The sequence below is a fragment of the Melozone crissalis genome, unplaced genomic scaffold (assembly GCF_028551555.1).
Source record: "Melozone crissalis strain CALT ecotype California unplaced genomic scaffold, PUWL_Pcris_2 ptg000026l_1, whole genome shotgun sequence".
Classification (NCBI taxonomy): Eukaryota; Metazoa; Chordata; class Aves; order Passeriformes; family Passerellidae; genus Melozone; species Melozone crissalis.
The window spans coordinates 11,276,631-11,562,899 of record NW_026535804.1 but is presented as its reverse complement, the minus strand read 5'-3'; the positions used below and the strand labels follow the sequence as shown (position 1 = coordinate 11,562,899).

At 46.3% G+C, this 286,269-nt stretch overlaps 4 protein-coding genes across 5 annotated transcripts; 3 read left to right on the top strand and 1 right to left on the bottom strand.

Moving 5' to 3' along the window:
* Nucleotides 1-76,740: 76,740 nt before the first annotated feature.
* Nucleotides 76,741-134,357, bottom strand: MAP2K6 (mitogen-activated protein kinase kinase 6). Its single transcript, XM_054278772.1, has 13 exons — nt 134,226-134,357; nt 110,662-110,728; nt 109,769-109,817; nt 107,078-107,191; nt 105,614-105,733; nt 104,860-104,976; nt 103,960-104,011; nt 102,345-102,472; nt 101,966-102,043; nt 100,397-100,536; nt 97,090-97,135; nt 92,692-92,807; nt 76,741-77,284 (listed from the first exon to the last, which is right to left on the bottom strand). Exons 1-12 carry the CDS (start codon nt 134,239-134,241, stop codon nt 92,730-92,732), a joined length of 1,005 nt encoding a protein of 334 aa, XP_054134747.1. The 5' UTR covers nt 134,242-134,357; the 3' UTR covers nt 76,741-77,284; nt 92,692-92,729.
* Nucleotides 134,358-142,705: 8,348 nt separating this feature from the next.
* On the top strand, nt 142,706-186,146 carry ABCA5 (ATP binding cassette subfamily A member 5). Of its 2 annotated transcripts, XM_054278767.1 has the most exons (40): nt 142,706-142,746; nt 146,595-146,727; nt 148,338-148,450; nt 149,884-150,088; nt 152,380-152,538; nt 153,900-153,997; nt 155,455-155,684; nt 157,541-157,682; nt 158,979-159,167; nt 159,892-160,039; nt 160,750-160,918; nt 163,054-163,112; nt 163,569-163,679; nt 165,077-165,252; nt 165,654-165,773; nt 166,977-167,115; nt 167,233-167,323; nt 168,047-168,186; nt 169,586-169,705; nt 172,257-172,458; nt 172,696-172,865; nt 173,930-174,063; nt 175,223-175,360; nt 176,435-176,548; nt 176,758-176,928; nt 177,102-177,215; nt 177,465-177,602; nt 178,476-178,550; nt 179,017-179,108; nt 180,264-180,390; nt 180,474-180,591; nt 180,696-180,787; nt 180,954-181,129; nt 181,914-181,989; nt 182,067-182,161; nt 182,843-182,962; nt 183,135-183,284; nt 184,595-184,674; nt 184,878-184,933; nt 185,845-186,146. In XM_054278767.1, the coding sequence occupies exons 3-40, from the start codon at nt 148,346-148,348 to the stop codon at nt 185,950-185,952; spliced, it is 4,947 nt and encodes a 1,648-aa protein (XP_054134742.1). In that variant the 5' UTR covers nt 142,706-142,746; nt 146,595-146,727; nt 148,338-148,345; the 3' UTR covers nt 185,953-186,146. The 2 variants fall into 2 exon arrangements, with proteins under 2 accessions (XP_054134742.1, XP_054134741.1); XM_054278766.1 differs by lacking the exons at nt 142,706-142,746; nt 146,595-146,727; nt 148,338-148,450; nt 149,884-150,088 and adding an exon at nt 151,504-151,558.
* A 6,710-nt stretch (nt 186,147-192,856) lies between these two features.
* Nucleotides 192,857-224,930, top strand: LOC128938457 (ATP-binding cassette sub-family A member 9-like). The gene is made up of 39 exons (XM_054278705.1): nt 192,857-192,919; nt 195,871-195,983; nt 198,006-198,216; nt 199,065-199,223; nt 199,751-199,851; nt 200,403-200,626; nt 201,778-201,916; nt 202,345-202,530; nt 203,071-203,203; nt 203,600-203,765; nt 204,432-204,490; nt 205,433-205,543; nt 205,940-206,115; nt 206,429-206,548; nt 207,761-207,899; nt 208,459-208,549; nt 209,107-209,246; nt 209,671-209,790; nt 210,355-210,514; nt 210,751-210,917; nt 211,339-211,466; nt 212,168-212,305; nt 213,656-213,769; nt 214,383-214,553; nt 214,712-214,825; nt 215,023-215,130; nt 215,694-215,762; nt 216,117-216,208; nt 216,546-216,666; nt 217,573-217,687; nt 217,946-218,037; nt 219,433-219,596; nt 220,647-220,722; nt 221,200-221,294; nt 222,754-222,873; nt 223,663-223,803; nt 224,367-224,446; nt 224,539-224,594; nt 224,698-224,930. Exons 1-39 carry the CDS (start codon nt 192,901-192,903, stop codon nt 224,785-224,787), a joined length of 4,818 nt encoding a protein of 1,605 aa, XP_054134680.1. The 5' UTR covers nt 192,857-192,900; the 3' UTR covers nt 224,788-224,930.
* Nucleotides 224,931-229,529: 4,599 nt separating this feature from the next.
* ABCA9 (ATP binding cassette subfamily A member 9) lies at nt 229,530-258,841 on the top strand. The gene is made up of 39 exons (XM_054278645.1): nt 229,530-229,631; nt 230,205-230,421; nt 231,344-231,502; nt 231,751-231,851; nt 232,073-232,299; nt 233,193-233,331; nt 233,696-233,881; nt 234,816-234,963; nt 235,432-235,603; nt 236,128-236,186; nt 236,587-236,697; nt 237,550-237,725; nt 238,011-238,130; nt 239,127-239,265; nt 239,617-239,707; nt 240,010-240,149; nt 240,712-240,831; nt 242,308-242,503; nt 243,900-244,066; nt 244,787-244,914; nt 245,291-245,428; nt 245,908-246,021; nt 246,363-246,533; nt 246,881-246,991; nt 247,608-247,731; nt 248,297-248,304; nt 249,082-249,147; nt 249,953-250,044; nt 250,547-250,667; nt 250,983-251,100; nt 251,588-251,679; nt 252,804-252,976; nt 254,103-254,178; nt 254,419-254,513; nt 255,673-255,792; nt 257,613-257,753; nt 257,979-258,058; nt 258,139-258,194; nt 258,743-258,841. The coding sequence occupies exons 1-39, from the start codon at nt 229,530-229,532 to the stop codon at nt 258,839-258,841; spliced, it is 4,893 nt and encodes a 1,630-aa protein (XP_054134620.1).
* The last annotated feature ends 27,428 nt before the right edge of the window (nt 258,842-286,269 follow it).

Genomic DNA, 286,269 nt, shown 5'->3' with positions numbered 1-286,269 from the left:
CACAGGGCTGAGGGGATGGAACAGCTCCCTGTGCCAGCCTAAAATCAGCACCAGAGAGATTGAGCCCTCAGGTGCCTCATCCCCCTGCTCCTCTCACATCAGGGTTCCTAACCACACCCAAAAAACACAGGAGCCACAGGGATGGGGATCCCTTCCAGCCCAGGATATTCCATGGGTTTGTGATGGTGCATCCATCAGAGCAGAGCAGAGAGGTGACTTTTGGGTCAAAGAAAACGCAACCCAGAGAACAGGAGGTATGGGAGGACAGAGGGAAAGTATCACCGATTTTTCTTATCACTTTGAAGGGCTCCAGCACTGATTGCTGTTTCACAGCAGGATTTCAAAAACTCATCACAGGAAGTTTAGGTGCAGGAGGAACAGCCAGAGCCAATGTCCCTGGTACTTATCCCATGGAAAATGCTGCTCATGCCTCACATCCTGGGAGCCTGAGCTGACCCCAGCTTGTCTGGAGGCATTTCTGCAAGCCTGACCTATTAATTTTTGTTTATTGTAATTTCACCACAAATCCTTCCCTGTCTCCTGTGACAAGGAGGCATTTGGGCAGCCAGGGAATGGAGAAATTCCACGGCATTGTTTTCAGGTGGGCCAGGCAGAGACTCTTTGCTGTCAGCTTTCACTTTAGTAGGCATCACCAGGAAAAATAACTTAGAAATTATAATTCAGCTAAGAAATTATAATAATTCGATATAATTAAACTAAGAAATTATAATAATTCAATATAATTCAACTGAGAAATTATAATTCAACTGAAGCCCAGCCCAACACCAGCAAAATATCAAATATCCATGTCCTCCGGTAGATTTAGAAAAAGAAGTTTTAGTGTTTCCTTTAGTGAACATTTTTAAAATCTCTGAATCTCTTGGATTTTTAATCCCAGAATAACACCTGAAGTACAGGGACACTTCTCTTGTTTAATCTTCTCAACAGTTCCAAGCACAGATTCGTTCTGGGGAAATCTGAGAGGCTGCCTCAGGCTCAGATAAGTGATGAGGAGTTGGCAACTTTGTCCTGCTAAATTCATCCTCCAAACTCAACCCAGCCATGAAGACCCCATAAATTTTGATGGGGCTGATGAGAACCAGGGGATGTTTCATAGCAGGAGGAATTCTGACTCCAACATTTCACCTCCAGGTCACAAAGAGCAGCGTTATAAGAATAGTCCTAAAATTTTCCATCACTTAAGGACCATGTCAGCTCTGTTCAAATAGGAAGAAACTTTTTAGGGGTTTTTTTTGTGTCCTAAATAAGTTTGACCAAATATATGTTGGCAACAGCAATACTGCACTCGCTGCAAGATGATTTCTGCTGATAAAACTCTAAAATCTTCCCCACATAAAATCTTCTGCAAGTTTGACTTCTAACAGAAAAAAAAAAAAAAGCCAGCATGTTCTTAAATTTATTAAGAGATTCCTGAGTTTCTGAGTGGCTTTTTGCAGGGTTAAAGGTTGATCAATATTTTAGACAACCTAAAGCCCATTTCAGCTTGAGTGTGTTTGGAATGACGAGTTCCAGAGTTAATGTGGGGCGAGGGTGAAGCTGGAAAGCTGCAAGTGAAGGTCAGCTTGTTATTAGAGGGCTGAAAATATATGGAGGGAAAATCTATCATCTTCATTTTCCACATGATTTCAAAGAAAAAAAGAAAAAGGAACCACTTAGAGTCAAAGCTCTGAAAAAAAGATCACCTCTAATTCCATAAGTTATGGGCCTATAAATCAGTCAAATAACACAGAGCTGGCCACCAGAAAAATATATCTTTGAGCAGCAATAACTGAGAAGGGAGATTCTCTTATTCAAGGGTGGTTCATAATTCACTGTAATTGGTGGGAAAGTGAGAGCTGAGACAACTTCATTCATTCATTCAATTGCTGATGTTATTATTTCTGAATAAAAATTGTGGCTTTGATGGAAACCATCTGGTGTCAACAGGAACCATCACTGGTCAAGCACCAGCTTGGGGCAGGGGGATGGTGTTTGGAAATGAAAGTTTGGGGGGGTTCCAGCTCAGGTATGAACCCCATTTTAAATAAGAGTAGTGGTGTGAAGAGTCTCTTCATGTGGCTCTGCCTGATTTTTGTGTTTTTACAGAGTTTTGAGGCCTTGGTCATGATAAATTTGTGTGGTATGGGTGACCAGGAGACAGGGCTGTGAGGAGGAGCTCCTGAAACTCCAGGAGGAAATAAAATCTTCCCAGTTGGAGTATCTAGAGCTGGATGATGAGGTTTAGAGAGGAATTATCAGCAGGGCTGGCAGGAGGGTGGCACTTTGTTAACCACCCCAGGGTCTGCTCAGCCTGCAGGATCCAGAGAAGAAAAAAGCCAGAGCTCCTTTCTCTGTGCTCTAAACGTCTCTGGAGAGCAGTGTGGGACATTTTCTGGGGTCACAAGTTTTAAAAAGCCCTTTTTGAGGGGCTCCTGGGCTGCAGCACTCACCTGATTCTCCTCAGAAGTTCAGATCAAACCTCTCCCAAACCAAACCTTTCCCGGAGCATCCACCGGGCCTTGGAGGGGAGGGGGCTGCTCATTGACACTTTGGGTTTTAATCTGCAGCCAAAACAGGAACAAAAGGGAACAAAACATTAAAAAAGATAAATTAAAATATGATCCTTGCACGTGGGTTTTGTGGGAGCAGCTGGAGCCTTTGGGAGCCCATCCCAGGGGGATCCCAGTTGTGACTGGGAGCACTGAGTGTCCTGGCGTGGGTGTGGGGTGTTTGTGTGAGCTCAGACCCTGCTCCCCTTGGGGGTCTGTCTGTCTGTCAGCACTACCACCTCATGTATGTCCCTACATTAAAGCCCTGCTGACTTCCTACTCAGGGAAAACAGATTTCTCACAGCATGCTCTTTATTTTAGCGTGTTTTTCGTGTTTGAATGGTTCCTTTTCTACTTTGGAGAAAGCCTGAGGGGGCTGGTTTGTCTTATCAGGAAATGAGAATGAATTGACTCGGGTGCTGTCTCATCTCTGGTTCATTTTCACTCCACAGTGCCCCAGAGCAAGGGCTGAGGCTGCTGATGGAGCTGGGACAAAGCTGCTGCTCTGAAAGGTTCTGCTGAGCTCTGTGGGGACAGAGGGACTTGTAAGGGGGTTCTTGTTGCTAGAAATTGAATCATTTTAGACAAAAAGTGTCCCAAATTTAAACATCCCAAATCAGACTGGGCTTTTACAAAGCTTCCTCACACTCTCCTCCCCTGGCATTTGGACAGATGAGTGGCTGAACTTTTCAGTGGTGTCTCACAAACGGCCTGGAGATCCTCATGCCTTTGGGACTCTTCCCTGCTCGTAGATTCTCGTGGATTTACAGTGTCTGATTCATCAGACATTAGCATCCATTACTGCCAAAAGTGATCCCCAAAATCCTGGAATCATAGACTGGTTTGGGTTGGAAGGGATCTTAAAGCTCATCTCATTTCACCCTTGGCCATGGGCAGGGACATCTTCCACCATCCCAGGCTGCTCCAGGCCCTGGCCTTGGACACTTGCAGGGATCAGGGACCCCTCAACATGGTCACCCTACAGATTTTAGACTGAAAACTGAAGTTACAGCATCACCAGCCCTTACTGAACAGCAGGAGGAAACCTAAAAATTCCAGCTTTATCCGGTTTTATTTTCCTTTGGGCTCAGGTGTGCAGGCTCTCCGTGTTCCTGAGCATCACTGCCTGTCCCCGTTGATGTCACAGAGAGTGACAACAGCCAGCCCTGCACTGCCAGGGCTCTCCAACGTGGGTAAACTCAGCACCAGCTTAGTCAGAGCCACTAGAGCAGCCTTTCAGAAGGATTTGTGTTCAGGAGTGAATCACAGCAGGGATAATATCCGAAGCAATTTCAGCTGGAAGGGCAGCAATGAGTGGCTGTGCGCAGGAACAGACAGAAACATTTCCCCTGCTCTTTAGCTCTGGCTCAGTGTTTGCTGGGTTATTTGCACAAATATCTGCAAATATTATATTTTTGTTTATTCCAAAGGGAAAGGCCAAAGTCATCCTTGGGGACAGGACTGGAGTCTCAACGTGAGGGGAAGTGTGGCTTCATCCAGCTCTCCACATGCCTAAAAACATTCCATTCACAGGGAGCACTGGAGTGCTGCAGTTCTTCACTTGCACATTTGTTCTTTTCTTATAAGGACTCAGAAAAATGGCTCCTCAACCATTAATCCCTCTCCATCCAGGGATAAAGCTGTAGGGGGGTTTTGGTGCTCACCCACAGACCCCTGACGTGGCTTCAGTTAGTAAATCTGCAGAAGCATCAACTTCTGGAGTTAAAAATGCAGGAAATTTGAAAGTTTCCAAATCTGTCTGTTTAATTCAGTTTTTTGGGGTTTTTTTCCCATGCACTATTGTGATAAGGACCTTAAAGAACAGCCTGAAATCTTCCAGCTTGAGATAAAGGCTCTGCCATAAGACTTTAGAGAAAGATGGGGGAAAAAAACAAGAGGGAAAAAGTGAGAATGAGCCAGGGGAGGAGGGAGTTAAGGGACCTGCAGCTTGAGCTGCTCTCGAGGGAGACAGGAAAGCTGCAGAGATTTTTGGCCATGAGCACTGATTCCAAAAATTAGCTCATAGTACATAATTATCCTCCAAGCCGCTCCTGGTGCCAACATCTTAATATCTGTGATTGTTGTGTTTTGAAGTCATGTCGGAAACGCGGAGTTTCAATCAATTGCATTCCCATGCCCAGGAGCTCCATGTCACTGCCCGTTCCACAATAAAACCTACCTGGCATTGTGTAGGGAATGAGTAACAATTCCTGTGCTGAAAGGGAAGAGGGAGAAACACCAAGAACTCTCTCAGGCGCTGAAGTCACCAGGAGCTGGCGGGGCTGGCACAGCTCAGAGCCCATGAGTCAGTGCCTGGGCTCCTGTGCCAGCCTCGTCCTGCCACTGCCACCCCACGGCCTCCCACGGCCTCTCTGGGAGCTGCCCAGCCCCTGAACTGCTCCAGAAATGTCCATGGGGTTTGTGTGGAGCTGCCCAACTCCTAAATTCCTCAAAAATCTGTCCATAGGGTTTGTTGGAGTTGTTCGATTCCTAAATTCCTCAAAAGGTGTCCACAGGATTTGTGTGGAGCTGCTCAATTCTTAAGTTACTCAAAAAGGTGTCCACAGGGCTTGTGTGGAGCTGCCCAATTCCTAAACTGCTCCAAAAATGTCCACTGGGTTTGCGTGGAGCTGATCAATTTCTAAATTCCTCAAAAATCTGTCCACAGGGTTTGTATGGAACTGCCCTACTCCTAAACTGCTCCACAAAGTGTCCACAGGGTTTGTACGGAGCTTCTCAATTCCTTAATTCCTCAAAAATCTGTCCATAGGTTCATATGGAGCTACTCAATTCCTAAACTGCTCCAAAAATTGCCCATGGGGTTTGTGTGGAGCTGTCCCACTCCTAAAGTGCTCCAAGAAATGTCTGTGGGGTTTGTTGATTGCAGCTTCCCATCAGGAGTGCACCCAGCTCTCCAAGTCCTTTTTCCAGGGCTAACTGGATGCCATTTGTTCCTGAAATGTTCACAGCACAGATCCCCTCCAAATCCCAGGATTCCAACCAGCAAGGGCACGGGCAGCCACTGCCATGCACTGCAATGCCCAAGGCCAAAAATAGGGATATAGGGCAAAACAAAAAGTGCAGGAGGGGTTCATCCCTCTGTGATGGCACTGGGAGCAAACCTTGCTCATCCCAGCTATCCTCCATGCAACAACCACAAGTGAACAGAACAAGTTTGATGGCAAAAAAGGGAAATTTTTTGGCATTGAGCTGGAGGTTAAAGACATTTTGCCTGCAGAGAGGTGCTGGTGATACCAGGAGCTCCCTGAGCGCCCTGCTGGGGCTGGGGCTCTGCTGAGGCCTCTCCATTCCCAGACAGCATCATGGGGGCAGCTGAGCCTGTGGTCATTAAGGGCAGGACATGCCTTGGGATTGAGGATTTCTTATTTTTTGTGAAGTTCCTGTTTACAGGTTGACTGGATTTCCCCAGTGTTTGAACTCCTTCCTCGTGCCTTCCCTCTGCTGCTGCTGTTGGCACTGAGGGAGAATTCAAAAGCTTCCTCTGAGCAAATTTCTTTATTTAAAGGAGCTGCTGCAGTGCCCTGCAGGCACAAACCTGCCAATAAATGTCATTTTGCTGAAGGGAGGATGCAGGAAAAGACCTTTCCTGGCATCAGCACCAAAAGCTGGGGTCTTCTCCTGCTGCAGCAGGGCAAAGCTGCTGGGCAGAACGAGATTTTGGAGATCTGATCTCTTTTTCCACAAGAGAAGGAGGCTGAGCATGAGTGAGAATCTGCCTCCAGCTCCTGGTACTGCACACTCGACCTCAGACCTCCCAAAAATTCCCCAAAACTCCCCAGCCCCAAACTCTTGTGAGCAGTGGAGGGACGGAGGAGGTGGCAGCTCTGTTGATTTTTTTTTTCTTTCCCTTTTCCTGCATTTAATTAGAGCCAAATCTCCAAACAGGACATTTTTTGGATCAGATCTGAAGTGTTTATTTCACTGACCAAAACCTGGACCGGCTGTCTGTGGTATGTGTGGCATCTCACATATTTACTCCCAGAGAAAATCTGTTGATATTCCAACAGATACTGCCACAAAAGAGGGAAGTGATGATGCTCTGAGAGCTAATTAATCAATCCCTTTGCTCTGTTAGCATCCTTAAAGGAATTCTGAGGCAGCCCCAAAGCTCTGATTTGTCACAAGAATCTTCCACAATCTTCCTCAACCCCCCGCAGCCCCAAAGTCTTGTGAGCAGTGGAGGGAGGGAGGGGGTGGCAGCTCTGGTTTGTTATTTTTTGTTTTTCCTGCATTTAATCAGAGCACAGCCAAATCTCCAAACAGGACATTTTTTCAATTATATTTACATGGCCCCATCAACAAATTACTCGTGGTTTGGGTGTTCAGGGAGATCCTGCAGCTCCTGCACCTGCCCCAGGCACTGGTCTGAGCAGAGAAGGGAGGGTTTCTGGGATGGAAAAGGGTTTCTGGGGTGGGAAAACGTTTCTGGGGTGGGAAGGGTTTATTCTGTGCTTGTTGCACTTGTCACTTGGGATTGAAGCAGTTTGAAGGTGGCTGGATGAGCTCAGGAGGTTGGAGAGGTTCAGCAGTGAGTGGGATAAAAGCAGTTTGAGTAAATGGTGATGCCTCAGGATTTTAGCTGTGTTATTTTTCATCTATTTGTAACCCTGCAATTCTTCAGTGTGTAACTCTAAACTCCATGTACAGTGGGAGCTGCTCCTTCCCCATTTGGGGCAGACACAACAATTCCTCTCCAGGCCTGGCAATCAAGGACACCTCACTGCCTCAAGCCCTGAGATGGAAACAAAAGTGAATTTGGGGCAGCAAACTTGGGGTGAATAACTTCATTACCTGGAGCTGTAACTGGAAGATGAACTCCCAATATGCAAATGGACCAAACTTATAACAGTGTCAAAACCTGTGACCCCCCTCATCCATTTTGTGTGGGCTTTGTCTGCCCTAAATGTACCTGAAGGCCCTTCAATAAATAAAGCTGCTTTTTATTCCCTTAATTTTTTCTGGTCTCTGTTTTTAGGAAGTCCCAAAAAGGCATCAATGGAGCCTTGGAAAAAATCCCTTTTGCCAAATCCTTTATAAAACTCTTCTGTGGTAGCAGGGCTGGTTGGTGCTGTGCAGGCCAGGAAGGCAAGGCAGGGCCCTTTGGCGTGAGCTTTGCTGGCTCTGCTCTGTCCCCAGGGTCAGAGCATTGTCCCATGCCATGCAGAAAGCCACCAGCCTCTGCCGCTTGTCCCAGCTCCCCATTTTGGGGTGGATTTGGGATGAAGCCCAGCTCTGCCCCAGCACTCAGGGCCTGGCTGATCTCACAGCTGCTCTGAAGCCTCGCTCTGCCCTGCCTGCTCAGGGGACAAGCAGCCTGTCCCCACAGCCCCTGGTGGCCCCTCCAGTGTCACAGGGTGGGACATGTCCTCACCATCACATCCAAAAATACCCTACAGACGTCCAGAGCCTCAGAGCAATGAGGTGACTTCACAGGAGCCACCACAAAGCCCGGGCTCTAAATCCTTCCCTCTCAAAAGCTTTGTCCTTCACAAATGAACACGCTTTTGTTTGCTCCATGCATTTCCAAGAACCGTTTCTGTTCAGTGAATGGTTGAGTGGTGCTTCAGTTTATTTTCACTGAGTGGCTCCAAGCCCTGGAGTGGCTCAAGCCTGTTGTGTGTTTGTCCTTCCTCGATGCAGTCAGGGCAGCAGATGCTGCCACAAAGTGCTTTAAAGACTTTTATCCTCTGCCACTGAGGAGTTTGAAAGCTGCAGAGGCCAGGCAGGGCTCTCAGAACATCCTGTGCCATTTTATCCCCTTTATCTTTTCCTGGGGTTCATCTTTACACCCACTGCTTCCCCCAGTTCAAGTTGTTTGAACTTGGGCTGGGAAGGGCAAAGCCAGGGCAGTGGGAGGGCAGAGCTCAGGGCCAGCTTTTCTATTTTTCATTTATTTGTAACCCTGTAATTCTTCAGTGTGTAACTCTAAACTCCATGTACAGTGGGAGATGCTGCTTTCCCATTTGGGGCAGACACAACAATTCCTCTCCAGGCCTGGCAATCAAGGACACCTCACTGCCTCAGGCCCTGAGATGGAAACAAAAGTGAGTTGGGAGAGCAAACTTGGGGTGAATGACTTCCTGAAGCTGTATTTGGAAGATGAACCCCCAATGTGTCCTGCAGAGCTTCCCCTGCACCTCCTCAGGCACCGTGGCCTTGCCCGGCCCTGCTGTCACCCCTGGGCCCTGCAGGGACAGGGGCAGCTCGGTGCCATTGTCCAGATTGTCCCTCATGTCTTAGGGTTCTGCTTTTTATATATTTTCCTCTATTTGTAATCCTGTAATTCTTCAGTGTATAACTAAACTCCATGCACAGTAGGAGCTGCTGCTTTCCCATTTGGGGCAGACACAACAATTCCTCTCCAGGCCTGGCAATCAAGGACACCTCACTGCCTCAGGCCCTGAGATGGAAACAAAAGTGAATTTGGGGCAGCAGACTTGGGGTGAATGACTTCACTACCTGAAGCTCCTGTCACCCTCTGGGAAGTGTCCAGGCTGTCACAGCCCTGTCCTCCAGCTGTGCTGTGGCTGTTTCCTCTCTGGCTGCCCAGTACCCTCATGTCCTCTGGAAAAGGGGCTTGTCTGGGGTGGAAATGTGGTACAGAGCCCCTTGAAAGACAGGAGGCTTTTAATCCAAGGGAAAATAAAATCCATCCAGTTGTGAGTCACTCTTTTCATGCCCTTCTCATCTCTTGTCCCTCCCCAATTATTTTCTACCTGATGACTTCACAGGGGAGGCCCTGATGAGTTTTATTTGTCATTCCAAGACCTTTATTGACATCAGCAGGGTTGGTGGTGTAATGAACAGCACTGGTGATCCCAGGCTCCACAAGATTTCATCAGTTTGCTGTTTCCCAGCAGATTTATCCCATTGATTCCTGTTTGCCTGGGACAGACCCCAGAACCATGCGGGAATGGGAGGTGCTGGTTTCACTGGGACAGACACAGGGCAGCTCTGCCCAGCGATTTTCCACCAGCTGGGCTTGGGGTCCTGGAGGCAATGGAGCTGTTTAGGGGAGAATCCACACGGGATCAGCAGCTTTTCCTGCTGGAAGGAAGAGTTAACACCTCTGCTCCTGTAAAACAGGGTGCTGCAGATTGTTGGGAGCCTTCTTTAGTGACAGCAAAGGCCAGTGAATGAGTGAGTGAGTGAGTGAGTGAATGAATGAATGAATGAATGAATGAATGAATGAATGACTTTTTTATTTGCTGTGTGTGCCCCTGGGGTTGCTTAGATAGCAGCCACATTTTCAGTTATATTCCTCATCCACACAATAAAACTTTAAACCAGGCTTGGTGGAACTGCTCCTTCCAGGACAGGGATGTCTGAGGTTTGCTCTTTTTTAATCCCGTGAAAGGAAACCAAGTAATTTGGTTTGTTATTTATTTTGGTTTATCATTTATTTTAGTTATCTGGTTTTGGATATCTGTCCATCCTGGCCCAGGTCAAGATGCTCCTCTGGAGATGGAGCCCCTGGTGAGATGTTTGCAGCTCACAGTCAGCAGAGCAGCACCCAAAAGCTGAATTTGCAAGCATTAAAAGGCCATGGGGAATCTCCAGAACAGGGGAAAAAAAGCAAAGAAATGGGGGAAAAAGTGGAAAGAAAGAGCACTAAACTGGAGCAAAGCCTGGCTTTGGTCTGAGGAGCTTTGTACCAGGAGCTCCTGCCCAGCACCAACGCGCAGATGGGAACAGTGCAGAATTTTTTTCCTGCTAAGGGCCATGTGAAAAGCTTGATTTTGACTCTGCCAAAGACAGGATGGGAATCCTCTTATGAGGATTAAACTTTCAGGGAAAATAAGATAGTTCTCTTCTTAGAAAAGCTGTGCACTTGGCTTGTAATGCAGGTAATTAGTTATAAAACACCAGGCAGCCAATTCCACTGCCGGGGTGAGAAGCAGACAGAGGCAAATTTGGTGAATTTGCTGTGATTTGAGTTCAATCTCTCATACCTAACTCCTGATTAAGTTCAATTTTCCTGATAGGATTATCAGTTTAGCCCTTTATTCTGCCCCTGTACAATCTTTCCCAAACTGCTCAGCTCCTGATCCTGTGCATCACTTGCTGGTCAGCACAGAACATACTTTTGGCCAGAGGCCAGTGCCTTTTCCCAATGCCATGGGGGAAATTTGGATTTCACCTCGATTACAGAATCTCTGATTTGTTGCATAATGGAGATTTGATCCTCTCCTGGAGTCAGCTGAGCAATTTCCAAGGGATAACAGATGGATCCCCCACTTCTGTGATTCTGCTTCCAGGACAGAGTGGATTTTTATGGGGTATAAAACCCAAACACCAACTCTATCCTTTGCATTTTGCTGCACAATCCTCCCTGTGAGTTGGTGGAAGTGCTCTGGGAGGGGTTTGGAGCCCGTGGTGCTTTTTGGGGATGGTAAAACCATGGTGAAAGGAGGACTTGGACATGGAGAGAGCTGTGAGGAGGTGACACAGCTGCTCCAAGCGCCCTGAAAACCAAGGGACAAAGCCCAGCAGAGAATGGTGGCTCCTTTGAACGCTGCCCCACCTTGCTCCTGAAGACAGACACCACCTCCAGAGGTGGCAGATGGTTCTGCCAAGGTGACAAGGTGACAAGGGTGACAAGGGCCCTGCCAAGGGTGACAAGGACATGTCTCCTCTGGGAGGAGGAGGAGGAAGTTATGCCCACTCTGAGCCTGGAAGTGCTGAAACCACCTCATACAGACGGTATTGTGAGCTAATTTATGTTCATGAGCTTATCAACAGTGCTTCCACCTCTCCTCCAGAGGCAAGAAGAGCAGGGACAGGTGCAGGGTGGAGTTTGGGAGGGGTCTGGATGTGCCCTCCCTTCACAACCCCCTGTCCCTCTGCACTCTGTGGATGAAGCCCTTGAGAGCAGAAATCTGATTTTTCACAGAACACGTCACATCTGGAAAATGGGGAAGCTAGGGGTACTTTTTTCAAGGAATGGTGTCTGAGGTGAGGCTGCCTCACCAAGGGATATGTTCCTAGCTCATCCCTAACTCCAGACCACCACACCTCATCCCATCCCTGCCCTGCTGCCCTGAGCTCCTCCAGAGGTGCAAACAGGAGGGGTTGTATAACACAGCAGAGCTCCAAGGTTAAGAGGAAGTGCCGAGCTAAAAAACTCCTCTGAGAGCACCAAAGTCCATCAAGCACTTAAAGGGCAAGTCCATACAATCCTGGAAGTGAAAGCTTCCTCCTAATCTGTGCCATAATTCCCTGAGCGCCCATCCCTCTGGCAGCCACCAGCGTCACATCAGTCACCAGGAAGAGCTGAGCACTTGCTGCAGACACACAAACGATGACAGCAGATGCCCACAGTGCCTTTGATCCCCGCTCTGTGTTTAGTTTAGGGAGTTTATTCCTTGGCCCAGTGGCACTGGGGGGGCCTGGTGGTGACAGAGGAGCTGTGGGCACACAGCCCGTCCCAAGGACACGCACTAAATAACGAGAGACTGTGCTGAAAACACTTCCTGCCTCAGCTCAGGGCTCTGGGAGGGACTGTCTGGGAGTCATTTGGAGGAACTCTACCAGCAAGTGCAGAATCAGCGTGTAACTCCTCCAGACTGGGTTTGTATTTCAGTATTTCACCCTCGTCTCCTGGGAAATTTGCAGTTCTGCACAGAGAATGTGGCACAGTGAGAACGTTTCCAAGGAATATCCTGCTGTTCACCACCTCTCCAGTGCCTCTATTGAGCCACCAGCCAAACCACCCCTGCAAACCCATAACTGGGGGTCTGAGTGTCTCTTAAGAGCTCTCATGGACTCCTTGTCCCAGGTTTAAAGCAATCGCTCAGCTCTCAGTTCAGCAATTCCAGGTTGGCAAAATGAGCTGCTCAGCCCAGATTTGTTCTGCATGGGTGTCTCATCTACATCCACACACACACACAAATTTACCAGCTCCCATGTGCTAAATGCTTTCTAAACTCCTGCCTGACAAGGAGCTGGCTGAGCTGCGAGCAGGATTCCTGTCTGATGGCTGCTTGGTGTGTGCCAACAGCTCCCTCTGGGTTTTTTGTCTAAGATTTACTTCAGTTGCAGGGGAAAAGAAAAAAGAAAATCGAGCAGTGCCTTTGTTCCCAGAAGAATTTTTTTGGCAGCATGACCCATCCAGGCTGATCAGTCTTTACATCAGCCCTCGGGGCCAGCACAACCTGGGGAGATGAGATGAGCTCTGTAATGGAGACTGCTGTGCCTTTGTGTCTGGGAAGGCAGCAAGTGTCAGTCTTTGGGGCACAGAGGTTTTTGGGGAAGGTTTTGTGCATCCTGAGCAGAGATTCCTGCAGCTTTCCAGGGCTCCATGGAGCCTCCAGTTGCATAACCCTGACAGTCTGTGCTGGAAGGCTCCTCAAATTCCCCCTCTCCTGCTAAACACAGAGCATCAATGACCTCAGTCCTTGGCTGTCCCATCCATCTCCAGCAGCAAATGTTAGAGGGAACAGCATCTCAGAACCCCTCCCATAATTTATGAACTACCACAGCTGATTTTACAGCTACTAAAACACAGCAAAGTTCCAAACAACAGCTGGGTGAGCTGACTGAGGGGGGAATGGGAGCCAAAAGTAGGAGGCACATGGTTTTGGATTGAGGTGAGCACCAGGCAGAGGTTGGGCTGCAGTCCTGCAGCCCAGATTTGAGGGCTGACACATTTATGCTGAATTTCACCAGCTGAGAATCCGGTGCTGAGGGTTTTTTACAGCCACCAGTGCTGATAGAATCAGATCTCTGATAAGAAGTGGCTGCTCCATGTCTTTGTGCATTGGAACAGGAAAGAAAGAGCTGACCAGTCTGGAAAAATTCTGTGCAGTCTGGTAGAAATGGGACTGAGCTGCCATGGAAATTTAATAGAGTCATATGCAGAAATTACTGTAAATAGTTGTAGAATTTAATAAGTGCTTTTATGCTTCCTGTTGGGTTATTTTTAACACTCTGGTAGAATTCCATAGTGGGATATGGTTATGTATTAAATTTTAACAGTTGTTTAAAAAAAGAAGCTGTTGAACAGTATCATTTTCTATTAGGTTACACGGGATGCCTCCATTAGGAGTGTTTTTCTGCTTCCAAACAAAGCCTGAACAGATTTGAACACTGTACATGAGCAAAATAATCCCAGCTCAGGGAAGATATTAATGAAATCCAGGCTGGAAATATGTGCAGGAAGCTGCTGTAATGTTTCTATTTCCAACTTCAGTTCACACAGGTGAATTAAAGAGCAAAATAGGGTTCACCACATCCTAATTGTATTTGGGGGCACTGTCAAACCCCTGAACTCTGAGATTTCCCTTAGGGAAATCTTTCTGATTCCTATCTTCTTTTGTGATCAAGAAGTTTTCCTGCAATTTGAGCAGGCTGGATACATTTCATGCCTTTTTTAATCTAACCCAATGTGGTCCAGATGAAAACCCTTCATGAAGTTCTGTGATGAAGCTGGGTAATCTTGCACCCTGTAGGATTTTACCTCCAGGAAAACATCTGAGTCTGCTGTGAAGATGCCCAAGGCTTCTGTGCCCTGCTTGTGTGATTAATCACTGTGGTTTCTGCAGGACTAACATGGTCATGTCTCATTAGCTCCCCTTGGCCACCACACATTCATTAGTCAGGCATCATCAGACCAGCTCTGGCTTTAAGGGCTGCAGGAGGTTTGCACAAATCCTGCCCAATTTCTCCCAGAGTGCTGGGGAATGGTGGTGGAGCTCCAGTCCCTGTGGGAAAGGGGTGAATTGTTCTCTTCACACTCATTTAGCTGAGTGTGCCAGGATGAAGAAACACTGAGGAGGATGTGGGCAGCTGCAGGGGTCATGTGAGCTGCTCCCAGTGTTGGGGTGATGGATTCTGCCAGGATTCAGGCAGGAGAAGATTTGCTGATGAAAGAGGAAAACTGAGGAGAAGATCTGCAGGTAAAGGTGTCACCATGTCGTAGCTGAGAGGGTCACAAAGCAACACACTCCATTTTCAGAAGGTTTCAAACCTGGTTTTATTCTAACATGCATGCTTTTTATACATTACAAAACTCATAAGTTTATTCATTGGTGACAGAGACAAAGTGCTCATTGGAACAGGCAGCTGCAGGTTTCTCTTATTTTATCCTTCTTTCTTTCTTGGTTTCTATGTCAACAACCTTGGTAGGAAATTCTTTCAGGGGTGAACATGGAACCTCTTATCAAACTCCTCTCAGTGTCACAGAAGTTGCTGTAAAATCTCTTCTACACCGCCATACCTTCAAGGTGTCACCACACTGTCCCTGAGCCTTGATGCATCAGGAGCTTTTTCCCCCATAGGAACTTCAAATTTGGGATGTGAATTTCTTGGGATTTTCAATTTTGGGATGTGAATTTCTGAGCCATTCCCTGGCCGTGCTCAGGTGCCATGGGCAGGTTTGGTGCCTGAACTGAAGGTTCTTTAGACTGGAAAAGAGAGGACATCTCATGAGAGATGGGCAAGTGCAGGGATCTGTGTCCAGAGCTTTGACTTCTCCAGGGAGCTGCTGCAGTGCCCTGGGCGATGCTGACATTTTTCCAGTTGCAGATCCTGTCTCCATTCATTCCTCATGTTGGGACTATTCCTTCTGACTCCACTTCCTTATCTAAACACGTCGCCTGCTGACCAATCCAGACAGGGTGTTCTCTTTTTTTAGCTCCAGAAGGAAAGGCTCATGAAATGTGTTGCCAGTCTAAATCATTCCATGACTTGCCTACATTTCAAATTAACTGGAGGAATATCAACAAACACAATGGCAATTCCTTTCCAATTCCATCTCCTTCAGCCAGTCTTTAACCCACTTATCAGACACTTGTTATTACAGAAATAATCAGGAGAAGAAAATACACCAGTGCTGAATCAACACTACTGGGCTTTTTTTCCTCCGTTTTTCTTCCTCTTTTTTTTTTTTTTTTTTTGTACTCGTGTAACTCCCTGGGTTTCTGTTGGACACACACCAGCCTGGAATTGCAAAAACACAGCTGGCTAAATCCATCACATCTCATTACAGGTTATCAATTCTCCTGTGCAATAAACACATCTGACAATTAGCAGGGAATTGATGAGTGATTCAGATTAGAGGAGACTATTTTTCGCTATTTTGTGCCTAACAGAGAACTTTGCAATACAGGCTGGATTTGCAGAAAATGCAAAATGCTGCTAAAGCCATTAGCATTTCTTATAACCAAAATGACAAATGGTCTTTGCATTAATCTCAAATAACTTCTTTAAAGCAAGGATCAGGAAAGAATTTTCCTCAGAAGGATATTGCTGCTCAAATGGAGAGGGGTTTCCATGGGGCTTTCTCACCTTCTGTGGGATTGATGGGTTTGAAAAAAAAACCACTGGTCTGACTTCCTCTGCTGATCCTCCTGCTAAAAAAAAATCACAATATTGCAAAGTCTGCATAGACAAAAGACTGAACCACGCTGTGACTCAGAGTGTCCAGTAAATCCTTTGGAGTAATAGTGCAATAATTCAGATTTAATTTGCTCAGCTCCATGTCTTGCTGCAATTAAACTGGGCTACTGTGGCCAGCTGGCTTTTTTCAATTCCAGCCCTTTATTTGGTGGGGGGAGATGCCAATGCCAATCACAACTCTAGAAAAGTCTGGAAAATAAATCCTGAAGGAGATTTTGAGGAGGAAACTGTTTCTTCCCTCTCCCTGAAGTTGAGACCTCCACTCACTGCAATCACAGATATTTCTGTCAAAGAACCTGAGTTTTTATTTCCATGGGTTTGGGCTGGTTTGGGGGGACTTTTTGTGGGTATTCTTTTCTAACCAAGAGGTTTTTTCTCTTCATGCAAGCTAAATATTTTTCCACTCATAACCTTGTCCTAACTTTGTTTTTCAAGTGCATTTTTCCCCTTGTTTTTCCCAGCTGGGGCAGGGATTTGCTGTGGCTAAGGGACGGAAGGGTGCAGGTGACACTGAGGAAAGAAAACAGCAAAAGGAGTAGATTTGGTTTGACCAACAGCATGAAAACACCCCACACACCCATTAGTGAGTGAAAAAGATTTATCTGACAAATCCCCCAGTCCAAAATTCAGCTGGGTTGGGATTGGTTGGGGTTTTTTTATCCGTACTTCGGAAGAAGAGCAGTTTGGGATTACTGAGGTTTGCTGATCACTGTGTGAGCAAGAGAATATTCAGAGGGAGGGTCAGAGGGGTGGTGCCACAGCTGGGTGGGCACAGGGCTCAGGGCTGGTCAGGAAGCTCGAGCTGCAGCTTTGGGGTGCTGATGTTGGGGGCAAAACGTCGCTGCTTCTGCTCACCAATGCTAAATGAGATTTCAGGATGTGTTTCACACTCCAGGCAGGAGATGCAGCCCAATTTCCCCACAGATTCCCATCCCTGGAAGTGTTCAAGGCCAGGCTGGATGGGGTCCTGAGCAGCCTGACCCAGTCAGGTCATCCCTTAATTCCTTAATGAGATGGTTCTTCCAACCCAAACCCAGGAGAAGATTTGCTGATGAAAGAGGAAAACTGAGAAGAAGATCTGCAGGTGAAGGTGTCACCGTGTCACCATGTCACCATGACATTAATCATTCCATGATTAATGAATTATTCCCACATTTCTAAGCCTGGTTTGTGTTTCCTTCAACGTAGCATCCAGCACACAGAAGCTTAAAACAGGATGCCTTGGTTTGCATTTGCCACAGATGCAGAAAACCAGGGGGGAAAAAAGCACATGTGGAGATTTCCTACAGCTCAGCTGATGCACAGGCACTTGTTAAATCCCAGGAACTTGAAATCTCTTCCTGGCAAATGAATTACAGCTCTGCCTGGGCTGGCAGGGCTTTAGCAGAACACAATGGCACTTCAGAGCACTTAATGAGGGTTCATTAAAAAATAGACCCAAATTATATCATGCAGGAAGTACGTAGGATGGAACAAAGAGGAGTGGGTGAAAAGCAGAGGTTCCCAAATCGATGTGTTTTGGGAAAACCATCTCCAGGTTCCAATCACCGTGTCAGCTGAATCGTTTGAGCTGCCTTTGTGTGCAGAATCATGCAGGAAATCCCAACAAAGCAGAATTTCTCGTAAGACTTCTGGTGCATCAGCCCTGTGGGCCGAGCCAGAAGGAAACCACAAAAACAACTGCTCTCTTTGCTGCGTGGCTACTGAGAGTCCCAGGTGGAGGCTGAAGATGAAATGTGTGTGTGAGAGTGTCCAAACACTGCAGGGCTTTCCAAAACCCTCCCTCTGGATGGAGAAACAAGCACATGACAGGGGCAGAGGGTCCATCTCTAAATTATGCATTGTTCTCTCTTCAGCTTGGCTGGAACTGACCCAGCGACCTCATTTGTTTAAGAATATTTTCAAACATTTCCTATAGGTCTCGGATCAGGTATCACTCTGGAACATCTTTAAGGAAACTTTAGAGCTTTTATGCACTTCCCTGAACAATGGATTCGTTTCTTCGTTGTTGCTGTGAAAGGGGTTTCTGCAGAACCTGAAATGTATAAACAGGGAGAAAAATTGGCTCTAAAAGGTCTTTAAAGGTAATTTATATTCAAGGCATGGTTAAGGAGTTGAATTGGCCCACCCTCACCTTTTAGAGGACTGAAATAATGCAGGTTAAAGACCCACAACAGTAATTCAAGATGGATATTTAAGTCACAACTAAATGTTATTGGTGTTTTCTGAATGTTTAGTGCACATAAATTAATAGTTGGACTCGATGATCCTAAAGCTCTTTTCCAGCTTACAGGATTGTCTCAAAAAGTCACAGCCTTCCCCTCCTGGGTGGTTTCTGTGCACACTTGAGATTTTCCCATCACCAAGGTGGAAAACCTCAGGGATTCTCTGTCTCAGGGGACAGCAGAGAGGGCAACACCAAAACCCTCAATTCTCCTGTCTATGGTGTTCCCACAGCTGAGGAGGCTGGGGGCAAGTAGAGCTCCCAGCACGACAATTTCCCATTTTTGCAGCCACTTCTCCCTTTTCTGAATCCTGGTAAAGTCCTGGGCAAAGGAGCACAACACCTTGGAAGAGTTTTTGGCAAAAGGGTTAATTATCTGGGAGTGAAGGATATTCTAATTTGCCCAATACCTCTTTAAGTGGATGTGTTTCCAACTAGGAAATGTTCTTGGTACCAATTATATATGTATTTTTTTTTAATTTCCTAAAATCCTATTGGGAAATAATTTTCTCAGATCTCCTCAGCAATGTTTGTTATTTTATTTTCACCGGGTTATGAAAAAGAGAGATGCCTGCAATTTCTGGTTTCTTTAGGGGCAAATTTCATCCCTTTTGTGAGATGAAAAAAATAAACTTCCCAAGTCCGTTTTAAGTCCTACCCTGTAATCTTTAAAAAATTTACCAATTCTCATCTAGCAGCAACATTTCCTGGAGAGAGAAATCAAAAATTCTCAAGCACAAGAGGAAAGATGAATAAGAAAAAAAAGAGCTTTTCACAGATGAAAAGCGGGGAAGTAGCACAAAAATTGGATAGGGTTAAAAAAAGGTATTCATGCCAAGGATCTTGTCTTGTTGCCTTCCTCTGCAAGATCTCCAGAAAGCTGCTGGCACTGAATGAAACTCGCCGTGAGGCCGTGGCCGAGCGCGCCGAGGCTCCGCTGAAATCCAAGTCCTGCTCGAGTTTTTTTTTCCAGAGTTTGTGAGAGCGATTTCCCTTCCACCTGCTGAGCAAACAGGATAGCAGTAAAATATTTCCTCTGAGTGACTCACAAATCTGTCGGAGGTGATGAGGCCCCTTGGGAGCTGGATGATGTCTTAAATAACGATTTGCTTTTCTGCTCCTGGCCAGCGGGCGCTCGCTCGCCGGGCTGGTAACACGAGCTGCATTCTCAGGCTGTGCAAAAGCAGGGAAACAGGGAATGTTCCGCTGTTGGCTGTTTTGCTCTCAGGTTTACAGCAGGCAGATTTGGGATGCACGAAACAAAAAATCAAAACAGGAGGAAGATTGCAGTGATGTGATGCTTTTACAGCCGGAAGATATTGTCTGAGTTAATAGCCCAAAACTCCCGCTAGGAATGGGCTCTGCTGCATGGAACATGAGGTTTATCTGCTCAGAAGTTATTTTAGGTGGTTTTTTTTACATTTCAAGGTAGTGAGGGATGAAGGCTCCACAGCTCAGAGCAGGCACCACCCTACTGCTGGTCTGGAAGTAGGGAATGTACTTTTGGAAGTACATGGTCCAATCTATTCCCAAAGGGAAAATCAAGGGTTTGTGTGGCCCAGCACAGCTCATCCCATGTCATCCTTGGGGCAGCTCTTCACTGCCTGTCAGACCAAGCTGCTCCTCCTGCTGACAGCCACAACCCCAGGAGGCTCCAGAAAACCTCACCCAGAGCCCTTTTATTTTTATTTCACTTCCATAAAGGCAAGACACTAACGGAAGATTAAAGTGAATTATTGTGTGCTATGGGTTTCGGAAACATCCTTCTGCTTCCTTCCTAGGTCATGCTCAGCCCCGTGGGTTGGGACTGCAGGCTCTGCTCCCATTCCCAGCCCTTCCCATCCCCATTCCCACCTCTGCTCTTCCCAACATGTGCATTTCCAAGGGGAAATGATTAACTCCAGCCATCTATAGAAAGAAATTCTTCCTATTTTAAGACACCCCTGACAAAGCCGAGCGGGAAAAAATGGCTGCAATTGAATTGAAATAGGCTGCGTTTTTTCCCAAGAATGTTTTCGTGTTTTCCGTGAAAGATAAAGAGAAGTTTCTGCAGGAGAACATCTGCCATCGTGCTCCCATAATTGCTTTTTGAAATTAATATATCCACTGCTTGCCCACTTGAAATTAAATCCCATGTATCCAATGGAAATATTGATTTCTAAACAGTCGGAGTGCGAAATTAAAGCGTGAGCTGGAGGTGTAGTGAATTAAAGAAAAGGGATATTTAGTTTCATAGTAATTAATATTTGGACTTGTATTTAACTCATGATCTGAAAACAAGGTGACACCTATGAACAGTCAGGCTGAAAACAATTTGGGTTTATTTTCTTTTGTTTTTCAGAAATGTATTGAGGACTGAAACGTTTATATCCTTCTCATTTTCCACTCCCGCTGAAGAATTTAAACCAAGGTGAAACAAGAAAAGAAACAGCATAGGCAAATTTCAGAGCACAAGTAGGTTTTTTTCCCCCATTCTCTAATAATCTACCCTGGAATATTTTGGTGTGTTTTCCCCATGCCAGAAGATTCACACTGAATTTATCCAAAGACACCTGAGTTCTTAACTCCCCCCTCAAGCTGCCTGGAAGCCAAATGGAACCAGTCCTTTGCCAGTGGGGTCAGGTTTGTTAACAAATTTTAACATTGAGATCCTGCTTTTTCTTTCCCTGAAATCATCATTTTGCCCATGCCTTGATAATTTCAAAGATTCTTTTCTAACCTAGTTAATTCTGGGATTCTGTGATAACACCTCCAGGAGGTTTTTTTTTTTTTTTATTTTTCAGGCATCTGTTCGGGGGATATTCAGGGAAAAGGCTCCAAATCCACAGCAGGATGTTTCAAGGCTGATTCCCAACTTGAGGCACTTGCAAAGTTGATGTCAAAGTTTGTCACACACAGGCAAATCTCACCCTAGAAACAAAAAGAAATGTTGTCAGTTTGCATATTTTCAGCTTCCATGGCACGGAAGGTGAATGTAATGGGAGAAAAGAGGAAAACTGAACGAATTTCTACCAGGAACAGCTGAAGCTGTCAGGCTCTGGGCTGGGGAGGATGCTCCAGCTGACAAGCGAGGCTGCAGAACTACAAAGATTTATTGTGCTCCAAAAGAATTCCTGTGCTTGCTGAGCAGAGCTGCTGCCCCGGAGTCGCTGCTCTCAGAAATATTTTCCATCCTGAGCTCCAAGTGCCTTTTCTTGCCCAGATTCCATCAGAACAAAAAGCCCCAGGATTTATGTGCCTGTCACTTACCTTGAGGGGCTGACCTGATGGCCTGAGGCACAGGTTTTGTGGGGACAAAAGAGGGAAGGGAAATTGGGGGAATGGAATTGAGGAAATTGGGGGAATTTGGGGGAATTGAGGACTGGCCCATCCTCAGGAGAGCAGAGATGCCCAGGTGTGGTTGGTGCTGCCTCAGCCCTGGTCTGGTGTACGAGCAGAGCAAGACCCTGTGTCGCTCAGGGCTAACAGTGCCCAACCTCAACCCCACCAGGTTTTTTTCCAGACAATTAAAGGCATTTTCAGCAATGTCACATCACTTCCTTGACTTGGTAACAGCCTGAAACCAGCAGATTTTGGGTAATGATGGGGAGATTCAAAATCCTCGTTCTCTTTTCACGTGCAGGTGCCCAAAACGAATGACAGACAATCTCAGCTTCAGAAAAAAACCTATTTATTTATTGTCAGGCAGCTCCTGACCTGCAGCTGGAGCTGATGTACCTAAAAGCCATCACTACCTTGTTGATGGGGATGCCTAAAAGTGAAATTAACCTTATCTGACTTCAGCGTGTCTCAAAGCTAAATGAGTAATCTGGGCTCGTGCCCTGGCCTCCTTTTATATCCACTGAAGAAAACCAGACATCTCCAAAATTTCCCTGTGTGCACAAGTCTGAGGATGAGACAAAAAAATCTGGGCTATAAAGAGAGCACAGATAACAGGCCCAGACTGTGCCAGTGGCCTATTTATAGGATTTCTGGGATAAATCAGGGAAATTATATTATTGTGGCAGTAGAAAACTCCAAATCATGTCTTTGTCCCACTGGCCATCACCTCCTCCTGGAAACACAGCAGGGACAGTGACAGAGGATGGAAATGAGCCAAGGGACAAATGGCAGAGGCTGCTGTGATGAACAGGGCTCAGAAAATCATGAATGGCAAAGGAAAATTAGAGATTGTGGGATAAATGAGTGTCAGGAGAGCTGAAAATGCAGGTGGGAGAGGGAAGGTCCCCTCTGGAGTGGGGCACAGGAGCAGGACCTCGATGGAGCAGGTGCAGAGGAAGATGTGGGGCAATCAGGGAGGGGAGGAGAAGCTAAAATAGCTTTGTGCAGGCTAGGAAAAAGCAGGAAAAGGCTAGGAAAGGGATTGCTTGCTATAAATAGCCCAGGTAAACCCCCAGGGAAGGGAGAGAGGGTTTTTTAAGCCAAAGGACAATGTTGGCCACAAATCAAACTGGTTGTGAGTAAATAGAGGGGGGAAACATGCAGGAGGTTTGCTCATGCTTTTCTGAGCATCACAGGAAAGATGTTCTGAAACAACTTTCCAGTCCCAGCAGGAACCTGAGCACTTCTAAATCTGTCAGAGCAGGAAATGGATCTCTGTGCCAGGATAACTTCAGATCTCCATTCACATTACTCAGGCTTGATTTAATCTTGATATTGCCAATGACAAATTTTTGCCCTGCCTGAGGAAATGAGAGTGGACAAAGCTTGAGAGGCTCTGATTGAGAGTTTGAGCTCCATTCTGTGGATGGGAATTGGGCTGGCATCACTGGAATATCCACAAGTGACATCCTACTCCTTTCTAGGCCTCCTCATTACTGCCTCATTCTGTTAATTAGTTAATTAATTGTGTTAATTTTTTGTGATCTAATCTTATCTCCTTCCCTGCAGTTTAAGTAGATCATTAGGTTAATATTGGCTAATGGAATTTTGCAAAAATTGGGATTTTTTTTTTTTTTTTTTTTTTTTTTTTTTTTTTTTTTTGTGGCCTGGCTAAAAATGCCATGAAATCTCCTTGGGAGAAGCTTCAGTCAGCAAAGAAACAAAACAAAAGAAGCTCTGGGTTGAATAAGAAATTTCAGCAAACAGGGAAACTGAGGAAATTTGGTTCAGCTTTCCTGTCCTTTAATTATCCCTTTTACACAGCCATAAACAGAGGAATTTGATAGTGACACAGGAAAAAGCTACATTCCCACAAAACCTTTGGTGCTCACGTTCCAGCAGCACTGGGTGAGGATAAACCAGGGTGGTCTCTCATTTTGGGATTAGCCTCATATGGGATTTTGGCTTGGCTCTGAACCCAGTCCTACTTTAGCCCAGTTTGCAGAGAGTTGAATCCTCAGTTTTAAAGAATTTTACCAAACTGCTTTCTTTTTAAATCTTAATACCTGAGGGAAATGGTGCAAGACTGACACTCAACATTTAAGTAGTTAATACTCCAGGAAAGAATTTTTCTTGCCATATAGAAGAGATTCCACTCTATGGCCCAGAAACCAATAAGTTATTTTATTAAAAATACTTCCATTTAAAAAGGAATTCTAGAGGACAGAGAAATGTGTCATTTCCATTTTATTCTCTGTTTCTTGTTCTAAAGATCAGATTCACACTACCTGGAACTTCTGATTTAATCAGAGTAACCTTGAGTCGTTCACCACTGAATTGACCAAAGTACAGCAAAGCACGAAAAGAGATTTTTCCAGCTGAAAATGAGTGAAGTGTCCATCTCAGCCCCTCAAATCAAGGCAGGCAAGGCTGGCAGCACTGGGAGGAGTGGGGTTTTGTCCATTAAAGCAGTGACCCCAGTAATGAAGAGCAATAACCCCAATTTAAGAGTGATGCCTTAAGTGCTCCTAATTAGGAGTGATGCCTGAAGTTTTACCTTTCATATTTTCAACATTCTGTGCTGCATTAGTAACTCTGAACTCCACATAAAGTGTCAGCAGTTCTCCTCACAGCCCAGTCACACACAACAATCCTTCTGCAGCCCCAGAACCGAGGACACCGCTGCAGCTTCAGTACAAAAAGTGCAAACAACAAAAAGGCCCAAAAAATGAAAACAGCAGAGATTTGAGGAAAGCAAACTGGGAGGGTGGGACTGCAGAACCTGGAGCTGTGATTGGACAATTAACCCCAATATGGACATGGACCACAACTTATAAAAGTGTGAAAACTCCTGACTCTGAGCCCACCTTGTGTGGCATTCACATTCTCTGAACAGAGAGAGACATTTTTTTCTCTCTCTTAGGTTTTTCCTGGAGAAGCACAGAGATCAAAACAATCCTTATCTCATTTACTGCTCCTGTGTTTTGGAACACATGTGGAATGTGCTGGAAGATTCTTTACCTGAAGGAATTTGCTTGATTGGATTCTGGTGTGTTTTGTTTTCTTGACCAATCTCTGCAAACTGAGATTGGTCAAGAAAAGCAAAACACTCACACCAGAATCGGTCAGGAGACAGTCACAAGATTTTGTTCAGTTGAGTTGAGTGCTTGTGCAGTTTCAGTTTAGATGTAATATAGTATAGAATAACATTGTATAATAAATAAAAAATAATATAATAAATATATATTATATTTATTGTATAATACATTTCTATAATATATTATATTTATTATATTAAAATAAATATAATAATACAACTATATAAAATAATATAGTATAATAAATAATTCTGATACCATGGAGTCCTTCTCATCATTTTTCCCTGCCACAGGAGTCACCTTCAATCCAATGTCTTGGGTGCAGCCCTGGCTGGGCTCTTGTGCTGCCCAAGGTGAATCCTTTGAAGGCCTTTTAATAAATATTAAAAAATAATAAGTTATTCTTTAACTCTGTCCAGCCTCTGTTCTAGGTAACCTCTCAAGATATCAGGAGGGCAAAGAGAACCTGTGTCAAGTTCATCATCACCATCTTCCTCCCTCATGCTTCACTCCCAGCCACCCCAGTGGTGATTATCAAGGGTTGAAATTCTGTATTTAAGACAAGAATTGTGTTCAATACAGAATTTCCAGCCTCTCTCCTCTGGAAATTCTGTATTTAACACAATTCTGTATTTAACACTGCGTCCCAGCAGTTGCCCTGGGAGCCCTCTCCATCTCCCACATCCTCAGCAAAACCCATTTGTGAGAGCAGGAGCTGAGTGAACTTGGCCCCAGCTCCCAGCCAGTGCAGGAGAGCATTGCCAAACGGGGAGAAAAGTGCATCTGATTCTCCTGCTAAGGCGTCCAAGGAGGGCCACAAAATTATAGCTCCAACTATAAACAGAATGAGTACATTTTGTTCATTTTCCTGTTCTCTGCCTAATCGATGCAATATGAAGAGCTGCTATCAGTGCAGAGTTATACAATCAGATGGCAGCAATAAAAGGAGCGTTAGCAAGTCTGGGCTATCATGGGAGGCTGCCTGCAGGAAGCAGTTATAAAACAAGGCCCTTTAGATCTCTTTAGAAGAGAACATCACATTCGTGACAAAGTCATTCTGATGTCTGCCTGCCCACTTAATACTCAGCTAATGGACATCTGCATGGAGATTTACTGGGGCTGCCTGGCCCAGGAGCAGTGCTGAGGGTTGTGGGTGCACAGACAGGGCTCTTTGCGCACCTTAAATAAGATGTGTCTTACATCCAGCAATAAAACCTCCATATATCCACGAGTTCCTGTTTTCTGCACAATATATCATGTGCAGAACTGGATAATTGTTGTCTGCTTTATTGTTTCCTTGTTCTCTGAGACTCCTGGAAGGTTTTATTGTGGTTTTAGCACAAATCAGAGTGCAAACTCACAGACTTGCAAGTCTGTGGCATGAGGAACACAGTAGGAGCACTGTAGAGGGATAGAGCACAAGCTGGGCACCTCCAGCAGCTGTCAGCAAGGAGCCTTTGCTGGAAAGTCTTTTGTTCATTGGTAGCTGAAAAGTTCCTGCTTCGCTGCTGCTCCTCAGACTGGTTTTCCTCTCTTCCAGCCACCTCTCCTCTGGTATCTGCACAATGCACTTGGAAAACCCAGGGACTATCAAAAAATGAGAGCTGTAAGGCTTTAAAAACAAACAGACATTTCACCTGTCTCCAATCAGCCCCTTCTCAGGGCTTGGCTTTGATTTCCCCAGTGCAGAAAAGAAACGGAGAGGATTTTAATTTCCTTGGCTCCCCAGAGCAGCATGAATGAGGCTGCAGCCTTGCACTGGCCTTGTGTTATTAATGGGCTCCATGCTTGCAAATGTCTCATTCAATATATTTGCTCCAAGTGCTTCCAAAAAAAAAAAGGGGGGAAAAAAAAGAAGAAAGCAAACCTCAGGTTTCTGGGCCTAATGTATGTGACCTGACAGCATGAATACATTAGATCTTCCCCAGAACCACACAATTCCAGACTGTGCACTGGATCTCCAGCCTTTTTATCTTCATCTCAGCTCTAATCAATGTGCTGGCAACGAGCCCTATTTTCCTGCCAGTCTGGCTCAGGCTTTGTCTCCCTCTGACAGGGTATGACATTCCTGCTTCCAGAGTGCCTGCGAGCTGGGAATGGCTCTGAGCTTCCCGTTCAGGCGTCCCCAGCATCTTTCCAACAGCACTCATTGCTTTTCTGCCCAGTTTCCTGGCTCCCCCAGCCCTCTGCAGGCACCAGGAGCTCTGCTGAGGGCTCTGAGGATCTCATCCATCATTCCCCAGCCCTAAAGAAGGGCCTGAAATCCAAACCCCAGACCCTCGAGCTCTCAGTTGTCTTCTTAAACTCCAGGCAGGTGGTGGCATTTCCCCACTCTGTGTCTGGTTTTCCCTTCCCAAGCTCTGGTTATCTGCAAGCCTTTCAGATCCCAGAAGGAAGAGCTGGTTTGTATTATGGGCCTGGACAGTGTCTAACCCAGGAGGGCCTCACTTTGATTAGGGTCCCTTGTGACCACCGTAATACAAGCACTGCTAATAAAATGCATTTGAAGCAGAGAAAAAAAGGCAGTGATGCTCCTTTTCCAGTTAATTCCTAACTTGGGGAGGCCAGGGAGAGGTGGGATTTTCAGCCAGAGGTGAGCTGGCCTGACCTGACCCATCCCAAGCCTTTGAGCTGTCCTTGCAGTGCTGAGGGCTGAGCTTAGCAAGAGCTGTGCTCATCTGTGCAAAGCCTTCTGTGCACATCCAAATGTGCCACATATTTGCCTTCCCAAAGCTGGACCTGCTTCTGTTAACAGCAATTAATCACTTTACAGCCAGCCTTTTATTATTATGAACGCAGCAGATGTGTTTCCATTAATAGGTTCCCGAGTGAGCCTTATCCACCATCGCTGATACTTTAATGAAGGAGATTATGTGGCCTAAACAGACTTTTCATTTGCAGCATCCTCCCATTTCTATCTGCACTTCCCAGCGAGCAAACAAACCCGAGTGGGAATCTTGTTTCAGGCTCAGTTTCAGCACAGAAGATAAACTTGCTGCCAAATAATGAAATGTGTCCCCTGGTTTAATGTGATTTGTAAGAGCTAAACCTTGCCCTGCTCTGTTTGCAGGGCTCTGAAAGCAAACATCAAGCACAGAGATGTCTGCACCCTGCTGTGGGGACTCAGAGCTCTCTGATGCCCCAATTAACCCCAAAATCTGAGCCAGGAGAGGGCAGGCACTGGGCTCCCCAGGGATGTGTCTGTCTCCACAATATGGGAATTTTTCAAGCGTGCTGGTTGCCATTAAAAACTCATCACTTCCGACAGTGGCTCAGACCTAGGAAGCCTTTGGGTGCTTATAAAATAGTCCCTAATTAATGACAGCAATCATGAGGGTCACCAAGCAGTGCCATGGGAGGTTTCTCAAGCCAAGAGGATGTTTTATGTTTTCCAGTGCTTTTCTTTTGCAAGGTCAGACTCTGCAATTGCTTTTGCTCCCCTAAATCACTTCAAGAGCCAGACCCCTTCACCCCACATGGCTTCTTCACCCATTTGCTGCTCAGCATTCTCTTTACCTTATTGAATTTTCATCTTTAACTTGGATACCAAAAGCAGAAATAAAGAGGCTACACTGCTCCTTAGTAAACCGAGGAGGCAGTCCCTAGTGTAACACAGACAGAAAAAATCCTGTGCATTTCAAACAAGTGCTCTGGGATTCCTAAGGAGCACTCCATTGTGTAAAAGTATCATTTTAAAATCCAGAAGGATTTTATAAATCCTATCAATAAATTCTATAGATCTGCCTTCCCCTGCTCTGTGCAACAAAGGATATTAAAGCATGTCCTGTCTGCAGGAGGGAGCTCAGCCCCTCAGGGTGAAGGATTTTTCTGCTGGACAGTGACAAAGTGGCCTCGGTCCCAAAGGCAATGTGGCAGCGCAGCCACAGTGAAATCCCAGGGGATTGTTCTTCAGCTTTTGGGTCCCTGCACCAAATACTTGAGGTCTGACAGAATGGAAAAAGGATGAACTTTCCTTCGCACCCACATCCAAACAACTGTACCATGAAAAACCAGAGATAACGAGGCGACGACTGCCCCCAGCCTTGTCTCTTTAAACCAAACCAAAACAAAGCGCTGCCTTTTTAATTTGAGCCCAATTAATTTGAATAAAGTGAGGAAATCACATCTGGGCTGTGGGCTGCTCCAGAGCTCCTAACCACAGCCTGCGTGAGGTTATGTCAAGGACTTGCTTGTCAGCTTTGCTTTAACTCACATATGGGACCGGGGAGGAAAGAAAACCCAAGAGTTTTTACTTTCTGCAGTAAAAGCCAAACTAACATAAAATGAGATTAATGGCAACAGCAGTGACTGCTTTCATTTCCCAGTGAACTGTCTCAATAGTACCAGTAATCAAGATCAGGTTGGCTTTCATTCTTTTTTTTTTTTCTTTCTTTCTTTTCTTTTTTTTTGGATTAAAAAAACAACTTTTCTTCAGAGAAAAGAAAAAGAGATACTTAAAATACATAGACACATCTGTTCTCCCATATTAACAACATTACGTCTTTCTCCATGTGATGCATAATGAATCATCTCAGTGTGTTTTGCTTTATAGTTTTGCACAAATCCAATTCCTTGTGACTTTTACTGTAATAATAATATTTTCCAATTCAACAGTACCTTTCATTTTGAGTTTTTCAGCACTAATGAGAAGAGAAGTGTGCTGAACCCATTGAAACAGCTTGAAAAAGGGAGGCACAGCTGTAATTACCAGAAACTGAATTTGTCTCCTAATGGGGAGAAGAGAAAAACACTTACAGCTCTTTTTCTTAGGCAGACATATAATTTTCACGGCACCCTGCTCAAAGGAGCCGGTATTGTGAGCTCCCTTTGGAATGCTTGGAAACACGAGGCTTGGAGCACCTTACAATTTCATTTTTTTTTTATTAGTTCTTAAGATTTAAATTACATGGATCATGTATTTGGGGCAGATCATACTTCTCATTTGAGCCGCTGCTGGGTCTGTGTGATGAGCATGGGGCAGAGGTTCTGCTTCCATCCATCCATGGAACCATCCATCCATCCATCCATGGATCCATCCATCATCCATCCATCCATCCATCCATCCATCCATCCATCCATCAATGGAACCATCCATCCATCCGTCCATCCATCCATCCATGGAACCATCCATGGATCCATCCATGGATCCATCCATCATCCATCCATCCATCCATCCATGGAACTCTCCATCCATCCATCCATCCATCCATCCATGGAACTCTCCATCCATCCATCCATCCATCCATCCATCCATCCATCCATCCATCCATCATCCATCCATCCTTTGTGGAGATGGCTTGGAGGCACAGAAATGAAAATCCAACATCTCCTCCATGCTCTGCTGCCCTTTGGATGCCCTCAGGCCTCATGTTTGCCTTCATGGCCTCGCTCAGAACAGCTCTGGGTTTTCCTTGCTCAGAACTGCTCTGGGTTTTCCTGATGTTCCTCATGGACCAAAATTAGATCCATTTCTTCTTCTCCTTCCTCATGGCCACATGGGAAAGGTGATCTGAGATCACTTTTCCCCAGCTAATTCATTAAATTGAGCCATTCCCCAGTTCTGACATGCAGGGTTAGAGGGGATTGATGCTCCTAAGGAGGTACCAAACCACACCTGAACCCTTCCACCCCATGGAAAACCTGAAATCTTGAGCACCTATCAAGTGCCCAAGTTTATAGAATTGGTAACCTCATTTAGCAGCAGTAATTAACATTTCCTTGAAAGAAAGAGATCTTGAGACATCAGACAACGAGTCTGAAATGCTGCTTGAGGACAAAAGTCTTCTTTGTGTTTGCTACCAAAATCCAACAGGAACAAAGGAATGTTTTCCACAGCAAGGAATGGGAATGATGGCTCTCTTTTAAAATTAAAAAAAAAAATAAATCAAAAGACAGAAGAAAGAGCAAAAATTCTTGATTCAATTAAGTTCTTAGTCATGTAAATAGTTGGGAGTTTCCACAAAGTAATGTCTTTATAGCAGGATGCCAATACAGTGTATAATTAAAATGTAAAAAATGTAGGAAGTTGGCCAAGCCTTTGATTACAAACAAGATTTTCCTAACCCACCCATGACTTGGCATTTTGATCCCGAAATTTATCAACAGGAAAAGGTGATGATTTCTTTTTCTGGACTGAAACGGAAAATAAGTTAGTTTGTAGGGAAATAAATCTCGTTCACAAAATTTATTTGCTCATTATGAAAGCTTTTAGAATTTGATCACACTTTAGAAGGAAAAGGATTTTCTGGAAATGGGATTTGTTTTCTTTAATTGGTTTCTTTATATAATAACTGCTTTCTATTGTATAATATGAAAGGCAATGGAAAGCAAAGAGCTTTTAAATAACAACCATTTAATTAGAATAATTTAATTCAACTTTACCATGCTGTACCAAAATGATAACAAGACTTTGGCAGCAAATATCAGCATTGAGCACAAAGGAATCCCAAAATACCATGGAACACTCTCCAGTGTTTTAACCAGCACCCATAAGTAACTTTATTCTCAAACTTTGGACATCTTTGTTTTTATTTACTCTTTCCTAAACTGGAAATTAAATAAAATCCTTGACAGGAGGTGGTTGAATGGGTTGATAAATGTAGTCTTATGTTATTATATAAATGCAGGATCATCAAGCAGGGTCAAACAGTGGGAACACCACAGCGTCCCACCCTAAGTGCAACCTCTGAGTCCAGAGCTTTTCCATAGATTTGAGGCATTGAATGAGGATGAATTTTAAAATTCGGTGTTGTCTTTTCCTTTATTACCTTTACCCTTGCATTAAAGCAGCCATTAATTGGAATATTGTAAGCAGCAAATCTTCTTGCTCAAAGTAGAAAGGGTCAGCAGCAAGGAAAAGCTTTTTAAACTCTAAATTTTCTTTATTGTCTTTATTCTCCTTTTCGTATGGTCAGGTCTCAGTGAATTGCAGAAAGACAAATCCATCTCTGAGCTCTCCAGTGTCCTTTCACCACAGACCTCCAGCCAAAAAATACCTTTTGCCAACATTTGCTACTCAACACCCTTTGAGCTGCAAGTTGGGAAAAGACACCCAATCAATAATAAAATCTACCCAGAGATGAACATTTTGGCCAGCTGGGGAATTAATCCTCCAAATGGTCACTCCTGGTTCCTCAGTTGGGTTCTCCCACATGAAGGAAAGAGGAAAAGTCGGGGACAAATCTCACCATCCTCACTGCAGAGTGGGAAGGTTCAGCACCCCTAAAATGCCCCAGATTTATTTACAGTTTATTTCAAATTTGAGCCTCCAAATCTGTGATCTCCAGTGCAGGGTCTCAGCTCAAAGTCTTGTTGATCATTTATTTTGCTTTGCAGCACTCTGTGGAGTCCAGGCTTTACATTTTAAGCTGTAAATAGGTAAGATCAGTAAAAGTTCACATAGCATGTGATCCCTGATTAGTCATTCCCAAACAGTTGGGGCTACAGATTTTCTCAACCAGGTGTCTTTAGTACAAGGCACATTCCTCTCTCTTTTTCTCGCTGTGATTGCAACGCTTGAATTTTGCAAAACACAAGCTGTGCAATTTCATCAGAATTTATTTGGTACGAGGCAGCTGAAAAGCAACATTATGCCAAGAAAATGCAAGGAGAGAAGAATTCACAAGTCATATATTGTGCAGCTACACTTCTCAAAGGGTATTTGTGTGTTTTAGTGGAGCACCAAGCATGTTCGTGTCTTTTATGACAGAATAAAGCATTCAGCAGCCCATGATACAACTATTCAGACTGCTGGCAGCCACCAGCCAGTTTCCACTTCTTTGAGCGCAAGATTCAGGGTGTGGAAACTTTCTACTTCCTTGGAAACTCTTCTGAAAACGGGTTTTCACTCAATTCAGCCTCTAAGTGTTTAAGAGGTGACTGAAATTCTGAAAGTGGACGGGCTGTTTTAGTGCCATTGGCAACCTCGGGAAGTTTCTCACTATGTGAAGGGAAAGGAGGGGAGAAAAGTGGGGGAGAAATCTGTGTTATTAAAAAATCTAACTCAGGATTTTCAGCGAGCGCCTCCTCTCCCTCTCCTCCTCTCCCTTTGAAACGCAGGAGGTGAAAATAGCAGGATACTTTTCACTTCCATCTATTATTCACCCTCTGCATCAAAATTTCTACCCCTGCGCTTGGAGCTCCGCTTTCTGCTGTCGCTCAGAGCTGCTGATTCAGTGAGACTGGCCAAATGCTTAATTTAACCCAAAAAATCACACTTGAGAAAATTCCCACCATCATCCAAGCAGCAGGGAAGATTTTGCCTAAACATACAAAGGATATTCCCAAAGAAATCAGTGATGGGAGATGCTTAATGCGCCTGGGATGGAAAATCCCCCCTGGATGGGGCTGATTTCACCCAAGTTTATCAATTTAAAGTTAAATATCTATTTTAAACGCATTGCAAAGGCTCTGGAGTGGTTGGTGGTGGGAGCTGGCTGTGTCAGAGCGTGATTCATGCCCTGATGGGGTGAATCAGCCTCTGGATGCTCCTGGCAGCCCTGGGCAGAGCAGGGATGATCCAGGGGGCTCTGGAATGGCTCTGGGTGGGATGGGAGCTGGCACAGCCTCTGGTGTGAGCACAGGAGGAGCTGGGTGCTTGCTGGTGTGTCCTACAGCAAAGAGGTGGCACAGAAATGGCAGAGATGGAGAACGGTGGGGTATCCCGAGCTGGCAGGAGCCACAGGATCATTGATCCAGCTCCTGGCCCTGCACAGACACCAAACAATCCCACCCCAAACACACCAGCATCCTCGGGGCTGTGCCCATTCCCTGGGAGCCTGGGCAGTGCCCAGCACCCTCTGGGAGAAGAATCTTTTCTGACACCCATCCCAGCCCTCCTGACACTTATTATCCTCCCTGATAACAGAGAAAACTCATGTTCAAATCCATTTCTCTGTTGCTTCATGTACAGCTGGCTGCAGAAAGCTCCTATCGGTGACTTGATCTATTTTTGTGCAGTATTTAGCAAGATGGTCATAAGCCTTTATGAACTTTCTGCCAGGATAAAATAGTTCCAATTTGTGTCTCCACTTCACTTTGGTCTCTAAATATTGTCCTGATCTTACAATTTTTTTTTTTCCACTCCACTTTTAGATCTCAGCATTCCTTACCTTTGGGCAACCTTCATCATACAAGAAAAAAATAGGACTAAACAAACTAACCTTGGGGTGATTAAAGAAATAACTCTATTCCCAATGGAAATATCTGAAATTCCTCAGCAATACCATGAGAAGCTAGTCCTGAATGTGATCTGATTTCAGAGGATGATTCATGGTTTCTGACTCAAGAGAAGTTGTTGATTGCAGTTTAGGTGTCTCATCCTAAACAAAGAGACACTTTTTATTTTGGTACTTTCTAGCTAAACAAATTCATTTTTCTTCCCATGTTGTCAATATATTGTGAATATTCATAGCTGTGGACAGAATAACACAGGGAAAATTAACATTTCTCACCGAGCAGCCAAAGGAGACGAGGCAGGACCTAAAGCACTGGGGGGAGTTTGCCATGAAGCTCTTCCTGAGTGGATTTAGGGACAGCAAAACCTCTCAGAGCTGCACCCTCTGACCTTTGCTTTGTGTTTGCTACATCATTTTTTGCTGTTGTTGCTGTTTTCATGGAAGTTCTGGGAACAGCCTGTGCATTTCTTCACATGCCAGAACAGAGCATTCCCAGTGTCCATGGGAGCAATGGAGCCATGACAGAGCATTCCCAGTCTTTTGGTGTGAGTGTGGCCATACAGAGTGAACAGAAAGCAAACCCAAGCCTGCATTTATCCTAATTCCCATTTTTCCTGCAGACTTCCAGCAGTGGATGGAAATGAGAGGGAACCGGTTTGTCCTTTGTGTGGTGGCCCTGCCACAATGGGGACAAAGCTCATGAGCCACCTCTGAGCTCTGGCACCCAAAGCAGGGGGAGGCTGTCTAAGCTGAGCTGGGCTGAGTTTTAAAGCAAACTGGGATGGCTCTGCCTCACTGCTGGGGGAGAACAAAGATATTAAATTGCGAATATTTCACCATTGTTATTATCTACAACAGCAGAGCCACGCTCGCTGGTGTCAGAAGGCTGCAGCAGGAGGAAATTGAATTATTAATTCCTGAGGGCTAATGAATAGGAAGGATGCTGGGAAAGCCAGCGAGCTGAAGTTCAAAGCCTGCCTGTTTGTAGCTGTGAGCAGCCAAAACCTGGCCGGGGATTTCAGACAGCCAGTGACACCCTTTGACATCACATGCTCAAATAATGACACGAACACAACCTGGCATTGCTGAGCCTTTGCTACCAGCAGGAGACAGATAAAAGAATTTGATTTATAATTGATTAACAAAAAAAAAAAAAGAAAAATATCCCAAAAGAAGATAAATAAAACAAGCTGTTTTCTTTATCTGATGCCAACTGTTGCATCTCCCTGGGCCAATTCAGTGCACGGTACAGAGCAGATTGCCCAGGCTGAATTTCTGATTTCAGCCTTGCCTTTTATCTGACACGTGCAGCTGAAATCCAACTGAAGATGCTGTGATGCTGTTTCCCCCAAGGCAGAGATGTTGCTGCAGTGATTCCCTTTTGAACCCTGTGCTGGTTCTCAGCCTGCCCCAGCCGTGTCCTGCCTGCAGCATCCCCTCACTGCTGGGTGTGACAGTGGTCACAGGGGTTTTCAGGTAAAAGGAGAGACGAGAATGTTGACTCCATGTTCAGAAGGCTTGATTTATTATTTTATTTTATATATATATATATTACATTATAACTATACTAAAAAGAAATAGAAGGAAAAGGTTTCCTCAGAAGGCTAGCTAAGCTAAGAATAGAATAGAAAAGAATGATAACAAAAGGCAGCTCTCTCCGACTCTGTCCGAGATAGCTCCGTCTTGATTGGCCATTAATTATAAATATCCAAGAGGGGCCAATCACAGGTGGACCTGTTGCATTCCACAGCAGCAGATAATAACTGTTCACATTTGTTGCTGAAACTTCTGAGCTTCAGCAGGAAAAATCCTAAAGAAAAGATTTTTCACAAAAGATGTCTGCGACACCTGGGCCTGCAGCTCGTCCTGCTGAGGGATGGGCTGCTGGGATCCCCATTCCCACACTTCCCCACGCCCCTCTGCCAGCCCTGAGAGAGACAAAAGCGCAGCAGCTGCCAACTGGCCCCACGTTGGGAGGGCTGACATCCAGTTGGCACCCAGCGGGTTCCTCGCGCTCGAACGGGAAGAGAGCTCCTGCTGCAATTCCCCTCCGATTCCTGCTGTTTACCCCAGGAATAAACTTGTTGGTGCTGTGAAACCCCCTCCCATGGGCTCCAGGAGGGAAGCAAGGAAGGCAGGAGTGTCAGCCAGTTGGTCAGTGGCCAAATCTCTGGCCAGAGGCCAACTGGCATCCCGTGTTTTACTCTCAGTGGAGGGCCTGGCTGCAGATCACCTGCCTGGCATTTCCTCCTGTTTATCCCACAAAAACCCCAAATGTCACACCCTAAACCGCTGTTTCCTTGGTGGCCTAGCAGAAATGTGGTAACCAGGATAGTTCTTCATTCTCCTACTGAATAAAATCAATTTATTTGAGAGTTAGGAGCAGGGCCTGAAGGGAAATGCCAGCAAACTGAAGGATCATTCCCATGGAGATACTCAGGAGACATCTCTCAGCGACTCAGCCCAAAATGTCACCTGTCACTGAATATCTTGAGCCTTTTTCCTTCTTCTTCTGTATTTGCTTGCAGGGAACACAACAGGGGATGGTCACAGCCCTGGGTGTGTGCTGGGCAGGCTGGAGAGAAAAAATCTTGCAGCTCTTCATCCCTGCCTTGGGTTTGCTGCCACTGATTGTCCCTGAATCCTTTTGGGAAGTGTCACAGACAACTTCTCATGAAAAATCCTTTCCTTAGGATTTTTCCTCCTGAGAAGCTGAGAGGCCTCAGGAACAAAATGTAAACATTGATTATCTGCTGCTGTGGAATGCAACAGGTGGATCTTTGATTAGATGTTTATAATTAATGGCCAATCACAGCCCAGCTGGCTCAGACTCTCAGCCCGAGCCACAAACTTTTGTTATTTATTCTTTCCTATTCTATTCTTAGCTAGCCTTCTGATGAAACCTTTTCTTCTATTCTTTTAGTATAGTTTTAATGTAATATATATCATAAAATAATAAATCAAGCCTTCTGAAACATGGAGTCAGATCCTCGTCTCTTCCCTCAACCTGAGACCCCTGTGGACACTGGGAAGGGGCAGACTGGCTGGTGAGCCCAGCTGGGAGCAGAATCCTGCATCCTTCCCAACTCTCCAGCAGCTTTTCAGCCATCCCATGCAGGGATGAAGCCAGTCCTGCTCTGGAGGAGGATCCTGGGGGCTGTCCCTTAATTGCAATGCACTCCATAATCTCTCCTCTATTTCTGTCAATCCAAACCCTGCTGGCAGTGTCCAAGCCCATTTTGGGCATGGCAGTAAACACCATTTGTTTTTCCCTCTCAGTGTCGCTGTCCCAGCGAAGAGGAGTGACAAGGGTGAGTCACCATGGCATCTGGCAAAACATCCTGGGAAAAGTGTTTGTCTGGAAAGCTGAGGAGCCTTGACCCAGGAGAGGTGACAGGATCCTACAGAGCCTCTCCAAACCTGTGGGAATGGAATATTCCAGCATGAGTGGAGGGTGATAAGCAGCAGAAAGCAGCTCAGCCCTGAGCTGTGGAGTGCTCCCCTCCTGCCTGGCAGATGTTGGCAGCTGTATCAGGTTGCACATCTGACTTTTCCTCTTTTTTTTTGTGAGGCTTAGCTTAACCCAGGCTCAGCCCAGCTCTAGGCTCAGCTTTACCCTGGGGTTGCCCCACAGAGGGGTCCCTGTGCCCCTGGCCCCATTTGTGTGACAGATGAGCAATGCCATGGTTTACTCTCACAATTAAAAGGCAAATATTATGTATTTGTTAAGAGAAGATTTATAGTTATGTTTTACCCCACCTTGTGTTGTTATTATGGGGTTTGGGACATTTGGGAGGGCAACACCTCCAATCAAAGCGATCTCCACCACTGGACAGTGAAGAAGGAGTCAATTGACAAATTTTGGGAGGGGATAAAGGGTTAAAAGGTGAGGCCTCCATTGTGTGGATGAGCACAAAAAAACCCTTTGGATTTTTTTTCCTTTGGTGGGAAAAAATCCTTTGCTCCCAGTGCTATAATATTTTCTCTATTCAGCCTTGTGTTTTATTTTTGATAAGGTTTTAATAAATCTTTTAAACTTTTAGAAGTGAGGATCATTTCTCACATGTGGGACAGCAAAGGGCGCACAGAGGGGGCTGTGGGCAGCAGGGTGGCTCCTGATGCAGTGGGAAGGATGCAGCAGGGCTGCTGGAGAGGTTTCTGTGTAAAACAACGTGGAAAAGTGCAAGGATTCACCAGCTCTGTTTCTACAGAACATTTCAGCCTTTATCCCCAGCCCTTCAGAGCTGGGATGATGATTGTGAGGGGAGGGCAAAGCCTCAGGTCCTAAACCCTCACCCTGTGCATCACCCCCAGCACATCATGGACAGGGACACAGAAACCTTGAAACTGGGAAAAAGGAACTAGAAAAAAACCCCAATTTTAACAAATCCTAATTTCCCAACTTAATTAACCCCAAAAACACCTCTGACTTCTTGTCTCACTTGTTCTTAAAGCTTGCAAACATTTCCACCTGATACTTTCCCTTCATCAGATGTCTGTGTTCCCCTTAACCCCCCCAGGACCTTTGAGCAGGACTGGGCAGGGTAATAGCAAACAGATCACAGACTGAGCAATAGACTAAGCACAATTAGGCCTCACATTCCTCTCACTCCTATAAATAACTCTCAGTTTCCTCTCCGTGTCTGCAAATTTCATTAGTATGATGGAAAGAAAAGAGAAACACACACACACACACACTCAAACACACACACACACTCACACTCACACACTCTCACACACACCCCAAAATTGCTTTTCTTGCAAAGCCCAGAGCTGATCTCTCAATCGAAGGTTTTGTTCAGCCTGGGGGAGGAAGGGGGGAGTTAAACCCACACCCCCACCAAGCCCTGGGCCATGTGCTCCTGGCCATGAAGGGAAAATTCTCTGCAGATGGCTGAGGAATTCACCTGCAAGAAACAACAGAGAGGAAAAATCCCCCTCTTTGCTGGGCTGTGTGTGCAACCAGCAGCTGGGGCTGTGGGGTTTTGGGGCAGCATCACCCCTGCTTGTCCCTGATCCCAGAATGATACCTGGGTATCATTCCCAGGTCAAAGCCATCCCTCAAACACCTCCGAGTGTGTCCTCTTTGAGGTCCCTGCCTGGGTGTGAGTGCTGGGATTCAGGCTGAATTTCAACAAGTAGATGGAAAATTGAGAGAATACTGAACCAGCGAAATTGTGAATTTTATTATTTGCTCTTTTTTTCCTAGAAAAGGTTTTTTTCCCTTTCTTTCCCCTCCCTTCCCACACCCTTCTACTTTCATCTTCTGAATAAAGGCCCTATAAAAAATGATGGGCAGTAATGAGACAAAGATTATGAAGTAGATTTCAGAAGAGAAAGAATTGGCTATTGCAACAGCCTTTTTGCACTTGCAGGGCCAATAGGAAAAAAACAGACATGTAAAGCAATCCAGGAGACATGAAAAGAACCTGCACCAGCTGAATGTAAGGCCCAGACAAACGCCTAAATCTGTGTTTAGGGGCTGAATTGCGGGCACCCCAAGCACCTGTAGGTGGATGCTGATAGACCCTTCAAGGAGTGTCAGTGTTTGAATTTAGGGCTCCTCCTGAAACCAGTGCCAGCCCCAGAAGGGAGCAGCTACTCACTGATCTTTTCCCATTTTGGGCTCCCACGTCAGAGCCTCAGAGACCAAATTCGCTCCTGGTGCTGTTATCTGCCTCTGACGGGGAGAATTTCATTAAATTCCTAACGAAGTGAAATAATTGCCTGGCTTTTCTTGCCGCCCTCAGCCCATTGTTGTTTCAGTCTCCAGTGGCTGGAGGATGTGGAGATGGAAAGATCCAGATGAATCTAAGGAGTTAAAGGCTGGGAGAGCCCATTGTTCTGACTCCACATTTAATGAGTTCTGCCCCAACCCATTACTTTGCGTCATCTTCTCATTGCTATCAGCAGAAAAGTGTCTGCAAATAATCGTGTCCCAATCCTGCAGCCCATAATGAGTTCATCCCCATGCAAAAGAACTGTTATCTCTGACAAAAAAAACCCAAATTGCTGCCTACCTTTGGTGTGAAGTCCCAATCAACAGCGTTTAGTGAATGAATCACTTGGGAAGCCACACTTCCAACTCTCCTTGTTACTATTGGAATGGAGGAGAAGAATGGAAGATAAAGTTTGATTCTACACTGTGGAAAATTATTGTACAGAGGGAGAGGGGCCTGCCTGCTGAAGAGAAAGCACCAGGTTGCATGAGGAAACACTTTAAATTTCCTCTTCCTCGAAATCTGAGTGCACCTCTGCCAGGTTGGCTGGAAAGGAACAGGTTTGAAGCTGGATAGCTCAGGGTGCACCCAATGCTCCTGCTGCTGTGGAAACTCAGGGCACCACAGGGAATATTTCTGTGTCTGCACTGGGGTGCTCTGACCCCCACGGGAGCTCTGACTTTGACCCTCATTCATGGAGAAAGTTTCCTAAACTCCAGAATAGACCGGAATCCACAAAAGTGTGAAATAGATTATCGAGAGCAGTGTAGGTGAATCACTCGGTGAGAAATTCAGGGTTTGGGATTTTTAGTGTGCTGTGGATGGGAGCAAGATGGAGGGCACAGGGTGTCATCCTGGGTTTGTTCTTCATGCTTCTTCCTCCTTCCTCATGGGTTTGGGTGGCATTTTGTAATTGGGCAGAAAAGTCCCCATTGCAGCTCTGTGGGATCAGTTAATGGGTTAAAAGGGAAAATAATCCAGATGTCAGCTGTTAATTGGATAGTTTAGTGTTAAAAGAGATTGTTGTAACAAGAAATTGTTGGCCATTTTGTGCCTTCTAATGAAAAGCTGAGAACTCACAGTTTTACTGATAAGAAATAATAAACACTTGAGTTCTAACATGAATTACTGTCTCAAATGCCTTCAATCCAGACTCAGAGAACCCAAAACTGGTACCACCACACGCTGCTGGTGGTGAATGCAGGTTGATGGAAAAAAAGAGCAGGAGTTCTGGAGTTCCAGTTGTAGTTTATGGCCCCTACACACTGAAGGGTCCAGGGACAAAGAGCCAGTAACACAGGAGAGTTATATGGGTTTATATGGGACACAGGAGGTGGAGCATTGGGTCTGAGGCCAATGGTAAAGGGAACATAGGTGGGGTTATAGGGTAACAACCAGCTGGGGTCCAGGGGAGGAGCTATCAGCAGAAAAGTGTCTGCAAATAATCCTGTCCAGGTCCTACAGTCCCTAAAGGTAGGGAATGGAAGCCAACAGGGAACCTTCCAGAACTGGGGAGGAGAAAAGAAATTATGTACCTGGGGTTATTAGCATAAGAACTGGGGTTGTTAACATAAAAGTACAAAGAACTGTGGGAGAGCATCTCTCTGGGTCACCCTGTCCTAAAGGTGGGTACCTTCCCATGGCATCCCTGCCTCAGCATCTCCTTTGGAATCCTGGCATGCAGCAGGTCCCAACTCCTGCTGGACACGGCTGGGAGCGCTTTTCCCTTTGCCTGATTTTGGGAAGCACAAAATGGGAAGAACAGCCAAGGGTCTGTCCACAGGCAATGGGCAGAGTTGGGAAACACGGGGCTATTTCTCCTAGAAAAACGTGAATTGCTGTTGAGAAGGATGAAATCCCTGTCACCAAACTGAGTCATCACCATTGTCCCCACCCTGGGGCATCCCCTGTGTGTGACACACGTGTGGTCCTTGTCACCTCCCATGAGGATGATGATGGAGCTTAGGGATACTTTAGGAGCACAAAACGCTTCCTTGTGAAGTCTTAAGCTGCCTCTGCCTCGAGCACTGCAATCAATACAAAGGAAAATAATACTTTTGTTTTACTAATCTTCTGTAGGCTTGGTGAAATATATAATAGGTTCCATTAAGGCCGAGTTAGTTAATTACTAGGTAGGAAATCCAATATCTTCTCAGGGTTATTTTCCAGTTGTCATTTTGCAAGAGAATTTCTGCTTTGACGTCATTGCGAGACAAAAAACACTCTGTGGACAAAAGAAACCACAAATCGGGGGAAAAATACATCAATATTGTTTTTCTTATAGCCTGCCACTCATTGGGTGGAATTTTGTGCAATATTGTCAGTCTGCCTCTGGCCAAGCTCCATTTCCAACCCAAATGTGTGCAATAATAGGAGGCAGCTCATGGACCATTCCTGGAAGAGCTTTGCAGATTTTGCAGGTCCTTCCAGGGCCACCTTCAGGTGCTGACCAACACCTCAAGGATCACTCCTCGCTGAGGAAAAAATAAAAATCTTTTATGTTTTGGACATTTTCATGTTGGAATTCAACATCAGCATTTGGACGTTTTCATGTTGGAATTCAACATCAGCATTTAATTAATTTTCTGTAAATTTCCTTGCATCCCCACACAGGTGTAAATCAGTTCCACGACCTTCCTTGGTTAACAAGGATATTGCCATTTCCAGGATGCCATCCTAGGAGCAGAGAGTTAATTATACTCATTAATATTAATCTGATCACCCACTGCATCTATTTTCCTGCTTCAGCAGGAGCTGAATTAAAATGCAAACTGACTTTAGCAAGGTTTCTAATCTGATTAATTACTATCCAACTTATTTACATACAAAGCCATAAAAGCACTCATCAAACTAAAATACCTGGTCATTTGTTCTGCATGGTTTTGTGGAAGTGCTGACTGCAAAAGTTCCTGCAAAAAAAATCCACTATTCTGTTGGAATCTGCAAGGCTGAGGTGAAAGTTAAATGTAATTTAATGTTGGGTTTTTTTTTTTTTTCCTCTGGAATTTTGTTTTGGAAGAGAACCTGAGGGGAAAAATTCTGACAATGTCAAAATATTCTGTTTTGACTATTTCAGAACAAAATGTTTAGAGTTTCCTGTTCGGGATGGATTTTGTTTTGAATTTTTTGGTTCTGTTGTATTTTTTTTAGAATAAATACATTATATTGTATTATAGAAGGAAAAGTTCGGGACTCATAATGAAAATAAATGGTTTTATCTGTAGAAAACATATTTTTTCTGGAGTGGAAAACGTGATTTTGGAGCTTTGCACAGGCTCTGCTGTGTAACAGAGTTGGCCTCGAAGGACACAACAGGGAGAACCCGACCTCATCTTTCACAATCCCGCTGAAGGACCCAGCAGATCATTTTTGTCAGACTCCCAGCTTGGGTTGAAAGCTCCAGGTGCTGTTTTATGGAGGGTAAATTGATGGAGAGTGGCATGTTTGCTTCGCTTCCTTTTCCCACCAGATTCCTTCAGACTTGCAGGACACGATGACAAATGGTGAAGGAATAAACAGAGTTTGTGGAGTTGTCCACAATCCTTCAGCAGCCTGTCAGACATGTGTGGCACAGCTCAGGGAGGAGGGAATTCCCTCCCAAGGAGACCCATTACAATTACAACAGCTTCTCAAGGGCATTAATGGAATCATGGTATGGTTCGGGTTGGAAGAGGCCTCAAAATTCATCTCATTCCACCACCACATTGCAGCACCCTTCTGTTATCTCCTCTCTTGCAGCCTTGTTGCCTCAGTGGGACTGAATCCTGAGAGGGAAATATTTGGGAGTTGTTATTTTGGGCTGATTTATTCAGCCGTGGCCTCAGGAGCTGCCTCAGAGCTGCCACCTCTGTGCAGTTGGGTTGGGGAGGGTTTGCCACATTCCACATTTCTTTGAATGATGCCATAAATGGGTGTCAACCCCCTCACAGCTTTAATAAGAAAAGAAAACCATGTTTCAACAGCTTTTTTTTTCTTCTTTCTCAATTATTTTAATGCATTTTCCCTCAAAATTACAAAACAAACAAAAAAAAAAAGCACAATAGTTTCAAACACTTCATCGGGAAAACATTAAATTATCAATTCCTTCAGGCTGGTAAATAATGGGGAATTACAATTTGAATTTTGTGCCCAACAAGACATAATTTTAATTTGTTTAAAGGAGTCCTCAGCACCTTCATTTTCCAAGAGCATTTCTGAAAAGTCAAGCCTGAGAGAGGTCAGCCTGGATTTCCAAAATTCAAGAAATCTAAATGAGAAACCAGCTTAAATGGTTGGTCTGAAATGCCTCAGGCACCTTCCCTGCTTCTCTTCTCATTTCCCAAAGCACAAACTTGTGTAGAGCTCATTATCTGCCTTGATCACCCATAGAATCACAGAATCCTTTTAAAAGGCAGAACCAGCAAACAAAAGCAGCTGGAAAGAAGATTTCAGGCATCATAAAATGCTGAAAGTACCAACACTTTTCAATAAAGCCATCTTGATTTAGGATTTCTCTTTCAAAAAACTGCACATCTTGATTATTCCTGGGATATATTTTAAAAAAACACAAAACAAAATGAGCCCAAACAAGCAATCTTGATGGTATTTTTATCAAATATTTCCATTCTTTTTCCGAAGGAAATGGTTGATTTTATAACTGCAGATGCCTCTTGGTGAGCTGTTCAAGAAAAATCCCAAGATTTTTCCATTCATTAGCCAATCCAGGCTCACTCTTGCATCCACAGAAAGGTGTTGCCATCATAAAACTGGGCCACAGTGTTTGCATTTTTATGATGTTTTCACAATTAGCAACTTTCTTCTCTGTCCCTCTGGTGACTAATTAAAAAGCAGCTGATCTTCGATGGAAACTTTAAGCACATCCTGTTTTGAGATTATTCTGCTGCTGTGGCCCATAATTTGTGTTTTGTTTTTAAAGCTGAGGATAATTCTACAAAAAATGAGCTTGTTGTTGTTGTGTCAGGTGGGATGTGGTGCTGGTGAATTCTGGTGTTGTCGTGTTCTGCATGGCATCCTAATGTCACCTCCAGCCATCTGATGTCACGGTTGCACCAGAATTTCTGCACTCAGGACATCTCCGTGTGTGAAAAAATAAAACAAATTATCCAGGTGTGGAAAATGCAGCTCTGAGGATGCCCCATACCTGGCTGGCTGGCTAAAATAATAGCAAGAAATTGGTATTTTTTTTTGGTATTTCCTCATTTGTGGGGATGAACCTGAGGCAAAAATGTTTGCACCAAGGTGCCTCTTGTTTTCCAAGCCTGGAGGCTCCAGCAGGATCCCCCAATCCTGCCTGACACCAAGAACCCCAAATATCTCATGAGGTCCCTCTGAGGTGAGACCAACCTGCTCCTCACCTCATACCCATGGTCATCATCATCATCATCATCACCATCACCATGATCAGACCCTCTTGCATTTGAGAGGAATGGCAGATTTGTCTTTACAAACCAGCTGTAACCCTCCCTTTTAATTTTTAATTCTTATGGAATTTAGGGGATTTTCTTCCCCATTGTTTCTTTCATCTTTCAATATCCAATTCCACTTATCAGCAAACCTAAAGTTTATTTGTAAAAGCAAATATCTTTTTCCATTCATCAATCAGTGGAATCCTTCCCATTGTTTATCTCCCAGTGCTGCTTTTATCTACCAGCTTGTTTGTAAAGACAAATCTGTCATTCCTCTCAATGTGATGTTAAAGTAAATTTGTTTTAAAGATACAGTTTTTATTTCTGTTGTTAATTAAGCTTAGACATAATAGTAAAATAGCTGATATAAGTGTTCAATTACCTACTTGGATGAGATAACATCCAATAAACATATGAAGAAGACACCTACTACATAAATACAAAATAAACATATGAAGAAGACACAACTATCAGCACTCCCCATCTGAAGACAGTGTGGGCTGGGGCCAAAACTAAAAGTGATAATAAAAAACCCTAAAACCACAACCAAAAAATACATACACTCTAAAAAAGCAGATAGAAAGAAGAACCACACTAAACAATTCTTAGAATATATAAACTAGTTTAAAAAAGAAGCTTACTATGCATAAAAATCTATGAATATGCAACAGGATGATGTAAAAGAAAAAATATTTAAGGGGTATCTCTGAAGATATCTCAGCCAAGATGCACCAGGCCATAATAACCTTTACTCTACAATCCTTATCTCCCGTTATCCTTTATCAAACTTTTAATAAAGGATAATAAACATGAGAATAAACATGTTTTTCACACACGAGAATGAGAGGAGAGCTGGTGGATCCATCTGTGAGGAGCAGGGGGAGTTTGTGCTTTCTGCTCTGCCTGGATTCAGCTTTCACAGCTCCGCTGCCTGCCAAAACAACAACAAGAAAACCAAACAAACCACCCCCGAAGAAGCTGTGGGATCACTCCCGAGTCCTCGGGCTGGGAGGTGACTCTGAATTGAAGGAAAAACCCAAAAGTGACAGGTCCCACCCGCAGCCCTTTGCCTTTTCTGTCCTCGTGGATTGTTCACTCAGAGCTGATGGCATTCCCAGCTTACACGTGACGCCAAATTGTTCCAAAACAGAGCAAACATCACCTTTTAGCTCTGAAATCCTGCTGCAATTCACCCCCTGGAGCTGGGGCTGTCTGTCTGCCTGCCAGGCACACAACAAGACGTGGGCAGCCAGTTTGTTTTTCCCACTGGGTGACAAATTTCGAGACTTCACCACTTCTCCTTCCCTCTGCTCCAGCTATTTTTGGAGTCGCTGGTGTGGCTGTTGCTGCTTTCTGGCCAAAGCTGCCTTGCAAATGACCATTTCCCCGTGTGTTTGCTGAGTGTAAACATCTTGCAAAACACAACTTCTGCTTCCAGGAGCTCCGAGGAGCAGCAGAGGAAAAAAATGGGGAGTTGCTCAGAGCACGGCTGCTCTTGTAGTAACAGCAAAAGAGATTCTCAAATTAGAAATCTGGCTGCAAGATTTCAGCGTCTCGGGCTGCTGGAGCAGTCAATGAGTGAGGAAATAAAGAAGAGATGGAAAAAATAAGCCCTGCAAACACACAAGGAACAGTTCAGTACTGGTGTGGGATACTTCCTGTTTTATAGGGTAAAGAAATGTTGGTATCCCCCTTGTAGCAGCCCTGTGGGGAGGGGTATCCCAAATTCACCCTGCTGGGCTGCAGATAAAACACAAAAGAAATCCGAGTTCATGAAAATGTCCAAATCCAGCCAGCCTGGATTTTCTGGATCTTCAACACTGAATTTTCTGGATCTGCAACACCAGCACTGCCTTTGCCCAGCAAACATCTCACCTCTCCCACCTGCAAGGGCAGGGTTTGCTTTCCACTTTCAGAGAATGCTTAAAAATACTTAGAATTTAAAAATAAAGGGCAGGTTCTGCCAAAAAACCAGCAGGGTTTGCTTTCCTGCCTTTGCAACCACTTTCAGAGAATGCTTAAAAATACTTAGAATTTAAAAATAAAAGGCAGGTTCTGCCAAAAAACCAGGTGTCCCCTCATGAGTTCCCCATCAGAGGGATTTTACAGCGAGTGACAGGACAATGAACACGTGGGAAAACAGAGTGCTCTGATCCTGCATTGTTTCTTATATTTTTATATCGATAAACACTGACTCACCTTCACCAACGTAATCCAGAGACAATCAAGGGAAGTACGTGGGGATCTCGTGATCTTTGCTGACTTTGTTTTGTTTACGACCCCAAAACACCACAGAAGACAAATCCATAAGTGTGTCCCGTGTCTGCAGAGCTACAAATGGGAAAGAGCTGAAAAATCAGGCAGAGCCTCTTCCTTGACACTGGAGCTGCAAGTGTTGTGGGGTTGGAGTTCAGCATTTCAATTCTGTCCATTTTTCGAGGCTATGACTTCTTTCAGAGAGTGAAAAAAACCCCCACATTTTCCTCATTTTTCTTTTTCTTTCCCACCAGAATGCTGTGTCCCATAATATTTGAAATGCTGGGAAAACAATTTTCTGACTTTTAAAGGAAAAGTTGTGGAATCAGCTCCAAAAGGGCCCAGCCATGGTCACAACTGATCAGCATCAAAGGGAACTTTCTTCTCTTTCTGCTTCCCGTAAAGGCACCAATATTCCAAATTTTCATTTGGATCTCTGGGCATTAGGAATGTGTCCTGAACAGCATTTTGATAACAATCAACAGAGAAATGACCCTAAAAATACTGTGCAATCACATGTCCTGAGAAAATGGTGATGGGATCTCGAGCTCCACACCCTGATGGCTTTTGCAGGGAACCAGGGAGGATGTCCAGAGCTGCCAGACCAGCAAAGGTTGGGAGATAATTTCTACAGATCAGAGATGCTCCACATGGCAAGTCCTTCCTTGCAGAAGTATTGCTGGATATGAAAACCCTCCTACACCCCAAAAAAATCAGTGGGAATTTCTTGTTATTCTCACTGAGATCTGGATATTACCTAAAGCTCCCCAAAAAAATCATTAGAAGTGTTCTCATTAAAAAGGAAAGAGGGAAAAAGGCAGAGCTGGTCCCATGGGCTCTGTGGCTTGTGCTGTGTGAAATCTGCCAGGATTTCATCCCTCGGAGCCTTCAGTGGATTCCCACATTCCCACGAGGCTCAGGGTGATGAGATGGAAGCGCTTGGGCTCCCCAGCCAAGTCTGGCTGCACAGCTCTCAGGGGGATTTTTGTGACCACAAGGCCTGGACGAGATGTGGTGATGGGGAAGAGTCAGAGCAGGGGCTCCCAGCACATTTTATTGCAAAGCAAAGCCTGGGCAGGGACTGGCTCTGATCCCTGTGCCCAGTCCATGACCTCCACAAAGTCATGACTCAAATGCCAATGGAAACTGCAGCCAGCTCTGCCACCAAGAGCACCGGACACTTCTCTTGTTTCTCCTCTCTCCTGGAGCATTGTCCTTGCTCAGGGCCTGCCTCTCCTTGCCCAGGCAGAGGCAGGACCCCAGTGAACCCATGGATGTTTACCTGCTCTCAGAAAACAGCTCAGCTGTGAAAACTCACCCTCCCTGTGGCAGCTGTTTATCTGTTCCTACTTTTACCTGCTCTTCCAAGAAAAGTCACTTCTCTCTTTCCCTTAATTTTCCTTTCATCACGCACAAACATCCCACCCAAATTTCTCTACGTCTCTTTTTCCTTTTTTTCCTTTCCTTTTTCTTAGTTACCACACAACAAAAACGTTTCTCTTCCATTGATGTTGTCACCCAGGCAGAGCAAACCATCGCTCCTCAGTGCATCCCCCAAAAGCCAGAGTGGAGTGATTCAGGCAGGGTTTTATTCAAACCATTTGTCCTGTGGTCAGAGCAGATTAAAGGCAGATCAGGTTGCCCTGGGAGCAATGCTGGGACAGTGAGAGTGAGAGATGTTGGCACTTGCTCCTCAAACCGCAGGCAGCTCGCGTGACTGCGGCTTCCTCCGGCCTCTCCTGCCTCCTGGGAGTGCCATTTCCATGTGGGAACACCTGTGTGCCCCTGGCATGGGGCAGCAGAGGGTCCCTGGCCACAGGTGTGTGTGGGGCACTGCGGTGTGGTGACCCCAGGGATGGTCACTGCACTGCAGGGATGGTCAGTGCACACCAGGGATGGTCACTGCACACCAGGGATGGTCACTGCACTGCAGGGATGGTCAGTGCACACCAGGGATGGTCAGTGCACACCAGGGATGGTCAGTGCACTGCAGGAACGGTCAGTGCACACCAGGGATGGTCAGTGCACACCAGGGATGGTCAGTGCTCTGCAGGGATGGTCAGTGCACTGCAGGGATGGTCAGTGCACACCAGGGATGGTCAGTGCACTGCAGGAATGGTCAGTGCACACCAGGGATGGTCACTGCACACCAGGGATGGTCAGTGCTCTGCAGGGATGGTCAGTGCACTGCAGGGATGGTCAGTGCACACCAGGGATGGTCAGTGCACACCAGGGATGGTCACTGCACTGCAGGGATGGTCAGTGCACACCAGGGATGGTCAGTGCACACCAGGGATGGTCAGTGCACTGCAGGAATGGTCAGTGCACACCAGGGATGGTCAGTGCACATCAGGGATGGTCAGTGCACTGCAGGAATGGTCAGTGCACACCAGGGATGGTCAGTGCACACCAGGGATGGTCAGTGCTCTGCAGGGATGGTCAGTGCACTGCAGGGATGGTCAGTGCACACCAGGGATGGTCACTGCACACCAGGGATGGTCAGTGCACACCAGGGATGGTCACTGCACTGCAGGGATGGTCAGTGCACACCAGGGATGGTCACTGCACACCAGGGATGGTCACTGCACTGCAGGGATGGTCAGTGCACACCAGGGATGGTCAGTGCACACCAGGGATGGTCAGTGCACTGCAGGAATGGTCAGTGCACACCAGGGATGGTCAGTGCACACCAGGGATGGTCAGTGCACACCAGGGATGGTCACTGCACTGCAGGGATGGTCAGTGCACACCAGGGATGGTCACTGCACACCAGGGATGGTCACTGCACTGCAGGGATGGTCAGTGCACACCAGGGATGGTCAGTGCACACCAGGGATGGTCAGTGCTCTGCAGGGATGGTCAGTGCACTGCAGGGATGGTCAGTGCACACCAGGGATGGTCAGTGCACTGCAGGGATGGTCAGTGCACACCAGGGATGGTCAGTGCTCTGCAGGGATGGTCACTGCACTGCAGGGATGGTCAGTGCACACCAGGGATGGTCAGTGCACACCAGGGATGGTCAGTGCACTGCAGGAATGGTCAGTGCACACCAGGGATGGTCAGTGCACATCAGGGATGGTCAGTGCACTGCAGGAATGGTCAGTGCACACCAGGGATGGTCAGTGCACACCAGGGATGGTCAGTGCTCTGCAGGGATGGTCAGTGCACTGCAGGGATGGTCAGTGCACACCAGGGATGGTCACTGCACACCAGGGATGGTCAGTGCACACCAGGGATGGTCACTGCACTGCAGGGATGGTCAGTGCACACCAGGGATGGTCAGTGCACACCAGGGATGGTCAGTGCACTGCAGGAATGGTCAGTGCACACCAGGGATGGTCAGTGCACATCAGGGATGGTCAGTGCACTGCAGGAATGGTCAGTGCACACCAGGGATGGTCAGTGCACATCAGGGATGGTCAGTGCACTGCAGGAATGGTCAGTGCACACCAGGGATGGTCAGTGCACACCAGGGATGGTCAGTGCTCTGCAGGGATGGTCAGTGCACTGCAGGGATGGTCAGTGCACACCAGGGATGGTCACTGCACACCAGGGATGGTCAGTGCACATCAGGGATGGTCAGTGCACTGCAGGGATGGTCAGTGCACACCAGGGATGGTCACTGCACTGCAGGGATGGTCAGTGCACACCAGGGATGGTCACTGCACACCAGGGATGGTCAGTGCACACCAGGGATGGTCACTGCACTGCAGGGATGGTCAGTGCACACCAGGGATGGTCAGTGCACTGCAGGAATGGTCAGTGCACACCAGGGATGGTCAGTGCACATCAGGGATGGTCAGTGCACTGCAGGAATGGTCAGTGCACACCAGGGATGGTCAGTGCACACCAGGGATGGTCACTGCACACCAGGGATGGTCAGTGCACATCAGGGATGGTCAGTGCACTGCAGGGATGGTCAGTGCACACCAGGGATGGTCACTGCACTGCAGGGATGGTCAGTGCACACCAGGGATGGTCAGTGCACACCAGGGATGGTCAGTGCACTGCAGGAATGGTCAGTGCACACCAGGGATGGTCAGTGCACATCAGGGATGGTCAGTGCACTGCAGGAATGGTCAGTGCACACCAGGGATGGTCAGTGCACACCAGGGATGGTCAGTGCACATCAGGGATGGTCAGTGCTCTGCAGGGATGGTCAGTGCACACCAGGGATGGTCACTGCACACCAGGGATGGTCAGTGCACATCAGGGATGGTCAGTGCACACCAGGGATGGTCACTGCACACCAGGGATGGTCAGTGCACACCAGGGATGGTCAGTGCACTGCAGGGATGGTCAGTGCACACCAGGGATGGTCACTGCACACCAGGGATGGTCAGTGCACACCAGGGATGGTCACTGCACACCAGGGATGGTCAGTGCACACCAGGGATGGTCACTGCACTGCAGGGATGGTCACTGCACTGCAGGGATGGTCAGTGCACACCAGGGATGGTCAGTGCACACCAGGGATGGTCAGTGCACTGCAGGAATGGTCAGTGCACACCAGGGATGGTCAGTGCACATCAGGGATGGTCACTGCACACCAGGGATGGTCAGTGCACATCAGGGATGGTCAGTGCACACCAGGGATGGTCACTGCACACCAGGGATGGTCAGTGCACATCAGGGATGGTCAGTGCTCTGCAGGGATGGTCAGTGCACACCAGGGATGGTCAGTGCACACCAGGGATGGTCAGTGCACATCAGGGATGGTCAGTGCACACCAGGGATGGTCAGTGCACACCAGGGATGGTCAGTGCACTGCAGGAATGGTCAGTGCACACCAGGGATGGTCAGTGCACACCAGGGATGGTCACTGCACTGCAGGGATGGTCAGTGCACACCAGGGATGGTCAGTGCACACCAGGGATGGTCACTGCACACCAGGGATGGTCACTGCACATCAGGGATGGTCACTGCACTGCAGGGATGTTCAGTGCACATCAGGGATGGTCAGTGCACTGCAGGGATGGTCAGTGCACATCAAGGATGGTCACTGCACACCAGGGATGGTCAGTGCACACCAGGGATGGTCAGTGCTCTGCAGGGATGGTCACTGCACACCAGGGATGGTCAGTGCACACCAGGGATGGTCAGTGCACACCAGGGATGGTCAGTACATTGCAGGGATGGTCAGTGCACACCAGGGATGGACACTGCACACCAGGGATGGTCAGTGCACACCAGGGATGGTCACTGCACTGCAGGGATGTTCAGTGCACACCAGGGATGGTCAGTGCACATCAGGGATGGTCAGTACATTGCAGGGATGGTCAGTGCATACCAGGGATGGACACTGCACACCAGGGATGGTCAGTGCACACCAGATATGGTCAGTGCTCTGCAGGGATGGTCAGTGCACACCAGGGATGGTCAGTGCACTGCAGGAATGGTCAGTGCACACCAGGGATGGTCACTGCACACCAGGGATGGTCAGTGCACACCAGGGATGGTCAGTGCTCTGCAGGGATGGTCAGTGCACTGCAGGGATGGTCAGTGCACACCAGGGATGGTCAGTGCACATCAGGAATGGTCACTAAAGATCAGGGATGGTCAGTGCACACCAGAAATGGCCACTGCACAGCAGGGATGGTCACTACATGTCAGAGATGACCACTGCATGTCAGGGGTGGTCACTAAATATCAGGTATGGTCACTAAACACCAGGGAGGACCAGTGCACACCAGGGATGGTCACTAAAGATCAGGGATGGTCACTATATGTCAGGAGTGGTCAGTGCACATCAGAGATGGCCACTGCATGTTAGGGGTGGTCACTGAAGACCAAAGACAGTCAATGCACACCAGTGATGGCCGCTTCACACCAGGGATGGCCACTGTACACCAGGACAGGCGGGTCAGAAGGAGGGAAGGGTTAAAAAGCACATTCAGCATCTCCTCATCCCTCCCCATTCTGGGGTACCTGCAGGTTTTTTTTGCCCTGGCTCATCAGCAGAAGGGTTAATTCAGCCTGAGAGCATGGGTCAGGCCCACCAAAGGTTTTGGGATGAAAAGCCAAAGCCTCCTGGAAGATCTGACAGAAATTCATGTGATGAGCTGGCTGCAGAGAGGTCCCTGCTGGACCACGAGGGTTGGAGAAGGATCCAGGAGGGTTTAAATTGATTTAATAATTCCTGTTACAGTGTCACCCCTTGCACTCAGTGCAGACATGGAGGGAGGGGAAAGACAGTAAACGTCAAAGCTCTGGAGCTTCTCCTGACCATGATTTCACACTGGGCTGGTCCTGAGCCCTCTGCTCAGCTCCCAGCACCCCGAGCCAGGCTCCCATGTGCCAGCACAGCCAGAGATTGCACCACAGAGCAGCCTGGGGATGGAGCTGGCTCACAAAGAGCCCAGCAGCAAAAGAACATTTGGTTTAATTTTGAGGAGCATCATTTCCCTGATCTGGCTCGCAGCACGTGCCAGCACTGCAGGAGCAGGAGCTGCTGCAAAGGGAGGGGACCAGGCAGGGAAACACCTGGAAACACCATCACCTGCCATCCCTGCAGGTACCCACAGCCTCCCCGAGCTCCAGGAGCTTTAACTTCATTTAGGAATTTAATTTAGGGCTTTATTAGCTCTAAACAAGGCATTTAAAGCCCTGAGTCTGGCAGCAGATGGTCAGGGTCTCTTCTGGCTCTCACTGAAACACAAAGCATAAAAGCACAGAAGTGCTGTAAAAAGAGAGAATAAACACAAAACTGCAGTGGGAACTGCTGCAAATTGTCCTGTTTGTGGCTAGAAAAGACATTTCCAGGGGTTTATATATGTTTTGATATATTTATATCTCATTGGAGCCTGGCTACCTAAGTCCAGGCAGTGCTCATGCCATGCAGCAGAGATTTACACAAAACCTTTCTCCCAAATTGACCAATCCAGAAACTCATATAAACAATCATTTCCCCATATTAGAAAAAGATGTTGAAGGCTTTGATTAAGTGCCTCATCTTCTTGAATCCCCCCTTTAGACCCAGGGCATGGGGTTGCAGTCTGGGATGCATTCTGTTAATGCCAAATCAACTCATTACCCAAATCCTTTGAGAAACAAAGGATCTGGCAGCTTTGTCTGGACTTTTATTATGGATTACAACTCTTGTGATCAGTTAATCCAAGAAATTACTCAATTCTTCCAGTTGACAAAGTCAAAATATGATTGCTCTTCAAAGAATGCAAACTCAGAGGAATTAATCTCTTCATCTCGGGGATTTAATCATTTTTTACTAATTTTATACCAAAATATTGCCATGTGTGGGCTCCATAAATCTGTCTCACCCTGTTAGCAGTTACTTTCCCCAGATGCTTTGAACTTTGAGAAAAAGTTGCTTAACCAAAAAACCACAGCTGCCACATGTTGTAATTTCCTCTTTTGGGGCATCTGGTGCTGTCTTTGCAGAGGTTCTGCCAAATTTTCCCCAGGACTATTTCTCTCTTTGTTGTATTTCTCATTATCTTTGGGATTTCTCCATATCTTTGGGATTTTATCCCAGAAAACAAAGCTGTGTTGTCAGCAGCTTCCCAACCCCCCTCTGAAAGATGCAGTTGCATAAACTCAGGTTTAGATTCAACATTTAGCAAAGAAATTACATTTCCCAGCCCTTCGAACTCTCCTGGACCTGTTTCCCAATGATTATTGGGTGTTTGACTTTTTGCCTGACCAACATCGGTGTCAAATTCAGGCAAAAAGTGAAGGGGGGGGGGGGGGGGGGAAGGAGGGAGGAAAAACTTCCGTGAGATAATAAATTAAGCAGAAAAAGAATAAAAGGTCATGATGTGAAATTTACCTTCATGTTCCAGTGCCCAAAATTTCCCCTTGTGCCTGTGAAGCGTTTCTCCCGACTTCAAAGGTTTTATTTTGGGAGGTGAGCAGGACTTGGCCCCAGTTCCTGATGACAAACATGGACATTCCTTGGGTGACCTCTCAGCCCAACACTTCAAAGGTTTTGCTGGAGTTGCACCTACAAAGAATTCGTCTGGAGAGGCACAAAAGCTTCTCTATTGTAGAAGCAGCAGGCACCTGCCAAAATACACAAAGCAACAAGCAGAAGGGGGGAAAGATCCCTGGGCTCTCAAAAAGGGGTGTTTGAGGTGGAAAGTGGGGAATTTCCATTGGGAAAAGCAATGTGGGAGCCCTCTGGAGCCCCCAGCTGCCATGGGAGGTATCTGGAAAATGCCCTGGAGGTGGGCTGAGATCCCACATGGGGAATGGCAACAGTGATTATGGGGTCCTGATGGTTTTGGGGTCTCTGATGTGCACTGGGAGTGCTGGAGGAGCTGGGGAGATGCAGTGGAGGATGCTGCCTCCCTTTAACTCCCTTTAACTCCTTATACTCCTTTTAACTCTCCAGGAGAGGTCAAAGGGCTGGGAAATGTAATTTCTTTGCTAAATGTTGAATCTAAACCTGAATTTATGCAACTGCATCTTTTGGAGGGGTTGGGAAGGTGCTGACAACACAGCTTTGTTTTCTGTGATAAAATCCCAAAGATCCAGAGAAAACCCAAAGATACTGAGACAGAAAAATCCTGGGGAAAATTTGGCAGAACCTCTTCAAGGACAGCCTCCCTGTGAAACCATCACCGTAAAAAACTCCCCAGAAGTTGCTGTTGCAAAGCACAATTTGCATTCCTTGGGAATTCCAGGAGCTCCTCACCACAAACTGCTCCTCCTGCCCAGCACTCAGCCCTGCTGGGGGCTCACAGATGCTCCACAGGTCACTGCTCTGCTCTCTCCAGCCCAGAAGTCTCCCTGATTTTGGGAAAGAGGAAAAGTTTGGCAGGAAAGGCTCTCCAGCACCACCATGGGCTCCTCAGGTGAGCCCCAGCATCTCCTGCTTGCCTTGGACACCACGTGGGATCCCAAAAACAGGAGAAGTGACACAAAGCACTGAACTCCCACCCAAACCAGATCCATTCCTCTGATGCCTTGAGAAGGCTGAGCTGGAGCGGAGGCTGGACAGAGTTACAGAATAAAGCAGGGATTTATTCAAAGCATCTCCTCCATGGATCCACCTTGGGCAGCACAAGAGCCCAGCCAGGGCTGCACCCAAGATGAACCAAAATGGTCCCAAAATGCACGGCCGGGCACGGGGTCTCTCCCTTGGATCAGTTCTGCTCCATTTGCACCTTGCAGTTCATTGTCCCATTCCAGCTTTAGCCCATCCAGTCCCACCCTGCTTGTTTTTCTCTCTCCAGCCCACGGTGTTTGTGCTCCTGGGCTGAGATTTGGATCATTTGTCCTTGGTGCCCAGCTGGAGCAGGAATTGTTTTGTCTCCCTGCTCTGTGCACAGAGCTCACCAACACTTTATATGAAGCTCAGACCCACACACTAAAGCAGCACAGGATCTGAAAAATAAAAAAGCTGAAACCTGTGGCATCAGCTCCATCTCTTGTGTAGATTGCAGTAAAAAATTGGTTTCAATAGTTCCCCATTTCCAGATACCAGGTACCAACCAGCAGCAAGGTGCTGTTTCCCAGGAAATCACAGCACAGTTCAAGCTCCAGCAGGAATCTTGACTCATTGTTTTCCAATTACTCTTGGGGAGTTGTTTTACTGTGTGCCCATCTAAAAGTTTATTCTCCTCCTGACTAATACAAGCACTGAGTGACTGATTTTATTTGGCAAATGTTGCTCATTTCTCCCATTGCTGGGGTTTTTTTAACTGGCTTTTTTGGGGGTTGTTGTTTCTTTTTTAAAGCATGGATAAAATGAGATGAGTCTGAATTTCGTTTTGCTTTCTGCAGCTTGGTTTTAAGTGGAAATCTTGTCATCATTGCTCTCCCCTGAAGACACTGAGAGGGGAGTGTGAGTAAGCTGGGTGTATCACCTCCTTCCTGCACAGCAGACGTGTCTCAGGTGGTCAGAACACTGAGAGCTGGGAGATAAAACATCAGCCTGAAAGCAAATGTTTGATTTTTCCTCTTAGATTACACTGAAAGGAATCTTTCTAAAAAAAAAAAAAATTAAAAACCAACAAAAAAATAAAGCAAATTTGGTCCAAAAGCTGAGGAATTTTCAGGAATGTGAATGTGCAGAGCTGAAGGGATGCAAGAGGAGTAGCCCTGGTTGGATGAGGTCCTTCTCTCCTTCTCCCTGCTTTCCTTCATTAATGATCCATTTGACTGCAATTTGCAGGAGCAGAACTTGGTAATAGAATTAATCTTTGACTGTAAAGGAACTGCTGTGAAGCTGAGGAAAATTCACCTTCTGGAAAGTGCTTTGTCTTTTAATGCTGCTCTGCCCATATGTGCTCTAATTCCAGTGTAGAGAGGAAAACCATTTGGAAGGGGATGTTATTCCTCAGGGCTCCCTGTTGGAATTCATGTCACTGCAGAAGTTATTATTGTAATAAAAAGTAAAAATGAGTTCTCAAAATACACTCGAGCCTATTATTCAGGACAGCCTGGAAGCAGAACCTTAATGTTAAGCACATGCATGGATCAGTCTGAAGTCAAAGCAAGGGGATGGATTGAGGGGAGCTCTTTTCCTGACTCAGGACTCCACACTGATCCTCCAGATAATATAAAGAGACAGGCACGAGCTCATGGGGAAAAAAATCCTAATCACATTAAATCAGTGGTAAATTGCCCTTTACCATATTGCAGCCCAGTTTAGGACAGAGTAAATTATTTTATTTATTTATTTTTTGGTTTTAGAACCATTTCTGGGCCAGCTGTGAAGCCAGGCATGCACAGGGGCCCTGCACCCCTGCACCCCATCCCACTGCACTCACACATTTCCAGAGGGATTCAGCTCCAACTTTAACATTTGGTTGATTTTCCTCTTCAGTGGCTGAAGGTTCCTCCAGCCCCTCTTGCTCTGATGGTTAAAAAACCTCCCCACTGCACCCAGGGTCAGTTTTGCCTTCTCCCATAATTTACAGATCCTCCAATTATTTGTAGATTCATCCTGAAGTTCTTTTACATCTTTAGAGCCTTCACTGCACAGGGATGAGCCAAGCCAACCTCTCTATTCTCCTGTTAGAGGGGAGATCCGTGTCCTACTGGCACAGCTGACCTCAAGGGGACCATGAAAATCCCTGACATTTAAGGAGCAAATGGAGAGAAAGCAGAAATGCAGAATATGTGGCAAATATGGACTGAAATGCTGGAATTTCAGATCAGATTGTTCAGAGGATTTCCAAAGTGAAGCAGTAACATTTTAACAAACTCTCTATGTGTCATTTCTGATTAAAAAAACCAAACCAAAACTCATTCAGGGGTCAACACAGTGTATCTGATCTTTTATTTGGTTCAGCTTCCAGCAGCCTGAATTCAGGGGGGAAATTGTGGCATTTTGGGAAGATTTCCCAGCCGTGGAGAGTTGTGAAGAGCCAGCCTGGTGTGCAGGGACAGCTGGTGCCACCCAGGCCGGGAGAGCTGCTCTGATAAACCCAGCAGGCAAATTTCTCTAATTAACAATGAAAAGACAATAGCATCCACAAGATATGCCCATGGAAACTTATTCAAGGTTTATTAAATTACATATAAATTAAAACTGATTTATAATTATATATAAATTGAAATAGCTGAAGACTGTTGAATGAGATCCAGAAACTGAGATGTAAAATAGATGCTGACAGCAGGTTTGCTTTTGATTTTTAAACACAGTGGGTTTTTAATCTTTTCCCACAAAGTGAAAAAAGCCATAACCAGATATCTGCACCTGCCAGATCTTTGGGATCCACAACCTGTCCCTGCTTTATCCTCAAATCCACTGTGCACCAACCATGGCCACTGCCAGGAACACGACTCAAAGAGGAATTTCTCCTCCTCCCCATCTTCTCAAGGCTCACTGAAAGAACTTCATCAGGGAAAAGTCAGGAGTGAAGTGTCCTTCCTTCCTCCCCTGCAACTTGTCGAGACACTTAAAGGAATTTTAGGAAGGCAAACTCACTCTGAGCATCAGCCTGGCGGGGGCTGAGAGCTGCCAAGTTATTATTGCAGCATTTTGTTATTATTTAATAGGAAGCATCCCAGACATCTCAACAAACAGGAGTCCCTTGCGGCTCTTCTGCTCAGGATTCCTTGGATCCTGTGACTCAGCACTTTATCCTCACAGAAATGGTGTGAAAAACATGACTGGAAGTTGTTTCCTGTAAATCAGCACTTTATCCTCACAGAAATTGTGTGAAAAATATGACTGGGAGAGGCAACAAGCAGCATTCATAGATGAGAAGAGCTGAGGGGACTTGTCAGGAAAGCTTTGGTGGGTCCTGTGGAGCCCCCAGACCTGTGGGGTTGTGTTAGGGAAGATGAACCAGGAAAGCCCTCTAAATATGATTGTCTGGCAAAAGATTTTGAGAATATGGAAACTATAAGCAAGATTGAAATGAAAGCAAGCTTTGAGATCCCTCAGTTACTGAACAACTGGAAAACAATGGTGTGGCTGGCTGAAGGTGATCCCCTTTTGTTGGAACAACACCCTCTGCCTGCAGACAGGCCCAAGGGTCAGAGCAGACCCTACAGCTTGGCAGGAGGGGCCCAAAGAGGAGTTTTTAGGGTTTAAAATGTAACACAGGATGGTAATGTAGTGATTCTTACAGGCTGGATGTAAATGCTGTAAGATTTGTATCTTGTAGTAGATTGGTTAGTGAGAATTAGAATATTCAACACAGAAGAAGATTTATTGTATTGTAATGGAAACCTCGCTCTCTTATGCTTTTGCTCTCTTACCCTTTTACTCTCTCACCCTCTCATCCTCTCTCCCCCTCTCTTCTCTGGGGCCTGCTCTGAGCTGTGTTTGGCAGCTCCCAGCAGGGCCCTGCACCCAGGCCCTTTGCAATAAACCACAAGTTCCAAACCTGGCTGCAGAGATCTCTCATCTCCATCCATCTTGACCATCCTACCCTCCGATGCTCTTACAGGGTTGTCCTTTGCAACACAAAATTATCCATCCCACCGCCCAAAGGAAAGATGCTTCTCCCACTCTGGGTGACCAGGATAACAAATCCTCCTGGAGGGAGGCTCCAGTGCTTTCCCCAACCTCCTCGTGGTGGCCACATGAGGCCTGCAGACTGGTTTCACACCAGCTTTTGCTGACAGCAAAATATAATGGAAAACATTTCCGTGCAACAATGCCGACCGCATCCTAATTGGCATTTTGTGTAACCACCCCCGGGATCAGCAGATTCCAATTGAGCAAAATGAATCAATGGTGCTCCAGCGGTGCCACTGCTGCCATCCCTGCCCTCCAGAGCTTGTCCCTGTCCAACCCTTGGGTGCAGGAAGTCCCATGGTGGTGGCCCAGGGACAGGTCTTGGGGCTGGATCCCAAGGGAAGGGAAAAGAAGGAGTTACAGTTCAGTTCAGTCCACTGGAGTTGGCCATCCCTGGGGTGTCAGTGGGCATTGGGAAGACTGGAAGTCCCTTGGAGCTTCTTCAAGAGTCTGAGATCCGTGGACTTTCCATCTTAGATCATCCATAGGATGATCTACGGAATCACAAAATCATGGAATGGTTTGGGTTAGAAGAGATCTTAAAAAAAATCTTCTGCCACCTCGCTGCCGTGGGCTGGGACACCTTCCGCTGTTCCAGGCTGCTCCAAGCCCTGTGCAGCCTGGCCTTGGACCTTCCAGGGATCCAGGGGCAGCCACAGTTTCTGTGGGTAACCTCAGGGCCTCCCCAGCCTCACAGGGAAGGTGGAAGAAAGGAAGGGGACAGGAGGACCTGGCTGTGGGGGACAGGAGGACACACCCTGGCAGTGTCACTGACCATCCCAGCATCTCAACCACCACTCAAATCCCACCAGGGATGTTCCTCCCAGACTCCCAAAGAGAGATCTGAGCTGGCCCTCTTTGAGTCCTCAAAAAGAAAATTTCAAACTCCGGGAGCCTCCTCTTTCTCCCAAATACTTTCTAGAGAAGCACACAGAAAAACTGGATTGAACAAAATGATTTTTCACACTTTATGACTATTGAAATATGAATATTTACATCACACTTCAGCTTTGAAACTTCTGAACCATTTCTATCTAAACACCATAAAATACTGGGCATTTTCTACCTTGTTTTTTGTTTTATCTTTGCAATAGCACCCAACTGTAAAAACCTTCATTTTAATGCAAGTCAGGAATAGATGAAGCAGCAGAGAAACTTTTGCTCCCTTTTTGGGGACTTCTGTCCCAACTTTTCCTCCCTTTTGCTGGCTGGGGTAGGCAAAGAAGCACTTTGAGTTCCACTGCTGTTTTCCCCAGGCATTCCCACAATTACCCCCCAGCCTTCTGCTCCCTGTCCTGAGATTCAGAAGCAAAAAAAAAAAAAAAACAATACAAGAAGTTTTGGTGGATTTTCCTTCTGTTGAACTGTTGTGGGGAAGCCTGAAAAGTTCATTTTCTTCCCTTCTCCCCAGTTCTACCTCTATACTCCAATCCAGGGCATAAAAACACAACCAGTCACACCAGAGAAACATTAAAATAATGTTTTCATGCCCAGATCCAGCGCTGGGGCAGCAGGAGGAGCTGGAGCTGGGGTAGGACAGAGCGTGCAGCCACCAGCCAGGGTGAGAAAGTAGGCCCAAGGTGATCAGAGTGAAAAACAAACCCTCCACGTCCCATCCCATGCCATGCCACGCCAGGGTTGTTGTTTTCTCCTCGGGGGTTGCTCAGGAAGTTTGCAGCAGGATACGCCGCTGACCTCTGCTCCGCTCGCGAGCCGCGCTAACGCCGCTCTCACCTTCTCTCACACCACAAACACAAGGTTTCCTCCCTGGGAATCTGGCTCTGCCTGCAGGTTTCCTGTGCTGGGCAGCAGTTTAACCCTTTGGGATGTCCCATGTCCCAGCTGGTCCAGTGGGATCCCTTGGGGAAGCAGCTTTGATTGGGATTGACAATCAACTTTGATTGGGACTGACGATCAAATTTCATTGGGGCCAACAATCAACTTTGATTGGGCTGGCAGGAATGCTGTCCTCAGTTATCTGAGCTTTGTGGAGAAGAAGAAGGAATAAACGGTGAAAAATAAAAGTTTTGTGCTTTTTTTTTTTTTAATTAGTCAATATTCAGTGTGTGTGGGGTGGCCTGCTTAATGCCATGACCAAACAGTCCAGTATACCAGAGAATGCATTCCAGAAACGTGGAGATTCCAGCACCTGGATGCAAAATCCAGAAAAACTCTCTTCCTGGTGAGGAATCCTCTGGAAGGAGCACAAGTGAATCTGTGGGAAAGCCCCAGCTTTGTCCCAAGAGATGCTCTGTCCTATGAGCTTATTTCAGCCCCAGATAAACTTTGGATTAATCATGAACAGCTTGGAAGGTGGAATTACCATCCTGCAGGTACATTCCAACCCCAAACATCTCCTGGAAAGGAGGCACGAGTTATTCTTACCCTCCACCTCTGCAGCACTTGCCCTTGCTGTGTCCATCCAGGGATGGATGGTTGGAAGAAGCAGTGGGACAGCCCCATCCTGGGGGCTCTGGTGGTTCCTGCTTGGTTTAATTCCCCTTTGTATCTTGGGTGGGGCCATGGGGGACACGACAGCAGCTCGAAAACAGACTCTGGAAAGAGCGACTCACTTGCTGAGCCATTGAGGATGTTGTTTATATGTGAGATCCTGTTTTCTTCCTCCAGCAAAGTGCTTCTCCTCCCAGGTGCATCTCCCGAGGCTCCCCGGGGTGAGAGCGGCTTCCTGGCAGAGTGACCCCGTGGGAGAGGCCGAGATCAGCCAGGGGGACGAGCCCCATGCCCAAGGGTCTTGGGAATGACCAATATGAGGTGATAAATAAATCCCCCTTCACCTCTGTAGTGGGGAGAACAGGACCTGGGTTGAGCACAGTGTTATTTGGGGCTCCTGGAATCCTTCAGACTCCAAGGAAACAGCCCCAAGTGTTGGGGCAGCTCAGGGTGGAAGGGGCCATCACCACCACAGAATCCAGCACTGCCTGGGCAGCCCTTGGAAAGGCCTCAGGATCCAGGTGTGCAGTGGGATTTTCCAGAGAACAGCTGAAAATGACAGAAAAGTGGGCACTGGTGGCAGCCACCTCCAGCACACACCTGCAGGAGCTGCTCTGCACAAGGAGGGTGGCGAGGAAGGAGAAGAAAATGCTGAAAAATGGAAGGCAAAAAAATGGGATATTCCTGATTATACTCCAAGAGTTTGGAGAGGAGGCATGAGCCACGAGGACATGGTGGTGTCACCATCCCAGGGGTGTCCAGTGATACCCTGGGGGAGATACCCAAAAATTTCCCCACCTTCAGCACCTCCCACCTGCTGGAGACACTGCCTGGGCTGGCACGTCCCTGGTTACAGGAGGGGAGGACAGGGCCTGGCAGAGCAGCAGCTGCCAACATGGGAATGTTTGAACAAGGAGCGAAACCTCATTCAAACAAATAAATAAACAAGCTGACATCCTCCAGGCCCAGGTTTATGATAATAAAAACAGAGCACACATCTTGTGGGAGGAAAATACATCGTGTATTTTCACATCTCCCGCTTCCTCCGAGACCGTCGCAAGAATTTCCTCCGAGTCCATCGCTTCCTCCTGACATTTGTGAGCTCAGAAATCCCTATCTGAGCCCTGGTGCCCTCTCCTTGGTGAGTGATGCAGGAAGAGCCTTTGAAGGATCCCTGTCAGGCAGATTTTCATGGCTTTGAGGAGCTGGAAGCAGGACAGAGACAAAGCAGAGTTGGGTACCCAGCACGTCCCAGCCTGGGGGCTGGGACCCTTTTTCCCCTTTTTCCCCTTTTCCCCCTTTTTCCCCTTTTTCCAGCCCTGGAGGTCTGTGCAGAGCAGCACTGAGCAGCTTCATTTACCCACATGATGGTGTCCTCCAGCCAATCTTCCTGTTGAATTCCAAGGAATTTTGTGATGGAATCATCATGGAATGGTTTGGGTTGGAAGAGATTTAAAGCTCATCTTGTTCCAGGGTGGTGGCACCTCCCACTAGACCAGGCTGCTCACAGAGGTTCTGAAAAGATAAGTTGCAACTGGGACCTGTACCTGCACCTGGAGCTGAATCAATTCCATCTTTATTTTATAATAAAATTCTCTATTCCAGTTTGCAGTGGAGGAATGGACAGAGCCATTTCCCACACTGATAACATGGGGTGTAATCAGGAACTCAGTGCACAGCCATGGTTTAGGAACAAGCAAAATTAGGCAAGAAATTTACTGGAGTCACAAATAAACTCTGCCAGATTTTAGTGTTATTTCTGTGTTATTTCTGTGCTTAAAATGCTTTCAGAAATGGGGCTGTAGCATTTTCCTGGTGTTCAGATCCTCGAGCAGCGCTCAGTTGTTTGCACTAAGTTGTGAATGAGCTTGGGAAACTAAATCTAAGAATTCAGTAAACAGGTTATGGAGATGGGAGCTGGGATATCCTGGAAAGCCCCAGCTGCCCTGAAAAGGAAAAATAAAAAGGGAAAAAAATGCAAAAAAAAAATCACGAGTGCATTCCAGAGTCTTTTAAATGAAGGTCAAGTTGTCCCAACTCTGGCTCCAGCCAAGGCAAATTTTTTCCTAAAGATCAGATAATTTAGGCACCTCTGCCCTAAAGCAGTGACCTCCAGTGTCCCCAGGGGCTGTGTCCCCAGGGCAGTGCCATCCACGCCTCCACAGCCCCCGGCCTGAGAGCGAGCCCCAGCAGCACTATCACAGAGGGGGGAAAAAATAAAATCACCTTGGGAAGAGAATGCTTCCCATTTTTTGGCTCTCAGAGGTGTCAAAGGAAGCAATCTGACGTCGAAGGGCCGGAAAAAAACATCTCCTTGGCTGATGTTGGTGCTGCACAGCGAGGTCACTCCACAAGCTATCAGTGGCTTAAAAATAAATGCAGCGTGGAGGCTGCCATTCAGCCATATCCTGGATCTGAAAGCTGCAAGCAGGAAGAAACTGGAATGACCTTCCCTCCCCCTCCTCCTTGCCCCATTCCCATGGTTTTTTTTTTTTCTTTTCCACGCTTCTGGCTGTAAATCACTGAAATTTCTGCCTTGCAGAGGGTGAAAGCATCCCAGGGATGGGCTGGTGTGGGTGATGCCAGGCTGTGTGTGCCTCCTGGGTGTGCTGCACAGGGGTGGGAGCTGTGACACGGAGCTGTGGCAGGGAGCTGTGACAGGGGACGTGCTCCCAGGTGTCCCCAGGGGCTTGCTGCGTGCAGTTTGTGTGTTCTCTGCCTGGACACCTGGGCTGGAGGCCGAGCTGAGCCTGCACGACAGCTCCGGGCACGGATGGAGGGCTGTGCTGGGGTCACCATCCCTGGATGGATCAGAAATGTGGGGATGTGGCACTTGGGGACAGGGTTTAGTGGTTGGACACAATAATCTGAATATCTTTTCCCACCCCAGCAATTCTGTGATATGATGATGATGATGATGATGATGATGATGATGATGATGGTGACCAGGCCCACACCCCTGTGCTGCCTGCAGAGCGAGTTCTCAGACACGCACATGGGAAAAGAGAAATTCCTCTGTGGAATATATTTAGTAGCTTCTCCAGCAGATTAAAAAGACATCACAAACCCATCAGTATTGTCCCAACGGAGCCTGTCCAGGCAGGAGTCACTCACACAGAGGATGAGACTCAGGAGGTGAAGCTGCTGGGGACACAGGAACACAGGGGATGTGAAGCTGCTGGGGACAGAGGAAATGGTCCCTTGCTCCAGGAGCAGCTCAAGAAAAGCTGCAGATCTGGCCCTGTTCACTCCTGATCTGTGTAATTCACCTTTTTTACCTTCTTCCCTCCTCCAACTTCATCAGGGATGGAAAGGAAGCCCCGAACGAGGAACCTGGGGTAGGAGCAGACCCCTCTGGGAAAGGAGCTCCCAGGTAGAGGTGTAAGATTTGTAAGATTTTGCGTACCCTAAGCACTCCTTGGCCAGGTGATCCTCACCTGAGAAGACCCCAGGGCCCCATTTCTGCTCCATCACCCAGCAGATTTTGGAAGAAGCCCCACAGCCAGACTGGGAGCTCTGTGGGAATGGGTGCCCAGGCTCTCTCCTTGCAGTAAAATCAGAAATATGGATTTTTGCCCTGCACCTCCAGTCTTAGTGAGGCTTCCCCAGTTAATGCCAGGGATGTCCATGACAGGGATTATCTGGGGAGCCTGGCCATGCTGAAAAGTTGACACCAGCATGACCAGCATTACCAAACTGCTGGGGGCTTCTCCCCACCACAGCAGCACAGCTGGGGTTTTACTGAATCAGGGCTGTTAAAACTCCTGCTGTCCCTTCTGCACCCTGCTCTGGTCCTTTCCAAACCCTGTCAATCCTTTTTCCACCCAGCAGCAATGATGAGAATCACCAAGGTAAAAATCTGTGGGCAGAAAATCAGCTTATGAAACCCGTTTACATTTTCTCCTGAGAAACTTCAGAACACAGGAAAGAATCGACACCCAAACAGAGAAAGAAAAGGAAGAAGATTTATGTCTCCTCTGCTGAGAGGATCAAAACCAGCCATGATGTAATCTCTGATGGAGCCCACAATCCCCTTTTGATGTCTGCAGGAAGGAAAGAAGATGCTGAGAACTTTCTCAGCTCTCTGGACGTTATTTCCACATCCAAGGTCAAGAGGTGGTGGAAAGAAAAATAAAGTCCCACTGGGAAATGAGGAGTTGAAAGAGCCCTTTCCTTTCCCTGGGGCTGCTGGGCAGGGACAGAGCTGTGCCCAGGGGTGCTGGGATGGGTGGGTGAGTGGTGGCATGAGTGGGAACCACATTCCCATTCCCCATTCCCATTCCCAGCTGTGCCAGTGGCTGTGCAACACCTGCACAGTTGAGGAGCTTTCAAACAGCTGTGGAAGTTCACAGAGGGATTTGGGAAAGCAAAATGTTGTGGCCACAGGTTGGTCCAAGTGTCCCCTCCCACAAGAGTTCTTGATCCCACCACACCATTCACAAGGAACCCCTAAATTTAGACCCACCAGGTGTGAGAGGCGTGAGAGGTATTTAGGGGTTATAATTTTAGACAAAGCATAATAGTGAGATATATTTAATTGTGTTCTGTGGGGGGCTGAGCCATGCCAAGTATTTTCCATGGTTATTCCTGTAGACCTTGACGTGAATTAGCAGCAGCCACGGCAATCCCTGTAGCGTGAGGGACAGGAGGCAAAGCTGAATTTTGCATTTCACCCCAGCTGGGCTTGGTGAGGGAAGCACTCTGGCATCCACTGGAGCCGGGAAAAGAAAAATCCCCGCTGCAAAGGCCAGGTGTGAATCCTCAGCAAGGCTTCAGGGCCAGCTCTTCCCAAATCCCCTGCAGGACGAACAGGGCAGGCATTGGAGTGGTCAGAGCTGAACTTCCTGAGCTGTCCCCATCCCCTCCTCTTGTCCCCCTCCCTTCTTCTTTTCATCTTCTTGCATTTCATGAGGGAGAGGAGGAGGAGGAGGAAGGGAAGGGTAATTTTGACTGATGATGAGGAAACAATTTGGTGTAACTTGAGCCAAGGTTTTGTCAAACACTCAGCACCCAGCATCATTTTCCCCAGCCTGGGGAGGCTCATCTTACCCTACTACCTGGAGGGTGTTTAACCTCCCTCCATCCCTCCAGCAGGTCAGAGTTTTCCAGACATCCAAGGAAAGGGGAAATTTGTGTTTTGGGTTATTTTTTTTTTCTCATTTGTCTGTTTTCCAACACCACTTGTCCCCTCTGCCTTGGAGTATTTGTGCTGACAGGAGAAGACCGAAGTGGAGAGGAAAAGTCTGGAGAGCTCCAGCTGCACTGGAGGGACTTGATGCAGCTCTAGGAATGGATTTAATAAAAGACAGGACAGAGGGATCAAAGATCAATAGCTGGTCCAGCCCACAGGGTAAGAAAACTCCCTTTTTTTGTGTCATTTTGGCATCTGTGGCCCCTCCAGCTCAGCTCCTGGGGCTCCCCTTTAGCTCAGAGATTTTATTCCCCATCATCTTCTCAGTGATGGTGGCCAAGGGTGGGAGCTCCCCCAGCCCCACTCTGGCCATCCCCAGCCCTTACTCCATGTTCACAGAGCTGGACGGGAACAATTTTGGCTGATAAAATCTCATCCAGGAAGGTCTGGACCGAAAGGTGAAGCAGCTCAGAGGAAGGACAGCAGGAAGAGAAGAGTCACTGCCAGCTCCTGAGTCACAGGTCCAGGCAAGACCTGCATTATGAATAACACCCCTTCCTTGGCTGACTAAAAAAGGATTAATTTTTAAAAACCCAACTGGTTTTTATTATTAATGTCCTACCTGGGTGCCTCATGCTTGCAAATAAAATTAATTTGGGTTGCTTTCCCATTTATCTTCAAGTGGTTTCACATTAAGTGTTACAGAGATAAAAAGTGGCCTGCAAAGAAAACAGAAGTTTTTTTAATATGTTTGCCATCAGATGGCTTCATGGGCATGTTATTCTCAACCCATATAATCTTATAAATTTCAGGTTTTATATCTGATGCCTCTTTTAAATAAAAAAATTTAATTTGTTTGGAGTTTTTTTATGATTTGGTACAAATAGAAGTACACAACATCTGGTAAAGATGTGTGAGCATGTGGTTCCAACCTGCCTCGGAGCAGTCGCAAGTGTGTTCTGAATATTTATCAGGTATTCTAACCCAATTATTCCCTACTAGTCAATAAAAATGGAATTATCCCAACATCTTCCCTGTCACGCATGGGATCACAGCAAAATTAGGAAGGAAGAGTGCATGGTTAATTATTCCAAATGCTTCCTGGGTGTTTTACAAGGGAGAAATGACATCCTGAAGGTGCTGGGGCTCTGCCTCTGGGACAAGGGAAAGGTGACGGGACCAAAGCAGTGTCACCTTCCCAAAGTTCTGGGAGGGCCACGAGCCTGCCACACTCCCCAGCCCATTCTCTGTGTCACATAAACCTCTGGGAAGGGACACAACCGAGAGGATTTAGGACCTGAACGACTTCTGCAGGTCTGGGCAGGCGTGCTCCTGTCTCACAGCCAACAGGCAGGAAAATTGAACCCGAACCCCTCGTGCTAATCCCGCTATGGAAAAAGGGTTTGAGCAGGGAAAGCAGAGAGGGAATGGGCTGAGAGTTTAACTGAGCACAGAGGAGGCAAGGGCCAGCAGAGATGGTGCCTTTTTGGGCTACCTAAAAAGAGAAGCCAGACAAAATTCAGAGAATAAAATGCAGATTTATTTATTGAAGGGCCTTCAGGTACATTTAGGGCAGACAAAGCCCACCCAAAATGGACAAGGGGTCACGAGTTTTGACACTTTTATAAGTTTGGTCCATTTGCATATTGGGGGATATTAATCTTCCAGTTATAGCTCCAGCTAATGAAGTCATTCACCCCAAGTTTGCTGCCCCCAAGTCCCTTTTGTTTCCATCTCAGGGCCTGAGGCAGTGAGGTGTCCTTGATTACCAGGCCTGCAGAGGAATTGTTGTGTCTGCCCCAAATGGGGAAGCAGCAGCTCCCACTGTACATGGAGTTTAGAGTTGTACACTGAAGAACAGCGGGATTACAGATAGATAAAAAATATAAAAAGCAGAACCCTAAGGCATGAGGGATGACCTGGACATTGGCACTGAGCTACCCCTGTCCCTGCAGGGCCCAGGGGTGACAGCAATGCCGGGCCAGGCCGCGGTTCCTGAGGAGGTTCAAGGGAAGCTCTGCAGGACATTCTGGGGGCTGCAGGCTCCTTGTCCCCAAGGGCTGCTCAGGTGGCTGTGAGAGGAGCCCCTCTGTCATCACCCAGCTCCGTTTCCTCCCTTTCCTGCCCCAGCCCCATCCCGGAGCTCTGGGATCGCTGTGGAGCTGCCGCTGGCCCGGGGGCCTCTGCTCCAGGCCCTTCCAAGCGCAATAAAAGCCTCGACCACCAGCCCCAGAAGTCTCTCCTAATTAAAGGCTTTAGGGATGGATGTTCCAAGAGCCGCTGAGCTCCGGTGGAAGCGGGACAATGTAAACAGCTCGGGAAACGCCTCGGGTTCCAGATGAGCTCCCCACACCAAACTCCGACCCACCAGAGCACAGCAGAGCAGCAGGGAAGGCCGTGCATTGGCCCTTGTGCTGCTCAGACAGCAGAGAAGTGGAAAAACTCCTTCATTCCTGATTATTCCTGATCAGCAGAGGTCCAGAAATTTGGCAGCTGGGAACTTTTTTCCCTCAGCTTTTGTGTGTCTATTACTGTTATTCATTCCCCTCCTGCAGCACCAAGCTCCCTGCTCTAGGATGGGTTATAACACCTAACAAGCAAAAGCTTTTCCTGCCCTGTGGGCAGCAGGGATTGGAAATATTTGATCCACCTTTTCAGTGTTGTCCAGGGATTTTTCTCTCTGAGGGAGGCTGTGCCCTTGGGCATGAGGGGTAGTCCATGACATTATCGTCCATCAGAGAACACTGGGGCTGGTTTTACACTCCTTAATTAAACCCCACGTGCTGCCTGGGAGGTGGATACAGGCAATCCACCTCAAATTAACCTGGAAAAGGTGAATTGGACATCACAGGTACCCTTCCATTCCTGCCCAGCTCCCAGATAAGCCAGGACCAGGTTGGTCGTGCTGGTGCCATTCCCTCAAATCTGTCACAGACCACACAGGGGAATCAAGTGAGCAACACCAAAAAAAAACCCCTCCTGCCTATATCCATCATCTCCTGCTTCCCTTCTTGCTTTTCTTAGCATCCAGAGGAAAGAAAGGAAAAAAAAAAAAAATTAAAGGCAACCTGAAACCACTCCACACTCCCAATGAGAAAATAAAAATGGATGTTGCAGGCTCATGTGTTCTATACGTTTCCAAATATTTCCATCTGCTCCTGAAATTTCCATTAGGAGTTGCCAAAAACTCTTACAGAATTGTTAACACGATGGTAAATTTAGATTCTTTTTATGGAGAGACGTTTCCCCACCCTCATAAAAGTCTGGTATCAATTTGTCCTGTCACTGATAAGCCAGAGGTATTGCTGGATTTGCCCTTTTGCTCCCTGGGATGGGCTCAGGGAAGAGAGGCAGCACCCACATTTTGGGTCTGGGTCTGTCCCCTCCATCCTCCTGATTTCTGTCAGCACAGAAATTCCTTCCAAGGAAATCTCCATCTCCAGGATTATTCTTCAGTTTGGAAGCTCCCAAAGGAAGGTTGGAGCTGTTGAGGTGTCCTGCCCATCCACCACCCAGACCCTGATTAAAATCTTGGTGTTAATGAGCAGGTTTCAGACCCTGACTGAAACCTTGGTGTTAAGGAGCAGGTTTCACTCCCAGAAGGATGCAAGGCAGCAGTGAGGAGTGACAGGACAAAGGGAATGGTTTCAGACCCACAGAGGGTAGGGTTAGATGGGATGTTGGGGAGGAATTCCTCCCTGTGAGGGTGATGAGGGGCTGGGATGGATTTCCCAGAGCTGTGGCTGCCCCTGCACCCCTGGAAGTGCCCAAGGCCAGGCTGGACAGGGCTTAGAGCAGCCTGGGATGGTGGAAGGTGTGGGTGGAACTGGGTGATCTTTGTCTCTTCCAACCCAGGTGAGTCTGTGAGGGCAGATCATTGCTCAGGGGTGATGAGAACCCCAAAAAAAGCTCAGGGTGAGGTGGAGAAGCAGAGAGAGGCCTCAGCATGCAGGGAACGCTCTTAGGAATATTTCCAGGTGCAGTGACACATCCAGAGTTGTGTCACTCGGCTGCTTCACCAAGGGTTTGCTTCAAACACTTGTTTTTTTCAGTGAAACAGGGCATTGTTTCCTGTCAAAAAGGGCTTTTTTGGCCCTCTTGTGCGTGCTACACCTGGGGAATTACCAGTGGCATCACTCAGAGCTGACCAAGCTGTTGTTGGACTTCTGAGGAGAGCACAGCGAGTGCTCTGCAATATGATTTTAAAGCACTCACTCCCTGCCACCATTTAATAATAATCCTGTTCCCACAGCAGAACAAATTAGGGGCCATTTCCAGAGGAGAGATCAAAGATTCAGAGCCCACACAAAAAGGCAGAAAGCACCAGTCCCTCCTGGGCTGATGTCAAGAACCTGTGAAACCTGAGCCTTCCCCAACCTCATTTTATTCCTCCAGACCGACCCCTGTGCCTCAGCCAGGTGAAATCCCTGCTCTGCCCAAGCTCTTGGGTGTTCAGAGCCTTTTCCTGCCTTCCTGGCAAAGCTGCCCCGTTTCCAGAACCATTTCTCCACATGGAAAGGGATTTTTGTCCCCTCCAGTATTCCCAGGCTGTTGTGCCAGGCTGTCCCCTCCATCTCCCAGGATTTAAAATGCTGCCCCAGGGCTCAGCAGCAAAACCCCAGCAGAAAATCCCCTCAGAAATACCTTCAGGTATGAGAAAGCCCTGCTGGAGCAGCCACAGGAGTGGGATTGCTGCATGGACACTGTGAGGGATCTGTAAAACACTCAGAGATGTTACAAATCATCACCTAATTAATTAATCTGAGTTTTACTCTTCCTGATCTTCCTTGAGGAAGGAGTGAGAGCTGCCAGTCTGGATTCTGGCTCCTGGGAGAACAGCTCAACAATGGGGTGGGGGAATTAAAATGCCTAATATCATTTTTTTTTCCACTTTCAGGATATATTTTGCCCATCTCCCAGCTGATTTCTCCACTCAGCTCCTGGCCCCACATGAATTCCAGGGCTGGGGACAGGCTGGGAGGGTGGCAGGGAGAAAGGAGCCCTTCCCACCAAGAGGAAACCCACCTGATCTCCTCCTTGTTGTTGAGCTTTATATTTTTTTGGTCAGAATTGGGATTAAATGTGCTAGAGGGTATTTCTTGTTCAGACTTAGATATTTATTAGTTTTTATCTATATTACAGTTTCACAAATTGTGAGTTCTACAGCACTTAAACAAACTAAAAATGGAGCCCTCTTTCTCTCCAAGGTTTTTTAAGGATAAACTGTCCAATTAAAAAATGACACTGGAATTATTTTTACTTTTAACTTAATAACTAACTACTTGTGGCTTGCAAGGTGGACTTTTTTATCTAATTACATTATATTATCTAAACTTATGAGGAAGAAAGTGAAGAAGGAGTAGCTTCTGCCTTAAAACTTCTATCTTGCTTTACATATATATATATGATATATGTATATATATATACACATATATCATATATATTATATGTATATAATATATATATGATATACATATATCATATATATATAATATGTATATATTATATATGTATATACATAATATGTATATATATATATCATATATGTATGTATGTATTACTCTATTCTAAAAGGTTAAACTCTAATTTTTCTACTAGGTGATATTGCACATTTCTATTTAAACTCCACACTTATAATCCCAGTTCTATCATTTAATTTTGGAAGCTTTCTCCACAGCCTCAGGTCAAATGCAATTTTCTCTTGGGGGTCAGTGCCTGTTATCACAGAAAGCCTCAAATTCTCAATAACCAGGGTTCCAGCACTCCTGCCCCCTTCCCTGCAGCCAGATTTTCCTGCCCATGGATTCTTTCTTCGAGAGCAACCTCCTCCTCCTCCTCCTCCTCCCGGAGCTTTCAGGCAGAGGCAGCATCAGGAATAAATGTATTGCCACCTGCAGCCTGCTTGGGAAAGAGCTGCTGGAATCTGCCCTGCAGGCTGCTCTGACAACCTGCTGCTTCCAAATCCCTCGGATTTTCAGGGATGATGGGCATCAACCCTCATTTCAGCGTTGTAGGAGTTAATTAGTTTGTTTTATTTCTAATTTTGATCTGTGCCCAGAGATGGGAGCTCGGGGTAAACAGGGGAGTTTCCATCTGCTGATGTTATTTACAAGCTGGGGTGATGTTATTCAAACCTCAGTGTAAAAAAATGGGGTTAAAATCTCCCTTGATTTTAATGTTCCTTTTTATTTTGTGACCAAAACTTCCCTGTTTTTAGTGTTAAATTCACCCAGGGATCCACAGCTTTGCAGAGATGGGAGTGAGTGTGTTTATATGTATTTTAAGTAATTTTACCTTTAAAAAATGCAATGTTATGAAATATTAACAGTTAAAGTATCAGTGACTGCGCTCTTAGCCAGATCTGCTTTGTTGGTTTTTTAATACATGTAGGAAAAAAAAATCTTATTTGCCTGAAGAACACGTCAGAACTTGAACAGATGGGAGTTTTTACCAAAAGGAGACTGTTTTGTTCAGACATCATTCCCTTTCCAAAACCTCAAGCAAAGTTTTATATCTTTCAGCAAATCTTGGAGTGGGATTATAAATTCAAAATAAAAATACAGAAATTTCCTATGGTGAGCTTATAAATGCCAGTTTACAACATTTTCTGGTGTCTTAATGAGAGCCATGTGACCAAAGCTATATATTCTAGGAAATAGCCAAAAGGCACATATGCTTTTACAAGCCCATTTTTAAATGCAGAGGACTGATTTTCACAGTTTTAACACAAGAGGTTATTATCCTTTTTTAATTAAAAAATTACTGGCTTATTTTAATTTTTTTTCCATTTTCAACAAGCTCTGCACTGCTGGAGAGAACAGAGTTCTGTCTCCAGAGACTCAGTGCAGTGCAGGGATCTTGATATTCACCTGGCAGCTCCCAAAATCCCAAAGACATCAATTTTCCATGCGGATATTCCCCTGACAGATCGCAAAATCTTAGCGTCACCCATTTTCCATGCTGATTTATCCCTGGAAAATCCCCAAAAAATGTCACCCATTTTCATAGCTCCCAAAATCCCAAAGTCACTCATTTTCCTTGCTGATATTTCCCTGGCAGATCCCAAAACCTCAGTGTCACCCATTTTCCATGCTGATTTATCCCTGGCAAATCCCAAAAAATGTCACCCATTTTCACAGCTCCCAAAATCTCAAAGTCATCAATTTTCATGTTGATATTCCCCTGGCAATTCCCAAAAAACTCACCCATTTTCCATACTGATTTATCCCTGGCAAATCCCAAAAACATCACCCACTTTCCCCTCAGTGTTGCTTTGGTTGTGTGAGTGTAGCACCAATGATGATTTCAGACTGCAGCACCATTAAACCACATTTATTTTCCTTCAACCCAGCAAAATAAAACAGTGACCCTAATGGCACATAATGGTGTCAGTGGGGGAAGACTCGGGGCTGTTCCTAAACCTCTCCAGCTGTAAATTGTCAGTTCTGGTGTCACAGCAGGGCTGAGCTTTCTGCTCCTCACAGCCCCCAGCCCCATTTCTGCTGTCAATAGGGATGTTTGTCCCTGTTGAATGCCCCTGATGGGTTGTAGCCTCTAGGCATCCTCCCTCCCCATCCTCAGCTCCGGGAAAAACAGATGGGGACAGGCACTAAAAGGGTGAGAGCTCCCTGTGGTCGGAGTTCTGGATGCTGAGAATTTGAGATTTTCTGTGCTGCCAGGCACTGACCCCCAAGAGAACACTGCATTGACCTGAGGCTGTGTGAGGAGAAACTTCCAGAATGGAATGGCAGAACTGGGATTGTGGGTGTGGAGTTTGATAGAAGTTTGTGATATCACAGGGTGGAAACTCAGAGTTTGGGTGTTTAGAATATAGTAATAGATATAAAGTAAGATGGAAGTTTTAGGGTGGAGGCTGCTCCTTCTTCTTCACCTTCTTCATTCATCTTCAACTTCTTCCTTCTTCACCTTCTTCTTCACCTTCTTCTTCCTTCCTCTTCCTTCTTCTTCACTTTTGTCCTTCTTCTTCACCTTTTTCTTCACCTTCTTCCTTCTTCACCTTCTTCTTCACTTTCTTCTTCCTTCTTCTTCAGCTTCTCCTTCCTTCTTCTCCATGGGTTTGGGTGGTTTTGTGTAATTGGACAGAAAAGTCCACATTGTGGACTTTGAGTGATCAGTTATTGGGTTAAAAGTTAAAATAATTTAGGTGTCACTCCTTAATTGGACAGTTTGGCCTTAAAAGACCTTGTAGCAAAAGATTGTTGGGCGTTTTGTGCATTGTTAGTGGAGAGCTGCAGAACTCACTGCAGTGAGACTGTAACCAACACCTGCAATATTTCCAGTGGAGCTTCCAGGGCACATGGGGCACACCCCAGGGTGGGTGCTGTGTCTGTTTGTCCTAAATGTCAGCTCCAGGTTCAACTAAACCCATCAGCTGCCAGCACTGAGGCTGAGGGAGGAGGAAACTCACTCGGTCAGGGACAGGAGAGGTGCAGGGATGTCCCTCAGCCCAGGTGGCTCCTTGCTGGACTGGTTCTCACTGGGATGGAGCTGATTTTCTTCCACTGTGGGGCTGGGTTTGGGGTTTGTGCTGAGCACAGGGTTGATAACCTGGGGATGTTTTTGTTATTGTTGAGCTGTACTTGCACAGTCAAGCCTTTTTCTGCTCCTCACCCCTCCAGTGAGGGCACAAGGAGCTGGGAAGGGACACAGCCAGGACAGCTGACCCCAAGTGACCCCAGGGACACCCCAGGCCATCCATGTCAGGCTCAGGGGATGAAGGAGGAGGAAGGGGGGGACATTTGGAGTGGTGGCCTTTGTCCTCCCTGCTGTCCTGGGGATGGCTGAGCCCCTGCCTGCCATGGGAAGTGGGGAATGAGTTCCTTGTTCTGCTTTGCTTGCATGTGTGGCTTTCGCTCTAATTATTAATCAGTCTTTATCTCAGCCTAAGAGTTTTCTCAGTTTTACCCCTCTGGTTCCCTGTGGGGCTGAGCTGCTGGGGCTGGGGTCAAACTACCACAGCTGGAATCTCTGCTGGCACCTGGAGTGTCCGAGTGGACCACAAGATCAGCACGTGACCCCCAGACTGTCCATAGGAGCCTTCAGGGGCACCAATTTAATCATTAAATATTTGCATGTTTCCAATTAAACAGAGCCCAGGAGACTCTGCAAGCCTGGGATGGGCCATGGATGAGTCCTGTGCTCCCCTCCAGCACTGCCTGGTGGGCCAGGGAAGCTCTGGCTGTGCAAGAGTTAAGGGCTGGGGGCTGGGAATTAATTAACATCTTCCATCTTCATCTGATCTCAGGTGGATACTTAATGTTTTTGTCTGCAGAGGTTTATTTTCCTCCAGATTGATTGGATGAATTGTGTTCCCAGAGATCAGAGAGTTCAGATGGCAGAGGATCCTCTTACCAGAAGATGAAAGCCAACATAATCAACTGCACAACTTCAAAACATGCAGCTTGTTCTTGTTGGCTGTGCCTAAGTTTTCCCTGCAGAGAAGCTGTCGACAATGATTTGATATCAATCCAGTAACAATCCCTGGTTTCTAATAATAATTTGCACTTCAGTAGAAATGTTCATGTGAGGCTCTGAGAGCATTTAGCAGATGGTCGTTAGTGAAGCTCCCCAGTTCTCCTGTGAGGAAGAGATAACAATTATGAGCCTTGTTTTACAGATGGTGACACCGAGGTGAGGCACTGAAAGGTGAAATAACTCTCCTAATTTTCCATAATGAGCCAGTGGCAACAGATCCATGAATGAAACCCAGGCATCCTGCTGCGATTACTCCACAAACCCTATATCCTTATCTTTCACAGGAAAACATGGTCAGAGAGATGAGCCTGGAAAGCAAAAAGCAAATGACTCAAAGGCAGGATTCATGACACATTTCTGGAAATAAGGAATTAGGTCTGGGTCAATAAATAACTGGGAAACCAGGGGGACGCAATCCGAGAGGCATGTGAAACAAGGATGGATGGAAAAGAAAGAAGATAATGGAAGGGAGGGGAAGGAAAACAGAGCAGCTCTGACTTTTTATTTCCACTCTTGGTTTCAATCAGCCTTGTAAAATTAAAGGTTAGGCTCTGAGAGAAAGGAGAAAGCTCCATCTGCTCCCGTGGGGATCCATCCAATGGGTGAGGCTTCAAACTGCGGCTAACAAAACCCTCCGATGGCTCCTCACCCTGCAGACAAGTGCCAGCTGTGGGGACAGTGCTTGTGTTTGGGTACCTGAGAGGCCGTGGGGAGGGCAGGGAAATGGGGCTGGATCTCTGGGAAAAGCAGCTGGAGCTCTGGGAAGAGCAGCTGGAGCTCTGGGAACGCCGTCTGGAGCTCTGTGAACACCGTCTGGAGCTCTGGGAACGGCGGCTCTGCCCCGCGGCATCGCCCACCAAACTGCGGCGGGGCTGGAGAGCTCAGCCTGGCTGGAGGTGCGAGGGCTGGAGCTCTGGGGCTAATTTTAGCTCCCACCTGCACTGGTTTTGCCTTTCTCGCCCAGCAGGGCTGCCCTGCCAGCGCTGAGGGACTGGCTGGTGCCCCGAGCCGCCCCGCGCGCAGCGCGCACACGCCGAGGGGAACGCGGCCCGGCCGTGCAGTTTATAAAACAGCCAAGTGGAAGCCAAAAGACTTGAGTCTAATCCCTCCAGTTAAGTCATCTAGATTCCTTCTCGCCACCAGCCATCTGATCTCAATCAGCAAATCTTGGCCTTCCTCTCCTGACCCAGCCGAGCGTGGTGCTGAGGCCTGAAGTAATCTGCATGCAAAATGCTTTAGTAATGATTCCTCCAGGAGGGGCTGCTTTGATTGTTATTTCCCAAAAGCCCTCTGATATGAAAGGGGCAGGCAAACAACAAAGGTGCCTTGGTAATGTTTGCCATCAATAATTTGTCAATGCTCTGTAATGTTCCTCCATTTATTTTCAGTGCCTGTGGTTAATAGAAGCCTATTGAAAGAGACCTATTTATATGCATGTCTTAAAAGCAATCACTGGGTATTAAATGGGATGTGCTTTTAGTCTGAAAGTGCTTCCAAGTGTCTATTAGTAGGATTCAGCAAGTAACTAAAACAGAATTAAACATCTGTGTCTTTAACATCACCTTTGGGTGCAGTGTATGCTTCAAAAACGCTGCAAGATCTTCACAGATTTATAAACTCACAGAATGGTTTGGGTTGGGAGGGACCTTAAAGATCATCCAGTCCAGGGACACCTTCCACTGTCCCATGTGCTCCCAGCCCCATCCAACCTGGCCTTGGGCATTTCCAGGGATCCAGGGGCAGCCACAGCTGCTCTGGAAAATCCATCCCAGCCCATCACCACCCTCACAGGGAACAATTCCTTCCCAAAATCCCATCTAACCCTACTCTCTGTGGGTCTGAAGCCATTCCCACTGGTCTCACCATGATTATATTGATTTCACCATCACCCACAGCACCAGAGAGCCAGAACTGGAACCAAAAGTCTGTTGGAGTGGTAACACCAGGAAAATCTGGGAGAGCAGCAATGATGTCTTATGGGCAAGATCTTGACTGGGAAGACTTGGAGAACCTCAGCCATGAGCACACCCATGGGTGCTCCTGCTGCAGGTGCCCCTCAGGGTGGGAGCTGCTCAAAGGCAGCTGGTTGGTGTGGGAACTGGCATGGGGATTCTGGAATGCCCACTGGCATATTTGCACTTTGGAAGCCAATCCTCGTGCCCGTCCAGGAGGGCTCCCTAAGGAGAGGAGAAAAGATGCAGAAGGGCAGTTCTGTTCAGCCCCAAGGACCCCAACTTTCCCTCTTCTCTTCCTCACTTCCCTGTGATGTTAGCTGGGATGACTTCACAATTTCATACATGGAGCAGGCAGGAGAGGCAGAGGAAACAGGATCTGCCATTTTCAACCCAGATAATTGCATTACAAAGCCCAGCACGGTTTTCATTATTGTGCCGTGTTCAATCAACCTCCATCCCAAAGGTGCACACGGATCTCAGGCTATTCCAGGCCTTGGCAGCTGCTTTGCTGTACTTGCTCCTTTTTATTTTTTTTTTTTTTTCATCTTGGGGCTTTTAAAATTGATGGGAGGCTGAAGGCAAGAGCTGATGCATTGTAGATGACAACAAAAGAGGCTCCATAAAATTGCTTTTGGCATCTCGTGTGCGTTCCGTCTACATCTTATAAATTACTGCTGCATTACAGCGATAAAAATAGGTTAGTATTTGGAATTGATTACAGTGAGATAAAGCTCTAATAAAAAAAAAAAAAAGCACTGATGCATAAATATTCTGAGCATACAGGGGTAATTTGATTTGATAAAATAAAAATATGGCTCTTAATTTCTTCCTTTTAAACAGAACACACACGCATGTGCAGCGCTGGGAGAACTTCAGCAGCTGTTCAGTTCAGCATTCTCAGAAATGGGTCTGTGCCTCTTGCAGCTCTTCCCTCCAGACATTTTTATGGCAATCTCTGCATCACCAGCATTCCCACTGCTGGGTTGTAACATTCCTGCTGCAATCCCAAAGCGTTCAGCCCAAGCATCCCTGCTTCTTCCAGGTGGCAAATATTGATTTTCCTCATACCTCAAAACTTCTCTCATTCTCTTCCCCACTTCCATGTGACATTAGGAATCACTTCACAATTTCATACATGAAACAGGCAGGGGAGGCAGAGGGAACAGCATCTGCCATCCCATCAACCCAAATAATTGCATTACAAAGCCACATTTCAAACCTGTGCCACTCAAAGCTTTTTATTAACCAGGCTGGGTCTCTGGAGTTCACTGTGCAGCACATCAGCTCTGCAGCCCTCACTGGGACTGCAGGATCAGCAGAGGGAGCTGGGATATTGTTTTCTGCAGTTCTAACACAAATGGAAGGATAATTTTATTTACAGGAGGAGGAGGGAAGCAGCGATTCATGTTTCAGCACGAGCAGCCCAACACGCTTCACTCCAGCAGAGCGGTTTGGCTCACACAACGAACTCAGGGTGAACACTGGCCTTGCTTCAGGACAAAAGGACAAAAAGTGACCTGAGAGCCACCCTGGACAGAAAGGCAGGTAGCAGAGATGGGGAATGAAGAAACACAGCAAAGCAGCACATCTGTCCAGCAGCCCAGCCCAGCCCTTGGTCACACAGCTGGAGGTGCTGAGCCTCCCACCCAGCAGAGCCCAGCCTGGAGCGATGCTGGGCACGGGGCTGGGTGCCCTGGAACCCCTGGCAAAGCTGATTTTGGGGAGGGCTGGGGGCAGGAAGGCGCTGCTGCCGTCCCTGCGGGCCCTGCCTTTGATGTGGGCTGGACGGGATGTGGCTGCGCCTGCCCCCGCCAGCCCGAGCAGGGAAAGGGAAACCAGCGCTGACAATTATCCCTGCCGAGCAGCTTGAGCATTCCTGAGCTTTCAGTAATGGATGATAAGCTGTTGGGAGTAAGATGATCCCCAAAAACCTCCCATGACAATGGCAAAAGCAGCCCAAAGCGTGTCCTGACACAACTGGTATCATTTCCACCGAGGGAAACACAGGTAGGCTGAGAGAACGTTCCTTTTAAATTTCATTTATTTATTTTTGTGTACATTTCCCATAATTCGACTGACATACCATTGCTATAAAGATGCCCTGCTCTTTGAATATTTCCATCCAAGACCACTAGTTTCAAGTGTGGTTATGAAAAGTCACGGCAAACATATGACTGGAAAGAGGTGGTTGGTTTTTTACTTCCAGGCAGTTGTTTGAAGCATTTCAGAGATGCACACGATATTCAGCAGAACACACGCACGCACAGCGCTGGCTTACACACACGCACACGCACACACACATCTGGAAAACTGTTACAGTGGTTGAAGTCTCCAAAAAGGTGTACTGTCCCCTCTCAGCAGCAGTGAAAAATCTCTGAGTATCCTGAGAAATCAAATCAAAGCACAGTAAAGAGGAGTAACTTATCCCATCAGCAGGGTTTGGGGTTGGTTGGGGTTTTTTTCCCCAAGCCAAATGTATTTTGCCAATCTGATTGAAGTGAAGAAAAGGAAGAAAGAATCTGTGGCAGTGAAGGTTAAAGAAACCAGTTCAGCACGGATCCTAAAAGCATCTCATTAAAACAACAACAACATGGAGTAAAAGCCTCTCAAACATTACACACACAGTCCTACTGTCACTCTGCTACCCCTGCTCATCTCCAGAGCACCAGGAACAGCAGAGATGGGTGAAGGCAGCACAGGGACGTGCAGGTGGGCAGCCAGGTGACCTCAGAAGGGCTCTGGGGCACGGGGACAAGCAGTGAGCGTGGCAGTGCCTGACTGGTGGGACCCGGCAGTGCCTGCACCTGGCTGGGAACGGGAGCTCGGAGCACCCACCCTGCACAGGGCAGCTCCAAACCCTGGGCAAAGCCCACGGGACACTGCCAACCAGCCAGTGCCACCTCACAGCCCTGCCAGTGCCACCTCGCCCCCTCCAAGCTGCCCTGGCTGGCCAAGCACCCTCCCCACGGCTGTGATTCGGGTGCTGCCTCAGGCTGTGGTGGTTTGGATTCTCCCAAGGAAAGAGTTCCCTCCACAAGGCTGGAAACTGAAAATCACCCACGCTGCTCTGTGCTGCCTTTAACCCAGCACCAGCTCTGCCCCTGCTCCCTGCCTGCAGCCCAGGGCTGTCCTGAGGGGCTGGAGCTGCCCCGTGCCCCGGCTGACAGAGGGGTTGTGTGAGGTGACAGAGCCCTGCAGAGCAAACCAGCAAAGCCTGAGACAACACAAACAAACACCACGCAATTAAAAGAAAGATGGGAGATGTGGTCTGATGTACTTCTGCCAAGAAATAAATATTTTGCACTGCCTTTCTTTTTTTATTTTTTTTTTCTAAAAGCACTTGCATTGTGTTTTTGTAAATCTCAAAATGGTTGAGTTACTCCCTGCACAACACATGCTCACACACACTCACACACACACACACATCTCTCACACCCTCTAATGCACACAATTCCAGCTTTGTAGAGCTACTGGATTTACTTTGAGACAAGTTTCTTGTGCATTTGGACAATTTACTTTTGAGACAAGTTATTTGCAAGAAGGCAAAGTTCATGCATGGCTTTGACAGCTCCACTTTCTCATAAATGGTTTTTGAAAAGCAGAAAGCAAATGAGGGCCAAAGCTCCAATTAAAGTTCACCTCGGATGCCTGAAAAGCATTTATACCCACATCCTTCTGAGGTCCCTGCTTTATGAACTTCTAATCAATTCCACATTCTGCTACCCAAAGCTTCTTATACGTTTGGGGAAAGAAAACAAACCAGAGAAGCAGCGTGAGCTGTCTGAAAACAGCTGCACCAGGGAAGGGCTTCAAATGTGGCCATGTGGCACTTGGGGACATGGGCTAGTGGTGGCCTTGGCAGTGCTGAGTTTTTGGTTGGACTCGATGATTTTCAAGGTTTTTCCACCCTAAATGCCTCTGTGGTTCTCTGATTCTGTTATTCTTGAGCAGAAAGGCTGGGGAGGTTTTGGAAGCACCTTTCCAAGGGGAGAAAGGGAACAAAAAGAACAAAACCTGATGGGTTTGGAGCCCCCAGTCCTGATTCTCTCCCACACTTCAGGGATTGCCCTCAACATCCCCTGGAGAACAAGAAGCTGCAGATGAAATGCTGGATTATTTCTGCAGATGAATTATTGGATTATTTCTGCAGATGAACTGCTGGGTTATTTCTGCAGATGAACTGCTGCATTATTTCTGCAGATGAAATGCTGCATTATTTCTGCAGGACATGTGTCCTCTACCCCAGAGGTGACACCTGGCTGTCCCCAGCCCTGCCCTGGCTCATCCTGAGCACCCAGGGCTCAGCAAACTCCATGGAAATCTGACAGAGAAAAGCCTGGCAGGAGCCTTGGACAAAACAAGTTTGTCATCAACCAGATCTTAATTACCAGGTAGAAAGTGGTCATTTTGTCAGAATTCAGGGTGGTTTAGTGATGTGACAGAGCGTTTTACCAGCTAAACTGAACCCTGGTGCTACTCAATCCTTTCTCAAAGGAACAAGAAACCCACCTCGTTCTTCCCTCCTAAAAACATAGAAGGGAGCAGGTTTCTTCAGAAGCCCCCAAGATGTTAAAACAAAACTCCAAAAATCACAATTTTTTAAAAGCAAGATTGCTTATCCCCATCCCTAATTCTAGAGCAAACCAGGACGCTAAAAGAAAAATAATCTAAGTTGCTAAAAATATAATTTAAAATCATAATTAGGTGTCTTCTGCCATCCCAGCTGATAGGAGAAACCACAGGGACTCCACATGGCTCCAGGGCAGGCTGGGAGATACCTTCAGCACCTCTTGGATAGTACCAGAAAGGGATCAATAATAAATAAGAAGAACATGAGAAAGAATATCAGCCTTCCACATGGAAAAGCAGAGACTTTCACAGTTAAGCAACCAAATGATGTTACTGTAAAAAAATCCTAAAAATAAAGTAAAAAAGGACTTGCATTACAGCAGGTTGGAAAGTCTTCTCCTTCCTAAGATGTTCATGTGCCCTCTTCAACACCAGACCGCTGGGATTTGGGTGCTTTTCCATTTTTTTTGCTCATTTTTTGGTGTCTGGGGTTTTTTTCCCAGCCAAAATGATGTGGAAATATTGTTGTTACAGGTTTCCCACCATCTCCAGAAAAAGCAGACTTCACACCTTAAGAAAGAAAGTCTAGAAATCCCATATATTGATGCTAAACATGGATCTTTGCCAATAAAACTGTAAATCCTTAAATTGAAGATTCTGGACAATTTTAGAGAGTTGTTTAGGGTTGGTTTTTTTTTTTCCCCTACAAGAAATGACAAATTTTACTCCAACACATTTCCAGCTTACAAGAAGCTCCATTTAGCCTCTTCCTCTTGTTGTATTGCTATTAAAAAAATGCAGAATTCCAGCTCTTTTGGATGTTGTGACTATTTCCAGCAGCCCCTGGCACAGGGACAGCTCTCACCAAGCACAAACCACTGGATTCACCAAAATAAAAACAGCGGCCGAGCCCTGGAAATTCACTTTCCACATGGATTTTAAAGGGAAAATTCAGAGCCAAATCCTGGCTTGGGGGATGTTGGATTTTGAGCCCCAAGCCTGCAAGAAGCCCCCCAGAAGGCACAGTCCATGCTGTAGGTGTTTATGCAGGATTTGGGACTAAATTTGGGTTAAAAATGGATGGAGAGCTCTGCAGCTATACCTGGATTTGGGAAAATTCGACCCTGGCTCAACAGCTGTGACAGAGACTGGGATTTATCTTTAAAAACACCTTTTTTGGCTTTTACCAGGCACTTAATCCATATTTCTTCACCCTAGCTGTGCAAATCAAGGATATCTGGCCCTTCCTGACTTTTCACAGTGTCCACCCTGAAAAAAACTCAACCAAACCATAAAAACGCTGAAGGTTTTTGGGTGTTGTGGGACACCCCGAGATGGCTGAATGTTCTCTCCTAGAGGGAAAAATCCCGAGATATGGCAGAACCCAACACCTCCATCCCATAATTCCTGGGGAAAATGTGTCTGTGTGAGTTTTTGGAGGCCATGGATACTCCAGGCTGCTCTTCCAGCCTCCAGACATTGGCCCCTCTCACTGAATTTATCTCCATCCACCTCCTGGCACAGCTTGGTGTGTCAGGTCACAGCCTTTTGGAAAGATCACGGCCCGCTCTCATTATTTCCTCAAAAACAATCATTATCTAGGGGCAAAACCACACTGAGTTCAAGCCTGAGCTGGCCTGAATTATTCCTGGAAGATAAAGCAAGCAGCAGCTTTCCTGATGGGTTCAGGAATACTTTGGGGTGTGTTTAGTCTTGATTCAAAAATTACACCACTGCGAGTTTCCTGGATTTAGCTAAGCCCAAAAGCGAAACTAACAGATCGAAATACCCCGAAATCAAACTCCTAGGAAGGCTTTTCAGCTCTGGCTAACACCAGGCAGCTTTGGAAATGGCCAGAGGATGTCTGAGCTTTTGAGATTTCCATCTGCGCTTCCAAACTTCTCCCGGTTTATCCCCGCAGAACCTCGCGGCCCCGTCCTGCAACCACCAGGAGCCTCCCAAGGAAGGGATTGGGGCTCATCCTGGCCCAGCCACCTCAGAGCAGGGCTGCTGCAGCTCCAAAGGGCAGCAAATGAAGGGACAAACTCCTGCAGGGTGGGGATTCCCAGCTGGAGAATCAGGGAGCATAGGCAGCCCCTTCCTCACCCAAAGCACTCCATGGACTCCCTTCCCCTTCCTGCTGGCTGTGAGTAAAACCCCATGAAAAGAAAAAGAAATATTTTGACATGAAAATAAAAATAAAAAGGTGCCCAGGATGTCAGGTGTCCCAAAGGGCAGTAAATGAAGTGACAAACTCCTGCAGGGTGGCTGTGCAGGTAATTCCCAGCTGGAGAATTAGGGAGCAGGGAATTGGAGAGGACAGGCAGCTCCTTCCTCACCCAAAGCACTCCATGGACTCCCTCCCCCATCCTGCTGGCTGCCAGTAAAATCCAATGAAAATTTTAAAAATGAGAAATATTTTGATATGAAAATAAAGATAGGAAGGTGCCCAGGATGTCCCAAAAGGCAGCAAACAAACTCCTGCAGGGTGGCTGTGCTGATTCCCAGTTAGGGAATTAGGGAGCAGGGACCTGGAGAGCACAGGCAGCTCCTTCCTCCCCCAAAGCACTCCATGGACTGCAGGTCCCTTCCCCTTCCTGCTGGCTGCCAGTAAAATCCCATGAAAATTCAAAAAATGAGAAATATTTTGACACAAAAATAAAGATATAAAGGTGCCCAAGATGTCAGGTGCCCAGAGCTCTGCAGCATCCCAGGGCTGCTCTGAAGGACACAAATCAAGGACTCCTGGCCCTTTCTGACTTTTCACAGTATCCACTCTGAAAAAAAACCCCAAAACATAAAAATGCTGAAGGTTTTTGGGTGTTCTGGGACACTCTGAGATGGTGAATGTTCTCTCTGAGAGACCATCCCCATCCATCCTGCAGCCCCAGCTGCTCCCTGGCTGTCCCTGGTGAATTCCCTCCTCCTGCTGGCCTGAAAATGGGAGATTTCCAGCAATTAACTGGTTGAGACCACCTTGAAAGCTTCCCCTCTTCTCCCTCAGCCCCAGAGGCCTCCAGGCTTTTCCCTTTTTTTAAAAGGCAAAAACCCTCCAGGCTTTTCCCTTTTTTTAAGGCCACACAGCAGCAGCAGCGTGCCCTGGGTCACCTGCAGGTTTTCCCCTGTGGGTTCTTTTTGGGTTTAAAGTTTTGCTCCCCTTGCTGGAGCTGGGGATGAGTGCGACCCACAAATGTGGGTCTGAAGGAAGATGTGGGGAGGGCAAGGGCAGCCAGGCTGTGTCCTGCCCCTCCTGCTCCTCCCTGGCAGAGTGCTCTGATCTGATATCATGATCAGAGCACTCATTTTGTCCCCAGGCCATTAAATCCACCCTTAAATTCACTGCACTCTCAGAGTCCTTTCCATTTATCCGGCAATGGACCTTTGTGCCTGCAGCACTGCCCCAGCAGCTCCTGGCTGTGTTTATTCATCTGCAAACACCTCAGATCTGAGATGCAGCTCTGTCTGACCCTATTTATCACCAAAAGCCTCTGTTTTGATGGAGTGGGGTTGTGTGAAGGAGCAGAGAGTCCTTTCAGCCTTCAACAGAGCTGCCACTCCTCCAGCATGATCCAGGGGGGATCTCCCAGGGCAAATTCCACATTCTCCATCTGCTCCAGCAAAGGCTGAGCTGAAATATTCATGAGGAGATGTGATCCCTTCTCAGCAGAAACGATCTGGGTTTTATGGGCCAGGCAGAGGCCAGAGGGGCAGGCAAAGCTCTGGGATCCATCCTCTGCTGCTGCTTTCAAGGAAACCAGGAGCCTGGGGGCAGGACACAGGGTGTGAAATGTGCACATCTGGTGTGAAATGTGCACATCTGGTGTGTTCTGTGTGTGCTGACCACCCTCCCTCTCCCCAGGCACACCCAGAGCAGAGACAGGAGCCTGCTCTAACATCCACAACCGTAACATGGCAATAAAGATTAATGAGCAAAAATTGCCATTTTATGTCTAATCCGTGGGGATTTGTGCTCATTAATCTTTATTAGTGTGTAACAACTGTTTAGACACTCAGGACAGATTCTCAGCTGGACCAAACTGGCTCTGTTCCAGTGGAGCAGTGCCAGTTTACACCCTCCATGACCCCAGCTCACCATGAGCCATCCCATCTGCAGCACTCACAGCCCTGACAGTATTTCCCCAGCAGCAGGGGCACACCAGTGAAGGCAACTATTTGTCTTTCCCTGCATCCCAAAAAAAGAGAGCTGCATGTGTCCAGGAAGCTCAACAATAGACATGTCAATAAACACCAGGAAATGCAGTGAAAAAGCAACAGCAACAAAAGGAACCCCAAGGAGCAGGGAAGTGGATGGTTTCAGAGGCAAGGCTACAAGATCTGGTTTGGCAGGAGCATAACTAAGAGGGATCTTTGGCATGTGAAAGAGTGAAAGCACCAAGACAGGCTCCCAGAGTTCCTCTAACAGGAACAAGATGGAAAAAGGAAAAAAAAATTTAAAAAGAGCATCTTGGCTGGTTTTTTGGGTGTTGTTTTGAATAAAAAGGATTTTTTAAACATGGGAGCTGGTGGGAACCTTGTCTGAAGCACACCACAGCAGCCACTGGAGCAATGCTGTGTTGACCAAGCAGGATTTCCTCTTCCAGAACATGGAGGGAAGAAGGGAAATGTGCAGGTACACAGCAGCATGGAGAAATCCCAGCTGAGGCTGTGCCCTCAGCCCCTTCCTACCTGGACAAGGAGCAGCAGGGCTGAGAATTCAGATTTTTTAGATTTTTTCAAGTAGGGACCCATCAACTCCTTCCTTTGTCACACACCTGCCTCCAGAAATGAAGTTTCACCTCTTTAACAAGTCAGAGTTGCCTCTTTGTCAGCAGTAAACTCACCAAAAGCCAGGGAAAAGCAGAGAAATACAGTACAGAGATATCTGTGTCAAGGTTTGTCCACCTGGAAGAACTCCAGGAGAGATGGGCATCGCACCCAGTGCAGCAGCATCGACCTGGTGCTTAAAACAGCAACCAGAAAATGCCCTCCAGCTCCTCTTTCAGATTTAAGGGTCCAAAGGGTTCCTGGGGACCCAGAAAACATCTTTGCTACCAGAGACACTTCAGAGCTCCACCATGGCAGGGCTGCAGCATCCTGGAGATTGCAGGGGCTGCAGTGGGAGGAAGAGGAGGAGGAGGGACATCACACCTGGGGTCCCTGTGGCAGCCTGGAGAGGCCTCCCTGCCCTGCAAACCCACCCAGAGCTGGGCCTGAGCCCCCACAGCTTTGCTCTCTCTCTGCTCCCTGAATCCCTTGCGGGTTCTTTCAGGTTTATGGCATTTGAGAGCTGCTCCTCTAAAAATCCCAGTTTGGGGCAGTCCCAAACCCTGTGCTGTGTGAACACAGAAAATCCTTGTGAAGAACATCCCTAACCCTCCATCCCTGTGCTGTGTGAACACACAACACTTCTGTGAAGAACATCCCTAACCCTCCGTCCCTGGGCTGTTCAGGAAAGGTTTCCCAGAGCCTGTCTTGGCCAAACAAAGATCTGAGCAGCCACCAAAGGCTTTTCATCCTCACAGAGGTGACAATTAAACAGCAGAGAGAAGAGCCTGACCCATCCTGCAGCTCTTCTGAGGCACACATGAGTCCCTGGCTCTCCTCCCTGAGCTGCAGCCACCCAGCTCTGGCTTCTCTCTAAGGAATTCCTGGCTCAGGCCAAGCTTTGTGTCCACCACAGGGATGCAGGGACAGCTCCCCTCACCTCTCACAGCACCTCCCACCCTCAGACAGCTCCACACCTACTCTGGCCTCACACAAACCACTTGAAAAGGAGCAAAGTCATGGAGAAGGAGCAGGGAAGGGAGGGATTGCTGAGTGCCCTGTTGTAATGTCATTAAACCAAGGGATTAGAGCAGAAAGCAGCAAGCTTTCTGTGTGGAGGCAGGAGGAACCTTTCAGAGGGTTACAGACAACACTGCCATTAATTCTCCATTGGAAAACGCTGGTGACATTAATATCTGCTATTAATACTGAGCCCTGACAGTGTCTCATAAATTCAACCTGTCAATTGCCATGGCACTGAAATGAAGGTGCTCTGAGGTCAAGGAGATGTGGTGTCCAAATGAGACTTATATTGCAGGGGGAAAGCAGCAAAAACAATCTTGAACAAAAGCATCAGATCCATATGTAGGAAAACCAAAGGGTGGTTTTAAATGTCATGTTTTTCAAAGTGAGAATTGATGCTGGAACCAAGTCTATAAACTGGCTGGCTGGACTTTCAGCTGCAGCTGAGGACAATCAATCAAAACAGCTCTGTGACTCTGAGAAAGAGAGAGAGAGCAAAAACACACACACACACACACACCATGGAATATGAGAGGGCAGATCACGAGCCAGGCCAGGCCTCTTAAAATTACACTGAAGTAAAATATCCTCGTGTTTCACCCGCCACAAAATGTAACCTGAAAGGTTCCCCTGGGCTCAGGGTGAGACTGGAGCTTGTCCTTCCCCGAGGGCTGGCCAGGCTCCTGGGGCAGGGCTGAGCAAGGGGAACCTCCTCCTCCTCCTCCCCAAAGCCCCAATGACCTGGGAATGGCACCCTGATTGCTGCCAGCCCTCTGCGAGCCCCTGCTCTGCACCAGCATTGAGAAATCACAGAAAGGCTGCCCTGCCTGACAGCGCCAGCCCAGCCTGTGGTGGCAGTGACAGTGACAGTGCCAGCCCAGGCACCCAGCCTGATGTGACAGTGACAGTGGCAGTGCCAGCCCAGGGCAGGGCAGAGCCAGGCACCCCAGGCTGTGGTGACAGTGACAGTGCCAGCCCAGCCTGTGGTGGCAGTGGCAGTGACAGTGCCAGCCCAGGCGCTGGCAGTGTCACTGTGTGCCTCTCTGAAGGGCTGGCATGTCCCCAGCACTGGAGGTGCCACCACCCCACAGCCCTGCAGGGGAACTGAACGCTGCCCTGCCAGGGGATCCCTTCCCAAAACCCCCTCAGACTGTTCCAGCCTGCACCAGCAGAGAATGGAGCTGCTACCCTGGCAGAGAGGGTGAAATGACACCTGGACAGGGTCAGTGACATTCTGCACATGTTCGTTCAATGACACCTGCACACGTTTTCAGTGACACCTGCACAGGGCCAGTGACATCTGCACAGGGTCAGTGACATCCTGAACAAGGTTCAGTGACACCTGCACAGGTTGAGCATTGCAATGTCACTGTTCAGTGACACTGAGCACAGGTTCAATGACATTGTGCACAGGTTCAATGACATTGTGCACAGGTTCAGTGACACCTGCACAGGTCCAGCACTGCAGGGCAGGGTTCAGTGACATTGTGCACAGGTTCAGTGACATTGTGCACAGGTCCAGCACTGCAGGGCAGGGCTCCATGACACCCTGCACAGTTCCCCCATTGCAGGGTGTGTTTCTGCTCACGCCTGGCTCCGAGGGGCTGTGCCCCGGCCAGGGTGGGGACGGAAGCGCGTGCAGGGGCTCGAGGCACTTGTGCAGCCCCCCAGATGCACAGGCAGGCCCCACTGCAGGGCTGGGCAAGGAGCCAGGGCAAACGCAGAGGAGCTCAGGCAGCTGTGGCTCAAAGCAGCGTTAACCTGGAGCCAGCACCTCACTCCAGGCTCAGCAACACCCACAGTGCCCCCTGCTCCACACAGCGACTGACCCCAGGGCAGAGCGACCTCCAGCTCCTCTCCCACCTCACCAGCCCCCTTCTCTTGCTGCTGGGGACATTGCAGCTTGTCCCCAGCAGCAGGGAGCTCCTGGGCAGGGTGGGCTGTGGTGTCCCTGCGTGGTTTCCCAGGCTGCAGCTCCCACGTGCAGCCAGGGCAGAGCCCAGTGCTGCTGGCAGAGCCCATCTGGGGCTGGACACAGCCCAATCCAGGTGCCAGCAGGGGCTCCTGGCAGCGCTGGCACTCCCAGACCCCGTGGGCAAGCAGGGAGGGGATTGCTGCCAAAGCAGTGCCAGGAGCCCTGGAAACCAGCACTGAACCCCCCCATTCTTCGGGGGTGTCACACCCTGCACCCTGTGACCCTGTCCCACCCCCAGAAGACAGAGGAGCTCCCACTGAGGCCCAAAGCAGCTCATCCCCAGCCCAAGGGAGCCTCGGGCACTGCAACGCTGCTGGGCAGGCGGGCACGGACCAGGGCAGCCTCCTCCTCCTCCTCCTCCTCTTTGTGCAACTCCTCTGACAGCCTCCTTCCTTCCTCCCCTCCTCTTGTCCCAGACACTGTCCCAGGGACTCCGGAGCTCCCAGGCTGCCTCTCCAGCAGGGCAGGGCTGGGATGGGGCTGGAAGCACCAGCTGGACTCGGCGTGTGTGTCTGCAGGTGACACAGGGGACACCAGGAGGTGACACAGGGGACACCAGGGCCTTCCTCCCCGGCACAGCTCGAGCAGCTGAGCTGCAGGTCTTGCTCATCAATTCCTTTTATGATGCACATTAAATATATTCCACAACAGGGACACTTCTCCTCTGCTCTCTCCTCTCCCCAGACACCTCTTCCCCAGCAAAGCCCTACAAGTGCTGCTTGCTGTGGCCTCATTTTGCATCACCATCATCATCATCATCACCACGCACTCATCCTCATATAAAACAGAAATCTATTCCATCAAGCACTTAACATAAATATTAAAATAATGGAAGGGACAAAATATAAATCTACATACAACTTCATGACTACCATAGCACCTATTACCATGACAAAGCAAATTCTGGTTCAGGGGGAAGGGAAGGGGGATGAGGAGCAAGTTAGGAAGAGGAACCTCATTAAATATGTAAATCACTCATTCAAAAAAAAAAATTTTGTTGTTGTTGTTGTGGGGTTTTTTTTGTTTTAAGGTTACCAACCTTATTAAAATTCATTCCCACTAACCAGCTCGTTCTATGTCACTATGGATACCAAAGAACCCTTTCAAAAAACTCGGGCAGGGCGGGGGTTTCTCAGAATAAAACCAAACCAAAGCAAAACAAACCCACTTTCTGTTGGTGCTTCCATGACAAGTCCTGCCACGTGGCCCTCCCCTGCACCCACCAGTCCACAGAAGGGCAATTCTTCCCCAAGTCCAGTTCTCAGTCTCCCAGGATGAGCTTGACAAAAGAGGCGACGTCTGTCTCTTTGGATTCGTGCAGGGTGAAGAAAGGATGTTGCTGGGAAAGCAAAGAGAGAAAAAAAACAAAAAAAAAAATCAAAGTTTAGTATTCACCACAATGAGCATAAAAGCTTTTCAGACAATCCTCTAGACAGTGAAGAAGGTTTTGTCCTTAGCATCACAATATTGGGTTTTTACAGCAAGTCAGGGAGCACGAGGGCTGCTCCATGGAATTGTGATGCCCCCCTGGATTCCCCCCAAACCTGGCTGGTAAGGCTGAGTGTACAGCTCTGAAAGGAAGGGGAGGCTTAGAAAACCTTCTCAATGTGCCCCAAAACACCTCCCAAAACAGGGTTACCCATCCAGCTGGAGCAGGCTGGATTCCCCCAAACCCTGTCCTGGCTGGGAGGGCTGAGTGGGAATCTCTGGAGGCAAGGGGAGGGTTAGAAAACCCTCTCCATGTGCTCAAAAACAGCTGGAGCAGGGCAAACCTTGCTGGCTGGATTCCCCCAAACCCTGCCCTGGCTGGGAGGGCTGAGTGAGCAGCTCTGGAGGCAAAGGGAAGGTTTAGAAAACCCTCTCCCTGAGGTTCCCCTTAGAAAACCCTCTCCATGTGCCCTAAAATGGCCCCAGACAGCCCATGGTTACCCCTCCAGCTGGAGCAGGGCAAACCTTGCTGGCTGCAGTGATTTTCCCTCAGTCATATATCTGTGTATTTTTACCCTCTGGTGACTCCTGAGCCTCATTTCCTCCCTGAGCTGCCCCTCCTCAGAGCAGGAGAGGCTCCTTCACACAGGAAAACCATCCCTGCTGGAAAACCAGCCCCACTTTTGTGTTTAACTGCTTCATCCTGACCAACATGGGGAGACAGCCTGCCAGAAAACCCTGCTGACATTTCAGCACCAATGGAAAAACATGGGTGAGGAGGAAAAACACAACCAAATCCCACCCATAGCAACAAAACCCCTCTCCACCAGAAGCAGCAATTCAGTTTGGTTGGGTCAGACACACACCAAGCTGAGATCCCACCTGAAAACCTCCAAAATCCTGCCTGACACCCACTGCCAGGGCAGATAATTGGATTTATTTGTATGGAGGGGGTCAGAGAGACCCAAAAGGCAGCCAGGGCCCTGCAGTGATCTCTGCTCCGTACAAAGGTTTGATTTCCAACCCCTCATTTCAAAGGTAATTTGGGGTTTCCAGGGTTTTTCCAAGCTGCCCCTCAGCTCCTGAGCATTGGCTGCTCGCTGGCAGTGGCCAGGTGGAGGGAGAAGAAGAGCAGAGAAAAGAGAATTTTCAAGGTGGGCTTGAGTGGAAAGTCACCCAGGGAATAAGATGAGGCAGCTCAGAGTGGCTGGGAAGAGATCCAAAGACACTCCAGTACGGAAGAGGAAGCACAATTATGTGGGAAACAGGGCTGGAATGGGCTGGGGCAAAGATCCAGGCAAAACTTAAAGTCTCCCTAGGTCAGACAGTGACAGGAATTGAAGCGTCCTGAGTAACGCTGAGGTGACCCCAATGTCTTGTCATTATCCCAGCAGGACACCCCTGCTTTTACAGCCTGTAAGAGCCTGAATGAGGGATGTGGGACTCCAGGGGCTCTCCAAAATGCAGTTTATTGTGTACAAAATGCAGTTTATTGTATCCAAAATGCAGTTTATTGTATATAAAATGCAGTTTATTACATCCAAGATGTCACAGCAGTCCAGGGTGGTGGGTGACAGAGCTGTGCCTACAGCTGCCTGGAGATCCTTTGGTTTTGGTTACATTGCATTCTATACTTTTCTTTTGATTACACTGCATTTTATACTTTTCTTTTGGTTACAATGCATTATAAACATTTCTTTTGGTTACAAAAGAAAAGAAGCCATGCTTCATGGCTTTGCTTGCCTAATAATTAATCAGACACATTTTGCTTCATGTTAGCCCCGTAATGCAAACCAAAAAAAATGTCCCAAAGATGGCAGAGTAGGTGGGATGAAACACTGCTAGGAGCAAGGATTTTTCATATCAAAGCTCAAGGGTTACAGTGCATTATAAACTTTTCTTTTGGTTACAATGCATTTTATACTTTTCCTTAGGTTACAATGCATTATAAACTTTTCTTTGCTGAGCATCTCAATACAGTAGAACCAATCTATCCCTTAACTTTTATCTCTAGCCTATCCCAACTGCTGTAATTACCATATTCATGTTACTGTTCTCCAGTCACTAAAAGTCAGTACATTACAGTTTAAGCTAGAAGTTGTTTTTCAGTTTTCTTGCAGGGGAAGATTCTGAGATTTTTTTTCTACTTGCAACTTTGCTGCCTTGTTTGCCTGTGCTGTCTTTGTGCTTGGTAAAAACATCTTCTTGTTTGGGGTGGGTTTATCCTTTGCTCTAAGCCATAAAAACCCCTTCTAACTAACATAAAATACTCTTTGGCTCCTTGGTTATCCAGTAAAACTGGCTCAGCAATTCTTCTATATCAAAACTGGCTTTCATTTCTATTCCTTCTTCAGATTCTACATTTAAAAATCTTTCTGCCAAGCACACAGATCTGTGAGACTTTCTTGTCAAACTTTCATCCTTCCCAACAACACCCACTGAAGTGACACCCAAAGCACAGCCTGGAAACACCCAAAATGTGCCAGGGGTGGCAGCAACGCCCCTGAGGCTGGCACAGAGCCCTGTGCCAGGCAGGGAGTGCAGACCACCACTCCTGCAGTAATTTCATGCTCCACTTCACCTGGGAAAAAAAGGTTTTTAAATGAAATTAAGCACCCCCTATCAGCTTTCCTGATGCTCAAGATAGCACAGAGTCACATTTTCCATGAGAAACCTCAATTCCACAGGAAAGCAAGGGAGCAGCCTTGGTCTAAATGACAACTCCAATCCAGCACCACAACTTAATGCTGTAAGAGAGAGGAAAAAACCCCAACAGAACAGCAACCCTCAACCGCAGGACCTCACAACATCCATGTCAGCCATAAAATACCACAGCATTGAGGTACTCTGCAGGGGTGATCCAAGAACCTAATTCAATAGAAATGCACTCCCTTGCCAATGGGAATTAATGCTGCAGCAGACAGAGCTGCTCCACTGAACCTTTCTTGATAAAAGGCCATTTGGCAAAGTTCAGAAGTTTGCTTAAAATATACAGATGGATTTATGCAATGATATAGCCCCCCAAAAAATAAAGTTTTTTTTAAAAAAAGGCATAAATCTCAGGCTTCTCTTTGTTTGAAACCAAGCTGTGTGTCAATCACATCTATTTATAGTTTAATTGCATTACAGGGCCCAGCACCAAATGCCACGGGAATTATTCACTGCTTACAACTCAGAGTTGTGGATTTCCAGCATGACTTGCAGGTAAAAATCACCCTAAACCTGCCCCTTCTCCCCTCTGAGCAGGAGGTGTGAGGTGTGGTGGGTCTGACCCTCTGGGGGCAGAATGTACATCCCAAAAATTGTGGGGTAGGGAATATGGGTGCCTAAAGAAACCCCTCAGCACTTTCCAGCCTAAATCCAGGTGACCTTGGCACTGAGACTGGAAAGGGTGGGAACGCAGGGTCAGGATCTTCAGAAATGACAAATTTAGGCACCTTTAGAAAGCTGTAAATTGGGTGAGAGTTAAAAAGGAGGAGTGAAGCACCATCTTCCTGAGCTCTCCTGCTTTTTGCCAGCTTTCAGGAGCACCAGAAAGTCATGGGAGAGAGAGAGGACATGAAGCTGTGGAGCCCAAGCAGAAAAATCTGTTCTTGCCAGCCACAGCCCAGAGCAGTGCCCTGCATTTCCCCTGTCACCAGCCTTTATTGGCATTTTCCTCCTTGGTTACTCCTCAGCGATCCCGCCCAGTAAACAGTCTCTAGGCAGCAGATGAAATTCAATAACTGGAATTATTAGTCACAGACTCATCCCTGTCCCCAACATCCAGGAATTATTCTGTCCAAAAATGCTCCTCTCCAAAGCACCAGGGCAGCAAAACCGCTTTGGCCACTGGGTTCCTGCAGCTCTTGGGGACATCTGTGGCACACTGAGGGGTTTGAGTTGATCCCACAAACCCCACAGGAGGATTTGAGCCTCACCAACTGACTCTTCACAGCCTCATTGTTGTCCATGACCCGCTTTAACATGCATTTTCTCCCTTGATTTCCAAAATAGGTGGAAAAGCACCTGGCTGAGATTTCAAAGAGCATCTCTGCTTTGCAGCCACCCTCCCAGCGTCACAATTCTCCCATCTGCTATGAAAAAAGGGATGCAAAGCAGCCCAAAACACCATCACTATTGGAATTTCTGCCTTCAGCAACTCCTGTGACCCTTACCAGCTCTGAACACACTGCTTGGTGTGTGACACTCACCATAAGCTCTGGGTATGTTGGCCGTTCTTTGGAATTCTTCTTCAAGCTTTAATTGGGGAGAAAAAAAAAAAGAAAAAAAAAATTAGAATTGACGTTCTGTCTGCAATAAAACAACACCATGACCAAATTAAGGTTTAAAGACTCTGCAGATTAAGCTCAGCTACTCCTCCAAGCTGAGGAAACAATTTAGGTGCTGAGGACAGGAACAAGAGCTCAAGGTGCACCGAGAGACCTGGAGCCACCAAAATCACCACTCAAAACACTGATTTATGCTGGCACAACTGGGAGTTTGGGTGCTCTCCAGCAGGCCAGTGGCTCAGGGAAGGATTCAGGCTCTGAGCTGTGCCTGGGAGCAGTGACTGAGTGGCTGCAGAGCACGTGCCCAGCTGTTTATCACTGCGCTGTTATCATCAGGGAATTCTTCCATGGGCCATCCTTTTTTTCTCCTCTCCTACAACAGAGTAAGGTTTAAAGACTCTGCTCTCCTACAACAAAATAAGGTTTAAAGACTCTGCACCTCCAAGCTGAGGAAAAATTTAAGTGTTGAGGACAGGGACAGTGCTGGGTACAAGAGCTCAGCATCCACCGAGACACCTGGAGCCACCAAAACCACCACAAAAACACTGCTTCTTGCTGGCACAACTGGGAGTTTGGGTGCTCTCCAGCAGGCCAGTGGCTCAGGGAAGGATTCATGGTCTGAGCAGTGCCTGGGAGCAGCGACTGAGTGGCTGCAGAGCACGTGCCCAGCTGTTTGTTTATCACCGCGCCGTTATCAGCGGGGACGCTTCCATGGGACATCCTTTTCTTCTCCTCTCCTACAACAGATGGCCCTGGAGGGTTGTAGCTGGAAGTTATTTTGGTTTCCCTCCAGCAGAAAATAGCTTTTTAAAAGACAGGACGCAATCTCTACTCACTTCCTGGCAGTGTATTTAGGGGAAAGAAACTTGGAGCAACTTGAAAAGATCTTCGCACACGTACGCGGCGGTGGCGGGGAAAAGGTGTCACACTGAGCAAAACAAAAGTGAGAACCTCTGCTAGGATTTGCTGGGGCCCAGAGGAAGCAGAGGACACACACTGAATAGATATTTCCTGCTTGCTGTGTGTAGAGGGCTCGTGTTTAGTGTCATGTTGTGAATGAACAGAGGAACCCGGGGCCCGTACGTGCCAATATCGCCGGCCCGAAGGTTCGGGATGTGTCACATCCTCCCAGCCAAGACAAGGTGAATTTGAAGGTTAGCTGCGTCCAGATTTGGTGCAATTCTCTTAATTTAGACCCTACACAAAACCAATTCATGCCCAGGCTGCTAACAGCAGGAAATCTGGTGATAAGTTACTGAAATCAATGTAAATTTTCAGGAATGAAGAGTTATATTGGGATGTGATCCTGACTCAGATATCCCAGGGACCTTCCTGCAGTGCCTACAGCTGATCAGACTTCAGGCAGCAGATGGACAGACACAGTCCTAAGCACAGAGTGGCTGTGACCTGGTTTGGTGTCAGAAGGAATTCCCAGACCCCAATAACACAAAACTGGTGCAAAGTTCACCAAAGTTGACCATTCCAAGTTCACCATTCCAGTCCTTTGCACAAAACTGGTGCAAAGTTCACCATTCCAAGCCCATGCCACTCTGCTGGCAGTCAGGGATCTCCAGTGACCCTGGAGGACAGGATTTGCCAAGACAGGAATCACCAGAGTGGCTGTGGATGTAAATCCTAAAGCAGCCACAGCCCGAGCTGCAGGACACAGGGCTTGGAAAAGCAAATCCCCAGAGAGGAGCAGCCTGGCTGGCACAAGCAGGGAAGCAGCAGAGCCAGCAGCACTGTTTGAGAACAGCAGCTGCTGCAAATCCTCAGCGTGGGCTTGGCAAGAACAGGGGGCACCTTGTGGGAAGGATTTTCCAAGGCAGCTCCCCCAGAGCCAGGGCACTGTGGGCATGGCAGGGATTCCCCAGCGTGGTGTCACACACATCTTTCATGGAAAATCCTTTCCTTAGGATTTCTCCTCCTGAGAAGCTGAGAGGCCTCAGGAACAAAATGTAAACAATGGTTATCTGCTGCTGTGGAATGCAACAGGTGCATCTGTGATTGGTCTCATGTGGTTGTTTCTAATTAATGGCCAATCACAGCCCAGCTGGCTTGGACACAGAGCAGAGCCACAAACCTTTGTTATCATTCTTTTCAATTCTACTCTTCACCAGCCTTCTGATGAAATCCTTTCTTCTGTTCTTTTAGTATAGTTTTAATATATATATATCACAAAATAATAAATCAGCCTTCTGAAACATGGAGTCAGATCCTCGTCTCTTCCCTCACCCTCAGACCCCTGTGAGCACGGGCACAGCGTGGGGCAGGAGCTGAGCAGCTGGACCCAGGGGCATGAAAACAGGCTGGAACAGGACTCTGAGGAATCCAAACGTGGGTACTGAGAGTCCCCAGGCAGCAGCAGCTGACAGTTCCCTTCTGGGGCACAGCACAGCCCTGGTGCTGGCAGCCCAGGACAGTCTCACATTTCTGTTTGTCCATCTGCCACCCTTTGTGGCCAGCCTGGCAGTGGGTGGGTGGCACTGCAGGGCCTGCCTGGAACACCCAGCCCAGGGCAGGGGCTGCCTGAGCTCCCTGTGCAGGGCTGCTCCAGCCCTGTCCTGCAGCACAGCAAATCCTCCTGCTGCTGCCAGGGCTGGGGAAAGCACAGCAGCAGCCCCAGGGCCCCAGGAGAGGGACGGAGACCGGGCAGAGGGGCCAGCATGGGGCAAAACCTGCCCTCAGAGCTGTGTCCCCCTGCAGGAACACAGTTTGGGGACATTGGGATGGGGCTGTGCTCAGTTTGGGGGGATTGGGATGGGGCTGTGTGTGGCACAGTTTGGGGTCATTGGGACAGGGCTGTGTGTGGCACAGTTTGGGGTCATTGGGATGGGGCTGTGCACAGTTTGGGGTCATTGGGATGGGGCTGTGTGTGGCACAGTTTGGGGTCACAGTTTGGGGTCATTGGGCTGTGTGTGGCACAGTTTGGGGTCATTGGGATGGGGCTGTGTGTGGCACAGTTTGGGGTCACAGTTTGGGGTCACTGGGGCTGTGTGTGGCACCCTGTGCTGCTGGAATGGGGGCAATCAGAGCCAGGAGACTCCTAAACCCCCTGTGCCCCTCCCAAACCCCCTGTGGCCCCTCCTGCCCCTCAGACAGACCCCCCAGCCCTGCTGTGTGCCAGGCACGAGGGCACAGGGAAGGTTCTGCCCAGAACTGGGGCTCAGAGCTGCCTGTGAGGGTGAGCAGGGCCAGGGAAAGAGAGGGAGAAGAGGGGAAGTTTTACCATTGCGAGGTAAAATCGACGAACTCTGCTGAGAACCTTTCTGCTGGGAGCTGTGGGGAGGGCTCCTCCACCACCTGCTTCAGCTGCTGGAACGGGGTGCCCCAGGAGTCGTAGGGGAAGCGCAGGATGGCCAGCTCGATCTGCAGCACAGAGCGGACTCAGGAGGGGACAAACCCCACAGCTACCCACCCATGGGGTTTGGGACGGCCCCATCAGGAGGGGACACCCCCCAACCACCCATCCATGGGTTTGGGATGGCCCCATCAGGAGGGGACACCCCACAGTCGCCCACCCACGGGTTTGGGATGACCCTGATAGCAAGGGGGACACCCCACGGCCACCCACCCACCCCATGGGTTTGGGATGACCCTGATAGCAAGGGGGACACCCCACGGCCACCCACCCACCCCATGGGTTTGGGATGGCCCCATGTCCGCCCAGAGTGTGCTTTTGTGGCTCCAGACAAATGGGCTTGTTCAGCCTGGAGATTTTAGACCCCCTCTTGCAGTGCCTAAAGGGGGATTCCAGAAAAGAGGCACAGGGACTTTTTACATGGACAGACAGTGATGGAGCAAGGGGGATTGCTTTGAAACTAAAAGAGAGATACAGATCAGAAGGGGATCAGAAGATATTAGGAGGGAATTGTTCGCTGTGAGGGTGGTGAGGCACAGGGTGCCCAGAGCAGCTGTGGCTGTCCCTGGATCCCTGGAAGTGTCCAAGGCCAGGCTGGACAGGGTTGGAGCAGTCTGGGGTAGCAGAAGGTGTTGATGCCCATGGCAGGGGGTGGAATGGGAAGATTTTTAAGGCCCTTTCCAACCCAAACCATTGTGGGATTCCATGATTTCCTCACCACAGCACATTGCTATCCCCCCCCAGCAAACAGGAGAGGCAGGAGGAGCCCGGGCAGCTCCACAGGCAATCCTGTCACCCCTGCCACAATCCCTGGGAAAAACCAGCCCACCCTGCACAGGGTAAATCTGGGAGCAGATGGATTCCCCAAACACTGCCTGGGATGCCCCCCGTCCCTGCTGTCCTGAGAGGGCCTCTGTGGGTGGCTGAGTGCAGGCAGGGCTCTCTGTGCTGGCAGTGCCGGCTGTGCACTCCATCATCGTGCCTTAGCCCATGCTGCCATCTCCCGGCAGCTGCAGCTCCACAGCAGCCACAGCTGACACAGCGGCTCCTCCTCCTCCCTCCCTTCCACCCTGGGCACCTGCCTGAGCTCCATCCCTGCCCACCCTGTGCCAGCAGTGCCGCTGCGGGGAGGAGAATGAACCCATGAGCCACACCGAGCATTCCTGGTGGCCCTGGCAGCTACAGGTGACCCAACCATGGTGATCCCCTGGTGACCCCAAGGTGACCCTGCCATGGTGATGCCCAGGTGACCTTTCCATGGTGATCCCCCCAGGTGACAGCCCTGGCAGCCCTCAGGTGATACCACCATGGTTATCCCCAGGTGACCCTGCCACGGTGATCCCCAGGTAAGCCTGGTGACCCCCAAGTGACCCTGGTGACCCCCAGGTGAGCCTGCCATGGTGATGGCAGCCCCAGGTGACCCCCAGGTGGCCGTACCATGGTGATGCCCAGGCTCCAGATGTCAGATTTGACGCTGTATCCCTTCTGGTTCAGCTCGGGGTTGATTCTCTCCGGCTGCCAACAGACACAAAGGGGGGTGAGGAGCAGCAGGGGTGCCCCCAGTGCCCTGCCCATGCCCAGGTGAGCAGGGGATGCCCTCAGTGCCCTGCCCGTGCCCAGGGAGGGTCTCTCAGGGTGCCGGCCCAGCCCCCTTAGCCCACACAGCCCATGAGCTGTGCACGTGGAGTCAGATCCATCATTCCTCCCTGCCGTGAGGGTCCCTGAAAACACAACAGGCTCCCCAAAGGAATCCCCAGGGCAGGAGCTGCTGCTCCTTCCCCCCCCAGGCTCCTGCTGCTCTGCCTGCTGCACTTACAGCCATGTAGGGTTTGCATCCTGCATCCATGGTTTTAGCCACAGAGTCAACCAGGTACCCGCTGATGCCAAAGTCGCACATTTTCACCTGCCCCTGCGTATTGATCAACACGTTAGAGGGCTTTACATCTGCAAGAAGGAACACAGAGCACAGTCACTGTCACCTGGGCGTGCTGGGCCAAGGCACAAGGAACACAGAGCAGCCAAGAGGCACAAGGCAGAAACTCTGCCCCAGGCACAGGAGGAACAGAGCCAGTGCCACTGCCTGCTCCAGCTGAACCCTGCTGCTTCCCAGGCACTCACACACTCCTTCCTCCTCAGGACAAACTGAAAATTACCCTTTGAAAATAAAGGTGTCACACAGCAACTGCGGGTTTGTTTCTGAGTGTGTTCAAGGCAGCTTTGAGGCCCTCTAGAAGAGTTTAAGGAGGGGATTTGTGATTTGGTTTGAGGCTGGTTTAGGTGTCAGACTGCTCTGCTGCACTCAGGGAAGCTCAGGGAAGGGGTGAGGATGGGAGGATGAGGTTGGAAGGGAGATCCCTTGTGGATTTCATATATAAAACTTACACACTTTATATGTATTAAACTTTATATATATTGCTGTATTCTAAAAGCTTAAACTCTAAGTTTCCATTGGAAATCAAACATCCTCTGCAGATCCTTTGCTTCTTTTAATCCCAAGGTTAGGATTAAATGTGCTAGAGGGTATTTCTTGTTTATCAGATGTTTATCAGTTCTTATCTATGTCACAGTCTCACAACCCCTGAGTTCTGCAGCACTTCACTCTAACAAACTAAAACTGGAGCCCCATCTCTCTCTACAAGGCTTTTTAACGCTAAACCGTCCAATTAAGAAATGACACCTCGATTATTTTTACTTTTAACCCAATAACCAACCACTCATGGCTGCAATGGGGACTTTTTTATCCAATTACACAAAACCACCCAAACCCATGGAGAAAGAAGAAGAAGAAGAAGAAGAAGAAGGAGGAGAAGAAGGAGAAGAAGAAGAAGCAGCCTCCACCCTAAAACTTCCATCTTCCTTTATATATATATTACTATATTCTAACCACCCAAACTCTGAGTTTCCACCCTGTGATGGAAATTCTATTCAAACTCCACACCCACAATCCCAGTGCTATAATTTAATTTTGGAAGCTTCTCCAGGGCCCCAGGTCCATGCAGTGTTCTCTTGGGGGTCAGAGCCTGGCAGGACAGAAAATCTCAAATTCTCAGCAGGCACCAGGGGTCCAAGATCCCCTCCCACAGAGCCATGGAGCTGGGGGACAAACCTCTGCAGAGCCTGTTCCAAGGCTTTCCAAGATCAGGGGAAAAGGCTGAATTTCACCCAGGGAAAAAGGCTGAATTTCACCCAGGTGATGAAGCACACCATGGGTTTAGGGTTTATGGGTTTAGGGAAACAGGCCCTCCTCTTACTCAGGGAAACACTGGGAGCAGCAGGCAGATTTTAAGGAGCAAACAGCAGCCATCTCCTGTGCCTGGATTTTGCTGAAGTCAGGAGATGCTGGGGAGCATTCCTGCTGTCAAAAGCTCACTCTATCCGGGGTGTTTTGGGAGCCCAGGCTGGGAGCAGGGCAGGGTGCGCCTGGCACTCACCTCGGTGGATCACAGACAGCTTGCTGTGGAGATGTTCTAGTGCTTTTACAATCTGAAACAACAAACCCAGAGTCAGTCACAGCTGGCAGCACCACGAGGAGGAGGAAATGACACCTGGCTTCACCCCCAGACCTGCCAGGAGGGCAGGAAAACCAAATCCCCCATGAGTCCCGCACCCTGCCAGCAGCCTGAGGGTTGGGGGGTACCCAGAGACATTCCTGGGGGCTCCAGAAGCTCAGTGAGAAGGGAAAGGAGCTGAGGAGCCTCCCCACACCTGACAGTAGACCAGCTCTCCATCATGTGTGTGGATGGGCACACTGATGGCTTATAAACAATAAAGGAGCTGCAGGAGACTCCCCACACCTCATATTGGTCACATTTATGGCTTATAAACCATACAGGAGCTGCAGGAGCTTCCCCAAACCTCAGACTGGGCATATTTATGGCTTATAAACCATAAAGGAGCTTCAGGAGCCTCCCCACACCTCACACTAGGCCAGCTCTTCATCATGTGTGTGGATGGGCACATTCAGAGCTGCAGGAGCCTCCCCACATCTCACACTGGGCACATTTATAGCTTATAAACCATAAAGGAGCTTCAGGAGCCTCCCTACACCTCACACAGGTCCAGCTCTCCATCATGTGTGTGGATGAGCACATTTTTGGATTATAAACCATAAAGGAGATGCAGGAGCTTCCCCAAACCTCAGACTGGGCCAGCTCTCCATCATGTGCATGGATGGGCACATTTATGGCTTATAAACAACATCAGACCAGCATGGGAATGGCCACATGTGCTGGCACATGGACCAGCCTCCTCCTGGTGCCCACAGAGCCAGGAAGGACCTGGCTTAGAAGATAAACCCCTTTCCCTGCCCTCCTCCCCCTGCTGCCACTCACAGAGACGGCGATTTTCCCCAGGATGTCCTCAGGGATCGTCAGGCCTTTGTCAATGACGTGTTTGTAGAATTTGTCCAGTGAGGTATCCATCAGCTCCATGCAAATCCACACATCTCCCTGGAGAGCAAAGCAAGCAGACACCCAGAGATTTCAACAAAACATCTTTCTTTTCCCTTTCCTTTCCCTTCCTTTCTTTCCCTTTCCTTTCTTTGACATTTCATTTCCTTGAAATTTCCTTTCATTTCCTTGAAATTTCCTTTCCTTGAAATTCCCTTGAAATTTCCTTTCCTTTCCTTGAAATTTCCTTGAAATTCCCTTCCCCTTCCCTTCCCCCTTTCCCCTTCTCTTTTTTTGTTTTTCTAAACCCATTCAAAGCTGTCCTGGGCTCTCTTTTCCCTGCTCTGGAATTCAGTGCAGTGCACATTCCCTACCATTTAGGGCATCCCCTTCCCAAAGCAGAACCACGGTGATTTAGGAGCCCAGAAAATTATCAGGAACTGAGGCTCCCAATGCCCAGCCAGGAAAAGTTCAGCTCTGCAGAGCTGCGCTTCAAGCTCTTCCATAAATCCTCCTTTTCAGAGCTTTCCACGTGGATGAAACCAAGCCAGGGCAATTTTAACACGATGGGACCAGGCTGTCCCACAGGCACAGTGAGTGACAGGACTAAAACCTCCATGTCCATGTGCAGGTGCAGATTAAACCCCTGGCACCTGCAGAAGTGCAGGAGAGGGAACTGAGCCCCAGGAAGCCTCACCTCTCTGAAGAGTGCCCCGTAGAAGGTGACAGTGAAGGGACAATCCACTGTCCTCATGGAGATGTCCAGGTCCATCAGCAGCCTCTTCTGCTCCTGGCTGTTCACTGTGGCTCGGATCCTCTGCAGGACACACAGCGGGTCAGTGTGGCAGCCCCAGGGCCTTGGGCACACCTGGAACCCCCCAGCACCCCTCGTGCCACCCCTCTGTCACCCCTTTGTCACAGGCACGTCCCCAGCCCAGCACCCACGGGGTGTTCACAAGGATGTTTATGGGTTTGACCTGTCACATTCACATTTTCTGAAAAATTCCTTTGCCCAGGATTCTTCTCCTGGGAAGCTGAGAAGCCTCAGAGAAAAAGGAAAACAATTCTTATCTCATTTGCTTCTCCTGTGTTGTGCTCATGTGGAATGTGTTTGGAGATTGTTTACACACAGGTGATTGTTTCATTGAATTCCAGTGTGAATTATTTTGACTCAATGACCAATCAGGGCCAAGCTGTGTCAGGACTCTGGAGAGAGTCACAACTTTTCATTATTATCTTTTTAGCCTTCTGTCTGTATCCCTTCTGTATTCTTTAATATAGTTTAGTATACTATTCTTTAATATAATATAGTATCATAAAATAATAAATTAGCCTTCTGAGAACATGGAGTCAGATTCATCATTCCTTCCTGCCACGAGGGTCCGTGCAAACACAATACTGACCCAATCCTTCAATATTTTGTCTTATGGACTCATGCTGCAGTGTGAGCTTTCTTAGCCAATCATGTTATGACACACAAACCTACAGCGCTGCATTCTAAACTCCTTATTCACCTTTGTAGCTATTTTTATTTTTTTCTATATCTAGGATGGTCGGGATGGATGGAGATGAGAGATCTCTGCAGCCAGGTCAGGAGCTTGGGGTTTATTGCAAAGGGCCAAGGGCAGGACCCTGCTGGGAGCTGCAGCCACAGCTCAGAGCAGGCTGAGAGAAGAGAGGGGGAGAGAGGGTGAAGAGAGGGTGAGAGGAAAAGAGGGTAAGAGAGTGAGGTTCCTGTTACAATACAATAAAATCTTCTTCTGTGTTGAATATTCTAATTCTCACTAACCAATCTACTACAAGATACAAATCCTATAGCATCTCCATACAGCCTATAAGAATCATTACATTACCATACTGTGTTACATTTTAAACCCTAAAAACTCCTCTTTGGACCCCTTCTGCCAAGCTGCAGGGTCTGGGCCTGTCTGCAAGCAGAGGGTGTTGTTCCATCAAAAGGGGATCACCTTCAGCCGGCCACACCATTGTTTTCCAGTTGTTCAGTAACTGAGGGATCTCAAAGCTTGCTTTCATTTCAATCTCCCTTACAGTTTCCATATTCTCCAAACCTTTTGCCAGGCAATCATATTAATAAGGTTTTCCTGTTTAATCTCCCCCATCACCCCAGCCCCCAGGAGGGCAGATCCCCCAGCTCTGGTACCTTCACTGCCATGATCTGCCCGCTGGGCATGTGCCGCATCTTCTCCACCACGCCGTACGCGCCCCGGCCCAGCTCCGAGATGGGCTCCAGGTCATCGGCCTTCACCTCAAAGTTCTGGGGGACAGAAGGCAGCAGAGCCCTGGGGGTTTGTGCTGTGCTCTGACCCCCCAGTGCAGCCCTGCAGCCCCCAGTGCAGCCCTGCAGCCCCCAGTGCAGCCCTGCAGCCCCCCCAGTGCAGCCCTGCCTGGCACATCCTCCCCTTGTTGTGCATCCCCTCCCCAGCTGGGATAAACTCCCAAGGCTGGGAGTTATTATATAAATATAACATATATAATATATACTAAATAATAATATATATACTATATACAGTATATACAGTATATAATATATAGCATATCTATTATATACTATACAGTATCTAGTATCTAGTATATAGTATCTAGTATATACTATATACTATATACTATATACTATATACTATATAATAGATAATAATAATATAGTATGTAATTATACGATAATAAAATAGTCAATAATAGATAACATTAAATAAATAAAATATTATAAATTATATAATAATTCATATAATAAACATTATTAATAATATCATTATATTTTAGTTATTATTAGTTATATAATATATAATAATTTATACTTTACATAAAATTGGATAATTATTAATTATATAATAGACATTAAATAATAAATATAATATTATTATATAAATAATAAAATAGTAAATAATATTCAATCTAGTTATATAATTTATATAATATACTTATATACATGATTTTATATTTCTATTTATTCATTTTATACTTGCATAGTTTAAATAATATAATTAATAGATAAATAGTATATAGATTACATAGATATTATATAAATAATAAATTATTCAATCTAGTTATATAATTTATATATCTATATATTTTATATTTATATTATATTTATATATCTTAAATAATATATTTAATAGATAAATTGTATATCACATATAAAGACATTTCTAAAAATATAAATAAATATATATGTATATATATATATATATATCTGTGTATATATATCTGTATGTATATATATATATGTAAATATACAAATAAAAAAAAATATATAATGCAGGGGAATCAGCCAGCACCACGGTGACCACAGAGCTGTGAGGGGACATTGCTCAGGAATTTGCTCTGCCTCCCTGCTGCACCATGTTTCACCTCCCAGCCCCTGCTCCAAATACAAAATCCAAAATGAAAGGAAAGCCTCCAAAATCCGGCATTTCAAACCACTATTGGATTAGAATTTCACTGCATAAATTACCTCACTGACACCTATCCTTTGCACCTCATACATTTATTGTCCAGCTTTAAAGTGCTTTTTTGAATTCTGCTCTGCCTTTTCCTCCTATCAAAATCACTGGCCTGGGGTTTGTTTTTTTTCCCTTATATATTTTTTAATCCAGGTGGATTGGTTTGCAATCAGGGCAGGAAGATCCACCCCGAGTTCACCTCCTGGAGGAGATGACCTTCAACATCAGCACAGAGAAATATTTTAGGTGAAGGCTTTAAAGCAGCAAAGGAACAGCAGAGGAGAGTAAAACAACCCTGTTATCAACCCCCTTGCTTGATAATGGCCATTTCCAGGGGATTAGCTGCACCTCAGGGCAGCAAGGAAGGAATTTCCATGGTGGAAAATATGCAGGGAGCCCACGTGCCAGGGCAGGCAGGGGGTGATGCTGGGCAGTGCCAACAGCAGCTCCAGCTCCCACCCACACAGCCCTGCCCGACGAGCACAAACACCAGGGGCACTTGGGAATTTCTGCCTGCACAAACCCCCAGAGCTCAGGGGCTCCCAGCTTGGAGCTTCTCAGCTGTTATTCCTCCAGCAGCTGCTTTTTCTTTCAGGTAAAATGGGCTGCTAATGTTAATTATAACATTATAATGTTAATTATAACCATTATTAATATTGTAATGTTAATGATAATTAATTCTAGTATTATAATATTTTATATAGATAAATTATAGGTTAAATATATAAATTATAATGTTAATTATATATAAATAATATAGAAAAATAAATATATAAATAATATATTAATATATATTTAAATATATATTTAAATATATTCTATATTTCTATATAATTTATTTAATATATTCATATATTTATAAATTATACATTTATATATAAATTATATATAACTATAATTTGCTATTTTTATATATATATGTTAAAATGTATAAATTATAATGTTAATTATATATAAATAATGTATCTATTTTATATAATATATTTAAATATATATTTATACATTTATATAAATATATATTCATAATATATTCATATTTATATAAAAATTATATATAAATATAAATATTTTCTATTTTTATATCTATAAATTATATGTTAAAATATATAAATTATAATGGTAATTATATATAAATAATATATTTTTATATAATATATTTAAATATCTATTAATATATTTATAAATATATGTACTCATAAATAATATATTTATATATAAATCATACATATAAATATTTCATATTTTTATATAGATATATAAAAATTATATGTTAAAACATATAAATTATAATGTTAATTATAATTTTCTGCCCTTTCTAGGGGGTTGAAGTGAAGCAATCCCACAAGCAGCCAGCCCAGGATGGTCTCTGGTGCCAGAGGTCTCACTCTTACCTCCTCACCAATAGAGATGCAGGCTTTGGAGTCCAGATCTCTGGGTGGCCTGCATGAAAAAAAAGGGAAAAGATTTGAAATATTCCCTACAAAAGTCAATTTTCCCTCAGTGACTAAATCCAGCCCCCAAGCCATGCCCTCACACCTTCCCTGAGGGATCCTTCAGGATCCTTTTTGGGGTAACTTTGTGGATCTGTTGATCCTGGCTCTGCAGGATCAACAAATCCACAAAGTCACCCCAAAAAGAGGGAAAAAAGCAGCTGGAGTTGGCATTTCTCACCCCCAGCCTGGCCCTGCAGGACCCCACAGGGATTCACTGTGGAATCAAGGCAAGCACCAAACCGCTGCCAGCTTTAGGAAAAGTGCATTACACGGGCAGGAGCATCCAAAGCTGCTGTAAAGCCTCACCTCAGTCCCACAGCACAGGCTGAAAACTCAAACCACAGGAACAAAGAAAGCTGGGGATGCACAAAGGGCCCTAAAACCAGAGGGATTCCTTCTGCAAGGGTTTATGAGTTTCATGCCTTGACCAAATGCCTGCTGCTCAAACTGCTGCCAAAGTGCCACACCAATAAAAATTGGGGGCCCATTCTGGTTTTTAACTTTTTCTTTTTTTATCTTTTTCTTCTGCTCCTTATCTTCTTATCTTTTACTGCCTCATCCAGCAGCACATGAGACTGATGGGGCTGAGACTCCCTGGGAAATGAGAAATTATCACAGAATCCCAGAATGGCTTGGGTTGGAAGGGACCTTAAATATCATTTAATTCCACTCCCTGCCATGGGTAGGGACAACTTCCACTGTCCCAGGGTGTTCCAAGCTCCATCCAAGGCTGGAGGGCAGCTGGGCTTTGTGGTTTGCTTTTCACTCTGCCCCAGTGCTTGCAGACTTACGTGGAGCTCGTCTGTGGTTGCTCAAATGCTTCTTTAGGAATTTTCAGCCCAGGGTTTCTCTTCTTGCCTGTAAAACAAGAAAGAAGCAGAGTTAAAGAAAGGCACTTTCTGGTGGTTGTTGTTGTTTGGTGTGATTTGTTTGGGGTTAATTTGCAAAACACAGCTTGTCTGTATTTGCTGAGCTCATTTAAGAGAAATGCCCAGCCAGGCTGGTGGGGCAGACCGAGGGCACAGAGTTCAAACATAAAGTGCCTTTGTTCAGCAGGGTTTCATTAAAACCTGTGAGCTCTGCCTGCCAACATGCTCCAGAAACCAGGCAAGAGCTCTGGCAAAGGCAGCCCAGGAGAACATGCAAAGGGAAAGGTATTTCTGCTCCTGCCCACATAGGAACCCTTCAAACACTTCTCAGATTTAAAAACCATTCCAGATACAGAACTTCAAACCCTGGCAGGATGGAACATCTCCTGAAAATTGCACCTGAAAGTGCAGATTGTGATTCTGTTTAACTGCACCTTTCATCTCCTGGTCACTACAAACCCAGCAAAAAGGAAGCAGAATTCGAGTTTGGAGGCTTCAAAGCCATTTGTTTCTATTCACACTGACCAGCCAAGCTTTGCTGAGCTGAGAAACACCAGAAGCTTTTCATGACTGCACAGATCCAGGCCCTGGGAGAAAACAACCTGGAAACATCACCCATGGCACCAAACCCCAAGGGAAACATCTGCCTGCTTGCCTGGGTAATAAAATCCCCCCAAAAGGCACAAGCATCTAATTGAGGCATTCAGCATTTTTAATCTGACATTTTGTATTAATTACTCTATTTTTTTAATACAGGAGCTTTACTCTCTCTTCCCAACTCTCTCTCTCAAACTTCACCTATACTTTGGTCCATCCCCCCCAAAAAAGGCACAAGAATCTAGCTGAGGTATTCAGCATTATTGATCTGACATATTCTATTAATTACTCTATTTTTTTACTACAGGAGTTTTAGTCTCTGTTCCCAACTCTCTCAAACTTCACCTATCATTTGGTCCATCCCCCCCCTCCAAATAGGCACAATTTAATTGAGGTATTCAGCATTTTTAATCTAACAATTTCTATGAATTACTCTTTTTTTTTTTTAAGCAGGATTTTCATTCTCTGTTCCCAACCCTCTCTCTCAAACTTCACCTATAACTTGGTCCATCCTCCCCCCCAAAAAAGGAACAATTTATTGAGTTATTCAGCATTTTTAATCTAACAATTTCTACTAATTAATCTTTTTTTTTAAGCAGGGTTTTTACTCTGTGTTCCCAACTCTCTCTCCCAAACTTCACCTATAATTTGGTCCACCCCCCCAAAGAAGGCACAAGCATCTAATCAAGGCATTCAGCATTTTAATATAACAATTTCTATTAATTACTATTTTTTTTTAATGCAGGAATTTTACTCTCTCTTCCCAATCCTCTCTCTCAAACTTCACCTATACTTTGGTCCACCCCCCGCACAAAGACACAATTTAATTGAGGTGTTCAGCACTTTTAATCTGACATTTTCTATTAATTAAATTTTTTTTAAGCTGGAGTTTTACTCTCTGTTCCCAGCCCTCTCTCTCAAACCTCACCTATACATGTCTGAATTTGTTTTTCCTTTTGACACATCAATAGATGCCTGTGCATCCCAGTGCCAGAGGGGATCAAAGGGCAGCACCCAGGATGGAAAACGACCTGTAGGAATCAATTAATCAATTCAGATTAGCATTTTTTTAGAGTTTTGGGGTTTGGGTTGTTTTGTTGCTGTTGTTGTTGTTGGGGATTTTTTGTTTTGTTTTTGTTTGGGTTTTTTTTTAAGATTTTTTTTTTGTTTGTTTGGGTTTGGGGTTTTGGTGGAGGTTTTTTCCCCAATTTTAGTGGGGTTTTGGTGGTTTTTTAGTATTTTTCTTTCTTCATCTGCTCCAAAAGATGGACAAAATTTGACAAAGTCACTCCAGGATGGGGCAGGCTGCAAGAACCCAGCTGACACCTTGTGGAAAGAGCATTTATTGGAAACCCCTGCGTACACTCACTGGGATTAGAAATAACAGAGCTGTGAATGCACACAGGGAAAAAAATGGGGAAAAAAACCCCAATTCTCTGCTCCCAGGAGCTCCCAACTCACACAGGAATAGTAAAATAAAAGCAGCAAGGTCATGGAGAGCACAAAGCACAGCTCTGAGCTTTCCCAAAGAGTAAAAGCTGGTGTGCGAGGAAACAAAAACAACTCTAAAAACCAGAAAATTTTCATCCTGTGGAGTTTTCCATTCAGGATGAGTGGGTCTCTTTGGAATGGGACATTTTGGGTGGAAAATTTGGGATTTTTTGCCCTTCCTGGGTTCTGGTGGAGTTTTGGGCTCTGCTCATTCTGGGCTTCACCACCTTCCCCTAGCCAGTCAAGGACGTGCTGAGGAGCACAGCCCAGGAGTGAAATCCTGCAAAGACCAAATTTTAGTGGGGTTTTGGGGTGATTTGGGCTCTTTGGGGGGGGAATCTTGGGGTTTGGCCCTTCCTGGGTCATGGTGGGGCTCGAGGAACCATTTTGGTTTGCAGAGCTCTCCTCCATCAGTGGTTTGCACATTGAAGATCTTCAGCAGATTTTTATTCTGCTGAGTTTTCAATTCAGGATGATTGGGGCTCTTTGGAACGGGACCCTTTGGGTGGAAAATTTGGGATTTTTTTGCCCTTCTTGGGTTGTGCTGGAATTTTGGGGAGCCACATTGATTTGCAGAGTTCTCTGGTGCTGGCTGCTCCAGATTCCCTCTCCTGCCCAAGCTGTGCCAGGGGCACCTCAGATCTGTGGGATGTTCAATGGGAGAGCTGTTCTGGATGCTGGCACCTCATCCTAAAAAAGGAATCTCAAAAATACAGGGCTGGCAGTGCAGGAAAACAAAATCCCTGCTCCTCTGGCATTTCCCAAGCTGCCACCTCCCTGCATCCTCAAGGAAACGAGACAGGCACAGGAAAAACATCTTCAAACTGATTTTGCACATGGAAAAGAGACACAAAATCCACCAAATTGCCTATAGAAGAGCTAACTGCTCCTTTTAGGGCTGAACTGTCCCTGTGAACACTCAGCAGCTCCTCCTGGCAAACCCCAAGGATTCACTCTGGCACGACCGAAATCAAACAAAAACCAGGCACAAATTTGCTCTGTTATTCCCTTTTTTCCATTTTATCCCTCAAGGCTTTGCTTGCACCACCCCATGTGCTGTCCCCAGGCTCAGGGAGGGAGGGAGAAAATGAACCCACTGGAAATTTTGATTTGAACTGGACCCAGAACAGGTTGTGCAGCGTTGAATCTTATCTTGGTTCTCAAGTGGTGTCAGCAGAACCAGGGAGCAAAAAGCCAAACCCAAATAAACACTAAAAGCCTTTCCTCCTAGGGAAATAAAATCTGCATTTTGGGGAGTTTATTTTCCTTGTCTCTTCTTCACAGAACACAATATTTTGAAACTTTGCCATTTTTTTCAAGCACAATCTGTCCGTGCCTCGCAGCTGCCAAGGCAGAATTGAACATTCTTTGGGGTTTTCTTTTCAAGAAAAAGGAAAGCAACAACAGTAGCTTGAACAAGACATGGATTTCATGATGGCAGCAGGAGGAGGGATGGGAAATGGGAATTGCCATGGCCAGGATTTGCACCTGCAGCAGCCAGAGGTGTGTGGATGGTGAGGCTGTGCTGACTTTATGGTTATTTAATGAATCCTGGGCTGAAATCAGGCGATTTCACGGCTTTTAACTGCATCAGGCCAAATTTCTGAGCTCCTTTTGCTCCAATACGCAAAGCACTCATCCCTCCAAGCCTCTGGGGCCAAGGTGTGTGAGTGGTTTGCAGGAAGCCCCAGCAATCCTGAGCGTGGCACTGCTTTAAACCCAAAACAAGCAGCAGAACCACCCCAGCAGGAACCAGGATCCCCCTTCATTCAGAACTCAACACCCAGCTCACACCACTGACTTCCTCCCCCAACACAAACACACTTAAAAGGCTTTTTTTTTAAAAGGAAAAGAATATTTGGAAGTCTGAAGATCTGAAGTCCAAATGTGGCTCCTTCTGCAGAAGGTTCTGCTGGTGGCTCAGCAGATGGGATGGTGCATCTGCTCCCCAGCACCCAAAACCCATGGATTTTCTGTGTAAACAACCCCTGGAGCTTTGCTGGTCCCTCATCTTCAGCCTTTACACCCAAAACAAGCAGCAGAACCACCCCAGCAGGAGCCAGGATCCCCCTTCACTGCAGAACTCAACACCCAGCTCACACCACTCACTTTCTCCCCCAGCACAAACACACTTAAAAGGCTTTTTATTAAAAGGAAAAGAATATTTGGAAGTCTCAAGATCAGTTCTGTTCAACAGGAACTGCCAAGCAAGTGTTTCTCTGTCAAAATAAAATCTCCCAGTTTGCCAGAGCAGACTCAGCTTGGGGAGCACTAAAATCATCTGCACAGGAGCTCCAAATGTGGGGGCAGCTCAATAACCCACAAGATGGGATAGTACCTGTTCCATGCAGCAGCAAACCAGTATTTTCCACTCTGTTTTTGTGAATCGTGACTATTTTTAGCTTTGTTTCCTGGACAAAACCACCGTGTGTGTTTATCTGTGCTGCCTGTGGCCCCTCTCAGCCCCATCTGACACAGAAACTGAGCTTTTGGAGACTGCAAATCTGGGAAAAGCAGATTCAATAACAGAGTCAGGGACTGGAAGACAAAAGCCACACATAGCAGGCACCAGGAATCCACACAGGTGCTTCAAACACTGAAATAACAGCACAGGGCTCCAGCCTGGGGCACATCCCAGCAGTGCAGAGGGATTTTGCTGCAATTCTTAGGGATTTGCAATAAGGAAAGCCCCAGAGATCCACCACACACAGCTCCAAGTCCAAATGTGGCTCCTTCTGCAGAAGGTTCTGCTGGTGGCTCAGCAGATGGGATGGTGCATCTGCTCCCCAGCACCCAAAAAAATGTGAATTTTCTGTGTAAACAACCCCTGGAGCTTTGCTGTCCCTGAGCCTTTGAGTAAAGCTCATTTGAGAGCTCTCCCTGCAATTTGGCACAGGGAGAACATCCACAAGCACTTGAGTCAAAAGCCAAGTTTGAAGAATAATTGAGGGAGAAAAAACCAAGCCTGGTTTGGAGTGATGCTGACAGACACCTCCAGAATCCAGATTTGATAAACAAAACTTCCAGGGTACCTGTGACGTTAAGCAGAAGCTTAAATCAATTTTCTTTTAGGAAAAAAACCCCAAAAACTCACAGTGAATACTGAACTGGTGCTGAAGAAGGTGCCACCTTTACAAAGCAAGTTTCCTGAAAATTCTTTCCTGCAAGTTCCATCTCAGGATGAGAAGAAAAGCCTCAAATTGTGCCTGGAGAGGCTCAGATTAGAAATTGGGAGGAATTTCTTCTCCAAAAGAGTGGCCAGGGCAGTGGTGGCATCACCTGAGCAGAGGTGGCACCTGGGGACGTGGTTTAGTGGTGGCCATGGAAGTGCTGGATTAATGTTTGGGATTTAATGAGCTTGGAGAGCTTTTCCATCCTTGACGATTTCCTGATTTTGGGGTTAAGGTTTGGATTAACGAGCTTGGAGAGCTTTTCTACCCTTCCCAATTCCCTGATTTTGGGGTTCTTGTTTGGATTCAATGAGCTTGGAGAGCTTTTCCACCCTTCATAATTCCCTGATTTTGGGGTTAATGTTTGGATTTAATGAGCTTGGAGAGCTTTTCCATCCTCAATGATTCCCTGATTGTGGGGTTAATTTAATGAGCTTGGAGACCTTTTCCACCCTTCCTAATTCCCTGATTTTGGGGTTTTTGTTTGGATTCAATGAGCCTGGAGAGCTTTTCCACCCTCAATGATTCCCTGATTTTTGGGTCAATGTTTGGATTCAATGAGCCTGGAGAGCTTTTCTACCCTTCATAATTCCCTGATTTTGGGGTTAATTTAATGACCTTGGAGACCTTTTCCACCCTTCCTAATTCCCTGATTTTGGGGTTAATGCTTGGATTCGATGAGCTTGGAGACCTTTTCCACCCTTGATCATTCAAAGGGAAGACAGAGGAATTTGCTGCCCGCATGGGCTGTAACAGAAAATAAACTTTGACTTCTGAAGGAAAATCCCAGTCTCCAGACTTCTCACTGCAGTCAACAACCTTTTATGATATAATCCAAAATAAATGGTTCCTTGCCACAAAAAGCTCCTGTTTCCTTCAAAGGATATTAACTAGTTCTGTCTTCACCACAATTTATTATTAAAAATGTGTTCAATAGCCATGTAGCAACATTTCCTTTCAAACAACACTCTTAGGCACATAACTTGCTGGTAAAATTTCACAGGCAGGAAATGCCTTTTTCTCCCTTTTTTAGGAGATAAAAGTGGCTCATTTACAATTCCTGTCTCTCTTAAGGATTTTTTGTGTGATTTCTTGGAAGGTTTTGAAAGCTGAATGATCTGGTTTTCCCCTATCAGCTGTAGTGTCTGCGTGAGCAAACTCCCATCTCAAAAGTGAGGGCAAACTGGGAATGTTTGGTAGGATTCCATGCAAGAAAAGTGAATTTTGGCAGCTCCCAAGCCTGGCCTGACCCTGAAGTGCCACTTTGCACAGGGACAGGACCCATGGCCATGGCCTGGGTGCAAAACTCCCAGCCCAGATGGTTCTGGCAAAACCAAAGAATTAAGAATATTAATTTTGTGTCCCAGCCACCCTGGAGACGCTGAGCAGGAGGAAGTTCCTCACACAAAGCCTTGGTGTGCAAGTACAAAGGGTTTCTTTCATCACAGCTCTGCTCCAGCCCACATTTCACCAACAATGGTGGGTTTGGGGCTGCCAAAGAGAACTTTAAACCTTGCAGGACACCTGGAAATACCAAAATCTCTGAGAAATTCACTTGTTAACCCTCCTGGACACAAACACTGAGATATCCCAAAGCAGCACCCAGGACAAAGCAGGGTCACATGGAGCAACTGCTGCTGCAGGTGTAGCAACCTTGTATTTAAAAATATTTTGACAAAATTACCAAAAATGACCAAAAAGCGGAAAAAAAAATTTTAACAAGTATTACAAACCATCTCACAGGTTCATTATTTATATTTGTGAATTCCTATGGCTGTTACAACAGCTGCTGTAGGTGTAGCAACCTTGTATTTAAAAATATTTTGACAAATTGACCAAAGAAATGAAAAAGTATTTTCAGCAAGTATTACAAATCATCTCAGAGGTTCATTATTTATATTTGTGAATTCTTATGGCTGTACACAGACCATCCTGGCACGGTCTGAGGGTGGGGATGTCCTGTACCTGCCCCAGCTCATCCCCACTGCTCAGTGCTCAAGGTTTGAAGCTTTTATTCCTGCCCAGGTCTGTCCCGCAAGGAATTAAATTGTTCCCCCACACGTGGGGACATCCCAGAGGAGCATTCCTGCTGTACCCAGGGTCAGACCCTGCCCACTCCAGACTAAACAAGGGCCATGAGCACAGCCCGGGGCTCCCTGCGAGCTGAAAAATGAAAATACACAGAGATAACAAAGTCTGTGCTCAGTGAGCGGGGCTGAGGAGAAGCCCGGCTGCTGGAGCTGCACCAGGGCCCCTCACGGCTCCACTCCAGCTGAAATGGAAATCCAGCCCTCACAGAGAGCACAAATGGGTACATTCCTCAGGCAGCCACTTCTGTGGGTTTGGTAACACAAAATGCCACATCCCCACGTGTCCCCCCTATGTGGCATCTCCACAGTGGTTCCTGCACCACCACCTTCCTCCCACGGGCTCCAAAAGGGTGAAACCCCTCTGAAATTTGTAGAACCAGGCTCTGGATTTTGGATTTAAATGCCTTTGGGATGGAGCTGCAGGTGAAAGGGAGCAAGGTGGTGGTGCAGGAAAATCCACTCCAGCTGAAATGGAAATCCAGCGCTCACAGAGAACACAAATGGGTACATTCCTCAGGCAGCCACTTCTGTGGGTTTGGTAACACAAAATGCCACATCCCCACGTGTCCCCCCATGTGTCACCTCCACAGTGGCTCCTTCAGGAAGGTGTAGAGAGCAATAAGGGCACCTCTGAGTCTCCTCCAGGCTAAACAACCCCGGCTCGCTCAGGGGTTCCTCACAGGGTTTGTGTTCCCAGCCCCTCTCCAGCCTTGCTGCCTCCTCTGGATGTGGCTCGAGCATCTCAACATCCTTCCTAAACTGGACACAGCTCTCAAGGTGTGCCCACACCAGTGCCAAGTACAGGGGAAGAATGACCTCCCTGCTCCTGAATCCAGCCTGTCCCAGCACCCATCCATGTCCCTGACATCCAGATGTGCTCCAGCTCCCATCCCTGTCCCAGCTCCCATCCCTGTCCCAGCACCCATTCTTGTCCCAGCACCCATTCTTGTCCCAGCACCCTGATGTTCCCCAGCACCCATCCCTGTCCCCAACACTCACTCATCCCTGTCCCAGCACCCCCCTGTCCCAGCATCCAGCCATGTCCCCAGCACCCAGATGTGCACCAGCACCCACATATCCCCAGCACCCACTGTCCCCAGCACCTCTCCATGTCTTCAGCACTCCTCCATGTCCCCAGCACCCATCCCTGTCCCAGCATCCACCTATCCATGTCCCCAACACTCACCCATCCATGTCCCAGCACCCATCCATGTCCCAGCACTCATCCCTGTCCCTAAACACCCATCCCTGTCCCTAAACACCCATCCCTGTCCTTAAACACCCATCCCTGTCCTTAAACACCCATCCCTGTCCCTAAACACTCATCCCTGTCCCTAAACACCCATCCCTGTCCCTAAACACCCATCCCTGTCCTTAAACACCCATCCCTGTCCCTAAACACCCATCCCTGTCCTTAAACACCCATCCCTGTCCCTAAACACCCATCCCTGTCCTTAAACACCCATCCCTGTCCCTAAACACCCATCCCTGTCCCAACACCCATCCCTGTCCCTAAACACCCATCCCTGTCCCTAAACACCCATCCCTGTCCCTAAACACCCATCCCTGTCCCTAAACACTCATCCCTGTCCCTAAACACCCATCCCTGTCCCTAAACACCCATCCCTGTCCCTAAACACTCATCCCTGTCCCTAAACACCCATCCCTGTCCCTAAACATCCATCCCTGTCCCTAAACACTCATCCCTGTCCCTAAACACCCATCCCTGTCCTTAAACACCCATCCCTGTCCCAGCACTCATCCCTGTCCCAGCACTCATCCCTGTCCCTAAACACCCATCCCTGTCCCTAAACACCCATCCCTGTCCCTAAACACCCATCCCTGTCCCTAAACACCCATCCCTGTCCCAGCACCCATCCCTGTCCCTAAACACCCATCCCTGTCCCTAAACACCCATCCCTGTCCCTAAACACCCATCCCTGTCCCAGCTCCACCCCTTGCCCCGGGCTCTCTCCATCTCAGGGCTGCACTCACAGGGCTGCACTCTCTGCTCCGACTCAGCCCCACAAGCTGTAATAAACCCAGGCCAGGAGAGGCTCCAAACCAAAATAGCAGGGCTGTGCAGGGAGAGGTGAGGTGCACCCGCTGAACTGGGGCGGCCCTGAGCAGTGCCGGGGTTATTTGTGTCCCTGCTGAGGCACCCACACCGCCCAGACAAAGCTCTGCAGCTCTGCTGCCAGGTAAAATCACAAATCAGGGCTTGGAGCCTGCCTCAGCCCGGCCTCCAGCAGGAGAAGCTCTGAACAGCAGCAGAAGAAAACGCTGGAACAGGCAGCTCTGCAATAAGGACTCCAGCAGACTCAATCTGTGGCTCCTGTGGTGCAGACATGGACAGAAATGTCACCAAACTCTGCAAATATCAGGAGCTGTTTGCCTGCCTTTCAGCAAGCTCTGTATGTCAGTAATTGAATTTTGGACGTAATTTCCTGACTGGGGCTAATCTCTTTTACTCTGCCCATTTTCCTCTTAACACACCCTACAAAAGGGCTGCAGGCTGCTGGGTCACTGGTGACAATACTGAAACCAGGAGATGCCATTTCTTCTTGTTTATCTGCACATTTTGTTTACCACAGTCTGTCTGTCCCCCTGATAAGAGTGCACTTCCAATGAGTTATTAAATATCAATAATTTTGAGAGCCAAATGGGAATACTCATGGAAACAGGAGTGTGCCACAAGCCATTTATTTACTGAGCATCTTCACCTTCTGCAGAAGGCCCTGGTGAGCAGGAGGGCTGTGTTAATCCATGTGCAGGTCAGAAATGAGGTGCCAGCTCTGCCCAGAGTTTTCCTTCATGAGAGGAACACCACAACAGCTCTGGCATGGCAGGAAAGGATCTGTCCCCTTGCATTCTGTCATTGGGAACTCTGGCAAAGCTTCAGCCAAATATTGTGATTAAATTTCAACATGTGAAGGTCAAAGCTTTGATTATCCTGTCTTTGTGCCACACCATCACACAGCTCTCTTGCTATTCTTTCATGATGCAACAGCTTACTTGCTTATTTTTATTACTCAGTTATTAAAGAACCATCTTTAATAACTGAGATATAAAAATAAGCAAGTAAGCTCTTGCTTACTTTTCAGTAAGCAATTTTAACCTTTTTTAAAGCAAATTTACAGTTCTGACCAGTGCAGAGGGGAGGAACCAACTCCTGCTCCCTCTGCTGGCAATGCCTCCAGCAAACCTGGAGGTCCCACTTTAAAACCACCCAGGAAGGAACACCATTGCTGGGGGAAACCAGGGGAAATGCAGAAATCCCAGAAAACCAAAGCTGTGACCCCTCTGTGGGGCATTTAAAAATACCATTGCCAGGGGGAAGCCACAGGAAGTGCAGAAAACCAAAGCTCTGACCCTTCTGTGGGACCTATTTTAAAAACACCCAGGAACATCATTGCTGGGGGAAGCCATGGGAAATGCAGAAAGCCCAGAAAACCAAAGCTATGACCCCTCTGTGGGGCATTTAAAACCATCCAGGAGCACCAATGCTGGGGGAAGTCAGGGGAACTGCAGAAAACCCAGAAAACCAAATCTGTGACCCCTCTGTGGGACATTTGAAACCATCCAGGAGCACCATTGCTGGGGGAAACCACGGGAAATGCAGGAAACCAAATCTATGACCCCTCTGTGTCCCACCCTGCAGTTCTGGGCACTGCCCCAGCTCCTGGCCAGCACTGCCCTCCTGTTTATGGCACTGCCAGCAGCCACCAAGACTGCTCCAGGGGCACACAGAGCCAAGCACTGGAGCTGCTCCACCACCAGCAGCAGCTCTGGGTGCTGCTGGCACAGGAGGGAGCTCCAGGAGCTCCAGGCTGAGCAGGGCAAGGTGGATGCAGCTCCCAGGGCAGCTTTTTCAAGTTCAGACTTGTTTAAGGCAGAGGTCAGAGAGCACGACCTGCCAGCCACCTCCGTCACTGCTGTTCCACCCTGCAGCTTGGCTTGACCCAAGCCTGCCTTCCACTCCTCCCAGCACACCCTCAAATCCTAAAAACAACCTGAGCTGCAAAGGACCCATCAGGATTATCCAGTCCAGCTCCTGGTCCTGCACTGAGACCCCAAAATCCACCCTGGGCATCCCTGGGAGTGGTGTCCAAACTCTCCTGGAGCTCCGACAGCCTCAGGCTGTGCCCATTCCCTGGGGGAAGAACCTGCTCCTAAAATCCATCCCAATGCCCTGCCACAGCCCCAGCACTGCCTGTCCCCATCCCTGTCCCTGTCCCTGTCCCCGTCCCTGTCCCCATCCCTGTCCCTGTCCCTGTCCCCGTCCCTGTCCCTGTCCCCGTCCCTGTCCCCATCCCTGTCCCTGTCCCTTCCCCTCTCCCTGTCCCTGTCCCTGTCCCCGTCCCTGTCCCCGTCCCTGTCCCCATCCCTGTCCCTGTCCCTTCCCCTGTCCCTGTCCCTTCCCCTGTCCCTGTCCCTGCCCTGTCCCTTCCCCTGCCCTGTCCCTGTCCCTGTCCCTGTCCCAGAGAGCAGAGGCTGCAGCTGCCCCCAGGGCAGAAGCTGGAATTGCTGAGATCTCCCCTCATCCTCCTCCAGGCTGAGGAAGGCACATTTGCTTGTCTGGCATCTAAAGAACACAAGGCATTTATAAAGAACAAAAGCCTTTCCCCAGGTTTATCATGCAGTTTTATCTCAATTTGGAAATCACACCGAAGAAATCCATGGCAGCACAGTGACAGACCTGTGACAGCAGCTCTTGTCCTCCAAATAAAGTGACACAAGTGGGCAGATTTTTTTTTTTTCCTCTCTCTGCATATGTGCACATGGATCAAAGCCCATCAGGTCACATCTCTAAAGCAGAAGCTGAAAATGCAAACCTCCCTTTAGGAGCCTTCCTGCCAAACCTCCACAGAACTCCCCGTGAGAGGTTTGAGGCTGCAGTTCCACTTACACACTCCCAAAAAGGAGATGCTTCCCATGGGCAGATGAGCAGAATTGGGGGAAAAGGAAAGCAGAAACAGGAGGAAAAAGAGAAGCAGGATAAAATAAATCATCAACACAGACCCATAATGTCCATCCCACTTAGCAGCAGGACAAAATACATCCTGAACTTGTAAATTCTTTTATGGGTGTGCTCAACCCCAACCAAGCACATTCAGTCCCATGCAGAAGGACTGAGATGTTCTGAGTTTACCATGTGCACTTTCAGGATGAAGTGAAAAAATCCTATTAAAAAAAAATTCAAAAATTTAAATTAAAAATTAAAAAAATTAAATTAAAAATTTTTAAATTAAATTAAAAATTAAAATTAAATTAAAAAATTTAAAATCCTATTTTAAAAATCCCACTTTCAGGATGAAAAAAAAATCCTATTTAGCCTCTCCATTAAAGGAAAAGAAAAAAATTCTTCAGCCCCTACTGCTCCAACCAAGCACATTCAGTCCCATGCAAAAGGACTCAGATGTTCTGAGTTTACCATGTGCACTTTCAGGATGAAGTGAAAAAATCCTATTAAAAAAAAAATAACTTAAAAATTAAAAAAATTAAAATTAAAAAAAATTAAAATTAAATTAAAAATTAAATTAAAATTAAATTTAAAAAATTTAAAAATCCTATTTAAAAAATCCCACTTTCAGGATGAAAAAAAATCCTATTTAGCCTCTCCATTAAAGGAAAAGAAAAAAATTCTTCAGCCCCTACTGCTCCAAACAAGGCCCTGCTCTGCATCAGCCCTGAGTGAACCTCAGGATTCCTCCTGCCCTTCTGCTGTGGCAATGCCTTTTTAAAAAAACCCTTTTAAAAAACCTTTTTAAAGCAAAGAGCTGGAAAAGCAGCCCCCCTTGGCAGGAGATGCTCGCACAGGATGGACCCTAAATGAGATTATCCGAGGTACAGAGAGGCTGGAAGTGCTGGCATTGTTCTGCCTCTGTGCAGGAAGAGCCAGAGGAGAAATTCTCTCCTACTGCAGGAAGCTGTTCCAGCCCCTTATCAGACAGAAAGCTCCTGATTTCTTGCGGGGGAAGCACCAAATGTTTTTGAGGGGAAGGAAAAAAAAAAGAAAGGAAAGGAAAAAAAGGCATGGCTGGCTCTAAAAAGGAAAAAAAAAAAAAGAAGGAAAGGCATGGTTGACTCTAAATTAAAAAAAAAAAAAGGAATGGCTGGCTTCTTGTAAGTCTCTTCTGAATTTACTTGATTTTAAATGTCTGTGTAGAAGACATTTATTTTCTAGAATTTTAGATCCTGCTGAAGAATTAAACTTCCCTTCTAAGATACATTTTTTGTCATAATGTTCTCTTGCATTTCAAGCTAAACCTGTCTTGGCCAGAGGCTTATTTGTCTCTCCTGAAGTGAACTTCACATTGTATCCTGGACAGCATTTTACATCAACCTTTTACACATGCAGACAAAAATAAAAACATGCACCAAGTGACCTCAAAGCTTCCCCAAATCCTTTCACCAACCCATTTGTTCACTGCACAAAGGCACCTTCAGCATTTCCTATTCTTGGCTCAATAAATGGCCTGGTGGCATGAATGGAGCTGAGGGAGCCTGAGGTGCTGCCCAGCTCAGGTGGCTCTGAGCAAGGGGACATTGCCAGGGCACATTGCCCTGCTGTCACCCCACAGGGACAGGCAGGGGGGCAAGCCCTGGGCTCCTCCTCTCTGCCAAACAATGGGAATTCAGCCTGGTCTCACTCCACAGAATCACTGGGAAAGACCTTTGAGCTCAACAAGCCCAACCCATGACCCAACACCTCCTCACCAGCTAAACCACGGCACTGAGTGACATGTGACATGACAGCGACCCCACCACCTCCCTGGCAGGTGATCCCAGTGCCCAATCACCCTTTCAGGGAAGGATTTTTTCATTTGTTGCCTCCAGAAATCAACTTGTTTCTCGCCATCTCTGAATGCAGCATCTGTGTCACCCTCCCCAGCTGCCAGGGGCTATTTTGGGCTCTCCCTCCAGCCGGGGGCTGCTTTGGGATGTGGGATGTCCTTCCCTGCAATGCACAATCTGCTCTTTTGCTTCATTTATAAAACTGATTGCTTGGCAGGGATCCAAAGCTTTCTGTAGATATGTTCCAGAGTTTTATTGGCAATGAGCAAATTGCTGGTGTCCCTGGCAAAGGTAAGGAAGTCAGAGCCTCTGCTATTTGACTTTACTTTTTCTAGAAGGTCTCTCCCAAAGGACAATTCCATGTCACAGAGCAGAGCTCACCTGCTGCACAAGGACCTGTAGATATGATGGTTTTCTTGACATATTCCATAGATATGGAATAAAATCTAAAGAACTTAAATTTTAACTCTGTTCCCTATTTTATGCCTTATTTCAGCCTTGTCTCAGCCTGGTTTCTTCTGGTAGGTTGTTAAGGGATTGTGGTTTCCATCTCTTAGGAGTTAAAAAGCAGAAAAACACTTTGGAACAGGTCAAAACCCAACAGTATTAGAGCACTGCCTTTCTTCTCCTTTAATAGGCTACTCTGACAGCCCTCTGCTTGTTAAATGAGAGAAAAATCTGTGGGCAAGCAGTGAAGGTCAATCTTGTGGTTTTTGAAAGCATTTAATTAACACAGTTAAGTACCAATGTCTGCCTGGGAGGGAACTTGTGCATTAACCAGCAGCATCTTTCTCTTCAGAGAAGCAAACCTGGGACCGAGCGCAGGATTTATCGTCATCTCCCCATCCCACACCTCAGAGCTGCTCACATTCAGCTGCAGCAGCTTTTCCATCCTGCTGCTGCCAAAACTGTGAGGAAATGATGGTCAGAGCTGTGTCTGCACCTCCTTCTGCAGGTTTGGGGTGAGCCCTGCACCCTCAGACCTGTGACTTCTGCTCCAGGCCTTTTGGTCAAGTGCTTAAACAAATCTACTTTTGGGGTTTTGGCATTTTAATGACAGCGTGTAAAGTCCCTGTCTCTTCCTTGAGCTGCTCTCAGCTCCTACAGGTGCTCCTCTCCTTGGGATAAAACTAAATAAATATCCCATATTCGTGCTTTAACCCGGGGCAGCCACATGCACAAACCCCACAGGCCGACAGCTCCTTCCTAAAAGGTCACAGCATCAGCTGCTTGAGAGGAGAAATCAATCCCAGCCCTCACAAAGCCACACTGGCTTTTATTCCTTCACACTTTTTGCAGCACTGGAGACCCTAATTGCAGGCAATTAAAGCAGCCCTGGGAGAAAGGGGCAGTGCTGAAATCCAAGCTGGGAAGTGTGACTGTGACTCCAGTGCTGGAGAGGTGCCCTGAAAGCAGGAGCTGTGACCAGGGCTGTGCCTGGTGCTGCACAAACCAACCCTGAGGGCTGAGCTGCTGCCAAAAACACCTTCTGAGCCTGTGTGCCATGATTTTGGCAGGGATTGTGGCAGGGACTGTGGCAGGGACTGTTCCCCTCCTACCTGCAGGGATTCGAAGCAGTGACTGCAGCAGGCCCTGCCTGGGAATGCTGCACACCAAAGATGTGAGAGCAGAGCAAATCCAGGGAAAAATCACTCAATCATGGAATGAGAAGAGGCCTTAAAGCTCATCTCACACCTTCCACTGCCCCAAATTGCTCCAAGCCCCATCCAGCCTGGCCTTGGACACTTCCAGGGGTGTCTTGGACACTTCCAGGCAGCCACAGCCTCTCTGGGCACCCTGTCCTTTCTGCTTTTTAACTCCTAAGAGATGAAAACCACAATCCCTTAACAGCCTACCAGGAGAACCAGGCTGAGACAAGGAGTTCTTGGCTGAAATAAGGCATAAAATAGTGAACAGAGTTAAAATTTAAGTTTTTTAGTATCTATGGAATATGCCAAGGCAACCATCATATCTACAGGTCCTTGTGCCTCACCACCCTCACAGGAAGTAATTTTCTCTTAATATCTAATCCAAACCTACTTTAAAAAGTCAGGAATCAATGCTGGGTTTGCCTTTATAAAATATTCTTTCTCCCTTCCTTTTTGGCTCTCTGGGAAGGTTTGTCTCTGCTGGATTGGGCCTTCCATCACTTCAGAGCTCTCAGAACAACAAAAGACTTTTGAGTCATTTTCTATATCTGACCTTGAACTACTGCAGAAGCAATAAACATTCATGAGAGGAATGATACCACAGAGAGGAGCTGTAATTTTTATAACTTGTTGCTTGAGTGTGGAATAAACCCTGCGAGCAGCCAGGAGTGAGGCAGTGAGGGATCAGCCCCCAGGGCAGGAGCAGCACAGGCACAAAAACCATCACCAGGCCTGGGACGTGCACACAGCAGCCACACACACCATGCTCTGGGGCCATTTGGCACTGATAAGCATTTTTCATTGAGTGCAATTACATATTTTTGTTTAGAAAAAAAGATTCTCCTTCAAAAGCAGCTCCCAAGTCCGTGCTGATTCAGCCTTCATTAAAGGCCTCTTCTTGCAGACACACTCAAGTGTTGACTCCTGCACTGATTTTCTATTGCTGCCTTATCTTTGGCATCTCATCTGCAACTTCTGCTGGGTTTTTTTCTCTCTTTTTTATTTTTTTTTTCATCTGAATGCAGTAAAAGTGGCTCCAGTTCTTCTCACGATTTTTGATCTGCCTGGGTGCAGGCTAAGAAAACCCAGCCTTGATGATAAAATTGCTAAGTAGGCTAACAAAACAGCACCAGCAAGAAACTGGATCAGCTCAGCTCTGTGCAGTTTTCCTGCTAGAGTAGGGGAAAAAAAAATGCTTTTTCTCTTACAAATGTGAAACCCTACCCCAGCTGCAGAGGTTGTTTGCATTGGGCTTCACAGGACTTGGATTTTGCAGCCCAAAAAGCCACAGGCACTGCTCCAACAGCAACTGGGGGATGCAGCCAGAGCAGCTGAGCCTCTCCTGATGCCATCTCTGACCCTGCCCCTCCAAATCCAGGTTCCTCATCGAGGTTGGGATGCAGATCCAGAGGGATTTTTCACAGCTCCAGAGGATTCCTGCAGCTCCCACAGAGGATGTGCAGCATCTCTGTGCACCATGGCCAAAGGAAAGGTGACTCAGAAATGCTCCAGCACCCCATGTCCTGGTGGGATGAACCCTCTGAGTTTGGAATCCCCATTTTAAAAGGATGGGGAGGTTGGAAGGATGGGTTTAATTCTGGCTTTGAGGCAGGAGAAAGCCCTACAAGCACCAGGCTCAGACTTCCCCTCTCCAAACTGCTTTTCACCGAGCCAAGGCCACTGAGCAGCAGTCAGGTCTCCATTCACACCTGTCAAGTGCAGAATATTGTGGATTTGGAAGACAAAAGCAAAGAAAAAAACCCAAAAAACTCCCAGTTTTTGCGTAATGAGCAGCTATGGAAATTGCACCCAATGGCCTTCACCACTTGGCCACCACAGACCATAATAATATGTGAGGTGGCACAGCTCCAGCCTCTGGATCTGCTTCCCTGCTCCCACTGATAATGCTAATCCCTGAAACTATTCCCAGCCAGGCCCTGAGGAAGGGAGCTAAGGAACTGCACAGGTAATGAAACAGATTTTTATTATTTTTAATTACAGCTCTGTCCACGTCTCAAACCAAAAGAACACTCCTGGCCACTGGAGGCTGACTCAACATTTCATCTAACGATGCTGCCAGCTTATAAATACACCCCAAAACGGTCCCCAAAATGAGAGACGGCAGAAGGGAGCCCTGGTGAGTAATTCCTGCCCAGAATTGCTGTGCCAATGCTGCCATCACAGCTGTGCCCTGCCCTGGCCAGGGCAGAGCTTTGCCTCTGCAGCTGGAATGCGAGTTCATGGGGTGAACCCCTTGGGGCAGGGCTGGGAACCAGCACAACCACCAGGCTGAGGAGCTCTGGGCCTCCAAGGGCATTTGCAGAGGGCTGTGAAGCATCCCCACTCCTGTGCTAACACAACTCCCACACTATTCTTCTTTTTCCAGCTTTTTTCAGGTGTTGTGGTTTTCGGTCCTTTCTGGAGAGGTGCTGTCACAGCTCTTTTCAGCAAGAGAAAAAGCCCAAGTGACAACAGACACAGGCACTGTTTGGGGGGAAAAGGCAACTTTTTAATCACTTTGTGTATTTTCAACACAAAATCTCAAACCTGCTGTAACCATGTTCCACGTGAAGAGTCTCACCTCTCCAAATCACTCCTGTGGTTTTCAGGGAGCATCATTTGCTTCACCTCAGCAGCTCGTGGATGTGCCAGGGGAGGGAACTGAGCCCCAAGGAAGCCCCCGGGTTTTGGGGACTTCAACACCACAATAAAAAGGAGCATTGAGGAGCCTGGCAGGAGCACTCAGCTCTCTGCTCCCTTCTTCCTGCAGCTCAGCACTTTTATTGCTAGAATTGCTCCTGGTTGGAGCTTTTAAATATTAAATATGTTCCTGGGTGGCAGCTGCTGGCCTGAGCAGTGGTGTTGGGACATGTTGGGACATGTGGGACATGGGGACAGGACAAACACCTCCTGAGGGCAGAGCAGGGGCTCACCCAGGTGTCTCAGCCCTCACCTGGGCACAGCTTTGGTTCATCTCCAGCCACTTTTCTGCCCCAACCTCTTCCCAAGCTGGGTAATTCCTCCAGCCTGGCATTGCAGGAGGTTTTTAAACCTCTTTATAAACATTTGTCCCCCTCTCTTAACCCAAAGCACGCACATAGGCACCTCCAGCACTTCAACTAATTCAACAGGGCACCCTTAAAAAAAAAAATTAATTAAGAATAAATCATCAACTGCAGCTGAAATCTGCTGCTAGTCCAGGCTTTGCTAGGCTTGCACCTGGCTGACCGTGCCAAGTGCCTGTGTCATGGCAGTGTGTGAGCGGGGAGAAGCTGAGCTGGTGCTGATGAGGCAAAATTCACATTGCACAACCCACAGGAGCTGCTTGCAGGTTAATCCTCCACCAGCAACAACCTGCCACCTACCTAGGGCTGCAAAAAAAAACCCAACAACAAGGAATAGTTCAGCTTTACAGCTGCTCCACTGAGACTTCTGGCTGGGGAAAACATGAGCGTTTCACATAAAACTCTGGTATTTGGACTAGGTGCAGGCCTTTGGTCAAAGTCCATGGGGTGCACGCTCAGCCAGCATCACGTGGGATGTGCTGCTCACAATCTCAGCTTCCCTTTGCAGCTGGAGCACTGAAAACTGTGTTTGAAACAAGAGCCTGAGCTTCAGGTGTGAGATCAACAGGCAGCAACACTTAGTTCAAACATCATTTCAGTGTGTTCATGAATCAGTGCTCTCCTGGGTGCTGCTCCCCCTTCCCTTTTCTCATTGCAACGGAGAAATCTGCACATTTGCAGCTATTTGCTCCCATGTGGGCTTTGCCAGGGAATAATTCCCCCTGTTGTGAAGAATTTGGGAGACTCCTGAATGTATCTGCTGTCACCAGAGTCCAGATTTACAGCCTCAAACTGTGCTTGGCTTGAAATTAATATGGACTTCCTCTTTTTTTTTTCTTTCCCCCCTCCTCTTCCAAAATAATATCCTATTAGTCATGACAGCCAAATGGGCTGGATTTGGGCAAGGATTCAACTTCTGAGCTCCCATCAACACCAAGGCCCTCCTGGCCAGAGCAGCCCCATCTCTGAAGGTGCGGAACAAGCTGCAGGAACTTGCTGTGCTCAGGAAAAGCTGATTTTTGCTGTGGGTTGCTACATCCAACAAATAACACCAGTCTGCAGCTTGAAAGAGGGAATGAACAAGCACAGGGTGAAATGCAGGGTGTCTCTGACTCCAGGCGAGTTTTGTATTTGGGTGGACCCTCAGGGGCAGGTGAGGTGGCTCAGAGCCACCAGCACAATGCTGCTCATTCCTGCTGCAGAAAGGGCCAGAAGAAAAGCGTTGTTTCTGAATTCCAGGGGGCGTTTTACCCTTTACACTGTGCAGGAAGCAGATCCCCTCCCATTTTTTTGCACAGCACAGGTAGGGTCTCCCTGAAGCAGGTGGGATTCCTTGCAGGGAGCAAGAACAACTCTGCTGCTCGCATGTTCCCCCTGCCACGCTGCACCAAAAAAACATTAATCTCTGGCAAATTCTCAGAACAACTCTGGAAAGGATTCAAAGCAGGGAGAGGGCTCAGCAGCTGGCTGAGGCTCTGGGCTGTACTTTCCACAGAGCTGCTGAGGAACCTCCCGTGCAACACGATGAAAGCTGATCCCAAAAACTCAGCTTATCCCAAAGAACGACATCTCTGCTGCAGAGCCCAGAGCTGAAACCCCTTCCTGAGCAAAAGCTGGGCCCGAACAGCTGAGCTTGGAAAAGTCATCTGTGCCAGGAATGCAGGCACTGGTGCTGCAGGCAGCGAGGAGGGCGGCAAAGGGAGTCAAGAATGATGCCATTCATTGAGATCATGTTTTGTGGGTTGGCTACTTCCATCCTCCCTTTTCCTGGTACAAGGCCCTGCTGGGGGACACTCAGCACTCTGCAGGGCCACCAGCACAGCTCCCTGCGTGTCACCACTCTGCACGCTCAGCCTTTGCCACCCCCAGGCTTTTTGGGGACCCCCTGTCCCCCCCTGGCAGTGGCAGAGGGCTCTGGGTACCCCCGGGTTCAATCCTGCACTATCAAACTCCCTTGGCTCTTTGCATCGGAAACTTTTACAATTCCCCTGCTCGGCTGGAAAAGATGACTGCAGCAAACCCAAATTAGGAATAAATTATACAACAACTTTACATTTTTTCTTTTTACAAAGGAAAGCTGTGTGGCAAGAGCTGTGCCCGCACCTCATTCCCAATGTCCTGCCTTGCAAGGATTACTGTGGAAGGCTTAGTTTGAATAAATGAATAAATAAATAAATAAATAAATAAATAAATAAACAAACACGAGCTCCAAACCCACTTTGGGACCTGCTCCTGCCAGGCCTCTCAGCCCCAAAATCCCAAATATCTGTGAGAGCTGCAGGATGCAGTGAGAGCCAAGCTGCAACATCCACCCCAAGCACTTCCAAAAAGCTGCGTCTGTGTCACGGGCAGGGATTTTCACAATGAATGGCCACAGCTACTCCTCCTTAAAGCTCCCTCCCTGTTGCATTCCCGCAGCATTTTTGCAATATTAAATTCTCCACCTCCTCCCAGCCTGCCCCCCGCCCTTGCAAGGGCACAAGGCAGAGGCAGGCTGGAATGAGCAGCGAGTTAAAAAGCAAAGAGCAAAGAGCCAGCTCTCTCTTTGCCACCACCACCACCACCACCACGCTGGCAGAAATAAATCACTGCTGTCCCCTTCCCAAAGCCCCTCCTGCTGCTCCTCAGGCCTCCACTCCTGCCCTTTTGCAGCTCCTCAACGCTCAGCTTTGCCCTTTTGCAACTCCCAAATTCTCAACTTTGCAGCTCCAAAATGCTCAACTTCTGCAGCTCCAAAATTCATAATTCCTGCCCTTTTGCAACTCCTAAATTCTCAGTTCCTGCAGCTCCAAAATCTTCAATTCCTGCAGCTACAAAATTCACAATTCCTGCCCTTTTGCAACTCCTAAACTCTCAACTTTGCAGCTCCAAAATGCTCAACTTCTGCAGCTCCAAAATGCTCAGTTCCTGCAGCTCTCAAATGCCCAATTTTTGCCCTTTTGCAACTCCTAAGTTCTCAACTGCAGTTCCAAAATGCTCAGTTACTGCAGCTGAAAAGTGTGTAATTCCTGCAGCTCCAAAATGCATAATTCCTTCCCTTCTGCAACTCTGAAATTCTCAACTTTTGCAGCTCCAAAATGTCCAATTCCTGCCCTTTTGCAGCTCCTAACCTCTCAAATTCTGCAGCTCCAAAATGCTCGATTTCTGCCCTATTGCAACTTCGAAATTCTCAACTTCTGCAGCTCCAAAATGCGTAACTCCTCCCCTTTGCAAATCCTGAATTCTCAACTTCTGCAGCGCCAAAATACTCACCTCCTGCAGCTCCAAAATGCATAATTCCTGCCCTTTTGCAAATCCAGAATTCTCAACTTCTGCAGTTCCAAAATGCACAATTCCTGTGGTTCCAAAATGCATAACTCCTCCCACTTTGCAAATCCTGAATTCTCAACTCCTGCAGCTCCTAAATGCTTGAATTTTGCCCTTTTGCAACTAAATTATTAATTTCTGCCCTTCTGCAGCTCCTAAATGCTTCAGTCCTGCAGCTCTTAAATGCTTTAGTCCTGCCTTTCTGCAGCTTCAAAATGCTCAATTCCTGCAGCTCCAAAATGTGTAATTCCAGTCCTATTGCAATTCCTAAGTTCTCAACTTTTGCAGCTCCAAAATGCTCAATTCCTGCGGCTCCAAAATGCCCAATTCCTGCTCTTTTGCAACTCCTAAATTCTCAACTTCTGCAGCTCCAAAATGCACAATTCCTCCTCTTTTGCAACTCCTAAATTCACAACTTCTGCCCTTCTGCAGCTCCTAAACAATTCCTGCAGCTCCAAAATGCTCCAATTCTTGCAGCTCCAAACTGCTCCATTCCTGCCTTTCTGCAGCTCCCGAATACCCAATTCCTGCACTTCCAAACGCTCCATTCCTGCCTTTTTTGCACGCTCGGGGCGTGCTGGTGTGACCAAAAGTTACCAAATATTAAAAGAGAGAAGGGGGGAGAGAAATGGGTGGAAAATGATCTCAGCGCTGGCACGAGAACAATACTTTCCCATGGAAACGTAGGTATATATTTAATTCCCGGTAACTCCACTCCAGTTTCACCTTTCATCTCCCTCGCGGACTTGTTTAAAAGTTTGCTTTAACCCCGCGCCGAGCCCCGGCTGCAGCTGCTGCTGCTGCAACACCCCCCGCTCGTTCCGGGCCGTGCCAAAGGCGGCCGAGGGGCACCGGGGACTGCACCGGGGGCTGCACCGGGGGTTCAAGGGGGCTGCACCGGGGGTGCAAGGGGGCTGCACCAGGGGCTGCACCGGGGGTGCAAAGGGGCTGCACCGGGGGCTGCACCGGGAGCGGTGACCCCCGGGCAAGGCGGGCGTGCAAACTCGCGGGCACCCGCACCCATTTATGCCCATGCACCCGCACCCATGCATGCACATGCACACGCACACGCACCCGCACCCGTGATTTCACATGCACACGCACTTGCACGTGCACGCGCACACGCAGCTGCACGCGCGCGTGCACCCGCAAGTTGCACAAGCGAACGCGCGCGCGCACCAGCTCCCCCCCCACCCCGCCGCCACCGCAAGTTGCACGAGCGAGTGCACGCGTGCACGAGCGTGCACGTGCGTGCACGCGCGGCCCTTGCACGCGCGCGCGCACCCACCCGCGGCTGCACGTGCACGCGCGCTCTCTCACCTCGGGGCTGAGACATTGTCCCCCGGCGGGCTGGGGGCAGGGCGCGCGCACACAAAGAGCCGTCCCCCGTGCGCGGCCCCGCCGAGGGGCGAGCCGCCCGGCGCGCTCACACACACCACACACACACAAAAGATGCGAGCCGCGCGCTCCCCCCCCGGAACGCCGCGCGCGCTCCCGCCTGGGCGGCGCGGGGCTCGGGGCGCGCCGGGCCGCGCCGTGCCGGGCCGGGCCAGGCCGGGCCGGGCCGGGCGGGGCCGGGGGGAGCAGGGGGGGTCCCTGCGCGGCTGGCGCGGGGCCGGCGCGGCTGCACCTACATGATGGGCCGGGGCGGCCGCCCCGGCCTCCGGCGCGCACGGGGGGGGCACGCACTGCGCGTGCGCGGCGCTTCCGCGGGGCCGCATGGGAGCTGTAGTCCCGCGGCCTCACATCCCGCCTGCTGAGGCGCCGGCAGGGGGCGCGGAGAGCGCGGCGGGTTCGCCCGCTTCAAACCGATTAAAATCACACCGATTGAAACCGCTTCAAACCGATTGAAACCGCTTCAAACCGCTTCAAACCGCTTCGAGTCGCTTCAAACTGCTTGAAACCGCTTCAAACTGTTTGAAGCCGCTTCAAGTCGCTTCAAACCACTTAAAACTGCTTTAAGTCGCTTCAAAACGCTTAAAATTGCTTAAAACTGCTTCAAGTTGCTTCCAACCACTTCAAATCGCTTCAAATCACGCTTTCCAAAGGCCCGTGAACAGAGGGAAGGGAAGGGAAGGGAAGGGAAGGGAAGGGAAGGGAAGGGAAGGGAAGGGAAAGAAATTTCAAAGAAAGGAAAGGAAATTTCAAGGAAATTTCAAGGAAAGGAAATGTCAAGGAAAGGAAAGAAAATTTCAAGGAAAGGAAATTTCAAGGAAAGGAAAGGAAATTTCAAGGAAAGGAAATTTCAAGGAAAGGAAAGGAAAGGAAAGGAAAGGTTATTGCACAGCTGACTAAAGAACTCAAACTTCTGCATCTGGCCATAACTCTTTTCCTTAGAACTCCCTGCCTACTGTAGTTTGAATTTTCTACGAGTTCTGATTTATTTATTCCCCCTCCCAACTCACTCTCTCATTGCTAAGGGATGAATTTGCCACTGAGAAACTGGACAAGCAATTTCTGTGGTTTCACTGCTGAAAAATCTCCCCTGTGTGTCTGTAAACAGAAGGTTTGCCCCGAAATGTTGTTTGTTTTAGACACCAGGCTGCTCCCAGCCTTGGTTTGATCAGGGAGCTCGGGAGGCAAGCACAGTCATGTGCTGGGTTCGTCCAGGGAAGCACAATTGGAGGCTTCAGTGTCAGTGTTTGTGTGAGCACTCACTCCTGGGCTAGAAATTCACCCCACCAACAGCAGTGAGCTCCAGCACCCCCAAATTCTCCTGTTTCCCTCTTGCAGGAGCTTTGCCAGGGGTTGTTTCCCTGTCCCATCTGGGGAAGGGGGTGCTTGCCCCTGCTCCATCTCCCTTCACAAGGAATTCTTTGGGAAACCCAGATGCTGCTCAAGTGGGATTTCAGCCATTACAGGTGGTGGGAAACAGCAGCAAAACTGTGTCCAGAACACCTGTGGTGCCTCCTGCTGCATCCTTGAACACCAAAACCAGGTTTGGGGGCTTAAATCAGGATTTTCCCAGGATATCAGGAGGTGGGAAGGGACCACAGGTTTTGTTCTGAAGCTGTTGGGTATTTTGGATGACAGCCCTGTGCAGGGACAGACAGAAGCCCTGTTTTTTCCCAAATCAATGCACTTTGCAAATGGAGAAACCAAGCAGAGGAGCTTGGTGATCCAACTTTATGGGATGGGACAGGCTCCAGCAGTTCCTGTGCTGAAGGATCCAGTGGCTATTTCAGTTTCTTTGCTTCTGGTTTATGTTTTTATTTGATTATTCTGCTCCCAGCCATCCCCTCCTTCATGGCAATGGGGAAGGAAGGATAATTTGGGATGAGTGTAGAGAAGTTTGGCTTGGTCTGTCCTGTGAGAGGAATGAGACAATGACATTTTCAAGTGTCAACAAGCTCTGTTCTCTGCACAGAACCTCATGAAATTTCTCATTATTTTTGAGCTCAGATAGGGGTCAGTCCCCACAGAGCAGCTGGACAAGAGAATTCAACCACTCCCTAATGCTCACAAGGTACAGGAACATGCTGGAAATTCAAAATAATTGGAATAATGACCCCAAAGGCCCTGGCTCTCTGCTGCAGAGGATGAATAAAGTGCAGGAAGTTCTCCCAGCTGGGGTGAGGGACCCTCCCAAGGGATGTCTGGGCCAGGAGCTGGAAGCAAACCCAAAGCAAACAGAGGGTGCAGGCGCTGGAGAGGAGAATGTGGCTGGGGGAGAGAGGAGGTGAGAAACAATGAGCGCTGCTGATGGCAGCAGCACCATCTGCTCCTCAGGGGCTGAGTGCTGCCGCTGATATCCTGCATTCCTTTGTTCCCCGGGAGCTGCAGCCTGCAGGAATTTGAAGCCAAACACAGCCCCTGCAGTTCAGCCCCATCTTACCTTTTGTCTGAATTTCCTCGGTCTCCTCCTCCTCCTCTTCTTGCAGCCCTTAATTCCCAGTTTCTCCTGAGTTGATGGATGAAAACCCAGGAGAAGTTGGGATTCTCAGAAGTTGAACAAACTGTGCTGCCCCAGCACACACGGGGTGGGATGCTGGTAAAATCTCTCTTTAGCTGAAGAGCTGAATTGAGAGGATGAAATGATCCAAGAAGCACATGCAGCTCATAAAAGAGGCAGAGGCCAGTAAATAAAAATGACTTTCAGCTTAGTAATGAGAAGGTTTTAGAGCCATAAGTCTGGCTGGACAATAGTGATGAGTCAAGCACGCTCTTCCAGGAGGGGTGAGGGTGATGTTTGTGTGTGGTAACCTAAAGAGGAGGGACAGAGCTGGAAAACCAGGTAGGAATTTTAAATTTTTAGAAAAATATGCAATGAATGCACAGGTGAACTAAAGCTGCCTCACCATTCTAAAATCATTGATTTGAGGCTGGGAGAAAAGGAGTTTTTACATGGCCTGTCTTAAACTGCTGGTCCTTCCCTCTACCCTTGCACTCCTGCTCTTGGGGATGGTTTTGTTTCGTAGAAAAAACCGGAAATTTTACCAGTTACATCTCTTTTTGTGGTCACCTTTTTCTGTGTTGCTGCAGAAAGTGAGAGGTCCCATCCCTCTGTCCCACTTTGGGCCAGAGCTGAGCGTGGTGCTTTTTCCTTGGCCGCTGGTGTGGGTTTAATTCTGCAAACGCTGCTGGGTATTTTAGTGTTTGCATTTGCTCCTTTGTGCCCTCTCTGTGTGTGTAACACACTCTGGGTTTGCTCTGCTGCAGAAATGAGCCCAAATTCATCCTTGGGGCAGCTGGGAGCACTCAGAGCAGCCCTCAGCCCCAGCCCTTTTGTGTCTGTGCATTCTCAGGGTCACATCCCGAGCTGCAGGCTCTGAGCACTGCCCTGAGCCTGCTCAGCCCTGCAGGGATAGCTGGCTGCTCCATCTTTGGGGTCAGATCCATCACCCTCAGCCCTTCTGGCTGGCTGCTCCATCTTTGGGGTCAGATCCATCACCCTCAGCCCTTCTGGCTGGCTGCTCCATCTTTGGGGTCAGATCCATCACCCTCAGCCCCCCTGGCTGGCTGCTCCATCCTTAGGGTCAGATCCATCACTCTCAGCCCCTCTGGCTGGCTGCTCCATCTTTAGGGTCAGATCCATCCTTAGGGTCAGATCCATCACCCTTCAGCCCCTCTGGCTTTAACATTTGCAGCTCACTCAGCTGGCATTGTTTGAGTGCCCAGTGCTGGGTGACATTGTGTGGCTCACTGCTGGGTGACACTGCGTGGCTCACTGCTGGGTGGCACTGCTTGGTGACACTGCTGGGTGACACTGCGTGGGTCACTGCTGGGTGGCACTGCTTGGTGACACTGCTGGGTAACACTGCGTGGGTCACTGCTGGGTGGCTGTGAGGAGATGTGGCCTCAGCCCTCCCCTGAGTTCCCTGCACCCCTCACTCCTAGAAGATGTCAGCATTTGGGATTTGGGATTTGGGGCAGGGTTTCCCTTCAAGGCACTGCTTTGCCCTTTGCACTCAGTTTCTTGCTGTTTGTGCCCAACTCCTTCATGCCACCCGTTTCTTCAGCAGGTTCATTCAACAACTCACTCAAGGGTTCAGTCATAAACTGCTTGTTGCTCTGGATCCCCAGGGATGCAGAATGATTTTTTCAGTGTGGATGCAATGCTGGGGTCCCTGCCACCTCAAAATTCCCAGTATGGAGAGTGCAAGGCAAGGAGAAATCTGGATATTGAGGGACAGAAGGAGAGGCCTCACCAGCAGCCAGGGAGGGGAAAGAAGAGGAGGAACTGATGCCTTGAGAAGGCTGAGCTGGAGCAGAGGCTGGAACAGAGTTACAGAATAAAGCAGGGATTTATTCAAAGCATCTCCTCCATGGATCCACCTTGGGCGGCACAAGAGCCCAGCCAGGGCTGCACCCAAGATGAACCAAAATGGTCCCAAAATGAACCCAAGATGAACCAAAATGGCCCCAAAATGCACGGCCGGGCACGGGGTCTCTCCCTGGGATCAGTTCTGCTCCATTTGCACCTTGCAGTTCATTGTCCCATTCCAGCTTTAGCCCATCCAGTCCCACCCTGCTTGTTTTTCTCTCTCCAGCCCACGGTGTTTGTGCTCCTGGGCTGAGATTTGGATCATTTGTCCTTGGTGCCCAGCTGGAGCAGGAATTGTTTTGTCTCCCTGCTCTGTGCACAGAGCTCAGCATCCCCTGATGTGAGCCCAGACCCTCACACTAAAGCAGCACAGAACCTGAAAAATATGAAAGCTAAAACTGAATGCATCATTTCCCCCACTGCAAAAAGGCTCTAAAACGTGGTGGAACGAGGCTGAGCAGCTCCAGTGCTAAACAAGGGCAGGTGGCACCTCTGTCTGAAGGGATCTTTTTTTTGGGATGGCAGCAGGAAACATCTCTTCCTTTAACTGACATGGATATCTGGAGTGTGCTGCAGTGCAGAGCCAGCCAGGAGCTTTTTTAAAGGAAATCATATTCAATAATCCAGCCAGGAAAACCACTGGGAAGGGAGCACAGCTGGAGGTGGGCAGGTGGCTGCAGGACCAGGGCATGGTGCCACACACAACAGTGGTGCTGACAAAAAAATACTCATTTTCTGTCACATCCCCATCAGGGAGAGGTCACATTTCCCCCCCTCAAACTCTGCTGATTTAAAATAGGCATTTGGCTTCTTTTTTCTGCAATCATGAGGTATTACTCATGGCCAGAGTGAATCTATGTTTGTACCCATCTGGGTGTAATTATGGCATTCTATATGCATTGCACACAATGTATATATTGTGCACTGAACTGCTGCCATGGCTCTTGTTGAGCTCTCTTGATGCTTCACTTTAAAGCTTTTGGTTTTGTTTTTTTGGTTTTTTTCCCCCAGAGGTTTTTAACTTCCCGTAAAAATCTATTCTGGGCTGGGACTCCTTGTGCCAAGTCTTAGGCCAAGATTGAAATTTCTTTTATGAAATTTTATTCTGAGCCAGATTGGATATTGTTCCAGAAGGGGGGTGAGGGCGTGGAGTAAAACCCTGTCCTGCATGGTGTGAGCAAACCTGACTCCTAAAGAACTAAATTTTGCATAATCACTTCTAGGGGTGCAAAATGCTGCAATTCTCAGCTGGGTTTTGAGCCCTTTCCTTTAAATCCAGGGATAAATTGTACTTGTTAATGATGCCCTGGGTCTGAATATCAGGATATTTTTGGTGTCCAGGAGCTGATTGTTTTGAGAGAGGCCAAGGACCCTCTGCAGTTTGGTGCAGCTGCAGTTGGAGCAGTAAACATGGAGCAATTTGGGTTTTGCACAGTTTATTTCAGCCTCTTTCCAGCTCCCAGAAAAAGGGAGGCCTCTAAATGAGGTGCTCTGAATTCCTGCTGGCAATCTGGGCTGCAGAGGATGCAAATGCATCATCCTTGTGCTTACCCACAGGTTTATTGATGCAAACACATCACTTCCAGTAAATGTGGAGAAGATCTCCTCAGCCAGTGCCTGAGCCAGCTGTGTGCGCTAGAAAAAGAACTGAGAACATGGACTACCTGTTACATCTGCTCCCTATTGTATTTGTTTCCCCCCCTCACAATTTTCAATAATAAAAACCTCTGAGTTAGCTAGAGCCTTTGAGATCTCCCCAGTGTAACAGGCAGATCCTCAACTGGACCGAAGGACTTTGTCTCTGCGTTGGCAGCTATATCCCCTCTCCCTTCCTCTCTCTCTCTCTTTCTCTCTCTTTTTCTCTCCCTTAATCCCTCTATCGCATTTTTTGCTGTGGTTATTTCAATAAAACTGCATTTGATTTGATTATCACTGCAAGCCCCCTTGTACCGTGTTGGTTTTTGTGCTCTGAGGTCACTCCTACGAACCGTCAGGTCATCTGTCCACTAGGATGGATCCTGACAGGTGGCCAGAGAGAAAATGGGATCCCCAGGAGGAGAGAAACCTTGGAAGAGAGGTCACTTGGAGGAGGGGTTACCTGGAGGATGGGGGTCCCTAGAAGGGGTGGCCACACAAAGATGGGGTCTCTGGAACAGGTGCTCACCTGGAGGATGGAGTCCCTGCAAGTGAAGCCCTCAGGAGGGATTAATGCCCAAAGATTTTTGCTTTTTATGCATTTTTCATTTATTTGTGGCTCCGTTGGCTGTTGTTGTGTAGTTATTTCGTTTCTCAGCTAACTCCAAAGCTTTGTGAGACAAACACATTCCTGGAATGCTGCTCGAATCTTGTTTCTTCAGCCAGCCAAGGCCATTTCGCTTTCCCATGTATTTCGATACAATGTGGGGCTGGAAGCAAGGGGGAGGCTTCAGCAGGGGGCTGAACCAACAGGGGAATTCCTTCATTAACTGTACTTCTAATTGGGGACTCTTATAAAACTTGTAAAAGCGTCAAAGGCCTGTACCACTTGTGCATTCTACCATAAGCCTGCCTGGAGGACCTTCAATAAACGGTAATTGCTTTTCTCCTCACTTTTTTCCTCATTTTCATCTCCTTTGGTGGTGATTTTAGGGCTGGTGAGGCATCAGGATGGGGCCAGAGGAGAGGATCCTGAGAAGGGAGGGATGGAGGTCCCTGGGAGGGGGGATCACCCAGAGGGTGGAGGACTGGAGTCCTCAGGAGGGGTGGGGTCACCTGGAAAAGAGGACCTCAGGAAGAACGGGGTCACTTGGAGGATGGGGTCCTGAGAAAGGGGTCCTCAGGAGGGATGGAATCCCTGGGAAAGGAGTCCTCAGGAAACATGGGGTCCTCAGGAGAGATGGGGTCCCTGGGAAAGGGGTCTGCAGGAGGGATGAGGTCACCCAGGGGAAAGAATCCTTGAAAGTGGGGGGGTCCCTTGAAGGAGGGCACCTGGAGGATGGAGGTCCCTGGGAGAGGGGATCATCCAGAGATTGGGGTGCTTGGGAGGGGAGTCATGGATCACCCAGAGAATGGAGTCCTCAGGAGGGAGGGGATCACCCAGGGGAGAGAATCCTTGAAAGGGGGGTCCCTTGAAGGGAGGCACCTGGAGGATGGAGGTCCCTGGGAAGGGGGGATCATCCAGAGATTGGGGCCCTCAGGAGGGATGTGGTGACCCGGAGGATGGGGAGCAGTGTTCCTGCGAGGGAAGGGGTCCCGAGCCCCCGGGAGGGGAGGGAAGGGGGTCCCTGGATCGGGGGTGTCCGGCAGGGGAGAAAGGTCAGCAGCAGGGAGGGCTCAGCACTGCGGGCTGGCCCGGGGGGTACCGAGGGATACCGGGGGCTACCGGTGGGGTTCGGGGCTACTGGGGAATACCGGAGGGTACTGGGGGATACCGGGAGGTACCGGGGGGGGTACCAGCGGGGTTCGGGGATACCGGGGGGTACCGGGGGGGTACCAGGGGTACTGGGAGGTACCGGGGGGTACCGGGGAATACCGGAGGGTACTGGGGGGTACTGGCGGGGTTCAGTGGCTACCGGGGGGTACTGGCAGGGTTCGGGGGGGTACCAGGAGGTACCGGGAGGTATCGGGAGGTACCGGGGGGTACCGGCAGGGTTCGGGGGGTACCAGGAGGTACCGGGAGGTATCGGGAGGTACCGGGGGGGTACCGGCAGGGTTCGGGGGGTACCGGTGGGTCCTGACGGGATTCAGTGGATACCGTGGGGTACCGGCGGGGTTCAGGGGGGACCGGAGGGTACCGGGGAATACAGGAGGGTACTGGGGAGCACTGGCAAGGTTCGGCGGCTACCGGGGGGTACTGGCGGGGTTCGGGGGTTACTGGGGGGTTCGGGGGATATCGGGGGGTTCGGCTCCGCTGCCGAGGGGCGGTCCCGGGCCGGGGGGCGGTGGCAGGGCCCGGGCCCGGCCCCTCGGGCTCGGGTGGGACGGGAAGGGGAAGGAGCGGAGAGGAAGAGGAGGAGTTGGGCCGTACCTGGGTGCGCGTCATTACCCGCGGGTGCCGATGGCTGGGGCGGCGCGGCCGGCGGGGCTGCGCGCTGAGCGGTGAGAAAAGCGCAATGCCGGGGAGCCACAGCGGGGAACGGGGACAGGGGGAATGCAGGAGTGCCCTCCTGTGAGACACGCGGGGTAACCGCGGCTGCGGCGCCCTGGGGATGCGGGAGGATGCTGGGGATGCTCAGGGATGCAGGGGGATGCTCAGGGATGCTCGGTGATACTCAGGGGTGTTGGGGATGCTCAGAGGGTGCTTAGGGATGCAGGGGGATTCTCGGGGATGGTGGAAATGCTCAGGAGATGCTCAGGGATGCAGGGGGATGCTCAGGGATGTTGGAGGTACTCAGAGGATGCTCGGGGATGTTCAGGGATTTGCCGGGATGCAGGAGGATGTTCGGGGATGCAGTAGTATGCAGGAGGATGCTCGGGGACGTTCAGGCATGCAGAAGATGCTCAGGGATGCTGGAGATGCTCAGGAGATGCTCAGGGATGCAGGAGGATGCTGGAGATGCTCAGAGGATGCTCAAGGATGCAGGAGGATGCTCAGGGATGTTCAGGGATGCAGGAGATACTCAGGGATGCAGGAGGATGCTCAGGGATGCAGGAGGATGCTGGAGATGCTCAGAGGGTGCTCAGGGATGCAGGAGGATGCTGAGGGATGCTGGGGATGCTCAGAGGATGTTCAGGGGTGCAGGGGATGCTGAGGGATACAGGACGATGCTCGGGGATGCTCAGGCATGCAGGAGGATGCTCAGGAGATGTTCAGGGATGCAGGAGGATGCTCAGGAGATGCTCAGGGATGCAGGAGGATGCTCAGGAGATGCTCAGGGATGCTGAGGATGCTCAGGAGATGTTCGAGGATGCAGGAGGATGTTCAGGGATGCAGGAGGATGCTGAGGATGCTGCGGGAGCCGTGCAGGGACAGCCCGGCCCAGCTCTGCTCCGTGTCATTCCTTGTTCCCACAGGGAATCAGGGATGAGTTTGGAGGAAGGGATTTGCAGCCCCAGGCAGGGCAGGAGTTCCCCTTGGGGCTGTTAAGGGAGAAAATTCAGATCAGGGAGAAAATTCAGACCAGGGAGAAAATTCAGACCAGGGAGACAATTCAGCCCATTTTTTAAACTTACCGTAAAGCATTTATGTTATTACATGTTGTTATAGCCACAATTTCAATAATGTGAAGAGCACAGCAGAGTTTTGCTGAAGGACCAGCTCGGCTGCTGCCTTGTAGCAGCGAGATCAATAATCTCATTTTCCTGCTGTTCCACGGGGTTGTTCACTCATGAGTTGTTTTTGCCTCGAGCCACAGCTCATTTAGCTGTGGCTGACACCCTTCTTGTTTGCTTTCCTTTGGGTTTTTGGGGGTTTTTTGGGGTTGTTTTTGGCTTGAGAGCCAAGGCAAACGTGCTGAGCAGCACCAAGTCACCATGTGACCTTTGCAGCCATTGCCAGGTTGGTGCCTGGGGAGGGGAAGGGAGGGGAAGGGAGGGGAGGAGAGGCTTCCCAGGATCAGCTGAGCAGTTTAAGAAGCAGCTCTGGCATCTCTGATGTGGAATTACAGCCCAGAGCCAGCCATTCCCTTGGCATGGCTGTGATTGAGATGCCCACGAGGGTTTGTGTGTCACCCACTTGCCAAAGCAGCACAAATCACAAGGCAGTGCCTCAGCTGAGCAGGATCCTCACAGCCTATCTTCATTTTTCTTGCTATTAATCCATTAAAATTCCCTGCCAGCTTTTTCTGCTCATCCCCTGTGCTCCTTTCCTTCATCTGGAGTTTCAAAGAGGATTTTGCTTGTTTTTTTTCCTCCCCCAAATACAATTTTTCACCCTTCAAGTGATGCTTCTTCAGTGTCCTCCATCGTTCTGTAGCCTACGTGGAGGTGGCAGGTGTAATATGAAAAATTAATTAACATTCTTCAAATGACCCTTCCTCCAACCTGGCTGACGTAAATGAAAGCATGGCAGAGTTCCAGTGGAGATGTGGGAGTGTTTTGGGTTTTGGAAGGGGATAGAAAATAATTAGAGAAAAAACAGTAACTGGCACTGGTGATTGAATCTTGTTAAATCATCTTTGCCAGCTTTGGGAGATTATTATTATTATTATTATTATTATTATTGTTATTGTTATTGTTATTGTTATTGTTATTGTTATTAATATTATTAAGTACTGTGGCTGAGGGAAGGGGTTCCTGGGTCAGACCCTTGTGCTAAGAAGGGCCCTTGGTGGATTTTATTCCTGGGAATGCTCTTGGAATGTGATGGCAATAATCTTTGCCAGTTTTGGGACTTTAATGAAAACATTATTATTATTAATAACATTATAATTATAATTATAATCATAATTTAATTAAAATACTGTGGCTGAGGGAAGGGGTTCCTGGGTCAGACCCTTGTGTTGAGGAGGACCCTTGGTGGATTTTATTCCTGGGAATGCTCTTGGAATGTGCAAACAGTGGCACTTGCAGGGCATGCTGTGAGCAGAGGAGAAGCACGGTGATTTTCATGACCTGTAAGCAACAACTGCTGCTTTTGATTATTTTTCAAACACTCTGCTGTCACTGGGAAGGGTTTTTTTGCCTGAAAATATGCAGAGGACTTGTACTTGTTTCTCCTTCAAGGCTTGGTTACTATCATTGCTTGGTGTTGAAGCATTTTGTAGTTGGTTGTATGGTTTTTTTTAAGCAAAATATTTTTTTATTTTTATTTTTTGGGGTAGTCAGTCTCAGTGTGAGGGCAGCACTCCAGGCTGGAGGTGGGATTCCTTCCCAGAAATTGAATCCCTCATCCCTCGTGGGGTCTCTGCTCCATGGAGGACCCCAGAGCCATCCTGGGAATGAGAATTTGGTTCCTTTTCCCTCCTCTCACCCCTCCCATGCTCAGACAGGCTCTGTGTATAAAATATTTGTGTATTTATAGTGGTGCTGACATCTGAGGAGCTTCCTGTGCCCCGTTCCTGAGGTGGTGCCTGTGCTCCAAAAAAAGATTTCCCCATTAGGACCCAGCCAGGGAAGGAAGTTTGGGCCATGTGGTGTCTGACAGATAACTGAGAGCCCAGAGCTCTGCACAGGCACCAGCAGCATCAGCCTGCCTCTAATGGGAGCTAGAAGGCTGGAATATGGATAAATTCCATATTTTCCACTGTGTTTTGGTTGAAGGGTTGAGGGATTACTCAGTTTCTTGTTGGAGTTTTGGATGCTGAGAATTTGAGACTTTCTGTGCTGCCAGGCACTGACCCCCAAGAGAACACTGCACTGACCTGAGGCTGTGGAGGAGCTTCCAAAATTGATTAATAGCACTGGGATTGTGGGTGTGGAGTTGGTTAGAAGTGTGTGATGTCACAGGGGGGAAAACTTAGAGTTAAGGGTTTAAAATACAGTAATATATACAAAGCAAGATGGAGGTTTTAGGGCAGAGGCTGCTCCTTCTTCTTCACTTCTTCTCCGTGGGTTTGGGTGGTTTTGTGTAATTGGATAAAAATCCACATTGCAGGGCATGGGTGGTTGGTTGTTGGGTTAAAATTGAAAATAATTGAGGTGTCATTTCTTAATTGGACAGTTTATCCTTAAAAGACCTTGTAGAGAAAGGTAATTGTAGCTATTTTGTAGCTTGTTAGTGAAATACTGCAGAACTCACCCCTTGGGAGACTGTAACATGGATAAGAAATTATCCATATTAGAAATAAAGATGGAAATATGGATAAGAAATAAAGATATTTATCTTCTTTCTTCTTATCCATATAAGAAATAAACACTTGAGTCTGAGCACAAAATACCACCTCAAGAGCTTCAGTCCCTGACAGAGGCAGAGAAGCCAAGCCCCGCAGTTTGTCCCTGGTGCTGCTGCAGGTGGCTTGGTGCCACTGTCCCCTCTGAGCAGCTCCTGGTGTGTCTCACCCTCCCAGGTGAAATGTGCCAGCGTTCCCAGCTGAGGAAGAAGAGGGAGATGGACACTGAGCCCTGACTGCCAAGCTCAGGCAGCACAAAGGGTGGGAAACCCAGGAGAGAGGAACCCTTGCAGCCTCCATCCCTCCCCAGGTACGTGTGGGTATCTCCTGGCAGAGCGTTTCCCATTTCATCCCATTTATTAATTAATCTCATTTCTTTTCCCTCTCCCCAGGGCCACGTGCAGCCTGGGGGGTGATGAAGAGGTTAAAGAGGAGCAGTGAGTGGTGCTGGCTGTGCTCCAGCCGGGGATGGGGTTACTCACAGCCCATTGCACAGCTGGCCCCGGGGCAGCTCTGCCCGCCCTGCTGCTGCCAGTGCTGCTGCACAGACACTGCTGGGGCTGGGATGCACTGGGGGAATGGGAATAAGCCTGGCTTAACTCAGGGCTGGGGAGCTGGGCTTAACTCAGGGCTGGGGAGCTGGGCCTAACTCAGGGCTGGGGAGCTGGGCTTAACTCAGGGCTGGGGAGCTGGGCCAGAGCTGCTCCTGCCCTGGGGTGGCTCCAAGGCATCCTGGGGCACCTTCAGCCCAAATTCCCAGATGGATTCCTAATTGCTCTCATTCCCAATTGCCAATTTCTCTCACTGCCAGTTTCCCTCATTCCCAATCTCTGTCATTCCCAAGATTTCTTGTTCCGAATTTCCACATTCCCGGTTTCTCTCATTTCCAATTGTCGGTTTCTCTCATTGTCAGTTTATCTCACTGCCAATTTCTCTCATTCCCAGTTCCCAGTAGCTGTCATTCCCAATTTCTCTGGTTCCCAGTTGTCAGTTTCTCTCATTGCCAATTTCTCTCATTGCCAGCTTCTCCCATTCCCAATGTCTCTCATTCCCAATTGCCAGTTTCTCATTCCCAGTTTCTCTCATTCCCAATTTCTCTCATTTCCAATTTCTCTTATTCCCAATTTCTCTCATTTCCAATTCCCAGTCTCTCCCACTCCCAATCTCTCTCATTCCCAGTCTCTCCCATTCCCAATTCCCAGTTTCTCTCATTTCCAGTTTTTCCCATTCCCAGTTTTTTCCATTCCCAGTTTCTCCCATTTCCAGATTCTCTTTCCCAGTTTCTGTCATTCCCAATTGCCAATCTCTCTCATTCCCCATGTCTCCCATTCCCAGTTTCTCCCATTCCTAATCTCTCCCATTCCCAGTTCCCAGTTTCTCCCATTCCCAGTTCCATTTCTCTCATTTCCAATCTCTTCCATTCCCACTTTCTCCCATTCCCAGTCTCTCCCATTCCCAATTCCCCGTCTCTCCCTTCCCCAGTCTCTCCCCTTCCCAATTTCTGTCATTCGCAATTCCTATCTTCTCCCATTCCCAATTCCCAGTCTCTCCCATTCCCAATTCCATTTCTCTCATTTCCAATCTCTTCGATTCCCAGTTTCTCCCATTCCCAATTTCTCTCATTCCCAATTCCCAGTCTCTCCCATTCCCAATTCCATTTCTCTCATTCCCAGTCTCTCCCATTCCCAGTCTCTCCCTTTCCCAATTTCCCTCATTCCCAGTCTCTCCCATTCCCAGTTCCCAGTGTCAGACACATAATCTGTATCAGGAGTTATTAAAAAATGAAAAACTGAAAGTGAAACCTCTCTGTGACAATCCAAACCAGAGCTGCCGAACGCTGCAGCTGCCCAGCTCAGCTTGGGAAATTATTTAATGAAAAAGAATTTAATTAAAAATTTGTATTTTTTCTCCTGAAAGCAGCCCAGACAATGGCCCCAGGAGCTCCAAGGGAGGCCGGAGTGTGGAGGCAAACCCGAGCTCTGCTCTTCAAGAATTGTCTGATCAAGTGCAGGACCAAGAAGAGCAGTGTGCAGGTGAGGGGCTCCTCACAGGAAATGTCGTGAGCTTTTTGAAATATTCCCTTTTTTTTTTGTGCTTTTCCCACTATTTTTCCTGGTCTTCATGAGCATATGATGAGTATTTTTGAACTTTAGAAACACTGAATTTTGAAATATTCCATGTTTTTGGTGGACAAGGTGCTTTTCCCGCTGTTTTTCCTGTTCTGCTGATCCTGATGAGTATATAATGAAGTTTTTTAAACCTTTGAAATACTGATTTTTGAACAATCAAATTTTTTTGGTAGAGGAGGTGCTTTTCTCACTATTTTTCCTGTTCAGGCTGATCCTGATGAGTATATAATGAGGTTTTTGAACTTTTGAAACACTGAATTTTGAAATATTCCAATTTTTTGGTGGACAAGGTGCTTTTCCCTCTGTTTCTCCTGTTCTGGCTGATCCTGATGAGCGTGATGCACCCTCACAGGAAATATGATGAGGTTTTTTTAATTATTCCAATTTTTGCTGCTTTTCCCTCTCTGTTTTTCCATTCCTGGCTGATCCTCATGAGTACATAAAGAGCTTTTTTGACCTTTCAGATACTTAATTTTGAAATAGTTCCTTTTTTTTTGTCCAGGAACTGTTTTCCCTGTGGTTTCACTTGTTCTGGTTGATCCTGATGAGTATATGAGTATATAATGAGATTTTTTGACCTTTTCAGATACTGAATTTTTAAATACTCCATTTTTTTTTCATCCAGGAAGTGCTTTTCCCACTGTTTTTCCTGTTCTGCCGATCCTGATAATTATGTAACAAATTTTTTTTGACCCTTTGAAATCCTGAATTTCATAATACTCAAATTTTTTTGTACAGGAGGTGTTTCTCCCTTTATTTTCCCTGTTCTGGCTGATCCTGATGAGTACATAATGAATTTTTTTGACCCTTTGAGATACTTAACTTTAAAATATTCAATTTTTTTGGTACAGGAAGTGCTTTCCCTGTGTTTTTCCACTTCTGGCTGATCCTAATGAACATATATTGAATTTTTATGACCCTTAAAACCACTAAATTATAAAATATTCCATTTTTTCCATACAGGAGGTGCTTTTCCCTCTATTTTTCCTCCTCTGGCTGATCCTGATGAGCATGATGCACCCTCACAGGAAATATGATGAGGTTTTTTGAAATATTCATTTTTTTTGGTGCAGGAGGTGCTTTTCCCAATGATTTTCCTGTTCTCCTGATCCTGATGAGTATATAATGAATTTTTTTGACCCTTTCAGATACTAAATTTTGAAACAGTTTTTTTAAATATCGAATATTTTTTTGAAATTTGAATTTTTTTTTTTTTTTGTCCAGGAGGTGCTTTCCTTCTGGTTTCTCCCATTCTGGCTGATCCTAATGAACATATATGGAATTTTTTTGTCCCTTAAAAACACTAAATTATAAAATATTCCATTTTTTCCATACAGGAGGTGCTTTTCCCTCTGTTTTTCCTCTTCTGGCTGATCCTGATGAGCATGATGCACCCTCACAGGAAATATGATGAGGTGCCCAACACAGACCTGGGCCCCCTGGACCCCTCGGTGCTGGTGAATTTTGTCATTGGCTACACCCCCCCCACAGCCCAGGCTCGGGACATCATGAGGAAAGTGGCTTCTGACAACTTTGAGGACGGTATTCACTCCTTAAATCTTATTTTTTTCCCCATATATCTCATTCTGTTCTGTTCCGTTCAATATTTTTATTGACGACATGGATGAGGGCTTAGAGTCTTTTATTAGTAAATTTGCTGATGATATTAAATTGGGAACGTGTGTAGATCTGCTAGAGGGACGTAGGGCTCTGCAGAAAGATTTGGAACGGCTGGATGCATGGGCAGAATCAAACGGGATGAACTTCAATAAGTCCAAGTGGCGAGTCCTGCACTTCGGCCACAATAACCCCCTGCACCGATACAAGCTGGGGACGGTGTGGCTGGACGGTGTTGAGGTGGAAAGGGACCTGGGGGTGCTGGTTGACAGTCGATTGAAGATGAGCCAGCAGAGTGGCCAAGAGGGCCAATGGCATCCTGGCCAGCATCAGGAACGGTGTGGCCAGCAGGAGCAGGGAGGTCATTCTTCCCCTGTACTCGGCACTGGTGAGGCCTCACCTGGAGTATTGCATCCAGTTCTGGGCCCCTCACTTTAGGAGGGACGTTGAGATGCTTGAGCGTGTCCAGAGGAGAGCAACGAGGCTGGTGAGGGGCTTGGAGCACAAGCCGTATGAGGAACGACTGAGGGAGCTGGGGTTGTTTAGCCTGGAGAAAAGGAGACTCAGGGGCGACCTCATCACTCTCTACAACTTCCTGAAGGGCGGCTGTGGTGAGCTGGGGGTCGGTCTCTTTCTCCGGGCAACAACAGATAGAACAAGAGGACACGGTCTCAAGCTGCGCCAAGGGAGATGCAAGTTAGAATTGAGAAGGAAGTATTTTACAGAAAGAGTGGTCAGATACTGGAATCATCTACCCAGGGAGGTGGTGGAGTCACCATCCCTCGAGGAGTTCAAACAAAGACTGCATGTGGCACTTGCTGCCATGATCTAGCTGAATAGTTAGAACACGGGTTGGACTCGATGATCTTACAGGTCTCTTCCAGCCTTGAACTTCTGTGATTCTGTGATTCTGGAACTTGTGTTTGAAGTGGGAACTCAGGGGTGCTGTAACAGGAAAAATGTGAATTTTTCAGAAGAGGGAATGTGAAGGTGCTGGGCATTTTTTGTTGATTTTTAGGTGTTTTCTTGTTGATTTTTAGGGGGTTTTGTGTTGATTTTTAGGGGTTTTTTGGTTGGTTTGCGGGGTTTTTTTTTTGTTTGTTTGTTTTTCTGGTTTTATGGGTTTTTTTATGATTTTTGGGTTTTTCCTTGGTATTAGGATTTTGGTTTGGGGGCTTTTTTCTGGTTTAGGGGGTTTTTTTGGTTGTTTTGGGGTTTTCCGCTGGTTTTAGAGGTTATATTTCTAATTATAGGGTTTTTTTGCTGGTTTTGGTGGGGTTTTTTTTGGTTGGGTTTTTTTTTTCTGATTTTTGAGTTTTCTTGCTGGTTTTGGGCCACCCACAGCCCAGGCTCGGGACATCATGAGGAAAGTGGCTTCTGACAACTTTGAGGATGGTATTCACACCTTAAATCTTTTTTATTTCCCCTCTTATCTCATTCTGGGCCTTGTGTTTGAAGTGGAAACTCAGGGGTGCTGTAACAGGAAAAATGTGAATTTTTCAGAAGAGGGAATGTGAAGGTGTTGGGCATTTTTTGTTGATTTTTTAGGTGTTTTCTTGTTGATTTTTTGGGGGTTTTGTGTTGATTTTTAGGGGATTTTTGTTGATTTTTAGGGGGTTTTTGTGTTGAGTTGTAGGGATTTTGTGGTTGGTTTTTTCGGGGTTTTTGTGTGGAGTTTTAGGGATTTTTTGGTTGATTTTAGGAGGTGTTTTGTTGGTTTTAGGGGGTTTTGTGTTGATTTTTAGGGGTTTTTTGGTTGGTTTGGGTTTGGTTTTTTTTCTGGTTTTATAGGTTTTTTGATGGTTTTAGGGTTTTTTCTTGGTATTAGGATTTTGATTTGGGTTTGGTTTGGGGTTTTTTTTCTGGTTTTAGGGGATTTTTGCTGGTTTCAGGGTTTTTTTTTGTTTGTTTTGGATGTTTTTTGCTGGTTTTGGGGTTTTTCTTACTAGTTATAGGTCTTTTTGCTGGTTTGGTGGTTTTTTTTGCTGGTTTTTATAATATTAATATTATAATTTTTTATTTTATATTTTATAATATATAATAAATATATAATATGTATTTATATAATATATATCATATATCATAATATAATATACAAAATTATATAAATATATATATAGTATATATAATAAATATATAATATATATATTTTACAATATATAATATATATATAATATATTTAATTTTTTTTTCTATTTCTGTTTTAATCCCCCCAGGCCTCATCACTGAGGAGTATTTGAGTGAGGAGGAGCTGGAGGAGGCGAGTTTCCTCAAGCCCTCCAACTTTGTGGGGGTGGTGTTCAAGGACTCCATGTCCTACCAGCTGAGGTTCCACGACTCCATCGCCATGTCCTCCATCTACACCGAGTCCAGAGGTAAACCTGCAGGGAGCAAGCTGGAAAACCATCCCAAATTTTCATTTTTTTTAGGTTTTTTTTGGCCTGGTTTGGTGTGTGTTGTTTTGTGGCGATTGTTGGTGGTGTTATTGGGGAGTGGAGCAACTGTAACTCAATGTTTTGGGATTTTACCCTGGAATTGTGGCATGGAAAGGTTCCTGAAGATGATTATTCCCTATTTAATAGTAAATCCAGATAGCAATAGTAATCCAGAGGTGAACCTGCAAGGGAATGAGCTGGAAAACCATCCCAAAATTTCATTTTTTTAGGTTTTTTTTGGCCTGGTTTGGCGTGTGTTGTTTTGTGGCAATTGTTGGTGGTGTTATTGGGGAGTGGAGCAGCTGTAACTCAGTTTTTTGGGATTTTATTGTGGAATTTTGTGGCATGGAAAGGTTCCTGAAGGTGATGATTTGATAGTAACTCCAGATAGTAATCCAGAGGTAAATCTGCAAAGGAATAAGCTGGAAAATGATCCCACATTTTCCTTTGTATTGCTTTTTTTTTGGCTTAGTGTTGTGTGTATTGGTGTGTGTTGTGTTATTGGGGAGTGGAGCAACTGTTACTCAATGTTTTGGGATTTTACCCTGGAATTGTGGCATGGAAAGGTTCCTGAAGATGATTATTCCCTATTTAATAGTAAATCGAGATAGCAATAGCAATCCAGAGGTGAACCTGCAAGGGAATGAGCTGGAATACCATCCCAAAATTTCAATTTTTGGGGTTTTTTTGGCCTGGTTTGGTGTGTATTGGTTTGTGGGGGTTGTTGACGGTGTTGTGAGGGAATGGAGCAGCTGTAACTCAGGGTTTTGGGATTTTAATGTGGAATTGTGGCATGGAAGGGCTCCTGAAGATGCTGATTCCCTATTTAATTGTAAATCCAGGTAGTAATAGTAATCTAGAGGTAAACCTGCAAGGGAATGAGCTGGAAAATCATCCCATATTTTCATATTTTGGGTTTTTTTTTGGTTTGATGTTATGTACATTCGTTTGCGGGGATTGTTGACGGTGCTATGAGGGAGTGGGGCAGCTGTAACTCAAATTTTTGGGATTTTAACATGGAATGGCCAGGATTGCAAGAGATCCTGAAGATGCTGATTCCCTATTGAATAGTAAATCCAGATAGTAATAGTAATCTAGAGGTAAACCTGCAAGGGAATGAGATGGAAAATCATCCCATATTTTCCTTTTTTCTGGCCTGGTGTTGCATATATTGCTTTGTGGGGGTTGTTGGTGCCGTTATCAGGGAGTGGAGCAGCTGTAACTCCATTTTTTGGGATTTTAACACGGAATTGTGGCATGGAAGGTCCCCTGAGGATGATGATTCCCTGTTTCCCCTGCAGCCACGTGCTCCAACCTGCGCAAGAGCTGCGAGTCCGTGACCTACTGGAGCTCGGGCTTCACAGCCCTGCAGGCCTGCATTGATGCTGCCATCATCCAGGTGAGGAATCCCACAAATCCCACCAAAAAAATCCCATAAAATAGGGCTGGGAACACAAAACCCCTGTGAGGAAGCCCTGAGGGAGCTGTGGGGGTTAATCCTGGAGAAAACGAGGCTCAGGGCTGCCCCCATCGCTCTGCACAGCCCTGAAAGGTGCCTGTGCTCAGCTGGGGCTGGGCTCTGTCTCCAGCAGCACTGACACAACCAGAGCACACAGCCTCGAGCTGCACCAAGGGAAATACAGGCTGGAGAGCAGGAAAAGTGTTTGACAGAAAGGGGGATAAAGTTCTGGAATGTTCTGCCCGGGGAGGGGGTGGAGTCCCCATCCCTGGGTGTGTTTGACAAAGCCTGGATGTGGCACTGGGGGCCAGGGGTTGGGTGAGGGGCTGGGGCTGGGCTGGACTCGATGGGCTTGGAGGGCTCTGACAACCTGGGGATTCTGGGAATTCTGTGGAAATCCCACAAAATCCCATTAAATCCCATCCTCACCCCAAGGAAGGGCAGATCCAGGGGCTGCTTTGTCTATCTGTCAGTCCTGGGAGATGCTGTGTGAGATCTCAGCTGCGATCTGATGAGAAGGCAGAAGTTTTGGGGTGGGTTTGCTTGTGTTTTGTCCAGGACTGTTCTGTCCAGGTACCACTGGGAAAATCCCAGAAAATCCCACAAAATCTCACAAAATAATCCCACCTTCACCCCAAAAAAGGGCACATCCAGGGCTGCCTGCTAATCCTTAATCTATCTGTCTATCTTTGGAGATGCTGTGTCAGATCTCAGCTGGGATCTGATGAGAAGGCAGAAATTTTGGGGTGGGTTTGCTTGTGTTTTGTTCAGGACTGTTCTGTCCAGGTACCACTGGGAAAATCCCATTAAATCCCATCCTCATCCCAAAAAAAGGGCAGATCCAGGGACTGTATGGGCTCCTTAATCTGCCTGGAGATGCTGTGTCAGACCCCAGCTGGGATCTGATGAAAATGCAGAAGTTTTGGGCCAGGTTTGGCCATGTTCTGTCCAGAACTGTTTTGTCCAGGATTTCCCCAATCCTCTTGGGTTGGATTCTGAGGATTTTTGTCTCCATTTGGATCCCAGAGATGCTGAACATCCAGCACAACCCTCCTCAGAACACGAATTCTCACCCCAAAATGCCATTCCAAGCAGGGGCTGCAGAATTTACCTGCAAAATTCATTATTTTGGTGCCACTATTGCTCAGCAGTTTTCCCCAATTTCCCTCCCCTCACCCTGCTCATGGTGGCAGCAAATTCCATCTTTTTAAGTGACAGAAATTCCACATTTCCTCATTTTATCCCCAGGCATTCAGGTGTTTTCCAGTCTTGCTTTTTGCCTGGAATTTGGGGTCAGGAAAGTTTTGTGCTCTCCAGATCTCTGGGGTGGAGTGGTTGGGATGGGGCTGAAAAATGAGGAAAAAAGCCAAAATAACTTTTCCTCCTCTTCCTTCCAGCTGAAAACAAATCATTCTGTCTGGGAACAGCTGGATCTGACCAGAGCCATGGTTATGGGAGAGGCTGCAGTGGTGGAAATTGATAATTTCCCTCGTGCAATCATTTTAATTTACCTGGTGATTGCATTCTCCCCCTTTGGGTATTATTTGGCAATTCACATCGTGGCAGAAAAGGAGAGGAAGCTGAAGGAGTTCTTGAAAATTTTGGGACTCCATGACACTGCCTTCTGGTATGTGAGTGTTTGCTACAACCTGTTTCTTATAAAAGGAAAAAAAAATTAAATATATGTAAAGAAAAAAATTAGATATATGTAAAGAAAAGGCTTCTAGGAAAGGAGGTAGTGAGCCAAACATGCTTAAAAACCTCCATAAATTTACATATACATATATTTACAAAATTACATATGTTTAATTTTTTTTCTTTTCTTAGAAAATAAAAAAATTAAATATATGTAAATATGTATTTTAACATATATTTAAATTAAAAAAAAATTAAATATATGTTAAAAATTATTATATTAAGAAATTATTATGTTTAAAAAAAATTCTAGTTAACCTGTTCCATCCCACCCTCCAGTTCTTAAATTTCTTTCAGTCTTTAAGTGAAAACAACCAAAAACGGAGATATTCTGTACAATTAAACAGAGAAAACCTTGCAGTAGCATGAAAATATGAATATTTTATTAAGTAATCCTGCTGCATTTATTCATGTAAAGCTGCACCAGATTAAAGGGATTAAACCTCATCATGTGTGGGGTTTTATGGAGGTTTTGAAGCATTTTTGGCTCGCTACCTCCTTTCCTAGAAGCTCAACAGGTAACCTGCAGCCTGGCACATAATTAAATTAACCCAACTCTCTAATTTGAACGTGCCAGAGCAGTCTCAGCAACAAGTTTTCAATTTTTCCTCACCCTGATTATGAAAATTGGCCTGGGCAATAGAATATTTCATTTTTCTCCCAGATGATGTGTTAATTTGAAATCGTTGATAGCTGAGGGGATAAAAACAAGTTTTTGCTTTGCCCTTTCTGGCAGGGTTTTCACCCTGCACTGAAACATCCACCTGGGGTGGCTGGAATGATTTATTTTTTAGTTGTTTCAGAGGAAATGTGTCATTTTTTTGCTGCCTGCACACAAACCACCCCTGTTTGCTGAGGTCAGAGCTGCTCCCACACTCACAGCTCTGGTTTTCAGCAGAGCAGGATTTTATTACCCTGCCCAGCAGCCTCTATTAAAATTTAAACAGAATTCCTTGAATTATTGAAACCTACGACTCTGTTACCTTCTTTTGCCCATGGCAGGGAATTAATTATGCAAAAAATAAAGGTGAATCACCTGACTGTGCATCTTTAGCTGCCCTGGGTCTCAGTGTGTGCTGAGGACAACCCCAGGATGTTCACAACAGCTCTTTTAATCAGGTTTAGTTCCATACAGCTTTTTTGTTAAGGATTTGTTACAAACAGCTCTTTTATTCAGGTTTTGTTACAAATAGATCTTTGATTCAGGTTTTGTTACAAACAACTTTTTTATTCAGGTTTTATTGCACACTTGGCCTTTGGTGCAGTGAGACACAGAGTTAGAAATTAACTTGGGATAGAAGTCTGTGTGGAATATTAAAGAGTTCTGGGTTTTGTAATATGTGAATATTAAAAGAGTGCTGGGTTTTGGAATGTGTGAATATTAAAGAGTTCTGGGTTTTGGAATATGTGGAATAATTAAGAATTCTGGGTTTTGGAATATGTGGAATAATAAAGAGTGCTGGGTTTTGGAATATGTGAATATTAAAGAGTTCTGGGTTTTGGAATATGTGGAATAATTAAGAGTGCTGGGTTTTGGAATATGTGAATATTAAAGAGTTCTGGGTTTTGGAATATGTGGAATAATTAAGAATTCTGGGTTTTGGAATATGTGGAATAATTAAGAGTTCTGCGTTTTGGAATATGTGAATATTAAAGAGTTCTGGGTTTTGGAATATGTGGAATAATTAAGAATTCTGGGTTTTGGAATATGTGGAATATTCAAGAGTGCTGGCTTTTGCTGTTTGTGTGGCTGGGCATTCATTCATTTTCCTGTTTTTTCCTCCCTAGGCTGTCCTGGGTGCTGCTCTACGTGAGCCTGATTTTTGTCATGTCCATCCTGATGGCAGTGATTGCCACAGCCTCGTCCCTGTTCCCCCAGAGCAGTGCCTTTGTCATATTCCTGCTTTTCTTCCTCTATGGAGTCTCCTCTGTGAGTATTCCTGGTCCTTTGTTTGTTTTTATTCCCTTCCCACCTGATTTATTCCCCCTGCCAAAATATTTCTTGTTTCTGTGGGGTTTGAGCAGCTCAGGAATCTGAGCTGTCCCAGTCCTTCCTGGGGTTTTAACTATTTTAAATATCTAATATTTAAATATTTTAAATACCTCCTGGTTTTAGGATGTTGTACAGGTGTCACCCATCACCTTGAAAAGTGCTTTTCCCTCCTGAAATATCTGAGTTTATAATGATGAGTTTATCTATGATGAAAACTCATCAGGTTTTGAGTTTTCAGCCCTCCACAGAACCGTCCTTCAGTCGAGATCCTCTTCAAAACATTTCCTGTTACTACAGAGTGTAATGCAAAAAACCTAATAAACTGTCAGAGAATGAGAAAAAATACACGATAAATATATTTATCTATCCAGTTGCTTGTCTGAGTTGATAAGAGGAACAGTTGGACTTGATCTCCTGAAATCAGCTGAAAATGATTCCATGAATCTGTGCTGTAGTGACTATACCAGGAAAATTATATTATAAATTGTATGTTTGTCAGAGACAGCTATGGGATTTCCCTTAGTTTTTCTACACAGTTTCTATACTACTACTACTACTACTACTACTGCTACTACTACTACTACTACTACTACTACTATTATTATTATTATTATTATTATTATTATTATTATTATTATATTTCCCTTAGTTTTTCCACACAATTTCAATATCATTATTATTATTACTATGGTATTTCCCTTAGCTTTTCTACAAATTTTCTATATTATTAGTAGTAGTAGTAGTAGTAGTAGTAGTAGTAGTAGTATATTTTCCCTTCCTTTTTCGACACAATTTCTATATTATTATTATTAATACTATGGTATTTTCCCTTAGTTTTTCTACAACATTATTATTATTATTATTATTATTATTATTATTATTACTACTACTACTACTACTACTACTACTACTACTACTACTGCTACTACTACTGTATTTTCCCTTAGTTTTTCCACACAATTTTTATATCATTATTATTATGACTATGGTACTTCTCTTGGCTTTTCTACAAAATTTCTCTACTGTTATTATTACCATTATTATTATTATTATTACTATTATTGTTACTATTATTATATTTTCCCTTGGTTTTTCCACACAATTTCTATATTATTACTATTATTGTTATTGTTATTGTTATCATTATCGTTATTGTTATCGTTATTATTATTATTATTATTATTATTATTATTGTTATAGTACTTTCCTGTCTGTTTTTCCCTGTGCCCTCAGGTTTTCTTTGCCCTGATGCTGACCCCTCTGTTTAAGAAGTCCAAGCACGTGGGGATCGTGGAGTTCCTGGCCACTCTGGTGTTTGGCTTTGTGGGGCTCAACATCGTCCTGCTGGAGGATTTCCCCAAATCCTTCGTGTGGATCCTCAGCCCTTTGTGTCAGTGCAGCTTCTTGATTGGTGTTGCACAGGTAAATCCCCACCTGCCCCTCATGGGGGTTGGAAATAGAGATTTTATTTTTTAAAAATGAAATTAAAATTATATTTATCACATCATTATTTATTATTTATTCTATTTCTTAGTAATGAATGAAATAAGTAATATTTATTTAATATTTATTGATATTTATTACTTATTGGTTATTTACTTATTAATTATTATTATATTTAAATTATGTTTTAAAAATATGCAATATTTTTAAAATATCATTATACAAACGTTTTTAAAATATGTAAATATTTTTAAAAGATTTTTTTTTTTTCATAGCGGTTTAATATCCAGCGCCTCTGATGGGGGTTTTAAATAGATATTTTATTTTTTTAAAAATATATTTAAATTATATTTATTACATAAATTTTATTTGTTTATTAATTCTCTATTCTATTTATTGATTATTTATTATATTTATTAATATTATAGTATATTTAAAATATATTTTAAAAAATCAATATTTAAAAATATAATTATGCAAATGTTTTAAAAATATGCAAATATTTTAAAAATATTATTTTTTTAATAGCAGTTTAATATCCAGCACCATATAAGGAGCTGTTATTTTTTGTGTCCGTTGTGATCTCAGTCACTTTCTCGTTATTTTAGGGGTTTTTTGCCAAGTTTTTTGCCAAATTTTGGGGGATTGTTTTGCACTGTGCTGTTTTTTTTGCCTTTTTGGTGTGTGACATCTCTCCCTGCAGGTGATGCACCTGGAGGATTATGAGGATGGGGCAACATTTGCAAACATCAATGCTGGTCCTTACCCTCTGTGTATCTCTCTGATTCTCTTGGTGCTGGACAGCATCTTTTACCTGCTGGTGGCTGTCTACCTTGACCAGGTGATCCCAGGTGAGTTCCTGACAGAGTCTGAGCTCTGGGGGATCATCCTAAAATGCTGAGCCCCCCAGGCTGCTGAATCTCCTCCCTGAACTCTCTGCAGAAAGGAGGTGATGCTGTTTTCACATGGAGCTTTACACTTCCAGCTGAAATAATTTATATTTTGTAACTATATATATATTCTTGAACTATACATATCTATCTATCTATCTATCTATCTGTCTATCTATCTCTCTGTCTATCTATCTATCTATCTATCTAATATATTATATATTATATATTATATATTATATATTATATATATCTGGAGAAAGGAGGTGATGCTGTTTTCACATGGAATATTACACTTCTAGCTGAAATCATTTATATTTTGTAACTAAATATATATTCTTGAACTATACATATCTATCTATCTGTCTATCTATCTATCTATCTTCTTCATATTCTTTAACTAAGTATCTATCTATCTATCTAATATATAATAAAATAAAATATAATATATAAAATATAAAATATAATATATAATACATAATACATAATGTATTATATATTATATATTATATGTTATATATTATATATTATATAACATATATTATATATATTATATATATTATGTATATAATATTATATATTATATATTATATATTATATATTATATATTATATATTATATATTATATTTGTGCTTGCTGCTCAGGAGTTGCCTTCTTTGCTGTCCCCCAGGTGAGTTTGGCCTGCGCCGCACGCCCTTTTTCTTCATGAAACCCTCCTTTTGGTCAAAGCGCAGGAAAAACTACAAGGAGCTGTACGAGAGCAGCATCAACGGCAGCCTCAGCTTCAGTGAGATTGTGGAGCCTGTGCCTTCAGAATTCCAGGGCAAGGAAGCCATCAGGTACAGAATTCCAGGGCAAGGAACCATCAGGTACAGAATTCCAGGCAAAGGAAGCCATCAGGTACAGAATTCCAGGGCAAGGAACCATCAGGTACAGAATTCCAGGGCAAGGAACCATCAGGTACAGAATTCCAGGCGAAGGAAGCCATCAGGTACAGAATTCCAGGGCAACGAACCATCAGGTACAGAATTCCAGGCGAAGGAAGCCATCAGGTGCAGAATTCCAGGGCAAGGAACCATCAGGTACAGAATTCCATTCCAGGCGAAGGAAGCCATCAGGTGCAGAATTCCAGGGCAAGGAACCATCAGGTACAGAATTCCAGGCGAAGGAAGCCATCAGGTACAGAATTCCAGGGCAAGGAACCATCAGGTACAGAATTCCAGGGCAAGGAACCGTCAGGTACAGAATTCCAGGGCAAGGAAGCCATCAGGTGCAGAATTCCAGGTGAAGGAAGCCATCAGGTACAGAATTCCAGGGCAAGGAACCATCAGGTACAGAATTCCAGGCGAAGGAAGCCATCAGGTGCAGAATTCCAGGGCAAGGAACCATCAGGTACAGAATTCCAGGCGAAGGAAGCCATCAGGTACAGAATTCCAGGGCAAGGAACTGTCAGGTACAGAATTCCAGGGCAAGGAAGCCATCAGGTACAGAATTCCAGGCGAAGGAAGCCATCAGGTGCAGAATTCCAGGGCAAGGAACCGTCAGGTACAGAATTCCAGGGCAAGGAAGCCATCAGGTACAGAATTCCAGGGCAAGGAACCGTCAGGTACAGAATTCCAGGGCAAGGAAGCCATCAGGTACAGAATTCCAGGGCAAGGAACTGTCAGGTACAGAATTCCAGGGCAAGGAAGCCATCAGGTGCAGAATTCCAGGGCAAGGAACCATCAGGTACAGCCATGCTCTGCCTGGTGGATTTCAATGCTTGAAAATCAGCCCTGGTCTCCAGTGCTCAGGCTCAAACAGCACATGGATTGCAGAGCCCTGCACGCAGCAAATCCCATCCTCAGGGCGGTGGAGCCAAGCATAAATCACTTCAGGAGAGGGTTTTGTTGTTGTAATCTTAGAGATGCACGAGATACACACTTATTTGTGAAAGGTAGTGAAAGGTATTTTTATTACCTACAGGTTCAGAAGTCTATTTTTAATGCTGATGTTCTTCTGAGCACATGGTGGCTGTTGTTGCATTATTCACCCACCCAGGACTCTTCCCACATCGTCCCTCCACCAGCTCCAGCAGTTTCACTCAGTCTTTTCATCTCTCCATGTGCAAGTTCTGCTTGCTTTCAAACTCATTCTCTTCCCCATTACTCACCCCCCATAATCCACTCACCATCCTCATGTTCAGGGTGATGAGGCTTCCAAAATCCATCCTTGATTTGGTGCCTCCAGATAAACTGGCTGTTCCTTTCATTTGGAAAAACAGCAGGGCTGGAAGGAAGGGTTTTGCCTCTCTAGAAAGGAAAAATATTTATTATGTATATATATATATATATATATATATAAGGATACTTGCTATTATATATATTATATATTATATATTATATATTATATATTATATATTATATATTATATATTTTATATGTATATAATACTTGCTATTATATATATTATATATATATATAATATATATTATATATATATATAAAATATTTGCTATTTTTATATATAAAATACTTGTCATTTATATATAAAAGAATTTACCTGATTTTGATCAAGAGCTGTCAGGAATCACATCCTTGGATTCCATTCTGTCACCACCTCTTTTCCATGTCGTGTCTGTGGCATCTCCTGTTGTGTGGTGCAACTGCTGGGAGTAGCTGTTCCCTTTCCCAGCTTGGGAAGCCTCTAGAGCATTGTTCCACCATGTGAAAGAGACTCAGATTTGAAATAATTCAGTTTATCATCACAGGAAATACCTTAGAAGGTGACCAGGAGAAGCTTTCTGATGCCAGGGTGGAGATGGGCAAAGTTTTGGGAGAACCTGCCCTGTCTTGACTTGCCTCCAAAGGGTTTTTAACACATCTGGTGCCACTTCAGTCTGGTTGGCTTGTTGTGATTGTTGCTGAGTGTTGATGACTGAAAATGCCACGTAAAGGTGCTGAAATAGTTCCTGCCATGATGTGTCTTCTTTCAGAATCAGCTGTGTTCAGAAAACATTCAGAAAGAAGGGGGAGACCGTGGAGGCTCTCAGAAGTAAGAACATTTCAGCTTTCTAGCTGCTGGTGGGATGCAGAGGAGCAGTGGCTGAGTTGCTGGGTGATATCTTGGGTTTCACTTCAGGCTGGTTTTGGTTTCTTTGGAGGGGTGGGGCCCTGGAGCACGAATGCCAGGTGTGCTTGTGTGTGTGCTCTCTCACACAGTGGTGTCTAAAATAAAAATGAGCCCTTCATCCCTAAGGAAAGCCTGCTGGCATCACCCAATGCCCCTGTAGGGATGTCATCTCCCTTGCCTGGCTCCCTGATGTTGTCACCTCCTTTCCCTGGGTGCCTTTGAGACATGGCCACCCCACAGTGGCTGTGGGACCATCCCAGGCCAGCCCTGTCCCCCAGACAGAGTGTGGATGTGAGCATTGGGGTTGAGCCTGGGGCCGGAGCTGGCTCAGGGGGCCAGGACCCCACCCTGACCCCTTTTTGCTGTGTCCTGGAGCAGATTTGTCCTTTGACATCTACGAGGGGCAGATCACGGCGCTGCTGGGCCACAGCGGCACCGGGAAGACGACGCTGATGAACATCCTGTGTGGGCTGTGCCCTCCCTCTGATGGTGAGTGCAGCCTGGGGCTGCCCTGTTCCACAGCCAGGCCTGAGAACCTGGGTGGGTGCTCCAGGATGCACCAGGCCTGAGAACCTGGGTGGGTGCTCCAGGATGCACCAGGCCTGAGAACCTGGGTGGGTGCTCCAGGATGCACCAGGCCTGAGAACCTGGGTGGGTGCTCCAGGATGCACCAGGCCTGAGAACCTGGGTGGGTGCTCCAGCATACACCAGGCCTGAGAACCTGGGTGGGTGCTCCAGCATACACCAGGCCTGGGAACCTGGGTGGCTATTCCAGGATGCACCAGAATTTCTTTGGATAAATCTGAAAGAGCCCACTTGCAGTTCCTGTCCACACAGGGCTGTAAAACCCTGTCTGCTGGTTGCTGCTTCCAGTGGAGAGTTTCCAGCTGTCTTGGTTTGAAAAGGTGTCTGCTAAGGAAGGCTGGAGCCTTCCTTGAAATGGAAAATGGAAACCCCATCCCTCCAAATTATTCTAATTTTAAAATTAAGGGTCTCATGGGAATAGGAATAATAGTTCTTTACTAGGAAAATTAAAAATAAAAATGCAGTAGTACAAAAAAAACCCAAAAAAACCCACAATCCAATGACAGGATCAGAAAAGGCCCTAGCACCCTGTGTGCCAGGGCGGTGTCCCAGCCCCATCCCACGGGGGCTCAGCCCTCCTGCAGTGCCAGCTGTGGCTCTGCTGCAGCAGGGATCCTGCACAAGGGGGGAGTTTTGCTCTGCAGCTCCAGGGCTGCTGCAGATGGGCCTGGGCTCCCTCTGGCCATGCAGGGCAGCAGAAAGCTGCTCCTCTGGCAATGCAGGGGGCAGAGGCTGCTGGAGTGTCCCAAAGCTCAGATTGGATCCAGGTGGGAATGCTTGGCTCCTCCCCTGGGCGGAGCATCTCCCCATGGGATGGTGGGATTGGATCAGCCCTTCAGGGACACTCACTGGCCATGGACAGAAGAGAATTAATAATTAATGACCCATGAAAAGAAGATAATTAATAATCAATGGCCCATGAACAGAAGAGATATCCTGGAGGGAGCATTGGTTGGGGTGAAGATAAAGGAACAGAGATTACTGCCCCACCTCGGACAGATGGGAATTGGACACACACCCCCACCACCTTCCAACCTGAGTCACCAGCCCATGGCAGGGGTTGGAATGAGATGAGCTTTAACCCACTCCAGCCCAAGCCATTGCATGATTTTATGCTCATTTCCTTTAGGGTTTGTGTCACTCTTTGGGCACAAACCACTGCATGATTTTATGTTCTTTCCCTTAGGGTTTGTGTCAGTCTATGGGCACAAACCACTGCATGATTTTGTGCTCATTTCCCTTAGGGTTTGTATCAGTCTATGGGCACAAACCACTGCATGATTTTGTGTTATTTCCCTTAGGGTTTGTGTCAGTCTATGGGCACAGGGTGTCTGAGATCGACGAGATGCTGGAGGTGCGGCAGATCGCGGGCGTGTGTCCCCAGGCCGACATCCACTTCGACATCTTGACTGTGGAGGAGAACCTCTCCATCTTTGCTGCCATCAAGGGCATCCCTCAGAACGATTTGATACAAGAGGTAACTCACCTGGCCACTGGTGTTGTCTTCCATGAACGTTTTTAACCTGTAAATCAAAATATACCTGCAGGGTTTTCCTTTTGCAGGGAAATATTTCTGTGTGGTACAGTGTACAGAGAGGTACGGGCAGATACTTAAACAATACAGGCAGATATTAACACAAATTAAAGGATAAACCTTTAATTTTTCCTAAGATTAAAATGCCCATGAAATGTTTTAAATCTGGCATTTAAGTCCAATTATAGACACCATTAAACTTTGTGTGTAGGTTGTGCAGTTCAGATACAGAACACTCTGGGAACCAGCAGCAGTTAATTTGAATGTTAATTGTTAACAATCTGGTTTTAAAAATTTATAGGTTTTTTTTTTTAAACAATAAATGTGTTTCTTGTGTTTTCAAGGTGCAGAAGGTGTTGCTGGATTTGGAGATGCAGCCCATCAGGGACAATCAAGCCAAAAAATTAAGTGGGGGGCAGAAGAGGAGGCTGTCAGTGGGAGTTGCTGTTCTTGGGAACCCCAAGGTGAGAGGGATGGAATTATTCTCAGCTTGGTGTTGCTGATCCATGAAAGGCTTGGTCTTTTTTGTCAAAACCAACTAATGTGCAAAATGCAGAAATTGTTCCTTTGAGCACCTTTTTTTCTTCATTTGTGGTTTAATTACAGTCATTTCAATCTCTCAGCCTTTGTGCTTGAGGCTCAGTAATGGCAGCAGCCTTGGGTTTGATCTCTTTGGCAGATAAATAGCGTGGCAAGTTTTGTGTGTAATTTCTGGCAGGTAGCATTTATCCCCCAGCAGGGAAATTGTTGGATGCTTTCATTCCAAAGCCGTCCAGGAGCTGGGAGCAGGAGCAGAGCCAGAGAGCTCTTTTGTGTTGCAGCTCTGTCATTTCTGGCCTGTGAGGATGGGCACTGCTTTGAGATCTGTGGTTAAAAATGGTGTGTGTGACACTTCTGGGGGTTTTCAAAGCAGGTGTGTGCATTTAACCACCCCTCAGTAGAAAGAGTGAATCCATGGCTAAGCTGTGATTCTGCTACACAATTCTATTGGAAGCAGAATAAAGCAGGCTGTGGCATTAATTTATCACAGGATTTTTCCATTTGTCACACGGGGAGATGGATGTGTTCAAAGCACAGTGACAAAAGCTGCCTTGTTAATCTGGGCTGTTTCCTATTTTACAGGAATTAACTGGCAGGCTTCAAACAAACCCTTCTGGGTGTGCTGGGGTGTAGCAGATATTTTTTTCTCAGACATTGGAGAGGAATGATGAGGAGGATTCCATCTTATCAGAGGGCTAATTAATTACTTCATGATATTATATTATTCTATACAATATTGCACTTCAGTTAGGATGTATATTACATTTCATCCTAACTGAATCTGCCAAGCACTCAACTCAAACTGCACAGAATCTCATGACTGTCAGCCCACACACCTGGATTCAATTGGTCAGTAAATCAAAACACTCACACCAAAATCCCATCATTAATCCCTTCAGGTAAACAATCTTCCACGATGCATTCCACTTGTGAGCAACACAGGAGCAGCAAACGAGATAAGAATTGTTTTTTCTGTCTCTGAGGTTCAGAGGCTGTGAAACCCAGGGATATCCTTGGGAAGAATTGTGCCTTGCTTTTCTCTGTGAGGAGCAATGTGGCTGCACTGGGGAGGGATCTCTGAGCTCAGGGGCTGTGGCTTTGAGCTGCCCTGGTGGTTTTGCCCCCAGGTTTTGCTGCTGGATGAGCCCACGGCAGGGATGGATCCCTGCTCCCGCCACATCGTCTGGAACCTGCTGAGGAGCAGGAAAGCCAACCGTGTGACAGTGTTCAGCACCCACTTCATGGACGAGGCTGACATCCTGGCTGGTGAGCCCTGCCCCAGCCCAGCTTCAGTCCCCAGCCCTGGGCTAAAATTGCTGTGCAACCCAGATGGGAATTTGGGAGGAAATTGTTGATTTTCTGCTGCCTGACTTCCCTCTCCAGATCGTAAAGCTGTGATTTCCCAAGGGATGCTGAAATGCCTCGGCTCTTCTCTCTTCCTTAAGAGCAAGTGGGGCATTGGTTATCGCCTGAGGTAATTCTGTGCTCAGTTTTGTACCTCTTAGGGGCCATTATGCATCTCTTTTTTTACTGTTTTATGTTGGAATCTCTGAGAAAGCACCCCTCAAAAAGCACCCTTTTATCCTTGAATTGATGCCTTGAAAAGGCTGAGCTGGAGCAGAGGCTGGAACAGAGTTACAGAATAAAGCAGGGATTTATTCAAGCATCTCCTCTATGGATCCACCTTGGGCAGCACAAGAGCCCAGCCAGGGCTGCACCCAAGATGAACCAAAATGGTCCCAAATTGAACCCAAAATGGTCACAAAATGAACCCAAAATGGTCACAAAATGGTCCCAAAATGCGCCGGGCACGGGGCCACTCCCTTGGATCAGTTCTGCTCCATTTGCACCTTGCAGTTCATTGTCCCATTCCAGCTTTAGCCCATCCAGTCCCACCCTGCTTGTTTTTCTCTCTCCAGCCCACGGTGTTTGTGCTCCTGGGCTGAGATTTGGATCATTTGTCCTTGGTGCCCAGCTGGAGCAGGAATTGTTTTGTCTCCCTGCTCTGTGCACAGAGCTTACCAACATCTAATATGAAGCTCAGATCCACACACTAAAGAATCAGAAAATCTGGAAAATCTGGAAAAACAGAATCTGAAAAACAGAAAATCTAAATCACAATGGCACAACTGAATGTTTGCTGCAGTGTCAGGAGCAGGCCAAGCTCTCAACCCCAATCCCTGCTGTGTTTTTCCAGCATGCACATTGATGCCTACTGCAACACAGAGGCCACCACGTCTCTGATCAGGCAGCACATCCCTGCAGCCAGCCTGATCCAGCAGAACGATGAGCAGCTCGTGTACACCCTCCCCCTCAAGGACATGGACAAGTTTGCAGGTATTTGTGGGGTTTTGTGTTGCAGGGATCAGGGATTGCCACAGGGGGTGTTTGTTAAGCGTGGCTTTAGGCTGATGTTCTTGATAAAATGTCAGTTGTGGTTTGATGAAGTGTTCTTGATAAAATGTCAGTTGAGGTTTTATATTTATTATTATTTGGTGGGGAGTCAGGGAGGGTTTTCTCAGGTGAGGGAGGGTTTTGTCACCTCTTCCAGTGAGGGTTGTGAGTGCTCAACAGCAAGGGCATCCCCTGGTCCATCAGAATCACCATCCTCTTGCAGAGGATCCAAAGAGCGGGGCTGGCCTGCAGCAGGATGCAGGAAAGCCCCAAACCCTACAAAAACCCTACAAAAATCCTACAAAAACCCTGCAAACTCTTGAGAACTGCGAAGACAGCCTTGAAATTCTATGGAGAGAAGGAGCAGAGGGGAGGATTTCACTAGATGGCAGCAATTATCTGAGCAGTCCTTGCCAGGGCTCCTTGCTCTCGTCCCAGAAATAAATGGAATAAATCCTGTGTGGGAAGCCAAGGGAGCATCAATATTGATGGGAACATGCAGTTGATATTCCATAAAGGTTTTTTTTCCCTGTTGCATTGGGGTTAATGATTTATGAGCTTTGCAAAAAGGCTGAGATTGAATCAATTCCCCCAGACTATTTCAGGGGGGAGCTGAGGTTGGGAACACTCACGTTGTCAGCTGGGACAGGAGAAACCGTGGAGGATTGAAGAGTATTGTCAAATATCCAAGTGCTCCTCCCATTTTGTACATTTGAATTTCCCTTCAGCCTCACCTTGGCTCTGAAGCTCCTTATTTTAAAGTCCTAATTCATAGGATTGACAAAAATCCAGTAACATTTTTCACCCCAAGGTGCTGTAAAGTTCTCCCACTCTGAACCTCACATTGTCCTTCAAGCTCTGTGCCTTGTCCAGCATCTCCTGCCTGGTTAACCTGGCCTTAAACACCTGGGAATTCTTTTTAATGTATTAAAAAATGTGCATTTTTATAGATATAAAATGACTCAGTGGTTTATGTGTAAGATCCTTTGTGCCTGGGCAGGGATTTAGGTAGGCTGAGCTGTCCTGGGTATGATTTTTCCAGGAGAGCTCACCTTGAACCTGCCCTGAGGAAACTTTGAGCCCAGCAGTTTCAGGATGCTGGGCCAGTTTTTAGAAGCAGCACAACTTCAGCAAAACCACATTTCCTGACCACAGAGCCCGAAATTTCATGCTCAAAGGAGCCTGTCCCACCTTGGTTCTCAAACCACGACCTTCTGGTTTATTTGCTGCTCCCACATTCCTGATTTTCTCAGCATTCAGGAGGTTTAGGGGGATATGTGATGTGCCTGAAGAGCTCCTGGCAGGTGCTGGAGCAGAGTTTCAGAGCTGCCTCTGTCCCTAGGTTTGTTCTCTGACCTGGACACCCATTCCCACCTGGGGGTCATCACCTATGGCGTGTCCATGACCACGCTGGAGGACGTTTACCTGAAGCTGGAGGTGGAGGCAGAGATTGACCAAGCAGGTGGGAAGGAGCAGGGCTGTGCCCTCAGCTTTGCTTTGCCCTCAGTTCCTGTGGGATTGGCACTGCCAGGAGGAGGGAACAAGGAGAACATCCCTCACAGGGTGCTACTCCAGCATCTGGGCATACTTTGGTGCTCACAACATTCCAGGCTGTTGACATATTCAATATTGTATATTCAATATTCAAATACAATATTCAATATTGTATATTCAATATTCAAATACAATCTTCTAAATTCAATACTGTACATTCAATATTTTATATTCAATATTCGGTAGGAAGCAGGAAAGCCTCAAATCCAAAAAAAAACTACAAAAAGCTTACAAAAACCCTACAAACTCTTGTGAACTGCAAAGAGCATCGTGTGACTGCCTTGAAATTCCAATTATTCAATATTTAATTACAAAATACTACTTAAACTCATGAAGAAGAAGTAAAGAAGAAGAACTAGCTTCTACTTTAAAACTTTTATTTTGTTTTATATATATTACTATATTTTCATATATTATATATATAATGTATGTAATATATATTATATATTACTATATTATTTTATATTTTTTATATAATACTTATTTTTATATATTTGTATATTATATATATTATTCTATATATTATATATTACCATATGTAGTATTTAATATATATTACTATATATTATATAGTAATATATACTATAAGTATTATATATTAATATATTAATTAATATATGTTAATAATATAATATATTAATATATAATTATACATTGTATATAATTATATCAATATATATTATATATATTACTTTCTTTTAAAACCTCAAACTCTAAGTTTTTTATTTTATGATATCACAACTTCTAATTAAACTCCACACTCATAATCTTAGTGCTCTTAATTAATTTTAGAACCCTTTTCTAGAGCCTCAGGTCAAATGCAGTGTTCTCCTGGAGGTCAGTGCCTGCCAGCACAGAAAATTTTAAAATTCTCAATAACCAGGACTCAAACACAGGAAAAGGCAGAGAATTGGCTGGGGAATGATTCTGGGAGCATCCAGGGGAAAAGCTTTTTACTGATGAATTTTTCATCCAGTCAGCTCATATCTGAGTGCTTGGCTGTACAGTTTACTTGCCTTTTAAAATGCCCTTTATTCTCCTAATGGAGTTTGCTTTCAAGAAATTATAAATGTGCGGGGTAAAATTAATTTTCAGCCTTTTGTGTGAACAGTAGCTGCACTTAGGGCTGAAACAGCTCAGCTTGTCTCACTTTAAATCAACTTTCAGTCCAAATGAAATGTTGGGACTGCTTGGTATTACTCCAGAATGAGTCAGTTGTTTTTTTAATGTCAGTTTTGAATGGTTTGAGCTGTTTTAATTGTTCTGGAGCTTTCTGCGTGATCCAGAATTATTAATAGGAGTAAAGATATGGACTCTGTAACTGGTATGGAAATTACTCCCTAATTACACTGACTGCACAGAGTTTCTGTGTGGGTTTAAGAGGATTTAACAGCTGGATCTGCAGGTGCTGAGTAATACAGGTGCACACACAGGCCAAGGGTAGGAAACTGGGGCAAATCTGCACCTTTTGGTGGCAAAATTTTGAATCCTAAGTCCTAATTGGGACTGGCTGGGGCTGCCCAGGGAGGTTCTGGACTCCCTGGAGGTGTTTATGGGGTGGATGTTTATGGGATGGCCCCTGGTGCCCTGGTCTGCTCGGTCACAGGCTGGACTCGGGGGTCTCAAAGGTCTTTGCCAGCCTGGTTGGTTCTGGGATTTGAACCACCAGGGTTTTCCTGGGAAATGCTCCTTTATTTCTGCTGTGTCAGCTCTAAATACCTGCCATGGGTGGGGTTGGGCTGGATCAGGGTCACTGAGCTTGGGGTTAAAGTGAGAGATGGGGATGGGATGGGATTGGGGTGGAGTGGGATGGGATTGGGATGGAATGGGAATGGGATGGGATTGAGATGGGGATAGGATTGGGATGGGATGGGATGGGATAGGGATAAAATTGGGATGGGATTGGGGTGGAGTGAGATGGGATTGGGAGGGGATTGGGGTGGAGTTGGGATGAGATTGTAACGGGATGGAATGGAATGGAGATGGGACTGGGATGGGATAGAATTGGGATGGGGATAGGGATAGGATTGGGATTGGGATTGGGATGAAGTGGGATAGGATGGGATTGGGATAGGATGGGATAGAATTGGGATGGGGATTGGGATGGATGGGATAGAATTGGGATGGGGATTGGGATGGATGGGATAGAATGGGGATGGGATAGGATTGGGATGGGCATGGGGATATGATTGGGATGGAGATGGAGTGGGATGGGATAGAATTGGGATGGGGATAGGATTGGGATGAGGATGGGGATGGAATTGAATTGGGATGGGATTGAGACGGGGATAGGATTGGGATGGGATGGGATGGCATTAGGATTGGGATGGGATGTGATGGGTGAGGTGAGGTGACTTTACAACAGGCAGAGCACGGGGTTCCTGGCCCTGGCTCCCCCTCCTGCCCCATTCCCCCCATCTGCCAGAGATCACCCCCTGGGTTTCCCTGCCCTGTTGCAGATTACAGCGTGTTCCACTCGCAGCAAGCCCAGGAGGAGGTGGACACCAAGTCCCTGGATGACATGGAGCAGAGCCTGCTGATGCTCTCCGAGGCCAAGGCACCAGCCATGAGCAACTCAGCCCTGTGGAAGAAGCAGGTCTCCACCATAGCCAAAGTGCACTTCCTCAGCCTGAAACGGGAGAACAAATGTGTCAGAGTTATGTGAGTACTGGGGCTCCTCCTCTGTGTGGGAGCCCCAAATCCTGCCTGGATGGTACCAGGGAAAGCACATCCTGCCCTTCATCTTTCCCCATTTAAATAACAGCAAGTGTGGAGCTGTAATTTCTGTCAATAAATGTTGTTTTGAGGGTGAGGGAGATGTTTTTTGAATAGCATGCACATAAAACTGGGTTGGCTTTCACTGAACTGTAACAAACCCCAAACTTTTATTTCTTTCAGGTTGTTGCTTTTCCTCATTTTCCTTGTAGTTCAGATTTTGTTGTTTTTCATACACCACATCATCAAAAATGCTGTAGCTGCTATCAAACTCTCCCCAGATTTGTACTTGCTGAAGCCTGGAGAGAGCAGCCACAAGTACAGGAGTCGGCTCCTGCTGCAGAACTCCACAGGTAGGGCAGCAGCTCCTACCTCCACCTCTCTCCTCCTCCCAGGTTTTGGGGATGGGAATGAACTTTTCCCTTGGAATTAACCCAGATTAGGAGTTTGCAAGTGCCCAAGGTGATAAACTGTCAGTTTGTGCTGTGGGGTTTGGTTTGGAGATCCTCCTCCCATCTCCATGACCTTGTTCTTTTTGTGTCAGAAGATGATTCAGGTGAGAGAAGTGGCCAGAAACACTAAGATAAATCAACATTAAAATCCTGCTGGAAAACATCTGGAAAAATCTCTTTTTGTTTCAACTGAGGATGTTTTAAAAGTACCCAGCAGGAACTCAGGCAGTAGAAACCAGCAGCTGTTTGAGCTGTGCATGGAGAATTCTGTGTAAAATACATCCAGGCTGCTGATGAGGAGGGGTTTAAAAGACAGGGAGATGTGGCACTCAGGGATGTGGCTGAGGGGTGGGGAGTGGCTGGGTTTCAGAAATCACAGAATCACAGAATTTACAGAATCACACAAGTTGGAAGAGACCTCCAAGCCCATCGAGTCCAGCCCAGCCCCAGCCCCTCACCCAAGCCCTGGCCCCCAGTGCCACATCCAGGCTTTGTCAAACACACCCAGGGATGGGGACTCCACCCCCTCCCCGGGCAGAACATTCCAGAACTTTATCCCCCTTTCTGTCAAACACTTTTCCTGCTATCCAACCTGTATTTCCCTTGGTGCAGCTCGAGGCTGTGTGCTCTGGTTGTGTCAGTGCTGCTGCAGACAGAGCCCAGCCCCAGCTGAGCACAGGCCCCTTTCAGGAGCTGCAGGGAGATGGGGGCACCCCTGAGCCTCCTTTTCTCCAGGATTAACCCCCACAGCTCCCTCAGGGCTTCCTCACAGGGTTTGTGTGTTCCCAGCCCCTCTCCCTCCTCTGGACATGCTCCAGGTCCTCAATGTCCCTCCTAAACGGAGAAGGACAGAACTGGACACAGCACTCAGAGGGTGCCCTCACCAGGGAAAACGGGATTTGATGGTTTGATGATCCTGAAGTCTGTTCCAGTTTAAATGATTCCCTGCTGTTTTGTGTCCCCAGAGTCGGATATCAGTGACATTGTGCACTCCCTGGGGAGCATGAACATTCTCTGGGAGATGTTCAATGACAGTGATTATGTCTCAGTGGCACCTCACAGTGCAGCTCTGAACGTGTTTGCCCTCCAGTCCAGGCAGGTAAGGCACACACTGGCTGGGCTGTGCCGAGGAGCAGCTCCTGAAATCAAATAATATTGATTTGGAATCGTATAATGGAATCATATAATATAATTACATTATATTATTATATAATAATATATCATTATGATATAATATAATATAATATAATATAATATAATATAATATAATATAATATAATGTATGGAATCATATAATATTGCTTATACAAGAGGCTGCTAAGAGGAAGGAGTGAGAATATTAGCAAAATAAATGTTCTTCCATAATTATAATTATATAATTACAATTACAGTAAGGCAATCAAGCTTTGATCCCCTTTTCTTCCCCACAAGGATACAGAAAGTCAGGAGAAATATTCTACTTCACAGGACACCTGGCAGACGAATGTTTTATAATTTTTTTTTAAATTTGTACTGACTGAATTACAGTTTGACAGAAATACAATCCCATGGTGCTCTTGTGTGTAAAGAAAAATCAGTTTCTTGGGCTGTACACGTTCACACTCACAGGAACATCTGAACTTTGGGATCATATTTAATCCCCAGCAAGGAGCTGCATTATAATGTGCCAGCTCTGGCTCTTGTCCCCATCTTTAGCCCCTGACACTGCTGCCAGCAGTGTGACAGTGCAGCCCCTGCACAGCTTTGCTTCTCTGGTTTTAAACCCACGAGCAGGATCAGCCCAGAGCAGCTCCTCCTGTGTTCTGTTTCCCAGACTGGAATTGTCTGGAGTGGCATTTGTCAGAGCCTCACTGCTCCTGAAACATGCTGGGAATTTATTCCTGATTTCCTGAATTGGGAATTTATTCCCGATTTCCTGCATTGGGAATTTATTCCTGATTTCCTGCATTAGGAATTTATTCCTGATTTCCTGCATTGGGAATTTATTCCTGATTTCCTGAATTGGGAATTTATTCCCGATTTCCTGCATTAGGAATTTATTCCTGATTTCCTGCATTGGGAATTTATTCCTGATTTCCTGAATTGGGAATTTATTCCCGATTTCCTGCATTAGGCTGTGTGTGCCAAGCACCTGGAGCAGCCCAGATCCTCCTGCAAAGCTCTTGATTATGCAAAGATTTATCCCAATGTTCAGGTTTAATTAAGGAGAGCCCTCTCAGGGCAGAGAGATTAAAGCAGCACATTTTTTTTCTTCCTAGAATTACGTTTTCAACATCATATTCAACAGCACCATGGTGCATTCCCTGCCAGTTCTGATGAACATTGTCAGCAACCTCCTCCTGCGCAGCCTGAACGTGACTGAGAGCATCCAGATCTGGAGCAACCCCTTCATTCAGGTCAGCAGCTCCCAAAAAACCACGCTGGGAGAGGGCACAGCATCCCTGGGGGGCAGGAGGAACTTAGAAATGTTTTTTGGGGTTTTTTAAAGTTTTTTAAAGTTTTTTGATGTTTCCATTCTTGTTACGAACTTCCTCACGCACTTTATGTAAATAACTTCTTGGTTTGTATTCTTTTATAGAACTTGATGGACTGTTGGTTTGTCCAGTGTCATTGGAGAGGTGGCACTGTCATCCTCCAATCCACTGGCACTTTTAGAAATCTATAAATGTTGGAGTTAGAAATTAAACACTCTCTTTGTTACCTTGAAAAGTCTAGGTATTATTTTGTTATATATGATAGGACACATTTATTTTGTGTCCTGGAGCTCCACAGGAGCACCCCACAAACCAAGGAAAAGTTATCTGGGGCTGTGTGCAGGGTTTAGGAGGGTGTGGAAGGTTCTGGCACTTTGCAGGTTGTGGAAGGGGAGGAAAAAGAGGCTTGGAAAGAGGATGATGTGTCAGGAATTAAATGTTCAGTGGGGATTGGAGAACCCAGGCTGGTGGAAGGAGCTGGAGGTTGGGATGAGATGATAGATGATCCCCGTGGTTCTTTCCAACCCAAACCATCCCATGGCCCTGTGAATTCATTAATTGTGGGTTTGGTGGAGGTTGCCTGCAGAGCTGGGGGGGCCTTTGGGAGAGGAGAGGACCTGCTGCAGGAGATAAATGCTCTAAAAAGTTCTTTATTTATCATTTATTCCTCATCTAAATACTCCCAAAACTTCCACAGGTGTTCTTCTTCCTGCAGCTCAGGTGATCTTGACCCCCACAGACCTTCCATTTTACCATTCACAACCATGTTCCAACTCCTATTGTAGCATTTTTTGGTCACATTTTGGCATTGAATAGATCTGATCTCTACCCCAGGACCTTCCAGACACAATTTTCAGACTGGAGAGCTATTTTGAAGCTCAGGTGATCTTGACATCCCCAGACTTTTCATTTTAGCATTCACAACCATGTTCCAACTCCTAATTTAGTATTTTTTTCTCACATTTTGGCATTGAATAAATCTGATCTCTACCCCAGGACCTTCCAGACACAATTTTCAGGCTGGAGATCTATTTTGAAGCCGTGTTGCTGGGGATCATCATCACTGGGATGCCTCCCTACTTCGCCATGGACAACGCAGAAAACCACAAGGTAACCCCCAGGTGTTCACACAGGGAGGTCAAAATCCTGGGATTTCCTCTTTGGAAAGAGCCAAAAAGGGGTTTAAAACAATGCCAAGGGTGGGGCAGATTTGGGAGAAGCTTTTCTGTGCCGAGCCAAGCTTGGCAATACAGCATAACTCAGGAGGGGATTCACAAAATGTTAATTTTAATTAACTCTGTGTTGTTCCCCTGCTGCAGATCAAGGCTTACACCCAGCTGAAGATTGCAGGGCTCTATGCCTCAGCCTACTGGACTGGCCAGGCTGTGGTGGACCTGCCTCTGTTCTTCCTCATCCTCATCCTCATGATTGGCAGCCTCTTTGCCTTCCACTACGGTGTTTATTTCTACGTGGGCAAGTTCCTGGCTGTGGTGAGTCTGGGCTGGGCTTATTTTCTCTTTAATAATACATTCTCTGTGCACCAAAGCAGCAAAATACATCAGATAAAGTGACAAATCCAGAGTTCTGTATCACACTGAGGTCATTCTTTGTGCATAAAAATTCCTGCAGCACATTCCCTGAGAATCCTCTCCTGTCTCTGCAGATTTTTTGCCTGATTGGTTACGTCCCCTCCGTCGTGCTCTTCACCTACGTGGTCTCCTTCACCTTCAGAAAAGTCCAGAACACAAAGGAATTTTGGTCATTTATATTTTCAGTGGTGAGTGCCCTGGCCTGCAGCTGGACTGAGTGGGAAGATTGGTGATTTCCAAAGCCACAGCAAAAAATCCCAGTTGTTTTGTTGATTTGTGTGTCCCTATTGCACAAGAAATGGGAAATTTTTGCCAATGTCTCACTCACTGCCATATGCTGAGTGATAAAAGCTTTAAGAAAAAAATTAATTAATTTATGATTGGAGTGTCTGAAGTGGATGAAAAATTGACATTTTTTCCCCTTTTCTTTGGTACAGACAGCCCTGCTGTGCACAGTTGTCACTGAGGTGTCCTTTTTCCTGGACCATTACCTGGTGACCACCATCCTGCACTATGTCTTCTCCATCTTCATCCCTATTTATCCCCTTATTGGCTGCCTGATTTGTTTTATAAAGGTAAGGGGATTTCAGGGATCCTTTCCACAGCCCTGGGAGGTGGCTGGGTTGGGTGGGTGCCTTTGGTGTGTCCTCTGTAGCCACCTAAGGAGAAAAATCATCTTTTTCCTATTAAACAAAGTAGTTTGGTTTTAAAATGGGGCAAGCAGCAAGTTTTCCATGAAATTTCCTTTCTCTGAGGGGAGGGAGACTACAAGAAAAATGGAGAGGGACTTGAAACCAGGGATGGAGTGACAGGACAAGGGGGAATGGCTCCAAGCTGACAGAGAGCAGGGTTAAATGGGATTTTTGGAAGGAATTCCTCCCTGGGAGGAATGGGGAAAGCAGCAAATTTTAAAATGGGGAAAGCAGCAAGTTTTCCATGAAATTTCCTTTCTCTGAGTGGAGGGAGCCTCCAAGAAAGATGGAGAGGGACTTGAAACCAGGGATGTGATAGGACAAGGGGGAATGGCTCCAAGCTGACAGAGAGCAGGGTTAAATGGGATTTTGGAAGGAATTCCTGGCTGTGAGGGTGGGCAGGCCCTGGCACAGGTGCCCCTGGATCCCTGGAATGTCCAAAGCCAGGCTGGACAGGGTTTGGAGCAACAGAGGATGGAATGAGAGAGGCTTTGAGGTCCCAAACCATTCCATGGTTCTGTGATATTCCCAGGAAAACCAGGTGAGCAAACCCAGGGATGGATGAGGGTTCAGTGGGAGTGGGTGGTTTGAAAGCAGGAGCAGCCCCAGCTTTGGATGGAGCTGTTGGATTTGATTTTTGGGAGAGTCTCTTCAGAGCTCAGGAAGTGCTGGAACACCTGAATGAGATGAAAGTGTATGAAATGGAGTCTGTGTAGGGGATTCTTTACCTGACCATGCTTCTCCCTGAATTGCCAGGTCTCATGGAAAGGCAAGAGTGAGAGTGGGGGATTCCACGACCCCTGGGACCGGCTGCTGGTGGCAGTTCTGGCTGTGAGCATGGCATTGCATTCTCTGGTTTTATAGAGGGAGAATTCCCAGTTTTCTGTAGGGGATTGTGGTTCCTGCTGGGGTCCCCTGCTGCCCATCATCTTTACCAGTAAAGATTTGCTCTGGTGCTGAGCCAGGAGAGCTGCTGTGCCCACCAGCTCAACACCTGCTGCCCCCATGGCCTGATTACCACTGTTAATTGTGATTATTATGGGGATCCCTGCTGATGGAGCAAGAGCTCCAGAGCAAGAACAGTTCCCTCTCTGCACAAAAAAACCAAATAATTCCTTTTAAATCTAAGCCCACTTTGGTTGTGCCTGCGGAGCAGCATGTAATGATATATTTCATATTCTTGGCAGCACCAGCACTTGTGTGGTGGTGCAGGGCTGGAGTTTCTTGTCCCTCATCCCTGTGGGGGGGTCAGCCAGGGTTCCCAGCCTGGTGAGCAGGGTGGTTTGTGTCTGCCCAGCCCTACCTGCAGTGTGTGCTGTGGCTGTTCCTGCTGCGCTGCTTCGAGCTGAAGAACGGCGGGAGGACGGTCAGAGAAGATCCCTTCTTCAGGTGAGTCTCCTAAGTGCTTTTTATCCAAAATATTGTCCAAAGGAACTGGTTTTGAAGGTGCTGGTGGTGGCTAAACTGGGGAGAAATAAAATCCCTTTGATTATCACTGAAGTGCAGAAATGGGGGGGTTATTGTGGTGGTGTTCACAGGGGTCTGAGGATGAGGGAAGAGACGAGGATCTGACTCCATGTTTCAGAAGGCTGATTTATTATTGTATATATTACATTAAAACCATACTAAAGAAATAGAAGAAAGGATTTCATCAGAAGGCTGGCTAAGAATAGAATAGGAAGGAATGATAACAAATGTTTGTGGCTCAGACTCTCTGTCCGAGCCAGCTGACTGTGATTGGCCATTAATTACAAACATCCAACATGGGCCAATCAAAGATCCACCTGTTGCATCCCACAGCAGCAGATAATCAATGTTTACATTTTGTTCCTGAGGCCTCTCAGCTTCTCAAGAGGAAAAATCCTAAGGAAAGGATTTTCCATAAAAGTTGTCTGCGATGTTATTTCCTCTGCAAAATCAGGAATTTTGCAAGGATGTTACCTATGTAAAATCAAGGGAATTGCCATTCCCAGTGCATGGCCAGAGAGCTCGACAGGGAGGTGACACAGTGGCAGTCCCTGAGCTCCTCCTGCTCTGGGATGAGCTGCAGGAATGTGCAGATGCCTTTGAGCATGTCATGGTTTGATGCTGGTGCAATGCCAGTGCCCCCATGAAAATATATTCTCCCTGGTGTCTGCTGTGAGATGTGACCAGAAATAGAGCAAAGCAGGCTCCAGCTTAGGAATACAGGGAACAAAAAAAACTTTATTAACCTACAACTGTATGTAAAAAGAAACACACACAGAACTCAGAATGAAAACCTTCCAAAACATTCCTCCTCCCCACACCAAATTCCCAACACGTCACAGTAAGACAAAACCTTGGGTTCTCAATTCAGTTACCACCCTTCAGATCACCACCTCTCAGTCCATCACCACCCTTCAGATAATCAAGGGTGATTCAGGGTAATCTCAGCTCATCAAGAAGAGAGGAGTCCCTCTTGTACCATATCATGCATCCAAAAAACTCAGTTCCTTTCAAACCAGGACAGAGCACCAAAGCCCTGAGCCAGCCTCAGCCTCGTGCTGCCTTCCTCCCTTTTAGGAAATGTTTCACCAAAGCCAAGCCCTGGAAGTTCCCAGATGTGCCTCACGAGGAGAACGAGGATGAGGATGTGAAAGCAGAGAGGCTGAGAGTCAAGGAGATCCTGAGCAGCCCCAGGAGTGAGGAGGTAAAACCCAAATTCCCACTTTTTTGGGGCTCCCCAGAGGGGAGATTTTTGGGATCTGCAGCCACCTCCCTCTTCCCTGCCAGATGCCAGCAATCCTGGTCAGCAGCCTGCACAAAGAGTTTGATGAGAGGAAGGAATTTCTTCTGGGGAGAAAAATAAAGAAAGTGGCAACCAAACATGTTTCCCTCTGTGTGAAGAAAGGTTGGAGTTCAGTTGCTTTGCTGTTGAGCTGTTTGATTTATAAAAACAACTCTTGGAGCCATTGGTCTGATCTCGTGGGCAATGTTTGTGTTGTCCCTTTTCAGGAGAAATCCTGGGTTTGTTGGGACCCAATGGAGCTGGGAAAAGCACATTAATTAACATGCTTGTTGGAGAGATTGAGCCAACCAGTGGGCAGGTATGTTCCATGCCACAGTTACACAAAAAATCAACCCACATTTCCAGTTTATTGTTAGTATTGCAAGCACTCCTGAGGCCATTTTGCTAAAGCCACGCAAATGTTTTCTGCTAAAACCATGCAAAAAGAGTTTGGAAATTTGTAATACTGGGCATTTTCCTCACAGGTGCTGATGGGAGATGATTCCTTGGGGCTGAGCAATGAGGATGACTCTGTGAAATTTGTGGGGTACTGTCCCCAGACAAATCCTCTGTGGCCAGATATCACACTGCAGGAGCACTTTGAGATTTATGGTGCCATCAAAGGCATGAGCCAGGCTGATGTTAAAGAGGTCATCAAACGGTGAATTGTTAATTACAGAAATCTTTGTGCTTGAGCTAAAGTTGCTTTAGCTTTTTTTATCTTCAGCCTTATTGCTGGAGTGGTTTTTGGCTTTTTTTTTGTGGTTTGTTTTCCCCCTTCTCACCTTTCCTAATGCAGTTGTTGTTTCCATTTAAGTTTGGTTTTAAGCTTAGTTGAAATTCTGCAGTTGTGAATTCGTAGATGAGGAGATGAAGGTTCATCCAGACAAAATTCAGTTGGGATTTTTAATTTTGATATATTATTGATAATTATATTAGAATTATAATAATTATTTGATATATAATTATACTTATTATATTAAAAATAAATAATAATTTATTATAAATAATGAATAATAATTTATTATAATAATGAATAATAATTTATTATACTAAATTGTTATTATTTATTATAATAAATAATGATTTTATTATAATAAATGATAATTTTTATTATTATAAATAATAATTAGAATTGAATAAATTTCACTATAATTATTATTATTTGATAACTATTTTTAAAGGTTATAAAATACTAATAGTGACCTTTGTAGGGGCTGCAAGGATGGGGAGCCCTGAGCTTGGAGCTGTTTCTGTTGTCACCAAGGCTCCTCCAGGACAGGTGGCTTTGCATGGAAGCTCCAATTCTGCTTTTTGCTCTGCTTTTTTTTTACTTGAAACACAAACATTTGGAACTGAGTCCTTCCAAATGAGCTGTTTTGCTTTCTCTGGTGAGGGGGAAGCCAAACCCTCCCAACCTTTCCCACTGGTCCTTCCCTCCCCAGCATTGCCAGCGTGCTGGATCTAAAGGACCACCTGCAGAAGACAACAAAGAAGTTGGGCATGGGGCTGAAACGCAAGGTGAGGGGGCTCTGGGTACCCCTGGGGGTCCCCCCAGCGCCTCCCTGTGCTCACCCTGCCCCTCTGCCTTCCCCCAGCTCTGCTTTGCCCTCAGCATGCTGGGCAACCCGCGGGTGACGCTGCTGGACGAGCCCTCCACGGGGATGGACCCCAAGGCCAAGCAGCACATGTGGTGAGTGCTGTGGCCCCAGGGGGCCAGCCTGCTCTGGGGACAGTTGTCCATCCCTCCCTGGGAGCCACAGACAGGGAATAACTCGCTGGGCTGGGTTGGAAGGGTCCATGAAGATGATGCAGTTCCACCCCCTGCCATGGGCAGGGATGTCTTCCACTGAAGCAGAATAATTTCTGCTTAGTATCCCATTCAGCCCTGCCCTTTGGAAGCCATTCCCTGTGTCCTGTCCCTCCATCCCTTGTCCCTCCAGCTCTCCTGGAGCCCCTTTAGGCCCTGGGAGGGGCTCTGAGGTCTCCCCAGAGCTTCTGTTTGGATTGAACACCCCCAACACAACCTGTGTCCATGGCAGAAGTGCTCCAGATCTTGGAGCATCTCCATGGCCTCCTCTGGACCCACTCCTGCAGCTCCTCCTGTGCAGGTGGGGTGTCACAAGAAGGGGAGCATCAGCCCAACCCTATGTGCCAGAGCAACTTGGGAATCACAGGCTTGAAGGCTGAAAGAAATCCTTACAATAATATTAGGAATGCAGATTTGAGCTGTCTTTAGGAAACACAGGCATTAATTGTTGCTGTGGGAGTTGAATTAATGCACAAATAGAGGGTTATGAGGATTGCTGAGGCAGGATTTGCTGTTCCCTGGCAGATGTTTTTGCCCAGGGGTGCTTTGGGTTGTGTTTTGCAGGAGGGCAATCCGAGCAGCCTTTAAGAACAAGGAGAGAGCAGCAATCCTGACCACGCACTACATGGAGGAGGCAGATGCTGTCTGTGACCGTGTGGCCATCCTGGTGTCAGGGCAGCTCAGGTACCCCCAGACCCCCATGAATATATCAGTACAGGCAGCTGTGCTGATACATTCCTCTGAAAATACAGATAAAGTTGGTACCTTGAATTTGGTACCTTAAATGAATCCTTCCCAGCAAAAAGGATCTGTGTGAGGTTAGGCTGTTCTTGTGTTTTCTGTCTCTAATTTATAGGTGTATAGGTACTGTCCAACACCTGAAGAGCAAATTTGGCAGAGGATACTTCTTGGAAATGAAGTTAAGGGAAACAGCAGATGTGCAGCAGGTGGAGTATCTGCAGAGCCAGATTCTGCACATCTTCCCCAACGCCAACCGCCAGGAGAGGTGAGGTTTGACAGACACACAGAAAATATTGATATTAATCAAATTAATCAAACCCTCTGATTGCACAGCAGCTCCTTGGCACTGGGGAAGGAATGTAAATATTTACACACAGCTTAAAAAAAAAGAGGAATAAAAAAAGGAAGGGATGTGGAAGGCAGCAGAGCCCGGGCTGGCAGGGCAGGGGCCCAGAGCCCACACAGATGTTTGGCACAGAGGAAGCAAAACTGGATTTCTGCATTGCTGTTGCCTGACAGCTTCCTCCTGAGTCAGGGCCCCTGGGAAAGGGCTGAAACCCGAGTTCCTGACTCTGTGCCCTCACCTGGAAATGCCTGAGGTCTCTGGGGGTCTCAGCTGCAGGGTGGGCTGGCTGCTGTCCCACCAACAGCTCCGAGTTTGGCTCAGTGACTGCAGAGACTCCAGCAAGGGCACTGCAGGCATCCAGAGCAGTGTGATCCTTGGGGGATTGGGGTTGAGATCCTTCCTCAAACTGGGAGATGGGAGGATGAGAAGGGAGAGTGCCCTGTGCAGGGCAGAGCACTGGGGTTGCAGGAACTGCTGTGTGATGCAAACTTCCAGGACGTGCCCAGCTCTGCTGAAATCAAACCCTCAGGCTCTGGGAGCTCCAGGAAGCAAACCTGCCATGAGTAAGCAGAGTAGAAAAGATGGAATCTGAGTGGAGGAGCATGAACTTAGAAGAGTCTTGGGTGGTCTCAGCTGTGCCATTCACATTCTCTGTAAAAATCCCTTAGCCCAGGATTTTTCTCCTGGGAAGCTGAGAAGCCTCAGAGAAAAGGAAAGCAATTCTTATCTCATTTGCTTCTGTGTTGTGCTCACGTGGAATGTGTTTGGAGATTGTTTACCCACAGGTGATTGTTTCATTGGGTTCTGCTGTGAGTTGTTTTCACTCTTTGGCCAATCAGGGCCAAGCTGTGTTGGGACTCTGGAGAGAGTCAGGAGTTTTCATTATTATCTTTTTAGCCTTCTGTCTGTATCCTTTCTGTATTCTTTAGTATAGTTTAGTATAGTATTCTTTAATATAATATAGTACAATTAAGTAATAAATAAGCCCTCTGAGCACATGGAGTCAGATTTATCATTCCTCCCTGCCACAGGGATCCCTGAAAATACAATCCTCTGCAAATACAATCCACCTGGAGCTGCATCACTGCCCTTCTCCTGTGTGATCATGACAGTCATAATTCCTGCAGTAACCTTCAGGAAAGGAGTTCAAATCCATTCCGTGGGGTATTAATAGTTTTAGTTGGAGTAATTTTGCTTGAAGCTAATATTTTTTCCCTTCTGTGTTCCAGTTTTGCTTCCATCTTGGCGTATAAAATTCCCAAAGAAGATGTACAGTCACTTTCACATTGTTTTTCCAAGCTGGAGGAAGGTAATGAAGCACCTGCCATACATCACACACACAAATCTTTTTGTCTCCCATCACTTCTGCCATGTGATGTCACTCCTCCATTTCTGTCCCAGATTTATTGAACTTAATTTTCCTTTATTGATGTTTGTCCCCAACTCTGTTTCTTGGGAAATCAAGAGTAAGTGAAGTGTCCCTAAATCTGCTCTTATTGATTCTTTCCCCAGTAAAACACGCCTTCAACATCGAGGACTACAGCTTTTCCCAAGCAACACTGGAACAGGTGTGTTGAATTCTGGTTTGTGAGTTTAAACCCTGGGTTTTGAGTGCAGACCCTGCCAGGTGAAGGTGTGGATGGGATATTTGGAAGGAATTCCTCCCTTGGAATTCTTCCAATGAGGAAGGAATCCCTCCTTGGATCCCTGGAAGTGCCTAAGGCCAGGTTGGAAGGGCTTGGAGCACCCTGGGACAGCGGAAGGTGTCTCTGCCCATGATAGGAATGGGATGAGGTGATCTTTAAGGTCCCTTCCAACCCAGAGCATTCCATGATCCCATAATGATGGACCCTGTGCAAGCAGCTCATCCCCCAGGCTCTGCTCTCTGCTTTGCTGTTGGGGCATTTTTGGGAAACTGAATTCCCTTTTTGCAAAGTGAATCACATCTGCCAGCTCTCCTGCTCCTCTTTATTCCTGTTTTCCCCCTCTAAAAATAATATGCCAACTGCAGTGACTGGAAGAGAGCAAATGTGTGGTATTAGTGGAAAAGCTGCTCTGATTTATTCCAAGAACAGACATTTGCTGTTTGTAGCTGGAAGGAGGGTGAAGCTCAGATTTGTAATTGCTTATTGTGGATTAATTATTGCTGACAATTAATGTCTTCAGTGCTGAACTTCCCTTTCATTGAAGAAAAGAGGTAGGAGGGTAGGAGTAAGGAGAAAAACCTCAAAATACTAAAAATGTCTTACTCAAGAGATGAAGCAATACGTTGAATACTCATCAGGATTTTAGCACGAGTTGTATTTGTGACCAAGGAAGTTCCTACAAGGGGCATGGGGTCTTCTTGCCTGTATTTTTACCTTTTTGATCATTATTTAATAGGTTAATTAGATACCTAACCTAAAGTTAATAATAGCTAGTATTTATTAGTTTTCTAACTGAAAATTAAAATTCCACATTCCTTCTCTGTGTTCCCCAGGTGTTTGTGGAGCTGGCTAAGGAGCAGGAGGAGGAGGACAGCAGCTTTGGCACCCTGAACAGCAGCCTGTGGTGGGAGAGGACACAGGAGGACAGAGTCATCTTCTGAGCTCCTCGTGCTCCTGCGGGTGCCAGCACCAACCCTCCCTCTGCTCCTGGAGCTGGGCTGGGCAAGGACAGATGGCTTGGGGAGCCCTGAGCCTGTGCCACCGTCCTGGCCTTGGAATAGGAGCTGTGACCCCAAATCCTCCTCCCCTCGCTGCTCCCGGGCTCTGCTGGGCAGGAGGGCAGTGCCACAGCATCCCCTGGCTCTGCTGGGCAGGAGGGCAGTGCCACAGCATCCCCTGGCTCTGCTGGGCAGGAGGGCAGTGCCACAGCATCTCCTGGAGCTGGTGGCTGGGCAGGAGGGCACAGCCACAGCATCCCCTGGCTCTGCTGGGCAGGAGGGCAGTGCCACAGCATCCCCTGGCTCTGCTGGGCAGGAGGGCAGTGCCACAGCATCCCCTGGCTCTGCTGGGCAGGAGGGCAGTGCCACAGCATCTCCTGGAGCTGGTGGCTGGGCAGGAGGGCAGTGCCACAGCATCCCCTGGCTCTGCTGGGCAGGAGGGCAGTGCCACAGCATCCCCTGGCTCTGCTGGGCAGGAGGGCAGTGCCACAGCATCTCCTGGAGCTGGTGGCTGGGCAGGAGCTCCCAGCTGCCTTCCCCTGGCTCTGCTGGGCAGCAGGTTGGGCTGTCCTTCAGTCTCTGCCCCAGGGGTTTGCAGGGTCTGGCCGTGCCCATCCTGGGCTCTCTTGCCCATCCTGCACACCCATCCCTGCTCCTCACCAGCCCAGCCACCCCTGCTTCTGCTTTGAAGATGCTCCTGCTTAGAAGAGAGGGTGGATAAACCTCTGCAGAGTCCCTGTCCCTCTGCAAGGAGGGTCCTGACCTGCAGGCCCAGCTCAGCTTGAGGATGTTCACCTGCAGAGCAAACCTGGCACCTGCAGAGCAAACCTGGCACCTTCCCCTGCAGGCTGGCAGCTGTGGGTGCCCCTGGGGTCTGTCCTGCGTGCTGGGGGGCACAAAGGGTGGGCAGAGTGGATGTGGTTGTGCCCTGTCTCCATTCAGAGCAGTCTGATTGTCCCCCCTGGCTGTGTGTCCTGCCAGCTGCTGTCACACACAGGGCTTTGGAGATGGTTGATTTTCCTTGCCAGCTGTGCATTCATGAGCTCCAGTGTTCCCCAGTCTCTCGTTGTTGTGGTTGCAGTCACACAGGGCCCATTCTGTCACCCATTTTGTCACCCCTTTGTAAAACCCCAAATAAAAGGGTCCCAGCTCACAGCCTCACCTATAAGAAAGGTGCCTTTGGTTTGCCTTGAAGCACTAAAAAGAGTAGAATATGTGGTCCTTTAGCCTGAGACAGGTGTGTGTTGAAAATATATTATTTTTTTGGTTTTTTCTACGCAAAGCTATCATCACTTTTTTTTTTTAGTTTTATAAGGGGAAATTAAAGATTGCTCCCAGTTCATTTTGCTCCGCAATGAACAGATACAGAGATGTGTTTCTATTGAGACATTGGCTTCATAAGTCATATCATTTATGTATCTTCACTTTAAAGTTAGAAAAAACCTTGTTTTTCTTGAGAAAATTAAAAAAAAAAAAGGGTAAATTTAGAGTTGTGTGTCCCAGCTGTGTGTAATTATCAGGCAATAATGTGTGTGATGTGTCTGATAATGGTTTATCAGTGTGTTCAGCCAAAATCTGTTTCCATCAGTTTCTTACATAGGGAAATGTGAACTCCTTATGCAGAATTTCACTTCCTCTTTTGTACCCATAGGTTGCACAGAAATGCACAACTTTGGGTTTTTCCAGTTAAAATTTGAGCCCAAGCCCTACAGAAAGCCCTGAACATCCCAGGGAACCACAGCCCTGGAAATGAGGGATTAAAAGGATTAAAGCAAACTGCAGCTCCAGCAGTGCCTGACAGGGGTGAAACTTGTCAGAAAATAACCAAAAAATCCCCAAATTCAGGTGTTGTATTCATTTAGCCCCAGCCCTGCTGCTGGCTGGGACCTCTGAGCTTTTGCCTTTATTTGGAGGAGTTTGGGACTCGGAATTCTCTTGGCACTTCCCCACGCAGGTGTGAGCACAAGTTGAGTGCATTTTTCCCAAATCCCACATTTCTTTGGTGTCTTTTTGCCAGTGATGTTTCAGCCAAGTGTCACCTGCCCATCAATCCAGCACATTCTTGTCACCTGGATTTAGGGAATTAGTGTGACCTGTGAGCAGCTTTGGTGTCTGCCTTGAATTTATTCTTTCACTTGGAGTTAATAGTCTGTGAAATAGTTCTGTGCTGTCTGTTTCAGATGTTTCCATATTTCCTCACATTTCAGATGGGAAAACTTTGGATTGGAAGCCAGATGAGCTCAGTTTGGTGCTGTTGTTTATCTTGGAGGAGCCCAGTGGATGGTGGCACTGGTTTTTTGTGCAGCTCCAGAAAGGACAGAGAATTTGGCTCATTTGATTAATTCCCTCTTTGGGTGGGATCTGTTTGGCCTGGTGACATCATGTGTTAAAATGGGGCAAAATTCCCCCCCAAAACATCACTGTCCTCATGTCAGAAGTGTTTCAAAGGGTCCTAAAATGTCTGTAATTGTCAGAATAGCAAAATTAAACCAGGGAATGCCCTGGGAACAGCAGATTTATTCCTGGCATTGGAAGCTCTTTGTTCAGCTGTTATCAGTGCCATTCCAAACCCCATCCAGCCAACACTCACCCAGCCTGTGCTCCCAGAGATAAACTGGATTTGGGGGGATTTGGGGTAAATCCAGCCCGTTTGGGTCCCCATTCCCAGGTGAGCTGGTTGGAGCTGCCTTGCAGTGATGGATCCAAAGCTTGGAGAATGCCTTCACTTGGTGCTGTTGTGTTTTTCTATGGAGAGTTTCAGGTGTCTGGTTTCGTTTAGGTTCCCAAGAAATGTCCTTATTTAGGAGTATCTCTGTTCAGCAAGTGAGATTTCTGGCACGGCCAACACGCAGGGCTGCAGCAGAGGGTGTCAGCCTGAAGGTGACACATGTGGGACACTCCTCCTGCTGCAGCTCCTTTACACACTTGCCTTTCTTCCAGCACTTGGCTGCACTTGTAAAGGTGAGGGTTTTCCTTTCCCAGCTGGAAGTACTTCCAAAATAAAGATGGATTGGGTTGTTAAACTCTTGGTTGTTTTGCTGTGCTGGAAATGGGGATGGTTCTCAACGCCTGGGCTGATTTTGGGGTGCACCAGGGTTTCAGGTGGTTGGGCTCAGGCAGAGCATGGGGGGCTCTGGTTGTGGGCATGGCCAGGACTCTCAGGGTGCAGTATTTACATATTTTAAACTGAATTTGGGGGGATTTTGCGGTATTCTAACACTGGGCTCCGACCGCCCAGCTTTGGACTAGCAGTGACCCCCTGGCAGCTGTGTGCTCCTGGCATGGCACACTGTCCATCTGCAGGGCTGAATCACCTCCAGGCACTGGGAAATTCACCCCAGATAAAATAAAACAATTAAACAATTCATTTGTGTACTTGGAGCTGTGCCCAAGGTGAGTTCACTGGGTGGGTGCTGAATGGGGCGAGGGGCAGTGGAATGGGGAGGGGTGTGATGGTGTTCACTGGGGTCTGAGGATGAGGGAAGAGATGAGGATCTGACTCCATGTTTCAGAAGGCTGATTTATTATTTTATGATATATATTACATTAAAACTATACTAAAAGAATAGAAGAAAGGATTTCATCAGAAGGCTTGCAAGCAAGGAGAGAATGGAATGAATAACAAAATCTTCTGACTCTCAGAGAGTCCGAGCCTGTGATGGTGCTCACAGGCGTCTGAGGATGAGGGAAGGGATGAGGATCTGACTCCGTGTTTCAGAAGGCTGATTTGTTATTTTATAATATATATTACATTAAAACCATACTAAAAGAATAGAAGAAAGGATTTCATCAGAACTCTAGCTAAGAATAGAATAGGAAGGAATGATAACAAAGGTGTGTGTCTCAGCTCTCTGTCTGAGCCAGCTGGCTGTAATTGGCCATTAATTAGAAACAACCACATGAGACCAATCACAGATGCACCTGTTGCATTCCACAGCAGCAGATAATCAATGTTTACATTTTGTTCCTGAGGCCTCTCAGCTTCTCAGGAGGAAGAATCCTAAGGAAAGGATTTTCCATAAAAGATGTCTGTGACAAAGGTGGGACATGAAAGGTGCCCTGCAGGGATGGAGGGCACTGTCTGCTCCTGGCAGCTCTGGGCAGACCCTGCTGAGGCAGAGGAGGAGCTTGGGCACCTGCAGCCTCATGGCTCAGTGAAGGGTGCAGCAAAATAAAAGGAGTTTGTGTTCCCTGAGCTCCTCAGGGGAGAGGAAATAACCCCAGAGAAGTGTAATCTGAGCTTGGGGACAGTTCCCAGCAGTTCATGCTCCTTTGTTTCTGATGGTGTGGAAGGGCAGTGTGCCATGCGTTTATTTTTTTTTTAGCTGTAAAATTAATTAGTTCCCTTATAATGTTTCTTTTAAGAGATGTCCAGAAAGTCCCAGATTTAACACGCTGAATTTCCCTTTGATAAGGGCTTCCCAGAGCTCTTGCTGTTCCTTTTCCCTTTGCTTGGCATGTCCTCCTGCAAGGGTCTGGCTCCCTTCCCAGCCAGATACAAGGGCTGGTCCTGAGTCCCCTTCTCAGAAATCCTCTGGAGCATCTGCTTAGGGGATTTAATTAATCAGAGAAAATATCAGCAAATATTAAAATATCATTTTATTTTTAAATCTTAATATATTTTAATATTTATTATTTTTATTGTTATTTAATATTAATGTTAAAAAATTTATATATAAATTATGTAATTATTTATTAAAATATTATTTTTATTCTTTTAAATAATAAATAATAATTATTAATATTAATATCCACTGATATTTAATAGAATTTTATTTTAAAAATTTCAATATATTTTTATTCTTATTATCTTATTATTATTTATTATTATTTTAATAAATTTCTATATTAATTATATAATTATTTATTAAAATTATTAGTAATTATATTAATTTGAATAATAAATAACATTATTAATATTAATATCCACTGATATTGTAATATAATTTTATTTTTAAATTTTAAATATATTTTAAATTTTAAATATATTTTTAAATGTAAAATATATTTTACATTTTATTATTATTTATTATTATTAATTTTTAGACATTTTTAATATATAAATGATATAAATCTTTATTAAGATTATTATTATTAATTTTTATTCCTTTTAATAGTAAACAATAGTAATATAGATAACTGCAGATATTTTAATATAATTTTATTTTTAATTTTTAATATATTTTCATTTTTATTATTTCTTATTATTAATTTTTATACATTTTACATATAAATTATATACTTTTTATTTAAATTATTATTATTTTATAATTTAAATAATAATTAATAATTTTTAATATTAATACCAGGAGATATTTTAATATCTGAAGCCTTGAGGGGTTGGGCTCCCATTTCAGCAGCCGGATGGGGAACCCCAAGGGCTGCTTGGTTCAGGTGCCATTTTTCTGTGAAAATCCTTTTCTGTAGCAAATGTGCAGCCAGGGCAGGGCTGGTCCCACACTCAGGCCAGGTTTTGGTCACAAAAGTGCTGTTTTGGTGAGGTGCACTCAGATGGGTTCCTGCACTCACGAGCAGCTTTGCCTGTCGCTCCCCTGTTGCCCAACACCGAGGGATGCCGGAAAACGCTTCTGCTCCTCTCCTAAATGAGCTCATGCCTTGAAAATGAGAAAATCAGCAGCTGCAGCAGAGCCCCAGCCTTTGGTTAAGCAACAACCCTGTGGTTTGAGGCAGCTCTGCAAATCAGAGGCGCAATCTGGAGCTGTGAAGTTCCGGGACAGTCAAATTCATTTAACTCATTGAATTATGCCGTGGCCGTGCACCCTCCCAGCTCCTTTGGATTCCCTGGCTTCTCTGATTTCCTCACCTCCCTGCTCTGAATGCAGACCCACTGCAAGGATGGTTTGTTTTTAAACTCCCAACACGCTCCATCCTGCTTCCAGCTGTGCGGCAGCTGCTGGAAAAGCAATTAAAAGGAGTGGAAATTGGGAAAAAAAACCGCTCAAAACAACAGAGAAAGGAGAAAGAAGAACTAAAAACCCCATTGGTGCTGGGGAGCAGAGGAAGGAGCATTTGCTGAGCCAGGCCCTGGGCACGATGGGGACAAGGCAGCTGAGTTTGTTCTCTGGAGAAGCTGGGCTGGACACCCTCTGAGTCCCCTTCTCACAAATCCTCTGAAGCATCTGCTTGGGGGATTTAACTGATCAGAAAAAAATATCAGCAGATATTAAAATACCATTTTATTTTTTAATTTTAATATATTTTTATTTTTATTGTTATTTATTATTATTAATTTTATAAATTTTTATATATATTATATTTATATGTAAATTATATAAATTTATATATTTTGGCCATGTAGTTTATATATAAACTATATACATTTTTATATATAAATTATATAAGTTTTATATTTTGGCCATGTATTTTATATATAAATTACATACATTTTGCCACCTATCTCAGGAGTGAAGGTTCACCCCATCCCAGGCCACCCCAGCTCTGCTGGGAACATCTGCAAGAATTGAATGCAGCCCTCCAAAGTGGGCTGTAAACACGCCCAGGCTCAGGGCCAGCTGGTTGTAGGTGCTGTTCCAAGGCTGGGTCATCCCTGCAGAAGTTTTGGGAGAGTTTGGATCATCCCTGCAGAAGTTTTGGGAGGGTTTGGATCATCCCTGCAGAAGTTTTGGGAGAGTTTGGATCATCCCTGCAGAAGTTTTGGGAGAGTTTGGATCATCCCTGCAGAAGTTTTGGGAGGGTTTGGATCATCCCTGCAGAAGTTTTGGGAGGGTTTGGATCATCCCTGCAGAAGTTTTTGGGAGGGTTTGCCCGGGTGACGTCAGCCTGGAGAGGGGCAAGGCCACCGGGCTGAGCCTCCCTGGGGCTGAAAAGGGACCAGAGCAGCCCCAGCACCCCAGAGCTGCAGGAGACCCCATGGAAAACACACCAGCAGGTAAGCAGCCACAGATCTCTGCTTTTTCCAAGGGGAAAATTAATTTAGATGTAGGGATGGGAAAAATTCTCCATGCAGGGTTTGAGTTTTCGTGATGGGATGATGAGTTTTTCCTAATTAGTGCTTTATGATGCTTCCTTCCAGCTCTGTTTTCTGGTGGACTACAAGTTCACAACAAAATATTTTACAGGAAAAGGAGCAAAAATAGTCAGCTTTTTTAGAGGTGTGTGGGTTTTGGTTCTCCCTGTGGCTGCAGGTTGAGCACTGGGTGATGATCCCTCCCTTTGCTCTCCTCCTCTTGTCCTGCTGCCATTAAAGGCATCTAAAAATACAAAACCCCAAAATTTCACTTCTCTGTATGAGCTGAAGTGTTGGGTTTTGATTAATGACAGGCTTAGAGTTGTTATTTTCAAGTTGAGAGCAGGAAAAAAACAACCTGTTCCAGTCTGAGTTGGAGCCAGTGCAAATCTGTCTCGGATTTATCAGATGCAAACACAAAAATCTGCCAGAACTGGCAAAGAGGAGGGGATGGGAAGAGCTCTGCACTCTCCACGTGCAGGGATTCATCCTTGGCTCTCGGAAAGCCACTGGATCCTCTGGGAGGTGTGAGATGCGCCACAGATTTCTCCCTTTGAACTCAAAATTGACAGGCTGCTGCCTGAAGAGCAGCTTGATTTTAGGAACTAAAATAATAAACTCCAGGAATGCTGCAGGTTGGAAGGGACCTTTAAAAATCTCCCAGTCCAATGAGCAGGACATCTTCAAACAGACCTGAAAAAGTTAAATTTCTAGAGGAAAGCAGTGTGAAGAGGTGCCAAAGAGGAATTCCCTGGGATAGTAAATAAAGGGATTATATGGGATGTGCCTTCCTGGGACAGCTTCTGGTAGAGCAGAGCTGCATGCAGGATCCAGGAAAAGTTATTGCAACACCTTGGCAGGGATTTCCTGGAGAGCAGGAAGTTTGGATGCACTTAATGAGCCCCTGGAGACATCCAGCCTCACAAGTGATGCTCTTCACTGGATTAAAGTTTCCCAAACATCACTGCCTCCAGTTTCTGATGTGTTTATTTTGCCTTCTGCATCTGAGGCCACACAGAGGATTCTCTCTTGGCTGTATTTTTTACCTTTTTTGATAATTATTTAATAGATTAATTAGATACCTAATTTAAAGTTAATGATAGCTAATATGTATTAGTTTTCTAACTGAAAATTAAATTCCACAGCCTTTGCAAGCAGCATCACTTGTTTGAATTCCTGGCTTCATATTTGGCTCCCAGTGGTATTTGCTCCTTGCTCCACAGGCAAAAAGTAAATTAAAACTGGTAGAAACTTGGTTAAAATTTTCTAAAAAGTTTTAGATTTGCTCCATCATTTTAAAATGGTTTGTTGTGACTGCAGAGATTCTGTGCATCCTTTAAAGGCCATCATGTTTTCCTTGTTATCCAAACACTACCACACTTTGTTTACTACCCAAACATCCTGGGCTGCTTTCAGCTCATGACTGAAATCAAGACTTAAGCAAAAAAAAAAAGAAAAAAAAAAAGTGACACTTCCTAGAAATCTCTTCCTATTTACCTTTAACTTTTAGTGCAGGCAGTAGGGTGGAATGGTGGGAGGAAGTTTGGGAAGGGAAAGAGAGATAAGATAAGGAAAGCCCTGTGATAACTGGGATCTTGGATCACTTGCCCCTGTAGTACACAGATATTTAATTATTCCAAACAACAAGCAATGAAGGGAACAGAGCAGTGGAACCTTTTATTAACTCCAGCTGCCCAATCCATGAAATCAGGAATGCTGTCCAAGGGGAATGGAGACTCTGCCTTTGAGGTTGCTTTGATTTTGTGTTTTTATGATTTTGGGTTTCAGCCATTTGAAAGGATTAAACCACAAAAACATGCTGGGAGGTTCCCTGCCCTGCTCCCCTGGGAAAGGGGTGAAACCCATCACTCTGAACTTGCTCCTGTTCTTGCTGCTTTGCCACAGGATTAAATCTGGAGCTGAAGTAAATATCCCAAATTAATACTCCCTGCTCAGCATTCAGGAGGATATTGAGCACATGGGTGTTCTAATCCTGCCCTGCTCTAACTGCATTAAAGTTCCTTAATATCTGGGTGAAAACAGAACAAACTGGTCTCTTAGCAGCCTGGTGAAGGCAGGCAGTGGCAGCCTCTATTTTGGGTTATTTTTAACATCTGCCCAGTGTTTGTAACGTGATTCTGGGTCTGGTTCAGAACACAGGGCACGTGAGCAGTGCTCTGCCAGCAAACCACATCTCTGAGGCCAGACACAAATTCACTTCCTGCAGTGAAACGTGGAAAGTGAGCGGTTGTCCGTTCCACAAAGCCTCTTTGGGATGAGGAAGGATGAGCCTGGGTGAGGAAGGATGAATTTCGGAGGAGGAAGGATGAATCTGGGTGAGGAAGGATGAATTTCGGATGAGGAAGGATGAGCTTGGGTGAGGAAGGATGAGTTTGAATGAGAAAGGATGAATTTGGGTGAGAAAGGATGAGTCTGGATAAGGAAGGATGAATCTGGGTGAGGAAGGATGAATTTGAGTGAGGAAGGGTGAATTTGAGTGAGGAAGGGTGAATTTGGATGAGAAAGGATGAACCTGGATGAGGAAGGATGAGTTTGGATGAGAAAGGACAAATTTGGGTGAAGAAGGATGAACCTGGGTGAGGAAGGGTGAACCTGGATGAGGAAGGAGAATTTGGGTGAGGAAGGATGAATTTGGATGAGGAAGGATGAACCTGTGCATGTGGAAGAGACACCTCAGAGTCCAGCCCAGCTCTCTGTTCCTTTGCATGATCTTGGCCTATTTCCTTTCAATTTAATTGTCCAAAGTTAAGGAGACAAGTTCTCCCCCCTTAGCATGTTGTTGGCTTCCTCTGAAGTGCTATTTAATTCCCAGTGTTTTGTTCTAAATTACATCATTTTCTCTCCCATCTTAGCTGGAAAAATGCAGGGGGCATCCAAGAAAGCCTCACAAATATTGCAGCAAACCTGCGCTCTCCTGTGGAAAAATATCCTTCTGGTGTGGAGGATGAAGACAAAAAGTTTCCAGGCAAGTGTCAGCTCCTCCAAAGGGAAATCAGGATTTCTAGTACCAAGTATTTTCACGTTGCATTGTTTGTGTGTGAGGGGATGTGAGAAGGCTCAGCTGTGGTTCCCTGGGAAATATCAGCAGTTCCTTCTTCCTGCGACACTGCAGCTCTGCCTCGTGACAGAGCTGGCTGCTGCCTCTTGCTTGTTGATCCTGCCCTGTGCACAGGAACACAATGTCCAATTCATGGCTCCAGTGTCAAATTATCCACAGGCCTCGCTGGCTCTGGGACTAACACAGCATGTTTTCCATCTGAGGCCTTGCTGGGATGCAAACCCACCACACCTGTGGAGCAGCTCTCCCTCATGCACAGGGGAAAGGCTGGGCTGGGCTGGGCAGAGGGGTCAGAGCTGGGTTAGAAGGGTCCTGCAGGAGCCTCCCCAATGCTCTGGAGTGGCTGCCTAAAACAGAGGCAAGATTGAGGGAATAAAAGTGGGCATTTATTGCAGGCCTTCAATAAATGCACCTTGGGCAGTCAGGCCTTCAGTAAATGCACCTTGTGCCTCTGAGCGGCACACCCAAGATGGACAATGGCACGAGTTTTTCAGACAATTATAAATTTGGTCCATTTACATATCAGGGGTTAATCCTCCAATTACAGCTTCAGATAATGAAGTAATTTACTCCAAATTTCCCCCCTCAATTAACTGTTGTTTCCATCTCCCCAGGCCTGGGGCAGTGAGGTGTCCTTAATTCCCAGGCCTGGAGAGGAACTTCTTTGTGTGGATAAAACGGTAGAACAGCAGCTGTGGAGTTTTAGAGTGATACCCTAAAGGAGTGGATCTGAAAAATAGAAAAGCTAAATCCTAAGGCACCAGCACTTCCCTGGGCTGCTCCTCACCTCTGCATTCCCCCTCTTCCTTCCCTTCTTCCTTCCTCCAGGAATGGGTGGCCTCTCTGGTTTTCCTCTACATCCTCTGTGACTCTGCAGGGCTGATCGTGGACTGCCCCTCACCTCTGCATTTTCCTCCTTCCTTCTGTCAGGAAAATTCATCCACAAACACCAGAGGTTTCTGTCCAAAAAGGAGACAGAGGAGTCCTGTAACTTTATTCTAATAAAGGCAGAGGTCATGGGGCATTCCCTTGGGATCTCTCCAACTTTTGGAGGATGCAGCCTCCTTTTTATCCCAATTTCCCAGTCACATTTCCCCTCTCTCTTTTGGCTGAGGCACTTGAGAGGTTCAGACTTCCCAAAACACCTGACACCAGAGATTCCCCTCCAGTGTATAACCCTCCCTTTTAATTTCTAATTCTTACGGAATTTAGGGGTTTTTCCTCCCCATTGTTTCTTTAATCTTTCAATATCCATTTTCATTTATCAGCAAAGCTGAAGTTTGTTTGTAAAATCAAATATCTTTTCCCATTCATCAATCAGTGGAGCCCTTCCCATTGTTTATTTATCTCCCAGTGCTGGTTTGTAATGACAAATCTGCCATTCTTCTCACTTCCTCCCCTACAGGAGTGGGTGGCCTCGTTGGTTTTCCTGTACATCCTGAGGGACTTTGCAGGGCTGATCATGGACTACCCCTCACGGTCACCCCAAATTTTATGTTTTTCTAAGCCTTAGGTTTTTCTAAGCCATTCTTGTAACAAACTTTCTCACACACTTTATGTAAATCACTTATTGTTTTACATTCTTTTATAGAGAAGGAGAAATTCGATGGACTGTTGGTTTGTCCAGTGTCATTGGAGAGGCGTCACCTTCCAATCCACTGTCGGTTTTGGAAATCTATAAATGCTGGAGTCAGGAATTTAAAAAACTCTTTTACGTTGAAAAGAGCAGCATGTCCATGTCATGTCCTATATTCAATACCTAATTTCATTTATCAGCAAACCTGAAGTTTATCTGTAAAATCAAATATCTTTTTCCATTCATCAATCAGTGGAGCCCTTCCCATTGTTTATTTATCTCCCAGTGCTGGTGTTATCCACAGCTGGTTTGTACAGAAAACTCTGCCATTGCTCTCACTTCCTCCCCTGCAGGAGTGGGTGGCCTCGTTGGTTTTGCTGTACATCCTGAGGGACTCTGCAGGGCTCATCATGTACTACTCCACCCAGGAGTTCCCCTACAGGGTGCTGGGGCGCCTGGACGAGCCGGCCTTCAACGCCTCGGGGGTCACCCTCATGTTCACCCCTGCCACCAACAGCACCCGCGGCGTCATGGCCAAAGTGGCCTCCAGCTCAGCACTGAGGGGTAACAACGCTTTAATCCACCTTCCTGCAGGGGCTCAAGGGACCTGACCCACCCTCAAGGCAGGGAGGGACAAGAGCATTAGTCCAATGAGATTTTTGAGGGGAAAAATGGTGGTGATGCCCATTTCCATTGTTGTCTGAATATTCAGACAACAGCTGTGTGATGGTGTTCACAGGGGTCTGAGGATGAGGGAAGAGATGAGGATCTGACTCCATGTTTCAGGAACCTTGATTTATTATTTTATCATATATATTATATTAAAACTATACTAAACGAATAGAAGAAAGGATTTCATCAGAAGGCTTGAAAGGATTATTATTTTAATATTTTATTATTATTATTACTATTTTATTATATATAATTTTATGTATTTTATTATCTATATTTTGTATATAAATATATATTATTTATATATAATATTATATATATTTTATATATTATATATATTATTTTATTATATATATGATATTGTTTTATTATATATATTATAGTAAAACTATACTAAAAGAATAGAAGAAAGGATTTCATCAGAAGACTGGCTAAGAATAGTAAAAGAAACAATGAATAACAAAGGTTTGTGTCTCAGACTCTCTGTCCGAGCCAGCTGACTGTGATTGGCCATTAATTAGAAACAACCACATGAGACCAATCACAGATGCACCTGTTGCATTCCACAGCAGCAGATAACCATTGTTTACATTTTGTTCCTGAGGCTTCCCAGCTTCTCAGGAGAAAAAAAAATCCTAAGGAAAGGATTTTTCATAAAATGTGTCTGTGACAAGCTGTGCTGGTTTTATTTATTTTTTTCTTTTTTTTTTTTCAATATTAATTATTTATTCTAATGGCAGGTATAATCATAGAAGAAGTGGAAAATGAAGCAAAAATGGAAGAAAAAGGACTTTTGGAGGAGGAAACCATTGGTGTTGTTTTTAAGGATGACTTCTCCTACACACTCAGATTTCAAATGGGCAAAGCAATGTTTCCAAATGAAGGCTTTGAGCACATAGGTAACAAAAAAAATGAAACCCCAGGCTTTGATTTTGCATTAAAAACTGTTCAGCTGGATTTCTGTGCTGCTGTGCCACCTCAGAGGGATGGAGGCTGCATGTGCCAAATGGTTTGAGAGAGAATGACTTAAAATTTGGGGGTTTGTGTCTGTAAAAGGAAAAAATATCAGAGAAAAAAGCTGTAAGAACATTAATGTCATCCAAAGTCAGAGAATCCCAGAGTGGTTTGGGGTGGAAGGCAGCTCAGATACCACCCAATTCCTTTTTGCCCCTCACCCTTTTGTACCTTAACACATCAAATCATGCCTGGAAAATGAGAATTGTGTGTGCATTAATGTCCCTGGCCAGAGATTTAACACATTAAAAGATAAAAGGCTGAGTAAACCCCAAATCTTGTTTTCCTCGCACTTAGATAAAACTCATTTTCAACCCCACATGTCACCCACAAGTATTTACATGCATGTGTATATGGAAATGTATTGATAAATATTGATTAATTATTTTTTAAAAATTTGTTTCCCCCACAGAAACCTGCTGGGATTTTTCAGCAAGGCACTGCAAAGTCCCTCTGTACTGGTATGGGGGGTTCCTCTCAGTGCAGTCCAGCATTGATGCAGCAGTCATAGAAGTAAGTGTGCTCATGGTGGAATTTGCTGTTCTTCCTACAGCTCTGTGAAAACTTAAAACCCAAACTGATTCAACCAAAAATAGAGGGGCATAAAACACCAAGAACCACAAAATCCACCCAGCCAGTTCATTTTTCCAGCCCTAAAAGTGTCCAAGGCCAAGTTGGGCAGGGCTTGGAGTACCCTGGGATAGTGGGTCTATGCCCAAGACAGGTGATAGAAAAGAGGGATTTTTGGGGTCCCTTCCAACCCAAACCATTCTGGGATCCTGTGATGCTCTGATTTTCTGTGGTCATCAGCTTCTTAAATAATTTGGGTAATTCAAAATTTAAAAAAATAACAGATCATTCCTATGGCTCGAAGCAGTGAATGGAACAAGGATTCAATAGTGTTTATTGCAAATCAGCACAAAAATACACTTATTACTAGTTACTTGCTTATAAACCCTATTATTGATAAACAAATAATTTTAATACTTGCAACCCCCTGTTTGTTCTGATGCTGGCTATTTCATTGCAAAACCGAAATGAATTTAATGTCGGATTTCCTTTAGATGAAAACCAAGCACTCTGTGTGGAAAGAAATGGAGTCAATTACTGGAGTTCACCTGCAAACTGTGATGAAACCTCTGTTCAAACTGGATTACCTCTGGTTCATCATCTGTGCCATGCTGAGCTACAGCCCATACATGCACTTCTTGTCGGTGAAGGTTCTCAAGGAGAAGAAGAAGCTGAAGGTATTGATGAGAGCCATGGGCCTGCAGGATGTTTCCTTCTGGTAAGCCTCAGAAATCAATCAATCGATGTGTAATCACAGGGATCATTTTATCAATGTGTAATTACAGGAATTATCAGTGTGTAATTACAGGAATTATTTTATCAATGTGTAATTACAGGGATCATTTTATCAAGTGTATGGAGCAGCCTGCTCTGGTGGGTGGTAGCCCTGCCCTTGGCAGGGGTGGAATTTGGGGATTTTTGAGGTGTCTGAACCATTCTGGGGTTCTTTTTGTCAGGGAAACCTCTGTTTCCAAACCTGTTGCTCTGAGACAGGTTATATTTTGCAGTTGTTTTGTTGCTTTTCTCCTCCCCAAAAAGGAGGAGGAGCCCTCCTGGTGGAGCAGGAGTGTGTGCAGCAGGGTTTGGGTGTGGAGGGGTTTTTGCCTCCAAAAAATTGGTGGAACTCACAGAAACAACAAAATCTGGAGCAAGCCCTAAATTCCTGATACCAAAAATTTCCCTCTAACATATAACCCTCCCTTTTAATTTCTAATTCTTAGGGAATTTAGGGGGTTTTCTCCCTCATTGTCTCTTTCATCTTTCAATACCTAATTCCATTTATCAGCAAACCTGAAGCAGAGGAGGGCTGCTGGGTCTATCCCATCAGGTTTCCTAACCCATCTGGGCATGAATATTTCACATCATTGGAAAAGCACAGGGATAAAAGGTCCTGGCTGCAGATTCCCTGTGTCCCCTTGCTGCCAGCACTGAGATGCAGAGATCTGGGCATGAATATTTCCCATCATTGGAAAAGCACGGGGATGGGAAGTCCTGGCTGCAGATTCCCTGTGTCCCCTTGAGCTGCAGAGATCTGGGCACGTGCCAGGCCTGGATTTGTGGAATAATTTTTCCCTGAGCAGTAACCAAGCACTGAACAGCGCTCAGAGAGGAATTTCCCTCACTGGAGATGCTCCAGACCCACCTGGACATGTTTCTGTGCCTTGCTGTGCTCTGGGATGTCCCTTTTTTGAGCAGAGACATTGACCCTCCCTGTCCCTCCCACTCTGACCCTTCCTGTGCCTCTCTGATATTTGCACCTGCCTGGAAACTGGAAATGGGTGAAAATACAAAATATTTTAATTCATACCACTTTGGCTACGTCATGGCAGTGTTGTCATGCTCAGGGGATAACTGTGCCTTCCCTTGCAGGTTATCCTGGAGTTTGCTGTACACTGTGTACGTCTCCATCACAGCCAGCCTGCTGACCTGGGTCACCCTGAGTGAAGTTTATAATCACAGCAGCTTCCTGGAACTGTATTTTTTTTATTTCTTTTATGGCATGGCATGTGTAAGTTTGCTTTTGTATTCTTATACAATGCACCTTTTTTTTCTTTTCCTAATTGAAATATCTGCAGAGATTTTTAGGGCTGGTATTATATGAGACAGTAACAAAAGTACTCTGCCGTGATTTATTGTTATTTTTTATAGGCTGGGTTATAGGTTATTTTTTGTATATTTTTTATACCATTATATTTAGGGAGATTCTGACTCAAAATCAGAGTAAAAAGAGGTGCTAAAATGAGGCTGGGAGTGATTTGTCTTATAAACCTTATAAACCTGCCCTAAATCTCAGAGCTGCTAGACAAAGCCTTGTGAATCTGGAGGGAACAACTGAAACCCAGCAGGATCTCTAATTTTGCTCCTATTTTCATGTTGTTTTATTTTTAATTGCAGTAAAAATGCATCCTGCTAACAGCTGGTTTTTCTCTGCTGCAGATTCACTTCACTTTCCTGCTCAGCTCGTTGCTAAAGCAGCCAAACATTTCCAGTTTTGTGGGATTTCTCCTTCACATCCTTTTTGGGGCACTGGGCTTTTTGACATTGTTTGAAAAACTGCCACGAGCTTTGGAATGGATTTTAAACCTCTTCAGTCCTTTTGCCTTCACAGCTGGCCTTGCAACGGTATGTCCATAATAAAACCAGTGCATCTCAAAAGCTCAGCTCCCAAAATTCTGCCAGAGAGCAGCAAAATCCACAATTTGCATCCCCAGAACAACCCAGTCACCCCCCTCTGCTTTTAAAAGAAAATTTGGCTCAAAAAAAAATCTGAAAAAAAAAATCTAAAAAATCTGTGTTAAATCATAAAGATGGTTGGACACTCAAGTGCATCACGAATTTTACTGCAACAGATTTAAATCTATAAAATGAGCAGCGGGATGTGGCTGGTGGGTACCGAGGGCTGCAGGAACTGAGGGCTGGAAGTGCTGCCTTTGCAAACAGCACTCTGCAACTTCTGCATGGTTTGAAATTCAGCTTACTGAGGCATTTCTGGTGCTTGTGGTCAGAATAAACCCTTTCCCTCCTTGGAAACAGCGTCGTGGTCACGAGTGAATTGGTTTTGAGTGAAAATGGCTGTGATGACACAGCAGTAGCTCACACAAAGCATTTCTGTCTCAAGGAAATGTGGAATCTGAATTTTGCTTCTTTTATTTCCTCCCCTAGATGGTAAAACTAGAAAAATACGGGCCAGCATCTAGCCCAGAGCTGTACCCTTTTTACAACCTGTACCTCATCCTGACCTTTGACAGTGTCTTGTATTTCCTGCTGGCCATCTACTTTGATAAGGTTTTGCCTGGTGAGTGAAAATGAGAGGGGAGAAATGCAAACTTCATTGCTTTTTCTTCTATAATTCCCTGATTTGTAGGGATAAAGTTACCCAAGGGGTGGTGAGAGGAGGGAAAACTGCAACCCTGCAGTGAGATCCTGCTCCGACAGCCCTACCGCTGGGGTTGGAAGGGTGTTGTAGGGCTTGTTCTGGTTTTGTGGAACCAAAGAGGTTGTGAATGGCTGTGATTATTCCCCACCAGATATGGACAATTTAAATTGCAGAGTTTATCAATTCTTTCACTCTGCTGGAAGTTCATGTTCTGCACTACCGGGGGAGTGATGGCTGGGCATTTATCGGAGCTGACAGATGGAGGTTTTGGGAGGTTTTGGGGTTGATATTTCTCCTTCTCTGCCTCTGATTCAGGCAAGTACGGGGTCCCACATCCCCCTGCCTTCTTCCTGAGACCCTCCTACTGGCTGAGGGGCAGCAGAGGGGCCGTGGGGGTGAGGGCTGGCAGCAGCCACGACCCCGTTCTGGGCGGCGACGCCGAGCCGATGCCGCCGGGCTTCGACGGCAAGGAGGCCGTCAGGTAAGGGACAACAAAAATACAGCTCTGTGTGGGTTGTTTGGCTCTAGAGAGCCCAGCCATGCTGCACTGGTGGGTGTGAGGCTGGCAGCTGGCGTTGTGGATGAGATTAATGCAGATGTGTGAAGGGCAGGGGTTGTTTGGTGTTTTGTCCCGCTCCAGAGCTGGATTTGAACATTTATTGGATGTGGGGCATCCTCCAACTCCCTGCTTTGCACTTCCCTCTCAGCAGTGAGTCTGTTCCCTTTCCCCAGCATCTTCACAAGAGTGATGCAGAAAATGCTGCCCTGTCCATCCTTGCAGGGCTGGGTGGGCTCATGGCTGGTGCTGCCTTCTGGTTATTACTAGAAATGTGCCAAAATAACAGCCAGGTCATCACTCCTAATTAAATATCCACATTTATATATTTATATCCTCCTTCTTCGCTCATTAACTGTTCCTCAAGTTTGGCTTTGAAACCTTTCAAACAGCTATTAGAAAAGCAAAGCTAATCCTGGTTTAAAGGTACCAGAAATTAATTGCATCAAGGGATTCCTTCTGCTGCACCAGTTGGAGGAGGAGGTGGTTGGGAAATATTCCCCCCAAAAGTTTTCAAAGTTTAATTTGAGGCAGAGGAAACAGCCCCCAAATTGTGATTCAATAAGTAATGGCTTGCTTACTTTTCTTTAGGCTAAACAATATTAAAAAAATGTACAAGAAGAACAACAAGAGCATCGAAGCTTTGAAGGGTAAGGAGAGGCTTTGTAATTATTTTATTCATTTTTCACTAGATAAGAACCCAAAGTGTTTGCAAATGTACTGGCTGTACTGAGATCTGCCTCTGGGCCTGTTAAATTATATTGTGCAATGGTTATTTCTGCTGGGGTAAATTACTGGCAAATTTCTACCAGGTCGTTATCTGCCTGTTCCCTCCAGGAAAAAAATCACTGTTTATTATTTTTTGCAACAGCAGAAATTTCCTTTAAAGCTGTGTTTTTGCAGCGATGAACCACTCTAGAAATCCCCTCTCAAACCTCCCTTTCAAAATGTAAACTGTTTTGGGCAAACTTGGGATTTTATGGCCAAATCTGCTGCCCTGTGTTCTCCAAGCACTTACCAATGCAAATATTTGACACAGCCATAGTAAAGTCATGGGATATTTGTTAAATGCCTTTGTTTAACAAGAAGTCCAAGTGAAAATATCAAAACCGAAAAATACTAAAAATATTAATATGGCCTCAAAGGTATATATTGAGTGGAAAAAACCAAGCAAACACAATCTGAACAACCCAGAGAAAGACAAAGTATTTTTTAAAAAAGAAAATGAGGAGGCAAAGTCTGGCTGCTTTGAAATATGTCTTGAAATGTCACATCTTGGAAAAGCTCTGGGCTCTTCTCTTCCTGAGGACTCGTTTTGAGCCACACTAAAATAAAATGTTATGAACCTCATAGAAAACTGAAAGCAAAATTTATTAAATACTGAAGATAATAAATTTATTCCCTCAGTTGAGTCAAGACATAATTCCTTACTAAGCTTAGGCCTAACTCCTGAAGAACCAGCCTGTGGTTTTGGATCTGGTTTTGCCTCTCAGCTTCTAAAAAATGTCACTTCTGTCACCTGTGGCAAGTGCTACAGGTCCAAGTGCACATCTCACACACTTCCATCTACTGTTGTCCTGTTTTTATTCCAGGTTTGTCCTTAAATGTATATGAAGGGCAGATCACTGCCCTGCTGGGTCACAGTGGATCTGGGAAAACTGCTCTGTTAAATGTGCTCAGTGGATTTTCCAAGCCTTCAGCAGGTGAGATGACGGGCCTGGATGCTGAGTTGTTGTTTTTTTTCAAGTGTAAGGGGAAAATAAGCAAAAAACCTCCAAGTTTTCCCTCAATGATTTGTGCTGGGTTGTTTTCAGTGCAGATTTCTCCTTCAGCACAAACTCCAGGGATAATGGATCCCTCATGTGTGCACCATGGTCATTTCTCCATCTGGTGCTTTCCATGAGCTGCACACCTATAGGAAATATGGTTTTATTTGTAAGGGAATGGTTTTGGTGCTCTGAAATATTTTTTAAAGGTATTCAATCTTTGAGCTATCTGGTTATTTTGCTTTTTTGGTTCTTGAATTTTTAATTTAACACTTGGGAAGCATCCATGGTGCTGGAATTAATGTCAAATATTTCATTCACCCCCCTGTGCAGGTTCTGCAATGATCTACAACTACAATGCTTCTGAAGTGTGGAATATGGAAGGAATGCAGGAAAGGGTTGGGGTTTGCCCCCAGATTAATTTGCATTTTGAAGCCTTAACGGCAAAGGAAAACCTGAGAATTTTTGCTCACATCAAGGGGATTCAGTGGAAGGAAGTAGATGAAGAGGTTGGTATGTGCTTCTCAGCCACTGACTCCTCTTTTATGGCATCTTGGGCACTTTTTGCTTTATTTATAAAATATGATCACCTGCATCTTGTTCTGTGAAATGAGAACAAACCTGATTTAGTGCCAGAGTGGTTTTCCAATTCTTTCTTATCCTCATGTCATGAGTTAAAACTCAGACTTTTCTTATTTATCTCCAAGCAAAGCCATTATGAGTAGGTAAGTTTGAAATCTTGAAGTTGTAATGTTTGCAGCCTTTTAGGAATTCAGAGCAGTGCTTTGGAAATGTGACTTTTTGTCTTTGTGTGTCCCCAAGGTGCAGAAAGTTCTCGTCATGATGGACCTCACTGATGTTCAGGATGTTTGTGCTGAAGCCCTGAGTGGGGGACAAAAACGAAAATTGTCTCTTGGAATTGCAATTTTAGGAAATCCCCAGGTAGGGACTGGCTGTGTTTATGCACACACAACATGTGTTGTTTTGGGACATAGCTTTGCATTTTGGCTTGGCACCGAGACTGTTGTGGTTTTCCCCTGCCACTCCAGGCTGCTAATTCACTTACTGGAAAGACTGGAGAGTCTGGTTCAATCAGAGCCATATTTTTAATTAGAAGGGCGGTAATATTGCCGCAGAAGAGCAATAAAAATGAGCCATACTTGAGGGTACATTCTCTTCTCTGAGCGAAACCATCAAAATCGTGAAACCAAGTGATGCAAGTGTGGAACTGAGCCATGTGAACGTGGACTGGTGTTGTAGTTGAGATGGACACAATATAAAGCAACACACTCCATTTTCAGTAGCCTTCCAACCTTTTTTATCTTATAATGCATGATTTTTATACATTCTTACAATGCTCATAAGTTGACACTTTACTTATTGATCAGGAAAGACAAACAAAGGGCCCATTGGAACAGACAGTTGCAGGTTTCTCATATTTCTCCTTCTTTCTTTCTTGGTTTCTATGTCAAAAACCTTGGTAGGAAATTTTTTCAGGGGTAAACATGGATCCTCTTATCAAACTCCTCTCTGGCTCACAGAAGTCACTGTAAAACTTGTAGCATGGGGTAATAATTAGCATTGACTCCCTGATTCTCAGAAGGCTGATCAATCACTTTATTACAGTATTCTATAATATAGAATTATTATACTATTCTATAGTCTAGAATAGTGATATATATATCACTATTTATCACTTTATTATACTATTCTATCACTTTATTATACTATTCTATAGTATAGAATTATTATACTAGTCTATAGTATAGAATGGTGATATATATATATCACTTTATTATGCTATTCTATCACTTTATTATACTATTCTATTCTTCTCTTCTTATTAAGAAACCCATTGCTTTTACAGACAGTCACTATCCAGGTTGACCTAATTGTTCCTTTACTAAAACCACCATCACCATTGGCCAGTTAAGAAACCACCCTTTGGTGAACAGATATCCATAACACATTCCACAGGTGCAGCAAGTGCAGACGAGAATTGTTCATCACTCTTTCCTCAGATCTCCTCACAGCCCTCGCCAGGACGATGCCTGGGAACGTTGTGTTTCTCCCTGTGGCCAGAGATCTGCTGCCACATCAAACCTCTTGCCCAGGCTGGGTTGTGGGGGGTTCTGAGCAGGCTGTGCTTTGCAGGTGCTGCTGCTGGACGAGCCCACGGCGGGGCTGGATCCCTGCTCCAGGCACCACGTCTGGAGCGTGCTGCGGGAGCGCCGCGCCGGCCGCGTCACCCTCGTGGCCACCCAGTCCATGGAGGAGGCAGACACTCAGGCTGGTGAGCCCAGGCTGGCACCTTGGAGGGCACACCAGGGGTTTCCAGCCCCACTGTGGCACTGCTGGATGTGTTTTATGTGACAGTGACCACCCAAGCTGAGCTTGGCAAGGGTTAAAACTAGGCTGGTGTGTCCCTCCAAGGCTTTGCTCATGCTCCTCTCTATGATAAAGCAGTCTTTGCTCGTGCTCCTCTCTAGGATGAAGCACTTCCACATTATCTGGCTTCGTCTCTATGTCAGCAAAACTCGGTTTATTTTCCATAATTTTCCTTTATTTTTATTGCACTTGCCGCTATTCCCATTTCTGTATCATTCCTATGCTGCGTGGGAAATACTCCAAAAACCCACAAGAATGCAGAACTAAAATAATTAACCATGATGTTGAGAAGAAAGGCATTGGTTTAAAAATACTTAAAAAAAAAAAGGCCTTCAGGGCTGGTCTGGCTTTACTCCACTCAATTTATTATTAAAATGTGTGCTGAGTTCAGAAGGAGCAGAGTGAGGTCAGTCTGCTGCACTCTTGTAAATCCCCCTAAATCCTTTGCATTCCCTCCTCCTTAGATCGAAAAGCTTTCCTCTCCTGTGGGAGATTACAGAGTGTTGGCTCATCTCTCTACTTGAAGAGAAAGTGGGGAATTGGCTATCACTTAAGGTAAAACCTTTTGTTTTGGTCATCAGTCTTTTTGTGAAAAGCTTCTCATCCTCATATTTTCTTGTAGAGTCTGTGTTTTTGTAGAGTTTATCTGGACAGTAACAGAAACCCTGACAATTCATTTTAGAGGAGCTTTAAGGCTGCCAAAATTTCCCTGTTTTGGACAACAAGCTGCCTTTCTTTGGAACCCAACCCTGAAGGCTCTGAGCACGCAGCTAAAATGACTTTGCAGTGAAAGGGACCACAGTGAGGTGATCTGGGTGCCAGAGTGATGTTCAATGGCTTTGCTGCAAAGTTGTTTTTCTTCTTAGGAGTTTGATTCCCGAGTTCTTGGCTTAGCAGCATTGTCCAGGATCATAATTCTTACCCTGAATGATTTTGTGCATGCATGGCAAAACCAGGGCACTCCAGATGCTGTAAAAATTCCTACTGAAGTTCTGCCCAGTTTTGGAGGTTTCCCCATGGGAGAATCACCACTGGCTCTGTACTCCAACCAGATGAGGCACACATTTATTATTTCTTATTTAACATTATAACAATGGGGTTTTTTTTAACAGGATGCACATAAATGACCTGTGTGACCCAGAGCTTGTGTCATCCGTGGTCAGACAGTACATCCCTGACGCTGTGCTCAAGGGACAGAAGAGGGATGAGCTGTGTTTTAGGCTGCCTCTGGAAAACACTGACAGCTTCCCAGGTGAGAAACTTGCCCCTGTGCCAGGGTTTTAAAGGGAAACCCACTGGTGGGAAAAGCAGAAATCAAAGTTATTGTGAAGGGAATAATTATATTCCTTGGTCCATAATGTGTGGTATTAGGAAGATGCATAAATATCAGTTTTATGGAGACCCTTCAGTGCACATGCTAATATTACTAATGAAGATGAAAAAAAGGAAATCCACCAACTAATCTACAAACTAAAATCCACTGACCCTCTTCTGTTTTCATGGTCCACGTAAACCAAAACCACTGAATTTTCCACTAGTTACCTCTAAAGAACACAATAAATTAGTGATGAATTTTAGGTCACTTGGATTAATGACGTGAATGCTGGAACATCCAGTGTTAATTGGCTGAATTTGTTAATTAACATTGGCTGAGTCTGATTGTTTCCCCCATGCAGATCTGTTCAGCCACCTGGAGAGCAGCCTCCTGCAGGGGGTGGTGAATTATGAGGTGACCAGGACAACCTTGGAAGATGTTTTCCTGAAGCTGCAGGGTGAGGAGGCCGTCGACCCCGAAGGTAAAGCCTTCACTCTCTTCTGCAAGCGTGGCATCCCTAAAGTTCCATCCAAATGTGTGTTTTAATTGAATATTTAATCAATTTCTGCTAAATGGGAATATTGATAGGCCTAGAGTGGCTTAGTTGTGTCCCACTTCCCTTCAGTGAGGCACATCATCTTGGAGAAGCCCAAATAATTCTCTCTTGGCTTTCCAAAGGGTTTCAAGCATGAGAATTAAGGCTCATATTGGAAAGATATTTATTTACCTTTGAAGGGCTGTACAGCCCAGACCAGGAGGTGGGAAGGGATAAAGTTTGCAGAAGGCCCTTCCACTGAAGATCTAGGATGTGTTGCCAAACCAGCCAGTGTGAATTCACCAATATAAATTCTATTCTGGATGAATTATGGCCCTTTTTCTCTGCATTTCTAACTCTACTCTCACTGAAAAAAAAATTAAAAAAGAAAAAAAAATATATCAAAGCATCTCTCTGTTCAGAGCAGAAGATCCCTGATGATTGTTGGGGATTAAAAGGTGTCCTTGGAAGGCTCTTTGTGGGTAATGGCATTTCATGGTGAACACACAGGGGATGGAGACCTTGAGGAGAGGGAGCAGAACCTCCCGTGGCTCTCCAAGCAGGGGCTCCTGGCCATGAGTGGGATGATGCTCTGGAGGCAGCAGGTGTGTGCTGTGCTGAGGATTCACCTGCTCAGGCTGAAGCACGATGGAAAATTCCTCAGAGGCATGTAAGTACCAAAGCTCCCACCCGCCCTGGAGCAGCTCAGGAGGGGTTTAAATACTGCTGGAGATGTTTGGAAGCAGAGAATTAGGTGGGAAATGTTTCAAATCTGCAAAAACAGGGGCAGTCCAGACTTAGCAGGAGAACTCTGGCTTGTTTAAGTTTTAAATTTCCCCATAAATCTCACAATTACTTCTTAGTGGATTTCCCCTGGCCTCACTTATGGTCTGTTTTTCCATCTAGATTGCTGTTATTTGGAATATTTGTCCTTCCACCACTGATGGTTTTAATGCTGTTTCATCTGTGGCACACCGCCAGCAGCTGGGAAATCTCATCTAGCCAGTATTTTCTTCCCACAAAAGAGAAAATTCAAAATAGGTCTACAAACCTCCTCATCTTCAATGACACAGGTGAGGAACAACATGTGAGGCAGACTCACTTTCTGCATCAATGTGAATTTTATTATAATTGACAGAGCAACCTTGCAAATGCCACAGATATGTAAAGGAGTGTGCATTGAGAGATGTTTTCTTTTGAGCAAAAGCAAATGCAGTTCTAGTGATGATGTAGATGATATGTAAAAGAGTAATGAACTAGGAAATCTTAAAATAAGAGCAATAAATAAACTAAGTTTGAAACATATATTTTGTTTAACCAATTTAAATAAATAGAAAAGATATACAAAATATGTCTTTGCTTAGAATCTCAATATTTGCAGTTTTTAACATAACTCTGCTTTGCAAGTAAGAACTTGTTTATATGAAACTGTTTCTATTAAATTTAGAAAAATCCCTCTAATGACTCTAATTTCTGTCCTTGACTTGATTTCAGGATCAGAAATCGAGGATTTCATTGCTGCTTTGAAGATTCAAAACATAACCCCAGAAATAGCCTTGGAGAAAAACATCACAAGCCTTCCAAATTACAATGGAGCTATAAAAATATCCCTGGAAGGCAAGGTGAGGGATATGTTTTTTCCCTTCTTTCATCCTGCACATCAACAGGATTTCCTGAGAAGTATTTAAATGAGAGAAATAAACACATCTGTGGCCGTCATGTTTTCTGGAAAAATCCCCTTGCCCAGGATTTTTCTCCTGGGAAGCTGAGAAGCTTCAGAGAAAAAGGAAAACAATTCTTATCTCATTTGCTTCTCCTGTGTTTTGCTGCTTTGGAATGGGTTTGGAGATTGTTTACCCACAGGTGATTTTTTTGTTGGATTCTGGTGTGAGTTGTTTTCACTCTTTGGCCAATCAGGGCCCAAGCTGTGTCAGGACTCTGGAGAGAGTCAGGAGTTTTCATTATTATCTTTTTAGCCTTCTGTCTGTATCCTTTCTGTATTCTTTAGTATGATATGATATGATATATGATATGATATATGAGATATAATATATGAGATATAATATATGAGATATAATATATGAGATATAATATATAATATATAATATATAATATATAATATATAATATATAATATATAATATAATATATGCCTTCTGAGAACATGCATCAGATGCATCATTCCTCCCTTTTTCTGGTAACCTCACAAATACATGATGTACCAGAAAAGGGAGAATATTATTTTGGCATAATAAGGAGTTTCAGTCGTGCTGCTCACACCTCTCAGGGACATGAAGGCCTTTTTTTTATTTTGACACCTTCAGAGCCGCCAGTTCACGGTGATGTGCAGCCCGGAGCCCATCAACTGCTTCCCTGTGCTGGTGAACATCCTCAGCAACTCCTTCCTGCGGCTCTTCAACTCCACCGCGCGCCTCCGCATCTGGAGCCAGCTCTTCTACACGGTCAGGGTCCCCGTCCCTGCCGGGCCAGCATCGCCTGGAGGGATGGGGGCTGCACAGCCTGGGGCAGGGGGAGCAGCTCCCAAGGGTTGAGGGCAGTGGTGCCACTGCCGCTGGTGCCTGGGGGTGTTTAATGACGCTGGCTGGGGTCTGTGTACAAATCACAAACGAGACGAGACTGCTGGGATCGTGCCTTGAACTGTTTTATCTTCCAGCATCGGTCTCATTACATGCTTATGACAATGGGAAGATGCCAGCAGCTCACATCCCAAGCAACAGACTAAGAATTTAATGTTACAACTCACTTTATAAGCTTCTTGACCAATCACACAAAGCAAAAGCACATTGACAGTAGTTCTATCCAATCACTATAAGCACACGTACCTTTGGTTAAACAATGCTTGCTTATTTCTAATACAATACCTGCTTGTGAGCCTTAAAACACAATGCACAGAGCTCCATTAGTAAGCTTCAGCCTTCCTAATATCTTGCATTAATACGCAGACCATTGCTCTATTTGTCCTTGCTTTTCTACAGTTCAAATAATTTCTCTGCTGACCTAAGTCATAGCTGCTGCTTAGCTCTTAACTGTGATTAGAGCTAAGCTTTTGCAGCTTTCCCGAAAACCTCTAATTTTGCAGATTCCCACATTTAATGGTGATTTTCCCAAAGGTTTCTGTGGGGTTTCGGTACCATAAGGAATTTATGCTGTTTGGAGAGGACTGAGATTGTTCTTGGAGAAGTTGCAGGGTGATCTAATTGTGGCCTTCCAGTTCTTTATGGAAAGATGGATAGAGGCTCTTTACAAGGGCCTGGAGTGACAGGCCAGAGGGGAATGTCTTCCCACTGACCTGGATTGGTTCAGATTGGATTTAGGAGGAGATTGTTCCCTGTGAGGGTGGACAGGCCCTGGCACAGGGTGCCCAGAGCAGCTGTGGCTGCCCCTGGATCCCTGGAGGTGTCCAGAGACAGTTTGGACAGGGCTTGGAGCACCTGGAATAGTGGAAGGTGTCCCTGCCCACAGCAGGGGTGGAATGAGATGATCTTTAAGGTCCTTTCCAGCCAGGCCATGGTGGGAATACAACAGTGATCTTTGCAAACCCCACCTTTCCTCAGCAACAAAAAGCTGGTCTCCATCCTCAACAATTTACAGTAACCCAAATTCTTTCTGCAAATTCTAGGATGTTAAATGTCATTATTTTGTTCTTTTTGCCTTGTTTTCTGTTCTCAGTCACCACTGACTTACTATTGGTGCTCTTGCTCACTGGTGTGTTCAACCATCCCATGAGCATTGAGCCTGCCAGGTTGTCCCTGGGCAGCATCAGCCGTGGATGACTGAATTTCTCCCCGCAGGGAGAAAACCCAGAGCTGAAGCACTACATTTTCTTTGGCTTGTTCACCTACCTGCTGGTTTTGGCTGCTGGTTTGCCTCCTCTCTTTGCCATGAGCAGCGTGGAGGATTACAAGGTAAAGGGCACGGGGAGTGAATGCAATGCAAAATGTCTGGAGAGCACCAGTGGGGAGGCTCTGGCACAGATGCCCAGAGCAGCTGTGGCTGCCCCTGGATCCCTGGAATGTCCAAGGCCAGGCTGGACAGGGTTGGAGCACCTTGGGGTAGTGGGGATATCCCTGCCATGGCAGGGATGATCTTTAAGGTCCCTTCCACCCCAAACCATTCCGTGATTCTGTAGTTTCTAGGTAGGATGATAGAAGAAAATCAGGCAGATCGGTACCAAAGTGCACTTCTCTGCACCCCAGAGAACCAGCTGGGGCTCACTATAATGTGGATTTTAATAAAGCTTTTGAGATCTGAAGGATTTAAATTTTTTTCCTTTTAGGAATGACGTGGTTTTAAACAAATGGTTGAACTAAGAATTGGTTTGGTTGGATGTTGATAAAGCTTTTGAGATCAGAATGATTTAATTTTTTTATTCATTTTAGGAATGACATGGTTTTAAACAATGGTTGAACTAAGAATGGGAATTGCTGGAAAGGAGAGAAAGGGTGGAGCAAGGGAATAGAGAAGGAGCAGAGTTGATGTTTTAGACTCTTCCTTTTCTCACTTTTGTCGTTTTTGCAGCTTCAGGCTCGCTCCCAGCTGCGGCTCGCGGGGCTCTTCCCCTCAGCCTACTGGTGTGGGCAGGCTCTGGTGGACATCCCCTTCTTCTGGAGCCTCATGTGCCTCATGTTCGGGCTCCTGGTGCTCTTCACCCGCATCTGCCCCTTGGAGACCCGTGCTGTGCTGACCCTGGTGAGCTCTGGGCCAAGTGGGTGAATGGGAACAGCTCCCTGCCCTCGTTTCACTGCAGGATTTGGCTTTAGAGAGTTCATTTGCAGTGGGCTTCTCTGGGCAGGTTGTCATATATATTCCCAGGCACCTCCTGGTCACTGATGTCTCTCTCTCTGCAGCTCATTTGCATCTTTGGTTATGGAATATCTCTTGTCCTCTTCGTTTATTTAATGGCCTTCAAGTTTCACATGGGGCGAAGCAATCGTTACATTTGGTCCTTGACCTTCATTCTGGTAAGCGAGGAGCACCCTCAGTATGAAATATTTGATGTACACACCTTGCCACTTGGGGCTTTATTTCAAATTTACATCAATAAATTTCAGTTTATTATTATCAATATTCAGCAGAATAACCTGAATCACTGACAAATATCCTGGGTTTTTAGCAACAATACATTAATATTGGAAATAGTTTTTCTGCTTTATTCCAGGTGAATTATGTTGCTTTTATGCACAGTGACCATCATGAAGTGCTTTACTACATCTGCATGCTGATTCCTATGTTTCCACCTGTGGGCTGGATCATGTTCTCTGGGCTAGTAAGCAAAACACGTCCTACTAAATTCAATAATAAATTCAATACTTATCCTATGGTGCAAACTGGCAAAGCAAGAGGCACTTCCCAAATTCCCAGTCAAAAAGAGAGAGTGGGAAAAGAAAAAGGAGTTTCAGGCTGTTTCAGGCCAAGATTTGACCTGTTAATCCTTTGTTTGATTGGGGGTTTTTTTGTTTGTTTAGTCCCTAAGGGTGTTACAGTGGCTGTATTTTGGCAGCAGGGGTGGGATGGGAGGGGAAAGTGTTGGAATGGGAGAACCAGGAAAGAGGAGATGAGCTGGGAGAAGGCCAAAGACCTGGGAAGAGAGAAGAAGTGATGGAAAAGGTCAACTTAACCTGGCTGATTTCAGTCCTCTGAATTTCTGTAACCAGGAGAGCCACAACCCATTGAGGCAGTGAGAACCAAATTAAAAAATGCAGATCAAAGCTCCTTTATCCCATCCTGAAGAAAAGCTAAACATCCCTACCTGCCCCTCTTGCTCTGACCCTGCCCTGAGACACGCTGTGCTGAGGAGTTTTCTAATTGACTGATCTCCTTTTCTTCCAGAATTTCCTCATGTACCATGATTTCGGCATTTTTGAGACATGGAATTACATCTACATGCCTGTCTTTGCAGTAAGGAGGGACTTGGAGATGGTTGCTTGGGCAGGGATGACTGTCACTGATGCAGGAGGCTTGCACTGGGCTTGTAAACTCTTCCCCATAAAGAAAGGATGGGTTTTGTAGTCAAAATTTAAATTTTTTAGTCAAAAATTTAAAATTTTGTAGTCAAAATTGAAATTTAAATTAGTCACAATAAAATGTTGGCAAGGGAGGCAAATTCCAAGAAATTCCAAACTCCTTGCCCCTGTAGACCTTTGCAACAGCTGAAATTAATGGGATGGGTTACTGCAATCCTTTATAATTAAAGTTAAGGGGGTGTGTTGTTACCTTGTCTGCACAGAAACCTAATGAGTGTCTGCTTTTCAGCCATACATCCACTCTGTGGTTTTTGCTTTCCTCCTGCGCTGTTTGGAGATGAGATACGGAGAAGCAGTCCCAGGGTTTGATCCCATCTTCAGGTGGGTCCCAAGGGTTCCTTGTGAGCCACAATTACCCCAGGCCGCAGGGTGGGCTTGGAGCTGCACAGCCTCCTGACAGCACGGGTAAAACATGTTATGTGAAAAATAACTGTTAGGTTATTTTTCAGTGTGGTCAAAGTTGATAAGTTAAGAAATGCTTGTAGTGTTTTGTAATTAGGAAATATTTGGCTTCTGATTGTGATGTTGTGAATTAGAACATCAGTATTGTCTCACCCTTCTCATGAGACTGCAAATGGAATAAAAGTTTGTAAAACGCCCCTCAGCTGCCCCATCTGTGGGTCAGAAAGGGGCTCAGTGTGACCCTGCCGCACTCTAGGATCCAGCAGAGCCGGGAGGAGCCCCAGCAGAACAAGGAGCCCCCCGGAGAGGAGCCCCCCGAGGTGCGGGCGGAGCGGGACCGCGTGCGCGCCGCGCTGGCCTCGCTGCAGCGCCAGCAGGTGAGCCCCGACCCACCCTCTGCACGCCCTGCTTCCATTCCCCATCATCTCCATCCTCCCAGCTCCCTCTGCTTTCTTAGCCCATGCACTCAGAGCCCAGGACATCCCTCTGACTGCCCTGGAGGACTCGAAACCCTGACGAGGGGCTTGGAGACCTTGGCACAGAGCCCAAGACACCCATGCCTTTGATCTTGACCCATGGAAAAAGTTACCAACCTTATATGAAGATTTACAAGCCTCAGAAGTTTAAGTAGAATGATAGTTAGTTCATCACAAGATGAAAATTAGAATGTTGAGGTTTTTAGAATGGGGGCTCAAAGTCCCAAGATGGAAGAATTTGAGTGTGCCCTGTCTTTCTCCTTTCTTCTTTCCAGCCTCCATGTTCTAAGTGATGCTGGCACTTTTAGATTAATTTAAGGTAGAAACTCACTGTCTAAGATAAGTGATAAATATTAAGAAGTCATTGTAATTAATTACATGTAGTTTTTAGTATAAAAGGCAACACTGCCTCCGGGGGTGGTCAATGTGCCTCAACCTGACCTGACCTCAGCGAGTCAGGAAAGGAATGTTATAAATAAGAGACAATAAACAACTTTGAGAGTGAGAACAGATAGAAAAGAGACTTGTACACATCTCAGAGTCACTCTGACCAGCAGAAATCCCGGGAAGATGTGATGTCACCGTCCAGCCCACGGTCACCCTGGCACCACAAGGATTTAGCTGGCCCCGTTATTTTTATTCCTATCCTGCATATTTTCCTGTTTTGGTTTTTTATTTTTTAACCTCTGTTTCATGGCTTTTTTAATTTAGAAATTTCTCTTTTTCAAAGTCCTGCTTAATGGTAAGAACAGATCAGCTGTCTCGTGGGGTAGGAGAATTTTTATTTCCCTCTCTGTCTCTTCACAGGACTTGGTTGTTGTCAACGGTTTGCGCAAGGAATACGAAGTCAAGACAGCCACTTCCATGTTTAAGAAAAAGAAAAAACTTGCTGTCAAAAACCTCTCTTTTGGTGTTAAAAAAGGTTCAAGTACTTTTCTGCGCTCCCTATAATATAAATGACTAAAATCTAAATGGAAGGTCTCATTTGGAGGCAATATTTTTGTTAGAATTTTCTGGTGGGCATTGAGACCTGGCACTCTGGGCTCCTGCATTCAAAATTTTAATTTATGGGGATAAAACAACCCTTTTTCCTACTGTACTTTTAAATATTACATAGAATACAGAGGAGCAGTCATATTACCAATAAATATTATTAACAGTTTTTGCATATTTGTTCCAGGAGAAGTCTTAGGTCTGCTAGGACCCAACGGAGCTGGGAAAAGCACAACTCTGAACATGATTTCTGGAGGTGTAGCAGTGACTGCTGGGGAGGTAGGTGGCTCCTTGGAGCAGCTGCAGAATTGACCTTGATGCATTTATAAATTAAGAATGTGATAAGGCAAGCCAGCAAAATCTTCCTACAATCAGGGGATGTATGGATGTTTATGTATAATTTATGTTTCCTGGATATTTACAGAGCTGAGAAAAAAGTGTTGATTTATGCCAAGCATAAATTGTAGTGTTCATCAAAGTCAGTGTTACAGATTTAAGAGTTTGAGCAACAGGAAATCTTCAGCTGGCATTGGAAACCCGTTGTGAAATGTCTCGAGCCCTGTAAGAATTGTTGACATCTAAAAAACCCCAAAAATAACACTCTCCATAAACAGCCTTGCAAAACCAGGAAATTGAAAACGAATGTGAGCAGCGTTGGGCCAGTGACTATCCATCATTAATTGCATGCAGAATGATTAATGGCATGTGCTGGGGGAGGAGAAATGCCATTGCTTTAACAGATTTGGGACTGAAGGTTGGAAATAGAAAAGTATTACTAGGAAAAGGCAGGCTGGTCTTGGTAATATCACCCAAAGTGAAATAGCAGATGGAGCAGGATCACCCTGTCATGGAGGGTGACCACTCCCAAGTGGCTGCTGACCACACAGCTTGGCCTTGGCCACTTGGACGGGGCTTGGGACAACCTGGGCTGGTGGAAGGGGTGGGATGAACTCTGAAATAACTCCAAGCCAAAGCACCCTGTGACTGTGTGACCCCACAACCAGAGCTGTGTGTCTGTGCAGGTGCTGCTCAGGAGCCAAGATGAAGCTTCCCCCTGCCCAGGAGCCCTGGGCTGGTGGAAAATGTCCCTGCCCATTTTAGGGGTGGGATGGGATGAGCTCTTGAGATACCTCCCACCAAAGCCCCCTGTGATTGTGTGACCCCACAACTGCCGAGCTGTGTGTCTGTGCAGGTGCTGCTCAGGGGCCAGGATGAAGCTCCCCCATGCCCAGGGGCAGCCTGAGCTGGTGGGAGATGTCCCTGGGCTGGTGGAAGATGTCCCTGCCCATTTTAGGGGTGGGAAGGGATGAGCTCTGAGATACTTCCCACCAAAGGGATTGTGTGACCGCACCACCAGAGCTGTGTGTCTGTGCAGGTGCTGCTCAGGGGCCAGGATGAAGCCCCACCATTCCTGGGGGCCCTGGGCTGGTGGAAAATGTCCCTGCTCACTGTAGAGGTGGGGTGGGATGAGCTCTGAGAACTCTGCAAACCACAGGGATTGTGTGACACAACAGGAGCTGTGTGTCTGTGCAGGTGCTGCCTGGGGGCCTGAGCTGGTGGGAGATGTCCCTGCCCATGGTAGGGGTGGGATAGGATGAACTCTAAGGTACCTCCAAGCCAAAGAAGCCCCCTGTGACTGTGTGACCCCACCACCAGAGCTGTGTGTCTGTGCAGGTGCTGCTCAGGGGCCAGGATGAAGCCCCCCCGTGCCCGGGGTCCCTGGGCTGGTGCCCACAGCAGGACCCGCTCTGGCCACACCTGACAGTGCTGCAGCACCTGGAGGCCTTCACTGCCATCAGGGGAATGAGGGAGGAAGATGCTGCTCTTGCCATCAGCTGGTAGGAAGCCAAATGATCTCATCTGTTGGTTCTGCCTCCCTCCTGAGGTGGGGAGCCGTCCAGCCTGTCTGTTGCCACTGGAAATGAAGGGTTGGGACTGTTTTCAAGCTAGGAATGATTTATTGCTCAGATAAACATCAATCTCAGAGGCCGTGAGATTTTACAGGAGCAAGCATTTGGCCATAGTTCAAGAGTAGTCGCAAGTTTGTTCATTACAAGGCAATATAGAACTTTCTAAACCAATGGACAGTTGCCACTGTTCATTTATTTATTATATTATAGAATTTTATTTTGCTTTTCTAATCTATCACCGTTACTAATCCTGCTGCAGTGCAGATACTTTTGTCTAATTGCTTCTGCCTCACAGGCACACAAATGCTTCTGTTATAACTTCTAAACTCTCAGCTTATTCCATACAACCCCACCCTTATTATGAACCCTTCACCATCTCATCAATAGAATTTCTCACTTACTTAAGGTATACTCTCACCTACAGCTATAGAAATATAAATTTTTGATTTTTCTGTTTAATAAACTGTGTGTTGTATTTTTGCATCAATCTAAGCTTCTTCCAAGGCTGTAGATTAAATCCTTCAGTGTCTGAGGAAGTTTCTGTTTTTCTGATTCCCACACCAGCCCAATAACTCCGTGATTTTATAGGGTAGGGAAGGGTTTCTCTGTTAATAAAACTGGCTCGTGTGGTTAAGAGACAAAATCTTTAATGCCTCTCCCCTTAGAGAGGGGCATCTCCTGATGGGATCTGGTGTTTTATACTGTTCTCAGTCCCTTGCCTATGAAGATTGTAGCCCAAGTTCACCTGGGAAAATTCAGGGAAAAAAAATCAAACTTGTCTCAGTTCATGGTTAGTTGCATGAGTAACTCACTTCTCTCATTAGCTGCACTCCTGCCTTGAATTTCTGCAAAAATTCCTCAATTTAACATCCAAGCTAGGAGCAGAATATGTCAGTGTCTCGTTCCTCAGCACCCCTGACCACAGAGGCTGCTCACCAAGATGGTCATTTGAGGCTTTTTCCTTTCCATTCCCCACAGCATAGGAAGGAGCTTGGATCTCCTGAAGCATTTCAAGACCCCAGCGAGGAGTTTATCTGCTGGAGAAGCCAGAAAGGTGCGTGTTGGATTTGTCTTTGCTACTTCCCCAAACCCTGCTCACTCTTTCTTGGACATGGTACAGAGGAAACCTTCAGCTGAGTGGGTTCCTGGCATCATTCCTTTTCATCAATACCTTTTGAATCCATGCTGGCAGGATTCCCTCCCTCCTCCTCACCCCCTTTTTCCATTCTTTAAGTGCTGACCACAAACTGGATTTACAATCACCTCTTCATGCCCCACCACCTACATCTTCCAGTAAATGGGATGGAAAACCACTTTCACATCTTTGGCAGGCTCAGGGGTTCTGGAGAAATCTGATTTTGAGAGATTAAAACATTAACTGAGAACACCTGAAGTGGGATTTTTTTTAAGTCCCTGTTCCTTTTGTACTTTGGAATCAAGAGCTTCAGCTTCGAAAAATTCACGGGGATTAAGGTGCACCAGTTTTGCAGGTAAATAAAAGAGCCCTGACCTGATGTTGTTGCCATTCCAGCTGTCATTTGCTCTGAGCACCCTGGGAGGCCCAGCAGTGATGCTTTGGGATGAGCCCTCCGTGAGCGTGGACCCCAAAGGGCAGCGCCGCATGTGGTGAGCAGCCCTGGCGGGGCAGGAATGGGAATCTGGGGCAGGATTAACAGGATGGGCTCACCCATCATTGCAGGAACTTTTGGGCAGGCAGAGGGTTCAGTGGAGATCTGTCTTTTCCCTGTTTCCCAATGCCCAGGGGATGGGGAGAGCTTGCTGAGCTCCTCACCCAGCTGGCAGCAAGCCCTGTAACATAATGGTCAATTATACAGACCAAAAATTGATCCCATCATGGTCATTAACAGACCCAAAAAATGACCCCGTAATAGTCATTAATACACCCAAAAAATGACCCCATAATGGTCACTAATACTGCCCAAAAGATGACCCCATAAAGATCATTAATACACCTTAAAAAATGATCCCATCGTGGTTATTAATACACCCCAAAAGATGACCCCCAAAAGGTCATTAATATACCCCAAAAATGACCCCATAGTGGTCATTAATACATCCCAAAAAATGACCTCATAATGGTCATTAATACTCCCCAAAAAATGACCCTATAATGGTCATTAATACATCCCAAAAAATTTCAGTAGGCACCAGCTGAACCCATGCATTTGGTACAGAAGCCCAAATTTCTGTTTTCTTCAGAGCAAGGGAAGAATTTGTAGGAAGTTCTCCTTTGAGGCATTCAGGGCTGGTGTTTGCTTCAGCTTTTCATCAGTGCAAAAATTGGAGGGATGCTGACATGACAAATTACAACATAGCAGCGGCATCCAGGTCATCTTTAAACGAGAAAACTGAAGTCTTTTGAATAGTTCTCTGCTTTTTAATAACTTTAAAAAGTTGTTTCTATGGAGGGAGACATAGACCAGTGTTGGAGCCCTGGATGCTGAGAATTTTAAACTTTCTGTGCTGAAGGGCACAGACCCACAAGAAAATATTGCAATTGGCCTGAGACTGTGGAGAAGCTTCCAAAATTGATTGATAACCCTGGGATTATGGGTGTGGAGTTTGATTAGAAGTTTGTAATATCACAGGGTGGAAAACTTAGAGTTTGGGGTTTTAGAATAGTAACATAGAGCAAGATGGAGGTTTTAGGGTGGAAGCTGCTCCTTCTTCTTCACCTTCTTCTCCTTCTTCTTCACCTTTTTCTTCCTTCTTCTCCATGGGTTTGGGTGGTTTTGTGTAATTGGACAGAAAAGCCTGCATTGCGGACTTCGAGTGATCAGTTATTGGGTTAAAAGTGAAAATAATTTAGGTGTCATTCCTTAATTGGATAGTTTGGCTTCAAAAGACCTTGTATAGAAAGATAGTTAGCCCATTGTGTATCCTGTTAGTAGAATGCTGTAGAACTGATGACTTCTAATATAGATAAGAAATACCAAACATCTAAACCTGAACGTTAAATACCATCTGTAGCGCTTCAATCCCCACCTTGGCAGAGGCAGAAAGAGAAGCCGGGATATTTCCTGTGGCCCTTGCCAGGAAGTGACTGTGGTCCCTGTGTTGGCAGGAGGATGCTGGAGGCCTCCGTGAGGAGCAGGGAGCGGGCAGCCATCCTGTGCACGCAGTCCCTGCCCGAGGCGGCGGCGATCTGCGACCGCGTGGCCGTCCTGGCGTGCGGCCGGCTCCGGTGGGCACGGCACCTGGGCTGGGCTTGGGTTGGTTTGGGTTAGTCTGGGGGTGGTCTGGGTTGGTTTGGGGTTAATCTGGAGTTGGGGTTCATTTGGGGGTCGTTTGGCTTTGTTTGGGGTTAGTTTGGGGTTAATTTGGGTTAGTTTGGCTTCGTTGGGGGTTGGGTTTATGTTTGGGTTAGTTTGGGATTAGTCTGGGTTGGTTTGGGGTTAATCTGGGGTTGGGGTTCATTTGGGGTTAGAGTGGGGTTTGGTTGAGGTTTGGTTGGGGTTAGTTAGGGTTAGTTTGGCTTCATTGGGGGTTAGGGTTATATTTGGGTTAGTTTGGGTTTGGGGTTAGTTTGGGGTTAGTTTGGGGTTAGTTGGGGTTATTTTGGGGTTAATCTGGGGGTTGGTGTTTGTTTGGGCTTCGTTTGGCTTAGTTTGGGGTCAGGTTGGGGTTCGTTTAGCTTCGTTGGGGGTTGGGGTTATGTTTGGGTTAGTTTGGGGGTTGGGGTTATGTTTGGATGTAGTTTGGGGTTAGTTGGGGGTCAGGGTTAGTTTGGGGGTTGCGGTTATTTTGGGATTATTTTGGGGTTAGCTGGGGTTAGTTTGGTTTTTTCAATTCCTGATCTAATGGCAAATACTGCTTTGGGTGCTCCCATGTGTATAACAATCAGTTTTGTGGGAGGTAGCACGGCATGAAGAGCTGATGAATAAGAGGATGCACAGCCACTCCTCAGTTCCCTCAAGCCATGGATTTATTTGCTGGTTGTGGTGGTCTGACCCATGTTTCCCCTCCTCTACAGGTACATCGGTTCCCTTGAGGATCTCAAAAGGAAGTTTGGCACAAGTTACCGCCTAGAACTCAAAATGACAGATGCGGGGCAGAGCGATGCTCTGCACACCGAAATCCTGAACCTCTTCCCCCAGGCAGCTCGGCAGGAAAGGTCAGTGCCCATGGGCTGCCCACAGCCCGGATTTGGGTTGGGATGCTCTCTTCCTCCTGCTGACCTTGCTCAGTGATTTACCTGGAGCACAGTTATCCTACAAACCCCCCAAACTGCACTGTGACCGTGCTCACAGGGGCTCTTGGTTGAGGGAAGAGACGAGGATCTGACTCCATGTTTAAGAAGGCTTCATTTATTATTTTATGGTATATATTACATTAAAACTATACTAAAAGAATAGAAGAAAATGTTCTCATCAGAAGGCTGGCTAAGCTGAGAATAGAATCAGAAAGAATGATAACAAAGCTTCTGTCTCAGACAGAGAGTCCGAACCAGCTCACTTTGATTGGCCATTAATTAGAAACAAACCAACATGGACAAATCACAGATCCACCTGTTGAATTCCACAGCAGCAGATAACCATTGTTTACATTTTGTTCCTGAGGCCTCTCAGCTTCTCAGGAGGAAAAATCCTAAGGAAAGGATTTTTCATTAAAATATATCTGCAAAATTGCACTGCTGAGTCACAAGATAAAGAATTCATTTTTTTATCACTTTTTCAGGACTTCTTCCATGCTCACCTACAAGATTCCAGTGGCAGATGCACTACCTCTGTCCAGGTCTTTCTCCCAGCTAGAAGCAGGTAAAAGGAAACAATCAGTAAAATAAGGAAATCACTTTCAAATGGTTTCTGTGGGTTTGGTTTTTAAGGATGCTTTCTCCATCCCCCTGCAGCCAAACGGAATTTCAAGCTTGACGAGTACAGCTTGTCACTGAACACTTTGCACCAGGTAGGCTTGTGCAGGAGCTCCAGGTTGGGAAAGGAAGAAATAAGCTGTGACCAGCACAAATACAGCCAGCCCATGGCAATGATGGGGTGCTTTCCCATTGCAGGTGTTTGTAGACCTCACCAGGGATGCAGAGGAGCACGACCTGGAGGTGGCATCCAACGGGGCTGTGGAGCAGAGACCCCTTCAGCCCTGATTCCTGGAGCCACAGCGGGAAATACTCCATGCATTTCATCAGTGTTACTGAATTTCATTAGTGAAATCACTGGTGGCTGTGGTCAGCCGCAGCCCCAGCACTTGGTGACCCACGTCACAGCACACACAGCACTGCAGGTGTTCTGCCTCACAGAGAAAAAAAAAGAGTTATTATTTTAATAAATAAAGCCTTTATCCTTTGACATATCTCATCTGTGCCCCTGCTCAGGGTGGCTCATGGGGTTTGAATTCCTGACCCTGAAGCTGTGAGGGACGCTGGGCTGGGAAAGGAGCTCAGTCCCTGGGGAGAACCAGGAGCAAACCCTGGGGAGGCTCTGACACCTCTCTCATCCATGGCAGGAGGACACCAGGTCCCTGCCTTGTCAGCCCTGAGAATCATCACTCTCTGTGTGGTGGGATGTGGCCAGCACAGCTAGCCTGATTCCTGGGAGAGAGAGGGACCAAATTTTGAGCCAAAAAGCTGCTCTTGCTGTGAGTTCCAGCTCAGGCCAACTTGGCCCATCTCATCCCCCACAGTGGGGCCAGGGACAGAGGAAAGGACTCAGCAGCGGCTGGATAAATGTAATGAAAACTGGCAGCTCTTTTGTAATCATCTATAAAAGCCAGTTATTAATTAGAGTCAAAATAAGGTGTGCTTTGACCCAAAATAGAGCTGAAGGAGGACAGCAGGCTGAGCCTTGCTTTGGTCATTGGGAAGAGAGGATGAGTGCCTGGGAGCGATGGGGCAACTGATGGGAAGCTGGGGGCAAACTGCATCACGCTGGCCCTGTCTGAGCAGATCAGCATCTCCTCTTGGATTATCTGCCTGCCAGGGCTAGAGGTAAAAAGTAAATTAAAAAAAAAAAAAAAACCACAAAAAATAAAAACCAAAACCGCCCCCCCCAAAACACCAAAACATAAAAAAACCAAACCCAAAACAAAACAAAACAAAAAAAAAAAAAACCAAAAAAACCCCCAACCAAAAAGAAAAAAAATAAAAGCCCAAAAATTCCAACTAAAAATAAAACCAAAACAACAATAAAAAAAACCTAAACAAAACAGGAACTCCCTGCATCCAGGTGTCCCCCTGTGCCCTGTTCCCCTCTCCCCCAGCACCCTCTGGCAAAGGCTGGGGACCCACTGGAGGCCGGGGGCAGTGCCATCCCGTGGGATGGACACAGCAGCAGGACCCTCACCGTGCCCTGAGCTGCCCTGGTTGGTGTGGGTGATGCTGGGGCTGCAGGCAGGGGTGGTGCTGGGCTGGGACACAGCAGGGAGGATCCTGCAGGAGCTTTGGGCAGGCAGGGATGTGTGTCTGTCTGGGCACTGCAGGCAGAGATGTGTGTCTGGGCACTGCAGGCTGGGATGTGTGTCTGTCTGGGCACTGCAGGCAGGACCAGGGATGTCTGTCTGGGCACTGCAGGCAGGGATGTGTGTCTGTCTGGGCACTGCAGGCAGGGATGTGTGTCTGTCTGGGCACTGCAGGCAGGAGCAGGGATGTGTGTCTGGGCACTGCAGGCTGGGATGTGTGTCTGTCTGGGCACTGCATGTGGGCCAGCAGGTACCAGCAGGTGGCTGCCCTGGCTCACGGATGGGCTGCATCATGATGCCACTGCATCAGGAGAAGTGCCCAGAGCAGCCACCCACACCCTGGAGTTCTCCTTTCCACCTGGATCTCCCAACATCGGGGCTCTGCCAAGGTGGTGGGCAGGGGGGAGACTGCGATTCACTGCCTGGCACCTGGCAGCTCCCCCTCTTCAGGTTAGGGTTGTGGTTTTTCCTTTTGGACGGAGAGGAGGAGAAGGTTTGGACACCCAGGAGATGTTCTGTGACAGGTTTAACTCCATCCTGTGCCCTGACTTCCTGCACCTCTGCTGTCTGCCTCGCTCTGACACATCTGAATGGGATTTAAACCTTAGGGGTGGCTTTTTTCCTGCTAGGCAGAGCAGAAGGAAGCAGATCCAGCTGCTCCACTTTTCCTATCCCAGCTGCTCAGGCTCCCTCCCAGCCCTGGTCCCTCAGCCTAAGGATGCTGCTTTGGGCAGCCACGCTCCAGAGCCTGGGCTGGAACCAAACCCATCCCCTTTAGGAGTGCAGGCTTAGTCAGGAGACGTTTATTTCAGCGTTTCCAAGATGTTTTTTAGCTGGAAGAGCTGCAGCTATGCAGGAGGCAGCACTTCTCTGCGGCTCCTGCTCTGTGGCTGATGGCACGGGAAGAGTTTGCCACCTTTTGTCCTCCCCCGGCTGTGCTGTGACATCTCTGTTGACTTCAGCCCCACTTGCTGCACTGAGAAACACAGCAGAGTTTGCTAGAGAAAGGATTTTTGTGTGGTTTGTTGTGGGGCTGGTTTTTCTTCTCTTGGCCACCACTCAAGAATGTCCCGAGTTGACTTTTCGGACGAGGCGCTCCAGCGCCCCAACAGCGATGTGCTCTGTTTGCTTCTTCTGACACAAATAAAGCTGGAGCCCTGCCAGGGAGGAAGGACAAGGAAGCCAGGGGAACAAAAGAACCCATGATGTGATGAATGTCTTTTGCAGAAGTGCCTGAGGGGGGAAAAACGGGAAAAGAGAGCTGGGAGTTTTTGGGAGAGCCAGTCCAGCCCAGCCCAGGGAGGCTCAGCACCTCTGCTCCTCAGGACAGGCTCTGGATTCCTCTCCAACCTTCCTGCTGAGGTAAGGCTGAAGCATTCTTCCTAAACCTAAATAGCAAATGTTATTTTGAAGGTATGGAACCCCCAGTAAATGATAATGCTGTTAATAACACTGGGTGAGGGTACAATGTGTTGGTGAGGCACGGGGCATCTTTCTAATAGGTTGGGTCAAGCTTAGGGGTGTTTAAAGGCAACAGAGTCTTTTTAACCTTGCTTTGAGATGAAATAACACACAAATGGAGCTCAGCTTGTGGCAGAGATTTATTTCCAGTGTTTCTCAGCACTACAAGGAGGCAGCAGCTCCAGCTCAGTATTTTAAATGATCCAGGACATACGAGGAGCAGATTTCTTTCCCTACCTCCAGTGTAAGCTAAAGTCTGGATTTAAAAGTTCTGTCCATCTTATGCTCTAAAAAAATCCTCCTGAAATACCACTGGAGCAAAGAAATCAGTTGTGCCACATTTCCCCAGCTGCCCAAACCCTGCAGCAGCACGGGGTCAGTGGGCACTGACCCCACAGGGGACATGGGGCATGTCCAGGATGAGCTCCTGGTGTGCCACTCTCCACCCCAGGATGTCCTGGGACTGTCAGCCTGCTGAGGTTACTCCATGGGACCCTTAGATCCACCTGGCGAGGGGCTTTAGCTGTGACACCAACCCTGTGGCAGAGGTGGAGATGTGCAGGTGACACTCAGGTGGAGATGGGCAGGTGACACTCAACCTCCTGATCCTCACTTCTGTGGGGTGAAAAAGCAACCAAGTAATAGCAAGTTTAAACCCACCGTTTATTCAAGGAAGTCTAGAGGTTATTACACACTAAATTCAAATTTTTATACACCTGGGTTTAGTGAGACCATCAGTGAGGAAAAACTCTGTTTAGAGATGGTGGCAAAAGCCAGGGCAAGTGTTTGCAGCCCATTTGTTGCAGCTGCTTTTCCAGCATTTCGGTGCCTGCTGTCTCATCACACCAAGATTCAGCCCCTGAGGGCTGAATAGAAATATCTGCAGGAAGATAAACTCTGTTTTGCCTGTCAGCACCAGGAGGCATTGTGCCCCAGGGGAACAACACAACGTAAATCTTCCTTCCCTATGACAGGAAGGCTTGAAGGGATTAGATCTGTAACAGCTCCGATTTTTCTACCTGAGAATCACTTAGAGAAGATCAGGATTTTGTTGAAAAGCAGATTTTAGCTCCAGATGTGACAGCAGAGCAGTTTGGCCATGTGAACAGAGCTCTTTTACATGGAGCCACTGAATCCTTTTGCTCATTAAAGGTCCTCATGGATATTTTATGGATGGTTAAAAGCACAAGTCTCATCTGCAGAAATCTGACAGGCAGCTTTGTGCTTTACTTCTTTCAGTTCCCACCACCAGCCTTAACCAGGCAAAATAATCCTTGTTTTGCTTGGACCATGTAGTTTTGACGATTCTGCCCTGTCTGTTGGAGTAACACCTCAGTGCATGCTTGTGGCCACTCGGTTTTATCTCATTTCTCAATAATAACCTGCCAGTGACATCTCTCCCACGCACTTCCAAGAATTTTCTCTCTATGGCTACGAGCTCCCTTCAGCAGATGCTGTTTTACACGAGAGCTCAGCTCACACCACGGCCAGGAGTTGCTCAACACTTCTTGGTGCTGAGCCTAAAGCACATTAAAATTGCAAGCAAAAGGATTTTAGGGATTTTAGTTTACTATATTGTTGTTGTTTCTTGGATATGCAGCCCACCCAAGATTATTAGGTCATGTAATGTGATAGTCCCTTTATATTTCATCAATAAATGATGAACTCCTCCCAAACTCCCCATGCTGAAGCATGGAAGCCTGAAATTCTGATTTCTATCAGCGTTTGCTGCTCAGCTGTGAGGGTTGGAGTGTGTTGACGTTGATGAGGTCTCTTGGACCCTGTGCTGCGGGGGTGGTTGTGCTCAGCACACAACATCTGAGTTTCTTCAGCTCATTCTTGCTGTAAAAAGGGAGAAAAAGCTTCACTGCACATCTGCAAGGACTGTGCAAATAAAACCAGTTGCTGCTGGTTTGGCTTTTGTTGTATTTGAAAGCAATTTTCAAAAAGAATTTGTCTCTAGGTTCAAAGATGAAGACAGTCCAGAGGAATATAAGTGTATTCCAGCAAACTAAAATTCTCTTGTGGAAAAATGTCCTGATCAAGTGGAGGATGAAGACGCAGAGCTTTCAGGTAAGAAAAAATTAAAAATAAAACCAAAATAGTAGCTAACTACTGAGAGTGGCCAATCCCTGCATGTCCCTAAACACCAACTTCTTTGGGTAAAATTAGAACCTAAAGTACTTTTGAGAAGACTGACTGGTAATGAACACTTGTAGACTTGAATTATTTTTTTTTAATGGTGATATTTATGTTTCATTTGTGACAAATGAGGGCACAGATGGGCTCTTGGAGCAGGTGATGGGCACAATGCAGAGAATCTCTTCATCCCCACCTAAAGAACTTTAACTACTTTTGAGAAGCCTGACTGGCAATGAACACTTGGAGACTTGAATTATTTTTTTTAAATGGTGATATTTATGTCTGATTTGTGACAAATGAGGGCACAGATGGGCTCTTGGAGCAGGTGATGGGCACAATGCAGAGAATCCCTTCATCCCCACTTGAGAAATGGGTGTGAGCGAGTCCCTCTTATTTACATTTTAATCCCGCAACGACTGAATTCCTCCCGCTCCCATTTTAATCCCACAAAGAACCTGCTTCTATCCTGCCATGACGTTCTCCTCCCCGCTCTCCCTGCTGCAGGAGTGGATCCTGTCCCTGCTCTTCCTGCCCCTGGTGTTCATCGTGTCCGGGTTTGTGTTCATGACGCAAAGCTGGCACCCCGAGGTGCCCGCCGAGCACCTGGGCTACCTGGACGACCCTGCCTTCAATGCCACCGGGGCCACCGTCACCTTCACCCCCGTCACTGCCACCACCAGGCACATCATGAGCAAAGTGGCCTCCAGCTCTGTCATGACGGGTGGGTTTTGCTTTTTAAACATTGGATTTTGTCGTTGTTGAAACTGTTGCGCGCGCGCTGTGTTGTGGCGGTTCTTCAGCGTCTTTGGTCAGCAGGTGGTTTTAAATTCATCCTAAATCCTCCATTTTCACAAATATTTCTTCTCTAGGATCTAAACTACCTGTGCCCTTCTGAACTGGAAAGCTCTGCCTTACCTAATATTCCGTAATACTTCTAAAACACATTAAAAAACATTCTTTTGAGGTGCATTTCTTCTCAACAGGTAAAGTCTCAGGAGATGGTTTTAAGTTCATCCTAAATCCTCCATTTCCACAAATATTTCCTCTCTAGGATTTAAACTACCTGTGAGGCCAGTGTGCCCTTCTGAACTGGAAAGCTCTGCCTTACCTAATATTCCCTAATCCTTTTAAAACACATTAACAACATTCTTTTGAGGATCATTTCTTCTCAACAGGTAAAGTCTGAAGTATTTAGAGCTGCCTCCATGGCCAGTGAGTGTGGATGCCATGGGACAGAGAGAGAGAAATGGCAAACAGCAGCTTGTGAGAAGTTTTAGGGAGCTGGAAAGACGTGATAACTTGTTGACTATAAACACTTTGCAGGTGGTGGTTTTCTACTTTATTTTTCTGTTCCTCTAAAGGACAGTGCGTGAGAAAGATATTTATGTTAGCTAGCCAATAGAATAGAACCTATCGTACCACTCTATAAAAACCGTGCGGTTCTTTTGAATAAAGCCTTTTTTGCCTTTTCTACAATCCTGCCTCTCACCTGTTCCTGCCCCAACCCTGGCACAAGAGTGACAAGTGAGAACTGGAAAAGGAGGAGTTGCAGTGCTGAGAAAGCAGGACATTCCCTCAACGCCTCTGGACACAATTCCAGACTCACAAAATCTCACGGCAATATTTTTTCTGGGACTCCACAGGTATAAAACTAGTGGAAGTGGATGATGAGAGAGCCATGGAGAAAGCCTGGATTTCAAACAGGGAAACTATAGGAGTTGTATTTAAGGACAACTTCTCCTACCACCTCAGGTTTCCTACCACCCATGTGATTTTTCCTAATGAAGTCATTGGAGACATAGGTAATACAAAATGAGAATTTCAGGGTGGTTGCCTGGTGTGGACAGGGTGGGAATAATCCACATTTGTTAAGTGATGGAATGAATTGTGGTTTGGGGGTTTTTTTGGTTTGAATTTGGGTGGTTTGGGGTTATTTTTTCTTATTACTGTCCATTTGAAGATTTTCCCATAGTGCCAGTGTGTTCTTGTCATTACATTTAATAATGAAAATTAATCACTTTTCATTAGCGTGATGCCCTTTGCCTTGCAGACGCCTGCTATAACTTCTCCTTGAAGAGCTGTGAGAGCCCAAGGTACTGGTACAAAGGCTTCCTGTCCCTGCAGTCCAGCATTGATGCTGCCATTATAGAGGTAAATCCAATTTAGGAACTGATGGAGACATCCTTTTATTTTAAATATAATATAGGAAAGGCAAACTGTGCTGTGGGAATAGCAAGGGATGGCATTGTCAGAAAATAAAGCTGCTTTTAAAACTTAATCCAGGGAGGATGAAGCAGAATATTCCTTGTATAAATGCATCCCACTGCAGGAAATAAGCAAAACACTGATCTGTTGGCCTTGCATTCCTTTAGATGGTGACAAATCATTCTGTTTGGGAAGAAATGGAATCCATTGGTGGTGCCAGAATGAAGTCCCAAAGCATCATGTTCTCCATCAGCCTGGAGTATGGCTACTTCATGGTCATTATCGTGATGTGCTTCCTGCCCTTCATGTATTTCTTATCAAGGAATGTCACACAAGAAAAGAAGCAGCTCAAAGAATTGATGAAGACCATGGGCCTGCAGGACATTTCATTTTGGTGAGCTCTTTTTTAACTGGAACACATTTGCCAAAAATCAGCCTCTTCCTGGGCACTTGTGGTGTTTTCTGAGTCCCCAGGATGAAGGAGGAATTGAGAATCTGACTCCATGTTCTTAGAAGGCTAATTTATTATTCTATGTACTTGTATTATATTAAAGAAATATATACTAAAACTATAGTAAAGAATAGAGAAAGAAATAGAAAACTATACTAAAGGATACAGACAGAAGGTTGCAAAGAATGATAATGAAAACTCGTGACTCTCTCCAGAGTCCCGACGCAGCCTGACCGCGATTGGTCATTAAATAAAAATAATTCACATGAATCCGATGAAACAATCACCTGTTGGATAAACAATCTCCAAGCACATTCCAAAGCAGCAAACACAGAAGAAGCAATGAGATAATATTATTTTCCTTTTTCTCTGAGGCTTCTCAGCTTCCCAGGAGAAGAAATCCTGGTGAAGGGATTTTTCAGAAAATATGACAGTGACAGGCACTTGAGAAGCCAATTAATGAGTTTAACGGGTTTATAACTTTTCTCCAGCACTCTGTGAGATTGATTCCTGGTAGAGACAAGGAAACACCGTTGTGCAAATACTTCAATCAGTCAAGGAAAAACATACTTGCATTGATTGAAAATTCACGTCAAATGTTAATTGATGCAACTGATCAGTGCATTTGTTCAGTTTCTCATCCAGAGGGTTGAGCATGGCAGTGGTGTCCTCTGCTGTCTGGGGCATTTCCTCCTAAGCTGGATCACCTGAGGACGTGAAAAAGAAATTATTGCCAGGGGAAATAATCAATATTTCAATTTAAACACTTCTGACTGATAAGCTGTAAGCAGAGGCATTAATGACCCCCAGGGCTGATGGCACCTGTCGCTCCCCAGGCTGTCCTGGAGTTTGCTGTACTCCCTTTATGTGCTGATCTTCTCCTCCCTGCTGACGGCCCTGGTGCTGCACCACTGCTTCTTCGCCAGCAGCTTCCCTGCAGTCTTACTCCTCTTCTTCCTCTATGGCCTGGCGTGTGTAAGTCCGGCTTTAAAGCCAGATTTCCTTCCCACGTGATTTATTACCCTGTTGATGAGTCTGAGCATTGCTCCACAGCCTTTTGCACAGGGCTCAGGAGCTTTGTGGGCCACGCTGACTGGAACATCTGAGTGGTTTTCCAGGCCAGCAGAAGAGATTTGGTTTGCAGCCTGAAGGGCTGACAGGCTCTTGTTTGGCTACAAAATGCACAGTTTGAAACTCAGATCAACCCACTAAGAAGGGCTTGAGTGGGTTTTATTACACAGACTCAGCTCAGCAGAGCTCTGGTGCCTGGCAGGTGGAAGTGCTGCTGTTTGGAATATTTATTTCTTTCAGTGGTTGAAGGAAAGTCCTGCCTTTACAGGTCCACCTGGTTTTCATGCTCTGCTCCCTCTTAAGGACCTCCAAGCTTGCCAGCTCCACAGGCTTCCTCATCATCTTCATCTTCGGGTTCCTGAGCCTGGCAGTGCTGGTAGAAGAAGTCCCCAGTCCCCTGAAGTGGTTCCTTGGTCTGATGTGTCCTTTTGCTTTCAACACTGGCATTGTCAAGGTAGGGGGGCACCACCCCTGCAGCTGAACCTTCCTTCCTTGCCCTGCTGGTGGAGAAAGGTGCAGGAATTCCTGCCCTTATCTCAGAAATCCAGCTGGAAACCACCCAGGCATTTTCCCTTCCTCTGCACAGCCCCCAGGTGAGCTGAGCTGTGCTGGTCAGCACTGAGGGGCTCCAACACCCCCACCCCATTCCCCTGCTTCAAAAGCAGCTCAATGCAGAGACAAGCAGGGCCCTTGGCGCAAAACATCTGCTGTTGTGCATGTCTGCAGCTTCCACGTGGCCCCATCCCACACACAACAGCCCCATTATCCTCGGGAACATCAGGGACAGCATCCTTGGCTGCCCAGCCCTTCCCCTGCTCCTTCCTGGCAGCAGGGATGGTGCAAATGCAGCTCTGGATGGATTCCTGCTGCTGCTGCCCTTCCTCCATCCCCACCCTGCAGAAATCCATTCCCCACTTCTCCATTAGTCATAGCTGCACAGCTCTTGCTAGCTCTGGTAATCTAATATTTGATTTCTTGATATATATATTTTAAATATCTGCCTGGGAGAGGAGATTTCTGCAGCAGCAGAAAAAGGGACTGACTTTGTTAATTTGCCATATGGTTAAATCAATCATTATGTAAATTATAACACTTTTGTCGTGACTCTATCACATCAAGAGTGCCCATATCAGGGTTTTTTAATTGATCTCCTCTAAAACTCTGATATTTTCTTCTGTTTCTGGATTGTTATGAAAAATTCTGGATAAAAGCATGAAGATCTCTGCGTGGAGTTAATTCATTCCACCTCCCCTTTAGAGAGAAAATAAAAACAGTTGGTCAGTACTGCAGATGATTTCTGGGTCAAGAAACAGAGTTGCATCCATAGTTTGGTGGCATCTGCATATTTTTCCAGCCTGAAATTTATCCTTCTTCCTCTTTTATTTCAGATTTTTGATTTAGAGAAATATGGAATAGGTTTCTCCTTTTCCAACCTTATGGAGGAAGCATACTTTTTATTTTCAACCTACATACTGCTGGTGTTTGACTCAGTCTTGTACATGCTGCTGGCTCTGTATTTCGACAAAATTCTGCCAGGTAGGAATGATTTATTTTTATTTACATGGATTGCTATTGATGGGCTATATCAAGGAAATGATGGGCTGCTCCTTTCTTGGACTCAACGAAAATAAGGTTTGGACTAAAAGGAATTTATGGTGTCCTGGAGTGATTTTTCTATTTCTGGCACATGCCAGATTCAGAGAATCAATGACAACAAAATATTTAACAATTTAAATTTAATATTTTTACTTTCTAATTATGAGATTATAGTGTAATAACGTGTAGGACAATACTTTAATTCATTACAAAAACCACTGAATTCATGACATAATTCCCTTGAGCCACCCTTCTTGTCTCCTCTACTTCTACTCCAAACCTGACAGGGGGTTGACTGGAAAAAAGCACCAATTTTGTGCTATTTGAAACTCCTTAAAGTTTAGCCTAGCATGGTGTCTTGGCTGTGCCTTTGGTTGATGTCAGGCCATCTTTCTGCTTTCCTGGCAGGCAAATATGGGATCCCAGCCCCTCCTTTGTTCTTCCTGAAGGCCTCGTACTGGATGAGGAGCAGGAGAGGCTCCAGCAGGGACGTGCCCAGAGCCACAGCAAACCCTGAGGAGCTCCTGGGGGACGATGTGGAGCCTGTGCCCCCCCAATTCCTGGGGAAAGAGGCCATCAGGTTCAGAGAGAAGGAATTGCTTGTGTCTGATTTAGCGCTCCCCACTCCTTCCATCAGCTTGGGTTGGACTTTTCGAGACTGTTTTCATGTTCATGGGGCTCTTGCAAAACATTTTGTTTCACAGAGAAAAATTAGAGATAAAAAGATAATTCAGACTGGTCACTAAAGGTAAAATTTAGGTAAATTTAGATTTAAAAATAACTGGGTTTTTTTGTTATGGACTTTCAATGTCCTTTAGGGACGAAAGGGAGAATGAAGAGGGTAACCCATTGTGAAAGTGTTGCGATGGGCTTGGCCCTGTCTTTGTCAGTCTTGGTGCCTCATTTTTGGTGCCAGACTGGGATGTTCACACCTGGGCACAGAGCCTGGCAAACCTCTAAATCTCAGCTTTGTTTCCCAGCACTTCTTATTTTCTTCATGCCATTTCTGTCATTGTAACTTAAGGTCCATAAAAATGTAAAAGGGGAGCAGGGAAAAGCATTTACAGAAATCCCCAAATAATAACTTCCTTACCTTCCTTTTAGGCTCCACAATATTAAAAAAGTCTATAAGAAGAAGGACAAGAAGACAGAAGCTTTAAGAGGTATGAAAGCTGTGGGATTGATTCCTGCTAAAGACAAGGAGACACCTTTGTGCAAACAGTCAATGAAAAAAAATGCTTGCATTGCTTGAAAATTTATGTCAAATATTAATTGATGTGACTGATCACTATTTTGTTCAATTTTTACTAATTTGCTGGTTTTAATAAGACTAAAGAGAAGAAATATTTTATTTTTTAAAAATTGTTTTATTTCTGCCTTTTCTGATAAATACAGACCAACTCCTTATGCCTTTAAATGTTTGCAGAGCTTTGCCCCACTTAGTGTCTTTCAGCTAATTATTATCACTTAATTCTTGAACTTTTTTACTTCTGTACCTTTGACAGCGAGGGAGGGCAACACAAACCTCATTTCTCCCAAGACTTGAAGTTATTTTTGTTCTAGGTCTGTCTTTAAACATTTATGAGGGTCAGATCACTGCCTTGCTGGGCCACAGTGGGGCTGGAAAGACAACGCTGCTGAACGTGCTCAGTGGGCTCAGCTTGCCTTCGGAAGGTAGGACAAGGCTGGGATGGGGTGGCCTTGATCCAAAAGCTCTAAAGATCAATTCACTCCCCCTCATCCCACTGTCTTGGTTTGAAAAGCCAGGTGTCTGCTAAGGAAGGCAGGAGCCTCCCTTGAAATGGAAAATGTAAATCCCCTCCTTCCAAATTGTTATAAATTTGAAATTAAGGAGCTCTCGGGCGAAGATGTGGGAGTAGGAACAACAGTTCTCTATTAGGAAAAACAAATTAAAATTAAAAGAAAATATAAAAATACAAATGCAGTATTAGAAAACAACACTGCCAGAGTGAGAACATGCCCTGCCCCCTGTGTGTCAGGGAGGTGTCCCAGCCCCATCCCATGGGGGCTCAGCCCTCCTGCAGTGCCAGCTGTGGCTCTGCTGCAGCAGGGAGCCTGCACAAGGGGGGAGTTTTGCTCTGCAGCTCCAGGGCTGCTGGAGATGGGCCTGGGCTCCCTCTGGCCATGCAGGGCAGCAGAAAGCTGCTCCTCTGGCAATGCAGGGGGCAAAGGCTGCTGGAGTGTCCCAAAGCTCAGATTGGATCCAGGCGGGAATGCTTGGCTCCTCCCCTGGGCGGAGCATCTCCCCATGGGATGGTGGGATTGGATCAGCCCTGCAGGGACACTCACTGGCCATGGACAGAAGATAATTAATAATTAATGGCCCATGAGCAGAAGAGATCTGGAGGGAGGATCGGTTGAGAAGAGGTAAAGAAAAAACTGCCCAATGAACAGCAGATAACTGCCCCACCTCTAACAGATGGCAATAGAATATTGCCAGAATATTGCTACCCCCAGCCACATTTTGCCTTTCCAACCCAGGACACCATTTATCCCCATGAACAGGCTCTGCCACCATATACAACTACAAACTCTCTGAAATGGGAGACAGGGAGGAGATCAGGGGGATGGTTGGGATTTGCCCGCAGTTCAACACGCAGTTTGAGGTCCTGACGGTGAAAGAAAACCTGAAGACCTTTGCAGAAATCAAGGGCATCAAGTCCAAAGAGGTGGAGCAAGAGGTGAGTGTGTTCCCCACCATTCCACAGAGACTCCTTTTGCACTGGGAAGGTCAAAGATTCCACCTGGAGCTTCTGAAAATTGAAGCTCCAAGCCCATCCAGCCTGGCCTTGGTCACTTCTAGGGATCCAGGGGCAGCCACAGCTTCTCTGGGCACCCTGTGCCAGGGCCTGCCCACCCTCACAGGGAATAATTTCCTTCTGATGGCTAATTTAAATCTAAATCTCCCCTAATAAAGGATGGAAGGACAATGGCTGCTGAGAATGGACATCCTTGTGCTGTTCTAGGTGCAAAAGGTTCTGGAACTGCTGGATATCAGCAACATTCAAGACACTCCGGCTGAAAAACTGAGTGGTGGACAGAAAAGGAAGTTATCCATTGGAATAGCCATGCTTGGAAACCCCCAGGTAAAGCAGCAGGCATGGATCTGTGATGTAGGAAATACTCAGGTCCAGCATAATTAAAACCTTGGGCATGAATTTGGCTCTAGGATTTCTGACTTCTTTAAAGTGCTTATAATTAGAACGAATAAATTTCATAATTTCTTTTGTTTTTTAAATTCATAACCCACCTTGCCAGGCAAGTTTTGAAACAGACAGAGCTCCCTGAGCTCTCACAGCCCCCAGAACAACTTCCCTTGTCTGAAAGAGGCCCAGGGTCTCTTGCCTTCAGAACCCCAAACTCTGTTGGGGTAGCTATCGCCAATTCCCGACTTGTGGGACTCAGGTTTGGCCCTCTCTGGGGCTCCCTGTCGGGGGAGACCCTCTTGGAGTAGTTTTGTGTCAGGAAAGAGAGACCCACTGGATCTTTTTGGTCTTCAGGTTCTTGTTTATTGTTATCTTATCTAGAGTTTTGCACGCTGTCCACACCAGGCTCAGCACGCTAGAAAAGCACCTCAAAAATGGCCAACAACCTCTTGGTACAAGGTCATTTAATGCTAAACTACCCAATTAAGAACTGACACCTAGATTACTTCCCTTTTGACCCAATAACTGATCCTCAAAAACCTGCAATGGGGACTTTTCTGCCCAATTACAAAATGCCACCCAAACCCATGAAGAAGGAGGAAGAGGAAGTGTGAAGAAGAAACCCAGGATGACACCCTGTGCCCTCCATCTTGTTCCCATCCACAACATACTAAAAATCGCAAAACCTCAATTTCTCACTAAGTGATACACCTACACTGCTCTCTATAATCTATTTCACACTTTTGTGGGTTCCCATCTATCTTGAAGTCCAGGAAACTTTCTCCATGGATGAGGGTCAAATTCAGAGCTTCCCTGGCGGTCAGGGCACCCCAGGGCAGACACAGAAATATTCCCAGTGCCCTTGGTTTCCCCAAAACCCCAAAGCCACGCCACCACTCCAGCAACAGGGAATGTCTGATCCCATCCTCCCTGCAGGTTTTGTTCCTGGACGAGCCCACGGCGGGGCTGGATCCCCTCTCCAGGCACCGCGTGTGGAGCCTCCTGCGGGAGCAGCGGGCGGGGAGGGTGATCCTGTTCAGCACCCAGTTCATGGACGAGGCTGACATCCTGGCAGGTGAGCTCTGCTGGGGCAGCCCTGGGGCATAACTGAGGGAGCCCCAGCAGCCCCAAGACAGGGGACAGCAGAGAGGGGGCACTCTCCCATACCCTGGGGGTACAGGAGGCAGCCAGGCTGATCCCCATCAGCCTGGATTTAGGATGATCCCAGCAAAGGAGAGAGATTACACAGGTAGAGAAAGAGGACACAATCTGGGGCAAACCATTTGGGGATAATAAGGGGATACAAAGACAAAACCATTATAAAGCATAAAAACACGCTACAACAGATAACCCAGCAGCACAAAGCCCCAAAAGATGGCAGCAGCTGCTCTGCACTAGAAATGCCTTTGGCTTTTCCTTTCTCCAGACCGCAAGGCTTTTATCTCGCACGGGAGGCTGAAGTGTGTTGGCTCTTCTCTGTTCCTGAAGAAGAAATGGGGGATTTGCTATCATCTAAGGTATCTCCTTAAGCCCCAACAACACCTGGCAGCATGCAAGTACAATGGGACACCAGAATTCATGAAACCTTAGAGCAGATGTCATCAAAACAAACAAATTGCCTGCATTAAAATCCAGCTCCATTAACTGAAACAGCAGTAAGATTTAGGGTTAGGGTTAATTAATCCAGAGCAGGGAATGAATGAAGAATTCTGGACTTTCCTTTTTATGCATCCATAAAATGGTGGATGTTGTTTGTCTGGGTGGGTTTGGGTTGTTTTTATTCCAAACCTAAGTGTCTGGGGTTTTTTCCACACAACAGGATCCATGTCAGTGAGTCTTGTGACCTGGAGAATCTGACATCTCTGGTGAAAGGGTACATCCCCAATGCCACGTTCTCAGGACACAGCCAGTATGAACTGAGATATAAACTGCCTTTAGAAAACATTAATAAATTCCCAGGTAATGTATATGAAAATAATTGAGGATTGTTCATACAGAAAAAAAAAGACAAATGTGTGGAAGGAGAAATGCAAAGGGAGGTTTTTTTACAGGAGTCACATCAGGAGTTCAAAACCCTCACAGTTTGGGTTTTCCCCACAGTTTTATCATACATTTAAGATCAAACTGTGCAACAAATGCTTTTCTACTGTTTGCAGTGACAAACCCTGCAGGCTAAACTGGGCCATGTGTGTTACTGAGAGTTCAGTTCTCTTTCTGTTAAATGAAAAGACAGAGATCAGAGAAAACCCCACACAACCTGTGGTGCTCCATGCCCATTTCTCACCCACTGTGCTCATCACTTAAGCCTGGCCATCCCACAGAGGGTGAAAACAGTTTGAAATGTTGGTGCTAAGCAGAAGAACACCTTCCATGAGGATGGCTCTGTCAGTTTTGTTTTCCTCCACACCTTTGTGTCCTGGCAGTTCTCTGTCACTGGAGATGCTCCGGTCAGGTTGGCTCAGCTGAGCCAGAGTGGTCTGGATATCTGTGCTAACACCTTTATTTTATCTTTGCCCTCCAGATCTGTTCAGAGGCCTCGACAGCTGCTCTGAGCAGGGAATTATCAACTATGGAGTCAGCATGACGACCCTGGAGGACGTTTTCCTGAGGCTGGAGGGAGAAGCCATGGACAATCAAAAAGGTACAATTTACAACCCACAGCCAAAGATCAGCTCCTCTGCAGAAACCTCCAAAGGTGCTTCTTAAACTTTCATGAATCCCAACCTAGAAGCTGCTCTTATGTAGCTGCAGCTCTCTTCATAGAGAACAGGCAGGCATAACTTCCCAAGGATATTTCCTGTTGTCTTTGCACATGTGGATTATGTTAGGAAGATTGTTTACCTGAGGGATTTGTCAACTGGATTCTGCTGAGGATTGTTTTGTTTCCTTGGCCAATCACTCAAAGCTGTGTCCTGGCTGTGTCTTAGTGTTCTTTGTAGTATAGTATCTCTTTATTACAGTACGGTATTGTCTTGGTTTCAAAAGCCAGGTGTCTGCTAAGGAAGGCAGGAGCCTCCTCTGAAATGGAAAATGTAAATCCCCTCCCTCCCAATTGCTGTAAATTTTAAATTAAGGGGCTCTCAGGCAAGAAAATATGGGAGAAGAAAATAACAGTTCTTTACTAGGGAAGAAAATAAAAAGATAAAATAAACAATGCAGTAAACAAACCAACACTGCCAGAGTCAGAACAGAACCTGACACCCTGTGGGTCAGGGTGTTGTCAGCAGTCTCATTGGGATTGTGGCTCAGCCCTCCTGCAGTGTCAGGGGTGGTTCTGCTGGAGCAGGGATCCTGTAGAAAGGTGCAGTTTTCCTCTGAAGGTCCAGGGAAAGAGGCAGCTGCTGTTCCTCTGGGAAATCCAGTGGAGAAGCCGTGCTGGTGTTCCAGAATCTCCAGATTATATCCAGGCAGGAATGCTTGGCTGGTGTTCCAGAATCTCCAGATTATATCCAGGTAGGAATGCTTGGCTGGTGTTCCAGAATCTCCAGATTATAACCAGGTAGGAATGCTTGGCTGGAGTTCCAGAATCTCCAGATTATATCCAGGTAGGAATGCTTGGCTGGTGTTCCAGAATCTCCAGATTATAACCAGGTAGGAATGCTTGGCTGGTGTTCCAGAATTTCCAGATTCTATCCAGGTAGGAATGCTTGGCTGGTGTTCCAGAATCTCCAGATTCTATCCAGGTAGGAATGCTTGGCTGGTGTTCCAGAATCTCCAGATTCTATCCAGGTAGGAATGCTTGGCTGGTGTTCCAGAATCTCCAGATTCTATCCAGGTAGGAATGCTTGGCTCCTCCCTCTGGGCTCACATCTCCCAATGGGATGCTGTAGTTCTTATCAGCCATGCAGGTACATTCAATAGCTGTTATCAGCAGATGTCTGCCCAGAGGGAGGAGTAGGTGTGGAAGAGATAAGGAAAACTGCCCACTGAATAGAAAACAACTGCCATACATTGGCAAATAGAATACAAATTGCTTGACAATCCAGGACAATAGTTTAATAAAGGAATTGTTCAGCATTCTGAATCAATGGAGTCAGGTGCCAATCACTCCCCACATCGGGGGCACCCTGCATTCTGTAATCTTGGACATAAATGTGCACGTGGAAACTCTCTGCAGATGAGAACGTCCCTAGGGAGGAGTGGGGAGAAGCAGCCCCAGGATGCCCTGAGGAGGTCGGGCCAGGCTCCCTGCTGCTCTCGGACACCGGGATGGCATCAGTGCAGGGCCTGGCCCTCTGGAGACAGCAGGTCTCTGCCATGGCACGGGCGCACTTCTTGAAGCTCAAGAGCTCGATGAAGAACCTGCGGTCCATGTAAGTCCCAAGGGGGTTCTGCAGGACAGCAGGACTCCTGGACAATTAACCAATGTGATTGAGCAGAAGCCACTTTATTGTTTATATTGTGCTCTATTTGTACATTCTAACCCTACTGCACGCTAATCACACGTTTCTTGATTGGTGCCTCTATCTTGTCCTCATGCTCTGCACTTTTCAGGATGTGTGGTTGGTTACAGTCCAGTGCTTCACTGACTTTCACTTTTTTCACAGCCTTTATCTAGTTCCTGCGGTCTCGGGATTTTGTTTCTCAGCCTCTTCTTTCTTAATTTAGCACAATTTATGTCCCAGTAACCTTGATGAATTCCAGAGGGCTCTGACAAGAACAACCGAAAGTGGTTTGGCTGGAGCACACTGCAGCCCAAGCTGTTCAAATCCATGGCTACAGGGTTATCTCCTGGAGGTCTGGAATTGGACAAGGTCACACCAGGGGGGACAACTTCCACACCCCTGTTTCCTTGGGTTTGGATTAATTGATATGAGGTCTTGGCTAGGAAGGATCTCAGTCATCTGCACTCAGAGGAGGGGAAAGTTTTTTGCTTTCCAGTGCCAGTAACACAAAATCTCCCTTTTGTGCATTTTCATTTTTATGTTGAATAATTTATGCAAGAGAAACCCATTTTTTTTCGAAATAAAAGAATCATTTAGAAATACTTATATGTCAAATGGAAGAAGTTTTAAAATGTCAGTGTGTACAGAGGGTGCTTTCAGCCTTCCTCTGCTTTTTTTTATTTTTAAAAAATTCTCTCATGTTGCCATTGCTTGAACTCATTTGGCCCTGCTGGTGTTCAAGCTGGAGTTCCTAGTAGGGTACAAGGAACTAAAGGAAGATGCTGATTTATGAGAAACTTGTATCTAAAGGAAGTCTGAAAGGCATTTCATGGCCCTAAAAAGTTGAGCAGTCTGGATCTGAGGTTCTCTCCCTGCTACATTTTGAATCATTTGGTGAATGATCAAGGTTGAGACTTCTGGAAATAAAATTTTCTCTGGTGGCAAGGCCTGAGGGAATGGCTGGAGCTGTGTCAGGGGAGGGTTAGGTTGGATTTTGGGAAAGGTTCTTCCCCCAAGGGCACTGCCCAGGCTCCCCAGGGAATGGGGACGGCCCCGAGGGTGCCAGAGCTCCAGGAGAGTTTGGACACCACTCCCAGGGGTGCACAGGGTGGGATTTTTGGAATGTCCAGGCCATGAGCTCGATCATTGTGGGTCCCTTCCAAGTCAGAATATTCCATGATTCTATGAAAATTGGCAAAAGTTTTCAACAGAGCTTTGGGTAATCTGAATATCATCCACCACTTCCAGCACACAAATGGATTCTGGAGGCACTTCTGCTGAATATCTCTTTTCAGACTGTTTATTCATCTCTTTCTTCACGCAGTTTGCTGCTCTATGTGGTTTTTCTGCTTCCTCTGGTGGTGCAGCTGTGCGTTTTTGGAGGCTGGCAGAGTGTGAGTGCCTGGCAGCTCTCTCCTGCCCGGTACTTCCTGCCCCTGGGGAGGAAATCCTACCTGGAGACCACCACCCTCCTGCTCTACAACCACACAGGTGAGGGGAGAGACTTCTCCTCATCCTCCCCTGCTCTGGGTTCTTGCTGCTCCAAAGGAAAGCGCAGGACAGAGCAGATGGAGTGGATGAGGAGGATGCAAGGAGGGGATGAAGGCTTTAACAAGGGAGGAAGGATTGTCTTCGGAGGGTTGTGGGGGAAACCTATTGTGGATTCAGCAGCTGGTGAGACCCTGATGGGAGATGTGCAAAATGGAGATAAGGTTTTCTCCCTGTCACAAATCCAGGTCTCTATCCAAGCAATTTCAGAGTGTGGGGTCCTCAAAGCAGGCACCACACTCCAGGCTCACTCATGCTGGGTCAAGTTAATGGGCTGCTTCCAGAGTTTCACCTTCAACATTCCCATGAGTGGATGATATTTCATATTATTCAGCCAGAGAATGACACTGGTATCTTCATCAGACAGGTCCAAAAGTGCAAAAAATTCATTTTGTAGCACTTCAGGAGAGGCTATGCAAAAATTCAGTCTGAAATCCATTAACTTCCCAGAAACTAACGTGCAATGATCCAGCACACATGTGCTGGCTGATCCCTGCGGTTATTGGATTTCTTCTGGTTTTGCTTGGTGGTAATGGATTTGAAATAAAAAAAAAAAAAAAAAAAAAAAAAAAAAGGTAAAAAGAAAAATAAAATCACCAAAATTACCAAAGACTCTTTTGTTTTCCAGTGTTATAATTCCTCTGTTTTTGGTCCTCACATCAGGCACAGACATTGATGACTTAGTCCATCTGCTCCAGAGCCAGGATATTACAGTGGAAATAGCAAAGGAGGAAAATATCACAGAGGAGCTAGAACACAACGGCGCTCTACGATTGCTCCGCGAAGATCAGGTGAGGATTTTTCCCCTCTCCCTCCAGTCTGCTCACAACAATTGAATAATTAAGCAAGGTACCTCCATCAGCTCTCCTGGTGGGATGGCCCTGTTGACTATTTACAAAAATTTACTATTTACAAAAATTAGGGAGTGTTCTTGGCAGTAAAGTCCACGCTAGAGGAGACCTTATCTCCCTGGCCCTCCACCTCAAAATATACACTTTTAGCACAGCAATGCAGAATTCCAATACCTAGTAATTTGGTTTTTTTTAGCAAACAAGGCATAAGCAAAGCTGTTCCAGGGCTGGAGTTTCCTGGTGTGCTCTTTTTCTACTGCTTCCCTGCAGATGAGAAAAGCCAGGAGTTCTCAGTTTGTTTTCCTGCTCTTTGAAGAGCTACAGGTTCACCGTGCTGTGCCACTTGGAGGCTGTCAACTGCTTCCCAGTGCTGGTGAACGTCATCAGCAACGCCCTGCTGAGGTCCCTCAACTCCACCAGGCACATCCAGGTCTGGAGCCACCCCTTCTTCTCTGTAAGTGAACACAGAAACTGTCAGAAAACCATTTAAAGTCTCACTAATCCATCAGATTTTATCACATGTAAATCCACCTTCCTTCACGGTGCCTCTGGAACCACCACGTTTGCCTTCAGGAAAATCAGATTTTTCCCGTGTGGGTCTCAAGGGCTTCTGGGTGGAAAGGGTGGCTGGGAGGGTTTCTCCAGGTGGTTCTTTATTCTCTCCAGCACGTTATTCAAGCTTTGGCTCATCAGTTGGTGGAAGAGGGAGCTCCCCACAAGTCTGGGATGGAGGAGTGTGTCCTGCACCACTCATCTGTCCTCACCAGCAAGCACTTTGCATGCCTCTGCTTTGGGAAAACCTTCCCAAATTTGGTTTCAAATCCCTCTTTTTGTTCATACTGCCCTGTATGTAGTCCATGAGAAATGCAGTAAAATGAATGGTAAAATGAATTGTAGGCATTTTCCACGGATGCTTTGTTCTTCTCTTTTCAGATGAACAATCCAAAATACTGGGATTATGTTATGTCCATGTACTTCGTTTATACGCTGCTGTTATTCCCTGGTTTTCCTCCTCACTTTGCCATGGGCTACATGCAGGATTGCAAGGTAAATTCCTTGGGATGGGGCAGGTTTGGGTGGACAAAAGGGATCACAACTGCACTGCCAGAAGGATGTTTGAGTGCAGAACCATGGAATCATTTAGGTTGGAAAACACCTCTGAGGTAACTGAGCCCAGCCCTGTGATTGGCAGCTTGGGGTGTTTTGACCCATGAGAAGTTTTGCAGCCAGCACCAAATATTGAAAGACAAAAGGGGGTTGAATTTTACCCCAGAATCACAACGGTGACAGATTTTATTCCCTGTTCATTTCCTGGGGCCATTCCCATGGGTGCAGTTGGCCAACCATGCATGGGCAATAAACTACCCTTTAAAATTGTGCCTTCCCAGGTGGGAGCTCGTGCCCAGCTGAGGATCTCGGGGCTCTTTCCTTCGGCCTACTGGTGTGGCCAGGCACTGGTGGACATCCCACTCTGCTGCATCCTGCTCTTCTCCATGTTTGGGCTCCCGTTTGCCTTGAGCAACAGGATTTCTGGCAGTGCCAGCATCACCTTCGTGCTGGTACATCCCATTCTTGTCCTTGGTGCTTTGCTTGGAAGGGGTTGAGGGAAAATATTTTGTATGGGGGAAGCTGAGACACTCTGGGTGCAGATGGTGCTAGAACACTCTTGGTCGTCTTACTGACCTTCTTGTTTCACCTCCTATCCTTTGGATTTCTCCAGCTGGAAATAAAAGGCAATAAATCTTGCCTTAATGTATTCTTTACACCTCAGAGTAAAACTGTGGTAATTTCTAAATGCCCTGATCTTACTCTGTGATCATTTCCACTGCTCCCTGTTGCTATAGATGGGTTTCTGGTGGTTTACCTTACTCCATTTTCTCCAACAAAAGCCTTTTTTTCCCTTTAGGTCACAGGGATGTTGGGTCATGGAATTTCCCTCGTTCTCTTAATCTATCTGATCTCCTTCAACTTTCGCAAAGGATGGAGCTCTGATCTTTGGTCATTCATCCTGATAATGGTGAGCACATGGTTGGATAATGCACTGCAGGGATTGCAGACATGCTGAGATCTTGAGGATGAGCTAGATGTCAAAACACCAAGCAGAGATGTAGAGCAAAAACCTGGGTATGATTCATAGCAGCCAATTCTGTATTAAATTTGTGTCACCATGTTCTGCTGCCACAATCCTGCTGTGACACGGGGGAATACCTGGATCCAACCTGAACTGGTGCAGGAATGGAGACAAAAAATGGATTTATCACTCTGCTTGACACCCCACATCCAAGAGATGTAAAGTGTTGGGACAGAACCCATCAGGCTAGCCTGACCTGGCAGGAGAGGGATTATTGCCATGCATTGGGATGGGAATGAACAGGATGGGATCCCATGTTTGACTTGTCTGCCTGGAGCAGCCCTGTCCCTGGGAAGAAGTCTCCCCAGCTGGCCCAAAGCAGCAGCCAACCCTCAGACAGAGACAACTGAGAATCTCCTGAGCCCTCTCTGTGTCTCATCTTCCTCCATTTTTTGTCCATTTCTATAAATTCAACAGGGAGTTGCAGAGCTAGACCCACACAGTTTTAAGGAGCAGTTTAACCCTTCCCATCAGCTGAGTCGCCCTCTTGTTTTACTTTCAGGTGTGGTTTATTTCTGTTATCATCAGCAACATCATCGACAGCCTGGGCCACCCCGTCTCCCTCTACGTTCTGTCCCTCTTGGTTCCTGTGTACCCCCTGATCGGTTTTGCCCTCGATTTTGGGAGTGACTCCCACGTGAGTGGTGCTTTTGGGCAAGGAGAGGCCTGAAACACAGTCCTGGGTCCTCATGACCAAAGTCTGGGGGTAACTGCCCCAAAGTCTGCAGTAACTGCAGTTGGCAGTAACTGCACAAAAATCTTGGGGTAACTGCACCCAAATCTGGGGGTAACTGCAGCAAAATCTGATGGTAAATGCCCCAAAGTCTGGTGGTAACTGCCCCAAAGTCTGGGGATAACTACCCCAAACTCTGACAGTAATTGCACCAAAATCTGGTGGTAACTGCACCCAAATCTGGGGGCAACTGGCCCAAAGTCTGACAGTACCTGCAGCAAAATCTGGGAGTAACTGCACCAAAATCTTGGGGTAACTGCAGCAAAATCTGATGGTACCTGCCCCAAAGTCTGGGAGTAACTGCCCCTGTCATCTGTTGGTAACTGCACCAAAATCTGGGGGTAACTGCACCAAAATCTGAGGATAACTGCCCCAAAATCTGGGGGCAACTGCCCCAAAATCTGGGAGTAACCACACACTGCAGTCTGGGAAGGCTGATCCTGGGTGGGATTCTCCAGAGCGCATCGTTTAACGACTCCTTCAGCTCAGATCTCATTTTCCAGCTGCTCATTAGGGCTGGGGGTGGCTTCTTGTGCAGCTGTGACTGTGGATTAGGTAAAAACTCTTAATTCCTTCCATGCAGAGTCATAGAATGGAATCATGGAATGGTTTGGTTTGGAAGGGACCTTAGAGCTCATCTCCTTCCACTCCATGCCATGTCAGGGGACACCTTCCATTAGACCAGGTTGCTCCAAGCCACATCTAAGCTGGCCTTGGACAGTGCCAAGGATGGAGCAAGCACAAAGTCAATCAGCTTGGCTTGACCAATCCTAAGAGAAAATCTGAAGCCACGGATCTGTCTTTGCATGGAAAAAAAACCCCGAGTTAAAATTTAGAATACTCACAAGGGGCTTTACTCCATGTCAGTTGATGGGGGTGGTGGAAAGTCAGCTGAGAATTTAACAAAACCCCCAGCTATGTGCAACACTGCTGATAAATGATAAATTACTGAGGGGTGAAGTCTCCTCTGTCCTGTCCCACTCACCTCCTCTCCACTGGGACCCAAAGCAGAGATGTTTTCCTGGGACAGGACATCTGGAAGGAGAATCTGCTCTGTGTACTGAGAGCTGTGACATGTTCTGGTGTAGGACCAGGGTTCCCAAAGCCAAACATCTGTATCTGTTCATCTGGGGGAAATCAGGAGTTTAGCAGATTTTCAAAGCATTTCTGAATGTTACTGCATTAAACAGAATGATACTAAAGAATTACACTTCTTCACTGAGTATTTTTTTTATTCTTACAGATGCTGTGGGACTCTGAGCCATTTAGTTGGGCGCCAGGCAGTCATGTACTGATTGCTATCTTTGCAGTAAGAAAACATTTAACATTGTTTTTATTTAGGGATGTGAGTCTCCTAATGTCACATTCACATTCTCTGGAAAAATCCCTTTGCCCAGGATTTTTCTCCTGGGAAGCTGAGAAGCCTCAGAGAAAAGGGAAACAATTCTTATCTCAGTTGCTTCTCCTGTGCTGTGCTCACGTGGAATGTGTTTGGAGATTGTTTACCCACAGGTGATTGTTTCATTGGGTTCTGCTGTGAGTTGTTTTCACTCTTTGGCCAATCAGGGCCAAGCTGTGTCAGGACTCTGGAGAGAGTCACAAGTTTTCATTATTATCTTTTTAGCCTTCTGTCTGTATCCTTTCTGTATTCTTTAGTTTAGTATAGTCTAGTATAGCATTCTTTAATATAATATAGTATCATAAAATAACAGATTAGCCTTCTGAGAACATGGAGTCAGATTCGTCATTCCTTCCTGCCACGAGGAAATACCGTATCCTAAAGCCCCTCCTCAGTTATGAGGAAGCAGGAGGAGGTTCTGGGTGGGTCTGGATGACATTTTACCCGCTGTGCTAGAATAATTTCACACCTTTGAACTGGGGAACGCAAAATGAAATAAGCCCAGATCACCTCATGCTGTCCTGTTATTTTATGAATTGGGGTTTTTCTGCCCTTAGCGCTTTCTGCAGTGTTGATTACCCAGAGTTTCAGTGTTAATGGGCCATTTTCACATATTTTGTTTTCCCCACAAATTTTATAGCTCTGCCACCACCTCAGTGCCAGCTGTGGTGGGAGGAAAGGCAACGCTGTTAATGTGGCAACCTCTGTTTTTCAGCCTTACATCCATTCTGTGCTGTTCATTCTTCTTCTTCGCTTTTTGGAGTTAAAATATGGAAAAGCAGTGCTGAGACGGGACCCCATATTTAGGTTTGTATAAACACACATGCACATATGAGACCTAAACTCCCACCCCACTGCTTCTCCTTGAAAACATTGCATTTGTGTCCCTATTTTTAAATATAGTTTTTTAATACTGGTGATCTTTAGATGACTTCAATATCCTCTTAAATACTGCAGTGGTGTGATAATATAAAACAGCATAATATATAATATATAAAAATAATATAAAAATAATATAAAACAATATTTTAAGTTATGTAGTGACTCCACAGGATGTTGCCTGTGCTGTGGGATGTACCAGTTTCTTTTTTTGGTAAAAACCAAAGATTATAAGTGTCATCATTATCATCATCATCCCCATCATCATCATCCCCAACAATAACAACAATGATGATGATTTTAATAGTAATCATTATAATATTGTATAAATTCAATCCCAGGGAAATTCCCTCTTTGATTTATCCAAAACGCACTGGTGGAGAACAGAGGTAAAGAACAAAATCCTAAGCTGAACCTGGTGGGTTTTCAGGATTTCTCCAAGAAAAGAAAGCGGCCAGCAGCACCCCAAGGAGCTCGAGGAGGAAGATGAAGATGTCAGAGCTGAAAGGGAAGCAGTGAGGAATGCTCTGGTGGCTCCCAGTCAGGAGGAGGTACCCCTGAGTGCTGTCCTTCTTGTTTTGTTTGATTTTCTACCTGGTAAAACACAAACCTGTGCAGGGCAGGGCTCTGGCCGTGTTGTTCTCACTGGGAAAATCAAAATTCCAAAAGTGTGGGTTCCCTCAGGAGAAGAAAGCTCTTTGAAGGAACCTGGATAATAAAGTGTCCTGTTGCACCTCATATTTGTGGTAAACTATAAAACAAAGATCTTCAGAAGGTTTTCTGCCTTTTTTAAAGGAAAAAATCACTGAAGGATTGATGCTAGCCAAGATAATAAATGAATCTTGTTCCTTCCTCCTCACTTTCAGAAATCAGTCATTATAGTCAGCAATCTGTGCAAGGAATATAAAATAAAGCAAACTGGCTCACTATTTAAGAAGAAGAAGAAAACAGCCACCAAGAACCTTTCCTTCTGTGTTAAAAAAGGTGAGAACTGGGACTGTCCTGCCAGACCTGTGTTGGACCCAGGGTTAATTCTCAGTTACCTGAGCAAGGACAGAAAGGTCACATCTATTTGTCCTGTTTTTAAAGCACCTTCAGTCTGGGTTTGGTGTGTTAATGGTGCATCCTGTTAATGGCCTGTGACTGTCCATTATCTAAAATAAAGATAAAATAAAGATCCTGGGGAGAGGGAACCACTTTAGCAGTGGCTCCTGGGAGCAATTCACAGCATCAGTTTTAAGTTGAAATCTTATGATTTCAACTCTATGAGTGTGTATTTCACACAATAAAACCATTTATTTAATATGGTCTTTGATATTAGTATGCTGCCTTTTCTATTTTTTCTTTTGTGGGTCTGTATATATTGACATATTTCTTGTATATTTATGATATATTTATGATTATTTTATATATTTATGATATATTTCTTGAATGGAGAATAGCTCTTAGAAATTCTGTGCATTGGTTGCAGGAGAAGTGTTAGGGCTTCTGGGACCCAATGGAGCTGGGAAAAGCACAACTATCAAAATGATCACTGGAGAGACAGCCCTGACTGCTGGGAAGGTAGGATTCACCTGGGGACGAGGGATGGGCCCATGGCAAAAATCCAAACCTTGCACCTAGGCTAAGCTGTCATTTTTATCAAGGCTGAAATTTTTGTCAGAGTATAATTAGTGATCAGGGTTTTAATTGAATTCATCATGCTATTAAATTAAATAATGTCTTAATAAGGTGATGGTGAGCTACTTCTAATTTTGATAAACTGCTGCATCTGCCTTGATTGCCATATTTATATTTATATTTATATTTATATTTATATTTATATTTATGTTTATGTTTATAAGCAATATGAAATCACTCCCTCCCTGTGGGTTTCTTTCCTCACCTAAACCCCATAATCTCCCCTGAACCATCCCCTGGGTGGGAAAAATAATAAAGATAAGAAGACTTTCAGAAAGCTGTGGCAGCAGAGAGCAGAGAACTCATAGCTGGCTGCAGCTGCAGAGTCTGAAAGTAGAAAAGTTACAACAGTACACCAAGCAAGGATTGGAAACAATGGTTTGAATTTTAGGCTTGGCTAAGATAGAACTTAAGACTGCAGAAAAATAAAATATGCCTAGCATGTGAATTGGGGTTTTTAGAGTATAAAGGTAGAAGGTTTTAAGGTTTATAGTAGAAGGTTTTAAGCTGAGTATTGGAATATTGTGTGCTGTTAATCGAGAGCAGACAAGCCAGCATTGTGTGAAGCAGGTGTGCTTTAATGTGCTTTTAGTGTACTTTAATGTCCTTTTTCCTAGAACAACTGTCTGTAAGCTCTAGCAATGTGCTGTTGGCCAGAAAGCTTTTAAAATGCTCTGTAACAAAGAAATCTTTGGCTGCTGCTGTCTGTACGTGAGCTGTTGCCATCCTTTCAATTGTCAGTGACTGCCTAGAACAACTGTCTGTAAGCTTTAGCAATATGGTGTTGGCCAGAAAGCTTTTAAAATGCTCTGTAGCAAAGAAATCTTTGGCTGCTGCTGGCTGTACATGAGCTGTTGCATTCTTCCGATTGTCTCAACCACGTTCTGAGGCTGATAAAAGCTCAAGGAGCAGATCCCAGCAGTCCCACCCTGCTCCTGAAAATCCCCGACACGGCCCCGTGCTGGGCGAGGCTGTGTGAGAGGACAGTGCCCAGCCTGGTTGTGCAGGTGCTGATGAAGAGGGGAGATGGAGGAGGCTCCCTGGAGCAGGCCCCTGCGTTCCTGGGGTACTGCCCCCAGGAGAACCCCCTCTGGCTGGAGCTCACCCCGCTGCAGCACCTGAGGATCTACGCGGCCGTCAAAGGGCTGCGCCCGGAGGACGCGGCTGCTGCTGTGCACAGGTACACGTGTGAAAAACATCACTTGTTTTCAAAATGGTGAAAGTTTAATAGCAATGAAATGGTTATAAAAATAATAATATAATTACAGTAATAATAATTTGGGTTAGGACAATACGAGACAACAGAACAGAGTTACTGGGTACCTTTTCTGGGCAAAATAAGCCCGAAAAATACACACGTTAACAGAGGATTAACCCTTAAAAACAACAATCCGTTGCATATTCATACACCTCATACATGATGCATAAATTCCACTCAAACACAGGATTCTGTCTGGTCAGTGTCAACTTCTTCCTCTGAACCCTGACAACATCTTCATGGCCGAATGACGTGGGAAGAAATTTGTTTCTTCTGATAAGAGAGCAATAAATTCTTTTTCTCTAAAAGATTTAGGTGTCCTGTGGCTGCTATCTGGTGCAAGTACCTCATTCCTTTCTTAAAAAAATATCTCACATACATAGTTTCTATTTTAACATTATGTTATAACCTAAACTATATTTAACACACTACTACAGCAACTTTCTAACATAACACATAAAATATTCATTTTAATATTTGCAAAAAGCCAATCATGAAATACGCATTTTTCACACATAGAGGATTGGGATGGTCCAAGTTCCACCCCTCAGTCATGGGGAGAGGACCAGAGAGTCAAAATTCACCAAGGAAACCTGGAAAAAAATCAGGAAACTCAGCTGCAAAAGTGCTTTTGTGCTGTGATTTAGTGAGAGGGTTTAGAAAACCTCCAATTTTCCTGAGTGTGTTTGGTGGGGATAAATTTATCACTAATGCCCTCTTAAGAATGTTATCTTTAGGCAGCTTTTCTGAAATCTCTGAGGTTAGAGTCTGGCACCACAAGGAAGGGTGCTGAGCTGACACTGGCAAGGGGAATGGATTTGAAATGCTGTTGACACTGGTGATGAGTTTAGAAAAGAGCTTGTGGCTTCTTCAGTGCACTCCGCCTCAAATAGTCACTGCATTTTAGTAACACAATAAATGTTTAATGAAAACAAGCAGCAGTCGAGAGCAAGGGGAGAAAAGCTCCTTTTTCTTGTCATTTTGGGGACGCTCGATGAGAGTATTGATTTGGAGTTATAAAAATGTTCTTTTTTCATTTCCTCCACAGAATTGCGAACGCTCTGCAGCTTCAAGACTACTTAAACAAAAAAGTCAGAAAATTACCTCCTGGGATAAGCAGAAAGGTGTGTTTTGGCTCACTGCAATGCTCAAACACTAATTAAAACTCCCCTTTCTGAGTGGAGGGGCCAAGCTGTGCCCTGATATACCCGGCAGAGCCTTGTGCTGGGTGGGGAGATGGAAATGAGCCTTCCCCACACCCTCATTTCATAAAGCACAATTCCCATAAATGAGGAGGTGCTGTCCACAGCTGTGTATGGGCACAGTGCCAGGAGGTTTGGCTGAGTCCCTTCTCTGTGTCACAGCTGTGTGTGGCACTGTCCTTGCTGGGCAACCCCTCCGTGCTGCTCCTGGACGAGCCCTCCACAGGCATGGATCCCAACGGGCAGCGCTGTGTCTGGTGAGCAGGAAAATTTCACAAAGAGAAATATTCTGAAAGCTTTATTCTGATTCTTTTTACTCTTTCTGTTAGTTACTTTTCTTTGTACCCTTTTGAAGTTTTGAGGCTACTTTGCCTTTCTCCTAATCCCACCTCACAGCAGGAAGTGAGTGCATTAGTAATTACACCACACTCCTTAGCCATAAAAATCACAAAATTGGAGAAATCTCAAATTACCAAACCAAAACTACTACATTAAATTGGTGTTCCCACCATGGGAAAGGGATGGAAAGCCAAAAGGAGGTATTTAAAGTCACATGGAAAGGGTTTTACCCCATCCACAGACGGTGCTGTCCCTCACGTTGCAATGGTTCTGTTGGAAGATACATTTCTTGTCTCTCTCTAACTCAGGGATGAAAAACTATTTAACCTTCATCCTTTTTGCAAGATTTAGGGAAGTCCTAAATGGGATTTGGGAGAATTCATTAAGAAACTCGAGTCAAAAGTAATTTTTTGTCATTATTACAAAGCATTACCCTGCGCTTATTAATCTAAAGTTGCTGCACGTGAAAATTTTACTTTTATTTTAGGGGAAAGGCATTTGGATGGACAAAGAACAATGAATGTCACTGACATATTTTCTGAAAAATACCTTTGCTAGGATTTTTCTCCTGAGGAGCTGAGAAGCCTCAGAAAAGAAATGTAAACAATAATTATCTGATTGCTGTGGAATTTGGTCTGGGGATGGTTTAATACAGGCGCATCTTTGATTGGTCTCATGTGGTTGTTTTTAATTAATGACCAATCACATATCCAGCTGTGTTGAGGCTGTGAGCAGTCACAAGATTTTCTTATTCCTTCCTTTCCTTTCTTTGCTAGCCTTCTGATGAAATCCTTTCTTCTATTCTTTTAGTAGAGTTTTAATATATCGATATGATATAATAATATAATATAATGTAATGTAATATAATATAATATAATATAATATAATATAATTAATATAATATAATTAATATAATATAATTGATAGATTATCCTAATAAATCAGCCTTCTGAAACATGGAGTCAAGATTCTCATCTCTTCCCTCATCCTAGAGACCCACAAACACCACCACAAATGATATTTCTAGGAAGGTTGGACTTTGTTTTATTTTATTTTTTTTTTCACTCTGATTTTCAGGAAAACCATCCGGGATGCCCTGAAAAGCCAGGAGTCAGGAGCCATCCTGACCACACACAACATGGAGGAGGCAGAGGCCGTGTGTGACCGTGTGGCCATCCTGGTGTCGGGGCAGCTCCGGTGGGTGACAGCACCTGGCTGGGCTGGAGCTCACCCAGGCTGCTCCTCCAGCCTCTCCTGCCAGGGGTTTTATTGGGATAATTAGAAATATATCTGGAAGGGACGTGCCTGATCTTGTCTGGCCCTTGGTGCTGAACCAAACAGTGGCACTGTGGTGTTTCACCCCACAGACATTTTTGGCCTGGTGGATGTGTGGTGTTTCACCCCACAGACACTTTCAGCTGGCTGGATCACTCCACAGACACTTTTGGCTGGCTGGGTGTGTGGTGTTTCACACTTGGAGACACTTTTGGCTGGATGGATGTGTGGTGTGTCACCCCAGAGGCACTTTTGGCCAGCTGGGTGTGTGGTGTTTCACCCCACAGACACTTTTGGCCAGCTGGGTGTGTGGTGTGTCACCCCAGAGGCACTTTTGGCCAGCTGGGTGTGTGGTGTTTCACCCCACAGACACTTTTGGCCAGCTGGGTGTGTGGTGTTTCACCCCACAGACACTTTTGGCCGGCTGGGTGTGTGGTGTTTCACCCCACAGACACTTTTGGCCGGCTGGGTGTGTGGTGTTTCACCCCACAGACACTTTGGGCTGGCTGGGTGTGTGGTGTTTCACCCCACAGACACTTTGGGCTGGCTGGGTGTGTGGTGTTTCACCCCACAGACACTTTTGGCTGGCTGGGTGTGTGGTGTTTCACACTTGGAGACACTTTTGGCTGGGTGGATGTGTGGTGTTTCACCCCACAGACACTTTTGGCTGTGGGTGTGTGGTGTTTCACCCCACAGACACTTTTGGCCAGCTGGGTGTGTGGTGTTTCACCCCACAGACACTTTTGGCCAGCTGGGTGTGTGGTGTTTCACCCCACAGACACTTTGGGCCGGCTGGGTGTGTGGTGTTTCACCCCACAGACACTTTTGGCCGGCTGGGTGTGTGGTGTTTCACCCCACAGACACTTTGGGCTGGCTGGGTGTGTGGTGTTTCACCCCACAGACACTTTGGGCCGGCTGGGTGTGTGGTGTTTCACCCCACAGACACTTTGGGCTGGCTGGGTGTGTGGTGTTTCACCCACAGACACCTTTGGGCTGGATGGATGTGTGGTGTTTCACCCCACAGACACTTTTGGCCGGCTGGGTGTGTGGTGTTTCACCCCACAGACACTTTGGGCTGGCTGGGTGTGTGGTGTTTCACCCCACAGACCCTTCTGGCTGGCTGGGTGCTGCAGCTGGGCCCGTGGGGACAAGTCCAGGCCTGCAGGAGCTCTGGTGGTGCTGGGATGGAGCTTCCCCCCATAACAGGGGCTGCTCCTCAGGTTTCCCTCTGGCAGAGAAGCTTTAAGGTGATGGTGAAGAAAAGGAGTCGGTTCTGATGGAGGGTTTGGATCCAGAGCTTTATTCTGGCCCACAGGCCTCTGAATGCAGCACCAGCTCCAACAGAACTCCCTGAGCCCGTGGTTGCTGTTCCTTTAACCCCGGGGAAAGGGGCAGGGAAGGGAAGGGGTAGGGAGCCACCAAGCAGGGACAGGAGGGGAGGGACAAAGGGACAAAGGGACAAAGGGACAAAGGACACCTGGATGGCCCAATGCACCCCAGGGGTAGAGGGCATCCTTTGAATCTGCCAATCCCTTCTGGAATGCCAGGATTGACAGACAGTGCTGGGAGGGGAAAGGAGAGGTGACTGACACACCTGGGAGGGAATTATCAGGGAGGGATCTGAGGTTCTGGGGTAAACCATGAAATCACAACACACAACAAGTGTGCCATGATTTCCTTCTCAGGAAGGAGCTGAGATGACAATGATTTCACTGTCACCTCTGTGCCTCCCTGCCCTGCAGGTGCATTGGCTCCATCCAGTACCTGAAGAACAAGTTTGGCAGAGGATATCTCCTGGAAATCAAGGCCAAGGATGCAGAGAGCTCTGATGCTCTGCACGCTCAGGTTCTGAAGATTTTCCCTGGTGCCGCCCGCCAGGAGAGGTAACTGCAAAGTGTGGGATGAGGAGGGGATTCAACACTGCCTCATCCCTGAGAACATCCCTGGTGGGATTGGCCAGACACAGCTGAAGTGGGATGAACTGCTCTCTGGTTTATAATGTCACCACAGCCAGCCCTCCTGTGGTCCCAGCATCAGGGCACCCATAAAGGTTTGACCCCAGAACCTCAATACAGAGCAAGAATCACCTTTTCTTCTGTTTCCTCAAGGTTCCCCTCTTTGCTCGTCTACAAGGTCCCAATGAGAGATGCCCTGCCCCTGTCCCAGTCCTTCTCCAAGCTGGAGGAAGGTAAGAGCAAAACCAGGCGACTTTTTCAAAAGGCAGAACAGCAACTTCTCATTTTCAACCTTTTCCCCATTTCTCCACAGCCAAACGAAGCTGCGGCCTCGAGGAATACAGCTTCTCCTTGAATACTCTGTCTCAGGCAGGTGAATTTTATTTGTGCTGTAAAGGCAGGAGCAGGGACAAAAGCTGCAGCCAAACCCAGGCTGCTGCAGTGGCCAAAAGCAGCTCCACCAAAAAACTGTCCAAGGGTTGTGGGTGAGGGGTTCTTTCCTGGCAAAGTGGTGGGAAATGGTTTGGATTTTTTACTGCTGGGATTTTTCATGGTTGGAACAAGTCTGGATGAAGTCTCAGACCCCACTTGGTCAAGATAAGCACACAGCACATTCAAGGAGGGAGCTGCCCATGCCCAGCCCCTCTGGGTGCCCTGGAAACAGCAGATTATTTATTGCTGCTAGTACAAGGCTGGTGGCAAAGATGAGGAATGTTTAAGTCAATGCATTGGTGGGGAAAACCTGTATGGAAATACCTACAGGCAGGGGGTACCTATCTGGTTACTCCAGAGAGCACAGGAGGCTCAGCTCCTGCTCCCAAAAAGCCTCCCCACACCCCTCCCAGTACTGCGGAGCTGTGCCTCCTGCAAAGGAGCATCGCAGAGAAATAACGCAAGCATTATCTTGCTCATTTCAGGTGTTTCTGGAGCTCTCCCGAGAGCAGGAAAAGGAAAATTTTGATCTGACTTTGGATGGGACTTTTGACTGGAAGCAGCTGCAGCAGGAGGACTGTTGAATGCTCATTTATGCACTGCTCAGTATTAACCAAGCTGCACATATTTACTGCCACTCTCAGTGTACCACGGGGAGGGGAGGAGGCTCCTCTGTGCTGCAGAAGGTGTTTCACCTGCAGGGCTCTCTGCTCCAAGCTGCACTTCCAAAGTTGCCTGATCCAATAGTGCCTGCCCTGGTGAGAGCCCTTGGCAAGCCAGGCAGGGTGAAGCAGGAGGACTGGAAGCTTTGCAGAAAGGAGGGTCCCAATCCATCCCTAGGGATGAAAAATCTCTCTGGATCTGGAAATCTGGACATGCTTTGCCCTCCTGGGTTCCTCTCCCACCCATGTCTGGGACTCTGCCCGCGACGTACTGGAATTTGCATTATTTTATAATGCAATTATACCATTTTTATACCCTTCCAATAAATGCCTCTATAGAACAAACTGCTCATCCTCATCTGTCATCATTGCTGGGGACCCTGAGGAGCAGCTCCAGCTGCCTCCCCTGGGGATGGGGTGTGATGGTGTTCACAGGGGGACTGAGGATGAGGGAAGGGATGAGGATCTGACTCCACATTTCAGAAGGCTTGATTTATTATTTTATGATATATATTATATTAAAACTATGCTAAAAGAATAGAAGAAAGGATTTCATCAGAAGGCTGGCTAAGAATAGAATAGAAAAGAATGATAACAAAGGCTTGGGCTGTGATTGGTCATTAATTACAAACATCCAACATGGGCCAATCACAGATGCACCTGTTGCATTTCACAGCAGCAGATAATCAATGTTTACATTTTGTTCCTGAGGCCTCTCAGCTTCTCAGGAGGAAAAATACATTATATTATACTTTAATGGTCCCTCCCAACCCAAATTATTCAATTACTTCCCTCCTTTTATCCCTGTGCCCAGCTCTTTTGCAAAGGTTAAAACTCTCCCAGAAAATGCTCAGTTCTCTCTCAAGTCCCAGTGGTGGCTGTGTTGCAATCAGTGCTTGTGCACATCCCACACTCAGCTCCAAAACACATTTTGACAGTTGGAGGTCACATCTTCAGAGACACCCTGGTTGCTTCCTTTTTCTTTTTTTCTTTTTTTTCTTTTTTTGTACAATTAAAAAGAAACTTTTGTAATTGTGTTGTTTATTAACTACTTTGTTTTTTATAGTTTTATTACAATATATTTGTTTATTAATTGTTTAAAGTTGTTGCTTGCACAACAGCTCCCTTCCTACTCTGCACCCCTGAGAAATGGGTAAATGAAGTCACCAAACATTTGTGTCACCTGTTCACACACTCAGCCCCAGGAAATGGGGATTCTCTGAAACAGAAGAGTTTTATTTGCTGCTCTGGGGTATCAGTAGCAGTGGAGAAGTCAAGCCACAAGCCTCCAGAGATAAATACCATTTATATGATCTGTTGCTGTTGGAGTTTTTATTTCCCTCAGCATTTTGTGGTTTGTGCCTCTGCAGATGCTGCTTTGACTGGGTTTGTGAACTCCACTCTGCTCTGCCCTCTGTGTCCTGCTGTGACACAGAAATCTGGGAACCCTTCCCTTGACCACCCAGCACGATGGACCTGCTCCCTTTGCAGACCTTTGCATGATGTAAAGACTCAGACAGCACCAAAATCCCCAGCAAACAAGTCCTGTCCCAGAGAGAGCATCTCTGGAGCTGGAGCAGGAAGGAGGAATTCCTTCTGACACCAATTCTGCTGCTGCTCCTTCCAAGAAGCCACCACCCCTCCCTCCCACAGCTCTGCGGGATTGTTCCCCCTGATATTGGACATTTTCCATTGCAGGGGAAGGTGAAGCAAGCAGAGCTCACTCCATCACCTCGTGCACAAGGAGGAGAAGGAAAAACCCCCAAAGAGTCCCCAGATGGAGCTGTTGGAGCTGGGGCCTTGCCTCAGGCTGCAGGGAAGGGGGACAGGGCTGGTGGCACTGCCAGCACACAGGGGACAGCTCCAGCCCCTGGCCCATGGCCAGCACTGGGAGAAAGGGGCTCTGTCACCAGCACAAAGCAGAGTTTACAGCTGGCAAGAGGGAACAAAGAAAAGTTGTCAAAAAGTTCACGCAGACTTAACTTTTCCATTGAGGAAAAAAAAAAAAAAAAAAGAAAAGAAAGAACAAGAGAAGGGTTTCCTGGAAATGAAGTGACTCCTCAAATATTCCCTTTGGAATTTGCCTCTCCCCTTGAGCTGAAGGGCTGAGGGAGGAGAAGCATCCCCAGGAGCTCTGCCTGTGAGAGGAGGGGCTGGCAGATCCTGCTGGGGTGTGGATTCCTGCTCCAGCACAAAACCAGCCCCAGAACTGCCCCAACTCTGATTATTCTCCCCATTTCCCAGCCCAGCACGAGGCTCCTCTGCTGCTAAAGCTGGAGCAGAGCCTGAGGGTGAATCCATCCTCCCTATTGTATTTACAGGGACCCTCATGGCAGGGTGGAAGGAATGATGAATCTGACTCCATGTGCTCAGAAGGCTAATTTATTATTCTATTCCATTCTATTCTATTCTATTCTATTCTATTCTAGAATGCTATACTAAACTATACTAAAGAATACAGAAAGGATACTTACAGAATGCTAAAAAGATAATAATGAAAACTCGTGACTCTCTCCAGAGTCCTGACACAGCTTGGGCCCTGATTGGCCAAAGAGTGAAAACAACTCACAGCAGAATCCAATGAAACAATCACCTGTGGGTAAACAATCTCCAAACACATCCCACATGTGAGCAAAACACAGGAGAAGCAAATGAGATAAGAATTGTTTTCCTTTTTCTCTGAGGCTTCTCAGCTTCCCAGGAGAAAAATCCTGGGCAAAGGGATTTTTCAGAAAATATCAATGTGACACTCCCAGCCTGGGGTGAATCCATCCTCCCAGGGTATCCCCCACTGCTCCCTGCAGGAACCCAGCAAGAACTTGGCCTGACCAACAGAGAAATTCTCATTTTTTACATTTAATAATGCCCCCTTTTATCCAGCAAAAGGACAAAGCACACAAAGGGCCATTCAGCAGCTGCCTCAAGCCCTGATCCCCAGGCACCAATCCCAAATTGTCCCCCTGCAGTGACAGTGAGGAGCAGCCCAAGCCTTCAGGGCCAGGTGAGAAAAACCCACCCTGTCCCCCCTGTATCCCCCTACAGGCACCTCCAGAGCTTGGAGCTCAGCTGGACAAAAAACACACTTTGTTCCAAACAACCCAGGGGGAAACAAACACCAAAACAACAGGAGACAGGAGTGACATCAAGGAGAACCTCCTTGTATGTGTCCTGGGAGGAAAGGCACTGTGGACAGGGGGTGTCACCTGCTCTGGGCACCTCCAGCCCCTTCAGCACAGCCCCTGTCCCAGAGCAGAGCCAGATGTTCCCCTGATGCCTTGAGAAGGCTGAGCTGGAAGAGAGGCTGGGCAGAGTTACAGAATAAAGCAGGGATTTATACAAAGCATCTCCTCCATGGATCCACCTTGGGCAGCACAAGAGCCCAGCCAGGGCTGCACCCAAGATGAACCAAAACGGTCCCAAAATGAACCCAAGATGAACCAAAATGGCCCCAAAATGCACGGCCGGGCACGGGGTCTCTCCCTTGGATCAGTTCTGCTCCATTTGCACCTTGCAGTTCATTGTCCCATTCCAGCTTTAGCCCATCCAGTCCCACCCTGCTTGTTTTTCTCTCTCCAGCCCACGGTGTTTGTGCTCCTGGGCTGAGATTTGGATCATTTGTCCTTGGTGCCCAGCTGGAGCAGGAATTGTTTTGTCTCCTTGCTCTGTGCAGAGAGCTCACCATCCCCTGATATGAAGCATAGACTTACATACTAAAGCAGAACAGAATCTGAAAAATAGAAAAGCTGAACCTGTGGCATCACTCCAAGCAGCAGAATTGAGGCAAGGCAGATGCTGGCAACCTCCACAGCTCAGAGGCCATTTCTCTTTTTCCATCTACTTGAGACAAAATAGGAAATGGGGGTTGGATTCTGTGTCCACGTGTGGAGGGGAGCAGGGTGGATCAGCTCCTCAGCCTGGGAGTACCAGGCTGCTAGAAAAGCATCTCTCAGCTTTTAATTTTTAAAGCATTTCAGCCTGAATTACTCTTACTCTGCAGGTGAAGCTGAGAAGGATTTTCCTCCTGCTCTGCTGCTTCCTGATTCTTCTCAGCACCCCAAACCCCTTTGGAGACTTCCAGCCCCAAATATTCTCTTTAGCAACAGATGGCTCAAATATCAGGCAGAAGAGGATGTGTGGCTGTAGCAGCAGCCAAACCCAACAAAACATTTGCTTCAGAGCAGGAGGAAGGACAGCGTGTCCAGCTGGGAAAAGCAGGAAATGTTTTCAGAGAGAGTGAAAGAAGGGATGGAGAAGGGGATGATTGTGTAAGACATGATGTTTCAATTAGAACAGCCCTGAATGATAGCAGCAGTTCATGAACTCGTGTTCCAGGCAGAGTGGGGATGTTGGATTTGTTCCTGTGCAGCTCCATCCTGGCACAGACAGCAGATGGTTCTATGGACAGGTGAGGGGGGACATGGGCTGTGCATCAGCTGGACCAGGAACACCCCTGGGTGTGTGTGACCCCAGTGGGCAGCACTGGCAGGAGGATGGAATCCACCCCTCATGCTGGGATTTGTGTTTTCACGATGAATTTTGGCTGTTTGAAAATACCAGGAGCCATTTGGGACAGTGTGGCAGCAGCTCTGTGGGCACAGAGAGAGAAACACAACTCTGCCAGGCACTGTCCTGGGAAAGGCTGTGAGAAAAGAATGAGAAACAATTCTTATCTTAACCTGCTGCACCTGGTATTGTGAACATGCAGAGATTTGTCCACCAAAGGGTGGTTTCTTAATTAGCCAATGGTGACGGTGTTAGGTCCAGCTGTCTCACAACTGTCTATAAAAGCAACGGGATTCTTAATAAGGATTATTATTGATCAACCTTCTGTGATGCATGGAATAAATGCTAATTATTACCTGGCTGTAGTGGTCCCAGTCATTGGTTTCTCTGGGTCTGGATTGAAGGCACTTGAGACAGTAATTCATGTTTGAACTCAAGTGTTTACTATTTCTTATCAGCAAAACAGCCTCACAACCATGAGTTCTGCAGCTTTTCATTAGAAGGCACAAAATGGCCAACAATCTCTTGTTACAAGGTCTTTTAAGACTGAACTCTCCAATTAAGAACTGACACCTAAATTATTTTCCCTTTTAACCCAATAACTGATCCCAATGTGGACTTTTCTGCCCAATTACAAAATGCCACCCAAACCCATGAAGCAGAAGGAAGAAGCAGCATGAAGAAGAAACCCAGGATGACACCCTGTGCCTGTCATCTTGCTTCCATCCACAACACACTAAAAATCCCAAAACCTCAATTTCTTACCTAAGTGACACACCTACAATACTCTCTATAATCTATTTCACACTTTTGTGGATTCCAGTCTATTCTGGAGTTTAGGAAACTTTCTCCATGAATGAGGGTCAAAGTCAGAGCTCCCCTGGGGGTCAGGGCACCCAGAGCAGACACAGAAATATTCCCTGGGTTCCCACACCTGGCTGGGGATGCCTTGCCATGACAGCAATTTCATGGAGGGGCTGGTTGGCCCAGAGGTGGGGATGGATACCAGCAGAACACTGGTGCCAAAGGGAAACCATTCCCGACAGCCGGGATGTGGGAGCAGGGAATGGGGGCCAGCAGAGCCTCTGGCCCTGGGGGGACACGGCCAGAAGGTGTCCCCACAGCTCCGGGCTCCTTTTTCCCTTCTCTCCAAGCCAAACAGAGTTTGTGCCCTTTCTTTGTTCCTTTGTTTTGCTCGCGAAAGCAATTCCGCACAAAGGCTTTCCCAGAAAAACCATGCGGGACTTTTCCTTGGCTTTCCTGGAAGGATGAATCACCCCGCTCCTTTTTTGGGGGGTCCCGGCGGCCGGGGGGGCGCGACCCGGTGTGACATCCGCGCTCGGGCTGTGCCACCTCCTGGTGGCAGCGGGCGGTGCATCCCTGAATCCCTGTGTCCCTGCGGCCCTGCATCCAGGCCTGAATCCATGAATCCTTGCAACCCTGAATCCCTGTATCCCCACATCCCTGCAACCCTGGTAAGGAAAGAATAACAAAGTGTGGGCACAGATCCGAAAGCAGGATTTATTTAGGAAGATTTTCTGGTTATTATCTACTTAGGAACGGAGGATTTGTCAGAACACATCAGAGAGTTTTCATCAAATCTGGCATCCTGCATGGAGTGGTGATAGTGAGAGGATGTTCCTGGGGGAAAACTCTCTGGATTCTCTCAGAAGTGCAAGTGCTGGATGCTGTTGGAAAGGGGGGCAGAGGAAACGCTGAGGTAAAACCAGAACCAGCAGCAAAGTGCAGTCCCTGTCACACTGGAACCACTGAGAATGGATGCTCTCCTGCTGCAGGATGGAGAACTGGCCTTGGGTTATTGTGTCATTGTGTTAAAACAAACCCAAATCCTCTCCCAGCTCAGCCCCAGGTCCAGCCACATCCCCTGGCTCAGCCACAAGGACCCAGCACTCCTCTGGGTCACATTTGGGGACACAGAGCACAAAACCCCCCCAGGCTTCACCAAAAAACACATTTTGGATATTCAGCACTGCCATTCCAGCAACAACCTCGTCATCCTGAGCCTCGGAGTGCTTGAGCAATGTTTGGTTTATGAGGCAGGGCTGGAGCTGCTGCAAAAACAATCCCTGTTCTTAAAAAGAAAACATTCCCTTGTAAACAAGCCACTCAGGCTGTGCCATTTCTCCTAAAGCCATGGGTTTGGGGCTGTTTCTCCTAAAATCATGGAGGACAAACTCTTCCAATGGCATTGACTCCTGCAAGATGCACCTGAGCACATCAAGGGTTACCTTACCCTGCCTAAGCTCCTCTGTACTCCCTGATTTTACAGCTCCTGCTTTTAAATCTTAATTTTCTGCTGAAAACCACTTTTTTTTATCACCTATACATTGCACCTTCTAAAATGCATCCCTTAATCCCCAAAACTGCACCCAACAATGCCCACAGATCCACAACTGGAAGCATTTCCCTGGGAAATGTCCTTTACAGAGCCAGCAGGGTCAGAGGGAAAGGAAAAACACCACTCACACATGATCAATATTTTTTAAAATAGGATTTGAAAGCATGAGAAGCCTCTGTCTGGTTTTCATTTAAAATGGAAAAAAAATATGGCTATTAATACATGGTAATGTTACTCCACTGGAAGAACAAAGTGTAGATAAAACCTGCAGGCTTAATAAGGCTCAGGAACAATCAAATTGAAAGCAAATCTTTGAAAATCTCTAGGTAATCTGTGTTCCATTTATCATGCTTTGGCAATCAGAAAGTAAAACCAGGCTTAACATAATGAGGAAAATCAAACAGGCTTTCCCCCCCCCCTGCTGCTCTAAAATCCCAGAATATCATCATCACAGAAAAGGGGGGGGAAAGGAGGAACCTCTGCCCTCCTGCTGGAGCAGAGGGAATTTAATTGCAAAGGTTTCTTCCTGTGTGCCTGAGAAGATGATGCAAGGCTGGGATTTTTTAATGACAATATTTAATTTCTCCTTGGTGACACGGAGCTAAAGCAGCGCTCCTGTCCTCGGCTATCAGGTGGGAAGGCAACAATGGTTTGTAAAAAGCTGGAATTGGGGAAAAAAAGCAAAAAAAACCAACCTGATTTCTCTTGACATCACCTGGCCAGGTCAGCAGCACAGAATTGGTCCCACCAGGCTGGGGAGATGCTGAGGACACTGGTGGGAAGGACAGAGCTGAGGGAAAAGCTCTCTGATCTCTGTAGCACCACCTGAATAAAACACATAAAGAAATAAAATAAAACAGGGATATAAAGCTGCCAGTTGCCCACAGAATCAAATTGAATTAGCTCAGCTCAGCCTCCCCCATTTTTCCTTGGTGATAAAAGCACTCACTCTGCAAATATGGGATTTTATGGGGGAAGGCAAGTCCTGGAGCTCGGGTGGGGCAGTGGGAGAGCTCAGCCCAGTGAGGAATGTCCTGGGCTCTCTCTTATCACTAATTGCTGTTTATATGACCCAAAAATAAATCAGAATCTCCCCACAGAGGGACAGGCAACAAGTGTGGATCACAACCATCCCTGGAGCTCACAAAACAGCCAAAATCTCCTTCCCATCCAGAGAGAGGATCTTCCTCTGCCCACGCACATCATCCTCACCTTCCTCACCTTGCAGTGCTGGGGAAGGTCCAGAGCACCTGCCAGGGGTAAATGAGCAAAGCATCGTGAGTGAAGCAGGTTAATGAGCATCCCTCCTGCAGGTGAGGAGCTGGGATGGGAATATTCCCTGCTCCAGTGGGGCTGGGGTGTGACAGCCACCAAGGAGGTGAGGAGAGACAATCACCTCTCCTCAGCTGGATCAGCTCCAGCCAAGCTCATCTGCATTAATCTTGCTCTCATTAAAGTCAGTTGTTCTGTTTCTAATTCAACCAGCGCTGCCAAGATCAGGAATTAAAAATGGATGAGGCAGTGTCCCTGGGAAAAAAAATAGAAATTAAAAAAAAAGGAAGTTCATCATCCAGAGCAGCAAACTTTTAAAATAATGAAAAATGTCTGGCTGCTCCTTTGGGCTTGACACTTCCACGAGGGGTGGGAAAATGTACAAAAACTGAGACTGTTAAACAATCATGGGAGTCCAGAGGCTCACTTATGGGGAAAAACCAAATTCTGAGCCCCAAGTTCTGGGGAAACCCCAAATTCCGAACCACAAAATTGGCCTCATGGGGAAAATCCAAATTCTGAACCCCAAGAATGGGCTCACTTAAGGGAAAAAACAAAATTCTGAGCCCCAAAAATGGCCTCACTTATGGAGAAAACCCAAATTCTGAGCCCCAAAATTGGGCTCACTTATGGGGAAAAACCCAAGTTCTGAGCCCTAAGAATGGCTTCACTTATGGGGAAAACCCAAATTCTGAACCCCAAAATTGGCTTCACTTATGAAGAAACCCCAAATTCTGCTCGTGGGGACAGAGCAGCACCCAGGAGGAGCGTGTGAGTTAACAGCAGAAGCAACTAATGATGTTTCAAATTCTGCATGAGTGACAAACAACATTATTCTCAATCTGACCCAATTAAGGTCACCGATGACAATGGCTGGGGACAAAGACGATAAACACCATTTATTTGAAGCAGATGAGAACTTGGAAAAGGCTCTCCAAAAGCCAAAACTAAATAATATTTCTGAGAGATCCAGAGCCCTCCCAGCCCATAAAAACACCCACAAACTGCAGTGGCTTTTGCTGACCCAGGCTGGAGAGATCCTGCTGAGCTGTCTGGGTCTCTCTCCACAAATCTGCTTTTTTCCCCTCATTAAAATCACCATGTTTGCACAGCAAAGCTCAAGCAGGAGAACGTGGAGCCAGGCCAATCCCAAACTAAGCCTGGGAGAAGTTTGGGATTAACTCCTTTAGAGCCAAGCAGAGAAAGAGAATCAATAAATATGGGCTGTCAGTGATGGGGGATTTATTTATAGCAGGCATTCATCGCCTCCAGGATCTGGATAAACACCCATCAGCTTTCAAGGTGATGAATCAAGTATTAATTAACCTGCTGGGAGTAAAAAAAAAAAAAAAAAAAAATAGGGATATTAATGTTCTAAAGGGAAGCTTCCAGCTGAGGGGAACAAAGGGAGAGAGCAAAGCTGAAGTTTCCAAATAAAATAATAAATAAGTAAAATAAAACCTTTTAATGCTGTAAAGGAGCAATGGGCACAGAATGAACCAGGTGGATAGTCTGGCTGGTAACTGGGAAAATATGAAACAACAGAAAACAAAACAAAACAAAACAAAGAAAAACCAAAAAAAAAAAAAAAAAAGCTTTCTTGGCATATCTCCAGAGCTTCAGGGTGGAGAAAAAATTAAAATTTAATGGACATTGGCCCAAGCCAACCCCTGCCAGCACAGAGCCACTCACACCCTGCAGAATGGGAAGTTGCATTTATCACCTCCAGACAAGGGTGCAACAAGTGGTTTTTTATTTAATTTTCCTCCACAGGTCCCTTCTGGACCCTCCTGCAGTGCAAACAATGAAAATCCAGAGCAGGAGAGCAGCAGAGTGGGCAGGACGTGCTCTGGAGCAGCCCTTGGCACTCAGGTCCCACTTTGTCCCTCTCAGGGACAGAATTTCCCTTTTTTTGGAGCTCCTGCAAAGCAGCCACGTCCCAAGGAGACCAGCAGGGCTCAGCTCAGCACATGCACGAGAAAACAGAAATATTTCTGGAGGGCCAGACTGTTTTCGGAGCAAAAACGCCCAAATGAGATGTGACACCAAAAGCTGGGCAAAAAAAGGAACCAATTTCCTGCAGGTCCAGCACAGACAGCATCCAGCTCCCTGGGATGGCTTGGCTGCATCCCCTCTGCTCTCTGCAGCTTCCAAGGGATGTAAATCACAAGTTTGGAGAGGTTGTTCTGCAAACTGAGACACAGCTCTCCTGCAGTCAAGCACAGAGGTAAAAAAAATCCTGTATTATTCATGATGTTCAGGATCAGCTTCATCTGCCTGTGCTCCACCCCTACAAACCCAAATCTTTAACAGCTTCAAGCTCTTTTTTAATCTTTTTTTTATATATAAGGAGAAGAAAGCATATGCAGTCCTCTTTTTCCTGCCCATTTTTAGCTCTTTTTTAATCTTTTTTTTTTAATATATAAGAAGAAAGCATATGCAGTCCTCCTTTTCCTGCCCATTTTTAGCTCTTTTTTCCCTCTGCATATTTCCAGTTCTCTACCCACACACAGCCACGCTGCAGACAAACCATCCTAAAAAAAAAATTTGAAAGAGATCTAAAAAAAACCCAACAGTAATCCAGGGGGTCATCAACTTCCAGAAATGCAAACTGACTTAGGAAACCACAAGCTCTTTCTGTTGTTGTTATTTTTTATATGGGATTTTTTACAATCTTGTTCTAAAGGCTGGCAAGGGAGGAATTCTGTCTTTCCTCGCCCTCCTCTGCTCCCCTGCTGCACGCAGACATTTCTCACCAGCCTTGCTCATCGCACATTTCAGGGCAGAGCAAATGTTTGTGCATGCAGGGGGGGCAGGGATGATGACTCAATTAGACGCCTCATAAAAATCTGATTTAGAAAATTCCCTCCCACCAGGAACCAGCCCAGCCCGGCGCCCCCCTGGCAGACAGAGGCTGCTCCCTGCACTGAAACCCCTCTCACCCTGCTCAGATGTCACCAACCACGAGGCATCTGCCACTGCAAGTGACAGACACCCTCCCAGCCCCATAAATCACATTGCCAGCATGCCACCGTGGTATTTTCTGAAAAATCACTTCACCAGGATTGTTCTCCTGAGGAGCTGAGAAGCCTCAGAAAAGAAATGCAAACAATAATTATCTGATTGCTCGGAATGTGGGCTGGAGGTTGCTGACCAACAGGTGCATCTTTGATTGGTTCCATGTGAATTGTTTTTAATTAATGACCAATCCCAGTCCAGCTGTGTCAGACTCTCTGGTCACTCACAGGTTTTTTATTATTCATTCTTGTCCAGCCTTCTGATGTCTCCTTTCTCTTTCTTTAGTATAGTTTTAGCATATCATTTTCATATAATACAATATATAATATGATATTATTAATATGGTATTATATAATGTAATTAATATAATTATTATAATGGATATAAATATTATATTATATTATATTATATTATGTAAAATGATGTAATATAATGTAATATAATGCAATACAATATAATGCAATATAATATAATATAATATAATATAATATAATATAATATAATATAGTATATCTGCCTTCTGAGAACTTGGAGTCAATTCTCATCTCTCACTTCATCCTGGGGACCCTCCCAACACCAGGAGGTTTCTGTGCTGTCTCTGCTGCACCTTTATCTCCATGGCCTCTCTGTTCTCCTGCTCATCCCCAAACCCTGTGCTCCAGCTGCTTTGCTCAGCCCTGGGGCCAGCTCAGCCCCCTGAACCCTCTGCTCCTGCTGCTGTTCCCATCACTCCAGCCACAAGGAAATCCCAAGGGATGAGCCATTTGTCATCCTGATCCTGTTTAATACCCACGGCACCTTCCAGCTCCAGTTCCAAGAGCTAGAGGGTGGATTGAGGGATGGCAGCTCCTCCTCCTCCCCCTGCAGACGGCCAGAGCCACCTGCTTCCTGCACACTGCTCGTCTGGGACCTGCCCAAACCACCCACCAGTGGGGTCTCTATGGGCTGTACAGCTCACACAGTGCCAAATTCCTCGTGCAGAACCTTCTCCATAGTGCAAAACCTTCTTCACATTTAGCAAAACCTCCTCCCCATAGTGCAAAACCTTCTCCATGGAGCAAAACCTTCTCCATACACAGATCAAACCCTTCTCCATGGACCAAAACCTTCTCCACACAGAGCAAAACTTTCTCCATGGAGCAAAACCTTCTCCACATAGAGCAAAACCTTCTCCACACTGAGCAAAACCTTCTTTCCTCATGCAAATCTTTCTCCCCAAGTGCAAGCCCTTTTCTCCTCATGCAGAACCTTCTCTCCTCATTTTGCAGAACCTTCTGTCCCAGCGCAGACATCCTGGCAGCATCATCTAAATGTGTCCATTCCCCGTGCATGAAGTGTAATCTGAGAAACTGCAGCATTTTAGGGCAGGTTTTGATTTGATGGGCCTGGCCAGGTTCAGACAGGAAAATGAACAAGCAGCGCTGAGTGCTGGAGCAGCATCATTCCAAGCAGAACACAGCACTGCAATATTCATACCAGGAGACACCAATTCTGTATTAAAAAGAGCTGAATTTTTAAATTGCCCTGTAGTTTCATAAGCAAGAACCCTGCAGGGAGCAGCCGGGCTGCAGAAAGCAGCACAAAGACATTTTTGGGACTGCATAAACTGAAGCCACGAGGCTCAGCAGCCACTGGGGCCAGTGGCCAGCTGGACTGGGATGAGAATGGTCTGATCACAGCCTGGGTAACCAAAATCACAGAGGCCACAGGACCATGGCATGATCATTCCCATCAACAGCTTTACACCCCTCCCACAAGGAGCTGGTGGTTTCCTTTGGAGGACAGATGATTCTGTTGCACCTCTGTTTCATTTCCTTCTGGGTGAATATGCTTTGTTTTGTGGCTGGGCAAAGTGAATAAACTCATCATTCAATGAAACTTGCCTGGATTTTTATTTTCCCTTTCTCCAGTGAGACAGTGGGCTCAGACCCCAGCTCCCTCAGGGGTTCCTCACAGGGTTTGTGTGTTCCCAGCCCCTCTCCAGCCTCTCTGCCTCCTCTGTTCAAACCCTCATTGCATTCAAACTGCAGCCACAGCACACAGATCAGCTTTTTGTGCTTTTTGTCAAACAAATCCCACTCCAAGTGGCTGGCAGCACAGGGAAATGTGCCATGGTGCTGCTTTGAAGGGTTTACAGCTCAGTGCAGCACTTCAGAGCTGCTGCTGTTTCCATGGCTGAGGCCAAGAGAGGCTGTGAACAGGAAGGAATTAGGCACTCATGCAAAGACCATTAAAGTCAAGGGGAATCTTTCCATTGACTCGAGAGGGTTTGGCTGCCAGCCCTGGATATCAGGGTCTGTTGTGGGGGATTTGCAGCAGGAAATGGGAGCAGGGATTTCCAGGTTTTCTCAGCATTTCTTATGGGGTTTAGCACAGAAGGTCTCTGTGCCCATTTCCCTGCATGTAAATTAAGAAGTGAGTGTTCCTCCAAGGTGCAAGGCCCTCACTGACCACCCTGGGCACTTCCTCTGCCATTCCTGGGATGGCACAACTAACACCAGACGGATGGGAGGAGCACATTCCTATGGGAATTAAGATCTCTTTATGGGTCACGACACATCAGCCCCTGATGCACAACCCACATTTGGTGTGTCAGTCCAAGAGGCAAAAGTACCATGAGTCCAAAGCTTTAGCAGGTCTGAAAATCTTGTAAATCCCAAACTCAAATTCCCACAGGGGTGAAGCCCCACTGGCATCCAGATTCACTGATTGCAGATTCCCTCCCTGCTCACTTACAGCCAAAGCTCTGCACAGATGGGGTCTGTCTTTGCATGGAGGCCAGGAACCTGCACCAAAGGTCTGAGCTGCCTCCACTGCTATGGGCATGGTGCCTTTCATATTTTTTTTCTATTTTTCAGGTTCTGTGCTGCTTTAGTGTGTGGGGCTGGGCTCACATCAGGGGATGCTGAGCTCTGTGCACAGAGCAGGGAGACAAAACAATTCCTGCTCCAGCTGGGCACCAAGGACAAATGATCCAAATCTCAGCCCAGGAGCACAAACACCGTGGGCTGGAGAGAGAAAAACAAGCAGGGTGGGACTGGATGGGCTAAAGCTGGAATGGGACAATGAACTGCAAGGTGCAAATGGAGCAGAACTGATCCAAGGGAGAGACCCCGTGCCCGGCCGTGCATTTTGGGACCATTTTGGTTCATTTTGGGACCATTTTGGGACCATTTTGGTTCATCTTGGGTGCAGCCCTGGCTGGGCTCTTGTGCTGCCCAAGGTGGATCAATGGAGGAGATGCTTTGAATAAATCCCTGCTTTATTCTGTAACTCTGCCCAGCCTCTATTCCAGCTCAGCCTTCCCAAGGCATCAGACAGAGAAAGAGGGATTTGACCTGCACCTCTGGAAAATGATGCTTTCCACCCAAAATGCCAGCACATGAACCACAGCACACTCCAGGAAACTTCAGACTCTTTCAAAATCCAGGTGAGAGCCCCATTTCCTGCTCAGAGGAGCAGTGGTGCCTCTGTGGGCTGGCAGCAGAACTGGTCAGGTGAGCTCAGTGCTGTGCCAGCTGCAGGTGTCTGCGAGCCAGGGGAGGGAGGAATTGGCACTTGGGAGCTGCTGGGTCATTCTCTGCCTCAGCCACTCCCTCATTCCAGTGCTGGTAGAAGCAGGGAGGACATTTCTCCAGCCCTCATACCATGGGAAAGGTCAGAGCACAGCCCCAGGAACAGCGAAACAAGGAGGGTTTGGAGCTGGCCAGCTCTGCTTTCCCATGGGCTGTGGGTGCACAGGAGAAAACATCCAGGGCTGGAATTGTGCTTCCCACTCCTCCTGGCCTGGGAGCGTGCCTGGAGCAGAGCTGGGCTGCAGGAGGAGTAATTCCATCCACAGGCTTAGGAAAACCTCTGCTCCTGGCAGCTGATCCTTATTCAAGCTGAATTTAGGGAAACAATGGGTGAGCAAGCCCTGCTGCAGCCTTCAGTGGGAAAGGGAGGGACAAGGGGGTGCAAGAAACTCCTTCCCAGAAAGGGAGAAGGGAGGCTGGAGGAGGAAATTCATCCTGAACCCAAACCAAGTTGGTGACCCATGCCAACTCTGCAGAGCCGAGCTCTGCCAGCAGACTCCTGGAGCCAGAGAGGACAGCTGTGTCAGGATCTGGAGAGAGTCACAAGTTTTCATTATTATCTTTTTAGCCTTCTGTCTGTATCCCTTCTGTATTCTTTAGTATAGTTTAGTATAATATAGTATAGTATATTATATATATACTAACATATACTAATATCATAATATAATATCATATCATATCATAATTATAAGAAGTTAATAAGAATTATAATGATATAATAGGAAAATTATAAGAATGATAAGAACTAGAATTATAAGAATTACAATGATATAATAGGAAACTAAGAATTCCCAGACTGCCTGAGGCAGCACAGGGAGCAGCCTGCGCTGTCCCTAAGTGGATTGACAAGTGCCCAGGATCAGTGTGAGCACATGCCAGCTGCTGGGGAATCATCTCCCACTTACAGCAATTACCAGGGTGTCCCAGAATCCAATAAAGCAGCTGAGAAGAGGAGCATCTGGTGCTGCTTGTCAGGCTCAGGGAGATGAATCTGGGCAATAAAGAATTGTGATTTTTGTCCCCTGAGTCATCATACACCGTTTGGCACTGGATGTGTGTGATTCCTCCTGCCTTGATGGGTTTGCCTGGGAGGAGATGAGCTGAGCATCCTTCCCCCAGCTGGGATCAGGAGCTGCTCCTCTCCATGAGCTGAAATTCCTTCCCTCAGGAGCTGCTCCCCTCCATGAGCTGAAATTCCTTCCCTCAGGAGCTGCTCCTCTCCATGAGCTGAAATTCCTTCCCTCAGGAGCTGCTCCCTTCCATGAGCTGAGCATCTGTTGCTGGCTGGGGGCTCTGTACAAATCACAAATGGGATGGGACTGCTGAGGAACAGCCTTAAACTGTTTTATTTTTCAGCATCAGTCTCATTACATGGTTATGACAATGGGAAGATGCCAGCAGCTCGCATCCCAGGCAGCAGAAAAAGAACTTAATGTTACAACTCACTTTAAAAGTTTTTTGACCAATCACACAAAGCAAAAGCACATTGAAAGTAGTTCTAATCACTATAAGCACACGTACCTTTGGTTGAAAGAATGCTTGCTTATTTCAAATACAATACCTGCTTGTAAGCCTTAAACACAATGCACAGAGCTCCATTATTAAGCTTAGAACTGCCTAATATCTGACTAGATAAACTTTTCTGCAGCCTAGGGAGTTATTCTAGACAAGCATGAATACACAAAGGAAGAGACCCTGCCGTTTCCACACTCCTCTCCAAAAAATCCACCCCAATTTCAGATTTAAAACTCAGGCAAAGTGCTGAAGCAGGGAAGGTTCCTTCCCACATAAAGCAGCCAAAAAACAATCCCAGAGCAGAGGGAACGCTGTGGATTACACAGCACTGATCCCATCTAGCACAAACACACAGCTGAACAGCTCCTTGAAAACTCTCCTTAAAAACAGCCCCTTAAAAACCCTCCATGGATGATTCCTAGAAGTAATCACCAGCAAATTTTATTCGTGGGAAAGCACAGCAGAGCTGAGCTATATTTAATAGTGGAAGGAAGATAAAAGTAATCTCTCCAAAGGTCTGCAAATGCAGAGACTCTGTGCTTGGATAAACTTCAGTGCATCCTCTTGCAGTAAATTCCAGCACAGCTCAGGGATGTTTTCCTTGTGTGGGCAGCAATTCAGGGAATATTTGGTTTTCAGATCAGAGGCAGCCATTAAAGCATCTTTCCTGAGCTTCTTTTCACCACAAGCTGAAATATTTCATCCCACAACTGGAGAGGGCTGGAGCTTTGATAATTCAGAGCCCTCAAATCCCCCTGCCAGGAAGATTTCCGGAACTCTCCTTGGGGAATCTGCTCCTTCTTTCCATTCCATTTCCCTTTGGGGTTTTTCCTGAAGCAGAGCTTTTTCTCCCCAGGTAATTTTTCCTACAAACCCCTGAAAAGAACCACAGCCAGCATCTCAGCAGCATCCACCTAGAAAAAGCCCTGAGTGGCCCCAAAGTCACCCCAGACACTCAAAGTGTCACAATGTTAGCACTGAAATCATTTCACACGTCGATTTTTATGTAAATTGGGGCTCTCTGTTTACTTCTGGTAAGATTAAAATGCTTGGCATCATCTCTGGGTTTTCAGGGCTGTGAATTCAATTTGCAGAGGGCACCTGGGAGAGAGGAGGATGGTTTGGTTGTTTTTGTCCCCAGAAATTAATATTGTTTGTTTGGAACATCTTAGAGGCTGGGAAGGCATCATTCTGGATCATAGCTTATTGAAAGACAAAGTTTATTTTAAAATTATATTTGGAATCAAACTCACCTTATTCCTTTCAAGAAGCTGCTGCTTTTCCTCTTAAACCTCCAACTTTGACCCTTTCTGTCAAAAAAGCGGCTGCTTTTCTTCTTAAATCTTTAAATTTGACCCTTTTTTGGGTTTAAAATCTGCCTGTTTGTGTCCCCAGCTCCTGAGTCCCCCTGCCAGTGCTTGTAGCACAGAGCTAAAATTCCATAACTCCACAAAATGTTCTTTTAATGTTCCCACAGGGACACATTAAAAATGGGCTTTAAAGTATGAATTTAATGACTTGGGATAAAATTGAGTTTGTGTGCAATATCAGACGCTGAAAGCGTGTAAATGTTTAATTAATTTGTGCAGGGGGAAGGGAAGGGAAAAGGGAAAAGGGAAAAGGAAAAAGGGAAAAGGGAAAAGGAAAAAGGAAAAAGGGAAAAGGAAAAGGGAAAGGGAAAGAAAAAAGGAAAAGGAAAAAGGGAAAAGGGAAAAGGGAAAAGGGAAAAGGGAAAAGGAAAAAGGAAAGGAAAAAGGAAAATGTGAAAAGGAAAAAGGAAAGGAAAAAGGAAAATGTAAAAAGGAAAAAGGAAAGAAAAAAGGAAAAAAGGAAAATGTAAAAAGGAAAAAGGAAAAAGGGAAAAGGGAAAAGGAAAAGGGAAAGGAAAGAGGAAAGGAAAGGAAAGGAAAGGAAAGGAAAGGAAAGGAAAGGAAAGGAAAGGAAAGGAAAGGAAAGGAAAGGAAAGGATTATAATGATGTAATAGGAAGATTATAAGAAGTATAAGAAATTATAAGAAATTATAAGAATTATAAGATATAATAGGAAAATTACAAGAATTATAAGAGGTTATAAGAATTATAATGATATCATAGGAAAATAAAAAGAATTATAAAATATAATAGGAAAACTACAATAATTATAAGAATAAGTTATAAGAATTATAATGGCATCATAGGAGAATTAAAAGAATTATTAAATTAAAAGAATCCATGCTGATGTGAGATCCCACCACAAGCAGAAAGGAAGGAATTCCCAGCCTGGCACTCTGGCCATGCCCAGCCCTTCCTCCCCACCATGCCCACATCCCAGCAGGCTCCTGAGCACCACCAGGGCTGTGCCCAACCCAGAGCTATTTTGGCACTGCTGAAGCCCCTTGGAGCCTGTGCCAGCTCCCACAAGAACACCCAGAATATTGTGGGACAAGCTCAGGCCAGGCAAAGAAAGAGCTCAGCTCTCACCTTGCTTTCAAGGACATTTTGCAGCTTTCCCCTGCTTTCTGTGTCTCCAGAGCAAACAATGGCAGCCCTCAGGAGATGTGGATCCTCGGGGATCCAGCAGAGTGACAGCAGCCTCGGCTGTAATTATGGCCCTGCAATCTGCATGTCATGAATAAATTGGGAGTTCAGCAATAGGTGCAATCACCACCCACGGTTTGATGGGGAAGATGGGCAGCAGTTGGGTAAATATTCATTTTTGATCTTTCCCTGACAACAAAAAGAGGGATGGAGTGCAGGGCCTGTCCCCTGCACACCCCCAAAACTTCTGCATCCATCAGCTGGGCTGGGAAGAAAGGTGAGTAATTTAGAAAATGAGAAAAAACTTTAACCACAGCTAAAATCGAGGCTTTTCTCCTCCTGTTTTTAGAGCCATTTGGTTCACAGATGTTTTTGGGAGCTCTCAGACTGTGGCAGTCAGAGCCAACAGGGCACCCACACCATGGCCAAGGGGAAAGCTTGCTGTTCTGAGCAAGCAATTTCCCTGACAGTTTCTTATATAAGTATTATATTTAATCTTCAATATTAAATAAACATTAATAAATAGAATAGAATATATAATAGAATATATAATAGAATATATAATAGAATATATTTATATAGAATATATTTATATATTATATATTATATATTATATATTATATATTATATATTATATATTATATCGTATATCGTATATCGTATATCGTATATCGTATATAGTATATAGTATATAGTATATATATAATATATATTATATGTTATGTTATATATTATATTATATTATATTATATTAGTTTAGTTTAGTTTAGTTTAGTTTAGTTTATATTATATATTATATTTTAACATAAATATTAAATAAACATCCCCACATAACATCAACAGCTCCACCAGGCAGGACACAAATGACTCCAAGGGCTCCTCAGCTTTTTGCTTCCCACCACCACAGAAGCCAAGGGCAGCAGGAACAAATCCTTCTCTGTGGTTATTGCACCCAGCAAATGAGCAAAGGCACCTCCCTGGATGAGCAGCAAGGGCAGGGGGATGGAAAACCCAAGGACAAGCACAAAACCCCTCCAAGCGCCCTTGGAGCAGAAATGGGATTCTCTGGAAATGGCTCGAGCTGCAGCTGAATCCATGTGTGAACAGGAATTGAGTGGAATAATTCACTGTGCACTGACTTTCACCACGGGCCCTGGGACTCAAACCCATGTTCTTTCCAAATGACTGTAATTTCCAGCCCATCTCCTGTGATGAGGAACACAGCCAGCCTGAAATTCCCCCACGGCGCTTGAAGAAATTCTTTAACCTGAGATATAATTTGCTGAGATTTAAATGTGAGCTCGGCAAGATCTATTTCTGCTGCAGGAACTTGTGCTAAAATTGGCACCAGCTCTCTCCAAGGCTTTCTCCATCCAGCACACTGGGACTGGAAAATTCTACCTGTGTCCTTCTCCATGGGCTGCAGAGGCTTGAAAATGTGGAGAGAAACAAGGTCAGAGGTGTTTCCCACTCCTGGAGGTGCCAGGGGAGGAGAACAGGGATTAAACACCCCCTGGTCTCACTGGTTGGTGGCAAAGGGTCCATAAGGAAGGACAGAGCTGAAAAACAGCTGAATTTTCTGCTGGTAAGAGACCCCTCCTTCTGAGCCCCATTAAAACTTTCCTATTTTATTGCTTCAGAAGGAGTTTCCTGGTGTGAAATGAGATGAACCAAGAAGAACTGGAGGGCAGCTTCAGCCCAAGATCATTGCTCTGGCACAGGAATTCATGTTTAAAGTGCTGAGGGGGATTTTACACAGAGATATTTGAACCTCCATGGGGTCCCAGCACCATAATTCCATTTTAATTTGATCTGGACACAGGACTGTGCTGAAAACAGATAGAGAACACTCCCAGGCTCAGCAGGAATTCTGTTACTGCAAGGGATTCATGGATTCTCCTTGGTTTATGTTCTACTGGTGATAAAAACCTCAACATTGGTGCTGCTTCCCAATGAAGTGAGAAAACAGGAAGCAAAGCTGCTGAGCAGGTAAAATCCAAACAGTTTAGTGGTCAGAAAGGCAGAGGAGGTGGCAGTGACCAGTCTGGTGTGATCATCCCCATCCTGCACCACATCCAGCACAGCAGCCTCAGGAATGGAGCTGAGCTCTCTCAAGGTCCTTCCCAGCGCCTCCTTTTTTTTTTTTTTTATTGTTTTCTTTCTTAGTCAGTGCCACATTTATTGCAGAATAAGCTGCTGGACAAACCCCTACATGAGCACAGTGTTCCAAAATCGTTACTTTTATTACCCAATCCTGTGTGCACAGAGGCACCCCCCCAGAAAAGTCATTGCCAGCACAGAGCCAAGGCCAAGGTGACCCTGGTGGCAGCAGAGATTAATAGGGGCAGGAAAGGGAAAAACAAACACACACACTGTCAAAAAAATCCTCTGGAAAAGCGGAGCAGGGCAGTGATGTCCCAAAATCCCAAAAGCTGCCTGGGAAGTGGAAGGACCTTCCCCCCTGGCTGACATTGTGCTCACACACACCTGGCCACTCTGCAGCTTGCTTTTGGCCATCTCCATTTATGTGTTAATTATCAATTTCCACTCTGGACTGAGGATGAAAAGGCTTTCCCCCCTCCCCTCAGTGCAACCAACTCTGAAAAACAGTTTGAGATTGACCCATTCACTCCCTTTCCTTTTCCTCCCCTGGCAGTTCCGACACAGGAGGGCCTTTCCCAAAAATCAAGGTGTAGAGAGGTGCTGGAATGAAACAGCAGAGGAAAGGAGGAAGAGAAGAGGGAAAGAGGAAAGGGGAAAGGGGAAAGGGAAAAGGGAAAGGGAAAGGGAAAGGGAAAGGGAAAGGGAAAGGGAGGAAGAGGAAGGTGCTTTCTCCTTCATCCCATAAATGACCCCTTGGCACTTCCAGTGCCATCCAAGGTCCTTCCCAAACCCTGATCTCACGCACAATGTGCCCCCAGGATACACAACACCCATTCCCACCTCCTTTAGCAGTTCCACTTTATCTTCCCACCAAAATCCTCATTTCCCAGCCTGTGCTTTTCCCTGGGATGAGACGGGACATTGCAAGAGCAAACAGCACCCAGGGTTGTAGAATTTCCCCCTCTAAATAATTGAAATCAATGTTCCTGCAGACACAGAGGGGTCAGGCAGCCTCCTCCATGGAGGTACACAATGTTCAATTAACTCAATTAACTGAAGCAACTCATTAGCTACTGGAAATTGATGCTGCTGTTCTCTTTAGAGGATTTGCTTTTGAGGACAAAGGTGTCCCAACGTCCATCACAGCCTGCCCTGCCCCAAAACTGGAGCTTGGCTGTTTTCTTTCGTGGTCTGGATGAACTGGGGCTGGGCTGAGAGCCTGAGGTTTGGGATCCATCTGTGATTTCCCCATCACTGGAAGGAAGCACAAAGCCCTTCATTTTCTCTGGTTTGTACACAATCCTTGCCTCATCCACTGTCCAGATTTTAAATTATGATACAGGGAGTCCCACCCCAGCCCTCAGTGGTTTTACTGAGAAAGTGCTGGGCAGAGGAGGCATTTCAAGATTTGGAAAATGTTACAGCAGCTTCAGAGAGAGGTTCAAACCCTCTGCCCTGGGTTTGGGGCCTGGCCCAGCCAACAGCAAAGGGAACATCTGTGCCTCTTCCAGCCCTTCTGCCTGCTAACAATAGACAAATAAAACAATAAAAGCTCCTCTCTTCAAAAGCCATTAAAATAAAATAAAAACCCTCTGCAAACAATCTGCGTTTTATCTTCTTAATGGCCCCAAAGCCTCCACTTGTCTACAAAAACAATTTCACTCAGCAAGGGTTGAGGAATATTCCTTTCAAATGGTGCACCAGCTGTCCCACAGAGACCACTATGCAGTTAACTACCAATAAAAGCAATTCCACAAAGTAAATACTCATTAAATAACGCGTGCGCAGAGCCCGGCAGGGCAGGCGAGGGATGGGATTTGCTGTGATTTAACCTTTAATGGCACCAGCAGGCCGTTCCCATCTCCATGGCAGGAGCCCATTGCAGAGGGATTGTTTTGTTTGTGCTATCTTGGAAATCAGATCCCATAAACTGAGCACAGGCTGAGCCCTGCCCGGCCGGACAAGCCCTGGCGTTGCTCAAGAGGTCGGCGCCGCTTTCCGGTCAATCCCAGCGTGTCCAAGACAAACAGCCCGGTGACATCTGGGCTCCACGTCACCCCAGCCCTTCAGGGACGTGCAGCTCGCCCTTCTCCACCAGCCCTGCCTGCACAGAGCTTCTCCAGGCTCCCAGGCTTGCTGCCCACTGTCGCAGACATCTTTTCATGAAAAATCCTTTCCTTAGGGTTTTTCCTCCTGAGAAGCTGAGAGGCCTCGGGAACAAAATGTAAACAATGGTTATCTGCTGCTGTGGAATGCAACAGGTGCACCTGTGATTGGTCTTTATGGATGTGGTTGTTTCTAATTAGTGCCCAATCACAGTGAGCTAGCTCAGACAGAGAGCTGAGACATAAACTTTTGTTATCATTCTTTCCTATTCTATTCTTAGCTTAGCTAGCCTTCTGATGAAACCTTTTCCTTTATTCTTTGAGTACAGTTTTAATGTAATATATATCATAAAATAATAAATCAGACCTTCTGAAACATGGAGTCAAATCCTGGTCTCTTCCCTCATCCTCAGACCCCTGTGAACACGGTCACATTCCACTCATTGGATTTCAGACAGGAGCACTGAGAGCCTTCCCAGCCCCACACACCACACAAGGGCTCATATCTCACCCCACCCTCCTGGAAGAGGATGGTTTGGTGTTGGGATTGACCATGGATTTTGCTCTAAGCCAGCTGCAGGGATGCTCAGATGGAGGGAGGGAGGGGGGAAGCAAAGCTGTGCTGGAGGCCCCAGCACACAAGAGCAGCTCGCTCAGACCACAGAGGTGCTTTCCTCTTGTTTGTGCTTAGCTGTGCAAGCTTACTGCCAAGAGGGAGAGGATCCACCCAGATTCCCCAGCCCTGAGCAGCTGGGAGCTCGCTGAGGCCAAGGGATGAGAGTGGAGCAGCAGCCAGGAGAGCTGGATGGGAGGAGGGAAATGAAACCACGGATGGGAGCTGCTGCCAGGGATGGGGAAGTGTTGGAGGTGTCATGTCTGGGGCACCTCTTCCCTTCTGCCTTCCCTGTCCTGTGGCGAAGGAGGCTCCTGACTCATTCCTGCTTTTTGTGTTTCTAAACATTTCCTTTTATACCCTATAATCGCATTTTTGTACCAAAAACCCTCTGGAGTGAACACGCTCCTTCTCTCCAGACTCCTCTGCAATGCGAGCAGGGAGGCACTGATTGCCCTGTCAGGGTCTCCAGGGCTCTCCTCAGTGTTGTTAGCTATCAAAAATGTGTTCTTAATTTGAGCACTTGGCCCAAATATTTCATTTTTAATTACAAGCTGAGACAGAGCGTGAGACAGCCCAGAGCAGAGCGAGAGCTCCTCCCAGCAAACCAGCAGAGACTGGGAGGGCTCCCACACCGTCCTGGGGGAACAGCCAGCCCTGGGGGGGTCAGGCAGAGGGGAACCCCTGTGAGAGACACCACCTTGGTGTGAGGCTGTGCCAGGGTGGGAGGTGCCCTTTGGGGACCATGAGGACAACCAAAACAACCACCACCATCAGCACCAGCATCATCACCACCATCATCACCACCACCACCATCACTATCATCATCACCACCACCACCACCATCATCACCATGATGACCATCACCTCCATGAGCACCACCATCATCACCATCACCATCATCATCATCACCACCATCACCACCATGAGCACCACCATCATCACCACCACCATCACCACCATCATCACCACCACCATCATCATCACCATCATCACCACCATCACCATCATCACCATCACAACATCACCAGCATCACCATTATCATCACTATCACCACCACCATCACCATCATCACCACCACCATCATCACCATCATCTGTTATAAAAGCAGGGCAATGCCGACGAAGGCAGGAAATGTCAAGGAGGACTTTATTTTATTAGAAAGTTAATTAATGATTTTATTATACTATATTATTTTATATTACATTGCATTTCAACTGGATCCGTACAAATGTTTAATTTAACTCAACTGCTCAGAATTTTGTGACTCTCTGCTGACCTGCAGTCTGCACACACACCTGGGCCTGATACTGTGGGTAAACAATCTCCAAACAATCTCAATGCCATTACTTTGGCATTTACTTTGGCACAACACAGGAGCAGCCAATGAGATTAGAATTGTTTTGATCATTCTTTTCTCTGCTTCTCTCATGTTCAGAGAATGTCAATCCCACAACCACCACCACCATCATCATCACCACCATCACCATCATCATCACCACCATCAGCACCATCACACCACCACCATCACCATCACCACCATCATCACCATCACCATCATCAGCACCATCATCAGCACCATCACACCACCATCATCACCATCACCGCCATCACCATCATCACCACCATCATCACCACCACCATCATCACCACCACCACCATCACACCACCATCACCATCATCATCACCACCACCACCATCACACCACCACCACCATCACACCACCACCATCATCATCACCACCATCATCATCACCATCATCAGCACCATCACACCACCACCAGCACCACCATCATCACCATCACCATCATCACCACCATTATCGCCATCACACCACCACCATCACCACCATCATCACCATCATCAGCACCATCACACCACCATCATCACCATCACTGCCATCACCATCACCACCACCATCATCACCATGCAGGGAGAAGATGGCCCTGCTGCTCTGAGTCCCAGCTGGAGCAGCAGCAGGAGCAGAGCTGCAGGATTGCTCCTGGCACGTCTGTGCCCTTGTCAGTGAAGCAGCAAATGCAGAACTTGGCTCCCCCAGCTGATCTTTTCCTCTCCTTTGTGATGCTGTGTAGCTGCCTTGGTGTTTAATCCTCCTAATTAAGGGCAGTGAGAAAGGGATAATTCTCATCTCCTCCCTTTTGCAAACATGACAATCTGCAGGGTGGGACCAGGCAGCTCTGCAGCATTTCAAGTTAAAAAGACAAAAAGCAGCAGACAGAGGCATTTACCTTTTGGCAAGCCAAAGGCATCTCTAAGGAAGATGGGTTTTAAATCCATACTGTGTGAAAGAATTTAAATTACATACTTAAAACTCCAAATATTGTAAGCTGTGCGTCTGGAAAAACAAGAGGAATATCCTTTGTTTATTAAAAAATGACTTTGAAAAGGCCCTGGCTGGCTCCTATCTGAAATACAAAGGAAGTATTTCTTACTCTGAGATGTCATCATACATTTATTTAAAGCTTTAATTATATGTTTTGGGACATCATCTACGCCTGAACATTTTTCCACTGCAGTCGTCTGGAAGAAGAAGCTTTCCCCTCTTCCCCCCCCCCCCCCCCCCATCTTTAAATAGTAAATGAGGCAAATTATCTCATGGTAATTCCAAATGGTAATTTGGTTCCGCTGGAGCTGTCAGAGGCCTATCAAAATAGCAATTCCAGGTTAATTTTGGGAACACATCCACCCTTTCCAGAGGGCTGGGATGAGCTCTGCTGAGCCCTGGGATGGGGAGTGATGCTCACCTGCAGCCCAGGCTGGGCAGGAGGAGCCACGAACCAAGGAAGCAGAACATGAGGTGATGTGTGTGCTCCAGCAGGATCCCCCTGCTCCAACAGGACACTGGAATTATGGAAACATCACTGTGGAATTATGGAAACATCACTGTGGCATTATGGGGCACCACTGAGTTGTTCTAAATAACACCAACAGTGATTTTGCATTGCAGCCAGCTGGGAGCTGGCAGTCCCAACTGCTTTGGGAAGGACTGTAGCACTTCAGTTTATTACAGATTAATGGGATTGATTTATTATTTTTTTTTTGTTTCTTTTTAATTAGCCTCATTAAAAGCCAAACAATCTTCCAAACAAACAGGGGCACGGGCCCAGGCACTGCTGGTTCCTGGTGCCTTTGTCCAGAATTAGTGTTGCAAACCAGGGAAGATTTATAAATGGTTCCTGGGAGAGATTGGCAACGGGGAAACAGCTCAGGGAGCATTAGGAGCCAAGCAGGTATCAGCCAGTTTTTGGTGGAGTGTTTGTCACAAGTTGTTCTTTGAGTTTGAAGTGGGTATCCTTCAACAGGCTGGCAGCCACAGAGCAGGGCTGGGGATTCATCTGTGTTTGCTGAATCCTGGGGCAATCTTTTAAAAAATAAGTTTAAAAAATAGAAGAAGAAGAATCCTATTGTTAGTCCCAGGCTGTTGCTTGATTTTGGGTTTATGATGTCACTGTCTGGGGGAGCTGCCAGGTCACCTGGCCTTGGAGGGGTGAGGAGCAGTGTCCCCAGGCAGAGTGTGCAGCTGCACACACCCTCTGCTGTGCCCTAAGCCACCTGACAGTGAGCTGGCTCTCATTTCCCCGTCTTTACATCCAGCTTCATGTCCTGGAAGCTCCTTCTCTCCTCCTGAAAGCTGCTTCTCTCCTCCTGAGAAGGATCAGCTCTGTGCTTTCCCATCCTGCAGACCCCAACCCAGCACCTCTGAGCAGAGCCCCTGCCTGCCCCACACCTTTCCAGTACAGCACCCTAA

Bases quoted from the DNA above. Each gene is read 5' to 3' on its own strand.
- MAP2K6 (XM_054278772.1), bottom strand. The intron at 107,192-109,768 runs GTAAGAGTGAGA...TCTGTCCCCCAG, and splicing joins GCATCTCTATTGGTGAGGAG to AACTTTGAGGTGAAGGCCGA. The intron at 102,044-102,344 runs GTAAGTGCAGCA...GTCTGTTGGCAG, and splicing joins GATGCAAACCCTACATGGCT to CCGGAGAGAATCAACCCCGA.
- ABCA5 (XM_054278767.1), top strand. From the start codon at position 148,346: ATGGCCCCAGGAGCTCCAAGGGAGGCCGGAGTGTGGAGGCAAACCCGA. The intron at 155,685-157,540 runs GTATGTGAGTGT...TTTCCTCCCTAG, and splicing joins CTCCATGACACTGCCTTCTG to GCTGTCCTGGGTGCTGCTCT. The intron at 157,683-158,978 runs GTGAGTATTCCT...CTGTGCCCTCAG, and splicing joins TCCTCTATGGAGTCTCCTCT to GTTTTCTTTGCCCTGATGCT.
- LOC128938457 (XM_054278705.1), top strand. The intron at 218,038-219,432 runs GTAGGTGGCTCC...GTGTCTGTGCAG, and splicing joins TAGCAGTGACTGCTGGGGAG to GTGCTGCTCAGGGGCCAGGA. The intron at 224,595-224,697 runs GTAGGCTTGTGC...TTCCCATTGCAG, and splicing joins CACTGAACACTTTGCACCAG to GTGTTTGTAGACCTCACCAG.
- ABCA9 (XM_054278645.1), top strand. From the start codon at position 229,530: ATGAAGACAGTCCAGAGGAATATAAGTGTATTCCAGCAAACTAAAATT. The intron at 234,964-235,431 runs GTAGGAATGATT...CTTTCCTGGCAG, and splicing joins TTTCGACAAAATTCTGCCAG to GCAAATATGGGATCCCAGCC. The intron at 251,101-251,587 runs GTGAGAACTGGG...CATTGGTTGCAG, and splicing joins TTCCTTCTGTGTTAAAAAAG to GAGAAGTGTTAGGGCTTCTG.